Source organism: Mustela nivalis (genome assembly GCF_964662115.1).
Source record: "Mustela nivalis genome assembly, chromosome: 1".
Classification (NCBI taxonomy): domain Eukaryota; kingdom Metazoa; phylum Chordata; class Mammalia; order Carnivora; family Mustelidae; genus Mustela; species Mustela nivalis.
The window spans coordinates 62,933,176-63,203,746 of NC_139020.1; the positions used below are offsets into that span (position 1 = coordinate 62,933,176).

At 39.1% G+C, this 270,571-nt stretch overlaps 1 long non-coding RNA gene across 1 annotated transcript; it reads right to left on the reverse strand.

Moving 5' to 3' along the window:
* Nucleotides 1–65,900: 65,900 nt before the first annotated feature.
* On the reverse strand, nt 65,901–240,329 carry LOC309853516. Its single transcript, XR_014305772.1, has 2 exons — nt 240,287–240,329; nt 65,901–65,992 (listed from the first exon to the last, which is right to left on the reverse strand). It is a non-coding gene; the product is annotated as an uncharacterized lncRNA (long non-coding RNA).
* Between the last annotated feature and the right edge of the window lie 30,242 nt (nt 240,330–270,571).

Genomic DNA, 270,571 nt, shown 5'->3' on the forward strand with positions numbered 1-270,571 from the left:
AACCCAGGTCTTTTGATGTCTCATCCAGTGATCTTTCCAAGGCATTGTTTCTATTTAGTATTTGAATTAGGACTTCAGGTAACTCCTCTCAAATTACTCATAGCATATCAGATTTTATAATACGTATTTATTCCCTAAATGCATGTGTCTTCTTCAATACCCAGAAATGTGGCTTTGGATGAACTGCCCACCTTTTCTAGATATGAGTTTCCTCATTTATAAAATCAAGGGAAAATTCACTGGATAATCTACTTTTGACATTCTGCAGAAATAGAATCAACATCAGTGTAGTGAAAAGGCCTAGATTCAAGTACAGCTGCTGTCAGTTTCTACATAATCGTGGTCAAGTTACTTAGCTTTAGTGGAATTTGTTTACTCATTTATAAAATTAGAAATGGGGATGATATCTCTTTTACTAGGGCATTACAAGGATGAGATGAATAACATACATGGGAACATGTTATAAACTCTAGAGTGTATTAAAGAGGCTAAACATGAAGTAGTAGGGTAACATTCTATAATATTACAACCTCCTTTCCCAGTCCACATGGTAGAGGATAAATGTTGCAGAGTTTCCTATCAGGTTCCAACAGACTTGTTCAGAAAGTTATGTTTTGCCTGGGTGTATCACTTCATTATGTTTTTACAAACTCAGAGTCTGACCTAGAACAAACATTAAGTACATCAAAATTATTTCAGGACCTCATAATTCATGGATAAATGTGGGTATCCCCATTACGCACTGCTAAGCATTTTCTTAACTGTTTTTATCACTTGTTTATTTGGTTCCTTCACTTCATGGGAATCACTTATTACAACGAGGACTATATGTTGATTGCCCTATATTTTAGCATCTGTCTATCTTTTGAATGCATTAATATTTGAATAAATACTGCACTCTCTCTCAATTCCACCTTGGCTATAATAATTTGTAATGAAAAGTTTAAGGCCAAAACAAAACAAAACATTGACTTAAGGTATCATTTAAATATAATACAATATACATTTAAAGCAATTTCTAAAAACAGTTTTTTTCTAAACTGTTTCTAAACAGTTTTTTCTAACAGTTATTTCTAAAAACAGTTGACTATCACAAGTAAAAATATGTAAGCCCTTTTAGTCTGCTTACTATTAGCCTATTAATTTACATAATTCTCTCATGTCTAGCAGAATCCATTGCTTATAAAGTAATTTACAGACATCAACTTTCCAGGCTGTAAAGGCTTTTGAAATTATAAGGAAGAGACAGTTTGTGCCGAAATTGTGTGGTGTAAAGCTGTCACAGTTTGAAATACAGTTATAGATTTAGGAATGTAAATGGTTGTCATCAGAATAAGATTACAAATTTCATGAGCTCCGAGAAACTTAGCTTATTTAACACTGACTCAATGATTTCACAGCCAAAGTGAGTTAAAACACTTCAGATTTTGAAAGAATATCCTCGTTAAATTTATCGAGCAGGATTTCAAAATGTCCAACATGTTTGCCAAGGAGTAACACAACGGGCTATTTTGAGAACATGCAGAGTAGCCCAGTTTTTCTCAAATTTCGTCCTATTTTCCACAATCCTTGCAACATTCGCATACCATCTGCACTATTTAATATTTTCTTTTAAATACATACGTTCTTACTTAACTATATTTAATTGGAAAATATTATTATTATTATTCACAGAAGATAAGTATCACTTGTTACACATAAACAAACATGAAAGTACTCCAAAAACAAAATAATGGTATTATCATCAGCTTAGGTTCTGTTGAAAGCTCTGAGCTTAAGGACTATGCTGCATTTGTCCTTTTCCCTTTCTAAGAGGAAACCATCTAAGTGTTTATAAAGGTATTAAGGCCTTATTTGAACCAAACCAAGACTCAGTTTGGTATAATCAAATAGTTGAAATGTCATGAAAAGAGAATAACTCTTGCATCTTGTAGTTTATTGTCATAGCACGGTCATGCGTCACTGGGGGAAAAGCTGGAGTCTCCACTGCAACAGGCAGAACGTTTGGGCCCCTGGGAAATTCCTATTCTGAAATCTAATTGCCAATGTGATAGTACTAAGAGGTTGGGTCTTTGGAAGGTGCTTAGGTCAGGAAGGTGGAGACCACATTAATGAGATTAATATCCTTATGAAAAAGATGCGGAGAGAGCTTCTCATCCCTTCCACCGTGTATGGAGCCTACAAGAAGGGGCACCTGGATGGCTCGTTAGGCGCCAGCTTTTGGCTTGGGTCATGATCTCAGGGTCCTGGGATTGAGTCCCCCATCAGGCTCTTTGCTCAGTGGGGAGTTTATACTTCACTGGGTAGATAGTTTTTACATTAATGCTGTGACTATAGGGGGGGAAATGAGATACAAAAATACTATGCTCCTCTCACTCTGTCCCTCTCTCATAAATAAATAAAATCTTAAAAAAAAAAAAAAAAAGACACCACAAGAAGATGACCATCTCTGAATCAGGAAGCAGGCCCTCAGCAGACATTAAATCTGTCACTGCTTTGATCTTGGGCTGCTCCCAGAACTGTTAGAAATGTTTGTTGTTTAAGCCCCACAGTCTATGGTATTTCTGTTACAGCAGCCCAAATGGACTAAGACACACACTAAGTATTCAAACCTTCACATATTCTAGTATACATGTACTTAAAACATCTACACATTGTGCTGAATGTCCAGGAAGCAAACTGAGAGACAAGCAGATCATTCATTTCCAAACACAAAACTGGGGTCATGATGGTATACTAGAAGAAGGAAGTCTTATCAGAAGAAAAAAAAAATCTTAAAGGCCATCTGTTTCAAAGATGGGCAAACTGAGGCTTGTAAGTATTAGGTCTGTTGTTAGTCTTATTGGCAGTCACAGGGCTAAAAAGTGACTCAGGCAGAACTGAAACCCAACTGTTCGCAATGCTAGGCCTGCTCTCTTCACTCAGAGGACCCCGTTTTATTCACTTACAATGGAAGCAATTAATTTCATATGATATCACACCTTTATTATCTACCTGAGAATAGGAAAAGTCTTAAAACAGAGGCCATATGAAGAAAACAAAAAGTCAAACATAACTATAAAAATTTTAAACACTATGCTGGGATAAGAGACTTAGTAATGGCTTAACCAGACCATGCTGGTTGATGACTTAGATAAGAGAAAGACGTAGGTCCCAAATTACTTTTTTAAAGATTCCCCTGATCCTTCTAATGAATGGCTGATAATTTAAACTCAAGTAAGTGATAACTTTTTAGCTGTTCTTGTTAGGATATCTACTTTAAAATGTTATGTGGGGCGCCTGGGTGTCTCGGCTGGTTAAGCCTCTGACTCTTGGTTTTGGTCTGACTCAGGTCACAATCTCCTGGGTCCTGTGATCAGCTAGGCAAGTGTGGGCTCCATGCTCAAAGGGGAGTCACCTGAAGATTCTCTCCCTCTGGCCCTCCCTCAACTTCTGCACACACACTCTCTCCAAAATAAATAATCTTTAATAAAATACTATGTGTCATCTGACTTACCATACAAATGCATTCCCAGGTTGTGTGTGTGTGTGTGTGTGTGAACAGTTAATTAGATTTCTTCACCAGATACTTTTCTTTGATGGGATTTTGTTCTCATTTGAGTTGCTTTATTCTGCAACTGTCTGCTTCATTTTTTAAAAAGTCTTCTTTTTGTTTTCCCAGGTTCTCTTCTTAGTCTTCTTCATCTTCATCTTCAAAGATGGGTGTCTGGCCCATCAAACAGACACCAGCAGGGGGGGTGACTCATAGAGTGGGGCTGGAACTGCACATTTTTATGATCTCTTAGAGCGAAAAGGAGTTATAGCTGTAACGCACTTTGCTAATACAGAGTGCAGCAGAAATGGTAAATGAGAGTAAAGCTAGTGACAGTGGTCACTGGCCAGGATGATCTCTTCATTCCTGGTTTTTTCTCACATAAATGCTAGTTGTGCTGACAACCTCTGCCCCCCTTCCCCTGAATCCAATGACTCTAAAACGGAATAGAAAGTAAGCCCATCTCTAGCAGTTCTAAACAAATAACTTTCCACGTCCAATTAGTCGGTTTATAGAGCATCATCCTTTTAATAAATTGGCTCTGTTTTTCTATTTTATTTTATTTTACATTTGAATAAGGTAGGCTTACTATATGACTACAAATGCATTTGTGTTCTCATTTCTGAGAGCACAATCTATACACAATTCAATCTATTATCCTAAAAAGCACAGTCTTAGTTAAGCTGTAAACTATGATAGATAAAGAGTATGTATCAAATATTATAAGCCAAGTTACCAACCAAAGTTTTGCAACAGAGTTTGTATCAATGAAAGCTTGTTAAATATTAGGCTGAATTGTCTTCATACCAGAGAAAAGACCATAGTGTTCAGAAAATAAATCAAAACAAAAACATTCTAATTTACCCTTCTTTACTATGTTGCTGTGTGAATTAAGAGAATTAGTCAGGAACTCTGTTCCTCTATACCTTTAGCCCTCAACCTCAGAGAATACTTAACCATCTCAAGGCATTTGTGCATGTGTGTATGTGTGTGTGCAATTAATAAATAACAAATATATATAGTACATAAAGATACAAGTTAATATTCCTATCACTATTGTTTGGAGTGAAAATCACCACTATATAATGTTTTGATGAATTACATGCTGTATTTTTCATCAAAAGCTTACTAAACTCCAGGGCTAAAAAAAAATGCACAATTATCTACACAGACACTAGAGTTTAGGATTCCAATAAGCTCTTATCATGTTTAAACAAAAGCACTGATTTAATATTCCAGGTTTTGATGTCAGAAGTGAATTACAGAATGGAATCGTGGTTTTCTAAAAATAATGGAATACTTTGATCACAAAAATATTTATTCTTTCATACTAAATATGGAATAGGACATCGCAGGGGATCAATAAAATAATTATCCCTCATAAGAAGATAAAAACCATAATTTAAGTGGACACACTCCTCCAGGCTAGGGGAATTTAGGCTGGATCTAAAACCATATTAAAATCTTAGCTTGTTGGGGCGCTTGGGTGGCTCAGTGGATTAAAGCCTCTGCCTTCGGCTCAGGTCATGATCCCAGGGTCCTGGGATCGAGCCCCACATCAGGCCCTCTGCTCAGTGAGGAGCCTGCTTCCTCCTTTCTCCTCTCTCTCCGCCTGCCTCTCTGCCTACTTGTGATCTCTATCTGTCAAATAAATAAATAAAATCTTAAAAAAAAAAAAATCTTAGCTTGTCAGGACTCCTGGGTGGCTCAGTGGGTTAAGGCCTCTGCTTTCAGCTTGGGTCATGATCCCAGGGTTCTGGGATCGAGCCCCACATCGGGCTCTCTGCTCGGCAGGGAGCCTGCTTTCCTTCCTCTCTCTCTGCCTGCCTCTCTGCCTACTTGTCATCTCTGTCTGTCAAATAAATAAATAAAATCTTTAAAAAAAATAAAATCTTAGCTTGTCAAAATTCCATTAAAATCCACAATTACATTCTACGGAACAAATATTATTCCGAAATTTACTTAAGTACAAGTTAAATCTTGGCTACATGCATAAATTTAGACCTTCATAAATCACATGTCACTTTATTTAACAAATAGTTTCATTATCTTCATTTTAGTTCTCATTTGCTGTATTAGAGAGTAAAATATGCCTATTTTCACTACTGCCTGTACCATATCATCCCTTGTGCCAGGAATTATCAGAGCACTTCAGCAGTCTTGGTTTTTTTTTTTTTTTTTTTTTTTTTTTTTTTTTTTTTTTTGTGGTGGTGGTGGTGGTGGTAGTGGTTTAAGCTACAGTTTTCTATATAAAGTGAATGATATAAGAAATGTTTATATGAACTGGGAGAATGAGGGGAGAAAGTAACTTGCAAATTCTGTCTTTTAAGTTTCATAATCCTCCCTATGGGATAAGGAAAGTCCTATGGCATCAGTTCTTATTATCAATGATACTAAACGTTTCATATCTACAACTAAATTTGGGGGTTTCTAGTGAAAATGTGTTCTTACTACAAAAGAAATTGCATTAGTTACACTTACTGCAATTTGTGAATTATGAGCCAATCAGAAAGAACCTGAAAAACTAATGAGGATAGTAACATGAGTTGTAATTTAAAAAAAAAAAAAAATGTTTGGAGAAGTTAAATTATTTACTAAATCTAGGTTATATAAGTCACCTCCACTTTAAAATTAAGTTGAAAGCTCTGTAGTAAAGGAGTGCATCCTTAATTAGTGAGTAACGAATTTTTGAAACTAGGTGAGACATAGAGTTTCTTACTCTTGGTTTGGGTCAACTCTGCTAGAGAAAGCCCAGTGAAACCAGAAACGAAAAAGCCCCATGTGAGTAAAGAATAAAACAAGTCTTAAAAGCCAGTTGATAATGGTTTAGGCACAGCAAACAGGCTAGAGCCAAGGGCTCAGCTTGTGAGGCTAAGTGTCAGAGAGTCTTCAGTAATCAAGACACATAGTCTGTACTTGTTACTGATAACCAGACACTGTTCAAGGCTCTCTACATATAGTGTTGAAACAGAAGGACAGTGACCTCATCCTTTTAGTTTACAGCCTAGGAGAAGAGGCAGACAACAAAAAAGATATCCCATCATCAAAAGCTTACTAAACTCCAGGGCTAAAAAAAATGCACAATTATCTACACAGACTCACGGGAAACTCAGTAACTGAGGCAGCCAGTCAACATCTGCTGGGAAATCAAACTGGAATATAAGAAAGACAAAGTCCAAACACCAATTTCAGAGACCAGAAGTGTTGGTATTTATGTCTCATAAAGCCTACAATCATAAATGTGCATTCCCACCGCTCCTGCTAGCTGTACCCAGTGGAGGAGCTTGGTGGAATACCGAAGTTAATGTCTCTAAAAGAATGTGTATAAGCACGGTGATGGAAAAATTAAGTAAGTGACCTAAAAATGCCACCTAAGTCCTGTGTCTAAGCTTCCCATGTACCATCTGTATGCACAACTACATCTTCTCCTGTTGATCATTCGTCAGCGTCCTGCTCTCCAGAGAGTTCTAGGTTTTGACTATTCCAAATACGGCCTCTACATCGACAACAAAACTATTCAACTAAGAAGCAAATAAACGAAGACTGGAAAGGAAAAGCAGAGTCAGGTTATAGAGGGCCCTGGAAGCAGCTCCAATGAGACTGAAATTAACATGGGAGACAGAGGCCACTGCTGAGTTTGTGCAGAGAGGTGACACTCAAAATGCTTTTAAGGAAGGATAAGCAGAAAGGATAGTTGTTTATTAAATCTCAACTCTATGCCAGGAACTCTAAATAGTCTCATTAAATGCAGGTGTTGCTCTCCTTTTATTTAAAAAAAAAAAAGGCAATTGCCTCTCAACTTGCTGAAGTAATGTCTAAGTTCACGTCGTACATGGTGGTGCTTATTTAATTCTACATTGATCATAAGTATAGCGAAGGTTAATACAAAAGGCCCAATTGTCTTGCATTTGGAAGCCCACAACATGCCCTTAATGAGTACTTTACTTACTTTAGTTCACTAAACCTGCTCAACCAGGAAGTTATGAAAACAAAGCAAGCCTCGTTATACAGTTTTTTGACTCAGAACACTTGCTCACATCATTTAGTACCATTACATTTTTATCAGAAGCTCCATCTAAGAAAAGGAAGGTTATGAAGAAAAGGAATCAGCGGGAAAATATTAAAGGGAAAAAAATCACTTCTACTACCTAAATTAAGTCAAAACACCCAACAGAGTAAAATGTGTAAATGATAAAGAACCCCTTTTAAAAGTCAGATTGATCATGAGCCTGTTTGTCATTGTGTCAGCAGAGGCGCGGTGTGATAAGGCCTATTTGTAGAACTGTCATATAAAATAGGGTTGGGGATAAGCTGAATCGTGCCCTTTTCACGGACTCAAAATTATCAGGGGGAGAATTCCAAGTTTGACACTTTGAAATCATTTAATAAGCAAGTTTCATAATCACTAACAGCACCTTGTTTCCATGTTCAACCGCTCTTTACTCACAAAATTACATCTAACATTTAAACTAGGTTTTATCTCCTACAGCCCAACCCTTACTTAACTTGGAGTGACTGGCGGGAATAAGTGATCCCTTCTCTCATTTACAGTATCTTTCCTACATGTTAGTAGTTACCCTGCTCCTCCGTTATCTTTTCTTCTAGTCTGAACATGCCCGGTTCCCTTAATGTTGCTATACAGAGCTCATTTTCCAGGGCTTTTATCATTTTTGTTACTCTCTTCTGAACTCATTCAAATTTATCTATGATTCTCTTTCAACAGAGGAACAAATACTGAACACAGTTATCCAGTTGAGGCCGAAAGTGTGCTGGTAGAGCAAAATAATTACCTCTCATTGCATCCACGCTCGCCCTATTAATGAACCCCAAAGCAGTGTCTGGGATTTTATATGGCACCATCATATTGTTGACTTACACTCAATTTATCATTCATTATAGCTCACCTCTCCATCCCCACGGAACAGTTGTTTGTGTAGTTTACATTTGTTTTTATTGAATCCCTTTTTATTGATTTCAGCCCCATGTCCTATTTATCAACATGGTTGTTTGCAATACTAACCTCCAATTTGCCTCCAGTGGCACAGGATCCCCAAGTTCTTAACTGTGTAAATGATTAGCATATTTCTTGCTTTATCTCACCAACTCTGAGTACACAGCTGAATGTGTGTGCTTGTGTGTTTGGCAAGTTACACTAGGATTTAGATCTCTCCTTCTTACTCCTCACTCTTCTAACCTCAAAAGCTATGATTTATTGAGTGCCAATTATATTGCCAAGATTGTTTTCATTATATTAATCATTATAAAAATATCCCTAAGGTCTGATTAACCCAATTTACAGAAAAAAAAAAAAAAAACTCAGAAGGATATAGATGTCCAATAATTTTTTCAGTGTATAAATAGGAAGGGGTAGAGCTGGAATTTGAACTGGTCTATTTGTCTGGAAACTGAGCATTTCCAGCACATAAGTAAATAAGGCAATTAAATTAATCTACAAAAGCTTGTTGTGGCAACAGGTATTTCAATCTCCATGCTGTGTGTGATCCTAGGCAGGATTGTATGAAAATCACAGCAGTGTCTTCACTCCGGGAAGTCTTTAAGAGGAATGATGCTGGTGCTAGGAATGATGAGGCCATTGTTCCTAGGGAACAGAGATGACCCAGCAACAAAATTATTGTTTACGATGTTAAGGCTCTGGTATCTGAGAGCCTACTGAATAGAGCCGATCATAGGTTGTTCTCCCACCCCTTTTCTCTAAATTAAAGAAAGCATCCCAACTAAGGCAATATGATAATTAACTTGACTTCTATTTGTTCCCTTATTTCAAAGTAATTGAATCCAAACACTATCCATCCAAATCACTGGCCTAAGTCAATGGTTGCTAAATGAGGTGCTAAGGCTCTGTTGGGTATTTTAAATGTTCCTAAGGGATGCTGTAGATTTTACTATACCAGAATTAAGAAAGCACAATGTTTATTTAATTAAGGCTTTATGAGATGACTGTGTGACTTGCCCACATCAGCAACTTAGCCTCAATCTTTTCAAACCCAAACTGCTCATATGCTCTTTAACTGGTGAATGCAAATGCTTTAGAGAATGGGTACCAAGACCTGTCTCAAAAAAATGGGCTTCTTCATAAGGTTAATGTAAACATGTCTATTTCTAATAAAAATATATGTACATCAAGTTGTAATGGACAAGAACAAGTGATGGATAATGATGATAGAATTTTGTTACTATTGGGAAGTTTAGGTAATTTAAAATAATTAGCAAGAATAAATGAACTTGCTATTCTAGTACAGTTGCCTACTGGCATGTTTTCCTTAGGATCTACATATATTTCATCCTTTCTTTGAACACATTATTGAGGGAAGAGAATGTATCAAAGGTTTGGTTTCCAATAGATAGGTGAGGAAGTTATCTAGTAAATATAGTTACTCTCTGGTAGACCAATTTCGAAGATTGAGTTATGAGTTCTGATTTTGTTAAAAGTATGCATCTGTTGTTGAGGGAATATAAAGACCCTCCTGAGTTCAAGAACACTGTCAAGGCACTTGATAAGTAGGAGGAGGCCAAAGAGTGAAATCCTATATCATGAAGAAATTGGTGGTTTAGGCTGAATGTGTGAGAAGAGAGCCATTCTGCAAGCACATGTCTCTTGGGGGCCTAAATGAAGGTTATGAGCAGATCCAGACTTTGTGGTTGGGAAATGGCATTTTTCCCAAAGATGTTAGGGTAGTGTACACACAAAATGAGAGAATCAAAACAAAAAAGCACAAGAGAAGGGAAAATAAAGGACTCATTTCCATTTTAAGAGGAAGGAACCCTTCCAAATTCATTCTATAAGGCCAGCATTACTCTGACACCAAAATCAGAAAGACACTACAAAAAGGGAAAACTACAGGCCAGTATATGATAAATATAGATGTTTACATAACATCCTCATCCTGTTTTACAAACATCCTCAATAGTAGCAAATCAAATCCAACCATATCACTCACCATAGTCAGGTGGGATTTATTTCTAAGAATGTTCAATATTCACAAATCAATCAATATGATACATTGAACTGTGAATATGATACATCATGTCAGTGAGAGAAAGGATAAAAACTATGTGATCATCTCAAGAGATGCAGAAAATGCATGGCTTGACAAAGTATCCATTTAAGATTAAAATTCCCAACAAAGTAGGTTTAGAGAAAACGTGCTTCACATAATAAAAGTCCATTTAGGGAAAACCCACAGCTACTATCATACTCAATGGGGAAAAACTTGACAGCTTTTCCTCTAAGAGCGGGAACAGGACAAGGATGTCCACTCACACCACTTTTATCCAACATAGTACTAGAAGACCTAATCACAGCAATCAGAAAAGAAAAAATAAATAATAAAAGGCATACAAATTGTAAGGAAGAAGTGAAACTTTCACTATTTGCAGATGACGTATTACATATAGAAAACCCTAGAGACATCACCAAAAAATTGCTAGAACTGATAAATAAATTCAATAAAGTAGCAGGATACAAAATCAATATACAGAAATATTTGCATTTCTATACAATAATGAAGTAGCCAAAAAAAGAAATTAAGAAAACAATCCCATTTACATGTATACCAAAAATAATAAAATAGCTGGGAATAAACTTAAAGAGGTGAAAGACCTACATCCTGACGACTAAGAAGCCATGATGAAAGCAACTGAAGATGACATGAACAAATGGAAAGATAGTCCATGCTGATTGGAAGAGCAAATGTTAAAACGTCTATACTTCCCAAATCAATCTACAGATTTAATGCCATCCCTATCAAAATACCCACAGCACTTTTCACAGAACTAGAACAAATAATCCTAAAATTTGAATGGAGCTACAAAAGACCTCGAATAGCCAAAGCAATCTTGAAAAAGAGCAAACCTGAAGGTATCACAATTCCAGGTTTCAAGATTCACTGCAGAGCTGTTATAATCCAAACAGCATGGTACTGGCACAAAAATAGACACAGATAAATGGAACAGAACAGAGAGCCCAGAAATTAATCCACAATTACATGGTCAGTTAATCTATGACAAAGGAGGCAAGAACATGCAATGGGAAAATGATCATCTCTCCAACAAATGGTGTTGGGAAAATTGGACAGCAACATACAAAAGAATGGAACAGAACCACCTTCTTGAACCATACACAAAAATAAACTCAAAATGGATTAAAGATTCAAATGTGAGACCTGAAGCCATAAAAATTCTAGAAGAAAACATAGGTATTAATATCTTTGATATCAGCCTTAGCAGCATTCTTCTAGATATGTCTCTTTTGGTAAGAAAATAAAAAATAAAATATTGAGACTACACCAAAATACAAAGTTTTTTTAAAATTTTTTTTCATTTAAAATCAGTTAATTAACATATAATGCATTATATGTTAATATAATGCATCAGGGGTACAGCATAATATAATGCTTCAGGGGTACAAGTCTGTGATTCATCACTCATATAATACCCAGTGCTCAGTGCAACACATACCAAATTAAAAAGTTTTTACCCAGTGAAGAAAACCATCAAGAAAACGAAAAGGCAATCCATGGAATGAGAGAAGATATTTACAAATGGCATATCTGGTAAGGGGTTAATACCCAAAACATATAAAGAAATTATCCAACTCAATGCCAAAAAGCCCACAAATACTCCAATTAAAAATGGGCAGAGAACCCAAAGAGAGAGTTTTTTAAAAAGATGTACAGATGGCCAATGAACACATGAAAAGATGTTCAGCATCACTAATCTCAGGGAAATGCAAATCAAAAGCACAAAGAGCTATCACCTCACACCTGTCAGCATGACTAGAATCAAAAAAACAAGAAACAACAAATGTTGATGAGGATGTGGGAAAAAACAAACCCTCAAACACTGTTGGCAGCACCGCATGCTGGTCCAGCCACTGTGTAAAACAGTATGGAAGTTCCTCAAAAAAATGGAAATGCCATGTGACCCAATAGTTCCACAACTGGGTATTTACCCAAAGAAAATGAGAACAGTAATTTGAAAAAAATACCTGCATCCCTAGGTTTATTGCAGCACTATTTACAGTAAATAAGATGCGGAAGCAATGCAAATACCCATCAATAAATGAATGGATAGAGAAGATTTTTTATGTAATAAATGTAAAAAATGTGCTGCAATAAACATATATATATGGCATATTGCATATATATATATATATATATATATATATCTCATATTATTCAGCTATAAAAAGAATGAAATTCTACCATTTGCAACATGGATAAGTCTAGAGGGTATAATGTTAAGTGAAATAAGTCAGTCAGATAAAGACAAATACCATATGATTTCACTCATATATGGAATTTAGGAAACAAATGAACAAAGAAAAAAGACAAAGAAACAAAACAGGCTCTTAAATACCGAGAACAAATCTGTGGCTGCCAGGGCTGGGTGGGTGGGTGGGGGGGGTGTGGGTGTGAGTGATATCAGTGAAAGGGATTAAAAGTGCACTTATAGTGATCAACAATGAAGGACATACAGAATTGCTGAATCACTGTATCAGACACCTGAAATTAAAGGAACACTGCATGTTCATTATACTTGAAATAAATAAATATAAAGAGAAATTAAAAAAAAAAACATTTCCCTTTTATTTCTTCTCTAAACACCTCCTCCAGCATCGATTCTTTTCTTACTACAGAAGTTTGTTCTCATCAGTTATAATTTTTTAAAAACTCAACCACCTTCCTCATATTGATAATTTTCACTTATATTAAACATGATAAAGTAAGTTCCCACTAGGTAGACTGTAGAGTATTCTTTCTGGGATTAAAAACAGTTTTTCATTTAAACACATTTGACAGCACTGAGATTTGATTTCAATTCTATTATTCTGTTTTCTATTATTCTGTTTTCAGGGAGAGAATTCTGTTTGCCTGGTTGGTTAGTTATTTTTTTGGTTGCGTGTGTGTTTTTTTTTTTTTTTTTTTTTTGGATAATGTGTAACAGAAAGTAAAGGACAAACTTGTTTCAAAAACCTTCTTAAACCTTTAAAGTGGAATAGATTAATCAAGGAAATACCTATTGTAAATGCCAAAAATGGTTCTTTTGACAACATGTATGTATCATGTGACAGGACTATCAGAGAGAGAAGGGCCTCTTAAACGAAGGGAGAAAGAGTAACCCATATTAGGTTAAAGATTAGGATAGTTTGCATCCCGGTAGCTTTAGTTAGAGTGGCAGGTTTATGAGAAGTTAGAAGGGTAAGATTAAAGGGAGGGTTGACCAATGTCCACATATGAAGGTCATTTAATTAATGAGATAGATTTAGGAGTTTCAATTACTAAGTAAAAAACACCAAGAAAAAAACAAAGCAAACAAAAAACAAAATTTAAACATCTCAGCTATTTCATTATGAGTTCTGGGGGGTAAACCAAGGTCAAAATACCAAATAACACCTTTAAAATTTAAAGTTGTATTTAATTTATAAAAAAACATATTGTTGTGATTTTCAGCAATAAGCTTGTTTCCAAATGCAGATTTATTTCTCACATAATTCTGTTCAGTGGTAAATTGGTATTGCTGTTTTATTTGGCTTTCACTTAGATTTTTAAGTGTTCTGGGAATTAGGAAGTGTTTTCTGTCTCCTAACTTGGGACAACAAAACATTAAATGGCCATTTTTATTCTGTTGACAAGAAAAGTCTACTTCATGGTTCTATAAATTGCTTGAAGGTAAAGATAATTGTACAATTTCCTTATCTGAGCCAATGCTAATAATTTATTATTAAACATTATTTTTAATTTTAATACAAGTAGAAGGCATCCTAGAAAAGGAAGTATTGTGAAATATTCAGAAGGAAAATCTAATTGTGTGAAAAGTGGAAAATCACTGTACCCTTTCTGGATTTTTTTTTTTTTAAGAGAAAAAATTCAGTAGAGCATTTACTATCTCATACTCAGCTCTTCTGTTTTCCATTTAAATTAAAGATTTATTTTCTATTTGGAAAATTATTTTTTTATTATTATTAACTGGCAGTATGCTGATGAAGTCTGTTTCATTATTATCATCTACTATCAGAAACGATAAAACATTTTCATTATTAGGCCATTTATTTTTGGTGATAAAAACTTTGTTCTAGTTTTGTAGCCAATTACACATTCTACTCATGCATTGGTATGTTTAACTGATTGCATCAAATCATGCAATGCAAGAAAATTAATACACATCCATTAATAGGGGTGAATATTTAAAGATCAGTCTTGACAATCCTATCAAAACTTTCAGTAGGTCCAAAAAAGGGAAAAAACATATTTTTTTCTTTTCTTTTAAGAAGAGGATGTCAGTAGATAGAAACAGATAAAGCTGAATATCAGAATACCACCTAAATGACATTTAGCAAAACAAAAGTTGAATTTAATTCAATATTGTACAGATCTTCAAATAATAATAATTGCTATGCATACAGTTACTTGTGGATATATATTATAAAATGGGTTCAATCTAAACAGATTTTATTACACACATTTCTGATAGGTAATATTAGCAAGTGCCAACTGTGATAAATTACCTTGGATATTATAATACTACTACATACAATTAGCTGTTGAAGGTTTTTTGCTTTTTTTTAAGATTTTATTTATTTATTTGACAGACAGAGATCACAAGTAGGCATAGAGGCAAGCAGAGATAGAGGGTTAAGCAGGCTCCCCGCCAAGCAGAAAGCCTGATGCGGGGCTCGATCCCAGGACCCTGGGATCATGACTTGAGCTGAAGGTAGAGGCTTTAACCCACTGAGCCACCCAAGCAACCCTGAAGGATATTTTTTAAAATGAGAGTTTTACTAGTTCAGTTTACTGCCATCATGGGAAATGCACATTTAATTCTAAAGTATTCAAAAAAAAAAAAAAGATGCACATAGAAATAAAATATTTCTCAGGAATTTGAATTGTTTATTGTTACTTCTGATAATATTTCATTTTCGGAGCCAGACAAGTGAAGTCTGTCCTTAATATTTCCCTAACTGGGGGCGCCTGAGTGGCTCAGTGGATTAAAGCCTCTGCCTTCGGCTCAGGTCATGATCCCAGGGTCCTGGGATCAAGCCCCACATCGTGCTCTCTGCTCAGTGCGGAGCCTGCTTCCTCCTCTCTCTCTGCCTGCCTCTCTGTCTACTTGTGATCTCTGAGTGTCAAATAAATAAATAAAATCTTTAAAAAAAAAAAATATTTCCCTAACTGACCAAACTGATTTTCATTTAGGTCCTTCAGGACAGAAGTCTACTTTCTTATAAGTTGCTGTTCTAAATTTTTTTTTTTCCTGAAAAAACATCATGAATAATGCTGAGTATTTGTTGAATTGAATCTAACAAATGTCTGGAATCATACCGTCTTCCATTTACAGTGGAAGGTTAGGTTTGTCAAATAAAAAGCATGCATGTAGGCTTAAAGAGCAATAAAATAATGTCTTTTGACATTTATTTCGGCATATTTCAGCTGTGTTTTTGTGGGAGACATACAGCTATCTTCCATAATCACCAAGCATGTCCAGGTATGTAAAAAATAAAAAACATTATTTTTCCTTACAAAAAGCACTTGCGATTCCAAAGGAAAGATAAAATGCACTCTAGTCTGACAATCTGGTTCACTGTTATTGGTATCTGTGGTTAGTCTGTACTTAGTGACTTCCTGTTGGATATCAGTAATGGTTAGTCTTCACAAGAAATTGTTCAGTAAAAATGCCCAACTGTATACCTTCAGTTGTCATACACAAATAACTGGCAAAGAATAGAAAAGGATGAAAATACCCCAGTAAACACAGTCATGTGTGTTTCCAGAAATAACCAAAACTAGGCAAGGGAAACCTGAATTTCTAGACCTAAATAGAAATTTGCTTCCCTGTCAGGTTTAGTGATAAAGAAACCCTGCTGCTTTGTGGGTGTCTTGTTCCTGTTCGGGCCTGGAATTTACCAGGAGGCACATTATACCTCTATAATCATTTCTTAAATCAGGTCATGCCTTTCCAAGAAATAAACCCACAAAAATTGAGCACTTCTCTCAGGATAATAATAAGTAGCTGAGTTTTCTACAAAATCAGAACATTTTTAGCTCTTTTGGTTAGAAAAACAAAAACAAAAAAGCACAACGGACACTAGGCTTGCTCTGAAATAGAGTGCTCCACCAGGGGAAGAAATGGTTGCTGTGTGCATGCAAGACAGAATGCCACCCACCATCCCCAAGGCAGAGATGTGGCTACTTTGAAGATGGTTTCAATGAGACTGAGTTCTTTGAAGGTGAGGATCTTATTTATTCAAGTGGCATAAACACTGGCCCAGAAAGAGCACTCTAATTTTTATTAAATCAATAAAGAAGTGTAGTGAAGAAATTAGGTACGTTAATAAAGGTTTACTCTTTGTACAACAGTATTATGTAAGTGCCTTCAGCAGACTTTAGGTGTTTGAGGTCTTAGAGACATCCCTAATCTTGGCCTCTCCTCCTCCTCCATACTTCATTCAATACTGGGTCATGGGTAAACCTTTAAACGAGCAACTTCTCTCTGTACGGTCTGCCAACACCTTAAGCCCAAGCTACTGTCATCTCTTGCCTATGACAGTCTTCTGTTTGGTCTCCTCATACCTACACTGGGACCCTCCCACTCGTTTTCCATACTAAATCAAATTTTCATTACAGATGAAACCATTAATCCCTCCCCTTACCATCACCCCTTTAAAACCACTCAGTGGCTTTCCATGACTTTTTATGATAAAGAACGGAATCTTTGGAGTAGCCTAGAAGACATCTTCTGTCTATGCCTCCCTCTTCCTTCTTATCTTAGACCAAATACCTCCATGGTTCTCGTGTCAGGCACGCTGGACATTTGTCTAGTGCAGAAACGCACCACACTGGGCTGCTTAGCCAGTGCCCGTCAACCTCCTTCTCTGAGTCTAGTGCTGTTCGTCAGGATTTCAGCTGAAATTCCTTGGGCAAACCTTTCCTGACACCTCAGTGATATACTTTGCTATCAATTCTTATAGAACTACATTCCTCTTCTTCAGAGCACTTAACTCGATTTGAAATAATGAATTCATTACTGTGATTATTTGATTAAAGTCTGTTTTCCTCTTAGACTGTAATTTTCATGATAGAAGAGAGCGTGGCTCATTTCGCTCACCACCATGTACCTGGGACATGGGAGAAAGTCCGGTATGTAACTCTAGCTCCTAAATAATGTTTCTTGGATGAATGAATGAATGAATGAATGAGCTTCTGGGTCACTTTTCCAGAAGTGAGGTTGGGCAGTAAACATACCACATGCAGATTCTTGCCTACTTTTGTGACCCAGCACAATTTAAGAAAGTTGGGGGAGGGGAGTTACTTTATTTTACTAGGAGACATTACATTTTTTTTTTAAGATTTTATTTATTTATTTGACAGAGAGAGATCACAAGTAGGCAGAGAGGCAGGCAGAGAGAGAGAGAGGAGGAAGCAGGCTCCCTGCTGAACAGAGAGCCCGATGTGGGACTCGATCCCAGGACCCTGAGCGCCTGGGTGGCTCGGTGGGTTAAGCCACTGCCTTCGGAGACATTACATTTTTATGAGATAAATATAACATGGATCTTTATTAACCCAAACTGACTATACTGAAATCTGTTTTTTTTTTTTATTTACTTTTGCTAATACCTTTACAAAATCATTTTGATTACCCAGCTAACCTCACTTACTGCAGCAAATATCTATTGTCTTGGGAAAGATGCTGATATTTCTAAATAGCTTTCAACCACTTACTGGTGATAAAACAATTCCTACATTCATATAGCACTTCTAATTCCAGAATGCCTTTATAATTATTGTGTCATTTAACTAAAAACAACTAATGAGGTAGATGGGTATCAGTGTTATTAACCCCATTTTATTATACTGGCAAAAAAAAAAAAAAAGATAAAACATACCTTTGAAGACAGCTTGAGATATGTTTTTATTTGTTTGTTTTGGATTTTTGTTTGTTTTGTTCCTCCCTACAATGCAGTCTGACAGTCAACTCACAAAGGCTGTTACACAACAGAACACTGGCATACAATATTGCCACCTTGATTTACAGTGCTTTGAAGAAACTGAAAAATAAGGGAGGAGTAAACATGCCTATGTACCCTTTTCAGAAGCTTAGGAAAATCACCAAGGAGCTGACTTGGTGTTAAATGAAATGAGGGCAAATTGTAGCACTGTAAGTCAAAGTTCTGAGCGAGAGGCTTATGGAAATTGAGGGCAATGAAGGGTTGACATAATGAAGGGATACTGATCCTTGCTTCCAAGTATTAAAAATTCACTCTCCCCTAAACTCATCTCATCATTTTAAAAGAGTAGTTGTAATAGCAATATGAGCCATGTATTCATGGGCCCTGTATTTTACTCATGTGTGTTGACTTGCTACCTTCCATGCTCCTTGTGGTTAGAAACCTGAGTTCTGCAGTTACATGTCCAAGAGCTCTAACCCCTGTTCCATCTGTTCCAAGTTCTTTTTTACCTCAGTGAGTGATATAAGAGTCATGGGATAATAAGAGGGTGTTGGAATAGAGAAGACTGGGGAGAGATAGGAACTGGATAGGGCAGTGAAGGAAGACCTATCTGGAGGTGGTAACTGGTAAGCGGAAATCTGACTAGTCCGAAGGTTCCTCTAAAGAGAAGCTGGGGATAGCTTTCCAGACAGAGGATATCCCATTTGGAGGCTCTCCAGAAAAGAATATGAAACATTCTAGAAATTCAGGCTCTGTGAATAAATTAGACATGGCAAGAATGATGTGAAGGTGGTGGCTAATGCATCAAAGATTCCAGAGTGAGAAAAGTTCTTTAAATAAAAAAGACATAGATAAAACCAATTTTGATGAAGACAAGTATATAAAGCTTGGGAGTGGGCTTCTGGAAAAATGGCTTCCTCCATATGATTATGAGCTTTTAAGGTAGACCTGTCTTAATTTGCCTTGTCCGCTGTTACTGAAGCAAGCTTGAACAAGGAGGCCTCAAGTCAGTTCTAGAGCTAGAGTGTCCACCCCAAGAGGCACATTGAAATGGGCTAGATGATACCTAACTAGTGCTTCAAAAGTATAAAATAAGGGAAGAAGGGTGTTTTGAAGGAATTTTTAAAAGTTGGGGTTACATTTTTTTTTAAAGATTTTATTTATTTATTTGACAGACAGAGATCACAAGTAGGCAGAGAGGCAGGCAGAGAGAGGAGAAAGCAGACTCCCTGCAGAGCAGAGAGCCTGACGTGGGGCTCAATCCCAGGACCCCGGGATCATGACCTGAGCCGAAGGCAGAGGCTTTTAACCCACTGAGCCACCCAGGCGCCCCGGGGCTATATTTTTAACAGTGATTGAAGGCAGTAAAAATGCACAAAAGTTATAAAACTAAGGAGTATTTTATTCCAGCCTACAAGAGTGTACCATTTGTGGGTATTATTAAAGTCTTCTGAGAAAGGATGTGCCTAGGAAAAGTTAAGAGATAGAATTGCCAGCAAGAACAGAGAGAGGATATAGAAGATACCTTCAGGGAAGACTTTCAACATTTCCCTTTCAGCCATTAGGCTATCCAGAAGAGAGTCGGTCCAAGTCACTCTTTACATTTTGTACTCTTTCTCACATAGACAGTCTCCTTCGTCATTGTTTAGGAGGAAATCCTAAAAACAATTTGATACCTATCTTATGGTCTAAACCAAAGAAAGAGAGAGTCTGTCAGGGAAACACCTGAAGCTATGGGAATGACTAAACCTTAAGGGATAAAACTGATCATCCTTCTTTTGTTCCTCAGCTTGTGTCTTCATACCAAGGAAAATACCTGTGAATGTGTTCTCTGAAATGATGACCCAGTTTCAGTCACCATCTGTTATAGACTGAATTATGTCCTCCCACAAACTCCTAGGTTGAAGCCCTAACCCCCAATGTGATGGTTATGTGAAGACTGGAGCCTTTCAGAGGTATCATGTTTAGATAAGGTTACGAGAGTGAGGCCTCCCTGACGGGACCGGTGCCCTTCTATAACGAGACACCAGAGAGCTTGCTTCATCTCTCTTTCTTTCTATATCGGATGAGGACGCAGTGAAAAGGCAGGAAAGAGCTCTTCTCAGGATCCAAATCTGCCTGTACCTTGATCTGGACTTCCCAGCCTCCAGAACTATGAGACATAAATATCTGTTTTTCAGGCCACTCGGTTGATGCTATTTTGTAAGAGCAGCCCCAGCTGACTATGTGGTGTTAAATAAAAATAATATAGGCCTACAGCACCTAAAGACAATCCAACACCAGTAATGTCCCTAGGGATTTAAATAGGGCCACAGTGGCAAGTCCACTGATTATCTGTGTCCAGGGCTACTCTGAAGAGCCATTAAGACATGAAGTGTATTTTGGGACCATGTACAAAATGCACCTCTTCTTCCCTCTCAAATCTTGTCTTTGAATCAATCATGAGATTCACCCAGGGTATTCTAACTGTGGGCAAAAAGGTTCCTGCTCTTCTCATCATTTCTGCTTTCTTTCAGGGTTCACCATCCTTCCAAGCTGTTGAAGGGAGAGCATAAAATTGAGAAGGAGCTGGAACCCTGATTAAGTCAGGAACAATATGAAAATGTTGCCAATTTCTACCACTGCATATAGTCAGAAAGCCAAGGCTTCCTCTGACTATCCATGCCTATAAGTTCTATAAATATGCACGATTTAGGGGAGCTCCATGCCTGCTTGTATCTTTCAGCCTAGTCTGAGAAAGGACTTTGGGTTCTAGCAATAATGAAATGGTCTGCCTCTAAGGAGCAAGGCTACTATTCTGCTGGACAGAACGTTCCCCTCCAATTAGACAACTCGAAGTGATATACTGCCATTTCACATGAGACCAGATCTGTCTTGTCCTACTATTTTTTACTTATACATTATAGGTACTCGATATGTGCTAAAGTAAACTCTGTTTCTATGTATTATTATTCCTAGGGTGAGAGCATCAGTAGAGCGAACACACGCATCTCTGCATGAGCTGCTCTGACCATGGAAACGGCCACATACACAAACCATTTGGTTCTCAATGAGCCATAACATCTGTGCTGGGTAAATAAACACAAAAATAGTGGTTCAGAAATAAGCACTGCAAACCGTTGTGTTTGCATTGCCTAAAGGCCCCACAGGTCCTGTATAGTTCATTACGAACATGTAGTAGGTCTTACACTGGGATGAGGCTTAGTTGTTTCATGTAGGTTTTGACAACAAATTCCATCTTCACAAGTCAGAAAAGCCTTTAGAGGCATTTCAGGTCCTAACATGTTTGCATATATTGTCCTGACCGCTGGACAAGCCTTTTTTTATGCCCAACCAGGGAGGGACAGATTTCAAAAGAGGTTTCACATTCTTGTTCTAGAAAATTTTAATTCATAAACACCATTTTCTGAACAACTTTCTTCTTTTCTCCCTACGGTCATCACCTGCCATTTATCTGATAATGATTCAAAGGGAAGCATAAGTGTGTGCTGATTTAGTCTGAGTGAGCATTCCAATTCCAATCTGAATACATCTATCTTCCCAAATGCGATGTTATGCAGACCTCTTGTCCTCCCCTCCTGCTTGTTGTGGCAGAGATTTATACTTCAATCTCCCAGCACATTTGAATTAGAGATGGGAGTCCTGATGACAACTATCTACAGGTTGAAATTATAAAGGTAAAAACTTGGTCCAGCAAATCTTCCTCTCCTTTCATTCGAGGATTCGCTTTCCTTAGTGCCAGAGTAGTATTTATGAGGCCCTTGTTATTTCACAGTTTCGTTTTATTTATGTTAGATTTATTTTTAACAAATTTGACTGCATTTTCATTAGTTATTCAGCAAAACTTCTCAATAGGGTAGTGGATAATGATTAATACCTGATACACAAAAAGTCTTATAACTAAGCTTCAGTTGTCTAATCTCTTCCCTCTATCTCTCTCTCTCTCTCTCTCTCTCTCACACACACACACACACACACACACACACACACACAAAGCACCAGTATTTGGGCCACTAAATAAATAGGAGACTTTTCTCCCAAATGTTTCTCCCCTTCACACATACTTATTTGACACATTCAGCTACAATCAACACACATTTTTTTAATCCACAGTTGTATGTGCTAAAGTTTATATCTCTCTGAAAGATTAATTAATACAGTCATGGCTAATTATCTGTATCTGTTTATATGAGCAAGGCCATTACACACAGTGAACATCATAAAGATAATCAGTTTTTTAGCCTCTCAGCACAGGTCAGGATAAAACCTTATTGTCCTTCAATAAACAGGAACACTGGCTATCACTGGAGGGTGAAATGACTCCTGATCCAGTCTGGTGAATATTCCTTCAGAGTTACAGTCTCAAAACACGTTTATTAGCAAACAAATTCAGGGGTGGGGCGGGGGGGGGGCATGCGAAGGCTTAGAGAATCTCTCTCTTATCAAAACACCCTGCAATATTCTGAAACACAAAAGTATCATGATGAACTTAGATCCTTGAAGAAGGTCCTCATTGTAATGACCTAAAGGACTGATTCATAATGTTGTCTGTGAATCTGTGCACTCACCTGCATGTGTGCACCTGTAGTTGGGAGAGAAGTTTATCTTTTAACAGAGTAACCTCAGTCCACAGTCAATGTCCACCTCTAGGGAACACAAGATATGTTCAGAGATGTCAGCTTAAGATTCCTGAAAAATCTACAGCTCAGGCATAGGGTTCTAAAATCTGCATTTTAGTTTATATCCCAACATATTTGCCAACTGTAGCTTCTCTTTTGTTCCTTCATAGATGATTAAGAGCCTGATGTTGAGGGCAGCGGTTTGGAAAGACAAGGCAAAGCTCTAATCCATCAACCAAGGCTGTTAGAAGTTGGGGCGGACAAATGCTCAACAACCAGTCTATCTAGCATATGTCAACCCCAATTTAAAAGGTTTCTGAACCTTTGAAAGGTCAATGTATATATTGCAATATATCATGGGAAGGCACCATCCATCATGTCCTGTCAGTGACTCCCACCGCTTGTCCCTTCAAGGTTTTAAGCTGAGAAGCTCAGCGACCACGTTATCACAGGGGCCCACGCTCCTGTGATTATATATTTATATAATTATATATAAAATTATACATAATTTTATATATAATTATATAAAATAAAAAATATAATAAAATTATATATATATAAAATAAAATTATATATTTTTCATTTTCCCCTGGTTCAAATGCCTTGCTCTTTTCTGCTTCCTTTCGCCTTCCTGATCTCCTTAGTCTGGAAGCCTTATATCTCTCCCATTGACCATACACGTTCTTAAATACTCAGAGACTAATGGTGTGTCTTCTTTGGAGGTGTCTCCAGCTATCCACGTTTTTCCTGTATAAACTCCATTTCCATGCTTCTTTGTTCATTTTTATGTTATTGTTAATTATTTTATTTTCTCTCTCCCATATCCTCTTGGCTACAAGGGACACATATATAGTTCTCCAATACCGTCTTCAGTAGACGCTTCATGAAAATCAAAATAAACAGGTTCATCAGAGAGGGACTGATGTGCCAACCACAATGGAATTATCTGAAGAATATGTTGCATATGCACATTCCTGGACCACCCCCCAGCTTCCTCCCCCAGACTTGTTAAACCAGATTTGCTTTTTCAACTACCAGAAGATACATGTGCCCACTATACTTTAAATCAGTTGGCCCAGAGACAGATTTTTCCCTAAGATGCCTATGTGTAAGGATTATCTGAAGCCCTTGAAAAAATTACGCATTCCAGAGCTCTGTTAGACCTTCCAAAGGAAGGACAATCTCAGGAGCAGTGGGCTGAAAAGAGTTATTTTTCATAAGCCTCTTCATCCTTATCCTTGCCCCATCAGATAATTTGAACCATAATTCAAGGCATAATTCAACTTCTCTAAACTATTAGCAGTACTTTCTGAAATAAAGGCACATTCTACAGAATAAGATTATACGATAATTATTTTCTCAACATTTTGCTTTAATTATAATCACTTTCATTATTTAAAACCTTCATAGTTTGAGAAATGTAAACCAAAGAATATTACATTCATTTTCTAAATGATTTCCCCTGACTGAGATAATAGCCCTGCAGCTAACCTGGCACAGCATAAAACCAGTGGAATTTGAAGTAGCCAGCCCTAACTTTGGCATTTATGGACTTGTGGGCATGGGAAAGCGACCTGCTTCCAAGAGGAATCAGCTTCCTCTTAAAAACCAAACCAAACCAAACAAAAAACAAAAAACAAAAACAAAACAAAACCATGGAGGGAGGACCACAATAACCTAACTTGCAAGCTAATACATGTAGCAAAATGCAGGGTGAACCACAGAGCAAGGTTTATTTATCCATGATTCCAGAATTCTAGCAAAATGAGGGAAGCATGGAAGGTGCATGGGGCAGGAGGCAAGACCCCTCATTGAGATCTGATTCCTCTCTGCATCAGGCAGAGAGAAGACCCTCTTCTTCAGGAAGCTGCTGATCACTTCCGTGGGCTGGGTCTGCATTAAGAGCTGGGATTCCTACCCTTTTTCTCTGCAGCAGACAATAACCACAGTGAACGTTCACTGAGAAGAAAACACTATGAAGGCTAAATTTAAAACCATCCAGTGAAAGTAACTGTTACTGCTTTTAGGTATATATTTCTAGTTTTCCTAGAAATGCACATTGTTTTCTTTCTTTAATTAGTATGATTTTCTATAGTGTTTTTTACCTAATACATCAGCTACATTCTCACATTTGTTCAAATACTCTTTAAAGAATTAATTAATAATGTATAATATGTCTTACTATAACAGTTCCAATATTTGTTTGAATACCCTATTATTGAACATGTAGTTTCTTGTTTTGCTATTATAAGAAGTTTTTAAATGAATATTTTGTACATAGATCTCTGCATGCACTTTTAATTGTTTTGTTAGAAGCCATTTCTAGGAGTGAGATTACTGAGTGAAAAGGAAGGGAGATTTTTAAATCTCATGAAACACAACTCTTCTAATTGCTTTTCAGAAATATTGTTCATTTAGGGGCACCTGGGTGGCCCAGCTGGTTAAGCATCTGACTTGGGCTCAGGTCATGATCTCAGAGTCCTGGGATGGAGTCCATGTTTGGGCCCCACCTTGGGCTCTGTCTCAAGTCTGGTTGCCCCTTTCCCTCTCCCACTTTCCCTCCCACGGTGTGTGCTCACTCTCTCTCACTCTCTCTCTCAAGTAAATAAAAAAATAAAATCTTAAAAAAAAAAAAAGAAGAAGAAGAAAAAATATTGTTCATCTAAACTTCATCCCCCTTCCTCCCAGCCAAGAAGGAATCTCATGTATATGCAACACCAAAGTCTTAATAACTATTGAATTAAATATTTGCCCAAAGAATAAACCCTTAGGAAATTCCCTTTTAAATTTGTATCTCTTTGATTACTATGAAATAGGTTACTCCTGTTTCACGTACTCATTTGTCCATTTTATTTTTCTGCATATTGTTTTTTCTCCCTTTTCCAATGCAGCACCAATATTTATTTCCAGTGACTTGTAGTCACACTTGTAGTATATTTTGAAAATAAACCATTTACCTTTACTCATATGTGGAACTTAAGAAAAGAAAAGAAATAAAACATGAACTGAGGGAAAGGGAAGGAAAAAATAAAATAAGATGAAAACAGGGAGGCAAACCGTAAGAGACTCTTAAATATAAGGAACAAAATGAGGATTGTTGGAGGGGAGGGTAGTGAGGGGATGGGGTCACTGGGTGATGGGCATTAAGGAGGGCACTTGACGTAATGAGACTGGGTGTTATATGCAACAGATGAATCGCTAAATCCTACCCCTGCAACTAATAATACACTGTATGTTAACAAACTGAATTTAAATTAAAAATTTAAAAAGAAACCATTTACGACATTAGCTAGACAATTTTTTCCAGGCCAAAATCTGTCTTTAAATGTTGTTTAGTTTAAGTATTAATTTCTGTTTTGGTGCCTTCTTTTCCTGAAAATATTTTTGAACATTGTATTATTAATTTTTCCAAACATACAGACAATGTACATTCAGAAATAAACTTTCATTAGGCTGTCTTTATCACATGTGTATCTACTGGAAATAGATTTAATCATTTATAGTCAATTATTTTTATATGATCCCTTTTAGGAATTTAACCTAAGGAAATAATCACTAAAACCTAAGCGCCATAAAAAGTGGGTGCTTTTTCTGTCTTTTTTTCCCAGCTGTATCCACAGTCTCTAGAACAGGACTCATCACATTGTAGCCTTCACTGGATATTTGATTGAATGACTTTTCTCAGTGAGGAGACAATTTTCCTGCCCCAGGACAATACAAAAGATTTTTTACTGTGTTTAGGCCCCAAATAATAAAATCTGTTTCATAAAAAGCAGCAGAGCATATTCCAAGAGCCAGTCAGATATAACTGGCTTGTTTAATCAGTGTGCTAAATTGCTGTAAAAGTATGCTCAAAATATTAGAAATATCAAATATCTTTTATCTACAAATAAGCAAAGAACCTGTGGATAAATTGTCATAATTCCGGAAAATGGTTTGCAGCATTTAATGACAGCATCTCATATCTGGAAAGGAATTAGAATTCAAAACATTTTCACTTCCTTCCAGAAGATGATGAGCTAATGCTGAAATGCCTGTGAAGACAGAAGAACAAAAGAAAATGTTGCAGGCTAAGTATCTGACAAGAATGGGGAAAGTGTGTCATGGATTGCAGAATTTATCTCATTGAGATGGGAACAGAAAAATGATGCATGAAACTTCAAAAGAGAAAAAAAATCTGTCATGAATCTTCTGCGTCTAGAGAGCCGGGGTGAGCAGCAATGTAGAAACAAGCTAATTACTGCCTGTCTTTTACTCCCTCAGTTAGGAACAACAAGAGGAAAGGAGCCATACTGTACTCCTGACATTCACTACAGAAAAAACTTCTATTGTCCCTTTTCTCATGAGTCTTGGAGCAAGGATAACTCTGCCATGTGGTTGCAGTTAGAATCATTTGGGAGACTTTAAACAAAGTCTAATGCCCAGGTTGTATCCTAGACCAAGAAATCAGAATCTCTGCAGGCTTGGGCGGGGGTGGGGTGGAGGTGGGGGGTGGGGGTGGGGTGGAGAAGGCAGAGTGAGACCAGGGGGAAGGATGTAGGAATTTATCTAAAAATCTCCCCAAGTCATCTTGATATGCAGCTAGGAATGCAAAATATTGGATGAAAGAATACTTCAAAGAAGGCATGGAAAAGTCAGATTTGTATATTAAGTGCTAAGTTCCCTTATAGAGTTTGTTCCTCCATGGTGATGACCATCCAAACGCAGTCAAAGATAGGAAAATGATCTCCAGTGATTTCAGATTTTAACTATCTCTCACCTAAATGTCAGTGCATGCATTGCCTTCATGGAAAAGCCTAGGGGAAGCTTTCATTAGGAGTGACATTTTCCATTTGTATTTAGCATGGTATATAGGTTATGCTAACACAAATTTAAGAAATACCTTCCTTACATGAAACAAAATAAACTAAAAACAGGAATGAAAGCATACAGGCTCAAGATAAATACTGGTCTTTAACTTCTCTGCTTTAGATGTCCTCAGGGAAAATAATATTGAGGACTTTGTAGCTGCTCTGAAAGAGAGGGTTTAATTTTGTGAGGGGGAGAGAAAGGAGGAGACATTTTTTTTCTATTTACTGACTTTCTAAATATATATCACTTTTTTCATAAGTAGTTCACAAATTATCTCCACTTCATAGGCAAGGAAACTTATCCTTTTTTTTTTTTTTTTTTTAAATACGAGAGAGAGAGAGAGAGAGAGAGAACACACAGCAAGGGAAGGGGCAGATAAAGAGGGAGACAGACTCCCACTGAGCAGGGAGATCAACAAAGGGCTCAACCCCAGGACCCTGAGATCATGACTTGAGCTGAAATGGAGTCTGACACTTAATTGACTGAGCCACCCAGGTGCCACAGGAAGGAACCTTTTTTTTTTTTAAACACATTTTTTTTAAAGATTTTTATTTATTTATTTGATAGAGATCACAAGTAGGCAGAAGGCAGGCAGAGAGAGAGAGGGAAGCAGGCTCCCCGCTGAGCGGAGAGCCCGATGTGGGGCTCGATCCCAGGACCCTGGGATCATGGCCCGAGCCAAAGGCAGAGGCTTAAACCACTGAGCCACCCAGGCGCCCCCCCCTTTTTTTTAAATAGAACTAGAACTGCCTGAATCCACCTTGTGCCCTTATAATTCCTGTTATCCGCATTTACCCGCCATTTATCCATTTCTGACATTTAGAGCATTTCTAATCTCCAACCAGTATAAAACTGGTGAATAGTTTCATGTGTATATATTTTCCTCCATAGTTAGACTTACTCCTTTTGAACACAATCTTGGAAGTGAGTTGTCATAGAAGCTGAACATCTTTATGGCCTTTTACATATACTGGGAAACTGCTTGCCAAAGGGATTGTACAAGTTGACAGTGCCTCCAGAAATACATGATGAGTATATCTCCAGAGTGTTCAATTATTTACAGCTTAATAGGTGAAAATGACATTTAATCCCATTGCTTAATTTCCATTTGGCTTATTGGTGAATTGGGGCATTTTCTCATATTATGGTTTCTTAGGGGGTAATTTTTCTATTGGAATCTTCACTTATAAACTTTGTTATAATTTTCTTTGTAGAGTTTTCCACAATTACAATGAATATATTTTTTACAATGAATATTTTTAATTAAGTTTAGTGCTTGCCTCTCACTCTACACAGTATGCCTTTCGAGGGCAGATGTCTTCCATGCCATATTCAATGTTGCATTCTGGCGCTTAGCATCATGCCTGATATATAATGTGTACAAAAGTTGTTCATAAATAGATTTGTTTATTTCACACACCTGCTGGAGAAATATGTGCAGTCTACTACATTGTAAAGTTTTGTTTTTTATGGTGTTCATTTTATTATAGTTTCATATGGTTTAGAGCAGTACAAAGGATAGGCACTGACCATCACGAAGTAATCCATTCTGGATGGAATTAACACTGAAGAATCATAGAACAACAACAACAAAGGCAATTTGAGTGGGTTGGGAATGATCTAGGAAACCTTCCTGAAAGAGATTTCTTCACTGCCAAAGCCATTGCAAATGAAGGACAGAGTTTTATGGTACCTTTTCTGTTGGGGGTTCTGTTGATAACCTTTTATCAGATACAACGGACCCAAATGAACAACCCATACTCTCCAGGCTATAATGAACTTCTAATTGGCTCAATTAACATGATGGTTTTAATTTGCAGGACAGCCAATGGTTTAGAGTCTGACTTCTTGGAGATCCGCTTCTCTCTGGGATGTGAAACAAAGAAGATGAGAACTAAAGCACTCTCGGAGTATCTAAATACTGCATTTACTGTTGTACTTCCAGTCCCTTCTTTTCCCACAATTTTAAAGAGAAAAAAAAAATATATATATATATATGTATATATATATATATATATTTTTTTTTTCCTCCACAGAACTAATCCTGGCATGCCACCTTTGTTAGAAAAGCAATCAAGAGGAGATTCGAAGTGACTCCTTAGTGTTTTCTTAAGCCCAGTCCAGTGGAGAACCCAACTGGTGATAATGTGTGTCCAGGTCAATATTCTAAAATATTTGAGTTTGCCCTTTTCTGTGGAAATAAACATTGTTATAATTTTAAAAATCCTAAAGGAAACCATGATGTGTATGTCTGAGGCAAACTGTTCTTGTCATGCCCTGCTGGTTCCCATGAGCTGAGAAGCCATCACAATAAATTGCCCATTGTCACTGCCTGGGGAAAGTCTGATTAGCTCTCTAGCAATTTGATCTATAGAAAGAGCCCTTCCTTCCTATCGCAGCACCCTCTCTTGGAAACAGCAGTGTGCTGTTCTGTTCAGACTCCACTGTGATTTTTTTTTTTTTTCAACCATTTCCCATAGGCTTCTGATGGTTTTGAGTAAGTAAAGGCACCAAAGATTTTCAAAAAGTACTACTGAACCTGATAGGGCCTTCTTGCCTTTTGTAGCTACCATACCGGAGGTGAGAATTCCCTTTCGACATTGACAAACTATTATAAATGACTTCCCTTCCCTTTTCCTTCCTCCCTCCCCTCCTTCCCTAGCCTGGGAACAAATATTTTTTTTAAAGATTTATTTATTTTAGAGGGGGTAGGGGAGGGAACAGAGGGAGAGAGAGAATCTCAAGCGGACTCGCATTGAGTGTGGAACAGGACTTAGGCTCAATCTCTTTCTTTACCCTGAGATCATGACTTGAACAGATATCAAGAGTCAGATGCTTAACCTACTGAGCCACTAGGGTTCCTCAGCATATATTTTAGAGAAGTTCACACAGATAAAATGAAAGCAAAAATGGGAGCCACCACCAATAATTTCAGTATTTTCTCAAAGTTTTTTTTTTTATATTTTAGGGATTAATAAGCTATATATTTCTCAATGCTCAAAAGTGACATTTGACACCAATGTTTACTCAATGTTTCTAAAATAATTATTAAAAAACAAATTCTAATCTTTGAGAACTTTACTATCCAATACTAGCTACTGGCTGCATGTAGCTATTTAGCACTTGAAATATGACTAAACCAAATGAAGTGGTACTGTAAGTGAAAAACAGGGTTTTGTAAGTGTAAAACTGTAAGTGTAAAAATGGGTTCTGGACACCGGTTTTTTAAAAAAAAGGAGAAATATCTCACTACTACTTTTGTGTTGACTGTATGTTGAAATGGGGATAGTTTTAATAAATACTCAAATAAAATATACTACAAAATTAATTTCACCTACTTATTTTTCCTTTTTAGAAAGCTGGCTGCTTTCTAAAGTTTAAATTGCATATAGGAACTCCTCCTATTCTGGCTGGCCAGCGCTGGGATGGAAATCCTTAGGCTTCAGCACTGCTGGAGTTCACCCCCAACAGGGTGAGCACAACACAGTCTCATCTACTGGCTTCCCTGAGCTCTCTGTACCTCTGGGCAGCAGCAGAACGTGGGAGGAATTTGCAGACAAACATTTATTAGCCCACCGATGAGCCTAGACCTTAAGGGGAATGCACTAGACCAAGGAGGTAAGTGTCTCAATTCCTAATGCCCTACTGCCCCAGCCCAAGACACATCATCTCTTCCACATATCCCACCTGAGAATCCAGTGGCAATGGCCTGGTCACGGTTGGAGCCCTGACTTTTCAATCTTCACTCTATACCTTTTGACCAACATTTTTTAATGGGCTTTAAGTAGGAACCAGGCTAATATTCTTAACGTTTTTAAAAACAAAAATCTTCAATAGTTACTGATAACTTATGTAAATAGGGTTGAATATGAATATAGTGTTATTTGAAAGGCTCTGCCATTGGGAAAACAAATCTGCAAATAAGATTCCATCAAAGTGAGGTTCTAATGTAGCAGAATCAATGGTAACAGTTACTTAAAATGCACAGTCCAGGGCCTTCCCACCATACTAATGGCCACAACCAGGGAGAAGGAATCTCAATGTAAACGTCTTTATAGATATTCCTATGAACAAAATGCATGATGCAAATTACCTTTTGAAGATATTGTGTTTTTTAAAATTATTCTGCTTAAAATGAATACATTATGTATCAGATACATTGCCATATTATTACCTATTTAGAGACAAGAAAATGTATATACATCTCCCAGAAGCACCACTGTCCCTGTTCCCTACTCATGGGAACCTGAACAAAATTACTTCAGTCACAGCATATGGGCAAATCTAAAAATTTACTGGAGATATTACTTATGCACTGAAAATTCTTTAATAAAAAGTATTTAATACCTATCTTATTCTGTTATTTTTCTGATTTCTGAGTTTCCTAAAAAACTCCATATTTTATGAAGACAGAGATTAGTGATTAGACAAATTGATTTTGTTTTTGGGAGGAGGGGAGTCCCAAGAAACAGCCAGTCCTTGGAAGTATATACAGCAGGAATTTCTTGGAATTTCTTGAAATATATTATGTAAACTTGTTTTTTTTTTTTTTTTTTTTTGTAAACTTGTTTTTAATTAGTTTCACTTTTTGTAAATCTTGTCTACTCACAGGTACACTGAGGAGAGAGAGAACTTTAAAAAATCAGTGGTTGTGTGGAGTGAGATACTTCAGACAGCAGCTCGTGTGAGTAGCGTCCAAACGAATCCTAGTATTAACCTGGAGGCATGTCATGTGACACAAAGAAGAAAGAGAACCTCCATTTCAGCTAGTCTGGCTTCCAGTTTGGAGCCAACCGCTAACAGTGATGTGGGCATCAGGTGCCTTAGCTGAAAATTAAAGCCGGTAGACAAGATGATACCAAGACATCCTTTTGGTTGTGATAATCTATGCTTTTAATCTGCATTTGCAAGGCTATGGGCCTGTCAGGTCAGAATCAAGACTGGATCATCTGGGCAAGATTTAGAGCATCTTGGAGACAGGCTTGTGTGTGGTCGCCTCATGGAGTAACAAGAACTACTGTAGGTACAAGTGTGAGGTTTCTAGAATGCTACAGCTGCCGCAGGATAAGGTTGAATTGTGGGTCCTGGAAAGGCGACTGGTAACGAGACAGGTAAGCATGACTGAGAATAAGGCCCGTGAGGGAGGGTTTCTGAGCTGGGCTGGCTGGAGTGAGGAGAAGACATGAGGGCAGACTCTGTCCCTGGACCACCCCATGGCAGACAGCCCCTCGCCTCATGAGCACCACCATTCCAACAAGCCCAGAAAAAGGAAGACGTGTGTAAGTGACTGTCTTCACATCTCTGTGGGAAAGTGGTTTTCATGTTTTTTTATTAGTTTCTAAAGAAAACATCAGAAAAGGTGGCCAAACCTGCTGTCTTCTAAGAAAATGAAGAACCGGAGTTCCGGGAGCAAGGATAGCAGTGAAGAAGGAAAAGTCAGAAGTTGGGATATTTGTCTCCTAACACAAATAGTGTGAAGTTTCTCAAAACGTATGTTATAAATAAATGATATTGTACTAATGCTTTTGTTTTTTTCTTCCTTCTCTGTTGGCTCACCATGAGACTTCAGTCTCAGAACTCCTCCACCTTCTGCCATGCTGTTTCTCTCCTCTGGCTCTTTAGGTTCAGAATAAAAGATTTGGCCTATATGGTAAATCCTGCCAGAAGCAAAGGCAAGAACTGTTACATTAGTGGAATATTTAATAAACCTCAAGGCACCCAGAGCAAGTTTCCGGAAGATCAGTTTCATTCCCGAAATTTCTTTTTACCTTGATCCCAGTTAACTACCTTTTCAACTAAATGGTGTAGACCCAAGTCCTTTGCACATTCCTTACCACATAAGGATATGCCTGACCTCTGAGAGCTTATAATTCAGAGGTATTTCTCCTTTCTGAAGTGTTCTCAGGACCTCTTTTCACTCATGTTCAAAGTCAACAACAGTATTAACATAACGCCTTCCCTCTATCTATTGTTTCAGGCAGTCAAAGCACTCCCCAAACTGCTTCGTGTATGTTTAATTACTCGTTATCCCTTATCATAACTCTAGGTAGTATTATCATCCACATTTTATGAATAAGGAATCGGACACGAGAGCTCCAGTGACTTGTCCAGAGCCACACAAAGAAGAAAGAGAGCAGGCTTGGAAGGCAGAGGGGCCAGGGTTCAAGTTAAAATTCAAATTAAAATTCTGCACCTATTATAGCTGCAGATTTCCTGGACTCACTACTTAAGGCCTTTGAGACTGAACTTTTTTTTTTCCCCCATTTCTAAAAATGGAGTTAGTGCCTAACAAAGTAATGTGAGGGTCAAAACTGAGCTACGAGAAGCACGTGGCCCATGGCAGTTACTCAAAGAGTTGTTGATTCTGTTATTCACATCAGTCTAGGAAGCACCATCTAACACTGCTCCTCCCTCTTGTTCTTCCTACTGTGGGGACTTTCGGGGACCCCCCCCCCCGTTAATGCGTGGTGATGTGGCCCCTGGGATGGGCGTGAGGAGCAGGAAGGGCCGCCCCAGGCCACGGCGCGTGTCCAAGATCCCCAGGATAAGCTTTGTGCGCCGCATGGAAGAACGGCTGGTTAAGTTAATCCCAGGGTTGCATTCTCAGTAATGATACATCTCAGGCCATCGATCCATGGCTTTATTTTCAGGCTTATTTAAGCAGGAGCTATAAAAAGCAACGCATTATACGCATGCAGTAGGGAACAGAGACTCACCTTCTCACTCCTCTGCTCTCACATACCTATTTATTAGCCCTGATTTTAGGAAGCAGGATCCAATAAAGTAACAGGTTTGGGAAAATATTTTAGGGTTTTAATTTTCCACATAATGATATAAATGGTTCTGTAGAGAATAGCTACCTTGCTAGTGAGAACCCAGAATGGTTTTCTGGAAGAATGTACCAGCAACAGAAATGGGCATTTCTCCTGGAGGCGATTCACGGTGGCCTTATGGCTGCTGTGAATTTTCTAGAAATTGTCAAATATGCCCTCACAAAAGTAGGAATAGTTTCAGTTTTCTTTTATCAACAGGCTGTAGGATTAAATGTATCAGCCCTATGTAATATGAGGGGGAATGATCAATATAATTTTCTATAAGGAGCGAGGGACCCTCGAGCTTTAGCCATAAAAGCATCATCCTTCCTTCTTCTTCTCCCTTCCCCAGAGCTGCTGTCGTAGGCAAGAATGGCAGTGTGAGCCTGTGCAGCCTGGAAAGGAAGTGGGGGCCTTGGTGCAGTGAGGAGAATCGGCTTTTCTTCCTGTCACATCTGCCTTAGATATTTCAGGAACTTTCATGCAATTAATTTAAGCTAGAGGAGCCCTATTTCCTTCTTCAGTGAAGGGTGGGGGAAGGTGGACTATAGGAATTTCTCTAGAAAGTATTATCTTATTCCTTGAATTAAAAAAAAAAAACCTTTATATAAAAATGGTCAGCTTCATAATGTGAATTTTAAGTACATTCGAAAGGAAAAATAAATAAAAAAATACTAGAGCTTCAAATAAATTCTTCCTTGAGCTCCACCCCCTAGAACTAAATTCTTGGTTCTAAATTTTAAGACTAAGTTCTCAAAGTAGCCTGTCGGTGACTTGCATAAAAAAACTCTCAAGAGTAGAATCTGAGCTCTATGACATATCGAGTTGGCACTTGTGAAAGGCTGGGCAAAATCAAATCCTAGAAAGCTTGCTTGTTCATAGTAACTCCTCCATAGCTTTGAAGGGGTTTTGACTGCACACATTATGTGAAATGCACGTTTTTTAAGAGTTTTACAGAAGTCAGGAGAATTGGCTTGTTTCTCTGTTTGCATTTAACATTCTAAAAGTTCTTACACTGGAAATGGTCTGAGAAGTCTCTCTGGACCTCTATTTCTCAATTTCTAAGTAATCAAACCTATCATCAGCCAACTCTTGAGTTTTATCTTCCTTGAGGCAAGTTTAAAATACATACATGAATGCTACAGAAACTAGGGTTTTTTTCCCAAAAAAAAAAAAAAAAAAACTCATTTCATGAACTAATATCCTTGTTTCTCAAAGAAAAATAATGTTTGTTTCCAGGATTTGGGCAGAAACCAATGTTTTCTTGGGGGTTGTTCAGACAGTGAAATGTTTTCAAGTTTTCTTATTTCTTTCTATTGGGGGGAGCACCCCCTGGTGGAAAATTGTGAAAATGTTTGCCACGTGTTTTGACTGTTAATATTCCATAGGCAGATGTGTTTTGAAAATATTATTTTTACACAAAGCACACCCTGAGCCATTTTTCCTAAGTTAATGTTTTCAAAAATCACTTTACTTCTTTCTAATCATCACCACAATATTTAGAATGTGCTCCCTTGTTTCAGATGCTGCAGAGAAGCAATTGGAAATGCAGCCTTCCCTGTGGAGCCAGGAGGAGGGGGAAGGGCAGGAGGCGCTGTGTTCTTACAAGTGGGGGAAGGGGGGCCCTTCTGCTCCGCCCCTCAGTTCCTCCTTACTTGCTGCCCTTTCTTCCCTCCCTTCTCTCTGTCTCTGTCTCTCTCTCTCCCTCCCTCTGTCTCTCTCCTTTCTTTCTTTCTTTCCTGCTGGTATAAACAAAACTCCTGGAAGGCCTGAGGGGGTGGGACAATAGTCTACTGTGAGGATACCTGTTAGTTTTAAGATTAAGGTATGTCCCTTGCCAGAAAAAACATCCCTGCCATAAAATCTGGGGGAGATTAATAAGATAGCGGTTTGTTGGGAGACCTTCTTGGTCCCCTACTTAAATAATTACTGAAAAACCTATCAAATTCATCAACAAAAATACAATTACTGCATTTTATAGAGAAAGAAAAAGAAAGCATTATCTCTGGAGTAAATGGAGAGTGACTTATTCGTATTGCTTATCCTTGCTGTTATGGGTTGAACAGCATTTTCCCCAAATGCCTGGGGTGAAGCCCAAATCTCCAGTACCTGAGAATATGACCTTATTTAGAAATAGGGTCATTGCAGATGTAATTACTGAAGATGAGGCACTGCTGGAGTATCTAATCTGGTATGACTTGTGTCTTTAGAAAAAGGAGAAGATTGGACACAAACACGCACACAGAGGGTGAACACCTGCAAATATGAAGGCAGAGATTGGAGTGACACATCTCCAAACCAAAGAATACCACAGACCACCAACAAACCATCAGAAGCTGGGAGAGAGAGAGAAAACAGATTCTCCTCATAGCCCTCAGAAGAAACCAATCCTGTGAACACCCTGATTTAGACTTCTAGTCTCCAGAATGGTGAGACAATAAAACTATTGTTTAAGCCATCAGTTTTCGGTATTCTGTTATAGCAACTCAAGCAAATTAATCAACCCAACGGTCGGGCCCCTCTCCCCTTACAACCTTTCTGAGTAGAGACCACCTTGAACAGTCCAACTCCTTCCTGCACTTTGGCTACCTGGTCTCGAAAACGCTTAGACAGACACAGAAGGCTAATGATAAAACAGGTGCTGGGCAATATTACCAATTCCCCAAATCCCAAGGGGCTCTTCCTAAAACCATGGCCTAGCAATAACTAATAATCATTTCCACTACCGCTACACAGAACCGATATTTAACAGCCAAAAAGTAAGGGAGTCCAGAATCTCTCCTACTTCCTATGTTCCTAATAACATGGATATAGTTATTCCAACAGGCAAACAAAATAAAACGAAGGTGACAGACGGGCCATCTGGGATGCCTATCCTGATGGGAGTTTCCTTGAAGACTATCCTTCATCTACCCTCATAAGAGTGGTCAGCAATCTTCTACTCATTTTTTACCACACAAGATCACAATCCTCCTACCCACGGGACTGTCCTCCACACTGTTCCCCAAACACACTAAGGTCTTTTCTCTCCTCGATTTGCTCATTGTGTAACCTTTATCCCCCAGTGGCTTTCAGCCCCAGCTTCTTCATGAAACCTTTCCCAAGCAAACCAATCCATATTCATCTCTGAATTCCTGTGGGATGTGTTGTCTATATGGCATGGCTCAGCCTCGGTGGACTCGCCTCCCAAATAAAATACTAAAACTCAATAAAGACAACTACAGTTCTTTCCTACTTCAAAGGTACACTTCACAGCATATGCTACGCTGCTGAGCACAGAGTGTGGGAGCCATGCAGGCTTACTTCCTGAAATAACATAAATAGTCCTGAAAATTGTGATGGCCATCTCTGTCTCCAAATGATAAACAAACGTGAATAACGACTTCAGAGTCTGGACAATATTTTCATTTGTATTATGTCATGGAATCCCATAGCAACCCAGAGAGATGAATATTCAGATCTGAGCTCGGATGGTTTGGGATCAGGTGATAGTCTTAAAAAGCGCTGGGTTGTATTTCCAGCCTATGGTTCTCAGGAGATGGTATTTTACAGAAAAAAAACCATGAGACAAAAACTTGCAAACCTTTCAAAGTTTGGAGGTTTTTTGGTTTTTTTTCCTCCTTTTTTTTCTTTTCTTTTCTCTCCCTCTTGCTTTCATTTAAAGTCCCGGTTCATGCAACTCCAGCCTCACTGTGATCACTCACACAACGATGCAGATTGCCTTGCATTTTTCATCACACGCTGTTTTAAACAACCCCCCAAAAGAAAGAAAAATAAGTCTGTGCCTTCTTCTTCTTCTTCTTTTTTTAATGATGAAACAAATCGCAAGGAGAAAGAACCATCTAACAAAACTCCCGTTTCCACTCTAGCAAAATGCTGAGCTGCTTGCTACCACCAGCCAGCTTGATTAAGGTGTCATCCCTCCTCTTTGTTTATATTTATTATTTTTGGAAGATTCTTCTCCCTTTAGTGTTTGTGTACCTTTCCCCATTTTTTAAAAGTCATGAATCATCGTTTGATTTACAGCCTCTCTCAGGGGAGATAGGCAACTCTAATGAGGGAGCAGCCAGCAAGCGTAATTAATACCCGACAGACATCTTGCCACATTAGCATGCTGGATCCCAGGCTAAGGAAAGAATGGAGTTCTGTGCACGGGGCTGTGGGACCGTGCACCTGGGGCATGAGCCCTGGTCAGTGCTCTAAAGCAGAGGCAGTAGGTGCGGAGACCCGGGAGCCCAGCGGTCTGGTGGAAAAGACTGGGAGGACAGAGAGGTGAGAGCGGGCGATTGGCAGGGAGAGCAGGGTGGGGAGGACAGGCAAGGTGCGTCGGGGAGGGATGTGGAGACAGAGCGCTGCGTGTGGCTGATGGATCACTTCCATTTAAAACACAAAAATAAGGCAGCTTGCCAGAGCAGTTTGGGCCAGTTTCATTAAAACTCTTCATTCATCATACTGGAAGGAGGCAGAATTTGTTATTGCTCCAGTGCGGGGCCTAGTATCAAAGCTCTTCCAGGATTGGGTGGTGACGCACGGAGAACAGAGCCAGCAGTGGGGAAGGAGACAGAAGAATGGTCGCATGCAGCATGCGCTGGCATGGGTCCCGTCTCCACGGCAGCTCTACCTCCAAAAGTCCACAAGCACGTGGAAAAGGTCCAGAATCTCCACATGGTGAAGAAGCAGGAGTCTGGACCGCACCCTCACGCCAGCCCCCTGGGATGAAAGAGTCCGAATTAGGATCCGTCTGCTTTCTCAGCAGGGACCTTATAGGGGACACCTGCACTTCCATATGTTGCCTTCATGTGCTCATGGAAGACCAAGGTTCCATATATGTCCAGGAATGAATATAGAGTGGAATGTGTGTCTGTGCATGTGGGTTGGGGTTCCTGTCCTGCCCTAAGACTAAGCTCTGAGCTACAACCATGAAAACAGCTAAGATGAGAGCATCCCCAAATGTTTCCAGTTATTTCTCATTGTTTTCTTTGAAAAACCCTTTTCTTTGTTTTTAAATACCTTAATGGGGCAAGTGGCGCTAGAATCAAATCACAGTATAAAGGGCCAGCATTAATAACAGGGTCTGGGTCATATAGACATTTTCCTGGAACCGATTACACAGAGGGGTGGAGAGAAAGCACGCAAGAAAGGTCTGACCGCTGTTTCGCATGCCTCACTTGCTGTGTCCCTGGCCACGCTATGCCAATCTCTCCCAGGTACAATACTCACTCTGAGATATTTCTGACAGTCAGATTATGAAAGCTTATGTAGTCATGTTGTAGGTGCTACAAAATGAACAAAATCCCCCACAGCCGTGAGGACATGACTGGCAGTGATGTTGCAAGATGAGGAATGAACTGCATATATCAACCTTGTCTCTAGTCTTTTGATGGATCCTTTGTCGGCCTCCTGACGATGCCAGGACTCTGCATCAAGAGCCAACACCTGGGCAGCGGCGAACAGGGAGTGTGCATTGTTGAGTGACACGGGGTGCATCTGTGGAGGGCTGCCGCTTTACGGGCATGTTTTCCAGGGTTAATGGAGGCAATACCCAGAATCGACTTCTCAGCTTGGAATACTGACCAGAGTGATGGCCGCTCCCGTGAGATAGGAAGAGGTATTTAAATCGTGCTCTAATTTTATTCCCTAAAAACTCCCTCATCATTCATTCATGGGCACGTTCAGCCACCACACTGTTTCTAAAGACGACGGGGCAAATTCTAAGCAACGGAGATGCAGAGATGAGTAAGATACAACGTCCCTGCCAAGGGTGCACACGTGAGCTATGTTTACAAATAACATATCTGCGATAAGTGACATGAGAATGATGAAGTTTCAGTGCTAGAGGGATTCAGTGAAGGAGACAAAGTGCTGACAAAATAGATACACACACACACACACACACACACACACAAAGAGTCTGTCACGGATTTTTTATTGTTATAACTATGAATTTGGCTTTAAATACTAAGAGCAACAAAACTGCATATTATTTTCAACACTAAAACGGTGAAGGAAGCTCCCCTGGAGATACAATCTCATTTTAGCTCTGCATTTTGTTTCATTATTTTTTTAACCATTTAACCTTTCTTAAACCCTGAAGTTCAACCACCTTCTACGAGACTCACCTAGACAACCTACCTCCACCCCATTTCCTAGCACAGAACTGCTGATGAATGGCCAATAGAGGGCAAGCAAGGGGAAACACAGGAACCAGAGAGCCTGGGTAATGATTAGACTGAATAATTGGCTTCTGCAAATATGAGAGTTGATTGTATGTATAAATTACTGGTTAACCAAAAAAAAATGCATAGGTCTGTAATAAAAATTATAACATTCAGAATAGGTAATTTGATGACATGGAAATATGCCCTAAAAGCCAAATGTTAAAAACAAAGGTTATCATTCATCCAATGTCAACTGATTAATTATAAACTCACTGCAGCCTAGAATAGCTCACTAACAGGAAAGCAGTGGCTTCATCAGTTTTCCCTACCACTGTCAAAAAATAACTAAATAACCATAAAAGTGTGGAGCTTCCATGCAAAGTCTTCCTGGCCCATCACCAACCGGCCCCAAAAATATATCTCCTTGTCTTGCTGAACATAACCTCAACCATTTCTTATTTATTGTGGTTGGGAGGGTAGAAATACTATAAATAAATCTACAGAAAAAGCCCAAACCTCACATTAGCTAATGGTTGTAACCTTTTTAGAAATTTCACTTTGGTCTTTGGTGATGGCAGTTTTGGACATACCTAAAGAAAATTAATCAAAGAAACATGGATTCTCATTTTTTGCTTGTCTGTCAATAGGTAGCCCTCAAAGGGAACAACAACAATGACAACAAAACTAATTCTCATTGAAATGAACAAGACACACAGTAAGAAAGACAGAAATAATGCTGAGTATGTATATTTCAGACTATTCAATAAGAATGCCTTTTGGAAGAATCTATCTGTTGCCTTCTATGAATTCGAGACTGGGGCAGTTACGGAACCCAGAGATGAAGGAAAATTAACACAGTGTCTATCTATCCTCTGCAATGTACCAGGAGATATGGATAGGCTACCTCATTGACTGTTTTATGACTTTATTACTTTTTAGGCTTTTGAAATTTATTTTTAGTATAGTTGACACACAATGTTACACTAGTTTTAGGCGTGCAGTACTGATTCCATTTCTCTAGATGCTATGCTCTTCTCACCGCAAGTGAAGCTACCATCTGTCACCCCGCGGCACTTATAATATCATCAACCATACTCCCTCTGCTGTGCCTCTTATTCCCATGACTTACTCATTCCATAACTGGAAGCCTGTATCTCCCACTCTCCTTCATCCATTTTGCTGGTTTTGAACTTTTTGTTTTTTAAAGGCAGGTATCCATTCAAAAAGCAAGAAAAACAAGGCTTAGAAAGTTTAAGTAATGTAACTAAATGTTCACAAATAGTGGATGATAAAACTGAGGTAAATCCTGAGTCTTACTGACTTCACCATATAATGCTTTATCTCGAACACATCATTTTAACTTTTTAACCATTTTGTTACTTTGGAGGCAGCAGGAGACACTAGACACCTCTGTACAGTCCTGAAAAATGGAGTTTACACACTGAGGATCCTTAAGTGGACAGTTTGGAAATGTACAATCTATCAGGATGCAAACTGCATGTTCAAAAAAACCCCACATTTATTACAGTAGAGATGTGTCAGGCTTCTTCCAGAAAATCCTTGTTAAGGGAAATTTTTCATTTCATTTTGGACTACTTTTATTTTGATTGGCAATCTTATCTCAGTAGTTTCAAGTTATTTCTCAATTTAATATACTTCACATCATTCTGTGGCCAACGATGAAGACCAATTCTTCTCAGTAAGATGAGAGGCAGTATTTCATGTTACCCTGGGTTCAAATCTCAGCACTGCCACTTCCTAGTTCCATGATCTTGGACAAGCTACTGAAACACTCTCTGCCTTAGTTTCCCTATCAATAACGTGAGGATAATATTAGCATAACCTACTTCAAATGTTTTTGTTACAATGCATGCATTAATATAGTGAAGTGCTTTAAAGAGTGCCTAGTGCCCTGCTAGTGTTCTATAACATCTTGCTATTATTACATTGATGATACAGATAAAGCATAAAGCCTAGCACTGAGCCTGGGTTCAACAATTCCTAATTTCTTCTCTTCACATGAGAGCATGTAGTTGCTGTCTCATAGAAGAATTTAAGTGAATTAAACTCACTCAATGTTCAATTTCCTATTATTTCTCCCAGTCTTCTAATCTCCCATATCCCTGCCTTAGATGTTTACTACCTTTGAAGGAAATATACAGTGTTATTCACACATGCCCCTACATATCCCTAGATTCTAATTAGTATTATTCATAGGTTCATTCTGGAATTCTGATGAATTTTATGATAAGAATAATATCTCAGTATAAACTTCCTAAATTTCACCAAGCATGAAATTGATCTACACACACACACACACACACACACACACACACACACACACACAATCAGACTTCCTAAAAGTCAAGAATTATCTTAAATCCTACCTTTTCCCTTTGCCATCTGATGTTTAATGCTTATGCAACAGAATCAAAAGACTATCCAGGCTCTGTTGGGATTTTCCATTCTATGGATTTTTAAAATTATAGAAATTATGTAAGTATATTTCCTTTTCATGAGCTGAAATCTGTCCCCCTTCTATTTATTGGCCCTAGATTTGCCTTCTAAAGAAACAATAAAGATCATTTGTTTTAATGGTGTTGGTAGTGCTTGTAGTAGATGCTATGATGCATTTCTAGATCCTCCATCCCCAGGATAAAAACATTCTTCCCCTTGCTACTGTGTCTTTCTCACTGTGCTATCAATTGAATCTCTCTCTGCATTCATGACCTTTCTCTGAGGACAGCCTTTGTGCAATGATTAGTCTGTGCAGGGGCATAAAAGCCCGGCCAGGAAGGGGGTCAGCTGAGGCTACCATTGCAAATGACTTGTGGTTCAACCCCTCCTCTTGCCCAGGCACGCTTCCCTCTCTCCCCACAGGTGTTGATCTCATACAGCATTTCTAATAAGCTTTGATCTTTGTCTCAGAGTCTGCTTCTTAGGAAACTGGATCTGCAAGAGTGTTTCCAAGATTCTGAGTTGAAATTGCATTGCTTCCAAAACATTGTATCTTACTCATTTATTTGTTTCACTCATTCATCCACTCATTCACCTCAGTTAACCATGCACACATTTCTTCCTTCAACAAAAATATTTTGAATCAGATTACCATATGTGTTTAAAGTAACATACTGAGTTCCTACGGAACTTGCCTTCCTATGGAATGGAAGATGTATAGACACTGTCCTTTCCTGGCTTTTATCTTAACATAGCTTATTATTAAGTAGTTAGGATTGGACAAGTGCACCAAGACACCAATAACAATAATACAAAAAGGAATGCAGGAGGGACACCTGGGTGGCTCATTGGTTAAGCAACCAACTCTTGATTTTGGCTCAGGTCATGATCTCAGTGGGGAGTCTGCTGGAAATTCTCTTTCTCCCTCTCCTTCTGCCCCTCTTCCCACTTGCACGCAAGTGCAGGTGAGATCTCTTGCTCTCTCTCAAATAAATAAACAAATGAATAAATCTTTGTGGGGGGGTGGAGTAAAGGGACTCCTTGGCGGTTCAGTCAGTTAAGTATCTGCCTTCAACTCAGGTCATGATTCTAGGGTCCTGGGATGGAGTCCCACGTCAGGCTCCTTGCTCAGTGGGGAGCCTGTTTCTCTCTCTGCCTCTGCCCCTCCCCCTATTTGTGCTCTCTCTATCTCTTTGACAAATAAATGAATAAAATCGTTTAAAAAAAAAACGGTAACAATATAGAAGATAGGGAGAAAGAGAATGAAGGAGGTAAATACATACCTAAGGGAATACATTTACCATTGAACATCATCCTAGGGTGGGTGGGTAGGGTATGTGTGTGTGTGTGTCTGATAACTTCTTAAAGAGATAATTCCCTACTATGTTTCTACCAGATCATATTATGGGCAAGAGTTTATTTTTCCTTCACTCATGCCATTATATTTCTTACCACTTTAAACTTCTTATGGATTATATCTTTTCTGTATGCAACCTTATCTACCTAGCTTCCTATCCTCTTAGAAGTGTCAAGTGTTTCAAATTTGATTTTATGCCTGGAGGATCTTGACACCTTTCTTTTCCTTAAGCTTTCTACTAATCCACTTTCTCCCTTTGGTTCCCCACCCCCCCGCCATCATGTCAAGTTTGAAGAGAAATTACATCGCCAATGAGAATAGTAAGAGGGTGGTAGGAAGTCAGGCCTTAAAATTCTGCTCAACTCTCAGAAAATTGTGGTAAGCTACTATAATCTTTCATTGAGAAGAGTTTAAGATTAAAATCCAATATTCATTAAAAGTTTTGCAATTTTAGTAAAATAACCAACATGGGAAATAGAAACTAAGTTATACCTGTGGACAATACAACTTTCATCTATGTAAAAAGTTAGAAGCAGAAATTAAAAAAAAAAAAATGAATAAAACAAAATATCCCAAACCAAGCAGAATTTTAAGTATGACTGGCAGCATTACAGTTAAAATTTAATGCATTTAAGCTTTGGGGATATGAAATATTAAGTATAAATCATAATTGTCAATCAGTCAAATGTCATTTCTTTCTACTGAGCTCAAGATCACAGGTTTGCCCTCAAAGGCAAGAAAATGTACAAAATAAAGATGTCCAGAGAATGTCTACTGACAATCATTCATAAATGCAAAGGAACTTACAACTTCTACTGAATCAGTCCATGAAGAATCACAGGGGCCTAGAATGGTGTCAGGTACCAAGTAGTCACTTAAAAAGTATTTGTGGAATGAACACATTCCCTTTTGAAATATATAGGTATATTCTACATGACTTCAAATACCCTAACCAACAAACTGAAAGCTCAAATCCACTAAGCTTTTCTCCTACTGTTCTATCCTTCCCTCCCCTAATATTTTTCCATAATATTCACTGAGATGCTTTCCAATTATGTGTCCAAATGGGTGTCTGGAAACAATCTGGAGTAGATGACATGATATTTTAAATTACACTTATTTTAAATTAAACAATATTTTAACATTTCATTATCATCTTGATTACTGGAGTGGCTGTTGTGATAGAATTGTTTGATATTTTATTTGACCAAATTCAAATTAAATTTATTAAGACATAACATAATGAGATAGCCCTAACGGATGGGAAAGAGGCAAGGAAGAAGAGAACTAAATATGGCAAAGTGCATATTTTCAAGTTGAATAAGTTGATACCTATGATTTGGGTTGTCACATAAAATGACGGAACTACCAGGGTATTTTACATATTCCATTGCAAAAATATATTCCCATTTAAATTTTTTGGTCTATAATAGTAGTGGTAGTTTTCCTCCAGTAATAATACTCTTTCTTCTGAAATATTATCAATATACATCTCATAAACCACTACTAAACTTTTAGTTTTCATCCTAAAAATAGACTTTTTGAATTTGGCCTCGGATTTTCATCTGTATTATCTTCTTTTTGCTGATTCCTCTCCATTTCAAACTGTGTTAAATTATACTTAATTAGGAATACTTCCTCCCTTGAGTGAGATATGAATTTAACATCCAAGATATTATACTAAACTAGGTCACGACTCAATAAATATTTGTAAAACGTAGAATAAATGACCAAGGGTTATGTACTTACAACATTAAGTGTGGGTGGGTTACTAAAAAGAGAAAACTTTTTTTGTTTATTACCATCACAATTATAGCGTTAAAATAAGGACCTCACATCAGTAAAAGTTTGTACATCTCTCATAGCTCATACTATAGTTTCCTATTCACACTCTAGCAGTCCTAAGCTACTTCTACTCCCACTGACGTACAAGCTCTTTCTTCTACATGTTTGCACATGTCGTTCCCTTTGTCTGGCATGTCTTTCCTATTCTACTTCCAGAATATGGCTACAATTTCTACTCCTCCTTTAGTTCTCAAATTAGAAGTCACACCTTGAAAACCTGTAGTAAATACTCTCACCCTTTGAGGAGGTCTCTCAACATGTTTGCATACTGCTTTATGCATATCCCTACAGGAAGACTTGGATGACATAGGAAATAAACAGTAATTACGTTTGTTCCTCTTTTCTTCAAAGTTGTGAGATCCTTGAAGAGCTCCTTGTCTCTTGGGGTGACACAGTCACAAAACTTGGGGTGACACAGTCACAAAACTCTTGGTTTTGGCTTGGGCAGTGACCTCAGGGTTCTGGGATCAAACACCACAGTGGACTCTGCTGAGTGAGGAGACTGCTTGAGGTTCTCCTTCCCTCCCCTTTGCGCTCCTGCTCATGCTCTCTATCTCCAATAAGTAAATAAATCTTAAGGGGAAAAAAAAAAAAAGTAACTGTGCCTCTTTCACCACTGTTTTCCTTCCACATAACCCAGAACCTGGCACCAGATAGGCAGGTCCTTGCTAAATATTTCTTGATTAACTGACTAAATTACAATATTTGTTCTGGTAATGTATGCCAATTTCCTTTCTTTTTCTACAGTCCTAACATTGCATATTACCTCTGTCAAGCAGACCTATGAAAGCAAAAATGTTAACAGTTTGTGGCAGGTAATTTTTACCTTGATAGCCACTGCTTACATACTAACCCCTTGTTAGAAATGTCATTGCCCTTTTCCTGTTAAGCTTACAGTAGACATCTGGGGAAATTTCTCCAGGGCATAAAAAGGCCCCAATGGAGATATTTACTATGACATTGTTTATAATAGGGAATTGTTTGGATAGTCAAATAAATTATATGATATCCAAACTATGAAATACTATGGAACAATCAGGAAGACCAAAGTGCATCTAAGTCTAATAAGGTACATTAATATCTTACTGTTGAACTAAAAAAAAAGCCAATAGCTAAAAGATGCCTTCTTTTAGTAGACAGTATAATATACCTTAAGAAAATTGCAGCATATTTTCTAATGTATACTTATAATAGAGGCATATAAATGTATAGAAAATTTGTGAGGACTCAAAATAAAATCAGTGGCTATCTCTAGAAAGGTAGAGAAGGGAGCAGGAATAAAGCTGGAGGTCAAAAAGGACCATTTGAAATATTTTATTATTATCTGTATTGTTTTCATTTCTTTTTTCAAAGAAAGATTAGTCATTAGAATCTTAATGATGCTGAATCTTGATACATTTGAAAGGTAAAAAAAATACATACTCTATGACAATTAAATAAAAATAAATTACTCATCTATTATATCATAGAGGGTAGAATGCCCAAAACATACCTAAATCAAAACTTTCTTTTTTCCCCTTTCTTAAGAAATAAAGAGAAGGTTCTAGCTCTCTTCTATTAGGTCAGGTATGGATGAATGATAAGAAGAAATAAAAATCACTTTGCAGACACTGAAATGTAAAAAAAAAAATCCATGGGTTTTGAACCTATTGACATGAGTGCTAGCCACCCCTGACTTTACCACATCCTGACTATGAAGAGTCATAAATTCCAAAGTACCCATTACCCTAATCTATGAAATTAAGGCAGGTTCCAAACTAGTGACTCTCAAACTTAGAAGTCATGGTGCTTTTGGGAAAATATCACAAAACATTATTAGAAAGACGAATATGCTGTCATATGCTGCCTCATGATAAATTACAGTGTAGATAAATGGTAATAGGCAGCACATTTGTTTGTGTTTTAAAGCCTTCTCTCTCAGTAGACTTTGATACGAATGGGGAGAGAATGTGTTTTAGTGAATGTTTCATCTATAACACCTTCCATGGTTTATGGCATAGCTAGAAGGAAAAAAAAAAACAGAGAAGTTTTAAGTGGTTAATTCTATTTGTTAGACAATTCTACCCCCCACCACCATACCTTGTAATTAATAAAACCATTATTTTATGATAGAAAATCCACAGTTGGTTCAACTCTTGGAACACAATCAAGAACTGAATTATGGTAATCTTTAAGGATCATCCTGCTCTGAAATAATGTTTATACAACTTTTATTAACTGTCTTTGAAAAGCCCCTCTATAAAATCTCCAAGAAAAATAGTCTCTCACTCAGATGACTGATGGGGGAAAAAATATTTCTCTAAACATTTAATATCCTTTTCAATCACCACCCTGAATTCTTCAGAATAATTCTCATTCACCAGTGTAATTTCCTCTTACCTCAAACCAGCATAATGGTTACTTAATTAAACAGGTGTATTCTTCTTCTTGGTGTAACATACACTCTGGAAACAGTCTGCTTAGTTTTGACTTCTAGGTCTATGCTCTGTGACCTTGGCCAGGGCACTTAATATTTCCATACCTCAGTTTCTTTATCTTTAAAATTGGCATGAAAATACAGACTTCAAACCCTTGATAGAAGGTTTAAATCAATTAATGTACATAAAATGCTTAGAACATTGTTTGGCCCACAGTAACTGCCATGCAAATATTTTTGGGGTGAAGAAACAAATACCCTACAGTAATCATTTTTTGAAGATTTATCTACTTATTTGAAAGAGTGAGAGAGTGCACACAGGTGCACAGGAGTAGGCAGAGGGAGAGCGGGAAAGAGATAGTCTGAGGCAGACTCTGAGTCTGCAGTAGAGCTAGAAGGCAGGGCTCAATCCCAGGACCCTGAGATCATGACCAGAGCTGAAATCAGAAAGGGGACAATGAGCCCCCCCAGGCACCCCTCGCTATGTTAATCTTTTTACCAGATGACTATTTAATTTTCACAAAGTTGGCCAAGATGGTGTCAACACTATCCAGGAAAATATCCTCAGTTATTAGTAGCAGGAAAGCATTAGGAAGAGGAATAGAAACATATAAAATAAAAAACACAGAGATATTAGTGATATAAGTATCTGCAGAGAGGTAATAACCAAGGTTTCCCTAGGTAGATGATTAGCCATTTCATATCTGCAAATGATTCTATCAATTTAGAAGGCACCTCATGGACTGCTTGACACATAGTAAACACTCATTAAATTTTTGTTTAATTAATTAACTAATTATTAAGTTAACTAGCAAAAGAAATATTTGTCTGACTATAAGCCACGTCACTTGACATCTCTAGGTTTCTGTTTCCTCAACTGTAAAATGAGGAAACTTACCTAGATCAGCATTTCCTTAATTATGTTCAAATAAAATCTGGTTTACTACAGTTTTTAATCAATGCCCTTGAAAACAAAGTCATGAGTGAGTAACTTTTGGAAAAGGTGTATGCTATTTCCTTCTCGTGCATTCAGAAATACATTGGTATAGTAGACATTTTACATGTTTTACCATAAGGAAATTTTATTTCTCCCACTATTCCCTAAATTTAATTGACCATGGATGCCTTTCCTTCAGTTTCTATCCTATTAGTATCACACAGAGTTAATGCTATTGTGAACAAAAATGAGAAGCATTGCTACTCTCTGCTTGAAGACTAGTGCAAATTATTTACTATCTATGACAAAATTAGTACAAAAATTGAAAGTAGGCATTTAAAAATTCTTTTTACAGCAAAATGACAGAATAACTTATTTCTCTGTTGAATCTAATAATAAAAATTAGGTATTGTATCTTCTGTTCTCCCTTCATTGCCTTTTTTCTTAGAAGTTCTTTTTTTTTATCAGATTTACTTAATCTATCATGCACTGAAAATTTAAAAAGAAAAAAAAATATGAGTTCTTCACCACAGAGAGTTCAGAAATTACTGCATTAGATGTGTTCATCTAATTATTTTCACTTCTAATCATTTTCACATCATTTTCACTTCTATTATGTTATGTATCTTCTCATTGACTCCACGGGGAAGTCCTTTAAGATGAAAATTTCTGGGTTCTACCCCAAACACTTATCAGCATCTGTGGAGTCATAGAGGAACAACATCTCCATAGGTCCCCAAGCAATTCTGACCATATTCTGAAAACCAAAGACTTACATTGTGAAAAACCTGATGAAAAAGCTCTATGTTATTTGTTTTGACAGTGATAAACCTATAGAAAATAAGTATTTATATGGCAAATGAGGAAACAGATAATAGAATGTAAGTTTGTCATTAGTATGGGACTTCTGAGTCCTATGTTCATTGAAAGAGGGTTATCCCAAACTGGAAACAAACTACTAGCTTAAAAAATCAAATACTTCTTATCGCTTATCCGGAAAAAGAATATATAATTCTTCAAATACTTCTACTTAGACCTCACCTCCTGTCTCAGTTATTTCTGATGTGGGTGGGGTTTTCAGTACGACCCTCGTTTTTTGTTTTTTTCATATCCATACATAGCATGATAATGGAATTAAATTGATTTGATAAATAGCAATCTAATACTCATTTGAATATGAAACCATATGGGTCTATGTCAGCCCACACTGTATTCATCATGATATGGACACAAATAACTTAAGCCCTTTGTTTAAAAATATTTTTACTAGTCTTTGTTCAATAAGGCATCAATCTATTTAATATCATTTTGGTATTCATGTACAATACTGGTGAAGTTTTGGAATATAGGTGCGGTTTGGTGCGGTAAGGTACAGAGCCAATGACCAAGAAAGAATTCTTGAGACGTCTTTGGTGTGAAATGGTGGATTTATTAAAGCACGGGGAGAGGACTCACAGGCAGAAAGAGCTGCTGCCCTGTGGTCCAGAGGAGTGGGTGATTATATACTCAGTAGCTGAGGAGGTGAGGACAACGAAGGGGAAGGGGTGTCCAAAAGGACTGTCAATGCAAAGACTCTCAGGATACTGGTTTTTTCAAGCCAAGGTTGTTCTTCCCTCTAATGATACACTAACATGAAGACAGTTGGGAGTTACCTAGAGGAATGTCACATTCCTCCTACCACACGTCCTTGTCAATGGGCTTCAGGGCCAGAAGAAATTCAGTTTTATTTAGATTTCCTTCTGCCCCTGCTTCCCACAATTTAATGGAGGGAGGGTGATGTTAGGGCTTCAAGAAACTGAGTTATGGGTCTCTGGAAGTTAAGCTATTGATGAGGAAGCTTCTTCCTTGTAAATCACTAGGACATTTGCAAACCGAGGGAGACTCCAGTCCTGTAGGCCTGTGATCTCCATTTGTTTTCCTTTAGGGCAGCCAGGAGTGCCTGGGGAATGTCACACATATCACATGGTGGGAGGAGGGTGCCACCCTCTGCTTTGTCCTCAGCTAGCCTTCTCCCCCCTCATCAATATCTTCATATTCATACCTCTACAATGCTATGTCTTTAAAGTAGAGCTTAACACATTTTTCCTATTTTTACACTGTTAAAAAGGCAAGGAAGTTATGTATTTAATTTCTGCCTTAGGGTATTATATGCCTGTTTCTTGAACTAAACCTAAACCTTGACCCTAAACAGTGGTTCTCTAACTAAAATGTATCTTGGGATATCACTTATAGCAAAAACTGTAATACCTGGACCCTATACCCAGAGTTTCTGATTTAATCATCCTGGAAATAGCTTGGAAATTAGAATTTTCTAAAGCTCCTCAACCGATTCTAATGTATAACTGGGGTTAAGAACCAGAAAAATGATAAAGTTGCAGTTTCTATCAGAAAATATGTAGTAAGCATCAGACATCTCATACTCAGGCAAATGTAAGGATCTGGACTAGTGTGCAGAAAAAATAGCAGGGACCCCATTGTGAAGGGCTTCCCTCACTCGCTAAGGATTAAAAAGACAGATGATAATCAGTCTTAAAAGAGAAACATACAACCTTCTCCACACTCCTCAGGCCTTCTCTTCTTCACACGCTTAAAGACCATTCTCTGTTTATTAGGTTAACATGGTTGATAAACAATAAGGAAACAGTTCAGAGATAGAAAAAAAAAAGAGATCACAGAGAGGAGAGGGAGGATGTCTTCATTAAGCTGCCTCCCAAAACCCCCAAACACACACAAAAAAGCTGATCAAACAAAAAGCTATCACTTACCTGGTGTTTTTTGTTTTTTGTTTTTTTGGTTTTTGGGGTTTTTTTTTTTGCCTCATGCCTTAGTGTCTAATTCCCTAAACCACCAGGGTCAAGAAGACATGAATTTCCTTTCTCAGGGTTAGACCCTTTCACCTCTAGTTACAGCAGGATGTCCTGAAGTGAGGGTAGGGGAGGAAGATCAAAAATGTATAACTTTATTACTTTGGCAGCAAGAAGGGCTTGCTGTCTCTCCTCTCATCTTTCCCCATGTCTGAAGGGCTTGAAAGAAGATTTTACAAGTAGCCGGATCATATCCTGTGACTTTGTCCTGTGCATCCAGAGGTCACATCCCCAGCTCCAATTCCCCTTCATCTGCCCAAGTTCTGTGCTGTCATTTCATTAAAAGGATGTTTTCTACCTCAAGTCTTTGTTCCTGGTACTAGTTAGACTTGAAATGCTTCAAAGTCTTAAAAACACCAACAAAAAAACAAATAAACCTCATTTAATATGTAGAAAAACATCTGTCTTGATTAAGAATATTTTATATCATAATCAAATACAGTTACAGTTGAAGGACAATTTGTTCTCTGGGGTATCACTTTTCTGAGCTCAAGAACATACTCCTGTTTGGTCTAACCCACCTCCAAATTTACTTTGATTTGCAAATTCAGTGTACTTTGTGTAAACAAATACTGACAATGAATTAACAATACCACATGACCTCTCCTTTCACTGTAGGAATACAGATTTTTAAGCTCAGAGAATGTGTCCCCTTTACACATTTTATTTCAGATCTTAATGAGTAACCCTGAGCCTCAATAACTTTTAGTTATGTCAAGCGTCCTTATTTTTGATAGTTTCTTCAAACTACACAGGATGTCTTTCATTAAATGGGAAAAGTAAAGGGTGCTCAATGAAGTGATAATCTGCCCAAACTGGTATGGTTTCCTATCTTTTCCATTTTCTACTGGTAACTAAATTCCCAGGAGTCTACAAGGCAAAATGCAAGGCATGATAATTTGCTGCCAGTATTACTCAACCTTTCCATTTAGATAAATTATGTTATCTATGGCATTTACTCTCAGGGACATGATTCTTCTGTTTCAATCAATTTCTTCATCCCTCACTATCACCAAACAATATTCTTCCTAAATTGATTCTTATTTAGTATTCACTCAACAAACCTTAATGGAGAACTATCACATGACAAGCATCGTCTTACTTGCCAGGGAAAAGTCTAGACTCAATAGTCTCAACCCTCGAAGAACTCACAGCCCATCTGGGGAGAAGAAATAAGAAAACCAACCATTACAAACAATGAGACAGACAGGCAAACATATGTGACAGAAAACCACAGGATCTGCCCCATCAGAATGGAGGGTAAGGGTGCTCACCTAATGTATTTCGGCTGGCAGGAGAAGGGGAAGGAATAGTCAAGTAAGACTTTCCAAAGAGAGTGACATTTGAAAAACAAGTTATTTAGGCAGAGAAGAGGAATATGCCTGAGTGGTGTGGAGTTCTCAACGGAGGAAATCCAGTAGAGTCAAACCTTAGATTAGTGTCTAACTACCTAAAATCTTCCCATAAAATGAAGCACACATTTTTTTTCATGTATACTACCCTGTATAATAATTTTCATAAATTTAAGTTTGATAACTGCTTAACCAGAATAAAGAAAGTAACAAAAGCAAAATCGACATGGGATACCTTATGATTCAAACCATTCTACCTTTTATGAAACTATTATATCACATCCCTAGTGATGAATGGAGGACAGGAGAGCAAAATCTGAATTATTTCTGTTTAACTGAAGGGTTTTCCGTTCTGTTTTGACATGAAGACTTACTCTGATCTATGTCAAAATGTCTGTCATTATATGGACAAGATGTCCTATATAAAATCGCATAGCTCTGGCCTGATTAATACTAATATCTCGATAAATGTTTATATTTGAATCTACATCTTAGCTGACCAGATTCATATACCTAGCCATTACCTTCTTATTCCCAGGTGATATTTCCTAGGTCTTGTCAAGTAGTCATCCCTACCGTGATCTGGGGAGCTGATCTCATGAGCTATGTAAGTTCTTAAGGTAGGGTGTGACATAGGTTCCAACACAATGCAGCTCAGATGGGAACTCATAAAAGAAGAGAGGGATCCAAGCACCACCATGGAGAGAATTTCATGCCTGCCCATTAAGACAGGCACGTAGCGCATCGGAAGGGTAGCAGCCCCCTGTGTGTCATGTTAAAGAATGACATTGATCCTGAGCTTTTGGATGATTTTAAGCAAGGCAGTAACAGGACATACTTTGTTTAAAAAGGTTACTTGGGTGGCTACATGCAGAATAGATTAAAGCACGGCTCACCTCAGGGAGGAAAGTGAGAGGCCTATTAGGACAATCCTGGTGGAAATTAGAAGGGACTGAACCAAGTCAGAATCCGGAGGAATGGAGCAAAGACCACGGAACAGAAATATTTAGAAGACAGAAAAACTAGGTTTGATTTTTTTATTAGAAGGGAAGGTTTGGGATATAGAGGGACGAATTCCATTTAAGCCATTCTGATTTTGCTTCCTGTGAGCTATTCAAAAGGAGTTGTTCAGGTGGCAATTGAATATGAGGGTCTGAAGTTTAGCAAAGAATTCCTGACTTGAGATAGAAATTTCAGATATATTAACATATAACCAGACAGAAGAGTGTCAAAGACTGATCTGAGGATAACCCCAACATTTAAGGGATAAAATACTGATGACAGCATAGAATGTGAATGGAACAGGAAACTTTTTTTTTTTTTAAACAATATAAAGAAATTTGAAAAAGAAAACAAAAGCATAGTTGAGCATATTTATAAGCAGAAAAAGAACGATTATCTTTTAAAATCCATGTGGAAATGAGACAACACATGAACCAAGGTCTTAGAAAGTCAGGGAAATGTGGGGCCCTCTCCTAGTCACCCGAAGGGCAGGTTCCAGTCTTGAATTAAATCACAAGCCTTCTCCTACCAATGCTTGTTAAGTGAAACGGGCCTTAACTGATAACAGCCTTTTAGAGGAATGGATAACAGAAAAGGCAGCAGACAACATGAGGAGTGTGTGTATGCAGGAGGACTCTTCTGAGAACATTGGCTTTAAATAGCTTTATTGTTTCAACCAAAGTAAAAAGAGCCCTTTCTTGGGGGTCAACGAAGTGTGCCACTCAGATACCCTTCTAGAGAGAATCTTCAAGGAGAGCAGAATTGACTGACAGCCCTTGCTGTCCCCTTTGGATCAACCACCATATTCTTATCAAGGCCGCCTTTCCCCCAGGCTGTTCCTAGCTGATACAAGAACAAAGCTGCGGCACTGATTCTGGAACATTACTATTGCACTTCTCTAACAGGCAACCTTTGCTTTTTCCCTCAGCCTGGCCAAGATTTTTCTCAGAACTGTGCTGAAGTCTAGGGCTCCACCACAAAACCTTTTCTTCCATCTTCTTTCCACATTACAGTCTGGAAAGTATACCCTCACTATCCCTCTTTTTTTTCTGTCCTTGCACACAGGCTGTTCCCAGCTACATCTCTTGCATTTCCAGTCCGTCATGGCATCTGCTTCGAGAATGACCTGAACGGACATGAGAGATTGCTCTCAGGGCTGAGAACTTAAGGCTGACAAGACAGACAAAGCTCCTGTCTCCAAAGATCCTATAATTTGTTGGGTTTTGATAGAACAAAAGTAGATACACCTTGATTCTACATTCAGTCCTTGTGGACAGAGTGATCTCCATCTCCCGCTTTTTTCTTTTTTTAACTCATCGTTTTTTACTGGTACACCCACAGATTCCTAAGAGAGCTTTGCTCCTCTCTCTGTTTAAATTTGTACTGTTCCCCCTTACACCTCTGTCAATGTCTGAGCACCACTTCCTTGGCTTTTATGAATACTCCCAACATGTATAATTTGTCTCTCAAAGCTGCCCCTTGGCACTGTGGCAGAAAGTGAGTCATCACCCACGCATGAAATCTAGGATGATTCCGAGATAATTCAGTAAAGATTAGCTACTTCACACCTTGCCCCCTCACTCTGGCTCATGCTGGCTCTCTGCCAAAGGCTGACAAAATGCACACGTAACTTTCTATCCTCATTCTGAATTGCATTTTGAGACGAGCAGGCCCCTACACCCACACGCTTCTCATCAAAATCCTAACACTGATTTAAAATGCATGAGTCATTTTATTCATATCTTGGGTTCCATTTGGGAAAATGCTGATCCTGGAAAACAGGAAAGTCTCATTTCCTCTCCCTCCCTCACTTTCCGCCATCCTCCATTGCCTGTGCCGCGATTCTGCCCAGCCCTTGTACAGCTGACGCTCACAGTGCTTCTCGGACACAGAGACCCAACGCTTGGCCGTGGTTTGTGGAATGACCGCGTGATCCGTCGTACACAGGCACTGACTCTTTCTCAAGTTCTTAAGGTCTGTCTCCTTTGGTAGGTGTGTGTGGAGAGGAGAGCAAGAGAGGAGAAATTAGAGTTAGATTGGGAGGAGGCCTAGGGCACCACTCTGTGGGTGGAGAATGACCCATGGTCTCTCACGGAGGACACAATCCATTTTATTTTCTCCTTTCGCTCCTGTAAAGCACAGTGAACCATCCCAAACAATCCATTTTGCAATAAAATGCTGTTGCATTCTAGCATTACTGTCTGTAGCTCAATTTAAACTCGACCCCACATCAAAAGGGAGTAAAGCAAGTTAGCTGCTATGTCTCAGTGGATGCTCTTAGGCTGTCTTCAGGGCTTGAAAAATGTCCACAGAAACCACATTTTATAACAAAGCGCATCATCTATCAGAGGACATGCTTGGAAAGCTTCGAGTGTCACTGCAAGCCTCCTTAGAATGCAAGCACTGAGGCCCTGCATATTGGTGTACAAAGAATCTTGTCTCTTCTACCTGATATTAATGAATCATCACATTCAGACACGTAAAAAAGATGGACAGGTGGGAAGCTGTTAGGAAGAGAGATTTGGGATGATGCACCCCACTAAACTCAAGGGCATAGTCAGGAGTATGGGTAAGCTTCTTACCTCCTCAGATCTATCACAACAGTGATGGGGAAACTGGGGCATAAAATGCTACGGGATGAGATGTCTAGCTCAGAATGATTTTGCTCCTCCAGTTCTGGAAGAGGATTTGGTTCTGATCCCACTGTGTCTCTCTCACTACCCTCGAAAATTATGTTCAAAGTTAATTTCTTTTTTGAAAGCAGTCCAGACTAATCCTATTAGTTAGTGTATTTGTATGAATGTGTTAAATACATAAACATGCACATGTGACACACAGATGTCGAGGTGGTCCTACAGTCTCTTCTGGGAGCGCCAGTTTAGCTCTATCTCCCTGGTATGAATGAGAGAGATGTTTTTGGATGTTGGTTTCACCTTTCACATTAACTTGCTAAGTCCTTCTAGGGCAGGGATCATGGCTACACAATACATTGTCTCTAGATACCCATCCGAGAAAGGCAAATTCTCATGGACAAACAGTGAACTTTGGTTAGGAAATCTTGGATCCAGTCTGACATAAATTTAGTCAGATAAGAATCTCTATGTGCCGCAGCCTCCACCGCTATAAATCAAGATCAGAAGCCATTTCTTTACGAGGGTGTTCTAGGAATTCTGATGATGGGGGTAGTTCCAAAGAGAAAGGTAGTGCCACACTGTTTCTCGTCCTATTCCCCAGGTTGTAAAAGATTCCATCCTAATGCATTGGCTATTGCGCTGACGACATTTTATCTTCTCTATAAGAATTTAACTCTGCCCTCTGGTGCTGGGTAAAATAATTACTTTATTTATTTATTTATTTATTTATTTATTTATTTATAGCATTTTTAACTATTTATATTTATTTGGAAAATCTCAACCAGCTATACTTTTTAATAGGGTCAACTTATAGAAATGTGTTTTCCGTAACAGGTTCCCTGCAGTTCCTTTTTTCTATTTTTCTATGATTCCTTTTTTTTTTTCTCTGATTAATTCATCTGCAACATTTTATTTTCAAAATGTAATTCTTCATAAGACCCCCATGGTGATATTCATCTGAGGCCTTCCTCTATCAAGTACTGTCATAATTAATTTTACTGTCCAGTCTTTACTATTTCATAGGGAACAACTAAGATTTAAAGGTGAAAAAAGAAAAATGTGGTAGCAAGAGCTTCAGGCAGTTTGGAAAAGTTGAAGCCTACAACAAAGGCATCCATAAGTTCAAAAAGCATACTCAGGAAATTCACCTCTGTTGCCTCCAGTTCCTGACTGAAGATGTATTTTCATTATTCTGATCAGTAAGTGATATGGGAACTCTCCAACATCTGAGGCAAAAATGAATAAAATTCATTCTATGAAATAACAGTTGAAGTGACTTGTCCTCCAGAACTAGAAGTCTAATTGCATATTTAAATAACAATAAAGGATAAAATTAAATATTAGCAATATGATTGGCAAAAAAAAATTATATAAATTCTGGGGGTGTAAATGTTCAAGCAATGTAAAAGAAGTAGGTGATAAAACTTAAAGAAAGCCTTGAAGGACAAGATAGAAGAAGATCTGATGATTCATTAAAAGTACTCAGCAGTTCATAAGAATTGATACTAGGGCTAGAGAACAAGATTCAAGTTTGCCTGAAACAATGCCCCAAATTACACCTTAGAATTGGTTCTGATGTGAGGGAAAAAGGTTACCGCCTGAGAGAGAGAGAGAACTTGTACCACTTGCTTCCGGAAGTGGCTCATCCAAAAGCAAAGCCGGTGGCCCCAGGACATCCGATTGTCAAAGTATGTATCCCAGGATTATATCCCAGCTGCAGGAGTAGGTGGGAGAACCAGTTTACACTAGAATTCTCTCCAGAAGTGGGAGGTGGTCTGATCCTCTCAGAGACACAGAGATGTGTTGGGGGGGGTGGAAATCTGTGTACATTCACAAGGATGGGCAGACACTGGGCAGCCACCAAGGATGATAAACGTTCACTACTGGCATCTTTTAGTCAGTCAGTGTCCATTTCTGGAGATTTGAAAAGACTGAACACAGATAGCATCCTTGTTCTTGAACTTGGCATGTTAGAATTAACAGGAATCGTAACAATTCTTCAGTCCAATCTCCTTGTTCTAGAAACCAGGACTCAAAAAGTAAAAACATATGTCCTGGGCCACCCAGCTGATTAATGGTAGGGCCAGGACTAAGACCCTGTCCTCTAACCCACACCTAGGGTTACTGCTTGTGTTCCTGAGTCACGTAAGATACAAGAGAATTCCTGACTTCCTGGAGGAAAGAAAGCAGCATCCATCTCCTGTCTGCTTAGGGGAGCTCCTGTTTGCCATTGAGATGCAAAATTCTATCACAGGACTAGTCTAAGGCCCTTGTGATTGACCTTACATGATTATTGTCTTTAACCAGCCCCAGGCTATGCTCTTTCACCCCATGACTCCCTCATGGATTACATAGTGTTTGACTGCAACATACTCTATTCTCTTTGAAAACTCTGAGAACTCCATTTAAGACACGATTCAGTGAAAAGAAATTATGAAAGAAAGGCTCTGCCCTTCTCTGGTGTATAAAACTGTACCCTTCACTTATCCCTATCTGGGGCTCGTTTTCCTGATCCGTAATATCCGGTTACATAGCTTTCAGGTTTTTTTGTTTTGTTCAGTTTAATTTGTATTCTAAGATTAAATGAGACCACGATGTACAAACTAAGTGCATAATAGAGATTCATTGAATGGTGTTTTCTCTTAATACATATTTATATGCATGTGTAAGAAAGCCAAGCTTCTCTCTCCCATGTTCATGCTAAATCATATTCTCTCACTGTTTCTCTCAATCAATTCCTCTCTGTCACTCCTTCTCTCTCAGGCATATCCATGGAAACGTATGTCTATCCAGAGGCAAGTACTACTTCTCTTCATCAAGAGCATAAATATTTCATTAGGGAAATACAAAACTGCTCAAGTTTTTATAATCAAGCCACAACTATTTAGCCCTTTTATTTTTCAGCCTCTGGCACTTGCTTTTAGACTTGGCATCAGAATCCACTGGTTCTTGCCCTTTGCTGGCTCAGTCGTCTCCCAAATAACAAAGTCCTAACCCCCTTCGTGACTTGGGTACCCACCACATGTCCTGTTGAGTATTAGTCTTACCATATTTATACAACACTCTATATTTTGCCTTTTTTTCTAGAACAAGTAATTTTCCTGTGGCTCCTGACTAAAGAGTCCATGTTTTGCATTACTTTTCCCAAATGCATTGGGCTTTTTTTTTTTTTTTAATTTGACTTTGCTATTTTGGGTCTGTGATCTTGAACAATTTCTGCTCTCTCAAACTTCAATGGGTTTGTAACACCTTCTTGCTCAGCGTCCTCCAAATAAATGTGCCATCGATGTTATTTATTGCTTTTCCAGATTTCTAATAAAGACTTTAATCTGTGCCTGCCCACTTGTCACTGAAATTGCTCCCTAAGTAAATATATGGACGAACCAGTTCTTATTACAGAAATTGTAGCCTGTTGTATAAGTTGTCACACATTTTACCCTGTATTAAATGTTTTGTTATTAGATTGTAATTTCTGATATTCTAAAATTTGTGACCTATAAAATTGCAGTTGTATGTGGTTAAATCCAATATATGTACTGTGCAAAGAGCACAAGGCTTGAAGTTAGGAGCCATCAGCTAATTTCTGTCACTGAGTGATTGTAGGCATTTACTTTTCTTGACTCGCTAGGCCTCAGTTCCCACAACTTCAAAATGAAGCTTTAAATTAGGTGATTTCTCACTTTCCCTTCAGGCTTTTAAGAAGTCTATATATTCCTGTCATGAACCTTATTTAAACCTATCAAAAAAAAAAAAAAAACCTTTAAAAATTATTGTTTAAATTGTTCAGAGGGAAAACATATAAGAGAATTTAGAAAACTGTTCTGGAAGACTTTTACAACAGAGGCTATTTGTTCAAATTTGGAGAGAAGTTCTAACTGACACAGGTTTCACAGAAGTTTAAACAACAACAACAACAACAAAAAAAAAAAAAGAAAAAGAAAAAGAAGAAGTAGTAGTAGTAGTAGTAGCATTTTCACTTCAACTAACATCTGCCTACCATCTCTCTGGGAAGACCTGTGTGTTTATGATGCCCAAATTCAGAGAGTAGGCCAAAATAAACCTGTGAAATTACTTTTGCCAGCATTGCTATGAGAAGTTGCCTACTATTAACCACCCATCACTCAGAACCACAGACTTGGGGGCATCCTTGACTTCTGCCCTTTGCTTTCTCCATTCCATTGGTTGCCATGTTTCTACCACCTGTAGCCCTTCACTAGTTCACCACACCAAGTCTATCCCCAAATTCAGGACTCATGAACCATCATCTAGACTATTTTTATCATTCATCCAGTATTCTTCCAGCTTCCAAGATCTCCTAGGGTTTTAATTCTATCAAAATAAAACTTTCAGTTAAATTTCCTTAACCACAGCTCTTATCATATTATGCCTAAAGACATCTACTGCCTTGCTAATTTCTACCGGTTAGGTTTCAAATCGTTTGGTCTGTTAAAGAGTATTTTGAGATCTAATCTGAACCATCCCTCTGGATTATTTTTCTATCAGCTCATTCAGATTATATTTTTCCAAGGTCTAGTTCAAAGTCAACCTTTTCTTAAAACACTCCTGAGGTATCAAAATAATTTTCTAATCCCTCAAAGTGACTCCTTCATAGCATTCATGACTTTCTCTCATCAGTTCTAATTTCTGTGTACTCATTAGCCTACTTCTTCATTAAATGCAAGTATTGTTTCTTCCTTCAGTATTATAGCCTCCATTACCACTTACTGAGTGGCCAGTATACAAATTTAGGATGAACATATGGTTTGTCTCTTTCTTAAGTAGACATTAACTTCTTCTGAGGTGAAAATAGGGGTGAAGTTACTCTTAAACTTTATAATTTAGCTGAAAAATTAAAATAATATTGCATCTGGATATGTTCTTTTTAAAACCTATTCAAATTAAGTTTTATGAGACATTTCTTTAAAGAAAAATATTCTATTTGTTTAATAGAGGTATTTTACTTTTAAAATTTGTATTCTACTTGTTTAATTAATATATGTATTTCGGTATTTGCTAAGTATTGATATTGCACAAGTTCAATTCTACTCATAACTCACTGGCTTAGTGTTCAAGTTCCCTTTTCCTTTTGAAGTATGCATAAAATAATCCCTATCCTACCCAACTCAGAAAAGTCACAAGTTTCTTTGGTTTTCAAATAAGTATATCTGCCCATCCATCAGGTAGAAGAACAGGATTAAACACATATCAGAAATAAATAACTCCATTAGTCACAAGAATAGACTCATCAATCAGCCTCTGAGGTCAAACATTTGACAGGTGCCAATGAGTTCTTTCCAATATCACCTTTCAGAAATGAGGACATCAGAGGAGTTAACCACGACGTGTTCAAGGGACTACCAAACTAACCGGCCAAAAGACCCCATTTGGCCCCAGTGAAGGTTGCAGGATGAACTCAGAACCAGAATATACTTTGTGATATGGTTAGTTGACCTGAATAGGTAAAACTGGTGAGCTGAAGACAAATATTTAACATTTGCACAGAAAGTGATATTAAAGGTCATTCAAAAATAGCAGAACTTTATATAATTTTACTATTACTATAAATCTCGTCAGGATACACCTTGCCTTTTAAAAGAGAACTAAAACATAGCAGCATAAACTCGGGCCATACTCTTTTTATGGCATATTTGAGGAGCTTTTTAAGTCTCCTTTCTAGAAACTCTTTTGGAAACAAATTGAATTTTAGTAGAATATCTCTGAAAACATCCATTTCCATGTAATTCATAGTCTCAAAAGGAACAAAAGGAAATACACTATTTTTATTTGCTCTATTTGAATTCATATACTTACTAATCACATGAACAAAACGAGCTATAACATCTCTGACAACCCAGACGTCTCCCTCTCTGCCTTCTGCCTCAGGAAGCTCTTACTATTTAAGGCTCTTGCCAACAAACTTCCTTCACTTGACTATGAGAGCTGGAGAAAAGGAAGCCAAACTCAGAGATTTGCATTCTTGTTCTGTTCTTTGATGGTGGGCTGTATCCCTTAATTTACAGCTGGATAGAAACACCTACAAAGAAACCTCTTTGAAGAAATGGAAAAACCAGTTAAGGTTCATAGACAAGGCAAGTCTTACAGTCTTAGAGTTACTCACTTTTTATGGTTATGATCATTTTGAGGATATGTCTCTCCCCAAATCCCTGACCCCATTAGACATACTCAGCCAAATTAGCCTCGACTCACACATAGGTAGTAGAAACAACACACGACTGGTTCCATTTTTCTTCTCCAGGTGCTTGCCTGCCTTAGAAAATATTTCACCTACAACATTATTCCTAATAATAAAGAAGAGGCTGTATCTCCACCAACATCATCTTCCTAGCCTACAACCCTGAAGGCCTTGCACCTTCTTCTTCAAATAAGGTTCTTGTTCTTCACCTCAAGTGAGCATTTAACCAGCCAGATTTCAGACTTGGGTACTAATTTTAGATAACTGAGCATTTATCGCTTTGCCAGGGTTACTTTAATAGGGCCAACCCATATTCCTAATAAGCAATGCATTGCTGTATGCCTAACAGGGATGGAATACAGGGAATAAAGAGTAAGCATCAGTGAATGAACTCGGCAGCCACAAACAAATTACCAGAGACATGTGCCTTCCTGAAAGGCAGAGAATGATGGAGCCAATATTGCATGATGAGATATGTAAGTACAGCCTCGGAGGTTCATGTGTGGATGGAAACCATTTAAGTAAAGCACTTAGGAAAATTGCTTTCTACTGTCTGGATGAGGATTTATCATGAGATACAGTTTTTAAGTAAAAAACCTTACTTGTAAACCTGGACTAAGTGCTTTGTCCAAGGAGACACAATAAGGGAAGCAATAGAGATAAAAATGAAATGCTTGAATACAGCCTCCTGATCTAATCACTAGATGCTTTGCAAGTTTATCTGAAGAGGTCCTAATGCAAAATAGAACCTTAAGAGTTAGAGGTCGGCACAAGAATTGCAGCAGCCAACGGGGCAGCAGTAGAAATGGAATTGATTGCTTCCGTAATGAGTGATAAAATTTTATCAATAATGACACAGAAGAAAAAAATTGCAATCCTATGTATCATAAAAGGAAAAGCATTTTCTCTGCTAAAATGCCTTTTGCTAATCATTACTACTCACTAATGCTCACATGACATCTGACCCTCTTTAATCCTGACATTCTGGCTTAAGTGTAAGCAGACAATCCCATTGTCTTTGTCTATTTTTTTTTTTTTTAAACCCATTTTGGCATGATTTTTTTCACACATCAGTTTTCCAGATCATCTGCTACATATTGGGTGTTGAGAAGGGGCCATAAAAATGTCCAAAGTTCACCTCTACCTGAAAAGGAACTCAACTTCTGTTGCTCAAGGATACCTAAATAATCATTCTGGACACAGCGGCGGGGAGTGGTCTGAAACAGCTAAGGATAGAGTCCTATGGGAATACAGTAGTAGGTGGGAGACTGAGAAGAGAAACCTGGCCATGAGGGCAGATAACATTGCAGGTGGATACAGGTGAATGGTACGGGAGAGAAGAGAATTCTAGGCAAAGGCAGTAACTTGAGCAGAAGCTTTTCTGCTTCAATTACTTCAGTTTTCTTTGTCAAACATTTACTTCTCACAACAACCCGGGCTTTATTCATCATCAGCTGTTTTAAGTTTCTTAATCTCAACATCATCAGTTTTACAATGATACTAAGGGTACCTTCCTAATACGGTGGTTGTGAGAATTAAATGGGAAATTCTGCACAAGGACTTTAAAAGAAAATTGGCATGTTATGAGCTCTGCATATAGTTATTACAATTATTTCATGATTGGATAGAAAATACGAGCCCTCTCTTTCTCCATGCTGGATAGGAGTTAGATGAGACCATTAACTGTCCTATTCCTGGAGAAGAACCCAAAGTCATGCCTGATCAAAGATATTACCCTCAGGGGCGCCTGGGTGGCTCAGTGGGTTAAGCCGCTGCCTTCGGCTCAGGTCATGATCTCAGGGTCCTGGGATCGAGTCCCACATCGGGCTCTCTGCTCAGCAGGAAGCCTGCTTTCTCCTCTCTCTCTCTCTGCCTGCCTCTCTGCCTACTTGTGATCTCTCTCTGTCAAATAAATAAATAAAATCTTAAAAAAAAAAAAAAAAAAAAAAAAAAAAAAAAAAAAAAAAAAAAAAAAAAAAAAAAAAAAAAAGATATTACCCTCAGCAGTCTCTCACGACGAATCACACAAATATTAGGTGGATTAGGTCACTGTTCTCTGAGAAGTATTCCATTAGCCAGCCACATCAGAAAAGATTAGTAAACCAAACCAAACTAGAAAGAGCTGCGGAGTGCAAAACCATGAGGGCAAGAGAAAACAAGCATATTGTGATACAGAGAAAAATCTAAAGTGTCACAATTAAGAATATTTTGGGCAAAAGGACAGCAGAGGAGCATGGTGTCTAGGACTCATTTTGCCTACATCAGGGTTCTGCTTGATGTCAGTCCCCATAGCCTGTTATTAGAAGATCATTTGTTAGAAGGAATGCTTTTAAAGCATCCCATCAGCAATATGGACAGGATAATTGGAGATGCAGGTGGGAGAAACAGCATGGTGGTAAGACTTATACCTTTTGTGCATGGCAACATTTTTTCCCCAGCTAACTAAAGAAACAAAAACAAAAACATTTTATGGATAAGGTGGCTGTTGTGGGTACAAATTAAAACCAACACAATTGGTTGCTATTAAAAATCAGACTACTAGAAAAAGCATTTTTCAACATTACTTTTCTCTGTGGGTACTTTTCTCTTAAAGAATACATGTGTGTGAATGCACTTGTGTGTGTGCATGTGTGCGCACGTACCGTGATGATGGGATTGCATAGATGTATAGAAAAGGTAGCTAAATAGAACCTGTATTTGTCATTTGAGGATCCATGACATACAATTAAGAATAATTAAGACTGAATAGCCCACTGAAAAGTGACACAGATACCATGATCTCTTGGGAAGTAAGAGGAAGGCATAAAAGAAAAAAAAAAAAAAGAAAAAAATTCTTACTATGCCAAGGCTTTATAAAGAAGAGCTCCAAAAAATAAATAAATAAATAAATGAATGAATAAATAAATAAATAAATAAAGGAAAAGTTTTTTTCCCCCCTAAACCCAAACTTCACCATGCATTTTATCCTAGTAAAAAATACTAATTTTCAATACATAATAATACTGTGTCTCTAAGCTCTTCTTAAATCCAAATTATTCTGGAAAATTTCAGAGCCCTATGGAGAAGAGGGGAGTTTTGTATTTTCCTCTGGTTAATAGCACCAAGTGTCCACACCCTCCTCAAAGTGGTGATGATAAAAATACCTCCTATACATGTATCATACTTTATTTTTAACACATACACATACAAATTACAACACCCTCTTTAATATATTAACTAAACCAATAATCTAATATAAATGATTATAACCCAAGTTTTTACATAAATAAGAATAAATATGAGCCCTGGCACCTGACTTGTCATGTCATAAAATACTTGAAGCATCACTGTAGGTGAGTGACATGGGTTGGAATATATACTCTGACTCTTAAGAGCTTTGTGATCCCAGCAAGTCAATTAATTTAAGGCCGTTTCCTCATCTGTAAAATAAGGATAATGGTTCGGAACTCACAGAGATCATGAATTCACAAAACAAGGACTTGATCTAATAAAGCTCTGGTAAATACTACTACATATTATCATTACCATTCCATTAAATAACATTTTCAAGTCATAAAGCAAGAATTTAACAGAGCTGGAACTTAAACCAAAATTTTCTGCCTCTATTTCCACAGCCCTTAATATTTTCTAAGTTCATACAAATAATTTATAGAAAAGAGCTCACATGTGAAGGGGCACTTCCTTTTGTTAACTATTTTGCTTAAGTATTGAATTAGTGATAATGGAAGTTTCACGCCCTACTCAAACCCTAGACCCATATAGTGGGAAAAAAACACATTATGTCTTTCCATGTTTAACAACAAATAAGGTCAATGTCATAGCACGTGGTGAAGCTGCATGGACCACATGGTATTCATTTCATTGATGAAATCAACTTTAAAAAAATGATTGCATGTTTGCCAGTCCCTTTGCCCATAAAAGGACAAGCACCCATTAACACAAGGTCAACGGGGGTTCCCCAAGCAGTATCAGTGCACTGTAAAGTGAGGCATAAGACTGGATGGCTGGGAGCACATCTGCCCATGCACTGGCACAGAAGAACTTCCTGTGTGCTGCACAGGTGACATCCATACAGTACATGTGGCAATCAAACAAATGGGTCTTATTAAACCTATTCAGATAGATGAATGAATGAATGAATGAATGAACAAACGAACGAATGAATAAATATTGGGCAAGTAATATGTTTGTGGTCTAAGTCTTATAAACAGCACTAGGCTGCAAAAACTTGCAGCAGCATCTCCATCCCTTTTCTTTTACATACACTGGTCCTCTTAATATCTGTTTAATCCAAACTCTCTACACCAAACACCAAATTAGAGGAACAACTGCCACCTAATGCAAAAGTCAGTAAAGTTCTTCGTTTTTTTTTAAGGTTTACTTATTTAAAAAATTTTATTTACTTGACAGAGAAGAGAGAGAGAGCACAAGCAGGGGGATCAGCAGAGGTAGAGGGAAAAGCAGACTCCCCACTGAGCAGGGAGCCTGGTGCAGGCTTCGCTCCCAGAACCCTGAGATCATGACCTAAGGCAAAGGCTCAACTGACTGAGCCTCCCAGATGCCTCTGTAAAGTTCTTTAGATCCATATGCTAGGATTCAGCAGTAATTTATGCTTACCAGAATCCACTCTACAACTACTCAGGGATTTATAGAATACATTCTGCGTGTTCCAGATTCAGATGTATGTAAACAAAACAAATGCAAGTAGGTGGAAATGTCTGTCCCCTTTAAACTTATAATCTTCTGGGTGAAAACATACAATAGCTTATGTAAATTTGGAGTATCTTAGAAGGGGATTGACATGAAAGAGAAAAGGAAATTGGGTATGTTTTTCTTCAAAGGGTTCTTTTGCAACTTTAAATAAGGGTAATTAGAAGAAGCCTTTCTGAGAAAATTTTTGAAGGAGATAAGGAGCAAACCAAGTGGATTTCTTGGGGGAAGAGTACTCCAAGCAGAGTCAACAATAAACACACAAAGGCCTAAGGGGAAGCATGACTGATGAGCTTGAGAAGAACAGGGAGACACCAGCTGAAGAAAGGTCAGGGGAAGGTCAGGGAAAGAGAGGAGTAGATGAGGTAAGACAATTAACAGGAGTGGATCACACTGGACCTTCTATACCATCATAAATACTTTGGTCTTTAAATGAGATAGGAAGCCACCAAGTGTTTTGAGTAGAAGTATAACATGAATTTATTCATTATTAACAAGATCATTCTGGCCCACTCCATTGCCTGTTTTTGCACAACCCATGAGCCAAGAATGTTTCCTACCTTTCTTAGTGACTCTCTCTCTTTCTCTCACACACACACAGAATCAAATGAAAAATAATCTATTGTGACTAATCTATTGTGACTTGTGGAAATTACAGAAAATTCAAATTTCAGTATCTTGGTAAAGTTTTTTTTTTTTTTTTTTTTTGGAATGCAGCCATTCTCATTCATTTGCTGATTGTTTATTGCTGCTTTCATGCTACAATAACAGAGTAGTTGTGATGAAGAGGGGATGGCACCAAAGCTGAAATATTTAGCCTCTAGCCCTCTTCAGAAAGTTTGCCAATCCCTAGACTGGACTACATAGGGAAATAAAGAAGCAGAGACCAGTTAGGAAGGATGGCAAAAATCAAAGCCACAGGTCGTGTGGTTTGACCACCTCTCTCAAAAATCAAAGCAGGAGATGGTCAGTAGCAAAGGTGGTTAGAGACAGTCGGGTTCATGATACACGTGGAAGGTGAGGCCAAGTTCCTTTGGTAAGAGACTGCAAGCTGGGTGCAGAAGGAACAGGGTCAGAATGACCCCAAGTTGCAGTACCCTGGTCCTGACGCCAGTCTCCAGACCCCAAGAGCACCCATTCAGGTGTTTCACAGTTTGTTTGTTTGTTTGTTTAATATGCCTTCAAATGGATCACTGCCCCTGAATTCTAAATTCTGTGAACTTTCTTCCACCTCACTTTCCTCTAGGAAAGAGCTCTTACACCTGCTTGCTAATCTTTCTCCCAGATCAAGATTAGGCCTTCATCTCTTCACTGTTCTTTATTGGTCTATATACCAGAAAGTGAAGAGAAGAAAACTGAAAGCCAGGTAGAAGATATTTAAAGGAAGTCGTCACATTGCCCTTTTCTTCCTGGTAACACCTGCTAAAAAGCAGTGGTGCCTTGGAAACTCTCTGGCCATCAGCAGCATCCATTTTGCCTCTGTAAGAGAGATCCCAGAACTAGATGTGTAAAGGGCAAGATAGTCTTACAGAACAAGCCACCTAAAACTGACACTTAAAAACAAATAGTTAATAGTTAATTACTAGTCTTATTAGAATACTAAGTACTTGATTCTCCATCCATGTTTGCCAAAAAGCAAACCTGTAAAATTTCACTAAAATTGCAATACGAGTTTACCAGAACTACTTTTTTAGTGCTAAAAAGATATGAAAATTTGTATTTCACTTGTGATTTTCTGTAAAGCAGAAATACATGGTTGTCATTAAGGCTCTCATTGTGTCACAACTTTGTTAGGCATCCATTTTGTTCATCCAAAATGACACAGGTGGATTAAACTGCCTCTAAGGTCCTTTTTGTTTTCAGCATGTTGTATTGGTGAGTGCCTTTGGGGGTCTGCTAATATTCAAGAAGTTTAAGGAAGAGGATCTGATGTGAAATGCTAAATCCTTTGAGACAAAATTCAATTCCTTGCCTTTTAGGCTGCATATATTTCCTTCTAAATGTGCCTCCTGTTTCTGTCCCTACAACATAGACTTTTGTATAGAAACAGTCTCTTAGCTAGCTCTTTCATTCCTTTCTAGAATCAGAGGTCAGCCTCCTTAGCTTATAATGTCACCACTATCCCAACTGGCTAAAGGCTGTAGTGAATGCCAATTATCACACCTGCAGTTAGAAGCCAATTATTTTTTCCTTAAAATAATGTGTGTCCTGTAGTTAAAATGAAGAATGCAGCTCTTCTAATGAAATCCAGTCGAAGATTGAGCAAGGGTGAAAGATGAGGGCAGTGGGGCAAGAGAAAGGTCGGGATATAGTATTCATAGAGGGGAACGGTTACAGAACTACACAATGGCAGAGCTAAACAAGATCTTAGAGATCATGGTATGAAAAATACATCCTTGGCCCTGATCTAGTCTTGGTGAAGAGGATGTACCCCCCAGCTGATGCCTCAGAAATTCAGATGCCTCAAATCATGTTATTCGATTTTATATATATTCTGCAAGGAAGCATGTAATAAAAAATAATAAGGCACATTGGGAAAGTCAGACCCATCTGATGATGAATCCCAGGTCTACCCATTCTTAGATGAGGATTCTATGGAAACCTATCTATCTTGCCAGGATCCCAACTTCTCCATAGTAAAATGGGAATGATCATAATACCTACCCCGGGGGGACTGTGGGGTTTGCTGACGATGTAAGTCAATCCTCTGGTACTGAGTAAGTGCTTAACACATAGTGTTCTTTACGATGTTCTGCATGTAGTTATGTTTAAAGGGCTCCTCTGATCGGGTCCCACTTACAATGTTTTCTACAGCTCTGTTCTCCAGTCACCTTGATCTCTCTTGAACGCTCAATGTATCTTCCTCAACCTGAGGGGAAAGCTCAAAAATCCTTGGATACGTTGTCTTCTAATAGGTCACATGGAGACTTTAAAAGTTGTTGAGCATTTCTTCACATGTGCTACCTCCGTTCACTGCTGCCATTTCCTGGAGTTTGATATGGGGTAGACTGCTCCGATTCTAGAATGAGGGATATCGGAAGTCTCTGCACACGCGTGCACCTGCTAATGCCCCATGTGATTATGTGCCTGAAGGGGGAAGGGACCCTTGAACTGGAATCTTTGGTTCCCTGGTAGGGATTCCTATTAGGAGTGAAGCTTACACCCAGTATTTATACAGGGTTAAGAGTGCACACCCCAAACTTCAGTAAGAAGAGGTTGGGGCATTTTTCTCTTGGTAACATGGAAGTAATAGTCTCCACATGCACTCCCCATTTCCCCTTTTCCTTTCTGGAGAAAGTGAGTATGAAGAAAGACAATGGACTAGAAAACAGTGAGTTTGATTTAATTTTCTGCAGTACAAGCACTCAGAGTCCAAGGATATGAAACTTCTTGGAGAGCATCTAAGGTTGAGAATCCTATAGATAAATCTGTGCACTAGAATCAGCCTAGAGGTGTAGACAAGAAGTCATTCCAACACCACTGAAGCAACTTAAAATCTCCTCCCCAGAAGGCATTAGAGGTAGAGTTCACTGTCCTCAGAGGCTGCCTTACAAATCAGAGATTAATCTAAGGGGAAAGGTCACTTTTCAACGTTTTTTTTTTCTGCATCTATGCAAATGCCATGAAAATCCACATGTCACATTTGCATGTGTCATAGGCCCCAGCATTAATAGCATATTTAAAAGTCATGATGTCACCGCCATTAATCAGGCCCTGTGGTGCCAGGCTTCGGTGTCATCAATTAATCACCAGTATCTGCAGACACGTGTATTTGGAAAGGCTAAGTTTAGATTCATACAGCGTGATTTACTTTTTTAACGTAGCATGATTGAAGATGTATTGCCATCTTGTCCTGCGTTGGAATCTCTCACCATTGTGTCCTCAGGAAAGGCCTGGCATTTCCAAGCTGATATTTTAGCAGCTATACTGAAACAGAATACTGTTTTAGAGGGCCTAAAAAGGCCACTGGTGAATATCTTGCTTCCCCTTTAAGAGAGTTTTAGTGATATATGCAGGCAGTTACTGAACTGCCTTTGGAAGCCAGGACTTCTGGAAGAGAGGAGAGTCCACGGGGAGGGAAAGGAGCCACACCACCGCAGGACAACCATCTGGAGGCGGGGCGCTGGATCAAGCCCCCACGGATTTCTCTCCACTGGGTCCTCTTTCCTATCTGATTTCTGAAAAAGGAGCTGCTGGAGATTTCTTTGCTCATGAATTGTGAGGCAATCCTAAAATTGGCCACATTACAGAAGAGCCACAAAGGAGCATCAGCCCCGTGGTGGAGGAAGAGAAAGAAAGGAATACAATGGAGGCACTACGAGACACAAGTATAAAGAAACAGGAAACCAGATGCAAGGGGAGGGAATTATAAAATAATTTGAAAATTGATAAAAATGAAGTCGACTGCAGGAAGGGAAACTAAATGGATGATGGGGAAGAGAAGAGTGGGAGGTCTGAAGAAAAACTGCCCAGAACGGTGGGGACACAGGCAGTGACCATGTGTCGGTGTGCAATATTCTGCTTACGACTCTTCTTTCTAAGAGTCCTTGTCGTAGATTGATCTGATCTGTTCAGATGTTGGCCTACATTTAACACCAGATTGTAGGCTTTGCACAGACTTCCATGTCCTAGCATAAATAAATAATATCACTTTCTATTTACTCAGTCTGCTAAGACTAGAGAAGTGCGTCATGAGGATTACTTATGTGATACATGCCCTTCATTATTTCTGCATGATTAGAAAGGCATTTTAATTACCCCTATTGTACATGGCGTATTGTGTAGAGAAACGGAAGACTCGCTAACACAAAAATCCTCAACTTTCAAGCTTGGGATCGCAACCCAGGAATTGTCATGAAGGCTCAGCAGGGACTTGAGCATTATGCTTCATTCAAAAGAAGTAAATGAAGTTGTCTAAATCAATTACAGAAATCATTTTTTATGGATCCATCATTTTAGGATAACATCCTCTTTTCGCCCTACAGCCCTCTCCCCAAACCTTGACCACATGGTCTTTCCTATAAACTCTGCCATTTCTCGAACACCCCAGAGATGCCACACATGGCTTCTCAGTGAAGATTACTAAATTGGAAGCTACTAGAACTCGAAGATCAAAGAAGTGCTTCTCACTGCCTCATTGTTTCTCTGCATCAAAAAGGAATGATGTGGGGCGCCTGGGTGGCTCAGTGGGTTGAGCCGCTGCCTTCGGCTCAGGTCATGATCTCAGGGTCCTGGGATCGAGTCCCGCATCGGGCTCTCTGCTCGGCAGGGAGCCTGCTTCCCTCTCTCTCTCTCTCTCTGCCTGCCTCTCCATCTACTTGTGATTTCTCTCTGTCAAATAAATAAATCAATAAATCTTTAAAAAAAAAAAAAAAAGGAATGATGTAACACAATGCTTTTAAAAATGGTTTATACATAGGATTTGACCTGCAAAAACATTTTGCCATTACTTCTCCTCCATTTGTATAGTCCAGGTCGCTCCAAACCTCTGCTCAGCAAAGATTCTGAATGAGGAAGAAAGAAAGAAAATGTACAGAGGACTGACTTACTGAGTCCCAAACTCACTACCCACTGGATACCATCGTGAGGAACTGCAACGTGGTCTCTGCTGCAAAGAACATACACCTAGGACCGGGGTGGTAAACAGACTCTGAAACAAGAACAAACGTTAAACGTTATGGTCTACAATAGAAATCCTTCAAAGTTACCACTGGGGCAAGTGAAAAGGCATGATTTCTCCCCTAAAGGGGAGACTTCCTTAGGGAAAGGAAGGAAAAATGTCACATGAAACACTTCTATTTGCGAGTACAGTGCTAGAGAAAAACATTTTGGGAGGCTTTCATTTCACGTACAGTAATGGAAAATGCTGTAGAAAGGACCAATGTCTTTCAGAAATATTTTGTCTCTAATGAATATAGATAATTATCAGACTCTTTATCCTTGAAATTTCAGCCAATATCAGAGAGCTACATATTAAGCAAACAGCAAAACTCAGGTTTATCGCTGAGTTTAAAAAATTTATTTATTCATTTTTAACGCACTGAGCCACCCAGGTGCCCCTATTTATTCATTTTTAAAAGATTTTTTTTATTTATTTGGCAGAAAGAAAGGGCGGGGAGAACACGCAAGCAGGGGGAGCAGCAGAGAGAGAGAAGCAGAGCAAGGAGCCCAATTTGGGGCTTGATCCTAGGACCCTGGGATCATGACCTGAGCCAAAGGCAGGCACTTAACTGACTAAGCCACCCAAGTGCCCCAAATCTTAAAACTATAGGATAATTTCTACAGTTTAATTTTGGGATCCACCTTAGAAACACAGGAAATAAAAGTAAATAGAAGATAAGTTTGTGACACTTTCTATTTTCCACCCAAAGATGACACAAACAGTGGAGCATACCTGTAATCTAAATAAGCAGGGGACACAAATTACACCCTTTTAGAAATTTTTGATTCTAATTAGAAATTCTAATTATCCTGATACTCTAGGAAATAAAGTTTTGTGCTCTCTGCTAAACTGAATGGCTGGAAGCATTTTTACTTTAAAAAATTCTATGCTTTTAACATGTGTGGCAACTTAGATCATCTATTATCATTAAAGTAGAAAAAGTAGGAGTAGGTGGGTTTTTTCCGTGTTTCTCTCACATTATTACAGAATTCTGTAAAAGTTGCTGTTCTTGAGGTTCAAACTCAGCCCTTCTGTTTCACCATCTGAGTGGGTGCTAAGATAGATACAGCAAAGGAATCCAATGGTAAGAGCTGTAAAATCTCTGTGGACAAGGAATTAGATCCAATTTTTACCAGTATCTCCTCTGCACACACACCTACCTTCTTCAAACAAACAAACAAACAAACAAACAACAAAGAAAACGCTTTTAATAAGATTGTGATTCCCAAGAGGAGTGATCCAGTCCATTTTACCTCCGGACGCCTCAGAAGGATCCTGTAAACAACAACCTCTGGGAGCCAACTGTTTCTTTTGCATGTTTTGATCCTTCCCTGTCTGTGAGGCTACCCTTCACACTCTTAGGCATCTCTGGCAAATACAATGAATACCACAGAATGGGTGACTTAAATAACAAACATTTGTTTCTCAGAGTTCTGGAGGCTAGAAAGTGCAAGATCAAGGGACTCGTAGATCTGGAGTCTGATGAGCATTCAAATCTTAGTTTGCAAATGGCTGTCTTTTTGCCCTTTCCTCACATGGCCAAGAAAGAGTTCATCTCCTTCGTGTTTCTTCTTGAAAGGGCACTGATCCCAGTCATGAGGGCACCACCCTAATGACCTCAATACTTCCCAAAGGTCTTGCCTCCAAATATTATCACACTGGAGATTAGGACTTCAACATTTAAATTTTGTGGGGACTCAAATACTCAGTCCATGGTACTCATCATTTTCCCACAGGAATCTATACTCCAAGAGGCAAGCAGGCAGAAGGGATGGGGATAGAAGCTGGTCCATTTTCTCCAAGAACTAGAAGAAAATATGGCTTCAAAAGGGCTCTAGCACTTTTCTGCATTTATTAAAATTAGCTGTTTTCCTTGACCGCCTATATTTCTTGTTAATTTGTCTAAGAAGCCATAATAGATACACATCCTGCCTCCTTTCCATAGTTTTGTTTGGTTTCTCCAGATAGGTCTTCAGTTTTCCTTACTTCAAGAGCAACACCTTTGTTATTGTGTTTATTCCACTAGATCAGAGATTATTAGAATAGAGGAACTACTTAATTTATAACATTGAATACATGAGCAAAACCCCTAAACCTATTTAGTAAAGAACCTGGAGAAAAGCCCTATCAACTCTGGCCTTATTTAAATAATAAAATTCCTTTTAAAACAAAAAACAAAAAACAAAAAAAAAACAAGAAAAACCTCCCAAGACATTTAATTAGACATACCCATTAACATTAGCTACTTTGAAAGTACCAAAGCACTAAGAAAGTAAGTTGGGTTCTTATTTCACAAGAAACTACAAACAAAAGAAACAGCAAAAGCTATTTTCAATGCCTTTCATAAGAACACACATTTTTATTACATTTTACCAGTGGAATTAGGTGGTATTAACTGGGCCTCAAAGAAAAAGCAATGGCATTAAACCTTTATGAGTGACCAGGAAAACATTCTACCACTTGCTTTTTAAAAAGCAAAAAGAAAGACAGTATTAGGAAGTAAAGAGATGAAACAACTTTATAATAGCATCTGGGAACAACTTGAGGAACAATTCAAGGTTGTATGTCAGCTGTGGAAAGAGATGGGTACAACTAAAATAAAAGAAACCTTCCATTTATGACTGCTGACAGAGAATTAGACCAGAGGCATAAAGGAAAAGAGAAAAGCAACTAATGAATGGTAGATTTAGAATGGCTTTGTTGTGTATCCAATCCTAAATTATCAGAAAAAAAGAAATCAGATATAACCACATGATTTCTCAGTGTTCCACTCAAGACAACTTTAGCCTGGGACGCCTGGGTGGCTCAGTTGGTTAAGCAGCTGCCTTCGGCTCAGGTCATGATCCCAGCATCCTGGGATCGAGTCCCATATCGGGCTCCTTGCTCTGCAGGGAGCCTGCTTCTCCATCTGACTCTGCCTTCCACTCTGTCTGCCTGTGCTCGCTCTCGCTCACTCTCTCTGACAAATAAATAAAATCTTTAAAAAAAAAAAAAAAAAAAAAAAGACAACTTTAGCCTTCCAGAGTCAGTTATGAAAACAGTGCAATCACTTTGACCAGACAAAAAAACAGTTTCATTTCACATGTTCAATACATTTTTAAAGGTGTGTATAAAGAAAACATTTTAACATAAATTCCACTTCCCCATTGATTTCTATTAAAATGCAGCATATGGGGGCGGCTGGGTGCCTCAGTGGGTTAAAGCCTCTGCCTTCAGCTCACGTCCTGATCCCAGGTCCTGGGATCCAGCCCCACATAGGGCTCTCTGTTCAGTAGGGAGCCTGCTTCCCCCTCTCTCTCTCTGCCTTTCTACCTACTTGTGATCTCTGTCAAATAAATAAATAAAATCTTTCAAAAAATGCAGCATATGAACAACCCCATGAAAAATACTTAAGGCTTATCATTTGAGAAAATGTAAGCTTACAAATTCTAACAATCACCTCCACATTCAACCTTTATTGATACATCTGTCTATCTCGCCTTGAGCTCTTCTGTCTCCTCTGCCATAAGCTAATCAAACCTCAGCTATTCCATACCATTGAATTGAGACTTCTGCTTCCAGCCATGATAAACTAGCTTGTAAGAGACTAACTCTCCTACTGTGAGCACCTATTAGAGCTGGGTAAAATACAAAATACATGAATGGATCAGAGAGCAACCATTGCAGCCATAACTTAATGATCCAAGACCCTGAGAAGGAAAACACATTGAGGTGAATCCAACTTTCTTCACTGCTTTTCCCCTCAAGGCACCTGCCAATTTGTAAGCTGTGCAGGACTGAGAGTCAAAGCAGAAAGTAGGAGCTCAAAAGTTTTCACAGGCTCAAGAAAATAGGGAGATGGGAAATAATGTTCAAAACTAGCAAGGCAGTCAGGGCATCAGAAGGTTGAGACTGAAGAAAAGAGGGAAGTGCAGAGAAATGAATCCCTCTTTATATGCAACTATCCTGATACATTTGAATATTCCTAAATTACACTAGTCAAGAGACCCAGAAGGCAAAAACAAAATGGCAACTAAGATGTTACAAAGCTGAACAGAGCTTTTCATAGTCTCAAGACAATGCAGAGACAAAACTCAGAGTTCTGGGCCAGTCAAGAGAGATCAGTGTTCACACCGAGGCTTTCTGTTGGGAGCTCTAAAGAGTGTATAGTTTAGGAAGGAGCACAAACCTCCCCAAAGATGGGCTCTCACAATGCCCTAAAATGTGCCTATCATCTCAATGTTTTATTGGAACAAGAATATCACTTCCTAATCCATGCATTCTCAGTGGAGGTAATATTGTTCCCAATAGAGTAAAAAATAATCCTCAAGTGGTAAGAAAAAAAATCTTAGATGTTAGCTCACTGCCTTCCAAAACTCAACTCTACCCAACAAAATCTTATCCCTTCTACATTTTCTGGCATTGGGTTTTTTCTCTTGGGTATCCTGGCAGCAACACTGACACTGAGTTCACAAAAGATACATAAAATGTATGCAAGATTAGTGCTATAAGCCTATGGTGAATAGATTGAATAGATGGTTGGAACTGGAGGATTTTTGTCTTGATTGATGGTTTAATACTAAAGTCATTGTAAGAGGTGGCCTCCATGTCCTTAAAACATAAATACCTTTTACACGTTGTGTATGTTTCATCAGTGCTTTATGTGTGACATGAGCTTTGAAAATCAAATAAAAATTGCTTCTATTTCATTTCATTCTACAAAACTTATTGAACCATCATTAATTATGTCCAATGCTTAATGTCAACGTTTATGTCAAATGGCAAAGGAATCTGGATAAATATATGGCAGATACTTAGGTTATTTTCTCATTTCATGCAAAAGGTTAAAAATTAAATTCACTAAAAATAATTTCAAGAAATTAATTTAATGTTTCCAATTGTTTTAGTGGTGAAATATTAGTTTTAAATGGTTTTTAAATGTGATTGCATTACTGATAATATTATGTATTTATATAAGCTGCTAATTTGCATTTGTAATTTAATATATTAAAGTTGCAAACACAATTGTAAAGTTAAATGTTAATAACTTTTTAATTTCAACTCTTAACATTTTTATTTAGTCCTGTATTGAATAAAAAAGAGAAAGCTTTTTACTTACTCATTTTGTGTAAAAAAAGCACAGATATACAGACATTCAGAAACAGATACATAGTATATATGTGTTATTACAAATTTCATGGGTAGGTGATTAAGAAATAAAGTGTCTCATTAGTAAGGAAATAGTTTTAAAAGGTTAGGAAATGCTAATCTGTCTTCCAGAGGAAAATTAAATTTTCTCTGGAGGAAGATATAACTTTTTCCTTATTTCATCCAGAGCCTCCAAAATTTACCTGGCACAGGGGCTGATATTTCATTAAAAATTACCAATTATGTCCGGAAATGGGAAGAAAAGATCAAAATCAAATAGGGAGAAAAAAGGCAATAGAAACAGACCCACAGATGGGAAGAAATACTGGAGTGGTCAGACAAGGATTTAAAATAACTGTGATTGAACTATTTAGAAAATAGATGACAAGATGGGAAGTTTTGCCTGTGAACTAGAATTTTTAAGAAATGAGGAAATAGGAATTATAAAACTAAAAAATGTAATAACTGAAATCATAAACTCAATGCATGGCTTAAGGACAGATTAGATACAGTAGAATAGAGCCGTAACATACACTTAATCAAAAGATAATGAAAATAGATGCAATATTTAAAGAAACAATGGTAAAAAATGTTCCAAATCAGATCAAAGACATCAAGTCACTGATTCAAGGAGCTATGCAAATTCTAAGAAGGATAAATACAAAGAAAACAACACCTGGGTAGAGCATAGCAACACTACTGAAGACCAAAATAAGAAAGAAAAACTTGAAGTTATCAGGGAGGAAAAAGAGCTGTGTTACATTCAAAGGAACATGTTTAAGAATGAGAGCTGGAGTTTTAACAGAAATGCCAAAAGATAGACTAAGAAAACCATCTTTAAGTGCAGAAAAGTAAGAAAAAAAAACGTGCAGAAAAAGTAAACTTCCTTCATACGGAATTCTAGCACCTAAGTGAGAAGTGTTAGTCTCATATTGCTCTAGGTATAAACTGGTAGCATAGGGACATTAGAGGTTGTTTTGTAGCTGCTTTTATGCAGACAGCTGTCAACTGAAGCTTCAAAGGACTCAGTTCATGAAAAGCAAAATACACACACACACACACACACACACACACACACACACACACTGCACCTTCATCCACTTCCTTACATGTAGATCCAAGGCAATCTGTCTCAGTTCAGATTACAACATATTCCTGGCCTGATCCTCATTTCTATCCCAATGGCTAATCCCTCAGATATCTTAGGCATTTCAAGAACCTATCATTTATCTGCCATTCAGTATTTTTAACACTTTTTCCCCTTTTTTCTTTCTTTTATTTTAACCTCTTATAATAAGCCTCATGAGCAATAATGGCAGAATAATTGTATTATTGATGGCACAAACTCCTCCCTCCTCTTTTAAAACTCAACTTCAGGTATAGCTATGACCCAGATTATTTCATTGAACTATTCTTCTGCATTGTCTTGTTTTCTTCAAATATCTATGCCTCGGAGTCTCCTGAATGAAGAGGTGACATCACATTCTTCATGTTTAAATCATGGTCTCAGGATAAATTCCAAATTCATTAATACAGTATAAAAGGCCTTTCATACGCAAAGCCTTGATTAACTCACCGTTTCCTTTTCTATGTCGTCTTTGGAGAGGCTTTTAATCAACATACACACTCCCCCTTCCCCTCCCCCACAAACACGCACACCCCTCCATAACCTATTCATAATGTTCCCTCCAACTAGAAGAGCTTTCCCCTCTTCCACACAAAGCTAGCTCATATTCATCCTTAAAAAGTCAGTGTAGGCACCACGCTCAAGCAGCCTAAACTGAAGCTCTTGACTTCATATATCTAGAGCTGATATGTGGACTGGATATTAGCACTGTAACTCCATCTCTTTGTACACGATATGGAATTATTGACCACATATCTGTACTCATTCTACTAGGATACAAGTTTGAGTGCAAGGGCACGTCAGCCACTATCTATGGCTGGATTCAGTAGATAGTAAGCTCTCAATAAAATGTTAAAATGAGAGCAATGTAGCTCTCAAGAGGATATAAAAAATCTGAAATAGAGGCTCATGGACTTAAACATCAAATGAATTATTGCATCAGGTATGTTCTCTGGATGGATTCTATAAGACAGAAGATTAGGGGCGCCTGGGTGGCTCAGTGGGTTAAGCTGCTGCCTTCGGCTCAGGTCATGATCTCAGAGTCCTGGGATCGAGTCCTGCATCAGGCTCTCTGCTCAGTGGAGAGCCTGCTTCCCTCTCTCTCTCTCTCTCTCTCTCTCTGGCTGCCTCTCCGTCTACTTGTGATTTCTCTCTGTCAAATTAATAAATAAAATCTTTAAAAAAAAAAAAAAAAAGACAGAAGATTAGATGGTAAGTGCGGGGGTGTGGCTAGCATCATCTATTACCCAGAACTTGACTGGGTCAAAACTACAGGCTTTGTCCTGCAGAGGAAGGCAGGCGAACACTCTCTATCAGTTGAGAGCAACATCTTTTCATCTCTCTCTCTTTTTCTTCTTTTTCCTTTTAAAAAATCTGATCTGTTTCCCTACTCCATTTCTTACCTGATAATCCTATCCCCCAGGATCATTCACACAGAATTCTGATTTTATGCTGATTATTTGGACTTTACGTTGGCCCTTTTATTTCAAACCTCAATTGCCACATGACTTAGAGTTCTAGCTCTTGTAGCCCTGTCTTACAGGTCAAACATCTGCCTTGCACCCATAAGGAATATGTGTTGTGATTTGTCCTTTGGCACAATGGTATGGCATTTCATTTCCTGAGCATGGATACTCAACTCTTATGGACTGCTTATGGAAATTGGGAGAGGGGGTCTATTTCCTAAAAAAATGTATCCTTTCTTGATTAAGATCAATCTGCTCAGGAATATTCACTGAGAACTGCATGAAAGCAGACAAATAATAAAAATAGTTTCTTGAGCAAAATCTAGTTTCTTCAGACACAATGAAAGAAGAAAGAAGATGGAGGTCAAGGAACCAGAAGCAGAATTCTTTAAGAGAATTTTTTTTTTTTTTTTAGTTTTATTTTTTTTTATTTGACACAGAGAAAGAGAGATCACAAGCAGGGAGAGAGGCAGGCAGAAGGAGAGGGAGAAGCAGGATCCCTGCCGAGCAGAGAGCCCGATGTAGGGCTCGATCCTAGGACCCTGGGATCATGACCCGAGCTGAAGGCAGAGACTTAACCCACTGAGTCACCCAGGTGACCCCAGAAGCAGAATCTGAAGTACTTTCTTAACAAACGTGGAGGCAGGTTACATTCCCAGAGAACAGTTTCCTTTCCAGAACTCACCCTCCCCAGCTCTGAATACCCATTGTCAATGAGCTCCTATTGTTCAGTCAACAAGCCCTGAGTGCCCTCTAAATATCTGGCACTGAAATTAGCCTAGAGTTAGAAAATAAATTAAAATGAATTAACTGGTTGAAGGTGAGACAGAGTTCTGAGTAACTGCATAAACAGTTTCAAGATGAATTTTTACAAATATTAATTTCCCTAAATCAAAAAGGTGGTATTATTTATTCAATAAATATTATATATATATATATATTTGAGACAGGATCTGTGTTAGATACTGGGAATGTAAAAAGGAACAAGATATGTGCTCCTCCCTCATACACATACAGATACAGATAACTCAGTAAACATTAACAAAGAACAATGTAAGTGATAATACAGGGAAAGAAAAAAGATTGTTCTGGGTACAAGTGATAACACCAGATAACCTGGCCTAAGGGTTAGCATGGAGGTCTTTCCTGAGAAAACTGGAAGTAAAGAGAAGTCAGCCCAAGAGAGGAGATAAGGAGGGAACACCAAAATTATATCTAATATGGTAAGCTACATCCTGTGATCGAGTAAGCACAGTGATAATAAGTAGAGTAATTTTTAGAAAACTTTTGAAAGACAAACTTTTCTGACATGTGTTGGTTTAGGAAATCACTGCTTTTCATCTATGCTCTGAGATGGCTTGAATTTTTACCCCAAAGGAAAAACTGAGTTCTTGTAATATGAAAATTGTAATTCTGAGCATCGCTAAAGATAGGATATGATGTGAGGGGAAATTCTATTATCTCAACCAACATAAATGTTCAAGAATTCTAGCTATAAACGAACGCTAATCATTCTAATTATCCAGATGTTGTTACTTTAGATTTGAAGAAAAAAGAAGAAGAAGAAGAAGAAGGTTGGGGGTGGTTAAGAGACCTGCTATCACTGACAGCTCCAGTCTCTAGGTTGGAAAATAACTAGTCTAGGGAAGAATAAAAATGCCCTATCTTACTGCCTGAACTTTGTGCACTGAATGAAAAGTCCACAAGTGGAGGCTGCTGTCATCTGCTGTGCAGAGTGGAGAGGGAGGGCCATGGGCATATTTCAACTTCCTTGTGAATCCGTACCATTAAGCCACGTCTGTCCTGGCTCTCAGCCCTCTTTTCAGCCCGGAATGGAAGGTGATGTGTATAAATCTTCCCTAATGGATAGCCTTGTCCACAGTTCGCCATCCTATTCCCTGACAAGAGATCCAGCATCCTGTCTGACAAAATAAAACAAAATCAGAACGCTCTGCATATTCAACACGACTCCTTGTCTCCTGACGATTTTTTATTCCTTTGCTCCAATTTACACCCACAGACCCAATTATGATCAAATCTACCATTTCAGTGTGAAAGAGAAGATGGGGGGAAAAAGTTCATCTGTCCCTTGATTACCCAGGGATTTGTCTAAATTAATCTTGATGAGGGATGACCTGCAACCGTAGCTTAAAAAAGTTTTAAAGCCATGGGGTGCCTGGGTGGCTCAGTAGGTTAAGCGTCTGCCTTTGGCTCAGGTCATGATCCCAGGGTCCTGGGATCTGGCCCCACGTCAGTCTCCCCATTCAGTGGGGAGTCTGCTTCTCCCTCTCTTTTTGTCACTGTCCCGCTTATGCTTGCTCACTCACTGTCTCTGTCAAATAAATAAATAAAACTTAAAAAAAAATAAAGCCATATAGCACTTCGTTCATATAAAATCCTATGAGGAAGTCCATATGTTATATAAGAAAGATGAAGTGAAGCTGCATGGGCTCAGCCCTTTCCCTTCTTTTAGGAATCTAGGGCCTAAGAAGTTCCACCACACTGAGCTAGGTCTCAGACAGCCACGGTCCTGTGAATTCACTCATCCTAGGCCCAGCAGACTACCCACCAACATCTGCTCCTCCTTGCTCGCCTCAGTCACTGCCAAGAACCCAGATCTCTCAGGACATTTATTTTAACTTAGATTCAAATCCACACTTCTCTGCTCATCTGCTATTCAGACTTAATCCCCGTTCTTCACCTCCCCAAGCTTCTTTCTGTTATTAATGTCTCAGAACATCTCCTTCAGCTCCTTACCTTAACTGATACCTAATCTCTGAAAACAGTGTTTTTTCTCTTTCTTGAGTAGGAATTGTGTTCTGTCTTACATGCCCTATTACCTCAGAGCCAGAAAGTGAGGTTAGTGTCCTCCTTGCTTCCCCTTGTGGCTTCCAGACTATTAGACCCCTTCCCCTTAACAAAAACCGCTACTCCTCTAAAATGTTCACCATCTTGATAAATCACAGTTTACCCTCGTCACTGCACATACCTCCTTCCCTCCTTGTTGCTTCCTTTGTTTCCTCAAAAACTACCACACAGCTCCTCTCTACCACAACTGTTGCCATTATTCATGGTGAATTCAACATCCACATTAATGAATCATTCAGTTTGCTTTTCTTTTCTTTCAAGTCTTCATTTCCCCCCACTACCTCCCATCAACTCAAGTACACGGTCAAGGGCACACTGCACCTTGGGCTCACCAGGAACTCAGTTTTCAACATTCTATTTGAATACTACTTCTAACTATGCCCCCTCCCTCCAGCAGTTTGCTCTGATACTCCTACTCTCACAATTCTCTGATTTCCACAATATCCCATTAATCCTCACCTGTCCCCACTTTCTTGCTTTTCTGCGATTATTTACACTCCCTTGCAAATGCTCTCAGCTTCCTCTGTTAGAGTCACCTGGGAAAACTCCAATGCTGAGAGAACCATACCATTAACCTTTTCTGTACAGGAATACCTCATTTTATTGTGCTTTGCTTTCTCCCACTTCGTAGATAATGCATTTTTTATAATGTGAAGTTTTGTGGCAACACTGCGTTGAGCCAATTTATTGGCACTGTTGTTCCAACATCATTGATCACTTCATGTCTCTGCATCACATTTTAGTAACAGTATTTCAAACTATTCAAATTATATTTGTTATGATGATAAGTGATGTTACTACTATAATTATTTTGGGGCACCGTGAACTATGCCCATAGAAGTTAGTGAACTTGATTGATATATGGTGTATGTGTTGTGACTGCTCCACTGTCTGGCCACTTCCCCATTTCTCCCCTTCTCCTTGAGTCCCCCTAGTCCCTATTCCCTATTCCCTGAGGCAAAAATAAATAAATAAATCATGAAATTAAACCAATTAAAAACCCTACAGTGGCCTCTAAGAGTTCCAGAAAAGAGTCACAATTCTCTCATTTTAAATTAGAAGCTAGAAAATATTAGGCTTTGTGAGGAAGCCATGTTGAAAATAGAGACAGGCCAACAGCAACACCTCTTGCACCAAAGAGCCAAGTGGTGAAGGCACAGGAAAGTTCTTGAAAGAAATTAAAAGTGCTACTCTGGAGAATATATGAAAGATTAAAAAAAGCAAAACAGCCTTACTACTGTCACAGAGGAAGGTTTAGTGGTCTAGATGAAAGATCAAACCAGCTACAACATTCCCTTATGGCAAAGCCTAATTCAAGGCAAGGCCCTGATTCTCTTCCAATCTATGAAGGCTAAGAGAGGTGGTGAAGCTACAGAAGAAAAGTTGGAAGCCAGCAGAGGTTGGTTCATGAGGTTTAAGGAAAGAAGCCGTAGAAGTACAAGGGCGAGCTGCGAGCACTGGTGTAGAAGCCGTAGCAAGTGGTCCAGAAGATCTAGCTCAGACCATTCATGAAGGTGGCTACACTAATTAACAGATTTTCACTCTAGATGATACGGCCTTCTGTTGGAAGATGCCATTTAGGATTTTCATAGCTAGAGAGGAAAAGTCAAGGCCTGGCTTCAAAGCTTCAAAGGACAGGATGACCCTCTCATTAGAGGCTAATGTGGCTGGTGACTTGAAGTTCAAGCCAGTGTTCATTTATCATTTTGAAAATCCTACAGCCCTTAAGAAGTATGCTAGGGGAGGGGCACCTGGGTGGCTCAGTGGGTTAAAGCCTCTGCCTTCGGCTCAGGTCATGATCCCAGGGTCCTGGGATCAAGCCCCACATCGGGCTCTCTGCTCATCGGGGAACCTGCTTCCTCTATCTCTCTGCCTGCCTCTCTGCCTACTTGTGACCTCTGTCTGTCAAATAAATAAATAAAATCTTTGGGGGGGAAAAAAAAAGAATTATGCCAGGGGAGCCTAGGTAGCTCAACAGATTAAGTGTCCAACTCTTGATTTCAGCTCAGGTCATAACCTCAGAGTCCTGAGATTGATCCCTGCATTTCACCCACAGTGGGTGTGGAACCTACTTAAGATTCTCTCTCTTCCTCTCCCTTGAACCCTCCCTAAAATAAATAAATTAATTAAATTCAAAAAGAGAATTATGCTAAATCCACCCTGCTTAAGCTCTGTAAGTGAGCCAAGAAAGCTTGGATGACAGCACATCTGATCACAAGATGGTTTGCTGACAGCTACTCCTCAGAAAAAAAAAAAAAAAAAAAAGATTCATTCCAAAATATCGCTCCTCATTGACAATATATCTGGTGACGTAAGAGCCCTAGTGGAGATGGACAACTTAATATTGTTTTTGTGCCTACTAACACAACAACCATTCTGTAGCCCATGGATCAAAGAGTCATTTTGACTTTCAAGTCTTTATTATTAAAGAAATACATTTCATAAGACCATAGCTGCCAGGAATAGTGATTCTTCTGATGGATCTGGGCAAAGTTTGGAAACTCTGAAAACCTTTGGAAAGAGAGATGTGGGCAAAGTTTTGAAACACTGAAACCTATGGAAAAGATTCACTGTTCTAGACCCATAAAGAACAGTCATAATTCATGGGAAGAGGTCAAAACAGGGACATTAACAGGAGTGTAGCAGAAGGTGATTCCGACTCTCATGGATGACTTTGGGGGTTCAAAACTTCAGGGGACGAAGTGTAGATGTGGTGGAAATAGCAAGAGAACTAGAATTATAAGTGGAGCCTGAAGATAGGATTGAATTTCTGCAATCTCATGATAAAACTTTTATTCTTTTGGATAAACAAAGAAAGTGGTTCTTTGAGATGGAATCTACTCTTGGTGCAAAGCTGTGAAGGTTATTGACATGACAATAAAGATTTGGAATATGACATAAACTTAACTGATAAAACAATAGCCGCATTTTAAAGGATTGAGTCTGATTTTGTTTGTTTGTTTATTTGTTCTTTTAAAGATTTTATTTATTTGACAGAGATCACAAGTAGGCAGAGAGGCAGGCGGAGTCAGTGTTGGGGCAGGGTGGTGGGGAGAAGGATCCCTGCTGAGCAGAGAGCCCGATGCGGGGCTTGATCCCAGGACCCTGAGATCATGACCTGAGCCACTCAGGAGCCCCAAGTCTGATTTTGAAAACACCTCTACTGCAGGTAAAATGCTATCAAACAGCATCAGATGGTTCAAAGAAATCATTCATGAAAGGAAGAGTCAATTGTTGTGGCAATCTTCATTTTTCACTCTGATTTCAGAATCTGATTCTTAGAAATTCCTATAGCCGGGGGTGACTGGGTGGTACAGTCAATTAAGCATCCAACTTGGTTTCAGCTCAGGTTTTGATCCCAGGATCATGAGATCAAGCCTGCATTGGGCTCCATGCTCAGCATTGAGCTACCTGAGATTCTCTCTCTCTCCTTCTGTCCCTCCCACTTGTGCCCATGTACACTCTCTCTAAATTAAGTACATCTTACAGAAAAAAAGAAGAAAGGAATTGCCACAGCTATTCCAACCTTCAGCAACCACCACCCTGATCAGTCAGCAGCCATCAACATTGACGTGAGACCATCCCCCAGTCAGATTATGACTCACTAAAAGCCCAGATGATGGTTAGCCTTTTCTAGCAACAAAGTTTTTTTAATTAAGATACGTATGTTGTTTTAATTATGCTATTGCACACTTAACAGAGCACAACATAGTACAAATAAATATAACTTCTATTCACTGGGAAATCAAAGAAGTCACTTAACTCATTTTATTGCGATATTCACTTTATTGGAGTGGTCTGAAACCAAACCTTCAACGTCTTTGAGGTATGCCTATACTTGTACCTAAACAACTAAATATTCCTGCAAAAGACGCACCACAAAGCCAACTTGTTTATTTCAGGTGCATCATCATGAACTTTAAATAGGAACTCAATATTGTCTGGCAATCCCACCATAGGGTACTAGAAAATTCACTCTTTTATTTCCCCAAGAAAACTTTTATATATTCTAATCTTGCCTCAACACCCCTATGTCCCCTTCTTCATTTTCAATGAATGGAAGATTTTCCCTTGGACTTCATTAAAAAACACAAGTCATTAGACTTGACTTTCTTCCTTTTCAGGTCACTTTCTCTGTTTATAAACCCACCTGCTTCTAAACCTGCTTCTTCCCCTGTTACACACACAATGACCTTCAATCCAGCAAGCCCAGGTCCTAGTTTCTGTAGGTCCTATTCATTCTCATTCTCCTATTCATTCTTCTTTAGCTGTTCCCTCTACTACTAACAGATTTCCCAGCTTCGGTCACAGAAGAACTTCTTAAAAGGTCCCTGTACACCCTTCCTCCAGTTTCTTCCTTCACCTCTCAATATACTCCAAACAAAGCAGGTTAAAAATCAAAGCACATATTATGATATCTTATTTTAAAGTGTACTTATGTATACCTAGATTGGAAAGCTAGACATCATAAAAGCTGTAGTTCTCTCCAACTGATAGGGTTATATCTTTCTTCTTCTTCTTCTTCTTCATCTTCTTCTTTTTTGGCTTAAGACATTCCCTGTATTTGTGTACACATACTCATTTGCAAATTCGTAATCATAGATATATTGTTTTAACTGGAATTCTGCTTTGCAAAGCAATTTCCTGCTGATTTCAAGAATGCATGTCAAGCTACTGATAATCAAGTTTCCAGGTGTGTCTACTGGTTAAATGACCTTGGGACAGAGGCAACCACCAAAGGTTCCATACATCAGTGCTGCTCACTCCAACAACCCTAGCAGGACTTATTCTCATATTTTACCTAGTTATCCCATATTCTATTTCAGCAATCCACAACCCCATATGCTTGCTGCCATCATTGCCATACTTCTTAGGCAGGCATCTCTCAGAAAGCCCCTGCCCTGAGGCTAGATTTGTCATGCCCTGATACGCAGCTTTAAAGAATGTGTAGATGAGCAATACTCTTTGAGGGTAGTTAAAAGCAAATGAGAAAGAAACCAAGTACACCATTAAAATATTAAAGAGAGTAGACTTTTGTGATGATAGGAATAAATTATGAGTAAGTAAGAGAGAATAGATGAGGAAGTAGCTAGATGAGCAAAAGAAATACGCAGGCTCTTTGTTTTGTTTTGTCTTATTTTTTTGTTTTTTTAAATTTCCTGGGTCATTGGTGGGGAGTGGGAAGAAGAGGGACACTCCCTTGCACTAAATTTACGGAAGCTGTGTGTAGCTCACAGATGATAATTCCTTCCAATGTTCCTTTGGCTATTTCTCATCCTATAATACTTTTATTTCTCCACACAGGGATGGCAAGCTGCTGTCATTCTTTAATCGGGTGTCTCTTTGGGATGCCTCAGCTTCCTTCCCCACTCTGATTTTAATGCTTCCATGATTGGCCATTTCAGGCAGACAGCGTGTTGCAAGATTTTTCACATCATAGCTCTATTAAATCAATCCTATTTGAACTCTTCCTTCTCACCACTTCACTGAAAATAACCTCCTGAGGATTGGAGGGTTTGAAAAGGGCAAAAAGCTTTAGTTATTGCTTTGAAGAAAACTTTGTGTACAGAGGGAATATCAGACAGAGCTACTTCTATTCACATAGCATGTTTACATGTCCATTTAGGGCTATTTTTGGAGGTCATCTGGTATAATGACTGAACAGTGAACTGACTACACTGGAGGATAAATGGAAACGCACTTTATACAGAGAAGAAGAAGAAGAAAATAAATGGTTAAATGACAGCAGCAGTAAATATATAGAAATACATGCAAAAACCACTAAACTGTTAGGATCTGAAAAAGCAGAAATAGTGCTCGCTTGGGCAGGGAAAAAAAAAAAATATATATATATATATATATATAAGCAGATAAAAAAATCCTTACAAATATTAATACAGGATATCTACTCTTCCACTACAGGAATAATTTCTTCCTATTTCTCCACCCCTTACCTTAATATTAGATTTAAAATAATGGACTTTAAAGGAACACCAAGATAAATAAAAAACAGGAAGAGGAGCTTCCCAGAATCAGCTGTCACAGGTAGCCTTCCATTTTAATCTACAAGACACCACTTCTCAAAGAATGCAAACCGTGCTCTACAAAAGAAACTTCCATACACATCATTTGACAATACTAATGACAACCTATTGTAATGCATGTTTACAAATTTTTATTTTATTTATTTATTTATTTATTTAAGAGTGAGCCAGATTGAGAGAGAAAGCAAGAGTTGGGGGTGGGGGCAGAGGAAGAGGGAGAAGCAGACTCCCTGCAGAGCAAGGAGCCCCATATAGACTTGATCCCAGGACTCTGGGATCATGACCTGAGCAAAAAGCAGAAGCTTAACCACTTGCCAACTGAGTCACCCAGGCACTCCTGTTTACAAAGCACTATCCATGCATACATAATCTTTTTAAAATAATGCAGATAGTAAAATTAATGTCATTGTCCAATCTCTCAAAATCGCCTAACATAATATGTAAAAACGTTCTGTACATTTTTCACAGCCACACACAGTGAGCTGAAACTCCAAGTTTTTCAGGAAAAAATAAGACCCCTTCCATCAATACTGAGCCTACAGCCTAACTCAGCCTAAGCCCCCGGAGTTCTCCATCACATATTGTGCTCTCCCTCCATCCTACTTCTTTTTTCTTCCCTTTCCTTTCAGTACCATATTAGAATAGAGTCTTTAATGCAATTCTGTGTTATTTTGTATTTCATAGTTTACTTTACAATGTGCATGAATATACTAACCCATATTATCCTCACAACTCCATGGGATGGATAGCCCCAGAATGATTCTAGTCTTCCAGACTAGGAATATAAAGCTCATTAAGGAGAAGAGCCCAGGGACGTAGATGCAACAGTTTGCTCATCAGTGTTTAGAGCCCTGACATTTCCCTTTGGCTGTGTGCACTTCTGACTGCGTCATCAGGATGACATACACCGGACCCATTCCGGTCACTAAATCAGCTGGAGGAGGATCTCTGAATGTGGACCAACAATCTGGTCATTAGAAGAGACAAGACATCAAATGTAATCTAGGAGGACATAAAATACGAAACTAGAAGGGCAATATATATGTTGGAGGTTTATGAGCTTGAACACTGAAAAGCAAACCTAGACATTAAACACATAGCACTTTATAAGTGCTTAAAGCTGTGTCAATATGAACTAAGGTATTAATTTTTCTTCATATTGTTATTATGTCAAAATGCATAAAATCAAATAAATAGTATTTAGCTTTGAGGTTGGAATGCTATATTAAATAAATTTAATTAAAAAAAACATGGAACACACATATTAATCTCCTTTTCCAGAACACTTGGCATATAAGACTAAGAAGTTAGTTTCCTCTTAAAAACTTTCCATGAGACTTCATAAATACCAGTGGTCATAGTTACTACAATTGTAGGAACATGTATATCTAGGGCATTTCCCCCTCCTTTAGTGACAAACACCCTGGGTGAAGCATGAGGGGGTGGGTGAACAGAGAGCACATCACAAACTCAGCCGATGTCCATAGCTGAACTGGTGTCAGAGCAAACATCTACCAACTTCCAATTTTCCAAAGGTCTGGCCTTTCATTTTTGATCAGATTCTTTTGGAAATTAGGAGATCATGTAAGAGTGCATAACATTCAGGCTATTTTCAGGTCATTTGTAGTGGAAAGTATGATTTAGCAGAAAGATAATTAGATTTGATATCAGAAGACCCTTTGTTCTAGCCCTGGCTGACTCTGAACTATTCTTCATCTGTGAAATGAGGGGACCATTACGTCCTTCCTAAGTCCTGTAGTTTCTGGGATGAAAATGATACACTTGTTAGTTCTCTTTTCAGATGTCCTCTAAAGCCAGCAGGTTTGGGGGTTATGGGTGGCAATAGTGTAGGATGCACCCATGGGAAGACATGTATTAATTAAGGAGTCAAGGAGCGAGAGAAGCAGAACACCACTGAACTGCTCAAATACCAAGTACAAGAGCTTTTCTACTCTCAAGTGTTGTTTATTGCTTAGAGTTTTAAACTTCACAATCAGTCCACTATAGATTGGTAGATAAAAATCTTTCTAATTACAACTCTGGTTTTACTGACTTATTTTTCATGATGGTAACTGCTTAAACCAGTAATTCCTTAAAATATAGACTATATCCAATGTAATGGTAGAGAAATTAGAAATGTTATTGTACTTCTCAAGCGAAATGACATTTTAAATCAATTAAATATATACTTATTTACATAACAACTAACAATGTTTGTTTTTAATTATTTGAAAGAGATCCACAAGGCTAATAAAGGAAAGCAAGAATAAAAATATCACCATTTCACATAGAACTATCAAGAGCTATAGGAAATGGGACTGGAATATCTTTGCCAAAGCTTAGGGAACTTAAGTACTTTAAGACAGTGGCTACTTCTCAAACCCTGAAAAACATCCTTAAATTACAACCATCAAGAACACCGTCTTGTATTCCTGAAATATTTTTTTTCATTTGTTATATAAGGAGTGAAGGCAGTGCTAAATGTTTATTTTAAAATTATAACTCCAAATATGATAGTTTTCATTTTTAAAAAGGTAAATGAATTGACCAGCCACAAGAATGAAGATGTTGTCACAGCACTTCCCAAGATAATGGCAAGCTGGGTAATATTTTGGCCCATAAGGTACAAGAAAGCAGATTTATTGCTAGGTCTAGTAAAAGAATTATAATTTTATTAATACACTTCATTTAGCACATGCAAAATATTTTTTCAACATGTAGTCAATATAAAACATATTGATAAAATATATTGCCTTTTTAAGTCTTTGAAATGGCATATACATTTTATACCCAGAGCGCATCTCAATTTGTATACTAAACTTTCACTGGAATATTTGATGTATATTTATATTTCATAAAATTTACAGTTGAAAAGTAAATTCACGTACCTAAATTGTTCTGTGTTCTGAAAAGCTTTCCAATAACTGAATCAACTGCAAGTTTTAAAAATTTAAGTTATTTAAAATTGAATAAAATTAAAAATTCAATTCCTTAGTCCCAGTTGCTACATCTCAGTTATTCAACAGCCACATGAGGTGAGTGGCTCCAGGACTGAACAATGTAGCTGTTGGGGGAGGAGAAGGGGGGTGATGCTCAAGTGTGGTGCTGATAAAACAATCCTAAAAAAATTCCGATAATGAAGTAAGTCAAGGAAGCATAATATTTACGAAATATTACATCCTGTGTTATTTTCCGTCACCTACACAGTAATTTGCTGATGGTTCAACGCAACAGACAGTTGCACTCTCACCTTCTGGATGCGACAGGTCCAAATCCAGCACGGCCACCCTCTCTGGGACTCAGGGAAGCCTCCCTACCTCGCTTGCCTCTTCCAACTTCCTGCACCTGCCGTGGTTCTCTTGGGCTTGTGGTAGCCCCACTTCGATCCCTCCTTCTGACTCAACGTTGCCTTCTCCTCTAGTTTCTGTTACACATAGCTCTTTGCCTCTCTCTTATAAGGGCACTTGGGAGTAGCTACTGAAGCTTGTGATGGAATTTAGGGTCCACCTGAATAATCCAGAGCAATCCCCTCATTTCAAAATCCTTAATTCCCCCCTGCAAAGTCTTCTTTTCCAAATAAGATTTCCAAATTCCAGGGAGTAGGACTCAATATCTTTGGGTGGTCACTGTTCAACATATTAAAATTTATAAAACCCTAGAAGGGTCTCCTTCTACCTAAACAACAAATGCATCCAAATGCAAATATACCCAGACCCAGCAGCTGTCTGTTCCTACTGTAAAGGGCAGTGACACGGTTGGCAGAAGATCTTGAGCCAATGACGAGCTGAGAAGCTAGAAGAGCTACAGTAACAATCAGAGAAATATAGGTTGATATCCTGATGAACACATAAACATCTTTATACACGCTCCTTCTCTCACACGCATGCGCTCTTACTCTATAGCACATGGAACCCTAATACCTCCCTTCCAAGGTAGCTGTTGGCAGAACCGAGAATTTTTCAATATAATCCTGAGGAGATGCAGCTGCCACTGCCCAGTGGAGAATGGTCTAGGGTACAGAATACTCCAAAATGAAAATTATAAACTACAGAAATGAGCTGTCATGCAGAAACACAGATGCTCTTAAAAGGAAGAGATGAGCAAATGTTTTATGCACATAAATTGCACAATTTCCAGTACTCCAGAAATATAGATATGATGGTCTGCATGTATGTTCATATTGTAATTTAAAAGATACTGACTATAAGTCAAGAGAAATATTTAGAAATTGTTTTAAAAGATGAAGTTTGAATGTAAACAGGGGTCTGGCAGAAGAAAAAAAATGGAAAGATGGTCCCATATGGTTCCTTATTCAGTGTAGAAACAGTCAGAAGAATCCTGAGTGATGTAAAGTAGTCATCTCCTGTCTCTGTGAATGATAGCTCCTGATTTATTATCAGACAGCTAGAAGTAAGTAAGATCATAGACTCCAAATAACAGCATATTAATAGCTCTACTCAAAAAAAAGAAGAAAAGGCAAAGCATCACTTATTACTTTATTATGGAAATTAAGCATTTAGTAGATATCTATATAATCCTTTTTCGAATTGACAAGGGAAAACTTGCTCACAGAGAAAATAAGTTTTGGTTTCTTTGCTTTCCCTGAGGGATGGAACTTTTAACAATAGCAGGAAACAGTTTAATAAGGACTGCCTCACTTTCTAGTTTATTCTGAATTGGGTCATCATTCCTCTAAATACGAAGCAAGGGAAGCCTACTCAAAGTGTTAAAATAGGTGACAGACAAGTGCATTGGCTTTTAGTTTTTGTTTAGAGTTTCCTAGAAGTCTTGGGATTATCTAACTCATGAGGCAAAAACACAGGACCTGAAATACAAAAAGCACAACAAAACCCCACCAACTTCCCTTCAAGTCAATATAGCAAACGTATAATGAACACAGACTTGATGAGAGAGTCCGTGGTCTATGGAAGGGTCATCTCCCCACAATGGTAAAGGTTACTAAAACCCATCAGAACCTCCGGTGGTCACCTAATCTATTAGAGTCTTGAGTCACTGATGAAAACAATTTTATTCTCAGAACTGTTTTCTCTATCCCCCCTGTCTCTACCCCTCCCAACATACACACACACACACACACACACACACATCAGCTCCAACCCTACTGCAGCCTACCCTTCCCAGACTTCAGAGCAAGTTCACAAAAAGACAGCAAACAAGTGTTGGTAATTGGACTATTACAGGCTTCCATGGATAATCTGGGTAATTCTCAGCACTGTCACCGAAAGTCTCTGCAGTCTGTAAGGAAGCTGAAAGTAAGGCACGCTCTTAGACGGATTTTGAGATGGTTTCTATTTTAAAAGGCAGCCAACCACCACCACAATTGGCCCTAATTGCTTCTCTTGTTGGCAGTCTCAGGAGAGAGGACAAGGGCTGAATGAGCAAGGGAGACTTACACTCCTTCTCATTAATAGCTCAGCCTCACTAGGTCAGGCTGAAGCCCCTGGGGGAATAAGTGCCTACAACAGGGACCCTTACAGCTCTACCCATCTCACGGATAAATGAGATGGCAGCCTAGCATTTTCCGTTTGGCATCCTCGCTGGAATAACCCGAATTGAGTAGAGGAGAAGAAAAACAGAGGACGGAATGACGGGACGGTGAAAATGAGGGGAAGCTGTCTTTGTTTCGGAGAGCTGAGAGAAGTAACTAGCTACTGTTAACTCAGGGGCTCAGAAAGTGTTCCTCTGACTTGAACTGTGAGATCTGAAGTCTCATCACCTCTGAGCTATTGTGAGGTTGCACTGGATATTCCCCTGCTTTCCCACTTTCTTTCCATTTCGAAAATGATATTCACCAGTGAGGAGGAGAGCATCGAAACTGGGTTTCAGAAGGGTCCGCCCGGGGCCAGTCTCCTAGATCCTTTCAGCTCTCTTGCTCATGTGTATTCCAAAAGTCTCCAACTTCCGTGATTTCTAAATTTGCTTGTATGATTTGATGAAATGAAACAAAGTAAAAAGGAAACTACATAGCATATTTTGGATCATTGAAGGACCAGTTTGTACCTCAAATTTGCTAACTCAATTCCACATGCATATTTGTATCTTTCTAAAGTCCTAAAGGTCAAATAACATTGAAGGGCATTGATGCAAACGGATTTTCAAGTCGTATAGGAAGAGAAAGGAATACATTCTTGGAATGCCCCAGAGTGGCATTCTTAGGGGTATGTAAAAATATTTTCCCATCCTTTGTTGTTGTTGCTTCATTTAAAAGGACTTTGCACATGCTACGTGAGCAACTCCCTTCAAAGAAAGAAGGAATGCTTGACTTGTTGGGAGGGTGAATTGAAAGACACAAGTGTTCAGTTACAGAGACAAAAATCACAACTACTTCTAGCTTTTTTCTCTCTCAAATTAGGCTCATACACATTTATATTCTTTATGTACCTAAAATAGTTACCTAGGATTTTTGCCTGGTAAGATATATAACTCTTGAGACCAGAGAGTTTCCAAAAGCAAGAGTCCCTGTCTCCTTGACAGCCTCCTGCCAATCCTCCCTCCCCTCCCCCCACTCTCTGTATGCATGTATGTGCATGCAAGTTTACATGTATGCACCCGTTATATCCCTGCTGTACAAGCTATAGATACTATTCGCAAAAGTCCTACATGTGTTAGAAAGAATACCGAGTGATCTCCATATACTAACCCATTTCACCTTTTCACCAACCTTAGAAGGTATTATCCCACAAAATCATGATGGGCAGAAAAGGCTCCAAGCACTAGAAAACCTGGTGAAAAAAACCCTTCCTCTCTCAGATAAAGAAATGGACTCTGGAAGAAGTTAAATGGCTTGCCAAACAACACACGGAATTATTAGGAGAGCAGGAAGTCAGAACTCGGTTCTTCCAGACACCAGTGTCCCAGGCCTTCCTATATCTAGCTCAATATAGTGTGAAAAATCTCCTCTATTAAGTTCACCAAAAAGAATATTTTAGAGTATTACGGCTCATCTAACACTGCAACTCCTTTTGCACTGCCTTTCCACGGAGTACATTAACAGATCTAGACAACAATATCTGTACAAGAATAGAAAACACCATGATGCCTCCCAAAGAGGAATCCAAGTACCACCCACATCAAAATTACTGGAGGTGATGCTCAAAATGGTGATTTTGATGCCTATCCTGCAACACCTGTCCTGCAAGTATTTTAACACACCATTTTTAAATTTGCCAGTGGTGCCCTCACAGCTTACCTTTTCAGTTCTCAATAAACCAGCGCCCTTTCCATTTTAATTTGGATCAAAGTTGGTGTAGACAACTTCATTAATGTGGAAAATGAATTCTAATTTGTCTTTTTGTCAGGAGCTTCATAAATAAAGGCAGAAATAATATAAAAAGCAAATGTTCTTGGGTGTCAGAGATGGCAGAATGTTATTTAAAAATTCATTAAAGTTGTGTTAAAAAAAACAACTACTGGAAACTACAAAAGAATGCACATGTGGGAGAGAGTTGGAAGATGAGTCTGTCTTGAAGGTGAAGGAGGATGGGGGAGAAGGGGAGCATTAAAACACACCGAAGACAGGAAAAAGGCAGAAGGGTCTTCTGAACAAAATCATGATGGGCAGAAAAGGCTCCAAGCACTAGAAAACCTGGTGAAAAAAACCCTTCCTCTCTCAAGAAATTGTAGGACTAGACCTCCAGGAACATTAAATAAGTATAGTAAGTGCCGTCTTTAAGTATAACCTTGTTCCGGACTTTTTCCCTAGGAACCCTAATGACTAAGTCAGCTTTATGGGATCACATCAGTCAGAAAAGAGACAAACAAATCAATAAAACCCCATGGAATTGCCCCCTCTTTTCCCTGATTCCAAACCTTCACAGATAAAGGGCAGAACGGTCTCCTCTCACAAATAGTAAAAGTAGAAAAAGCAAACATAAATAAAAGGGAGGGCTTGACAGATTGAAATCTTTCTGCCGTGAAACAATCAAAAATAATGAAAAAGAGTTTTCTCCTTTCCATAAGGACTAAGATCTAATTCCAGGAGCCTTTGTCTTAACTATGTAGTGTTGCTAGCTCTTTGGAGATCAAGGTGTAAACCTTAGTTTTGAAAAGATTAACTCTGGGGAGCTGGGGTGACTCAGTCATTAAGCTTCTGCCTTTGGCTCAGGTTATGATTCCAGGTTCCTGGGATCAAGCCCTGCATCGGGCTCCCTGCTCTGCGGGAAACCTGCTTCTCCCTCCCCAACTCTCCCTGCTTGAGTTCCCTGTCTCACTGTGTCTCTGTCAAATAAATAAATAAAATCTTAAAAAGAAAAAAAAAATAAAAAGAAGAAGAAGGAAAGAAAAGTTTAACTCTGACAAGGATAAGCAAGAGTAGGAGGGGCCCTAGGGGCCTGCCTAGATTGGGAAAGGGACACTGACAGGACGGTTGGATTACTTTATTCAAAGAAGGATAGGTCAGCATTCCAGTAAAGTTAGAAAGTTAGAAGCTCCCGAGTGGGAAGGCTGGGAAGTGATGGCAGGACTCAGGGGTACCCTCTGAGAGATAGCCAGGCTTCCAGTGTCCAGTTTTAAGAAAGAGCCAGAGCCGGTAAGAAACACAGGATTGCAGAAGGGGCTCCACAAACCCTAGCAGTGACCAGGAGACTCAAAAGATGTTTATGTCCTTGAGACCAAGAAAACTGACGGAATTAAAACAAAAATTATTTGTCATTGCAACTTGCCATGATAAAACCAGTCTACCTGCCCTTTACACCTACGCTCGGCCTTACAGATTCCAAAGTCTAGAAGACTTGGTCCCTTCTTGCTTGATCCTGGTTCTGTGGACTGTGTTCCACTCCAACCCAAACTTGGAGGCTTCTAAATTTCAATTTCAACAAACGTACCCTACAGGCTATTCCTCAGTCTCCTTTGACCCTCAGCTCTATGCACACTCAGAGTCTGATTCTTTGGAAATAAAATAGAACCCTGCAGTTATTCCAACGTCTCTGGCCAACGATTGTTCTGCTTTCTCCATTCAAGTGAAGTGTCCTTCATCCTATGTCAAGATCATGCTCTGGGCCCTGCGTCTCCGCCGCCCCCCCCCCACTCGCCTTTCTTGCTAAATATTGTTCTTGCCTGGAAATTCTTACACTGTCTCATTAATCTGATATTTCCAGTAGTGGAGAGAACAGAGGCATTTGGGTGGAAAGGATTATTGAAAACAGAACATCTGTAGCCCAAAGCAGCCAAGAGGTTTTTGGATATTGAACAGAAAGCCAGGATGCTGGGAGTCCAACTTCCCAGCCTCCACCACTTTGCCCAGGGTCGTGTCTGTGAGCTGGCAGCTGTGCTAAGCCCCAAGAAAAGCTGCACACGGGATACTTCTTCATGTGCACCTGACAAAGACACATTTCCGTTTTGTTTCCTTCAGAGAGACACTGGAAAGCGTTCATAAAAATTTGTCTTACCATTTTTATTAATCAAGATATCACCATTGTGAAGTCGAAACATTTTAAAGCAGCAAATAACTCATTTTCCATAAAGCTCAGAGAAGACTGGCTTTATCAGAAGAAAGAGAATTTCATGAACAATTTTAAGTATTAAAATGTTCTACGCACACTGATGGAAGACTCGTCGTGAAATCTGGAAAGCCTTGTCTGTGAAAGGTGGGGCAAGAAGCCCCACTAGGGGACAAAAATATTAAACCTGTGACCTGCCTCTGTGTGGGGGTAATGCGGTGCTTTTAATTTATTTTTTTTTTGGAGCATGATAGCATCTCTTCAGATGGGAGATATGATGAAATCACAGGAGAGGCTGTTCCATGTGACTTCAAGGTTAATAAGAGGGAAGCTTGGCAATGACAGAGCCAGCAGACACAGAGAAAAACCTCCCTTTAAAGATACAGATCGAAGGGTTAGAGTGATATCTGTGTGACATTTCACCACTGATGTTCCTGATTAATTATCCACAATTCAAAAGAATATCAGTGTAAAGAATGGGGAGCTCTTGACAGTTAAAAGGACATAACCTCATTAAATCTTTGGGATACAGCTTCTCTCAAGTCATTTCAGAGATAGGAAAAATGATCTCAAGTGTGTAAATCAGAAAGAAGTTACATCAAATTCTTAGCATCAATGTGATTTCAAAAGCATTTATTATGATAGTAGCATTTGCCATATTAGTTGTAACACATGTTCCAAAAACACGTGTTATAAATTGATTAAATATTTATTGCAAAATTGTTTGTAATAATGCAAAATTAGAAAAGAGCCAACATGTCAATCACTAGGGGAACCACTAAATAAAAGATGGTATAGTCATATGTTAGAATTCGCTATTACAGAATGGAACTGATCTATTTGTAATACTTATCTAGTATCTGTAATATGTCAGGCACTATTCTATGTGGTTTACATATATTAACTCATTTAATTATCACAACAAATCTGAGAGGTACATTCTATGATATCCCAATTTTGCAGTTGAAGAACAGGGAACAGAAACATTAGTAACTCACGTAGGGGCACACAGCCAAGCAGTTAGGCTCCCCAATCTAGGCTCTTACCAATATGCTTTACTTAGTCTGGTCTATCTCAGCAGCACGATCCCCCCTCCCCCCCAGGGGTGTGGGCAGAAGGAAAGGAAGAATCTCTTAAGCAGGTTCCACGCCCAGCACAGAGTCCAATGGGGAGCTCAATCTCACAACCCTGAAAAACATGACTGGAGCCAAAATCAAGAGTTAAATGCTTAATCAACTGAGCCACCCAGGTGCCCCCAGTAGATGATTTTTTTTTTTTAAAACAATTCATTTGCTATAAAAAAGACAAACTTAATAATACTATAATGCCACATTAGAAAAAACACAGTATCATATCATATCACACTCTTTATGGATATCTATTAGATGTTTTATATACATACATATATGCAGATTTATATGTGCACATGCATATTTATATATATATATATACAAATATTATGCAGATATATGCATACACACACACACACACACATGCATGTATATATAGTCTAGGGTTCTGGTAAAAATGACTTGTCTTTAACATTCTAATTTCTAAATTAAAAATTTATCTATATATCTTTTATAAAATTAGGAATTAAAATAAAGCAGGTCTATAGGGTCTTTTTCCCCACAATGGAGGATGGATAACAATGTATCCTCTTCTCTTCCACATTAAGTATGAACTACTTAAGGGCCCCTCCTCTTTCCTTTAGACCTCTTCTCTCACCCCAATTCCTACTATTCATATGGGAAACTGTTTTTCAAACATGTGCAGGATTTCCTAACTCTTGGCCTTTCCACAGTCTCCGAGAGGGCCCCTCAGTAAGCAATTTGGGGAGGCGTCTAGTAGTTACAACTGCTAGTGGCGGCTCCTGGAGCCTGGAATGCAGAGATTTAGCTTTCAACCTCAGCCTTGAGTGCCGACTCTTGATTATAACGCAACAAGAAAGTTCTTGTTTTTCCATTCTGTTAGGCATGGATCTTCCTCAAGAATTAAAGAATGAAACTGATCTATGTCCCTAGACAACCAGGGGCCTGGGACAGAAACAGAAACACGGAGACTGATGAACGGAGTCTCTGAAAGATCCAAAAGCAATAATGAGAAGAGAGGACTGGGAAAATGGACACACCCACCTCTGGAATGAATGGTCATTTGCGAAGACTCCGTGCCAGAGGATCACAGCCTCCACTCTTCTTCCTGCTGACCCCATGAGGCAGATCTCAGGGATCTCCCCACAAGGCTGTGCTTCCATTCAAGGTAATAGGTTTGAAAACTCCTGGATGTCCCCACACACAGCAGCGGCCAGGTGACCAGTCTGGCACCAGAGTGGAACAGTAGTACAACTCCCCACAGCACCTTAAGTGACCTCAGTTTCCTGTCCTGTTAGCTCTGCAGGAGCCTGGAAGTCCGCTTTCCCTTGCTTTTCGGGACGCCTGCATTTACCTTATATGCAACCTGCTTTTTAAAGAAACCCCCAATTTAACTTGTTCTCTCTGAGTCCCTGGTTTTCTTCTCTCTGCTCATTTCCCTAGATCTTTCCTGAGACTTGGTGGAGAATCTTCACCAGCTGCGTTAGGGCACCACTGCTCAAGAGCTCCACTGATCTTTTTTTCCCCCTTCAGTTTCAACTTCGTGGAAGTTATCAATAAACTAATTGGCTCCCCAATTTAGGCTGTGGAAAGGTACAGCCCTCAGCAGGAACCCCAAACCCAAAATATTGACAGATGATCTGAAAACACCATGAAGCCAGTAAATGGCTGGATAGTTCAGAAACATACCTTTCTTCTTTCCTTATTTGACCTCTTACTGGCAACACAGAAGGGCAAGAACAGAGAGGAAAAGATGGTGTGTCCAACTTTCACATCTTTCCAAAAATCCATCTTTTCTCCCTCTCAAACACCTGGAGGTATGAAAACTATTAATGGGCTTTAAAAAATTCGTGTTCTCACAGTTGCTGGACAACCCACAGGACCTGGCTGGAGAGAGGGGTGGGGAGGCACGGGCTAACATTTCCTCAGCACCAGAGCTTTGATAGAGATAGATATAAAAGATCTTCCATAAGAGAGATCCAGGCTCAGGGTTGGGGGGCGGGTAACGTGTGTGCGCCACACCCTCAAAAGCAGCAGTCCAAATTTAAATCCAGGTTGGGGGATCCTGTAAGCCCTGCCATCTCCTCACGGCGCAGCACTGCCATTCCAGGTCAGCAGGGTCAGCCCTCACACCAGTATTCCTAGATCCTATCATCATCAGAGTCCGTTGAGAATCTTTTTAAAACATAAATGTTGGGGTCTTATTTCCCAAAAAGTTTATTTTTTGAGGTCTCCAGGAGGACCATGGAATCTACGTGGAGTTTAAAAGGTCCCCTTGGTGAGTGTGATGATCAATCCGGTTTGGAGACCACTATTTTAAGGTATCCATAGCAAAAACCCAAGAGGCCCTTATAAACATCACATGGCTTATTTTGAGAACTCATTCTAGGTTTTTCAATAACAACCTTTTCAAAACCTACTTACCCTTCCTCAGTTTATCCTACCACTGAGCGACAGGGATTTGCACAACTGTATCCCTGTTACATACAGAGCTAGTCTTTTACGGGCCTCTCCACTCTCGCCCAGCTCCCAGAGCTTTCCCAGGGCTGTGGCACTGTAGGAGCTGGCCATCTCGTCTGTGTTTACCTTATCTGTGTCCTTCATAGTTTTGTAGAGGGCAGCATGAAGAAAAGGAATCATTTTAATCTGCTCTCATCCAGCACCCTTTTGTATCCCTCTGATCATTTTATCTGCCCTTCTCCAGACCTTTTCTAGCTCCATTTCCTCTCTTTTAAAGTTCATCAACCAGAACCACATATAGTGCAGATGATCTAAGGTTTTGTACAAGGGCATTGCCCTCAGTGTTCCTGGGGGATGCAATATAGTTATCCTAAAAAAGGCAAATCCCAGGCTTTACAACCTGAAATAGGACGGAAAATACAAAGGAAGAGGAGATAGGCACATGAATAAAACCTTCCTCTTTCCAGTCTCAGCCCCTTTATCCTTTCCTTCCTTCTCCTATCTTAAAAGTTAAAAGAGTGGGGGTCTCATAAGGGGACATCAGAGGAGCTACAATGGTTCCAAGAAGTGGAGATGTTCATTATTTCGTTGGTCCATATAGAGTTGAGAGAGTTCTAAACAAAATTCTTTGTCACCATCTTTCTAAGTCGACTACTTTTCAGTTTCTGTCTCTCCCTTTGTCTTCCCCTCCATTTCTTTAAGTAGTCTACTGGCTGCCCAAGGTATATCCCCAAATCACCGTCTGCTCCCAAGCCCTTGTCCTCCCTACTCTCCTTCCGCTCTCAAGTAGAAGTGCAAATTTGCAGGAGAAATTTTGCTGAGCCTGCAGCCCTAAGGAGCTGGTGAACTGATTATCTGATTAAAGCAATTTACTCTGAGTGTGAATGAATCTTAACCCTTCCAGAGATCATATGGATTTTGAAAGGAAGTTGTCAAACCTAAATAATCTACGATTGACCACATTTTTGGAGTACTGGAATATGTATAAGTGCACAAGTTGGGGGGGGGGTTCTGTTTTGAAAAGATAACGGCTTCCTTCTCTGTTTGTATATTGCTAGACAGAGTGCATGTGTGGCTGTGCGAGTGTGTGTGTGTGTGTGTGCGCGTGTGCACGCGCACATATGTTAAATGAAGGAGAAAAAAAGCAGCACAAAATGCATGCTTTATTAAGTAGAGACAGAGAATATTTGGGGGAGAGATACACATTAACTGATGGAATCTCTCTCTCTCTCTCTTTTTGTTTTTTAACTCAAAGCTCACAACTGTAATTGTTCCCCCCTTTAATACTTTTGCCTGCCCAAAGCATTGCTTTCTTATATTCTCTTGCAGACTGGTAATGTCTTCCTGGAGTTCATCAACAATTCCTTTTGTATTTCCTTTGATATTTCTTTCCCTGCAAATCTTAGTGCCAACTGCAAATTGAATCACAGCCTTCTAGAATCTTGGCATTGGAAAGAACCTAAGAAATCATCCAGTTACACTTGTCATCCTAGTTTTAATAGGCATCTGTCATTTTTGCAGCCCATTGTCTAGTCATCTATTTTCCTGATAAAAGATAAGCCTGAATTATTTTGCAGAAACCACTCCTCCGTATCCTCAGCCCAGGGAGTTTGCCTGGGTTTGACCCCACTCTCCACTTGGGGACGGGAGGCCCTGACTGGCTTCTGTAAGAAAACAGCTATTTTGTATACCCACACTTTAGCCACAGTAATTGGTTCAAGGGTGACAACAGAAACCAACTATTGCTAAAGAAAATCAAGTCTGGGATTTCACTCTACTGTTAACGATAGATTTCTAGCCCCTAAATGTAAAACCAGAGAATGGGAGTTCTCTAGGGCTACAGCCATCTTGCCTCCATGAAACCAACTCCTTTCAGAAAGAAACCAAGAAAGGAGAGGAAGGGGGTCCTGTGGGCATCGCCAGCATGCTGCATCTAGCCTCTGCTTGCCTGAGGCTAGACAAACCCAGCCACTTCTCAGCCAATAAATTTGCCATTTGATTAATATAATTTTGAGCAGGGTTTTCAATCAGTTGCATCAAGGAGGATCCAAAGTGAAGGACCCATGATGGGAAATGCATTTATTGCTACAGTAGCCTGCTATAGTTCTCTAAAAGTTAGGAAGTTCTTCTGCATAATCCTCTTCTCTGAGCCTTCTGCCCATTTGCTCAAGTCTTTTTTAAATTTTGCAGAAATAATCAACATGTCTTTCATTCCATCATCCTTCACAACTGTAACTTGTTTAACCATTATTAGCCCTCAGATCCCCAAGTTATCCATTCTGTGGGCTAACCATTTTGAGTTACAAAGTTTTTTGTACGGCAGATTGCCATCTACTTATTTAAACATGGTTCTACTCTTATTTAAACATGGTTCCTGTAGAGGAATACCACATAACTACATAGGCTTATAGCTCTTTGACACCCTCTCCCACTAACCTCCACTAAAACTTCATTGTTCTTTATGCAACTTAATTATACTCTTTTTTCTTAGCTGTCCTATCACACTGGTGGTAACTTTCGTCCTCCAAATAACCCAGAAAAATTTCACTTGAAATGGCTGTCAACTCCATCTTATCTTTTTAGGATAATGTTTTTATCACACAATCAATACATATACCTTACAAAAAATTGGAAGACATAGATAAGCTTAGGAAGAAAATCCCATACCTAAAATTATCAACCACAAAAACCACTGACACATTCCTGGTTATCCCTCCATACATTTTGTTTTGTTTTTAACATATTTTCATATCTATATACACAAACTTTATTTTATAAAAACCAAGTATATAATAGTTTCCTGTAGTCTTTTTATCTGCTTTATCATTAATATAGTCGCATGTCGACAAGTAAATGTTTACCACATAATTTTTAGCGATGGCTTAGTATTTCACTACGGTAGTGCTGTAATGTTTGACCAATCGACTAATCCTGTTTTTGTTGGTTTTGTTTCTCTGTCATTAAATATTTTCCTGATTATTCCCTTAGACTGAGTCTCACAGGTAGAATATTTAGTTTAAAGGTCATGAATACTTTATAGTTTTGATTATATATGTCCGCCTTTCCCTCCAGAAAGATCAGACTAATTTATAACTCCATCAGCAACATCCTGAGCATCACTAGGTATTATTAAAACACAAACACAAAAACAAAAACAAAAAACTATTAGTGAGGACACACACCTTTATCATGTTGATTTTGGCCCAGGAGTTTAGGCTCTCAGGACTGTTTTATGTCTTAATTCTTTCATTAACGCATTATTTATATTCACCTCCGGTCACATTATCATCTAAACCTGATATGTGACTTCTATGACACAGTCAATAGCATTGATAAAAGTCTGGACTGGGACCAGGCCTTGTTAAGTTTTGGCTCTTTGAGAGGTCTTTCAAGGCTGAGTGTTATTTTTAAGTTAATATACGTTGGATTTAACAAGCAATTGTTGTGCCTCCCTAACTGTCACCCGAACCATACCATCATCTTATCCACTAGATTGGTGTCTTAGCAAAAATAAATAAATAATTAATCATCATCATCATCATCATCATCAAGATATGCCAGTGTGTGTGGATTTCCGTACCACATCTCCAGCCAGATCTCCCTTGAGATTAGAATTAAGCCCAGAGTAGCAATTCCAGCCCCCACTCTTATTATCTTCTACTTTAAGGAAGATGAAACTGTCAGCCAAGCAAGTCCGGGCACTAATTTATCAGAGTCTGCTTTTAGTAGATATTTCAGTGTGGAAGTCCTCGACTGGACCATTTATGAAAGTGTCAAAAATAGCCCCAGGACTAATTCCTGTAAGTCTTAATTATTAGCCTTTCTCTACATACAGAAAAATGTATATTACTATCTCTTCACTTCTTTTCTTTTTTCTTCTTTCTTCTAACCAAGTCCCTATTATAAACTTTATTCTAACTCCATAATGATGCATTGTAATAGTTTTTATTATGTGAAGATAGTGGCCACTTCTGATGTTCTAAAAACTTTTTCTTAAATTTCTCAAGAATACTAGTGTACTTGGGTGTCTGGGTGGCTCAGTTGGTTAAGCAACTGCCTTTGGCTCAGGTAGGTCATGATCCTGGAGTCCAGGGATCAAGTCCCACAATAGGCTCCCCTCTCAACAGAGCGTCTGCTTCTCCCACTGACCTCTCTCCTCTCATGCTCTCTCTCTTACCCTCTCTTTCTTTCAAATAAATAAATAAAATCTTTTTAAAAAAGAATATTAGTGTATAAAAGAATGCATACTAAACAAAAGGACTCTTCAGGCATATTCAAACTGGAATGGGAACAAGACAGAAGTTAGGCAAATTATCTAACATCAAGTATAATGGTCTTAATTTGTTCCCCTATCAATCACATTAATGCTTACCATGTATGTCTATGAGGTTCCAAGAGCAACAAATGGAAAGACGGGTGTGTGTGTGTGTGTGTGTGTGTGTATCGTGAGGCACCAAAAAATTAGGTACTTATTAATGTATTTAATTAGGTATTAACGTGTTTAATAAAAATAAATATATACAGGGCACCTGGGTGGCTCAGTGGATTAAGCCGCTGCCTTCGGCTCAGGTCATGATCTCAGGGTCCTGGGTTCGAGTCCTGCATCGGGCTCTTTGCTCAGCAGGGGGCCTGCTTCCCTTCCCCTCTCTCTGCCTGCCTCTCTGCCTACTTGTGATCTCTCTCTGTCAAATAAATAAATAAAATCTTTAAAAAATAAAAATAAATAAATAAATAAATAAATATATACATAAATAAAAAGTTCTCATTTAATCCTCAGTAAAGTTACGGTAATTAACTCAATTTTAACAGATGTCGCAATGGACCTCTAACAGTCTGCCATCCCCAGAGTAAATGCCAAAACTGAACCCTTAGCCCTAGCCCTCAAGATTCCAAAACCAATGGCAATTTGACTTTACAGGTGGTGAAATATGGGTTGAAAGCAAATTACTATGTATCACAGAATACCAAAGTCTGTGAACTAAAAATAAAAATAAATGGAATTTAAAATGGTTCAAAATTTAACCTTTGGTTGTATCATCCCTACTCACTGGAAGTCCATGCTCCTTCTTGAGTGATATAAAAAGTGGGTGGAGACGCTGCTAGTATATAATCATTTTATTTAACATCCAGACTTTCTGAAGGGCCCAAAAGGACAAATGGATACTGACATCACTTTAATAATTGTGTTGATGATGAATTACTGCTGCACATGACTTCACTATAAATGTTGTGGCATTTTGCCAAAATCCGGGTATGCCCATGGGAATACGGCGGAGCCCATGAATGTCATCTGCCATATGTGTCACAAAAGAAACAGTGACTGAGAATACTAGGCAACACCAGACTACAACCTTGAATGAGGTATACAATGATTCATGTACTTCTCCTTAAAAGATCTCCTGATTGAGCTGTCTCGTGTGTGGAATTCCTTACTCCTCCAAGGACAGGAAATTCCATCATTTTTACATTTAAGCCCATACACCTAGATTTTGTTTCCATAAACAGGATCCTGTTATAATCCCTCAGCTCCCTATATCCCCTTTTCATTAAGCTTCTTAAAGAAACAAAGTGGATCCTTGAGAATAAGTACAGACACCTGGAATGACAGAGACTTTAGAGTTCTACTGAGTAGGAGCAAATATGCCTGGGGAAATAAGATACAAGGAGGCCTGGGGATAAAGAAGCAGATGTTAATCCCAGGTTTTTGTTGACCTGCTGAGTTGAAAATACTTCAATAACCAAAATATCACAACTAGTCTTGTGGGATCCCCCTTTAAACGGCAACTGTTAAACCCAGCAAAAGAGTTCCTTGGGTGTATTTCTGAATGGGTAACTCTGGTTATTAATGTGAATTTTCAAAAACTGGTCTGGTTTAATCTACCTAGTAAAGGTTACTCTTGCCAAGCTCCTATATAACTTCCTAACTGCAGGAAGCTCACTAACTTCACATTATCAGAAGAGGCAGTGTTGCACATAAATGGAATTTTCTGCAGACTTAAGGCTTAACCCTTGTAAGAGTCAGGTCTTTGGCAGTATGTAAATGCGGCTAGCCTTCCTCTAAATGGGTCCCAAATGCCATGATGAAATGTAAGCTCCTGTTCCTGCTCTGACAGGAAGCAATCTGACAGCAAGGAAAAACCATGGACTGAAAAACCTGCTAAGTCTAAAGAAATCATCTCATGTAAGAGTAATAGGCTTTGAAGGGCAGTTCAAGGAGAAAATTCCCTGAACTTTGATACAAGTGTAGCATATACAACTTTGTGGGGGAAAAAAATCCTTGTAGGTACAGATAAGGAGGCTACCCCATGTTGTTCCTTAGATACCACATAGTCCCTCTGCTCTTGAGAAATCTTGACTCTTCAGGGAATAGGCAGATTGGATCAGTCCCATACCATGGGCCAAGCATGGGGGAAGAGTGTCACAGGTAGATCAAAAACAAGCATTGCTTAACAACGTACTCTGGGCAGCAGTTGCAAAACACAGAATATCAGAGAATACTCTAAAATAGCTAGAGACTATCTGCTCGATAAAAATAGATATCATCCTGATCTCTCAGTAGTGGATGGTACAATGTAACCTTTTTCTACCTATAACTGATAAGGACAATTTTAAAGAAGATCTGAACTCTTAATAATTGCTGAGGCCAAGGTTTAGGTGTCTCTGCAATTAATAACAAGGATCTGCACTGAAGCCTCCCATTCATCCTGGGCCCACTCTGGGAGACGGGAAAAATTAACAAAACCAGCATGATGAAAAGACAAGGAAAACTAGGATACAGTGCATTGTAGTCACGTCAGAGTGGGTGAAAAGAAGTAACAGTATCAGAAACCCATTTCCTATTACATATCGCTGCTGTATCCTATTATGCCTCAATTAGTGCTAGAATGTACCACACTAAAACTTCAATCCATAGGTACATTGAGTCTTCGTGAGTTCTAAATCCAAGTTACCCACCAAGTACTATTCTAATACTAATGTCAATGATGGAACCCTAAATGAAAACAGCAGTTAAACTTTTTGGCACGAAGTTGAGTACGGGAATGTGATCACCAAAATATAGGCAAATTAACACAGATGCTCATATTAGTCTACCAACTTGCAAAATTCATTGTTTTTCTTAGGGAGATTTTACTTTTGCTTCTTCTAGAAACAAGGGATGTTTTTAGATAAGAGCAGTACTACTTACTCTACATTTTAAAATAGAAGAAACAAAACAAAACAAAATGAAAACAAATCTCTGCTCTCTAAGTACAAGGACTTGTTTCTGAAGTTTAATTTGCAGTTCGGAGTGGGCTGATCTGATACACAATAAATAATAATATGCAGGGGCGCCTGGGGGGCTCAGTGGGTTGAGCCTCTGCCTTTGCCTCAGGTCTTGATCCCAGATTCCTGGGATCTAGCGCTGCACAGGGCTCTCTGCTCAGCAGGAAGCCTACTTCCCCTCTCTCTCTGCCTTCCTCTCTTCCTGCTTGTGATCTCTCTCTGTCAAATTAAAAAAAAAAAAAAAAAAGAGAAAATTTAAAAATAAAAATAATAAAATATGCATAGTAGTGAGGGTGCAAAGTATCTAACTTATTATTTTCTCACTGACTTCGTTTCATTTCTTCCCTCATTTACATGTATCAATAATTAAGCGGACTCTTATTTTTAGAATGCCAATCAAATTTCAGAGGAAGTATGGGAATGGTGCTTACTGATTTAATTTTTAAAGTTTAAATACTCATCTTTTCATTTAGATAATCATCTTACCAATTCTCTGGATAAAGATTCTGGTTTTCACAGTACTACTACTGTGAATTTAGCACTTTTCAAGGCTCACTGTACACTGAAACATTCAGAGCGATGAAACTCAACTTGTTACCCTCTTAATTATCCTTCATTATAGTGTATAACCATTTATATCTCCCTTTCTCACAGCACATCACATTTATTCATTACCACCTTATCAGCAAAAGAAATCCCTCACCTTATCTTCCCTACACCTTTGTACAGGAAACTCCTCTGCCCTAGGGAACACTCAGAATGGTAACATTCTGTATCAAATTAAGCTTTTCTTTAAAAATCACTAGGGGTAGGAGAAGGGAGGGGATGACTGATTAGGACAAGCTATTGATGAGTAGTTCTAGGATAGACAGAAATTGACAAAATGAGCAATGAAAAGTTGTAATTTTCTTTTCTTTTTTTCAGAGAAAGAGCACTCGAGGGAGACACAGGCGGAGGAAGAGGAGAGGAAAAGAGAGACTCTTCAAACAGGCTCCTGGCCCAGCACAGAACACAACATGGGGTAGTTCTCATGAACCTGAGATCATGACCTGAGCCAAGATAGAGCTGGATGCTCAACCAACTGAGCCACCCATGTGCCCCCCAAAGTGACATTTTTCAATGAAGGCCAAGCATCATGTGAAATTAATACCAGTGTAATTATTTACCCATAGATTAACAGAGCATGCTTCCTGGGATGGATCTTTCTTTCTCTCTCACTCTTAGTTGTCAACTGGGTCATACAGTTTTTTGTTTTTTGTTTTTTTCTTTATAATTTGATGATGAAGAAACTGAAAAACTGCCGTACAACCTAAAATAAATTCAGAATACTACACACACTCCAACACACACACACATACTCAAAACACATGCATGGATTTTATGCACAATTACTTGATGTTAAAGCATAAGAAAAATTTAGAATAAATTTTAAAATATCAATTAACACACATCTCATATGACAAAGTATTATCGGTCAACAGCAAGGATGACATGTTTATGAAAATCATGTCTTTGGGGATCAATTTAATCACTTTCTAGGAATGACAACTTAATAACACAGATTGCAGGGGAGTGACAGAGATGGTCTTGCTTGATAAAAAATCAAGATCTTGGTCTGCATGAAATTCTATAAAGGAACTAAAATTTTAAAATTGTCTCTATGCATTCAACAAAGTCTACACGTTTTAAAGTTTTAGAACTAAAAGTTGAGCCTCTTTCTGAAGAAGTTTGTAGCAGGCTGCAAATTGTAAAAACTGCAAGCTTCATCAGAAAGAACGTGTATCAATGTTAATTAAGCATTCATTAGAAAAGAAGGCTAAGTGAGCCATGGGAGAAGAAAGGAAGTAATATCTAGCTGTTAGTAATTTAGAAAGTCAGAATAACCTGTCTTGATTAGAAGTTAAGGGTCACAATTTTGGGATGAATACAGAAAAAAACAGCAGAGAGATTTTTTTCTCTTGCTTTCCATTTCTTTCATTTTAAGACTTCAAGAGCAGTTGTGTAGTAAGACAGAATGAATATTTTTTAAAGGTAAGAATATAGTGAGAAAAGAACCACAATGTGAGTTTAAGACCTCCTCACAAGGACTGATTAAGAAGGCTATTGTAAAAAAGCTAATTAAGGCAATTAACCCAGCATCAGGCAGAGCAGCTGGTGGGGATTTTCCAAGCAAAACCTGAACTAACTTAGATGTCCCACTGTCAATGACTTAGTCCAGGGGCTCCCAGTTTTTACAAAAAGATAAGAGTAAATTGTAATTTAGGCCTGGGAAGGAATCCAAGGGTTTGATTAAGTTAAGAGATAATTGATAATTGCTGAGGAGAACTTAAAATTGTCTGAGTATGCTTAAAAGTAATAATGTATACGACAGAGCCTCACAAACTAGAAGGGACAGGCACATTTGGACTTGTTAATTCGTGTCACTTTGACATAAATCTAATGTCTGTTACTTTAAGGTAAACCTATCTTTGTTTTGCAAAATATAAGTGGTTGGACCATTAGCATCACTTTTATTAATCCCATTGTCTAACCACAGGTCATTGCTTGTCCTACACAGCATGATCAGAAACCTGAAGGAGAAAATTAAAGTGGGTGTTCAAGTCTATGGCACTTACCTTTCAAATCTGAGTTATTTGTTCATAAACAAGCTAAAAAGAAACAGGTAACAATGCTTGGCTGAACTTGAAAGTAAAAGGAAGCAGAAATTACTTAAGGAAAAATCATGTTCTAGGGACCTAGAGTTCATTATTAGGAATTCTACATTTATGGGAAAACAAAAGCCTTGACAAAGACAATGGAGCAAATGGCCATCCCCCCAAAAAAGCCTAATGAAAATTATGAGTTGAGATAATTTGGGCTGAGAAAACAGAAGTCTGTCAAGTGAGCCTGTAATAAAGGAAGAAAAGAATCACCTAGACTTAAGAGACTAAGAGAAATGGGGGTGCCAACGGATATCCAATTTTGTGAATGGAGTGGGAACCTATACTAACAATTTGATTGCAGTCAACACACATTCACTGTCATCTGTTTTGAACTATTCATAAAACAGGAGTTTACATTATACTTAAAGTAATGAAAGCTTCAGAGTCAACATACATATTTTTTCAGTTATATTAGCCTATATTTAATGAGTACTTCTAAGTGCTTTAATTGATAAGTACTTTGTAGGTAAAATCTCACAAAAGCTTTTTAAACAACCTTTTGAGGGATGTACCATTTCACCTCTATTTTATGTATAAGGAAACAGAGGCATAAGAAGCCAAGTCACTTTCCCAGAGTTTCGTAGTTAGTAACACCACTGCTATAAGTCTACTTGCATGATTCTTTTTTTCCCACAAAGAAAAAAAGTGGTTAAACATTCAGCAGAGTAATCAACACTTTTTTGTTGTTATTGTTTGTTTTTAAGAACCTGATCATTAGATTTTAGAATCAATTTGTCAGAGTCCAAGAACTATTCCCTTGGAGTTTTAATTAAAATTGCATTGAATTTAAAATTTAACTCAGAGAGCTTTTTTACAGCTTAAGACATTTGGATTCCTAACTATACTTGTTTATTGCGCCACCCTCTAAATGGTCTATGCCCTCCCTTAATGTTTAAGTTTTCTTTTCTTTTTTTTTCTCATAAATGTTGTGATTTTTAATTTTTTTTCTAGTACCTTGCAGTTTTTGTTTCTATTCTAAATGGATCATTTTACTTGATTATATTTTGAACTGATCATTATTGATATAGAGGACCACAACTGACTTTTTTAAGTAGACTTTGCTGGACTAGAACCATCTGGTAATCCATGTCCACACTTTCTTAGACAAGTTCCAGAGTCAACATTTATTCATTACCAAATATTCCTTGAAAGAAACCTATTAAACATAATGATAATATGCAGAATAGTCAATAAAAAGTAGTGAAGAAAGATCCAGTCTTTACCCATCCCTAGTAACTAATACATGCACAGTGATTCAGGAGGGAACTGCAAGGCATCGAAGGCTCATAAATAGTACAACAGTATCAAAACACACAATGCACACACAGGCATCTCTAACACCACAGCCTTCCTCCTGGAATAGCTACCCACTCCTTTTTCATTTAAGTTTCTATGAAGAAAAGTATATATATCAGAAGGGTACAGCTTGAATTTCAGAAGGTGTCAGATTCCATGTCACCAACATCCAGTGTCATAAACGGAACATTCAGGAGTCTCTGTGTATTCATTCATTACAGGCTCTGTCTGCAGTGTTCGGAGTCGGAGCACCTGCATCTCTCCAGAGCTCTGCCCTCCCCAGCTCTGCATCCAGTTAACACGAACTCAGGCTGGGGCTTGGTGGCTCCTCTGGATCCCTCCCACCATAGCCTCATTCCAAGCTTTATTGTCATGGCCTTCTTGCATGTTCTTCTCTCCCTCCAGAGGAAACTTTGACAGTCTTCTACCTGGCCTTCCTGGCCCTCGCAAACCCACCAGGCGCACTATTACTTCTGTGTCATCTTCTCCAAGAAACCTTCCTTGAACGCTCAGGTTGAACTCCATGGGCTCCAAAACACCATATCCTTAACCCCAGTATTCAATTTGTGTACTGTTTGGGAACGTTTTGTTCCTAAGTCTGTTTCCCCCAAATAAACTTTACTTGTACTTATATCTGCAAAGTTTAGTAGAATAACTGACACCTACAAGCTGATCATCACACGTCTACACATGATATTAAATTAAATTAAATTAAAGGCAAAGGGTTATAAGGGCCCATCCTCTTTGTAATAGGCAATCCTCAAACCACTGCAGGTTTCTTGTTTGTTTGTTTTTCAGATCAATTAAATACTGTGCTTTGGGATTATTTTCCCCTTATAAGTCACTTTTTGATCATTATTTCAATTTGATTTTATCTGGGAAACACTGCTGGGTGATAGGGGAGCCCTAAGAGTTTATGTTCTAATTTATGGCCCCAAACAACGTATAAGGATTGATCTTCAATTGGATGAAAACAGATGTTCTATTGTTGGTATAGGAGAACAAGCGTCCTTCTCAGTTAGATGAGAAGATACACACAGACATCCCTGTAATGAAAATTTTAAGAATGCAGGCAAAAGAATCTAGGTTTGCAGAGATAATTTGAGTAGTACTTTATAGAGAGTCACTATAATCCTTATTAAATTAAGAACCATAGAAGAGGTCCCGTCTGATACAGGAGACTTTTCTGTAGTTCACGACAAATCTAATACATGGGGTTTGGTACTTCTGTTTATTACTGTGGCACAGTTTTGCATCATTCTGTGGGTTTTGTTTCTCTTCTAATATCTGTGATGAGGGAAGGAAAGAAACACTTCAGAAATGAAAGATTAGTTTCCTAAATCATAAAGATGAGCTTTGTAATCATTTTCCTTTAAGCGAGGAATTAAAGGATAATAAAAGCCCTAATTAAGGACCTCATTAGTTTAACTAGATTTTCATATGCAAAACACTGTTAGGAAGAGCTGTGGTAGAATAGAAACACCTTCTGTCCACCACAAACCCAAGGGGAAGCATTTCTGCTGGGACTACTTTCTTCTGCCTCTATCTTTCTGTCCTCTTGGGGTCGTCCTCTTTTTGCATGGCCACTAATTCCCTTCACCTTATCCATGATTCCTCCTCCTCCTTCTGTTACTGGCCCAATATTTCAGCCTTCTTTCTTACTTTAAAATTTCCAGTGATTCATTCATTCTTTTTTTTTTTTTTTAGATTTATTTGTTAGAGAGAGAGAGCGCGCCCAGGCAGACAGAGTGGAAGGCAGAGGCAGAGGGAGAAGCAGGCTTTCTGCTGAGCAGGGAGCCCCTTGTGAGACTCAATCCCAGTAAGCTGGGATCACGACCTGAGCCCAAGGCAGCCACTTAACCAACTGAGCCACCCAGGCGTCCCAATTCATTCGTTCTTTATTAATTCAACTGGCCGTTGCTGAGCCTGCAGTATCAGTAAGGCACACAGCTAGGAATTTGGGAGGCACAGCTTAACTGAGCATGTTCTTTTCTGTCTTGTCCTCTGGACCATTCACTCATCATTAGCCTCCCGTGTAATGACCTTTTTTGTCCCTCTGGTCTGAGGGTAAAATGCCTCTTCTGGAGTGTTTTTAGATTTTCATATGCAAAACACCTTCCACATTCTTTCAGCTCTCTTCTCTTATGTAATTACCCTGATATTACATTAGCTACTTTGGACTCACCCAAGTCCAGAGTTGATATTACCATGTTATATCACTGAGATATTCTATGCCCTTCATTACCAGTGTTAAATTAAGTCAGTAGAGGCAATAGGCATATATTTTTACAATGCTCTTTTTAAACTGGGCAGAGCTGAGGTAACTGCATGCAGAAGGATTCCCTCTGCCCGTCTGGAAAAATGGTAATAACATATATTCCCCCTTTAATAGCATGGTGCTCTCGGAGTTAATATTTAATCTAACACACTATAGGAATTACTAAGTGAGGGGCTAAGCATTCTCAAATTACTTCCATAAAATCCTTTGGTTTTAACTTCAAACTCAAAATCTAAAAAGGGGAATTGGGTTTCTCAAACTAAAGTCCTGAGATTGTACTCCAGGCTTATTGAATAAGAGTCTCCTGCAGGTGGAGTCTGGGAGTTAAAATACTTAAAATACACCTTAGGAAACTCAAAAAAGACTAAACCAGAGAACCACAGGGACAAGCTTTGAAGCCCAATCTCAGTTAAAATCCCAGATCTACAGTAATTCCTGCCACGAGCTTTGGTTTCCTCATTTGTAAAATAGTATGAATACTATCTAGTTTATGGAGTTATCAGAATTCAGTGAAATGGATACTTTTAAAAAAGTACCTAGTCCATAAACAGCACAACAATTGAAAATATTTTCTATATGTATTAATAATGAAATCTCTCCTATTGTCCTATCTTTGAATCAAATAATAATTGGTTGGTTCTCACTTACACCTTGTCAGCTTTGTGAATTCAAACAATACCGTACGGCCCTGGGGAACTAAAAGCCAAATAAAGTTTCTTTGAAAATAAAGCAAAACTGACTAGTAAAATTATTTGATTAAATAAAGTGGAAAAACTGAACTATACAAAGGGTAAAGAGACGAATTTTTGTTTTGGCACTTTCACTTTTCTTGCTATTAAGAACAGTCAGGTGCCCACAACGCATTAGGCTCTGTAAAAAGAGCAGAAGTCGAGCGTACCTGGGCCCTCAGGAGGTATATTATTGATCCCAGAAAGGCCTCACTGAGGATGTGAGCCTAACAGAAGAAGACAGAGCGGTCAGTGGGAATGAGTTCTAGAAGTCTTGGTCAGCAGGCAAGAGGAGACAGTGCTGGCAGTGAGAAAAGGGAAGAAAACAGAAGTCCAAAAGCAGGCAGATCTCATTCTTACCAATAGGCTGAGCTCTAAGGACGGGAGAGGCACAGCAGCTGGGGAGCCAGATAGTGACCGATTCTAAAAGGGTCCAAACTAGAGGCTGTGGTGGTGTACAATCTAGTCTAGTAATATTCCAGGAAGAAATAAGAAATCAAACACACCTGAGCCAACTGCATGGGTCGGTAACTGAGTATGTGTTTACTGCATGGACAGTAATAAGAAAAAAGGCGATTAAGTAACAAAAATTCATTAATCCAAAATGCCATTCCATAAATACTCTGCACCCGCTGTGTACAATATTCAGTATTATATTGAGTGTGTGTGTTCCTTGTTCAGTGAGGCTTTGCTACCAGATAAGAGTTCAGTCTCTAGCCTCAAGTGTGTAGAATATCAAGAATAATAACAGTTCAGATGCACCGTATTTGAAAACCCAGTATTATTAAATATAAAACAAGCCATGGCAATTCCATATTCATCACCTTATTAAACTAAAGAACAACAGGACAGATAGGCTTTCCAAAGCATCCATTTTGGATTATCATGTCTTGAATAACCCCAATCAATATTAGATTTTATTCCACTTTAATCTATCTGGATATTTACTAATATAAGATACCAAGTGTAAGATTATTATCTTAAAAAAAAAGTCATTTTTTGGTTTGAATGTAAGGTCAACATATCTTCCACATATAGCCTGAAATAGCAGCTGCTCTTTCTGCTCTTTGGCTAGCCTCCTGGTGAGAAATAGTTTTCCTAAGGTTTTCTGGATTTTATTGTATGCTAACTGAATGTGCTGAGTTATGATCTTCTTTCCAGTCATTTAGGGATTATTTTTAAACAAAACATGGCCAATGGAAACTCAGTCATAAAATTCATGTTATCTAAAACTGAATACATAATTTTTCATTAGAGAAAATACATAAATATTCTTAAAATGATAGATAAAAATTTTTGCCAACTTGCGCTGTGACAGAAACTGTGCTAAGCACTTTCCAGGTATTAATTGCATTTATTTCTACCAACAAACCTTTGAGGTAGATACTGCTGTCTCCATTTTACAGATGAGGAAACTGAGGGACAGAGAGGTTAAATACACGAGGAGATCGCACAACTCTATTGCTTCATTTTATGCAATTTCAAACCTTAAAAAATAGGTTCTTGGCTGAAATTTCATATTCTAGAGAAATTAAGGCAACAATAACCTTCATCGCCTGGACAGTCTTTCCAAAACTGACAATGAGATGAAAACAGAGGAATAGAATAAAAAAGCAGAATGTTATTCTTGTTAAAACTCTGAGACAAACGAATAATACATACATTGTGTTAGTTTAGAAAGTCAGAAATAGATTTCGTTTTTAATCCCAATCATCCAGAGAAGTCAGTGTCGTATCTCTTTTAAGATACTCCTCTTCTAGCAACAGTGGAGAGAATACCTTGAGTTGGGCATTTGCTTTTTTGCAGAGCCAGTATGACAAAGAGGTACAGGACAACCAGCAGAGAGCTACCCAACAAAAGTGGTGGCGGTGACAGCAGCAGATGGAAAGTAAACCATTGGTGGATTGGAAATACTCAGACATCATCCTACAGCTGGGATATCAGCAAGAAATGAAGATCGGGCTTTCTCCTCATTAAATCTGTAATTAAGGTCTCATTCTGCTTCACTGAAATCCTGCTGTGTTGGTGGGTAATACCCTCTCCATACTAGGGTGAGGGAACCCCTACAAATGTCAGAGTGATAAGTTAATAGAAAGGTTGCATGGAGATAAAGCACGGTTGCTAAGAGAGTTAGGAAGAACCATAAATAATAATGAAATAATTCTGATCAATTTCTACCTGCCCATTTGAATTGGATGGGCGACTTGAAGGATATGGAACGTACTGGGGACTCTGTCAGTATGAGTTTCGATGGTAGGAATAAAGGTCAGTAACTGTTCTGCAAGCTTAATAAATATAATCTGCTGGCATATATAAAAATAATAAAACATTCCATTTGGATTACAACCTTTGCTGAGACCATAAGAAATACCATTAAGTCAAATCTTCGGTATATTTAGCCAAGTAATTAAATTCGAAAGAGAAAATTCAGAATGATTTGTAGAAAAGAATTCTCGCCCTGTCACATCAGCATTTGAATGGGAGGCACATATCCAAACATTGCCAGATTTATGTAACCTTGACTTGTTATCTGGAAGTTTATATAAAAAATGTTTACTTGTTACTATCATACCAGTCTATACAAACTCTTAAGTTAACAACTTCTGTAACTTTATTAATTTTGGTGTAGGTAATTCTGGTTATAGACCTATACATTTGCTCTTGAAGACTTAAGAAATCTGCCCAGCTCTCATTCTCCTGAAATTGCATGCAGCAACACTGACCTTTCACAACTTGGTAAACTATAGTTATAGCCTTCTAAGTTTTTCTCATTTGGAAACTACTTGAAAGACCTGTTGAATAAAATACAATTGGCTTTTGAAATTACTTTCAACATTGTTTTTAAAAACTGGCCATATATCATTCTGGCCTTCAGAAGAGTGAGACAAGTAGCATGAAATTGATTATTTGTAAATGAGATATGAAATCCAAATGTTGATAGCAGCCCTAACATAGAAGACGTTTTACTTTGGGAGACATAAGAAGGGTCTGTAGCCTTGTTTTCTTTTTCTGGCTTGGACACAGGCTTAAAATTCTCTCATCCAACGAGTTCCTAAATTCTGTCACCATGAAATTCTCACAGAAATGTGGTCTCTTCCTTTCACCATTGTGTAAAAACACCCCAAAAGCAGGAAGTCTGGATTTGGACCATAAATATGTCACTCTCTAGTTGTGGGACTGTTCAGTAACTATGCTCAGGTGATCAACCTCTAAAACCATTTTCTCAAACCTCAAAGGGGGATGACAGAGCCATGGAAGGTAACATATAGGAAAGGGGTTTGTAATGGTCAAGGACTATACAAAAGCTAATTGGTTCATAGTGCAGTTTGCAGGGCCTAAAAATGCTTAATTCTTTCCCTAACCGATTTCCATTTTATTTGGAGGGCCAACACACTTGTTTCCTTAGATGTCAGACCTCAATCACCACCCCCTCCCCCTTGCAAGATTTCCCCAGAAACAAATAATAGCTCCAGAAATAAATAATAGCTCCATCATATTTTAGGGCAAGGTTTTTTTTTTTTTTTTAAGGAGTCAAATAATCAGCTTAGAATTCTTATTATGTTATTTAGTAAAATCTGTCAGATGTAGCATATCCAGATTCCAACACATGTTCCAGAGCAAGGCTTCTCAAAATTTAACATGCTTACAAGTCACCTGAGAGGCATACTCTTAAATACAGAATTTGACACAGAAAGTCTAGGTGAGGCCCAATATTCTGCATTACTAACAGGATCTCAGGTGATGTTAAGGCTATTGGTCTTCAGGTCTTTGAGTGGCAAGGCTCTCCCTCTTGACCTTCTAGAGGTACATTCTTAAATATGATAGCCAAGAATGACATGTAACTATTTAGAATTAATTAAAATTATATGAATTTATTTCTTCTGTAGCAGTAGCCACATTTTAAGTGTTCAGTAGCACATGTGGCTAGTGGCTTGCACATTGGACAGAATCAATATAGAACATTTCCATCATTGCTCAAAGTTCTATAGGACACCTCTGCTCAAGATCACAACAGTAATATGGGGGGGGGGGGTCAGGGAAAGGGTTGCCATGATCTAATCAGCTTCTCCACTGCCTCTAAAGTAATATCTTCATTCGTATATCTGGCATCAAAAGTTCAGTCTACTGTATCCTTCACATATATAAGGATATAAGATATAAATGACCCCATCATAGGTGCACACTTGGAACTATAGTGACAGAAGAAAGATGGGCTTCTATGAGTCTGAGCTTTTAGATAAAGATGAGAGAGACTGAATGGTAATTCCCTGCCAGCAGGAAGAAGAGGGCCCAATGATACCCAATGAGAGAATGACGAAGAGCCAGCCTTGCTCCTCTCAAGGGAAGAGTGAAGTGATATTAATCAGCACACTATTGTATACAAAGAGGGTTCTCTCAGGAGAAGAGCAGCACATCTGTCCCACTCACACATCAAAGAGGCCCAGCAGCTGAAAATGCTTGTGTCAAATCTCCACTCAGACTCTTTTTCTCCTTGCTTTCCTTTCCTGGTTCATTTGCCATTCTGTGGGCTGTTTAGCAATAAGCCCTTCATCTGATTAACATTTCAAATCCATTGTTGGTCTGTGCTGACTTAAATGAACTAATCATCATTAGTACTTCAAAACCTGTCTGGCTATGGCTGCAAGGGGAAAAAAAGAAGAAAAGAAAAGGAAAAGGAAACAAGCCTGACTCATTAAATAAGTCACCCATAAGTAGTTGGTCAAGACTGAAACAAAAGCAGAATCCTGAGTCTCTTAATCATTCATCAAGTCATGGACATAGATGACTAGAGATGCAGAAGAGGGGCCTTGAAAATGTATATCCATAGGGATAGGGGTAGGGGTAGGGGTTGGGGTAGATATGGTCTAGGCACAGATACAAGCATAGGTATAGATACATCTCCTCAGGGCAATGATGGAATAAGAGAGCTTCTTCAGAAAGATGAAGCAAGGAAACTTGAAATCCTATTTATTCCCTTTCCTCTGATTTCCTTTCCTTGTGGGAAATATTAGTTTATGACTCTGCTTTCAAAGCAAAACTTGTTACAGAACTAGTTTTCTATTCTTTTTGCTTTATCTATTTCAATTGAATTGTATTTCCCAAAGTAATTGAGGTGGGTCATCTTTTTATTTTACAGTTGTATTGGTACTGTGTTACTTTTACTGTTTTGCATCAATATAAAGAATGCACTTGACCTACTGCCTTATTGGGCCACATCAGCCATTAACCTGGCTTACTGGAGTTTACCAGAGATTTTTTTCTAGATCAGACTTTCCAAGGAAATATATGCATTGTTGATTCTACTTGATAGTAAAGATTTCATCATAATACCTATAATTCTGAGGCAAAAAAAATAAATAAATAAAAAATAAAATCCAAACTGTTTCCTGTGCTTGCCTATAAGGCACAGAGAAGTCTTAAAACAGGTTCTCCATTTTAATGGTGAATTTCAGGTTTAAGAAAGAACATTTTTCTTTCTTGTGAAGTTAACATTTCCCACAGATTACCTAACTCCTGTGATATGGTTGCTAGAGTGTGAGACCAGAGAGGGTACAAATTCACAGCCTTCCATGTCACTGAGTCATATAGCATGTGCCATATTCTGTTTTCAATTCTCTTTCAATTATTTGATCAAGTGAAGGAGAAAGTCTCATTTGGTGTTTAACACCATTTCCACTTGCCAATCTCCTTTTTTAACAAATAAATCAGCCCTTAAACTCAAAGTGTCCTGAGGCGAATTGTATCTATCTAAACACCAATAATTTTTTTTTCATCGAATTTATTATTTTTAACATCTTTCTTTTATGCTGTTTTTTTTTTCTATCCATGGTAGTAATAACATGTTTACTAAAAATACACTAAGAATGTAGTTCCTAAGGAAAATATTAACCTTCTAACAAAGCAAGTACAGGTAGCAGGAGTCATGAAATGTTAGTACTAATTCGAAGCACTCTTTTGGGAAGACAAAGAGGAAATGTCTCATTCTTTTACAGAATGACTAGTTAGGGCTGAGAAAGGTCCCAGGGACCACCCAGTGAGTTGAGTGGCAGGAAACAATAAGCAAAAAAAGCAGCAGCAGCAGAGGGTGTGCTAAGGAAGCAGAAAGAAGAAAATAAGAAAACATGCTTGATCCATTCTCATTCCGTTGGTTTCAATAGCGCAAATTGCTTAGGGTTTGTCATTAGCTTTTCCCGAGTGTGAGTTTTTAAGTGTCTTCTTGGTATCTCTGAAAGTGGGGAGAAACACAAGGCTTATTAACTATGTTTCATCTCCAGGTCACTGTGCCAGTTCCTGACGAATGGGACCAAACTCTTCTAAAAGGAAAATTTGTAGAGCTCTTTATCATTAATCACCCTAGTAAAAACACATAATACCAGTTCTCACCTATGGATAATTTGTTAAGATAAAACCCCTCATTTGTGTTTAATCAATAGTCATTTATTAAGGGCCTGTTATTCATGATACAGAGTGGTGTCCATACAGTGTGGTCCATGGTATCAAGCTGGTACTATTTTAGCAGTCCTGGTATCATCTGGAAGCTCTACAGAAATGTCTATTCTAGGGCTCTACCCCAAACCTACTGAATGGGAGTCAACACTTTTAAACTGATTCCTGCACACATTCAAGTTTGGGAAGCTCTGTTTTAAGATATAGAAACTGTCTTCAAATAGCTTAAAATCCCAGTCTGGAAATAATGCTGGCACTAAAATCATGAAGTAACAAGGGATAGCAGTTAGTATAAATGGCATGATGTGATTTTAGACAAAATAGTGATCTCCAAAAATGGTGGAGGGAGACAGGAACGGTTTCTGAAATTCTATTTGGAATTGCAGGACAGAAGCCTAATCCCCCCTTTTACAGTATGGTGATGAATGTTTAGGCAAAGAGAGGACAGAAAATTATATGCAGGTCATCTTAAATGTACAGATTAATCTGTATCACCAGAGTGAAAGATACATATTGGGAACGTGGAAAAGTAGACCCAGTGGAAAGTGCAGGGCAGTTCTGATAGGCAAGCAAAAGATTTTACTTTTTATGCAAGAGGGAATATATGCCATCTCTGAAAATATGCAGACTAGGAAGTCACAAAAGTAGAACCAGTCTCTCGCACATAATAAAGGCTCAGAATTTGTGAAATTGAGTTGGTTAAACTGTATGTTCAGGAGTGATTACTCCAGTCCCATGGCGGGTAGGATGAAAAGCGGGGGTGGGGGGGCCAGGACGGCGGTGTCTATAAATATCCTTGGTGTGGGATCAGATGCCTTGAATAATGTCTGTTTAGCGAAAGAGAGGCAAAGGCCCTAAAAACAATAATTACATGTAAGAGACTAATATAGTCAAACTACTGTATCACAATGACTATGCTGATTTGAATTTGCCTCAATTAAGGAGCTCTTTCATTGAAATAAAGTTTCTAAAAATGCTACTTAATGGCACTACTGCACTTCTGTTCAATTCATTCAACTGAAACCCATGTGCTTGTTATGTCTCCTTTTATTCCCATGTTCTATTGTAACTGGAATGACAGAAGTAAGCATAAACTATGGCAGTTGAATCCAGGAAGCACCTTTTCTTCAAGTGAGGCCATACGCTGTACCAGCCAGACCTTGAGCTGCGGAGCGCCTCCTGGGTTTGAAACCTGGATACGGCATTTTCTGGCCAGACGCTGGTGCTGTTGGACCTTGGCCCGTGCTTCACTTCCTTGGTTCTCAGTTTCTCTATCTATAGATGGAATGCGGTCTTATCCATTTCACCGGACTGCTGGCACATAACTGATCCTGAGAGTAGGTGCTGCTATGAACGTGCTGATCATTACCGTACTCCTCTGTTCACTTCCCCTCTCCCTCCTCCTCACCATTGTCATTGGCTGGATGAGAGGACCAAACCCAAGGCTGTTTAACATATCCTTTTCAGTTTAAGAATAGGGCTCTGCTTTTACACCAAATCAAGTTTCTATATTCTGCAGTTAAGCCATGAAAACTTTCAAATAAAGAAAAAGAGGGAAAAAAAGAGAAAGAGAGAAGGGAGCATTTCATTTCAGCTGCTCAGTTGTGTTCTGTGAATGTTCAAGTGCCCTCAGTGACCAGTGACATGCTGATGTGGGACCTCTGAAGTCAGATGTGGTGGGCAAGGCTATGGGCACCTGAAATTCCTTTTCTCAACTCTTGTTCATCTCTGGTTCGATCCTACCCTGTGCGTTCCACCCAGCTTTACCCATCCTGTTTTCTGGTTGTTCTCTACTTTCCCTCCCCTCTGTGCCTTCCTCTCTAAACTGAAGTTTAGAGAGTATTCTTTACGCTACAAGCAAACAAACTCTCCCCATCACTCCTGCTGCTTCCTCCTCCAATACCAACTCACACTGCCCACAAAAATACTCTTTTTCCTCAAGAGAGGAGAAAATGCAGGAACCAAAGTACCTGAGTCACATTTGCATAAAATTTCCATAAATCCCAGGAAGTCTGGAGGCTTCTAATGACTACTAACTCTCTAGAGCTTCCTTAGAGGAACTAAAAGAAGCTTCTGACTCACAGTAATGATTGCCTCTGGATCAAGTCTCCGTCTGATCTTTCTCTAGCACTCCGGGTGACTAAAAACACACACAATTGTCCTTTCTTGTAAACAAAGAAGTAGTTCCTAACTCATTCATAGATGAAATGGTTTTTCTTTGGAAGCCACCTGGTGGGGTGAGCAGTATAGCTGGCGGGAAGGACTTAAGTTGGCATTATAGGCATATACAGGATTTAATCTATGGCACAGATTCTGGCAATCACTTTTAAACTTTCAGATATGGTCTGGGAGTGAACACTGGTTTTAAAGAACCATTCAGAGCCCAGAGGAATCTCTTCACTGCTCATGAACCACCTGCAAAGCATAGAGAATCACAGAGTTCTACATGACAATAGCTTGGACATCTAGACCAAAGTGCTTATTTTCCAGTGGGGAAGGAGACCCTTGACATGACTTAACCAAGATAAGTCAGGCCCCAACCCACATTTCACTATACCAGAGGTTCTCAAACTACGTTGCATGAGAAAAACACGGAGGGCTTGCTTTTCTCACAATTAATAAACTGAAGTAAAGGGGGTAGGTGAAATAAATGAAAGGGATTTAAAGGACTTATTAAAACACAGATCTCGGGGCGCCTGGGTGGCTCAGTGGGTTAAGCCGCTGCCCTCGGCTCGGGTCATGATCTCAGGGTCCCGGGATCGAGTCCCGCATCGGGCTCTCTGCTCAGCGGGGGGCCTGCTTCCCTCTCTCTCTCACTGCCTGCCTCTCTGTCTACTTGTGATTTCTCTCTGTCAAATAAATAAATAAAATCTTTAAAAAAAAAAAAAAAAAAACACAGATCTCTAGGGATGCCTGGGTGGCTCAGTTGGTGAGGCCGCTGCCTTCGGCTGGGGTCATGATTCCAGGGTCCTGGGATTGAGTCCTGCATCGGGCTCCTTGCTCGGCGGGGAGCCTGATTCTCTCGCTGCCTCTGTCTGCCTCTCTGCCTGCTTGTGCGTACTCTCTCTCTCTCTATCTCTGGCAAATAAATAAAATCTTTAAAAACACACACAAAAGAACAACAAAAAAAATAAAACAAAAAAACCCACAGATCTCTAAGCCCTACATCCAGAATTTTTTTTTTTTTTAAGATTTTATGTATTTATTTGTGTGTGAGAGAGAAAGATAGTAAAAGGGAGAGAGAGAGAGAGAGCACACAAGTGGAAGGAGAGGGCCTGGGAGAGGGAGAAGCAGATTCCCCATTGAGCAGGGAGCCAGATGCTAGACTAGATCCCAAGACTCAGGATCATGGCCTGAGCCAAAAGGCAGATGCTTAGCTGACTGAGTCACGCAGGTGTCCCAGAATTTCTAATTCAGATGATTTAGAGTAAGGTCAGAGAATTTGTTAAGTCCCCAGCTGACTCCCATGCTGCTAGCCTATGGACCACATTTTGAAAACGACTTCTCTACACCATACCGTCTCTCAGTCATACAGAAACATTACAAAATGCTCACTAGAGAATTTTTAAAATAATCATATTAAATACTGCCATTTCTACTTCTTAGAACAGAAAAAATTTTAGAAAGCTGAATTATCAACTACATTTTACCATCACTTCCCCATTCTCCAGCCCACTCACTTGTCACGATCTTCATAAAATCCCATCTTGTGCGGACTTCCCAGCATGTTTTAGCTCCACGTTGGTTTGTCAAAATCACACTCAGTGGTATCTAAAATTAAACTAAAAGTTATCATTGCTTTCTTTAAAAGAGGAAGCTTTTTAAGATAAAAGAGCAATACTATTTGCTTGAAAATATCATACTGTGAACTTTCCTACATTTTCCTTAGGGTGAACAAAGAGAAAATGTTGATTAAACAAAATGGCTTTTAAGAAGTAAAAAGGCTGTAGTGGGAGATTAAGAAAAAAAAATTAAAAAATAAAAAAAAATAAAACAAAGAAAAAGGAAGGAAGAAACTGAGTATTTTTGAGTAGCTATCTTGTGTCCAACACCAGAGAGGTACCTCCAAATAGTTTCACATGAACATACAATCTGCAATGTTCCTTGTACAGCAGCTTGTGTTTTTCTTGGAGTGCTAAGAAACAGTTTATACTCTGTGTCCCGTTATCCCCATAATGATCACCATCTCATCTTATCAACCACATCTATGCAACATATATGACCTGCACAGCATGCCAATAGCCTTTACAATAACCCTTTATTTCAGATGTACAGATAGCATTTCCACTACTAAGCTGTCAAAGAGAGACGATTTACCCTAGGTCACATTGCCATTGCATTCCAAAATAGGAACTATAACCTAGCTTGTCTGATTCAAAGTCTGCTGCTCTTTTCAAAGGATCAAGGGTCCCCAGGATGCTGGGATGTTTTCCTTCCGCACTGGACACTACACATGAGGCTCAACATATAAGCAAAGTGATCCATGACCTAAGTACACAGAGAAATCCATCAGCAGGTGCACCACAGTCTGTGGTACACCCTGTACATTTTCCTTGCTGGAACAGGCACAGAAGAGGGGCAGAGGAGAGGAAGGAAGGCTTTTTAGGTGTCCACGCTTCTTGCCCTGCAGACACCCCAGGATGGCTTAGGGTCACTGCCACAGTCTCTGGAGAGCTTTCTGGTGTTTCAGATGCATTTCCCTGAATATCACGAAAACTCATTTCCTCCTCTGAGCCCGTCAGCACAAAGCAAAGCAAGGAAAACTAGCTGCTAGGAATCGGCTGGCTGCCAGAAATCCGAGAAAGCACATGACAACACAGTATCTCAAGTCTAAAGCGAGGGTTCCAAGCCAAGACTTCTGCCTCTCACTTGACTATGCAGCCAATCAGCGTCAGGGTTTCCACTCTCAGACACGTGACCCTTTCCCTGGGCTGCTCAGCAGTCTTCCTGCAGATGTTCCAGGTGCGGGCTGAAAGCGGTTGCCTGCATTTCCCTTCCGGGGCTCAAGGCCAGTTTTTACTCTCTATTTCCTACCTCACATGTATGCATAGAGACCAGTACCTGCATAACATGCAATATTAATAAGGGTATCCTCTGAGGAACTCTGGGTATTTGTTTCTCCTTGTTTCTGAAAGGAAAACTAACGTGGGCAAGAAATGAATCGATAGCAGAAATAGCATGTAGGCGAACACAAGACGGTATCTGCTCAGCTGTCTGATATTAGTGCTCTGTGGCGAAGCAGCGTGCGACACTGGAGTGGCATTTCCTCCTGTTCCTTATGGAGTTCAGTGCAACTAAGCTGTTGGCTACCCAATTGAATTCCGAATTGAATTAATTTACTTTTGACACAGCCAGTATGGCACAGTGTGAGATGAAGCAGATGCTGATTTAAATGTAACATTATGAGTCTTCGGGTCTAATATCTTCATAATAAGGAATGTTGCTGTGGACATAAAGGAAATGGTATTTGCCTGTGCTCAAAACTCATGCAGGTCAGAACGAGAGCTTCAGAGTTTATTAAGTTAAATGACAGATTGAAGAGAAACAGAGTTGGGGTTGTATAAATATTAACCGGAGTTTTTACCACATCTATAAGTTCAAAGTATTAGATCTGAATAGAGTAGAAGGAGGGGTGCCGAGTGATTTCAGTCCATGCTTACAACTAGCAAAAGTGACCATAAACCACAGGAAGCAGAGATGACAGCTGAGAGCCAATAGGCTTGGCACTGAAGACTGACAGATTGGCCAGATGGCGAACGTCATTCAAGTACATGCCATATTTTGATTAGGATTATCTCTTAATACCCTTGATAACTCTTTAAATTCTATAACAGAGACAGATCTTTATATTATACTTACATTTGCCATTTTTTCCCATTAATAACAGAATAAATCACTTAGCGGTGAAAGAAGCATTTTATTTATTGTCAGTAGACATTTTACCGTTTATGGTCAAAGTACCGCAGTAATACTTAAAATTGTCTTCCAGATGGTAATTCTAGCATATTCACTTACAAAATCTTGCTATTCGTAACCTGAAGACAGTCATCTTTCTACAAATTGTTACCACTCTTCTCTTTAGGTCACAGACGTCATGGTTTTATCTTTCTTTCTTCTTTGTTCTCATAGTCCTTTACAAACTAAATTTTCACTACAGTTTACTGTGCTAACCTAATTCAGTCTACAAATTCACAAGAAATTACTGAACAGCTAACTTATTTAGAAATGAGAACATAAAGAAGAAAAAGATACAGTCTTGGCCTTTAAGCAACATGAACTCTTCCTTTCAAGATCAGAATTAGTCTATCTCTAGTCCCATGCTAGCAATTACATTTTATTTATCATTATTTTGCAGACGCACTCTCCCTCAAGTTGGCTTGGTCTTCTCACTCCACTCCAAAAATACTATGCTAATTGCTTAATTCTCATTTCTCCCCTTTGTCTTGAAAGGCTGCTTCTTCTTGTCTGTATCAGGATAGACTAGTTTATATTCAGGTAACAAATGACCCCCAAATCTTGCAACAAGAAAGGTAGATTTCTTCTCCTGCTATGAGTCCATTATGGGAATAGCTGTGGTCCTAGTCCAATGCAGAGCCTCTACCTGGAACACTGCCAGTTGTGTAGCAATAGGAAAAGACATGGTAACAAAGTCTGCACTGATCCCCCAAGTTTCCTCTAGAAAATTGCACACAGTTCATTGGCCAGAGCAAGTCACACGGCCAAGCCCCACACAGCCAGCACAGAGCCAAGTACAATCCTCTTCCAAGGACTGGATGGGCAGCGAATATTTACAAACCACAATCCAGTCGACTCCTTTGTACCAACCTTACTTACTTGGCAACTCTCAGCTCAAAGCCTGCTATTAAGTGTTCCCATTCCAGTTCTCACTAACCTTTCTAATATTCTTCAGTAGGGTCTGTATGTAATACACACACAAACATTTATCTATATTATCTTATAACATTTTTAAATGATTCTATTCTCATTGCACTTGTCTATTTCATTCAATTGTAAATTCTTTGAAGGCAGGGACCTTGCTTGAAATTTCTCCCTTGTACATACACATAGTTCACAGAACTCACAGAATAGAATACTGCAGAGACTGCACTAGCCTTGAGTATTTCGTGTTGATTGGTTTCAAAAATAACTCATCTGATGCATGTACTGGGTTTTAATCAAGGCAGCTAAAAACAAGACTCTGCCCTCTGCAAGTACTTTAAAACAGGGTAGTTATAACACAGCCTACTTTTTAAAAAAATTTTAAATTTAATTTAATTTAATTTTCAGTGCTCTAAGATTCATTGTTTATGCACCACACCCAGTGCTCCATGCAACACAGCCCACTTTTATAACAGGAAAACTGTGTTATATGTAACATTGCCATAGAATGCATGTCAGATGTCAAAAATACATTCAACATGATACAGAAAAGTAAAGACCGCCATTATTTTAAGAAATACAGAACCTTCAGGTGACTTTTCAAGACAACACTGGGATGGGAAAAACACAAAGTTAAAAAGCCATGATCTAGAGAACAATGAGGCTGAAGATTACAGTGAATGGAGAAACTATAAGTAGGACACTTTAGCCTATATTTAATATAATTGTAGAAAAACTGTTCCCCACACATGTGTCTCACATTAGATCCAATAGCATATTTGTCAAAGCACTTCACATATTGGCTGTGATTTTTCTGCTTGTAATTACATCAACTTGTATATCATTTACTTTTTAAAAAGTGTTTGGAGGATTGATAAAATAATTTGTTTGGTGGCTGTGGTATTCAAGGGGGAACACAACGGAGCCTGATACAAATGTGTTGACTGCGCATGCTTCAAAGATGATGTGTAATTAGGAAATGGAAACAGAAGCAAGCAGATATGTAACAACATCCGAATTTTAAAGATCCACTTAATAACAATCACCTGAATACATCAGATGTATTTAGCTCCTTGAAATCATTTCATTAATCTGAAAATTAAGCATATGCTGGCTCCTGAGTAGAGGAACAAGGGAGACTGGTTTGCTCGGGAGATTGGTAAAATAGCAAAGCTATTTATCTCGAGATTATAGGTCTGGCTTCAACCAAGAAGCTAAAGACAGTTATTGCTACTTTATGGCCCATATGAAATGAACTATCATTATCAGTTTAGATGCTCATTTGAGCAGACTGTCACCATAATATGGGTTTGGATAACCCTAATGGATATGTGGACAAATGTCTGCTTGGAGAGGTAATATAGTGCACTGAAAAGAGCTCTTGGCTGAGACTCAGTTGTTCTAACTCTGCCTATAATACCGAACATGGGTGTCTCCCCAGTGTGGGTTGAGAGAAAGGGAAGGATTCACATGACCCCCCCCCCACTCCAATCCCCTTAGCCTTAAGGTTCATAGTATCCCATGTAGTAAAGTTCCTTTTGGTTCTTCCCAACAGGAACTTTGTCCTTACCTTACCCACACTATCATCCAAACCATCCCTGGCCTTGCTTTGGGATCTTAAATCTGATTCTTACTGCTTTCCCCTTCGGATAAAAGGGGAAGGATGTCATCTCCCTTTTCACCTCAAATGTCTTTTCTACAAATTGGCCTTTTATCTAGGACAGATTCTTAGGCCTAGTGATATGGCCTATCTCCCTTATCAAGCTCTTTTCTTTAATCTATGATAGATATACCACCAACTATTACAAAAAGGTACAAGGAAACTGACCAGAAGTAAATTGGTTTCAAATAAATTTTTCAACAAGTAATGCTATATCTTTTCATGTAATACCTCATCACTTGGTTTAGAGGGAATAGGGTGTGATGAATTCTGAGTCCCTTTAATGTGGAGTTGTCCTTAGCTCTTTGAAAGGCTCACAACTCTCTCTTTTATTTTTTTTTTTAAGATTTTATTTATTTATTTGAGAGAGAGACAGTGAGAGAGAGCATGAACAAGGAGAAGGTCAGAGGGAGAAGCAGACTCCCTGTGGAGCCGGGAGCCTGATGCAGGACTCGATCCCGGGACTCCAGGATAATGACCTGAGCCGAAGGCAGTCGTCCAACCAACTGAGCCACTCAGGCGTCCCAGGCTCACAACTCTTAAAAAAAGAGCAGCAACCAGGATGGAACTGCGCATCGGTACCTAATTACACCCTAACTACAACCCTCCCCTTCACTGGCTATTTCTTGCTGCTTTCAGTGGAAGCTTCATGATTATTGGTTTTATGTATGTGAGAAAGAAATATGTGAATTGTAGATTATTTAAAAAAAAGATAACAGAGTTTACTTTTTTTTTTTTTTTTGGTATAATTTTCAAATTTGAAACTTGATGACTCAGGGATTTAAGACAAGGGAAGCTGATGTGAAAGCTTCAGCTCTAACCTGGTATCCTGAAACCAAGTTGGAGGTGTTGGGCAACAACTGCATTCACAGGTGACAGGGAGGAGGGGATGGGAACTAACACTACTCAGAGCTGCCCCAGGCATGGCTCGCTGCTGCCTTTCTGCACACTGGCTCTTCTCGTCCTCACAGTCTGGCAGATGGAGAAACAGATCCAGGAAGTTATGTCACTAGGCCAAGGTTAGTAGGGTGAACCCTGATTGTGCTCTGAGAGTTTAACTCTGGAGTTCTTAACCATTCAGCTTTCCTGCCTTGTAATGCTCTGTGTAGGAGATGGAGGAAGGAACAGGCTTCATTTCTTTATTTGCCTGGCTTTAAAACTCATGCCTTTATGCAGGAAGCCAAGCTTCCTTCCAATAATGAAGAAATGGAGTGATTTGGTGCAGAATAGCAATAAATGTAAGCTGAATTCCTCCTCCCAGCCTACCCTACTCTACCTCTGAACAACCTGCCTCTGACGTCCAAAGTGCCATATTCTGAAAGAGAAATAGATCAGCTTAGGGAAATGCCCAATAGCCAGCTTTTTAAAAGAAAATTTGTATGGGGGGAATGTTGGTGGGAGGTGGGGTGAGATGTCTCATCCCAGCTCTTACACTCACCCATTGCACGATCTTGATGAAGCCACACAACAGCGATGGGTTTCAGATTCTATAGTTGTCATGTGAGGACACCAGCCATGATGTAAATTGTTGGTTTTCATTCCCCCTTTCCCCACCAAAAGCCACAGAAACCACTGTTTAAATGGTATTATAGACCCAGACCCAACATAGGATAGGGACATGAGTGGCTCTCTCTGGGTGACAGAGAAGTCACTGCCATCTCTCATCCTACACTGTGCCTCAAAGGGGCCTCCTCAGTGCACAGGTGCGAACACCTGGTTCAGACCCCTTAGATCATCTCTAAGCCACTTCCCAACTTTGATAGCCTATGGAAGTCTAGGATTGCTTTAAGCACTCTCAGGGACTCTACTATTTGTTTATAAAGCTATCTGTCTTCTCCGAAGAATTCTGATCATAAACATCACAATTAGTCTCTGTCGAATTACAGATCTGATTTAGTTGTTTGTTTGTTTTTAAGATTTTATGTATTTATTTGACAGACAGAGATCACAAGTAGGCAGAGAGGCAGGCAGAGAGAGAGGAGGAAGCAGGCTCCCTGCTGAGAAGAGAGCCCAATGCAGGGCTCCATCTCAGGACCCTGAGATCATGACCTGAGCCAAAGGCAGAAGCTTAACCCACTGAGCCACCCAAGCACCCTCTGATTTACTTAGTTTTAAAAACACTACAACACCCAGCACTTTAGACAGATTTACTTGTCAGTTCAGAGGAATGAAGAACTGGACTTTGATCCAGTATCACTGTGCCAGGGAAGGATTTGGGGGAAGGATATGTGATTATAGGATAGAATGTGAATGGGGATGGCTTGGGTTGACCTCAGCCCTGATTCTCCATTTGTGTGTGGTGCTGCATGAGTGACACGGGGCGTGAGGAGTGCTTCATAAGATGTAAAAAGAACTGATTGATTTATCGATCTAAGGAAGACAGTCTCCTTGACGGAGACATGCTGTCAAACAGTGGCAGGATGTGCTGCTAAAAGCCCTCCAGATTGATTACCCTACCTGGCACCTGATGCCTCGTCACTGTGGCAGGTGACGAGTGCTGGAAATGTACTCACAGCTGCATTAATAAGATAGGAGGAGTACAAACACGGAAGCCTAGGTCAGGCGAGGCTCTGGCTGAGAAGAGGGTTTCCCACTGCTCTGAATTTCCTCAACACAGAGAGTCTCTCAAATGGTGTGAAACACACAGGCTGAAAATGAGACAAAATAGCTAATCCAGCTGCAAACGTGTATGGCAGCAGTGACACCTCCGGCTTCTGAAGTTCTATGATTTGGTTTTCCCATCTGTTACTACTTCTAAAATTTGACAATTCCCATTTGAATTCTCATATAATTAGAAAATACTTTGGAAATGCCATAGTAAGAGACACACCTGGCATAATATGCAAAACACTTCTCCTTTTAACCATGCTACAGAATCTCCACACATAAACACTGCCACATCCTACCACGTGGATCAATAAAAAAATTCAAAAGGAGGGAAAAAAATAAAACAAAACCACACACAACAACGGCAGCAATGAAGATTTAAAAGACACACACACATGCACACGTTCCGGGACGTTTTCTTTAACAAAGGCTCTTCTTTCTTCTTACAGACAAGTCATAGCCAAAGATCAAGCACCAGCTGGTAATCAGGGAAGGCAACAACTCACACTATGTGAACAAAAGTAGTGGGGGAAATAAGTCAATTATAATGGTGTTGAAAGAAGGTACTGATGCTATTATTTCTCAGAATATCAGCATAATCTGTGACAGGTAGAGTCACACCCTTGTGAAAGGAGACAATCCAAAGTCTTGAAGTGTTAAAAGAGAAATTAGCCAGCTCCAAATCTTGAAAGAAAACTGGAGTTTTTGACAAAATGTTTATGTGCTCAGAAGGATGAAACGTGTAGCTACAGATGTGAAGCATCAAAAATGTTACAGCGGCAGTTCTAGTACTAAAATATAAACTGTAGAATTATACAAAGTTTGATCCAAAGAGACCAGAAAATTCTCAATCACCTTATTTTACGTGTAAGAAAATAGAGGACATGGGGCGCCTGGGTGGCTCAGTGGGTTAAAGCCTCTGCCTTCAGCTCAGGTCATGATCTCAGAGTCCTGGGATCGAGCCCCGCATTGGGCTCTCTCAAGCGGGGAGCCTGCTTCCTCCTCTCTCCTTCTGCCTGCCTCTCTGCCTACTTGTGATCTCTGTCTGTCAAATAAATAAATAAAAATATTAAAAAAAAAAAAAAGAAAATAGAGGACATGGAAGTTACGAATTTCCCCAAAGTCACACTTCATATGAGTGGCCAAGGAGCTGAACCCAACTTCCTGACCTCTGACTGCAGTGATCTCCTCGCTATATTATGTATGTATATTCAACTTCTTCCTTTACCCAGACCTCTGAACATCTTTTAAATATTCCTAAATTGTCTCTCATTAATAACAACAAAAACAACAACACTAATAAATAAAAAGTACTCTCCTGTATCACCAACTCTTCTTTTACAGATAGAATCTACTAACATAATGATCTTGCTAGCAAGACCCAATTACAACCAGCCTCTGTCCTTGAAGGGGAGATGCCAATATCACACATGGGGCACCCATCATCATTCTGAAAAATGCGCCCTTTCATTGTAGTGGAAGAGACTGAAGGGATGAGGTTGTGTCAGATGATGGTCTTGGGAAGCCAGGAAGTCATTAAGGCGAAGCTAATTTCTAGCTCCATGGAAATAAAATCTGGCAAAGGCAGCAGCACACTTTACCAACCAAAATTTTAGAGAGGGACAGGGACAGCTGAATTAGATCTCTAAAGATAACACTTTAGATTACGGTGAAATTAACACTTCTGAAGCAACAGTTTCAGGCAATTTCACAGCCTCCTGAATACTCCTTCTGCGCAAGGGTTTTGTAACGGGGATCTGTGAACTTGGACGGGAAAAGAATCTACATCATTGTTTTCACTAGGCCATAACTGAATGTAGCATTTCCTTCATTTATGAGTGTATCTAACTAATTATGGTATTATTAAAAGTACCTGTGATGTTGTCTGCAACACAGTAACAGATATTTTCAAATTACCTTACTTCAAATAATGCATATTTTCAAACATACTTCATGTCTTTATTTTGAAGTTACATTATAATTGAACCCATTTTTTTTTCTTTTTTGGTCTATGTACAATTGTTGCACGCTCCATCTGTTGAAAAGCCCAACATTCCCTAAATGCTGTTACATTTTTGTAAAACTCAGTTGAGCATACTTGGGTGCATATATTTCTGGGTTATCTATTCTGTTGCATTGTTCTATGAGTCTACAATTCTGCCAATAGGCTAAATTACTGTAGCTTTACGATACGTATAGAAACAGGTAGATGGATTCCTCTCAATGTCTGTCTTTCAAAATTGTTTTAGGTATTCTTGTTCCTCTGCCTCTCAATATGCACTTTAGAATAATCTTGTCTGTATCTACTAAAAATATTTCTGGTATTTATTTTTTAAGATTTTATTTATTTATTTGACAGAGATCACAAGTAGGCAGAGAGGCAGGCAGAGGGAGCAGGGGAAGCAGGCTCCCCGCTGAGCAGAGAGCCCAACATGGGGCTTGATCCCAGGACCCTGAGATCATGACTTGAGCTGAAGGTAAAGGATTTAACCCACTGAGCCACCCAGGTGCCCCATCTTTCTGGTACTTTGATAGGAATTGCATTGAAACTGTTTATGGTTTGGGGGAAGTTGCCATATTTACTATACTAAGCCTTAACATCCATGAATATGGCATGTTTCTCTATTTATTTAGCCATTCCTTAATTTCTTCCTTCAGAATTTTATAATTTTCAGCATACACATTCTGAATAGATTTGATTAAATTTGCATTTAAGGATTTAATTTTTGAACAACTGTAAATACTACTATACTTTTAATTTTGTTGCCTACATGCACATTGCTAGTAGATAGAAATATTGATTTTTTTTTAATATTTATCTTCTATCCCGTGCCCGTTATGAACTCACTTATTAGTTTTAGGAATTTTCTGATAGGAGTCTGATGTTTTCTACCTATACAATCATGCTGTGTCTAAAAGGTACAGTATTATTTCTTTCAGAGCTCTATAGTTTTTATTTCCTTTCTTGCTACTGTACCAAGTAGAGCTCCCAGTACTGCACTGAATAAAATTAAAAAACAGATATCCATGCCTTATATTAGGGGAAAAGTATTGTCTTTCACCATTAACTATAATATTAGTTACAGCGTTTTTATAGATGTTCTTTTTCAGGTTGAGAAAGTTTGTTTCTATCCTAGGTATCTGAGCTTTTATCATGAGTAAGTGTTGAATCTGGCCAAATGCTTTTTCCGTTATCAATTAATAAGATCAAGGAAATTCTCTTCTTTAGCTTGTTAATATTGACAGATTACAAGGACAAATTTTCAAATATTGAACCAATATTCTACCCAGGGGATAAACCCCACCTAATCACAGTGCATAATTCTTTTTATAGATTTCTGAATTCTATTGGTAATGTTTTCTTAAGGAATTTTGCATCCATACTCATAAAGGGTATTTTTCTGTATTTTCCACTCTTAAAGAATGAAAAAATTTTCTTCACTTTTGTTGTTGTTTGTTGTTGTTGTTGTTTGTTTGGTTGTATGTGGAAAATGCTGGCATAGTCAAATCAATCAGGATGTCTTCTCTTCTGTTTTCTGAAAGAGATTTTGTAAAATTGGTATTAATTCTTCCCTAAATGTTTAGAATTATTTCATGTAACCATCATATCCTAGAGATTTATGTTGGAGCATTTTAAAACTAAAAATTAAAATTTAATCGTTATAGGACTATCAAATTTTCTATTTCATATTGAGCAAACTGTAGTAGTTTGTGCTTTTAGAGAAATTGGTCCATTTCATCTAAGCTGTCAAATTTATGTTTGTAGAGTTGTTCATAGTATTCCCTTATCATCCTTTATGTCTGCAGCATCTAAAGTGATAGCCTCTGTTTCATTCCTGATATTGGTAATTCATCTCTCCTCTCTTTTTACTTTGTGGAGAAGGCGATGAGGGAGTGATAAGTTTTGCAAATCTTTGCCAAGGAACAAGCTTTTTGTCTCATGACTTTACTGTTTTTCTGTTTTCAATTTCTGTTTTTATTATTTCTGTCTTCCTACTTCTTTTAGGCTTTTCTTTCTCTGCTTTTTCTAGGTTCTTCAGGTAGGAGCTTAGATTATTGATTTGAGAATTTTACCTTTTCTAATGTAAGCATTCAGTGCTATAAATTTCCTTCTTGGCACTATTTTAGCTGCGTTCTACAATTTTTGTAAGTTGTCCATGCATTTTCATTCAGTTCAATATTTTTTTTTCTTGCTCTTGGGACCTCATCTTCGACCCATACATTGTTTATAAGTGTGTTGTTTAGACTCTGATCGTGGAGTTTTTCATGCAATCTTTCTGTTACTGACTCCTAACTTGATTTCACTGATTCCAATTCCTTTCTATGATTCCAGTTCCTTTAAATTTGTTGAAATTTGTTTTATGACTCAGGGAACTTACCACCATGCTGGTCTTTTCACTCAAGGTGCCTGAGTGGTCTGCCCTCTTCTGTCTACCCTTCAGAATCTTAGGTTTCTTTTATATATAATGTCTAAAAGGGTTTAGCTGTACTTAGTGGGGTTAGAGGGAAAAGCACATCTACTTGATATTCCTAGAAGTCAAAGTCTGAATTCCTATATTTTTGGTTTATGTATTAAAGCATTATTTTGGGAATAGGTCCATTGCCTATACTAAACTGCCAAAGGAAGCTATGGCCCAAAAGAAATACAAGAACACTTCTCTAGACTATTCTCACAGAGTGAGTAGTCCACAGCCGCTTTTTCATTGTCCCTGTAGCTGACCAACTGACCAGTTTTTATTGATATTAAGCCCATCCATTATATCCTACCTATGAGGTGATATCAAATGCCTACCACAGTTCCCGATTCACACATTCTCCAACCCTTAAGCTAGCTTCTGTCCCAATCTATATCCTTCCTGACTATGGATAATACATTTGCTTCTCACCTGCACGGACATGTGCATTGCCTGACCTCAAAAACTATCTATGACCTAAGCCATAAGCTGGACTCAAGGTCAGCTTTCCAATTCAAGAGCTTGTTGAAATCACCATGACATTTTTTAAGGGGGAGAGGCAAGAAACTAAATTACTATACTTGAGAAAATATAATTAAAAAAAAAATCATGAGTCACTGAAGTCACCATCTTGAAGATACTGGGGGAGAAATAAGATTCAACCATTCTTTTTGAGACATTTATTCACAAATGAAAATAAACATCCATGCAACTTAAGCTTCAAAATCAGTAGTGGGTCAGTGGAGTTACTCTCAAACTAGGGACATGAATTTCAGTAGAAAGAAGGGTCAGCCCCTACCGTGTGGCTGGCTAGGTAATTCCATAGGATTTTCCTCAGGGTTAGAAATCTGTCAGGACCTGCAAAAGGGCCTTTAATGGATAAGACCTCTTACGGGCAATTAGCCCAGTTTCAGTAGCAGAGATGAGGAGGAGAAAGAGAAAAAGGATAAAAGGATAGATGGATTAAAGTAGAGGGTGAAATCTGTGCCAGCCAGGGTGAAGCCTGCCATGCTGACTCATGCTCTTAAGCCCCCAGGACACTGGTGGCAGCTGTAGAATTACCAGGATCTAAAAATGACTGTATTATTCAAGGGAAATATTTATTGATCTCAAAATGTGGAGGGTGTGAGATTTATGATTGAGAAATTATATTAAGTAATTCATTTATTTACTTACACAAGTGCTGATCTTGGATTCCTTGTAAATTAAATTAACAACAAGGACAGAGTCATGGAAAGGACAACCATGCATCTCTGTAAGGTTAGTACCTAAGTCAGGAAGTGTTGGGGGCCTAAAACTTGGACCACCTGACCTGGTTGGATGCCCACTCATCAGCTCTGTGTAATGTTTAATAGTTGGTTCATCTGAGGTTGAAACGGTTTGTCCAAGTAAAAAGAAGAATACTGTAAGTGAAACAGTACTAGACAGATGTATAATTATTCTCTATCCCTCCACCTTGGGCACTGGAATTGTTTACACTGAGCAATTTAAGATACATTTAGGATGCAAGCTGTCACTTTCCCTCAATAAGGGGGAAATATGGCCACGATGTTTGGCTACAGCTGCAATCCATGGACTTAGATAACAATGGAGCCTAAAATATAAGGGCAGGGTGAACCAAAGGAAAAGATGGCAAATTCCCATTTACTATTTTTCCCCCCAGAGGAGAGCTTTTCCATCTTCTTACAGCAATTCTGGATACCAGTTGATGACAAGAGCACCCGGGCCCCAAACTACACAGTCAGCATAACATCCTCAGCCTCCAGTGGCTGCAGAGTAAAGATGGCTGGGCACAGGTAGACAGAGAGAGGAATGGCTATGCAGATGAGAATATAGTAAGAACAAGGGCCTATCTCCCTGTTGCCAGTGACCACCACTGCCTGGCCAGACAGCCAGACCGGAGATAGTGACCCAAAGTCCATCCTGTCGCAATCCTCTACTTTCTAGTTCATATTCCAACTCCAAGCAGCTAGGAAATAATAAAATGAGGACAGGAATGACGGCTGGAAAACATTACTTGAGAAAATGGTTTTGTGCAATAGACAGGTTCAAAAGAGCAGTGGTACCTTGTGTTACACGATCACAAAGGAAAAGGAAAGCCATGGAGATTTCCCCTTGTTCTTTGTTGGACTGACAGAGGTTATTGAACTGGCTGGATGATGAAACAAGTGCCTAAGACCCAATATCACTACCTCAAGCTTGTTTTCGGTTATGTCCAAAACTAGATCCATCTATGATAGGCAATCACTCGGACATACTCCTTCAGCGAAAGAGAGGTGAAAAAAACACAGAGATTGACATAGGATTGTTTCTTGATCAGAGCACCGTTCACCTCTCTCTCTCTCTCTCTCTTTTATAGATTGTTCCAGACAACTGAGAGCAAGCCCAAGAGGACACAGGGCTCTTCTCAGTGTGGCTATATCTTCCACAGCCCTTTCTTCTATCAAAATGTCTGGAAATCTCTCTGCAAAGCAACCTTCCCCTGCACCGGCTTACTGATGCAACTTCATTCGACAAGCGGCTGAGGGGAGATATGGCAGAGCGGAGAAGAGCACGGAAGGATTACAAAGATGGGAAGGATGGAAATAAAAACCGTTCCTGCAGTCTGTTCTCCCACTATTGCTGCCCCTGGAATCATGGAAGACTGCCTTTCCTGAGCTCTCTTTACTCTAAAATATTGGGAGGATATTAGAGCTGGAAAACCAGAGATTCTGAAACTCTACAAAACATGATCTCATCAATAATAGAAAACTTCCCCACAGCTTGGTGAAAATAAAATATTAATATGTCCAATTTTAAAGAGGGAAACAAGACTGTGTGGCAGAATGTTTTTTATCTTAGACTGATACTCTTGTTCATACATATGTCCTCCAGGAAATCCCACGGTTTCCATCCTGTCTGCCACCCTGACTCGGGGACCTCTAGCTTGGTCAGGAGAGAGAAGCCATAGGCTCCTGGACCAGTATACAACCTGACTGTAGTTTGGGAAGACACACAGGATGTCATTATTTTCAGTGTGGATATCCTCCAAGTGCTTTCTTTAACCTTCCTCAGGGCTCTTTCCCCCTCATCTTTTCATACTGGATTGTACAGTCAACCTATTGCTCATTCACACCCCTCAAACAGGCTCCTCACTTGCCCTAAAATATAAGACTAGTTGCTGAGAAGAGATTGTAAAAAGCGAAAAGATTTAGGTAGGTCTCTTATCATCTCAGCCCAAGGGAAATGTTAATGTGACTTGATGGGACGTCATTAAGTCTTTATGACAGTATAAAAGCAGTAGTAGAACAGGTAAGTAAGACATAATATCCTTCAGATCAAATTTGGAAAGCTAGTCTTCAAGAACTCTAGTACTTATGCTGGAACATGGATCATTTATCATATTTATATGTTTTACTATCCCCTCACCCCCCCCCCAAAAAAATCCTTAAAAAACACTGACAAATTTCATTTTAGCAGCTAACATTTAAAAGTGTCAGGAGTTTGTGACAATTTAATGTTTCTTGTTTAGTCATCAGGAAAAATGCCGCTAATATATATTTAAAGAAACTTATTGATACTGAAGCACATCACAAAATAAATCTTAGATGCATGCAAATGACTTCCAGATTTACAGAATCCTGGCCTAAAGGAACACCAGGGAATGTCTGATAAAGTGGTTTCAAACTCATTTTTGAAGAGCTCTGGAGCACACTGAAGGGCCTCCGGCCCCTGGGGTGGGCAGGAGAGAGAGAGACACCTAATAAACAGGGCTCCAAGGCTTAGTTTGCTTCCACTGGGGAAGAACTCCTTTTATTGGTTTTATACTACATCGCAGTCCAACATCAATAAAGAAAGTCAGAGACATACCAGATGAAATTTTCTCCTCTTGCAGCACCTGAGTGGCTCGGTTGGTTAAGTGTCTGCCTTTGGCTCAGGTCATGATCCCAGGTTCATAGGATCAAGCCCTAAGTTGGGCTCCCTGCTGAGTAGGGAGTCTGCTTCTCTCTCTCCTTCTGTGGCAACTCCTGCTTTCTCTACAAATTAATAAATATTTTTAAAAAAATGAAATTATCCTTTCTCTGTTTTTGGAAACTAACTTCCTTAAGTTTGTGGGAAGGATTAAATGAAATATCACAATGTGGAAAATAATAAAGTATACATGCTAAAATAATAAAAGTAATATAAATAATATTTTTTGCATAACTGAAAAGCTTTTTTTTTTTTTTTTTCCTAAGTTAAATTGTGTATAGGTATCACTGAGCACTACAGACTCCCAACCTTGCCAAACTTTCATGTCAGGATTTTACTAAACTTAAAATTGCATTATCATATCTACAAAATTAACATTCTAAATTGCTTAAAATAAATATGTATGGATGTGCACCTGTGTATTGGCCATGCAAATTAGCACAGGCAAATATGCCTATAGATTAAAATGAACCAGGGTGCAGAATTAAATGAAATCAGTTGGTCAATTTAAATCTTAATAAATCCTACCACGTGTGCACATGTAGGTTACGTATTCATTGTGGTTTCTGAGAACCCTCCATCCTAGGAGGTTTCAGATACCCCGAGCTGTGGGGAACCGCCGGTGAGGAACACTGATAAATGGCTGCTCATAGGGTTGTCACAGCTGCTGAAGATGATCTTGTAAAAAAGACAAGAAGAAAATAAACACGCGCATGGAAATCATGGAAAAAGCACTGATAGAAGGCATTATGATGTATGTGGCACAGAACAAATTTACAATGTCCTTGCAACCCAGAAGTTTACAAACTGAATAGGCCATCTATCAGAGGACACATGTTAATGGGATTATAAGTAGCTGCATAGCAGGAAGACCGCATCAGTATCAAAGGACAACAGTTGTTACAGCCAGAAGTGGTATTGGTAATCCCATGAGGTATTAGCAACCCAAATGCCAGGGAAGGGCAGCTAATAACCTGACTTTGTGAAATGGGCTGGTGGAGACAACTGACCTGGATGAATCTGGCAAAGGATTAACATTCTAACAGGCTCAGCTTTTCATCAGGTCCAGCCTGGTAACCAACCACTAAAAATTACATGACCCGGGGCACCTGGGTGGCTCAGTAGGTTAAGCCTCTGCCTTTGGCTCAGGTCATGACCTCAGGGTCCTGGGATCAAGTCCCACATTGGGCTCTCTGCTCAGAGGGGAGCCTGCTTTCCCCCTCTCTTGCTGCCTGCCTCTCTGTCTACTTGTGATCTCTGTCAAATAAATAAATAAAATCTTTAAAAAAAGAAATTACTTGACCCATGATTATCATCAAGGAAAGCTAAATACAAATCTGATTTTTTTTTTTAAACTTTGCACATGATTCAATAACTAAAACACTAAGGACCAAAGGAAACAGGACTTTGACTTGTAATCACTGACCCCTAGGAATGCAGAGCTTGTAGCTAAGAGAATGGAGTTTCAGAGAAGTAAAAGGTGCCCACTGGCTCCTAAGTGGCCACTTGCAGTTTAGGTTTTTAGCTCTTTTAACCCATAAGCAAATAATCTGCATCTTGGAGATTACAAAGGTGAGGAAATACTCCCTCTACTTTCCATTTTCCCTGGATTGCTGGAGGCCTGGAAGGTTGTCTACTGTGTTCCTGGCTCCTTGCTTTTTAGCTTAACACTGTGTGGGGCAGCTCCCTGGGGGCCTTCATGCTTTCTTTCCTCACCCTGCTCATTCTCCTCTTCACGGGTCTGATGTCAGCACTCTGCTTTGGCCAGGAGGAATCCATCAAGGCCCTGAGGGCCAAGAGGTTACCTCTCCCTATGAACCCCTTTTCCTATACCAAATTCCAGAAAAATCATGTCCTCCCTCCCACTGAAAGAGCTAGAAGTTATTTTAAAGGTTGTAGGTCAGAACGTATTTGAACAGCCTTCATTTTTCATCTCTCATCCATGTGCCCAGTTTTGAAATGGTTCCACTTCAAAAATATTTTTATTTTGCTATTTTCGTTTCTACTTTTTTGGCTGGAATTCATTTCTGTCAAAGGAAGGAAACAGAAAAGCCGTGTTATACGTGTCAGATGGAGGGAATCTGCTAAGTGTCATTGAATTAAAGACAACGGCCTATATTCTGCAGCTGTTATGCATAAGCACGCCATCCTGAAGAGCAGGGTTAGGGTTAGAGTAAATTATTTCTGAGGAATAGCTTGTGCAAACATAGCAACCTCTAAATAGTGTCTAATAAAAATTAAGCAAGGTTCTTTTTCTAGCTCATCTCTACGTAAATGGGTGTCTTGCCACTTAGCGTTACCTCTAAAAGTCACCTAGTCATATCCTGCCGACTGAAGAGTATCACAGTTTGGCAAGGTGGATCCTGGGCTCTGTGGCAGGTTCCTCTTGCAAACACAAAGCACACAGGCTGACAAACAAAATGTGGCATGCTAGGTATTGTTTAGTTTCTTAGAGACTTAGGCCAAAACTTGGGAGGTGAGTCCAGAGAATCATGTGCTCTAAAAATATAAAGTTATTCCCCTAACTCCTCCTTTAATGTGAGGTTAACATAAGGGGTTCAACTGGATTTTAGCTATTGAAAGAAGTTACACTTTTCCCTCCTTTGGAGTCCTCCAAGAAGACTGTAAGCACTGACATGTCTAGGATCATGCTAGGTATCAAGAAACTATAGGGGAGAATCTGCCTGGGTGGCTCAGTGGGTTAAGCCTCTGCCTTCAGCTCAGGTCATGATCTCAGGGTCCTGGGATCGAGACCTGCATCAGGCTCTCTGCTAGGTAGGGAGCCTGTTTCCTCCTCCCTCCCTCCCTCTCTCTCTCTCTGCTTGCCTCTCTGTCTACTTGTGATCTCTCTCTGTCAAATAAATAAAATCTAGAAAAAAAAAAGAAACTATAGGGGATGTAATATAGTCTTCCACTTTTATTTTTTTTTAATATTTTTTTAAAGATTTTATTTATTTATTTGACAGAGAGAGATCACAAGTAGGCAGAGAGCTAGGCAGAGAGAGAAGGGGAAGCAGGCTCCCCACTGAGCAGAGAGCCCGATGCGGGACTCGATCCCAGGACACTGAGATCATGACCTGAGCCGAAGGCAGCAGCTTAATCCACTGAGCCACCCAGGCGCCCCTATAGTCTTCCACTTTTAAACGTAAAGATCAAGCATGACATATAAGAGAGTATTTTGACAAGATGGTAAAGATTCCCAAATATTTGCATACTTGACATCGAGTATGATTTCCTTTGATTGGTTGTGTCTGAAGAGATTCCCTAACTAGGATGAAGACATGGGAACAAAGGGTAGAATCTGGTGCAGAGGGAAGGCCATGGTCAGAGGAGAGTAGAAGAGAGGGAGGCGCCAGATGTCTAGAACACGGAGAATGCTGGCTTAGGTCAGCCCTGACCACAAGCCTTCATGTAAGGCTCGGGGGAGGAGTGTGGTAGGGTAGGATAAGCCTTCTCCAAAGAGGAATGGTAGACTCTGCATGGAGTCTTATTTTTGCTATAAAGTGTTCATTCCTCATCTAGGAAGCTCATCTAACCTGTTTCGTATTAGAAGGTTAAGAATTGTATATAAAAAAGTGATATATAAAAAGTAATCATTTGAGAGACAATAGGATTAAGAGTATCAGTCTTTTTCCACAAAGCCCCTACCCCAGTCTTCCTGGTGGCCATCTGCTCTACTTTTGTTTACCTCTCTCCCCTGATTCCTCCATATGTGGCCAATGCAAGCATTAGGGACTAGGCTCACTGAGGCCTTAGTAAGGGAATAGCTTCTGTAATGCAATAACATTTCAATATAGAAGGCCACATATCCTGCCAAAGAGTGAGCAATTCCATTGAAACAATGCAAGAGGCAGTCATGACTGCTTGGGTTCTCTCTTGCTTAGATGCCCAAAGAACAAGTCACTCTGGTTGACCTGGGCATGGTGTCCTGAGTGTGCAGGACTAGTCTCCTACTGGACACAGAGGTTACTTGCAAGACAGGGTTGATTTTAAGCACACAGCTAAAGATGCAAAGCTTTAAGCAAGAGCAAAGAACTTTACTGATATCTCTGAAATTGCCATTAAGCCAAAAATAACTCCTGGTAAACTTGACTGATAGACACCGAGTTGCGAGATTAGAATATAAGCTCTGTGAGAGCAGAAGACTTGTCCACCTTAACCATAGTTTTATACCCCTGATGGAGCACAGAACCAACACACTGTGTTCATTTCATATGTATCGAATTAATACAATAAATGTTAAGGATATTTATTTATCTCCAGTTCTCATTCTGGCATACTGAATTTTAGTTTGAGTAAATTTTTCTCCATGAGCAGCCAGGCTTCTCTTTCCCTCCATCCTGTATATACACAAAACACACAGTGTTGTATGTAATATAAGCACTTGCTGTAATCAAACCCTAGAGTCCTATAGAAATTAAAATTTCATGAACATCTTTGCCCTCTGAGCTGTCTGGAGAAGTGGCCGTTATCTTTCAAGAGACACAACCCATAAACCACGGAGTGGAGAGCATCTCCATGCTTGGTTACAGTTCACCCGGGATGGGAAACCTCTCGGACACATTCGCCACAAGGGATTTGTTGGTGCTGCAAATACTAATGAGTATTCTAAAAATGTCTGGAGCTCCTTCCATGATGTGAGGGAAAGGCTAGAAGAACATCTTCCATAAACATATTTCAGAATTGGTAATAAATAGAAAGTTTGTACTCAGTCACATATAATCTCAGTATACTTTCAATATACTTAGATACACAGCTTTAGGCCGATTTCTCTAAATGTTTAGAAATTCTAATAAGTTTTATAGATATTAATTTTAAAATATGGATAGTTACTAAGTTTAAATTTCTGTTTAGACTACCAAATTAAATTTGTTCTGTTATCACTAACTTGGAAAGTCACAAAAAGGATTATTCTATCTTTTTCCACAGTAAGTATGATTGATTTGACATTGTACATCAACTATAATGTGAACTAAATATTGTTTGCAAATGTATCAAGTAGCAACATCATAAGAGACCAGCAAAAGGGATAAAGTATCAAACTGAATGATATAAATTGAAAATAAATCCAGAGATACATTAGTTAATTTAAGAATCTGAGAGCCATCAAGAAGCTAAGCATTATGCTAGGTGCTGCACATAAGACAGACAGGAAACAGATGTGGCTCCTGCTGCGTGTATCCTATAATCCAATGGGGGAGATGGGTTATTAATACAATAATTGCAAAAAGGTTAAATATCAAAATGTGACAAATGCTCTGAATTAAAAGTCCGTTTGCTAGTTGGCTGGTGCAAGCTGAGCAGAGAGACGGAGGCAGAAAATGGTTTATGGTATAGCTCAGAGGTTAGCAGGTCATACAGGGATCTGAGGCTGTGACAGAGACTTTAGTCTTTATTCTCAGAACAAGGGGAAGACATACAAGGTCGGTAAGCATAGGTGATCTACACTGTAAAAAGACTTTTTTACTGGCAACATGCAGAGCGGATAGGAAAGCGGCATAAATAGAATCTGGGTGATCAGGGTAGAGGTTTTCCCCCTGGCCCAGATGAGCTAGGACAGTAGTTTGGAGGGGGGTGGTCATGGGGAGGGCACAGAAGAAGAGAAGCACATGAGTCGGAGCAATGAATGCGTGGTACGTCAAAGCAGTGTGCCTCGGTTGCCTATTGGATGTGAGGGATGAAGCAGGGAGAGGCCAAAGGTACCTTCAAGATGAGAAAGGCACTCAGGCACTGCGACAGGGTGAACAACGTCCTCCCAGAAAAGGTGTGTGGGGGTCCTAAATAATAATACCTCAGAATGTGAATGTATTTGGAAGTAAGGTCTCCACAGAAGTCATCAAGTTCAAATGAGGTCATGAGCCCCTAATCCTATAGGACTGACTGGATACAGACACAGGCCCAGAGACAAGGCGATGTGAAGCCATGGAGAGAAGCCTACAAGACTCTTCCCCTCCCCCACTAACCCCCTCTCTACCCTGGTGCTGGGAAGAGGCCAAATGTGCCCACACCTCAATCCTGGAATTCTGGCCTTATCAGAAGACAATACATTCCTGCTGTTTAAGCCACTCAGTTTATAGTGCTTTGTTACCATAAGGCCGGAAAACCAATAGAGGCCCATAAAGCCCAAGTGACTTTGTCTTTCTACAATGGACACAAGCTTGGGAAGTCCTAAACAAGATTTCTGTATACTGCCACCCAATTTCTTACAATGTTAACATCTTACATTATCAAGGTGGTACATTACTACTGACTAAAATGCAGACTTTACTCATGTTTTACCAATTTTGAATTTAGTCACATGTCTCCTTAGTCTCTATTTGTGATTGCTTTTCAGATTTTCCTTGTTTTTGCATGCCCCTAACAGTTTAGAAGAATACTAGTCAGCTATTTTGTAGAAGATCCTCAAATTGGGTTTCCCTGATGTCTTTGTGTCCTCAAGATTCTGCTGGGGTTTTAGGTTTGGGGGAAGAATATCAGATCAGCACAAGTCCCTCCTCAACATATCATACCAGAGCTACATGATATAAACATAAGATACCACTAATCTGATTAAAGTAATATTTGCTATATTTATCCATGGTCAAGTTACTATTTTCCCTCTCCACATTCTTTTTTTTTTTTTTTAAGATTTTTTATTTATTTGACAGAGAGAGAGGTCACAAGTAGGCAGAGAGGCAGGCAGAGAGAGGGGGAAGCAGGCTCCCTGCTGAACAGAGAGATCTACATGGGTCTTGATCCCAGGACCCTGAGATCATGACCTGAGCTGAAGGCAGAGGCTTTAACCCACTGAGCCACCCAGGCACTCCCCTCTCCACATTCTATTCTTAGGAAGTGAGTCACTACATCATGCATGCATTCAAGGAAAGGAGGAAATACAGATTTTGTTTTTAAGGATAAAAGAAAAAAAAGGACTCATCCTATCACCTCTGTTTGTCTTTATTCATTTTTACTACTGGCCTGACCCATCCATCATCACTGCACTAAATCAGCTAGCTAACAGAGAATGATCTAGCTAGCTGTCCGAGCAGAGCCTCCTAGGGCTAAGTATTGCTTTTAGATTGCAAGAAAATTACTGGTGACTGAAAGGCAATGTAGAAATTGCAAGGCAGAGTAGAACAACAACTGCGGACACTGGAGAAATTAACTACCTAAAAATTATTTACAAATATTGCCTATGAGTTAGCAGCTAAAGGTCAGCAGATGCTCTTGGATGACAGCACCTTCAAAATAAGGGCAGGGAATCTGCTAAGTTGTGACAGTCTTGGTGAGGCACAGCATAATTAAGGAGGATAATTGAGAGTGATGGTGAACAAGAGACATGGGACCCACTAATTTAGGTGGTGAGAAAGTGTCCGTTGAGGTTCGCATCTCACCAAGTTGCACAGTATTCTGTAATCTGTCGAGAGTGAATTGCAGCAGTCGCTTTAACTGTGAAAGCCACCTTGCAGGCCAGCACAGGATGGGTCCACAGTCATCACTTGCTGCAAACACCTCATGGTCTAAATAGGGAACCATATTGCACAAAACTTAACTGGCGTTGTGAAGTTTACAGAAAAAATGTGTTGGATTGGGAGATACCTGAGTAAATACTCCCGAGAGTTCTCAAATATTTTTCCAACTCTTCCTTGACTTCTTATTTCAGACTCTAGTATGAAGCCAGAGACAAGATTAAGAGGGGAGTACAGCAGCTGGCCCAGAAAAGCCAGCCCAGGGCATATAACCTTAAGTAATGATGAGGATACATGGATAGACTCCACTCTACCTTCAACGTGAATTGAACTCCTTGTGTTCGTACAAATGGCAGAACTCTCCCATAATATGGCTCACGATGACAGAATTCAGGTTAATTTTAGGCCAAAACTTGTTCTCAGAATTTAGCTTTATCTTACATCAAAACCTGTCCGTACAAACTTAACAATTCGAAAAATAAGGAGCACCAGAAGCTGGCCAACATGTAATCTATCCAGAATATATTTTATTCTCGTTTCTCAGTACCAATAAGTGTACCCATATAAACACAGTGATATCAACTGTACTTCTCTTGCATATTTTTGTATTATTTTATTTTTTAAATTTTCTAAATTTTTGTATTTTATTCAAAAATAAATTTTATTTATTTATTTATTTATTTATTGCCCATTTATTTATTTATATTTATTATTTAATCATTTTTATTTTTATTTTTTATTTTTATTAATTTTATTTAAAAAATAATTTTATTTATTTTTTTGACAGACAGAGATCACAGGTAGGTGGAGAGGCAGGCAGAGAGAGAGGAGGAAGCAGGCTCCCCGCTGAGCAGAGAGTCCGATGTGGGGCTCAATCCCAGGACCCCAGGGTCATGACCTGAGCCAAAGGCAGAGGCTTTACCCCACTGAGCCACCCAGGCACCCCTATTTTTATATTATTTTTTGATAAGGAATCAATGATGGCATTCTTTTCAACATGAGAACTCTTAAACTAAAGTTCAGACAGTTGTATTTCTTTTTTTAAGAAATGAGAATTGGAGCAAACAGAATAACTAGCTCATAGTAGATACTAAAAGAATCTGTTTAGTTGGTACATTATCAAGAGTGGTAACATAAATAATTGCCAGATATTCCTGAAGTCTAGGTGCGCATTTTTTTCAAACTACATCAGTTCATATTGTTGCTCTCTTATTCTGCGAAATAGAACCACATTCAGAGCTCAAGACTTCCTGAATGCCAGACATGAGCATAGGCCTGGATACCTAGTGGTGCACTGAGAATGAGTCAGACTTCTGGAACTCTGTGCTTGCATTTATTCATGTAACTTGAACAAAGGAATTTATACAGTAATGGTAACAATTTCCCTCTTCTTGCCAGTTAAATCAGCTTGAACTAGGACATACTCTCCTTCCCTCTTCCCCTTCCTCATCTTCTCTGGCATTATCCCTATCACCACCACCTTCACTGTGACTCCTCCCTTCAAGATAACTTCCTTTATCATCATCTGCTCCTCTACTCTGCCTATCAGACCTCTCCCTCCTCTTCCTTCTGCACAACCTGTAGAAGATCCATTTCAAGGAACCCAGAACCAGAGTGGCGTGAGAAAGGGAATGAATGTTGCAGGCAATGGCCTGTGAATGGTCTGAAGTCTGAAGACCACCGCCAGGGGCTCTGGAGCTGTTTTTACAATATTCTCTGAATGAGAAATGAGAAATCCTGACCCATCATGCTCTCATTCAGTGTGCTTTGAGGTTATATTCAGTGACTTTTTTTTTTTTTTAAGTTCATTCATTTAGAAGACCCTTTTGAAATGAACTTTTATGATAATTGTGAAAATTCTGAAAATCTTATAGTACTTTGGCTAAGATGACAAAAAATGAGGCAGATGAAGGAAACGGGGTCCACTGATTATTCTCAAATTCTCAGGTTGTACAAATGATGGGCAACAATACAGCAGTGACTAAGACATGGAAGAGGCTCTGCCCAAGTCTCAGGCTACTCAAATATTTCCCCAGACACAGTAATATTTAACCATCTTTCGAAGGTCATTTCTCAGTACTCTGACTTAAATCAATGCTTTCTTCTTCCACTTACTTGCCTACAACTTGTGATAGGATCTCTATAAGCTTTATCTAAGGTACTGCCCACTTTTATTGGTTTTCCCTCATAGCAACACTGTGGTTGAGCCACTCAATCCTGGATATATTTACCACAGGGAAAAACATCAAACTCATATATATTCAGAACATACCACAAGGTTGGTATGGACATCCAGAAACCACAGGTAATCAAACAAACAAACAAACATGGATCTGACATTCACCTTATCTCAGTATGCTACTCACAGGGAAGAGGAACAAAGTACGCCTGAACTTCAAAGTTGTATTTTTTCACCCACCATAAAATGACTGAATACATTAAATGATATCCCATATTATTTTGTAATATTATACTAGACAACGAATATGAATGTATACCTGAGTTCCTAACATACTTCAGAAGTGAGAATCACACTTCATGATGTTATGGAATGTGATAATTAGGAACATTTTGATTTGAATGGTAAACTGTTGTACACTTAACCAACTGGGTCCCAAATTGAGTAATGAATTTATAAGAGATAAAAAGAATAATAAAATGTATTGTTGTGATGACAGTCACCAATTTACTGACTATATCATTACCAAATAACCTCACGGTGCCCCCATGAAGAATACAAGCTTATGCCTCTCCAGTTTCAAAGGCTATACAAAATCACAGCTTTGCGAATTTTAAGGGATCAACACCAAAGTAGTATATAAGAGTGCTCATGCAATATTTGCAATATATTTGTCTCCAGATAACTGACAAAAGAAAAAATATATATGTCCAATAAAATCAAGTGATTCAAATTCTAATAAATGACTAAAATTGTGGAAGGATATATGAGGAGAATGGCAAAACTTCAACTGACACAAAACCTATGACTTAAAAATATGTTTGGTCAAGGGCCTGGGCATCTGGTGTCCCAAAGAGGAGGAGGAGTTGTGCTAAGTGTATACACCCCAGAAATGTTCCAGGTGGCCCTGAGGGAACATTTGGCCAGTGTACACAAACCTCAAAGGGGATTTCCTAGGTCAGGGACCTTTTTTCATTAACACAGTGACCTCTGAAGCAAATACACACAATCCTAAAATCCTCCCCCAAAGCAAAGGCGCCATCAGAGTTTCTCCAGCAGACCGCACAACTGTAAGACTAGTTTCCATGAACACCATAGCATAAGCACTATAAAATTTGGGCACAGGATGGAAGTGATGAAAGGCATTGAATTAGTGACAGGAAAGTCTGAGTGGAATTAAATACTTACTTCTGTGTTCCCTACCTGGAGAAAAAAGAATAATAACTCTGAAAGGAATTTAGAACAGAAAAACCTATCCACATATGGGTGAAACCATATGGTAATTGTCTCACTATATGTGGAACAAAAGGAATAGCATGGAGGAGAAGGAAGGGAACAATAAAGTCAGAGGAGGATCGGAGTCGGAGACAAACCATGGGAAACTATGGACTTTGGGAAACAGACTAAAAGTTTCAGAGGGGAGGGAGTAGGGGAATGGTTGAGCCTGGTATTTGGTATTAAGGAGGGCATGTACAGCATGGAGCACTGGGTGTTATATGTAAACAATGAATCTGGGAACACATCAAAAAAAAAACCAATGAAACTCAATTTTAAAAAAAGGTATTTATAACAGCACCATTCTCAATATCCAAAATGTAACAATAACTCATGTCCATTGAAAAAAAAACAAAAAAAATCTATCCACACCTCAGACATAGGAAGTGAGAGGTAAGTCAAAAGAGCAATGAACTCAGAGTTATGTGGACTGCCAGGTTTTCAGTCTTGATTTGGCAACTAGCAGATTTGCTAAAAAAGTAAAAAACAGGTGCAACTCATATCACCTTCCTGTGGCTCAGTTGAGTCATCTGGGAAATGAAGAGGTCTGAACTCTCTGCTGTCTCAAGCTGCCTTTGGGTCAACCACCCTTTGATTCGAAAACAACAATACCAGGAAAACTCTCCCAAGGCAGCCACTCTCTTGGTTCCCTCCAGCTCCCATTAGGGCCCAACGCACTGTGCTCCCAGGCCTGCTCAGTAAATGAACAGAGGAGCATGACACAAACAACCTACAAAGCCACATGACTTGACTTCACAATGTTTGGAGATCTGACTTTTTTCTTTCTCCTTCCAACTTTAAAGTACATTTTCTCGGGGCACCTGGGTGGCTCAGTTGGTTAAGCAACTGCCTTTAGCTCAGGTCATGATCCCAGGGTCCTGGATCAAGCCCCGCATCAGGCTCCCTGCTCACTGGGGAGCCTGTTTCTCCCTCTCCCTCTACTTCTCTGCCTGCTTATGTCTCTCACTCTCTGTGTCAAAAAAATAAAAATCTTTAAAAAAAAATAAAAAGTACATTTTCTCTGATACTGTCATCTCTGTATATTTTCTATCTCCCATCTTCTCCCATATGGAAAGATGAGTTCCCTCAGGCCAAGATTGTCTTTCCATTTAAAATAATTGTTTTTCCATTTAAAAAGGGGTGGGGCAGTGCCTCAGTGCTCTGTAGGAACTCCTTAAATAGTCCTCCTCAGTCATTGTTTACGATAATCTCTGGGCACTCCCAAGCGGTCCATCTAGCTCCTAACTTTGCAGGTGAAATGTTAGGAACCTAGAGGGTCAGATGCAAAGAACTTGAGCTAACTTGTAAGTAGAAGAAACCTACGAGGCCAGAGTTAGTTGACTTTAGTCACCGCCAGCGGCTCTTACCTGTTAGGTATTGCTAGCCTAAGTTTTTTTTAATCAGATATGAAACCTTTACAAATATACCATGATCTGGCTTTTGCCAGGCATGACAAGAAACAAAAACCTAAAATTCCTTGTATGTATACATCTATCAATTAATCCTTTAAACATTCAGCGACTCCTACAGGTTAGAGGTGTTTTCCTTCCTGAATGAATGCCTCATCGACTCACCTCAGAAGACATTCTTTTTTTTATTTTTTTAAGATTTTATTTATTTATTTGACAGAGAGAGATCACAAGTAGATGGAGAGGCAGGCAGAGAGAGAGAGAGAGAGAGAGAGAGAGGGAATCAGGTCCCCAGCTGAGCAGAGAGCCCAATGCGGGACTCGATCCCAGGACCCTGAGATCATGACCTGAGCGAAGGCAGCGGCTTAACCCACTGAGCCACCCAGGTGCCCCAGAAGACATTCTTTATTGCAAAAAGAACTCCTTATAGCGCTTCCCTGATTAGAACTCGGGACTAATTCTCAGCTTTGTCTGACCCTGTCTACCAGACACCATCCTACCGGAACCTTCAACCAGGGCGTCTTTCTGAGGAAGGTGGTTATACACACTCCGGTTATACACTGGAACCAGTGGGAATTTTTGAGTCTGGTGTCTCCTAAAGATGCCAAACCCCACCGAGTCTCCTGTCCCACTCGTCCTGCCTCTGGAAGTAAAGGAACTTCAAGCAGTAATCATAGAGAAAAAAGCCGAACATTCAAAGCAGAAGTTGCTTTACCTCCTGTAATTTCTGACTTTCCTTTCTTTACCAGTAATGCCAGTAATTAATGGAAGTGTATGTGTTTGAGTGAGATTTCCATCCGTCCCTCTCCACGTCTCTGTGGTCCGCTCTGGCTTTGAGATCTGACAGTGAGAGGCAATAACTACACCACGAGGGGCCATGGCTTAAAAAGGAATGAAAGGAGGAAGAAAGACAGGGAAAAAAGGCAAAGCAAGAATGAAAACTCTAACCTCTAGACTAAAATAAACTTGTTTTAACCAAGAATTATTTAATCAATAGTACCACTGTTTCTTGATTTACCTGAATTTATTGTTTCAGTTCCAATAACTGTAGAGAAATTATTTGTCTCTGAAAGCATGATTTATCTCCTCCAAATGCAAATCCACCTGACTGCAAAAGGGCATCCAAGGGCAGGCTATGTGAATTTCAGGGGAAAATATTGTAAAGGGTAGCTCACCATCAAATATTATTATAAACCTTAAAGAAATAATTTTGTTGTTGTGGAGTGGTCCCTATACAGTCTCTATAACATCATTTTATTTGATTTCCACAGCAACACTATAGAAGGTACTACTATTCCTAATATTTTACAGGTGATGAGACAGACTCTAGCCTCTATGAAGCCCAAACAGCCGACCTAGTTGGTGTGCCTCTAGAGCCAGTGCTCTTAAAACACTTTACATAGAGACAGAAAGACCTGTGGGATTTTTCATGGGAGAGGTTATATGCAAGACGAGAGGACTGGGGGAGAAGTCAGAAAGTGAAAATGTGAGCCTGGCTCCAACACACATTCATGAGACAACTTTCCCTAGGTCATTGTTTCCCTTACCTGCAACAGACATCATTGTTTGGCTGACTCAGCTTCCAGGTTGTCCTGAATGCCAAATGAGATAAATACACACTAGCGCTTAAATAACTAGAAAAGCTATTAAAATACAAAGAATTGCTCTTACAATATTATAAAGAAATATATTAATATCCCTGTTTCTTAAGGGATGAATGAGGAGGCAAGTACAAGAACAGTTTTGCAGACACAGGGAGAAGTAAAGGAGATTTAATGCACAGTGAGAGAAAGAAGACCCATTGGAGGAAAAATAGGAGGAAGCTTGGTGGGCTTCATATGGCAGCTACAGCTGAGGGAAACCAAACACAGCTCAGAGGCAGGGTCCAGCTCAGAAAATCCAGAAGAGTCAGGCCCTGAAGCAAATCTGTTGGGGCAGAAAATTATTTGAAGCCTTCTGGAGTCACTCAGTCTATTTCCTAGGATACAGAGTAATACAAATTGGATTATCTGTCAAATCTTAGACAATACTAAGTATTGCATGCAAATTAAAACTGAAGTAAACATGGGATAGGATCTGAAATAAGAGGGCAGCCCAAGCCTCATTCCCAAATAGGAGGGTTTTACATGCATCACTGTGGATGTAATTAGTTTTCTGCTCTTGAAATAAGCCTATAGTTGTAGCCTTCATTTTTGCACCCACTTTCTCTTAACCTCTTGTTATTCAGATTCTATCCTTAGCAGAATGAGATTCTTATTTTCCTTCCATTTCGTAGACAGTTCCATCTCTGAAAACTTCATTTTTTTTTCCTCCTGACCTCTGAAGGAGGGTGTAACATAGGCTCATTTCTTGGTCCTCTGCTCTTTACCCTACACACATCTGATTTTTGATATCCCAACCCATAACTTCTACCTGTATGTAAATTACTCTGGCCTGCCACCTTTTTCTGAGCACTGGTCCTATAGTTCCTAGAGCTTCTAGTTCATATTCTGCTATTATGCACAGCTTATTATCCACCATCTCTCTTGTACTATAATATATCACCACTCGGCTTTTTTTCATACTGTTACTTACGTCACCATTTTCCTGATCAGCCAAGGTCAGGACCTCTGAGTTGATCATACCACACTCTCACCCCTTTTGACACAACTGGGAGAATTAGGTTGCAGTCACATCTAACTTCTGCATCACACTTACCTCCTTCCCTGTGGCCCCACAAAGTAAATTTATCTCGAGGTGCTTCTTTGTTTCTGTGCAGTATTTCTTCCACCATCCTTCTACCCATCCTTGTTTTCCTTTCTCAGTGCTGCCACCTTAATTTAGGATCTAAAGCTTCTTATCTTCAAACAACTGACAGAATTTTCTAATTGAATCCCCTGTCTCTTACCGTTAGTCTTTCAGAAGCATCATTTACATACAGCCAGATTAATATTCCTAAATATTTTTAAATCAAATCACTGCCTTCATAAAGAGTAGTTTCTTTAGCTCACCAGTCTAGGAGAACAAACCTCACCCAATCATGTCGTTCTTTTCATTAGACTCCTACCCAAACCCTTAGGTTCTCTCAAAACAATTTTCTTCATTGCCTTTACACACATCTTCATTTTCCAGCCTTTGTGAAATCCATCTCATGGTATATCCTACCATTCCCTTTCGTGTCTATAATCTTTTATTAACTTTGAAACATTACACATTTTATACACTCTAAGTCCTATTTTCATTACCTTCCATTTGCTCTTCTAAAACTGCCACAAATATTCTATATGTATCTACAGTGTATGTGATGAAAGAGAGTGAATGTGTATTATTAAACAAGAATGATTTTCACAAAGAGCCCCAGAATGATGTAAATCCAGGTCCTCTGAGCCTCACCTTGTAGTTTACTCTCAACTTGAGAAAACATAGGTATTTCTTGACCTGAAGGTCAACCCACTCAGGTTCATGGAAAACAGTTCTATGTAAACAAACTCCAGTGTCCCATCTTATCTTCTTACCCATCGATCAAGCGAAGAATCCTTAAGCTGTCACAGATGCTCCCTATAGCCACCTCCCGTGTCTAGTGTTCCTAACCTTGGCAGGGATAACTCCCTTCCTTTCACCAGATGAGAGAAATGCTGGTGGTAGATCATAACCTCAAAGCAGCAGGAAGACAATGTTGGACTTCAACCTGCTTCCTCAGAGACACAGCTACAGAGCTGTTCACTGAGCAAGGCACCTGCTGTTGGACAGGTGCCCAGTGCCAGTGAGTTTCCATCAGCACATGAGGCAGGGCTCTGCCAGAAATCAGTGAGGCTCCATGTTTTCATCGGTAAGTTAAGTTGCAAATATAGCAGAAACAGTAACAGATATAAGACTACCCCTGCATGTGGTTGGGAATGATGATAAAATGAGAAGGCAGACAGGGAAGGACACAGAAGACTATGAGGAGGGCATCCCCAGACAGTAGAGTAGGAATCCAAAAATATGGGCTTGAGTTCAGTTACTTAGGAAGCAAGTCTTTATCTATTAAAAAACAATGGCTTTGAATAGTCTTCTGGATTATTTTTAGCTCTTTATATTTCTATAGTTCTAGGAAAGAAAGAATCAGAGAAAAGAGAGGAGAGATAGTAAGTGTACACTTGACTGCAAGCTATCGATTCACTCCTACAATCTTCTATCTTTGATATTTTAATAAGTTAATCAGGAACAATTACACAAATAGGCCACTCCTTTCTCATCTTTCTTTATCCCTTCTTTTCTTCTTTCTTTTTTCTTTTGTTCTGTTTCTTTTTAATACCAGCCTCAACGACCATCAAAAGCTTACTGGGGCTCTATGGAAACAAATCCCATAAGGCACATCTTGTTGCCAAAGCAGAAGAGAGGTTACACTGAAGGAGGAGCCAGGAGCTTGGCATTGGCCAGAGTAGGACCCAGAAGAGAGGAAAACACTGAACTGGGGTGGGGGTGGGGCTTACTGCTCAATGGGAATCTAGCTCTTAACACATTCCTCATGAGCCCTCTGTAAAGCTGTCACCACCTAGGGCTGAGCTTAGCCAGTGGTAAACTGTGGCCATGATGCCTTCAAATTATGAGAAAAACAATGTAGCTGTCTGCCAGACCTGGGCTGCCTGTCAACTGTCTCCTGATCATTTCTCTTGCATTAGAAGTGTCCAAGTAGAGACAGGTGACCTCGCGAAACCTCTTTCTCTCAAAGAGCTTCTGATCTCTTGCTAGATCAGAGATGCTTAAGCCTTAAACGTGACATGTGAAAGAAAAGAAAATCCTAATCTCAGTTCATTAGTACAGCATTGCTTTTCCTTTCCGTTTCTTCTCACATTCAACCTAGTGTCAGTATCTACTTGTCTAGAGCATACACCTTATAAACAGGACTTTCAGGGTGCTGCTAACCTAGATTTATAGAAGATTTTGATAGAAACTGATAGAATTTCTTGATAGAAATTGATAGAAGATTTATATTTTAAGTAGCTTTGTACATAGAGGTTGGGTATAACATAGGGTTACTATTTAAGAAATGAGGAAACCCCCAGAGTTAATGAAGGTTGCTAATCATCATGACCCAGTTTCTGCCATGAATCCTTGCACACCCTCCCTCAACCAGCATGCAGGTCCTGGGATTGAGTCCGGCATTGGGCTCTCTGCTCAGCAGGGAGCCTGCTTCCCTCTCTCTCTCTCTGCCTGCCTCTCAGTCTATTTGTGATCTCTCTCTGTCAAATAAATAAATAAAATCTTTTAAAAAAAATAAAAAAAGGGCGCCTGGGTGGCTCAGTGGTTAAGCCGCTGCCTTCGGCTCAGGTCATGATCTCAGGGTCTTGGGATGGAGTCCCGCATCGGGCTCTCTGCTCAGCAGGGAGCCTGCTTCCTCCTCTCTCTCTGCCTGCCTCTCTGCCTACTTGTGATTTCTCTCTGTCAAATAAATAAATAAAATCTTTAAAAAAAAATAAAAATAAAAAAAATAAAAAATAAAAAAATAAGAAAAACGTGATGATGATACAGCAGAAGCTAAAATTTTTCAAGTATTTACCACATTCCAGGCACTGTTCAAAAACCTTTGCATATGTTCTGCTCCAACAACCTCATACAGATACACAGACACAGAAAAATGATATGCAAAACTATATTCTTTTGAATCCAGTGAACCCATTCTTTATATCTCACTTATTTCTGATATAACCAGTATAAAACTGAGTCAATAAATATTCAAGATGAACCTGAGCACCTTACAGAACCAGAAAAAAAAGGAAATGTCTACAAAGCAACCAAAACCCCATCATGATGGGGTTACATCAAAGAGGCACAGAAGACAATGGAATGACCTTGCAATAGCCACAGTTGTACAGTTTAAGCAACAAAATTAAGTAGTATGGATTATACTCTAAATGCTAAAATGAACACCCAGAAGTTCTTCTTGTTATAAATAAATGATTGACTTATTAATAAACGGAGGAATAGACAAATTTTGTGTTCAAGAAAATCGCAAATAATTTATACAGATGCCTCATGTTCAGGAGATGGAGCATAACTTCTCACTGCTTAAATATGGGTTTTATATAATGATTTTCTTCCAAAGAACACAACACATGAAGGGGGGAAACCATTACTATTGTAGTGAAGAAACCTGAGAGACACTTCCTCAGCCAGGTATCAAGGTCAACATCAAATGATAAGTCATACTGATCGCATATACCCTTGATATGATATGTGAAAAGGGTACTTCATCTCTGTGGTCTTCTTCCCAAAAATCCATAGCCCTAATCTATAAGAAAAATATCAAACAAATTTCAATTGAGGGACACTCTGTGCATTTCAAGGTCCTTCACTACCTATTTTCTCTTTATTTCCAGAATCTCTAACAGGGAACTTCAGTTAGAAGAAGGGTCTTTTGGGCCCTCAAGCCTGGGAAGCCTATGGTGACAAAGTAGGGTTAGGAGAAGTTTCTGAAGAACTGAAACAGAATAAATGTGTTTTTTAAGGACCCTGGGCTTTGGACATGGGCTGCTGTAGCTGACCACAGAGAAGTCATTTTTCAAAAAGAAATGATGGTGTCCCACTACATCTTTGGTAAGGTGTCCAAGACATGTGTGGACAACTTCTCACAAATACACAGTACAATTGCCTATGGTGGGCAAGTTTCAAAGGGAGAGAACAGAGGAGCTGGAGGGAGCAAAAGAGAAGCAATTGAATGGAAGAATGGGAAGATAACTCCGGTTCTCTGCTTTACCAGCAACAAAACTCCCACGTTAGAGACAGCTCTGTGCTGGGGTCCCCAGAAGAGCCTTGTGCATTTCCTATTCCCTCATTTCTTAGGTCCCTGTATCAGCAAATGACAGATGGTTGATGACTGCCAGGCCATCAGAAAAACTGCCAAGTCAAGGGAACTTGGTGGAGTGAAATGATGTGGTAATTCCAGTTAGCTGAAGGATGAGGCTCAACTGCACAGAGCTGGGGATGAGTGTGCCCTATACCGGATAGCTCTTTTTGACTGAAAGGTATGTTTACAAGCCTGCAACTAGCACCTTTCAATGCTGGGCCTCATCCTACTCCCCTTTCAGGAGCTATGAGTAGGAGAAGGCCATATATTACATCTCAGGCTTACAAGCTGACTGTGAAAAAGGCAGGGCTGATATATTTTTGTCGTATGGAACACAAGCTCTATCGAACATCTATCTTTCATTGTAGAAGATGAGCATTTAGATGTTAAAGCTGCATCTCATAGAAGTTATGCTAACTTCTCAGAGATGATTTTATTTTTTATAAAATTTTATTTATTTATTTGACATAGAGAGAGATCACAAGTAGGCAGAGAGGCAGGCAGCGAGAGGGGGGAAGCAGGTTCCATGCTGAGCAGAGAGCCCAATACCAGGCTCGATCCCAGGACCCTAAGACCATGACCTAGGCTGAAGGCAGAGGCTTAACCCACTGAGCCACCCAGGTGCCCCAAAAGGCACATTTTTTTAAAAGATTTTATTTATCAAGATGATTTTATTTTTAACGGATGTAGACTAGAAATGGTATGCTCTACAGCTTTTAAAACCATCTTCTGCATCAACCAAGCACTAATAATTTCCTTCCACTTTCAATGTCCCCTGACTCTATGGAGATGACTAAGCACCTAATGGGAAGGATTGAGTTCTAGGTCAAGAGAGCAAACTTGGGAGTGATAGTAGTTAAAGGGCAGGGGGAGCGGTGGTCACTAGAATTCACAGTCCATGTGGCATAGGATGTCAGAGTTGTACTGTGATGTTAGAAGGCGCTCTGAGGGCTAAAAGTCACATGGAGCACTGAAAACAGCACCAGGCACAAAGCGAGCACTCATCAAGGGGTGGCTGTTCTTAATGGTTTGTGTTGGTACTGTCTTTCTCACTCTCATATCCAGCAACAAATCTGGGTTGGGCACATATGCATTCTAGAACTTTCTCCCATCATAGATTCATTCCTCACCCCTTCTTCACACCATGATTTTGCACTGCTGTTTCTGCTGAGAAATGTTTCACCATAACCACCCTATCCTACCTTTTTCTACTCTCTTTGTTTGGCAAAATCAGTTTCTTTTGAAAGGCAACTTGGTTGGATTTTTCCTGTCATCATCCAGGGCAAAGAAATATTGCCACAAGAAAGGTGCTCTCTGGTGTGGGGTAGGTTGATTCATTCAGGCTTCACCAATGCCTGGCTGGGGTGAAGATCCTTCAACCCAACCACCTGTTGATTTATGTTCCTAAGCCACCTGATATCTGGAGAGAGTTAGCCTATAAGTAACCACGTGTATATTGGATGCTAGAAAAGATTATCAATGCTGCCAATTAAAATATTGGCATTCCCGGCTGGCTTAGTCAGAAGAGCATGTGACTCTTGATCTCAGGGTCATGAGTTCAAGCCCCATGCTGGGTGTAGAGATTATATAAATAAACAAACTAACAAACTTACTTTAAAATACTGGCATTCTTAGCTACCAAAAAAACACAAACAAACAAACAAAAAACAAAAACAAACAAACAAACAAAACCCAGACAGGAGCTTAAGCTGTCTATAGTCCTCTCCAACATACCTTTTACTTTGCCCACCCCTCCCTCTGGATATATAAATTGCAGTTATTTCTCAGGAACCTTTTGTGGGGGTCCACTGTCAGACAAGGCCCAGAGTGCCCTCCAACTAGCCATCCTTTCAGTATCCATCATCTGGCAATGTAGAGTTCCCTGTTTACATTACTACCAAAGAAGGCATAGCTTTTTCTCCCTGCCTGAGCAAGACTAAGCTCTGAAACTCTAAACACCAGTCCTTCTCCTTCTGCTATAGCCATGTCCAAGGCTTTATGCTATCATTCCCACTCTACTGCTCCAGTCTTTCTCATTTGTCCCTGCCCTCTTTTTTTCTTCTTCCCCTTCTCTTTCCTGCCCTTAGTCCTCTGTCAGACAGGTTTGGAGACATCCAGACCCGAGACCCACCCTCCAGGAGCAGTGCACAGCAAGGCCATCTGGAGAGGCTCACTCTCTCCCTCCTCATTGGCTCTCCCTCACCCCTCCCTCTGCCCATGCTTTACCCACAGTGGATTGTGTTGTAGGCCTGAAACAATCCTGGCAAGGTCACACTGTTTGATTCCGCTGTCAGTTTAAATTATGTCTCGGCTTTTATATCTAAATCACAATACAAGAGGAGAAAAAAAAAAAGAGAGAGAAAGAGAAAGAGAGACAGCAAAGAGACATGACAACATCCTACAGCGAGTAGAGAAATGACATTTCAATTGGCCAATTGATCCATTCCCTTGACAGCTGGCCCCTTCCCTCACCCCTAGTCATTATTTAACATATAAGAACACGGAGCCCACTGCAAGCCCTCTGTGGATGGGAGGCACACCTTCTTCTGAAGGGCAGAGGAATAAAACATTTCCTATAATGGCAAAAATAAGAGAACTATTTTAAGGTGACTATTTTTATTAATAAAATGCTTGATCTTTTATATTAAAAACAAGCTATTTATTCTCAGTAGTGAATTACAATTTCTAAAATTCCTGTAGAGTACATGGGGACTGTAGTGTCTAGATTCCATTTAGGTTAGCAATTACCAAGGCGTGATTTTAAAACTATATTCCGGGGGGCACCTGGGTGGCTCAGTGGGTTAAAGTCTCTGGCTTCAGCTCAGGTCATGATCTCAGGGTTCTGGGATAGAGCCCCATCAGACTCTCTGCTCAGTGGGGAGCCTGCTTCCCTCTCTCTCTCTCTGCCTGCCTCTCTGCCTACTTGTGATCTCTCTCTGTCAAATAAATAAATAAAATCTTAAACAAACAAACAAAACTTATATTCCACCAGTAGGCTGTGTTTAAATAATGCTTGCATGAAGTCAAGGGTAGGAAATGGCCAATCTGATGCCTATGGATTGGTCCTGCAGTGTACATACCCTTATTCAATAAAAGAGTAATTCTTTTTTGTTTTACAAGTTGAGTTAAAGACTTTATCTGAAGGATGTCCACAGAGGGTTCTTTGAGACATTTGTCTGTTACTCTTTTATAACTTCAAAACACAGTGTCACAAATTTTTTTTAAAGATTTTATTTACTTATTTGTCAGAGAGAGAGAGAGAATGAGAGAGAGAAAGAGCAAGCAGCGTAGCAGCAGGCAGAAGGAAAGGGAGAAGCAGGCTCCCCCGTCAAACAAAGAACCCAATGCGGGACTCGATCCAAGGACCCTAGGATCATGACCTGAGCCAAAGGCAGCTGCTTAACCAACGGAGCCATGCAGGCTCCATGATTCTAAGAAAGGCTGACAGAATCAGCAACAGAGACTATAGCTGGTGCCAGAGTAATATGTAGTCATGAGAACCACATTTAAACATGGTGCAAATTGATTGCTGATGGTAGCACCATCTCACTGAAAAGGTTACAACTATTCTTATTAGTTCTGAGATTGCCCCCATGTGAATAAACAGTCCACTGAGTTTATCTTTCCTGACTCTGTCTTAGACTAAAGAAAGTTGTTTTAGTCCTTATGAGAGTGCTATGTTTTTCACCGTTCATCCTGAAACAGTGTTCAGTTGATTCTGATCCAGCCAGGACACATGCCATCATTTCCAAAAGGGGGTTTACTCTGTGATCAGAAAACAAACAGTAAAGGACACTGATTCCATATATAATGGAATATTATGTAGCCATCCGAAAAGATGAATACCCAACTTCTGTATCAACATGGACAGGACAGGAGAAGATTATGCTGAGTGAAATAAGTCAAGCAGAGAGAGTCAATTATCATATGGATTTCCTTACTTATGGAGCATAAGGAAAAACATGGAGGGTATTGGAAGAAGGAAAGGAAAAGTGAATTGGGGGAAATTGGAGGGGGAAATGAAACATGAGAGACTATGGACTTCAGGAAACAAACTGAGGGTTTCGGAGGGTAGGGGAGTTGGGGGTTAGGTGAGCCTGGTTCTGGGTATTGTGGAGGGTGTGTATTGCATAGAGCAATGGGTGTGGTGCATAAACAATGAATCTTAGAACACTGAAAAAAAATAAAATTAAGATGTTAAAAAATAAATAAAAGACACTGACTGCTTTGAAATAATTTCTGATTCGTTAAAAGTCAGAAGTCTTAATTCCATTTTCACTCTACTACTGTGCCATCATTAATTGACAAGTTCCTAAATTTCTCTGAGCTTCAGTTTTTTGTGGATTTTTTAAAAATCTACAAAATGGAGTTACCACTACTATGCACAGTGACTTCTCAGTGTTCATGAAGGCTAAAAGTGGTATTGCTTTTTTAATGTGGTATTGCTTTTTTAATTATAAAGCATTATATAATTATAAGTTATTCTTAGGCTGTAATAATGGCTTTGACTTGGTTAACACCATGTGCTAAACCTCTAAGCTAATAAGCACCGTTGGTCTCAAATTCTGTAAAGGCAACTTTCTTTACTAGGTGGGGAAAAATAACTGCATATGTAACTTAATTTGATAAACTCTTGAATCATGCCCAGTGTAACGGCCAGTGGTTAAAAAGAGCCTGGTGGTGCTATAGAATAGAATGGTTGGTTGTTATTCTCAAAACCCTCTTCGGGGTGATAAGGTTGTAAGTGGTTAGTTCTTACAATGCCCCACCAGAGCAGTAACAGTGGACGAGTGTAGTTAATCTTGCTTCCCCTTTGTGCCATAGTAGGAGAAATGCTGACTTCACACCCACACATGCACTACCCCCATCTTACACTATAACAGTGAAATGGGTCATTTGCCAGATTGTGTACCAAATCTCTTAGGAGCACTGTACTTTAACTTTGTCTCACTGAGACCAAACTGTTTACTACTCCTAATCAGTAGGTGGTGAAACACGTATCTCTCTTCGATATCTTAAGTACCAGATTACCACAATACTCTTTCTTCATGCAAACTTCATCTCATCTTTCTTTGGTTTATTGCAGCTGAATGTTTTTATATTGCAAATATACTTGGAGGAAAAGACTGTGCCACAAGTTGCTCATGTTGCCTGACTTCCAATGCTGAAATAATAGAAAGAAGGAAAGGATCTCCTAGAACAAGCCTTTTTTATGAGGAAACGTGGTGATTTTCTTATTTACCTAAAACAACTACATCGCCACATAAAAGACCAGGTCTTTTAAGCAATTCAACCTTCCAAGAGTGACCAAGAGAAATTGGTTGGGCCTTATCTCCGTTTCCTAAAGCCTGGGCTAACAGCCACCAAAGCCAAGGCAGAGCCTGGGACAGGGGGCTCGGTCACTGTGAGGAGGCCTCTGTGTGGGGGCTTTCTCTTTTGTTTTGGTGAACCTTCATTAAAATTTCCTCCATTGTGGCCTTGAGTCACAGAACACTACTAGAGATGTGTAGTTTGGTAGTTGGCCTTTCGGACTAGTAGAAATGCTTACTCATCTCAGATCCACTCCAACAGGCTGAAAATTCCAGTGGTGCAGGCAGAAATGGCTCAATAGGGAGTCATTTTATAGATGCCATCCACCTCCTCAGCAGAGATCTGCTCGATCTTAGTTAGCCTAGAGATACAGAGGAAAACACTGTTTTCTCCCATCACTCAAATGAGGCCATCAGCTGTGGCTTCAGGTAGGCACTGTGGATCTTATCTCACATCAGAAGGCTCTTTGCAGTGTCAGCATCCAGCTTCTTTCGCAAACCAGTGGATATGAGAGCCATGGTTCCCTCAAGGTTCTTCTTCTTCTTCTTCTTCTTTTTTTTTTTTTTAAGATTTTATTTATTTATTTGACAGACAGAGATCACAAGTAGGCAGAGAGCCAGGCAAAGAAAAAGTGGAAGGGAAGCAGGCTCCCTGCTGAGCAGAGAGCCCGACGTGGGGCTCGATCCCAGGACCCTAGAATCATGACCTGAGCTGAAGGCAGAGGTTTTAACCCACCGAGCCACACAGGCGCCCTCCTCAAGGTTCTTCTTAAAGCCCATGTTAGAGCTTTTGCTGTTCAAATAAATGCCAGTGCCTTCCAGCTCATCTTTAACAATATTTTGGGCTCCAAGTGTTTCAGCCCATTTGGATTAATGAGAATCAAGTTTCAGGTTAGGGCCTGATGATGTTTTCCTTTTCCACTCTTGGTACCCTCCATTTTACTCAGGAAGCCCAGTGCTGGGATTGGTACCTTGGTATCTAATGATACTAACATAGTAGTCAAAGCGATGAACTCACAGTTTGTCACCTGCAGGTGAATCCCAGCCAGGTTACTGGGAAATACTGACATATCCATAGATAGAAAAGCCACCAACTCAATACGAGCCTCAACAGTTCTACTGTATCTAAACCCCTTGGCCTACCGACATCGGCACACATGGAGTTGCTGAAAGCTCACTAAGGGTTAGTAATATGCATACCTACCCTGAAGCATCATGACCTTTCTTTATTGAGGTGAAGTTAAATCAGCCCAGATCTATTTAGGCCCAGCTAAGCAGCTGCTCACTGTGAGAAGCCTTCCAGTGGCCTCCATGGCAGAGACCTTCCCTCATGAGACATACACAGGTGGAGATCCTGCTCTGATGGGGTCTGAAGTTAATACAGTTCCTTATATAATTTCAGAGGCCCTAATTAAAAATATAAATATAAAAATTAGGTATTTAAAAAAAAAGGAAAGCCTTAGCTTGTTACAGTTTAGTGATTTTGCTCCTGCAACTTGATGGAATCATAAGCATCCATAAACACCCATTGCTGGGGTCCCTCCCAGGCTTTGGCATGGGCACAGTGCAGAAGAGAAAGAGAAAACATGAAGTTTCATTAGTCTTAAAGCAAACTGGCTTCTAAATGCATCTTTTAAATATTTAAACAAAAACACAAAGTCAGACTTACCCAAATATGAAAATGTGTTCAATAATGGATCAAGGAGCCATATAAATCATGTATTGAACTAAGACTTTCAGTTTTTGATCTGACAATTCAACTTTTATTATATACCAGCCATGACGGGCTAGCTGGGCTCTGCCCTGAGAAAGGTTCACAGAAGAGTAAGCATTGTACCTTACCTATTAGGAATTCACAGTCCAGGGTGGAGTGAAACATATTTCCAGTTAACCCAGCAGATGACCAAGTAATAAAGCTCTGTTAAATTAGTTCATTCATCATAGGTGGTCTATGAATACTTCTTTTTAAAAAAGATTTATTTATTTATTTATTTATTTATTTGAGAAAGAGAGAGAGAGACAGATCGCGAGCGTGCGCACACACCAGAAATATCAGAGAGCACAGAGAGGCCACAGGTGATGACCTCATTGATGATCCCAGGACTCTGAAATCATGACCTGATCTAAAGGCAGATGCTTAACTGACTGAGCCTCCCAGGCACCCCATGAATACTTCTCTTAAGAGGTAAATTCTGAACTGGGCCTTACATGTGGGCAGAAGAGCAGCTGGACAGAGTCTTGGTAAAACAAAGCCTTACAGCAAGAGATACAGAGTAAGTTTGGGGAATAAACTGCCCTGCTCAAAATTAAGATCCAACGATACAAAATAAAGAGGAAGGAAGAGAAATATTTGCAGTGGAAAATAAGAAGTAAAAACTCACTAGAACCGAATTTTGGACAACTTTGGTATATAAACACAGAAATGTGGTTGGTTATCCTTTCCTGTGTACTATATGAAATCTGCAAAGTTTGTTTCAACAGGGAGCTGGCGTGAACACAAGTGGATTGGGGCCAGCATTGTTTGGTGAGGGTCTCTTCCCAAATGGCACTATGGGAATGAAAAGCAGAGAATGTATGTAGAATGCAGAAAACAGAGCTGAACACATTAGGTAGTTGAAGGAAATGGGGAGAGAGAAGACAGAAATGGAAAAAAAAACTCAAGTTTAAAGATAAAGAATATGGTGACACTCTTGATTGAGATGGACATTACTGAAAGAGAAAGATGGAAGGGAGTGTAAGAGAAGAAAAGTAAGTGGGATTCATATTAGATATTCACAGAACATCCATGTATGATTTCCCAGAAGGCATTTGGAGAGACCATGAACTCTATACTCAGCTGCAAAGAATACTTCGTTCTTCTCAGACCTGGAGTGGATTCATCCCTCAGCTGAACTCTTAGATCTTTCTCCTACTTAGACAATCTTCAATTAACGGGATGTCTTCTGCATTCCCTTGAATAATCCTGCTTAAGGAACACCTTCCTCATGAAATCTTCCATGATTATCCCCAAAGTTTTACAATCACACACTTTGTATTGTATCAAATTGCTTGATGTGCAAGTCAACCTTGTTACTGCTCCCCCAACCTTCTTCCCTGCAGGTACTCTAACACTCTTAGAATGGGCTATAAGCTCTTTTAAAAGCAGGAAGCCAGATTTGATTTTCTAGCATAATTCCACCATGACTAGTTCACAACTCTTGGCAAACAGCAGGTGCTTACAAATAACCACAATCCTCATTATCATAAAGGCTAATATTTATTGAGCATCTAGATTGTGCCAAGCACTGTTACATATACAAATCCTATCCTATGGCAATCCTACAAAATAAGTTTGTGCTCCCATGTATATGAGGAAAATAAAGCTAAAAGAGGTTAGAAATGCTCCCATAACAATTCTGGTAGAGTGGGGTTCCAACACAAATCCATTCTGCTCCAAAACATACCAACTTTTTTACAATGATATAAGGATTCTACATGGAATAATTTCCACTTAACTATATATGGAACACAATTGAATTTTTTTCTTAAAAGTAAGAAAAGTCTTAAATATCTTACTGTATCTCAGTTGGGCCAGATACAATAATTATCTTGTTCTGTGATCATAGTGAAATATTCATTTTTGATATTAGAGATTAAAAGAATTCTGCTCAATAATTTATTTTATGTACAAGCATGTAAAAAAGAGTAAACAATATAGCAGGGTTATACCTAAATAATCAATTAACTTTTTTGACTCACATTATACAATTCAATTTGTAAATCAGTTGTTTAAAACACAGAATATATATCTTTCCACTAAAATATATGGCAGGGGTACCTGGATGGCTCAGTTGGTTAAACAGCTGATTCTTGATTCAGCTCAGGTCATGCATTATCCGGGTCCTGAGACTGAGTCCCACCCATGTCAGTCTCTGTGCTCTGCATGGAGTCTGCTTCTCCCTCCTGCCCTGACCCTACCCTCACTTGTGTTCTCTCTTTTGTCTCTCTCTCAAAGAAATAAATGAATAAAAATCTTTAAAAAAATAAAATTTTATTATAAATAACTAGTGTCTTCTCCTATATTGCTTTATTTTACTTATGAATTTATCACATATCATTTATGTCAGATATTACAGTTACTTATGTATGCTCCCCTTTTTTCCTTCCCTAACATAGACTATAAACTTTCTGAAGGTAGAACATGTGCCTTGCCTTCATCTTAATATATAAGCTCAATATCTGATATAGCCTCTTACTCATAGTATACAACCATTCTTACACTTGTCCTTTGATACATTTTGTAATTTGTAACATGTCTACTATGTGCCAGTCACTGAGACAGATGCTAAGGATACGAGATGGGTAAAAGGGACTCTGTCCTTCTATGGAATTTATAATCTGATAAGAAGAGTAAATATTTACAAAATTATGTAATTAAAAATTGTGCTATAAAAAATTATAAGGAATGTGGAAAACATACATAAAGGAGACTTAACCAAGTCAGAGGAGATAGATATAAAATAATTTTTCCCTATGAAAAATGAGATAAATTACATCCATAGATGTGCTTATTACAAATGACTTTTTTTAAACTATAATCAGCTATAATGGAATTTAGAATAATCAATAAATGAATATTCATTAATAACATTTCAGTGGGAAAATATATCCTAATATGCTTCTTCAAAGGCTTAAAATACAACGTGGACCCTTTCTGACCCTCCATCCTTGTCAGCAAAAACAAACACCTGCTCATTCCTACGGAGACTTAAGCACAAAGAAAGATCGATTTCCTTCTGTCACTGAAGACGATATTGCAGTTGTGGGGTCTATGCGGAAGGGAATGATGGCTTCCAAAACAAAGTATGAAATTTGATCATACATTAGAACTGTTATGAGGTGCCCTTAATTGAGGATCCTAGGAAAGTGGTAAAACAAAGTCATATTACCATACCATTGCGAAAATGGGTGATTTCTTTCTGAGCAGTTTTCTACCTATACGGGTGCTTTGGCAACTAGTTCCATGGCTTTCACATAAAAGCTGCTCAAAGGACATTGCCAAGCCTCTAGTGTGACAACAGCCTTTTTATGAGTCAGTGTGAGAGCTGTCAAGGATCTTAGTATTACCTTTGCATAGACACAACCATATGATTAGATGAACCTTATATCCTCAGGCACACAATGTTTGATACTCATGGATTTTAGATACACTCTAAAGAGCATGGTAGATAAGCCCAGTAAAATTACTAGGGGGATTGAGTTTGATCACTGACCTTTTTTTGTAAGCCTCAAGTCCAAGTGAATAGCAATATCATACTTAATTAGTAAATAAAAATCAAAATTGATAAAAATTGCATAAGCTGCAAATGTTTCCAATTTGAATAAGCCAAAATTAAAACTATTATCTTTCATCTGTAATCTTCATCCAATGTTGTTGATTTTATTCAAAAAGCATTTTTCTCTTATAAAATAGCTGATAACGTGTTTTCTTCCCCTGTTAAATTCTGTTCCTTTATCTACTCTCCCCATGGGTTATTCTACTTTCAGTCTTTTGAGAGATGACTTCTATTTTGATATTGATTTTGAAATCATGCATGCCCAAACTTTTCTTATCCAAGCAACCCGTATCTTCAATTTTTGTTCTTAATAGAGCATGTCCATCCAACACACACGCATACAGGCTTTCTACATTAATGGTAATGACTAGCACCATTTTCTATTCAAGAGATTCTTGAATAAATGGCATCATGAAGATGAACGAGGTGTTAACGAGTGATAAAGTTCTGGACGCAGAGAAAAAATCCAGTGCAGCTTCTGTCTGAAAGGGGCTGGACATCAGGACCCCTTCTTGCAACTAAAGAAGGACAATTCCTTAGTGGCCTCGTATTGCCTTCGTTCAGGCTTCCACTAGCGCTCACTTTAAAGTGATGCCCTATCTTGTCTCCTGATCTCTTCACTCACCTTTAAGATCTCTGAGGACGAGAATCGTTTCTAGTCTATTTTTATTCCTAGTAAAGAGCAGATTGGCTGGCTTATAATAGGTACTTAATGAGTATTTGTGAAGGAAAAAAAAGTGGGAGGAAGTGGAAAGGGAGAGAGGGAAGGGGGAAAAGCAACTTCAATAGTTAGAAGGGTTTGGGGACCTGAATCAATAATTAGGCAGTTTGGACAAACTTTATAGATCACTTGTACCTACTCTGAAATGGTTGGATTTGATTATCTCTAAATTTCTTCTGGTACTTTGTATTTTATGACTGTGAATGGCAGGGGAGGTAAGCGTATGCATTTTCTGTGGTGTATGTGTATAGTATTGCTGTGTAAAAAGCAATCAATCTACGAAAACAGAGAACTGCTTCAACAGAAAGTTTCTGACACCATTTTTGCAGTTAATCAACATTTCAGATTTTTCCTTTGAAAAATAACTTGTATAAATTCAAAAGACATTTACTTGTCAGAATTTGGATCTAAGAGGGGCTTATTCATCATCACCAGCCATCAGGGAGATTCAAATCAAAACCACATTGAGATACCAACTTACACCAGTTAGAATGGTGAAAATTAACAAGACAGGAAACAACGTGTGTTGGAGAGGATGTGGAGAATGGGGAATCCTCTTACACTGTTGTTGGGAATGCAAGTTGGTGTCACTATGGAAAACAGTGTGGAGATTCCTTAAGAAATTAAATATAGAGCTACCCTATAACCCTGCAATTGCACTACTGGGTATTTACCTCAAAGATACAGATGTAGTGAAAAAAAGGACCATCTGTACCCCAATGTTCATAGCAGCAGTGGCCACAGTGCCAAAGTGTAGAGAGAACCAAGATGCCCCTCAATGGACGAATGGATAAGGAAGATATGGTACATATATACAATGGAGTATTATGCCTCCATCAGAAAGGATGAATACCCAACTTTTGTATCAACATGGACAGGACTTGAAGAGATTATGCTGAGTGAAATAAGTCAAGCAGAGAGAGTCAATTATCATATGGTTTCGCTTATTTGTGGAGCATAAGGAATAACACAGAGGACATGGGGAGATGGAGAGAAGTGAGTTGGGGGAAATTGGAGGGGGAGACGAATGATGAGAGCCCATGGACTCTGAGAAACAAACTGAGGGTTTTTGAGGGGAGGTGGGTGGAAGGTTGTGTGAGCCTGGTGGTGGGTATTATGGAAGGCATGTATTACATAGAGCATTGGGTGTGGTGCATAAACAATAAATTCTGGAACACTAAAAAGAAATTTTAAAAAATAAATAAAAATTAAAAAAAATAATTTCAAAAAAATAAAAATAAAAGGGGCTTATTAAAGTCCCAAGCAATAAGGAAAAAGACACAAATATTTATTGCACACAGACACTATGCAGACACGGAGCAAAGAACCTTGCCTGAGTTATCTAATTTAATTCTCATTATGACCTTGTGCAGTTATTATTGCTCTAAGTAATCTTCACCCCCAACATGGGTCTCAAATTCATGACCCCAAGATCAAGAGCCGCATGCTCTACGACTGAGCCAGCCAAGTGCCCCATCATTCTCTTCCAAATGAGGAAACAGAGCGTCCAAGATAGGAAGCAATGTGCCCAGGCTACCAAGCCAACAACAGACCTATCAGACCCCTGTGCTTCTGTTTGACTCTAAAAAAGATAAAGCTCTTTCACTATGCAAAACCCTACCTATGATAAAGCACAAGCTTTAAGTTTTATTTATATTGCAAAGCACATCAGTAAATAAATACTCAGGAACAGTGCTTCTCAGACTTTCTCCTTCAAAGCATCCTAGAGGCAAAGAAGGGTAAATGCATACCTTAGGGGCTAGAGGTAGTCATCTAATTCATCTGTCGTAGGGAGAGTAATTTATTTGAATCCATTATTTGAGAGTAATTTATTTCCTCAACACTAATACATGATTTTATTCTCTTATACAAGAGATCGATGTTTGTTGTAATGTAGAAGAAAACAACCCTCTTCCTTGAAACCTGTGAGTAAAGCTGACACTCCAGGAATACTTTCCAATTGCTCAAACAGCCATTTCACACTGTGGGACACCACTAAGAATACTCACACCACTGATAAACAGGTAAAGCCCAAATCTTTTTTTTTTTTTAAGATTTTATTTGTTTGACAGAGAGAATGATCACAAGTAGGTGGAGACACAGGCAGAAGGGTAGAGGGGGAAGCAGGCTCCATGCTGAACAGAGAGCCCCATACAGGGCTCAATCCCAAGACCCTGAGACCATGACCCGAGCCTAAGGCAGAGGCTTAACCCACTGAGCCACCGAGGCATCCCTAGCCCAACTCTTTCATGAGACATAGGGAGTTACAATGTTTTCCCACAAACAAGCTGAGGGATATCTACTTTCTTGCCAAAAAATTCAATTTATTCAACTGTCCAAGAGCAATGTTTAGTTTCTTGAAACTTAATAAATACAGACCCTTGACCTTTTATTTTTCTCTCTCTGATTTTTTTAAAGAAAAGTCTTAAAAAATAGTAAAAAAAAGAATAGACTCTAGCATTGTGGAAGTCCTGGAAAATGTTTCAAAATATCAGAAATGAAGTTATGCTTCTTATACCTGTTCATCTGCATATGAAAGCTCTGAAAATGCTCTCATTGTCTTTCTACCACAGATAAACTACACTCTTTCCTTAATTCTTTAGATCTTAGGCTCTTGGAGCTAGACATAACCTTATAAGTCACTTATTCCAAACTTTTTCCATATGTAGAGGAATTGAAACACTCTGAATGAAAATTATTCCATTACCATAGAACTAATGAAAGTAGATCAGGCCCAGAATCCAGACCCCATACTTCCTGGCCCAGTGCGTCCCAGTCCAGTGCTCTTAAGATAGCAGATGCTTCCAATATTAATCATAACTTGGCTTTCTAAGAGAATATCTGACCTTAAGTTTGAATTATATTTGGGCAGATAAAAACTGTGAGTTACAAGCAAGACTTGAGATTGCCAGTTGTACAAGATTCAGCAAGACACCCAATTGTCATCTAGAAGCTGAGAGAGATGACATAGGCCAAGATGGGTCAAAAATGTTACTCTCGGCATTATCAATACATTGGCTACTCTAGCCATTATCAATAGCTTGGGTAACAAGTGGCAATATCTGTTCCCCAGCAGATTCAAACTTTGCAGTTTCACTGCCTAATAAAATTGCTTTCTAATTCAGTTTAATAAAATCCAAAGTGAACTATATAATATCTATTTTTAAAGAGCCTGCCATGGAATTAGATATTGCCAATCTAATCGAATTTGTTGTCTGCCCTCAGTGAGCAGCTCATAGTTTTATGATTGGATTAAAACAAAAATTAGTAGTAAGTAGTGGGCCCAGTAAGCATGTTTTTGTCTATTAAGAAAATTAAATGAGTTAAGACATGGAAACTTTTAGAATCATCCCTGGCACACGTTAAGATCTCAGTAACTGCTTGGAGAGGAAGTATTCCAGGACCAAGTGCTTGAGTGCATAAAGGGCAACATGAAGACCAGGTTAGAAACAAGTCAGGACAATTTCAAGGGGCCTCCAAAACATTCTGCTCTTTCTAGGGCTGCTCCTCAGTTTAGATCGGTTCCTCAAGTTCCAAGCAGAACCACATTTACAGAAAACATCCAAATAGCCCAAGGCTTCTTCTAAGAAACCAAGAATTTCCAAACATTTCCTACCTGAACTGCAGTTCTGCTCATTTAGCAAGGTATATGAAAATTATCTGAGACTTTTGTACGTCTAATACCCACTTCAGCAAAACCCTGAGGTTATACTGTAGTTTTTAAATGAAGAGCTCAGAAACTCTCCTAAAATGATCCTTGCTGGTCTCCTCTTAATTGAATTAGTTAATAGAACCAACCACCATTTTCCACATTGATTACAGAACCTGGAATTCATAATCATTTTTCCTTTATGCAGGACCTTTGGGTTGCCACCCATTAAAACTGGTATCATCAAACCAAATTCTCTCTTTTTATTTTCCTTCTGAAAATGAAAGTTGAAGAAAAATACATAACCACCAACATTTAGAAATGGAAGATTCTGCTGATACTAATTTATCATCACCTTCTTTCTTGGTTTCTTATGGCCTTGATGAAATTAACTGAGAAGTTCATGTCTGCTAAGTATTAAACAGATATATTAAGAATGGTTTTATAATCTGACTTGTTATGATTAATGAATAAATTTAATGAATAAATTTATCTAATAATTTATTCTGTTTTGATTTTCAACTATATATTTTAAAAATTAGGTTTATTATCATAAAGGTTATACATGCACATTGTGAAAAGTCATATGGTACAGAAAAGTGGATGTTACATTTCATGTTTTTTTTTCCAAGAACTGTGATTCATTATTAGGATTATATTACCTAAAATATAAGATTCACTGTTTTCAACTGCACCAAAAGATCAGGTATAAAAATAATGTAACATTTAATATTGGGTCACTTTTACCTGAGTCTCTATATTCTGATTTATTAAGGAGTTGGGTATTCTTGAACCAACATCTGGACTCACTACCTTCTGTCAGCTCCTAACATGCTGTATCCTTTCTCCTTACAAAAAGAGACAATTGCTGTGAGGAACAGCTGCAGAGGTAAGAAATGTTCCTACATTATTGAGGTGTTAGTGTTGGGGTTTAGGTAACTAACTGAATCCTAAGAAAAGTTAAGATAAGAATCTATTTATGAAAGAGCATTCTTGATCAGAAAGACGATAGGACAAGGTCATGTGTAGGCAAAGAGATTGTCCACGACAGCCCATTCTAAGGATGCAAAGCCCTCAAGGAGCTCTTTCTCTAGTGGGTATGGGCAGAGAAGCCAAATGTATATCTACCTATTGCATGACCTAATTTAGGAAAAACAAGGCAAATAAGCAAGTAAATTTTGCTTATGTAGGGAGACGTAAAGTAGTCAAGTAGATTCTAAGTTGAAGGTCAACGGAAGATAAAATAGGTAACAAGTAGGTTAGCATAAAAAGAGCGGGAGAACAAAGTTGTAATCTCTGATCAAGGGAAGGACCCAAAGCCAGGAAAGGTGTATTCATGTTATATTTCCTATTGTGTGTATGTGTGGTGACGGAGAGAGCAGAGAATGAAGGAGGGAGGTGCAGGGGAAGGAAAGAAGGCAAGTTGCACCATGTGTTTTCAGTTCAGAAGAAATAGAGCTCTGAGATTTGCTAGACAACATTATGGCTGTAGCTCAATCAGAGGCTAAGCCTTTGAGAACAGGAGTGTTACAGAAAGTGCTGGAAAGGAGTGTGGTACCATCTGTTTGCAAGGAGCCATTCGCCTTTTAAGAAAGAAGCTTAAAATGCCACTGCCTTACTGGTGCTGGGTGGTATCTTCTGCTGGGAAGAATATGGAACCATGACCCAAAAAAGAATGGATACCTCATGAGATCTGCTAATGACTTTCCATGAAGTCTTTTTTTTTTTTTTTTCCTGGTAAATAATATACATAGAAAACATGCACCTCCTTTCTAGTTCAAAAAAATACTATGAGCATCTACTTTTTAAAAGAGTGCTTAGGGGGCATCTGGGTGGCTCAGTGGGTTAAGCCTCTGCCTTCAGCTAAGGTCATGATCTCAGGGTCCTGGGATCAAGACCTGCATGGGGCTCTCTGCTCAGCAGGGAGACTGCTTCCCCCTCTCTCTCTGCCTGCCTCTCTGCCTATTTGTGATCTCTCTGTCAAATAAAAAAAATCTTTAAAAAAAGAAAAAAAGTGCTTAGAACTCCTGGTAAATACTCTATTAATACAATTTGCAATTATTTATTTCCATGGGCTAGTACATCAGACAATGACTTTTAGATGCATTTTAAGCTGAATTTAATTACCTTTTCTGAAACTTGGAAATAGTCTGTTTCTATTTGGACAGATGCCAGGTTATCATATCTAGCTGATATAGGCAGATTTATTCCAACCAGCTCTCCCAAGTTAGTATCAGTTGGCTTATAAATACCAACTAATAAGCTTTTGCAGGTTTCTCAGAAATTATAGTATATTTAAATTAATTTCTAAGTTGATAAAAGAATTCTCAAAGAACCCGCAAGTTTTAAAACTTAGAGTGTTGCTGCTGGTGAACATCAGATAGCCGTAACTCCAGAGAGGTTTTGTCTTGGTGGCTGTCCTCACAACTTAAACTATAACTGTGAATGATATTCCTACAGTTTCAGGCTATCTTTAGTAAATGAATAAATAAAACTTAATTAAATTTAATTAAAATTAACCACATTTAATTAAAATTTATTAAATAACATTAATTAAATAAATCTCTTCAGTCAATAAATATTTAGGGATATTGGTGCCAGACGCTGTGCTCGGTACTGAAGAAGGAAGAGTAAACAGGCAGAAATGGCCTCTGACATGTTTAGTTGAAGAAAGAATTGTACAATCACGTACACTTCGCTTACCTTCTAACAAGACATAGCTGTGAAATTTATAAAAGGAGGAGGGTGTGGGTTTAAGCTATTGTCTAAGGTGGCAAAGACATATGGCTGCTCTCTGGTTGGAAATCCCTCAGCAGGTTTCTGGCTTGGTGGGCTTGTAATAACAAGCAGATTATATAAAGAAAGTATCAGTCCAGCAAGTCACATGCTCAATCCAAACTGTGCTTAGATGAAGCACGTTTAAATAGACCATTTACTCAGAGCAGTTTATTCTTTAAGTTTGTATAGGGAAAAAAACGGCAATGAGACAAAACAAAACCCGATGAGTACATTTTCCATGATCAATCGAGGAAAGAAAAACAAATGGTATGCTGGAGTGGTTTTCTAAGAGCAAACGCAATACAGTTTGATTTTTCCATCACAGGCCAAGCACGTTCTCTACTCCATTGACTAGAGAATGTGATAACTTTGATGGCACCACCCTTGGACAGTGAAATAAGAACTGAATTACACCAAATTGAACTGCCTGTGAGAACAATGGGCGGATTCTCCTGAAATACGGTTTTCTCTAGACACCTACTTGGTAACTTGAAACAACAGAGGGTTAAATGTAGAGAATGGAGATACTGAGAGGAGAGTATTGAAAATACTACACATTTTATAAGACGAACCATATCAAATAAGAAACATGTACAAATTAGAATTATTATAAAACCTCACTATTTAGGGATGCCTGGAAAATGATCGAAATAAGTAAAAATTCTAAAATATATATGTAAAGAAATGTTGTTTTAAGGCTTTCCAATAAATACAGTGACTAACTGCTGACAAAGTTTATCCAAGCTTGCTGGACTAGTTTTAATGAATAGATGAGACTGATTGTAATTAGCAGCACTCATCTGTATAAAATGAGTATCTGATAATTTATTTAAATTGGCTCCCCTTTCCTTAAAATGGTCTGTACAAGTGCTTCCCTTTAAAGTGAATTAAACTTAATTTTGTTTAGAGGCTTTTTTGGGGATATATTGAGATGTGTTCAAAACTAAATGGAGGCATTTGGGGTTGTTGTAAAGAAAAGGTTGAAAATCATTTATTTATAACCCTATTTATTGACCTAACAAATTTTGAGACTTTACAATAATGAAAGTAATTATAAACTAGATCATGAAATCTTATGAGATATGCTGAGTATATTTGAATTATAGATTAAACAAAATGCCAAATATACTAAGAGTGAGCAACTGGTAAATACAGAAAAATATGAGCATGAGCTTCTCCTGATTAATTCTTTAGGAAACATAATTGCAGAAGAGAAATGCACGGACAATCATCTTATTTTACTCAGGATAAAAAGTACAAGTTACTAAAACACTCCAAAAAAAGGCAAATCAAAATTAAAATTAGTAAAATGCTTGTTATCTTTTGAAAATAACTTACTCATGTTGTAACAATAATAACTTTCATGGAAAAAGTCACAGAATGTTAAAAATGTAGAAATGTACAATGATGCCTCAAATGCCACCACACAGAAATTGTCATCACTGATGCTATTTCATAATTACTTTTAGATATTTATGCATATATACATATGCTAACATAAACACATAAGGGTACTAGTGAAATGCCCTATATACTGTTCTGTGATCTCTTTCTTGCCACTTAACGATATGTTCTGGACATCTTTTCAAATAAATTAACTCTACATCATTATTTCAGTGGAACTATAAAATCCAATTACAGTATGTTCCATCATTCAATTAAATAATACTTGATGAATATTTAGGTTGTTTTCTTTATTATAATTTCTATTATAAAGCATTCTGCTGTGAATATTTTTATAGCTATAATAGTAGCTACAGTAACTTTGTCGAATTGAGATAGCTAGGTCAAATCATGCATAATTAGCCCTGGAATATATTGTATATTACTGCACAAGAGTGCTCATTCCCCAAGTCTTTGTCTGGTTTGGTAAGTGAGCAATGGTATTTTCTTGCCCTCTCTCCTCACCACCCCTCCCCAACACTCCCTTCCCCTGCTGCCCTCTTCACTCCCTCTCTGTGTGTCTCTTTGTACCCCTTCCTTCCCTTCCTCCCTATCCATCTATCCATATTTACTGCCTTCTCACATTTCATCCTTTGTCTATTGCTTATTTAGATCCTTTGCCAATTTTTCCATTGAGATGACCATTTTCTTTGCTCTTATCGATTGGTAAGAGCTTTTATATATTGAGGATATTAATGTTTTATCCATGATGCTATTGCAAATATTTTCCATTAATTTTCAACTTTCTTGAAAATTTCCCTACATTGGTTTTCTGTTGTCATTAGCAAGTTTCATATGTTTATATAACATTTATAAATCTCTTCTGTTATTACAGGTTTCTAATCTTTATGAGGTTACTAAAATGGACTTTCTTACTCAAAGATTGTTATATTTTCTCCTAAAATTTTTGACTCTTTAATTTTTACATTTCAATCTTTCACTTATTTTTGCTGTTAGCCTACTATAAATTCTTTAGGCTAATATAAGAAAGAAAGGAATCTAGCTTTCCTTTCCTCCTACCAGCTAGCCAGCTGTCTCGTACAACGAATTAAATAGTCTACCTTTTTCAGAATGATTCGGAAAGCTCTTTACCAGACGTGACATTCTCTTATATTCTATCTTAGACTCTGTTCTAATAATCCATTTTATCAACTAAACTACATTGTCTTAAGTATTGAAGTTCTATAATGGGGATAAAAATATATTTTGAATTTTTTTAAATTTTTGAAATCTGTCTTAAGGTTTATGTTTCATTTAATTATGGTTTAAAAAATACACGCAACAGTGCTATGTTACGTGTGAAACATATTCTTTCAGGTAATCCCTCTCAATTAAGAAGCTGATGTAATAATTTAATATCTTATTTTTCTGCATGTGTGATGTCTTGACATAGGCAGGGTATCCTACGCACTCCTCTTTACCAGGACCGTACACTAGATGCATAAAGATACAGGCAGTCGAAATCAGATATACATGCATTCTCTCACTCTTCTTAGTAGTGGAAACCCAACTTCAAAAAATGACAATTAAGTTATTCTTATCTATTGCCTTGCTGTCGAATTTGAATGCAAGACTTTGACACAAGTTATTTCAGACCCCTGTCCCTCTAGTGACCTGTGCTTTTGCAACTGATCGTTTCTGTCTTTCTTTCTCAGGCTCCCTGAATGAAATAGCAAGAGGGATCTTCCCGTCTGAGCATCTTTCTCTGAAGTGACAAGGAAGCAGCATCCTTCACAGCTGGCAGTGCATGCCTGCATAATACCTGGATGCCAGAAGTGCTCTTGAAGAACAACCAGGCAACCTGTTTCTTCCTCAAGCAGCAGCAGAAGCTGTCAAAACCACAGGTGCACCAGGAACCACCCCTCCATCAAGCTGTTTACATTCCCCTTTCAGTCTAGCATTTGGCAGCAGAGGTTGATTCTGGCCTTGGCAGCAGAGACAATATATCTCTTAGGATTTAGGGCATACAGATGGTGTTAGAATTTAGCAGTTTAATGTGTGCTTCCCACAATGCTATGGAGTCAAGACCCTGGGCCAGGTAGTGCAGCATTTTTATTTAGGAAAAGGATGGGTAGGGTCACACAAGCTAATGATCCAATTTCCACTCCTATTGGAGGTCTCTGAATTCTTGTTTTGAACTACACAGTCTTTGCATGGCTAATGGTTGGTAGCTATGGAGCTCAAAAGTAAATGAGAGGCACTTACCATTATTTCAAAAGTATATTTAGAATTATTAAGCTTACATGCTCCTTTCAAAGATGACTTGCAGGAACACGAATATCTAACTTAGCCTTTATTTATACCTGCAAAAATTCCTGATCTCAACTTTCTAATGAATAGTTGCATGAAATAATTAAGTTGCCTATATTGCCTACGTGTATTTTTTATAGGTGTAATATTATATCCATATTCCAAATTTTGTGATATTACAACATGAGAGACTTTTCATTGAAAAAAAATGACCATAATTTGATTCAAGATATTCAAATAAAATATAAATATGTAAAGTTACATCTCCATATGATTTAATACTCTATCAAATGTTAACTAACTTTTATAAGATTTGTCATGGGATAGAAAACAATGTATATGTCTGATAGTCAAATAATCTTGTGGTTTTAGTAAGAGCTTATATGGAAGCCAAGAAATGAATACATTGCTATTCAAGGACACTTCTTCTTTATGAAATGAGACAAAACTCAACTTAGTAAGAATTACGTACTCTATTTACTTTGGTTAATCAAAACGTAAACTCAATTCTTTAAGTGGTATCCCAGCTTACATTAGGCCTAGTTATTTTACTAAAGATTTTTTTTTCTCTTTTAAATGAGGTTTATGCTAATAAACTAAAAAAGGAATCCTAATTTTCACTAACCTTAATGAAAACATATTTTTTTCAGCCCTGCTAGGGCATTTGAATATGTTTTCTATGCAAACTAACTTAAAAAAGATAATACTTCCATTCCTATACCATTTGAACAAATATAATATGCTTCTTCATCATGCTTTATCAATATACAGCCAACTGGTTTCTGAGTTCATTAAACTATTTTTTGAAAAGGTGGAGTCCTTTTATTATAATCTGGCTCTCCATTATACTGACAATATTCAACTATAATATGCTGTACGCACTGAAGATTCAGGGCGTTGCACAACCCATAACCCAAATACAATATTTGATATTATATTCATAAAATACAATGTATGGTATTAAGGTCTTAGAAGTCTATCAACAATCTTTCTTTTAAACACATTTCTTCACTTATAAGGTTTTCCACCATCAGGGGACTTCAAGTCTGTGGGTTGTGTTCTGCTTGTGAAACCGTGCTCTCAACCTAATTAGATGAGCCAAAATCCAACAGAAAGACATCACTCTGGTGAGAAAATAGACATTGTTACTTTAGAGGCAGAGTCCCGGCCCTCTACCAAATCATGGTCTATAGGCAGCTGCCCATAAGCAACCAGGCCTACAAACTGTTTCTACTCAGCCAAAATGAGGCAAAATTCTGATGAAGTTTCCAAGACTCTAAAGAGAACAGAATGCTATCACCTCTTGGTATTTTCTCTTTGGACAGATCTATATATTATCTTGGACCTAAAATATATACAAACTGCTCATCTGGGGTTGCTTGACCTTCCCTAGACTTGGCCAGTCAGAAGGCTATGGGAATGCTGATCATAAGACAGTCTTCACTGAGTAGTTGCGGTCTCTTGTTCTCACAACTGATTCATAAAATTTGTTCTGAGATCCCAAGTGAGCTTAGAGGACTCTCTTACTCCCATTTAGTATAACCACCTATTTCTATACTATTTCTAGGGTACTATCATCAATAAAAGGCCAATGTGGACTTACCCAGGGAACCTCAAATCCATTTTAAAGCACACTGTTTAAAAAAAAAAAAAGTGATCGGCAGTGGAAGTGGGACTTGGATGAGGGCATTCTGTCAGCCCTCAAAAGGTAGAGAGCTTCAGCAGATGTGCACAAACCCCCATTCCTGAGGCTTGGCTGGGATGAAAGATCTAGAAAGTGGACTATACACAAACATAGATCAATCCCAACAGGTCTCTCCAGCTAGCTTGAGTTTTAGCCAAAACATGACAGTTCCTGAAGCCATGAGCTTCTTTCTAGATTCCTGTCTACCCCAAACAGTTGATAGGCACAACAAATTCAGCTCTATATTGCTGGTACACAGCAACTAGTGCTATGATAAAATAGGTGAGTAAGTCCTAAAATGCAGTTTCTTCAAAAAACAAAGCAAAACAAACAAACAATAAGCATTCCTTATTTGGGGGAAAGAATTACTGAGGGGAAAAAACGGGTATTCCCAGTATGTATGTATGTATGTATGTATGTATGTATGCATTTTAGAAAGATTTTATTTACTTGTTTGAGAGAGAGATCACAAGTAGGCAGAGAGAGAGGGGAAGCACGCTCCCTGCTGAACAGAGATTCCAATGTGGGGCCCGATCCCAGGACTCTAAGATCATGACCTGAGCTGAAGGTAGAGGCTTAATCCACCGAGCCACCCAGGCGCCCCGGGTATTCCTAGTTTTTAAAGTTCTGAATGAAAGAAGCAACTAACTGCCTTTTTGTTGCTTATCATTCTGCTGCATAGCAATATCACCCTCATATTTCTTAGACAATTAGAATCAAATCCCCTTTGGAGTGGTGAAGTCCAAACTTTGCCCAGCACTTGCATGGGATTTTACTGATTGCGACCCATTCCCAGAAGATAAAGTATTTTCTCACATCAGATACACTACTCACACATGTTAACTGGTTCTGTCCATTTCACCCAGGGACTAAATAAAACTCTCTTATCCTCAAGAAGACTACTTTTGTAAAATATTCAAGGAAAGATAATTGCATATATAGCCCTGGTATAAGGGCACTGGGAAGAAAGCTAATGCTTATAAAGAGTTCTTGGGGTACCTAGGTGGTGCCATTCAGGTGAGTGTCTGGCTCTGGTTTCAGCTCAGGTCAGGATCATGGTCACAGATCATTGAGCCCCACATCAGGCTCTGCACTCAGTGTGGAGTCTGCTCCAGATTCTCCCTCCTTCCCCCTCCCGCTTACTCATTCACTCACTGTCATGCTTAAATGAATAAATAAAATCTTTAAAAAAAAAAAAAGTGTCTTGTATGGACTAGAGAGCTAGCCACACCTCTTCAAACCACTCTGGCTCTGGTAAGTCAAAGTTGCTCTCTCCACTAAGTATATTTGTGACTAAAATCTCAGGGTTGACAGACATTCCTACCATCAACAATTTCCAGTTTTCCCTATGATAGAAATGAATACATTTCCCACTTCAATTAACTTTCAATAGCAGTAATGTTCTGGCCTTTGCTAAGGACATCACTGCCCAAAAGACTTTCCCTAAATACTGAAGAAACGGACTCCATTTTATCTCACTGCTGTTCCAGGCCTTTTTCCCAGGTCAATCTCTTCTCTCCTCTCTCTCTCTCTTTTTTTCCCCCCCCCCTTCTTCCTTCTGGATCAATGTTTATGTTCCTTGCTCTTACTTATATAGAGTGGGAAGTCTGTTCCATTTCAAAAACAAACTATTGCAAGGATGTGGAGAAAGGGGAACACTCTTGCACTGTTGGTGGGAATGCAAGCTGGTGCAGCCGCTCTGGAGAACAGTGTGGAGGTTCCTCCATACATTAAAAATAGAGCTACCCTATGACCCAGCAATTGCATTACTAGGTATCTACCCAAAAATGCAAAAATACTAATTCAAAGAGGATACATATACCCCTAATGTTTACAGCAGCATTAATAATAATAGCCAAATTACGCAGGGTGATGTTTTAAAAGCAAGGGTGTGTCCAACACGGTCTACTTTGGAACCTATTGGTTCTCCTCTGTATCTTCGATGTCCCTCTTAAAGTAACAAATTTTATTTTCATAAAAAGGAATAAATAGAATACTATGTTTTGTTTGGTTTTACTTGGTAATATAATTTCCATGTTTAGAGTGAGAGGAAAGTCTCTCCGTGGGCAGGAACTATCCTGCTCTATGCAGTGCTGTCAATAGGCTATAGCCCATTGATTTTCCTGGCTGAGCTAAGAAGAACAGTAGGTCAGAAAGCTTTCTGTGCATTGATTGCCCTAGGCAAAATTAAAAAATCACAAAGGTTTGTTTGGTGCTCATGTCTCCTCTTACTCTATTCTTTCCCCTAGTTCTCCATTTTTCTTTAGGGGACTAATCTTCATGGTCTCTCTCCTAGATCAAAAACTCTTTGGAAGAAAGGACCAGCAAGTTTCCCCTCCACTCAATATTCCTCTTTACCTACAACAACCTTCACTCTCTTTACTCACATATGAGAAATAACAGCCCATCTTCTTTTCAGACCGAATTAATACCATAAGAACCTTAAATCTCAGTCCTTTCGTTTCTGGAGGACTCTCTCTCCATCAAAGCTTCTCGCCCACTTCCTCTCCCTGCCTCCCCTGTTCTTTCCCTTCTTCTCTCTACTCCTTCCTCCCCTCTTCTCCACTTGCTTTGTCTACTTTTTATAGACACAATTGTTCTTTCTCCCAACAAACCAAGAAGCAACCCAAACAGAGAAATCAACCCAACAACACACGCAGACAACACACACAGAACCCTTGTTCCCACAACCCTGTTAAATGAACACTCTGTCTGTTCAATTTCCCTACGTGCACTCCGAAAGCCATATTGCACAAACCCTTCCTTCAGCTTTTCCCACTGTTCACTCCTTACTACGTTACTGTCTGAAGTCTCTACTTCTTCCAGTTCGGTGTTCTGTAAAGACTCCAAGAAGTCTCTGATAATCCAAACCAATTGTTTTGGGAGGCTCTCATTCTAAACTCTAACACTTGTTACCCGCTTTGCCTTTGATGCTCTGATTTTTCCCTCTAAGACTTTCTTCCCCAGTCACAGTTACACCCACTTGCATCTTTCTTCCATTTCTTCTAAATGGAGGTGCCCCCTAACATACCCTATGTGTCCTCTCTGTTCATTACATGCAGTCTTTTCCTTAGTGATTTCATCAACCACCTAAGTATTATCTCTTGGAATACGTGCATAAAATCTTCATCTGTAACCCAACTCATCTGGATACCTCCATCTGTGGTCAGTGCCTTCTGCACCAAAGGAAATCACCTGTGTACCTTGGTATGCAATCCATTCATCCAATACCCCAAGTTAAACTCTCACTCCTTTCTCTCCTCCACTCAGAAGCTCCTGCTGTTAGTTTAACGGTCACTGTTCCAGGCTTCAGTTCTAACCTACACAGCTCCTCATCTCAGACGCCTCCTTCACGGGGCCACCATAGCCTTTGAAGTTTGTCTGCACAAATGATTTCTTTCCACGCTGTGAATGCTGTAATTGCCCCGTACCTGAAATACTTGGTCTTCCTACTACATGCTGCTGACAGATTAATCTTCTTAGAATACGGCTATCATCTTATTATCCTATGCTTAAAAACCATCATTAGCTACTCACTACTTTCAATTATATCCTAATTACTTTACCTGACACTTAAGAACCTACATGACACAGAACTGAAGCAGCATGGCCAAAATTCTAGCTTAATAAAACTAAAGACTTCTCCCCAAAAATGATCTAGAATTTTCTTAATCTTGATGGCTTTGCTGTTATTATTGATATCTATGAAACATTGCTTCCAAGTCCACTTCAAGGATGGATTTTCATCCTTCTGGTCTAAGCTTAAATGCCAAGGTCTGCATAACAGTCTCTATTTCCAAACTGGATGTGATTGCTCCTTCTGAACCCATGAAATAATCGTGTGGTCTCTTAGGACACTTATTTTGAAATGATGGAAGTGAAAGGGTTTCAAAAACTGTCACAATACCAATGTAAGGAATTATCATAGTTTTATGTTTTTTAATTCCCTAGCTCAACCTACTACATTTGGTAGCATATAACACAGATCCTTGTAAAAAGTGGGTTCTCAAAAAATATAGTAGGCAGTCAATAAATATTTTATTAAATTGTATTTAATTAAATTAGCCCAGATATAAATTTGAATGATTAAGCTGAACCAAAATATCTTTCAGGGATATTTATAATGAAGCCTTCTTTCTAATTGTGCAAAGGACCAGTAAACCTTTATTAAATAAATGCATTGTATTGGTTACTCGGTTACTGCTGTGTTGTGTTGTGTGTGTGTGCATGTGCTCTAAACTCCCCTAATGCTGCTAAAATCACCCGACCTTTTTTCTCCTTGCCTCCTTCTACCTACCTTTTTCAGGCAAGCTCTGCTTCCTAGTATAAAGCTGTGTAATAGATTTTGGAAAAACTCTCCCAGGATGTTCATCTTCACCATGTCCAGCATGCAGCAGCTCTCGCAAGTGTGTCACATGCGATACCAGCAGGATGCCAATAGGTAGATTGTAACCTGTCGGCTCTGAATGAAATATGTGACTGACTCAAGCTGAGCACAAATTCATTGTCAATAAGACAGCAGTTTACTCCAGGAGAAATGAATAGAGATGAGGGGATCAGCTTCCTTCCATTTTCTTTAATCCACTTCTAGTCCACTTTCTCTGCACTGACTAAAACCAGTGTGTGTGTGTGTGTGTGTGTGTGTGTGTGTGTATGCGCGCCTGGATGCGCGCGGGCGCTTGCGCAAACATACACACAGGCGGAAAACAGGTCGGCTGGATAATATTTGAAATGAGATTAGGAAGTACTGTAATTATTTTGCTCATGTAGAAAAATGCAGAGAGCATCTGACCCCTTGTAAACAATGCAGGATGGGGAACTTAACACAGGGCTCAGTTCCTCTTTGCTCATTAGTGCCTCATTAAGCTATCCTAATACCAAAACTCTGGTTAACGTAAAGACTGCTAAGAAATCAACAAAGAAATGCCACTAAGAACAGTCTCTTCCGAATCCTCGCCTCTGGTTACACTCTCCTCTCATTACTTCGGGTTTCAAAACACAACCGGCACTACAGGGCATATTTTCCTTCCCATATTGTCCTGTACAAAGTCACTGCATATTTAAAACTGAAAAGTCTCACACACGGCAGGCTGATTTAATGCAGAAGAGCCAAGAGATGCCATCCCAAATCTAAGTCCCTCTTGATATGCTGAGAGCATGAGAAGCAGAGAATGAGAAACAGAAAACCATCTCTGGTGAGACAAGCCCAGCCACTCCTGGTGGAAACAAGAGGCAAGGCAGCGCGGGTGGGTTTCAGTTCTGCCTCACCACGTGAGAAAAGCAGTGGGTTTTAGGCTAAGCCACACTACATCACAATCGATTAACATCAGCAACTGCCACTCTCTGCAGAAAGCCAGAGATAAACAGGGCAGATGACTTTATTTTTACTTTTTTAAGCAAATGGGCTGTGACATTTTTTACCAACTCAAGCCAGGTCTCCTGGATAAGTGCTTTACATTCATCTGACTAAAAGCCCAGTGACAGAGATGGAGTGACCGCACTTCGGGGAAGTGAGTGCATGGGGGCAGGGAAGAGGTTAGATGCTGCAACCAAGAAGGAGGACAAGAAATGCAGGACGGGAAGGAGCAGTGTCTCTTGAGTTGAGCTGGGTGTTGAGTTTAATTGGTGAGGCATCTGATAAAAAGGCATGGAAGGTCTGTTAGCATCTTCGGTTTATTCCATGGTGAGAGGTGCTAAATGTGCTGGGGGGAGGGGGTTGGAGAGAGCTTTGGGGCAGAAAGCTCAATTGCTCCCCATTATGGAATGCTTATGTTTCCCAGCTAATATGAAGGGACTGCTTCGGCAGAAGGGAGGGGACAAAAAAGAAATTACCATTTGTCCTATATCTACTATGTGAGCCTGCACATTCTTGTGCCAAACACTGCACGCACCATTTTACGTTGATTTAATTTTCACCATAACTCTAAAAGGTCAGCATTAAAAGAAGAATGCTAAGACTTCTAATCGTAAGCAGTCACATTTTTACCAAATCCAAGGACGGGGTCTGAGGTGCCCAAATGCCTGCCAAGGAAAGAAAACTATATGTGGGGAGGCTGGTCTTTAGGAGAGTGTGCCCCGGGGAAATCAGAACCAAATTGTTTGTGTTTTTCCCTGTTTCCCTAGGTTGAAGGAAGCTGGAGAAAGAAGTATCACATGAAATTAAGTTAAAAAGTCTAATTTAAGCACCAGGGTAGATAGATCTCTTTCTCCTAAAATATAAAAGGAGTAGTGGGCTATTTTGGCCTTTTTCTGTCATACATGTGGCCCAGGGCAATAACACAAATAGACTTCCACGCATTCTCCATCAAAGCAATACCAGCGTATTCTCCAAGAAGACCAGGTCTCACTTTAGAATCCTCAAATCCCTAATGGTGTGCATCTGAGGAAAGGTAGAGCTGTTTCAGCTCTCCCTGACTGCTAGTCCTTGCCTACGGACTTCCCCCCTTCTGGTCCTCTGCTATCTTCAGTTCTATAGTAAATCCTTTTGAGAGGGCTCCTTACTCATGATCATGCCTTTTGGCAATCTGAAAACTTTCCTTGGCCAGCCCTTTTGAGGATAAGCAGAAAGAGGCCAAAGCAGACCTAGGCAATGGGTCTGGGATTCTCTGGGTTGGGAGTTCTGGGATGGTGGGTGCACAGGCTGCTAGAGGGCGTCAGGTGAGCATGCCTTCCGTTTGTTGACTCTTCACCCTATGACGGGGCATGTGGCTATAAAAGGACCAGACAAGTCGCCCAAGTATGGGACCCATTATAGAGCTCCTCTTCCCTGGATCTAGGGGAGAACTCACAAGATTGTTAACCTACTTCAGTTAAACAGGTAGGGCCCACAATCAAAAACCTGCTCAGCTAAGACATCGTAACACTTCTATAAACAGTATGGAAGGGCAGAATTTTACATTAAATTTCCTGGGTTGAGAAGACAGCATCACATATCATACATCAAATCATTCTTACCCACAGATAGTAACCTAATCAAGAGATAAGACATTTAATCATGGTTAGAAAAAAAAAGTTTCCCCAAATAAATCTAGGAAATAATATATCTTTTGAAATCAAGTCATCTGAAATCAAATCTGCTGTTCACCTTTTTCTTGTGTGATTAGGTAAATGATTTAATTTATAGAAGTTCCAGTTCTCATAGCTACAAAATAGACCACATATTTCTAGGGGTGTTGAAAGAATTAGATTAGCTATTCTACATGACCAGATTCCCCATATGTGAATATACATGGTAGATGCTAATAAATATTAATTTCCCTCTCCCTCCCCTCTTTCCCCTATTTTCTTATAGTTCTTAGAAAGCTCTTCTAATAAAGGGTAATTTTTTTTTTCATTCTAAGATTCTTGAGGGTTGATAACACACATTCTGTAACTATACAATTAATTTTCCAGTAAGGAGAAACCATTTATCTGTGTTTATCACCATACACTTATTCTTGTATCATTTCGTTTACTAGAAGACACATATATAAATCTAAATGTAAGATAAAAGTTTCAACTGGTCCAAATTTGTGCAAATTAAATATTAAAAGTACACAGGTGAGACGAGAACCCCTAGAACTCAGTTTTTTATACATTTCTCACTGTCCTATTTCTGCCTCTCATCTCTGACCATGCTTTCATCATTTCTAACTACAGAAAGAGAACAAATTCATTTAATGCTGGGAAAGAGGAAATGGGAAATTATCTGACCATGGCCAGAGGCCACACACAAGAGGTAGACGGGGGAGCGTGAGGCAAATTGGTGTCATATGGGTGGCTCTACCTTTACCCCATGTGACCACCCCCTTGGAGATTCGGTGCCTTGCTCTTCCCTTAGAATATGCATTTAGAATGTCCAATCTCCTTGCTCAATATGAAAGGACAAAATGCTATGGCTTCTATTTGATCCTTTAGAATGTAAATCAACGGTTCTTTAGGGCCCTGCATAAAGAAAAAAATATTAAAAATACAAAATCTTGGCTTCCCGAGACCCTTTGACTTCTCTCCCATACAAATCAATGCTTCATATTCATTTGGGAACCTGAGCCATTTTTTTATGGGATACGCATTGTGCAGTTTCAGGCTGTTAAGCTTTAGTTCGGCTTGAGTGATACTGCTCATGCATAAAGATATGAAACAATGCAGTGGAAAGACACAGATACATCTTCTAAACAAAAAGGCATATACCATTCAGCAGCCACTACTCCTTAGACCTCTCCCAAAGGAAATGGGAACTGACATATACATACCTCGCAAGAGGTAAGGGAAGCGAAAAAGAAACCATGTTCACAAGTTCACCTGGGGATAAACAAGAGATGATCACATATGGGCAACAATTTAGGGGGTGAGCAAGCAACTCAAAAAGCAATGTGGACCAAAAGCAGGCGTTACACAGGCTTTGAAATGTAGGAGGACAAGGCTGAGGGAGAAAGCTCAGGTGTAAGAGCATAACAGGGTCACAGACACGGGAGCCTTTCCGAAGGGGTGATGGCCTGTGAACACCCCAAGGATGAGGTGATTAAAAATACAGAAAAGAAAGAAAGGAAGAGACGAAGAACTTGGCACCAAGAGGTGACTGGTGAGGAAGGAGGACTTGTTTGCTGGAATCGGAGTTCTCCAGGGATGTCATTCCAATCCCCATGGACACAAAGTGGGAAATGAGAAATCGGTAGAAAGCTCAGATCACAAACATAGAGAGAAGGCAGCTGCTGATGAAGGCAATATTCTCCCCTTTTCTCTCGCATGCGGATACACACACACACACATATATACACACACACATTACAGTGATATTCATGGACTAGCCGGTGAAAGTTACAATCAGCAAGGGTATTTCTGCCTGAATGACTCGCAGGGTGTGATTACTGAATTAAATCTAATGAGACAGAGAAAAGAGGCAGATCACAGGACAGAGAGTGAATTACAGTGTGGGTCTCTGAAAATTATAGGAGGTATGCACCTTGGCAGTATTAGAAAATAGAAATATGTGGTCCTTTCTTCTTCCATTTGTAGTGATACATGGATATTTCTTGTGGACCTTTCTCTCTAAACCAGACAGAATTCCAGGAAGAAGATCTCTGAAGTGACTTCTCAGAATCCACCTTTGGAGTATGCTTATTGCCTTTATATTAGTTGAAGCACAGAGCTGGGAAGAGTTTGGACTGGTTGAACAGAAATCAGATTATGGCCAAAGAGTATTTAAAAACCTAGGAAATGCATTTCTCAGCATTGATCTCGAGTTTCTTCATGCCTTGAGCTTGGCATCATCTTCGTGTGCAATGTGGTGGGGTGCTGACAAGCTTTTGCAAGCTGGAGTATTTTCTCATCTATCTGCAAAAGTAGATTAGGCAGTTTCTGGGAATGGGAAGAAATGAGTAGATTATGGGTTAGGTTTTACTTTCTCTTTTCTTTCTGTCTTTCCTTTTTCATCTGTTCATTCTCACTGGCACTTAAAATACACTTAATCCTAATTCATTTCTATCCTTGTAGAGCAAGCTGATGTCATTTAGTTTGATTTACCGTATTTAGGCCAATGAGATAATTGGCCTACAGAACATCTGTATGCATCAGGTGACAGAAGACTCACAGGCATGTAATCACGCCACAACACGTGCCCACCCCCAGACTTGCACACATGCTTGTTCCACAAGACCATGTGGGGTTGCGTGAAGCCAGGTCAGCTCACCCCTCAAGCAACGGGTAAGGTGAGGTTTTCTGCTCCTGCCCTGCACTGCAGCACTGCCCTTCATATTCAAAGTTCTGCTTGGCAGAGTTCATGGGCCACAGCAGTTTGGGAATTAATTTCCATAATGATCTTTTTAACTTCCTCATTATAAAAGGCATCATCCCTGGATGGCAAGAAGCCAACCTGTTGACCCCAACAGGACAGTGCTCCACGCAGACACCCAGATGGGCACGTGGTTCTTTTGTCTCCTTTCATATCAGGGGAGCAATGGCAGGATGCCAGATTTACCCTAAAATAGGGTCATCAGGGAAATAAGAATGTGAAATAATGACCCTCACTCACAGTCATCATGGTACCAGGACTAGGGTGTGGACCTCGCTTTGATATAAACTTAAATCTGAATCCTAGCTCCCAGCCCAGGAACCCTGTCCCCAGGGGAAAGTGGGTGGAGTTATTAAGGCCTCAGTTTACTCCTCTGTTCATGGAGGACTATATGTGAGCAGCTAGGATCCTTGTAAGTGTTAGAGATCACCAAGTTTCTCCAGAAATGGTATATTTGTGATCACGCTAAGGGATATGTGGGATATTTTGAAAGAAAGCCTTTAGACACAGGGAAACTACAGAGGTAAGTGATGCAGTGATGATGTGAGGGGCGGTTTTGTTTTGCTTTTCGCTTCTGAATCTTGAGAGAAAAGGCAGTTTTAAGCATTTATTACAACATCATGTATATAACACCTTATTGTATATATTTACACCTTGCAATGGAAAACATTTTCCAAAATATTTTACTAAATTACATTTTACATAAAGAATTTCACTTAATCATCTTGTGATAGAATAAGAAATATATTTCGTTTTTGTCTCAAGTGGTTCCTGGCACAGAGCACCTAAAACCCTTGAATTTCCTGGGTGATAGGAGTGTCTTTAGTTTCTAGTAACAGGCCCTATTTCATCAGATCTGAGTTTAAGCAAATGATAGGACTTGGGTGGGATCCTGATATAGCCTCAGGGTAGGGCTGGCTGGTCGGTAAGACCAAATGCTTAAAGGGCTGGAATTTTCAGAGGCGTCCAATAACCTCTGGCAAGGAGAGGAGACCAGAGATAAAACTCTAAAACCAGGAGATCTGAGGAGCTTCTGCACTCTTTGAACACATTCATGTTCCTGAACTCTACCTCTGACAAACTTAAACGTGGGACCTTTCTGGACTTCACCCCTATACCTCTTCATCTGACTATTCATTTGTATCCTTTACAATAAACAGGTAAGTGCATTGCCTTCCTGAGTTCTGTGACTTGTTTTAACGAATTATTGAACTGTAGCAAGGGGTCATAGGAATCCCTGATGATAGCCAGTTGGTCAGAAGTTTGGGAGGCCCAGGGCTAGTGACTGTTGCTGAAATGGGGGTTAGCCTTGTGGGCCTGGACTCTTTAACCTGTGGAACTGGTGCTAACTACAGGCAGATACTGTCAGAAGTGAACTGAATTGTTGGACCCACGAGTTGGCTTTTACAGAATCAGAATACTGGCTGTTGGTGTTGGAAAACCCCTGACATCAAGACAAGTTTGTGAAGTAGTTAATAGTTTTGATCTCCATTTCCCAAACAATAAACCAAGCCTTGTACCAAAAAATACATTGACTGGGGCCCCGTATTAGCTCTAAGACTGCAGTCCTGGTCTTCAGGCACCTCATGCTAGATATGTAAAATGGCATCACACCATCTCCTTGGTGGATGGTTTCATTTTAGTAAGTATCATAAAAATAATAGATCCTCATCAGTCTGTTGTGGTCCTTACTCACATGAACAAAGGAAGGATGAAGAGTAGAACCGGAGATGATTAGGGGTAGACTTTATAGAAAAGGCAAATGATGAGTAAGTGTGCAATAGGCTGTCCCAAGAGAAGGGGATACCTCGAGCTTTTAATATAAAGAGAAGAAAATGTTATGTGAAGAGAGGAGTAAAGACACTTGGCAAACCAGGGCCAAACAGTTGGGTATTAGAGATGACATTAGTGGAAGGAAGGTAGGGCACTGGGCCTGGAGGACCAAGCTGAGAGATCTGGACTTGCTAAAGTGGGCAGCTGAAAATCCCTGCACCATTTAGTTTTCTTTCTTCCATCTATTTATCCATCCAGTCATTCTTTCCCACATTCAGTTGTACATTCATTCATAAATTGCACGGTTATTCCAGACACAGGGCTGGATGTGACGCATGCAAAGAAAAATAACAGACAGTTCGGCTCACAAGGAATTTAAAATGCAGCCAAGTGACAAACATGTACATGATCCCGTTCGACGAGTCCCAAAAGATGCGGGAGTGACCAACTGTGGAATGATCTGGAAAGGCTTCAGAGAGGAGTTAGTATTTGATCTGGGTCACGGAAGATGACTGGAAGTGCTCTGGGGGCCAGTGTGTGATGTGGGTAACTGGATTGGAATGGACAGAACCTGGGGGAACAAAAGCCATTTAGACCATTACTGCAATTCAGAAGCAAAGCGATTAGAGCCTCCGGTAGAGTTATGGCTGTGGAGATGAATTTTAAAGGGGAAGATCAGTAACATTTAGTCACTGATTAGATTTGGAGGTCAAAGAAAAGGGAGCAATTGCATAAATTTACGACGATAAGACGGGGGCATTGAGAGGATCACAGTGAAATTATTAATAATTAGGAGACGAGGAAGGATGGATGGTGCAGGTCCACAATGCTCCCCACACAGCCCTTCTCCCCACCCAGAAAGGAGCTCTTAGACCTTAAAAGCCAGAGCACAATTGTGGTCTTAACCTGTCCCGGCTGAATACAATAAATGGCCAAGGGGACAAAAGGAGACTGAAGGAGAACATGAGCTGGCCCCTACTGGACACTCAATTGATGTTTGTTCACTTGAATTTGGACTGAGACGTGTGAAAGGCAAGGACATCACTGATGACAAGCCAGAGGGAGTTCTGAGACAGCACTGAAGTGTGGCCAACACTTCACTTCGCACTCTGGCCACAGCAGAGACTGTGGACCTCTGAGACCATCTGGAATGGAATCTCAGCTTCCCCAGCAAGTAGGAAATTTAGGACAAGTGACTTTACCTTATTCTGTCTCCACGTTCTAGTCTGTAAATGGGAAAGGATAGTGTATTCTTCACTTCGTGGGATATCGTGAAATTTCAGTGAGTTGATAAAATACCTCAGTGACTTGACTATACATTTAAAGTGATTAAGCAGTGTTTGGCTCATGTCAGGTGTTCACAAAGTTCTTCTATTATTGTCACTTACTGAGGACCATACTGTTAAAGGCAAGGAAGAAATAAAAAAGGGAAAAAAAATCTGAAAGCTAAAAACAAGTACTGGAAATGATGTTGGAGAAAACCATTTACTTCAGTGAAGGGATAAAAATGGAAGGCTGGCTTCTAGAGTTAAGAAGGAGGGACACAGTGAACTAAATGAAACATCTGGGCACTCACAAATCAAGCCCTGAAGTATAGGACAGGGGTCACCAGAAGGGGGTGGGTGGGTGGTGGTTGGGAATGTTTATACTGGTTCAAAGTGTTTAAAGAAAGGCAGCAAAAGTCCTGTGGGGGACGCCTAATGCTTCAGCTGCTACTCCTCCTCCTACTTCTCCTCCTTCTACTACTAAATTTAAGCAACCACAGCACCTCTCAAGGGAAAATAAATGCAAGGGAGATAGGAATGACAGAGGCCAGGCAAAGGATCCATTTTTTTTTTCTTTTTTCTTTTTTTTTTCCCCCTCCCAATACCGCATAGAGGAGTCTGAAGGAGACATCCCAGACAGGACGGCTATGGGCATACAAGCTCACTGCTGAATTGTTCCTTTTACACGAAGAAACCAGTTGTTACAGAGAACTGAGTTACCAACTTAAAAATGTGAATAAGGGGCGCCTGGGTGGCTCAGTGGGTTAAAGCCTCTGCCTTCTGCTCAGGTCATGATCCCAGGGTCCTGGGATCGAACCCCACATCGGGCTCTCTACTCAAGCAGGGAGCCTGCTTCCTCCTCTCTCTCTCTGCCTGCCTCTCTGCCTGCTTGTGATCTCTGTCTGTCAAATAAATAAATAAATAAATAAATCTTTAAAAAAAAATGTGAATAACATCACATCTTAGAATCTACAGAAAACAGATCCTAGCATTCACAGGAGAAATACATAATGCCACAGTTCTGAAGGCAGACGCACTCTCTGCCCTCCAGGTAATGGGAAAAGCCACATGCGTGAGGAGCATTCAGGTTGCTGAGTCCCAGAGTGGTCACAGCTGACCTAATCACGGGTCTGTAGCCCTTTTCCAGGTACTCTCCAAAACACTCACTATTATTTTCCCTCCTGACAAAACCCAAACGATCTAAAAGCATCTCCAATGCTTACAAGAGGAACAAACACAACTGTTAGCAAATGTGCATTTGAGCTCCACACTCCCAGGGTTTTCGAAGTAATAAAAACCAATTAGATAACACTCAGCAGCTATAGTGAGAGAGAGTGGGGCAATCTTACCACTACTAATAGAGTTTTTAATAATAGATAGGTTTCTCTCTGCAGAGCTGGAGTTGGAAGTAGGAGAAGTATCAATTGCACAGCATTCTGCTGACCAATACTCAATGCTAAAATGTTACATTGATGCAGTTGGTCAGTCATTTAAACTGGTCAGTCAGAGCCAGGGCAGGACTTACAGGATCAACACAGGGAACCTTGCATAGGTAAGAACTCCCAGGGAAGGAAAACAAAAACAAACAAAAACAAAAAACAATAAAGCCTTCTCTTTAGATATTATGGCAAGGTTAAAACCAGCCTCTGGAGAAAACTAGGTGGTGAGGGAGCAGATGGCAAGCTGAGGACAAATCACAAGCTGCCGCCCACCTCCCCCACTCCCAGGTGGTATGTCCATCCCCAGGCACTCCTGCTGTCCTAAAACTAAGGGGAAGAAAAAACCAAATGGTTAACTGATAGAGATCACAGTCCAAGGGACAGAAGTCTCCATCTGTTTACAAATGTCTCGGGGATTTACTAGGAAAAAGCATTCTCACCAATAGTCTAACTTTCAGACACCCCATAGACTCAATTCCCTGGAGCCCTAACATCAGCCTCCCCTCCACAGCCTTGTGGGAAACAAAGAAACAAGGGAAAAGATGTCCTTACAACCTGCAGCGCCTTGACAAACAACTTGAGGCGGGCGAGTAGACCATTCCTCTAGGACACTCCTAACTGTCTTAAGGTTAATACTTTGCTAAAGGGAAAAACCACCTTAGCTTGGCAACAGTGAGGCCTCAAGTATCCTTATCTTCTTTAAGAGATGAAAGTCCTTTTAGACACCTCTCTTTTCTTTACCTCTCCTAGCTCCCAGGCACCCCTCACAGTCCCAGAGCAACAGCTCTTTCTACCTACTGGTCCTGTCCCCAGGCTTTAATAAAATCACCTTTTTGCACTAGGGTCTTGGCTCTCGACCTCACCAACATTCAAAAACTGCATCATAGGGAGATCCAATTCTGAAGAAGAGAAAGGTATGAACTAAGGCTACCGTCTTTGGGTCAAGGAATACTAGAAACTTTTATGCCACGAAAATGTTGACCCTGATTCCAAGTAGAACAACGTTTTTTCTGCAGGTGGAACAGTACTGTCAAAGCTTTTATACCTGACGTTAGTAACCATATAACTATAGGGTTTTGTTTTTACCACATTCGCTTTGCAGAAAAATTATTTGCCTAATGTTTCTTTGCTTAAAACACAAGTATCTGGAAAGTTATTTGTCTCGTCGTCATAGAAACCATCATTAAAATAATTCACCAACTCTACTTAATTCATCATTCCCTCCTTCAAAGCTGTCAAAAGAGGGCTCTTTAAAGAGAAGCAGAGAGTGTCTTACAGGAGAGATGGCGAGTGGGGTAGGGGGCTCAGAACTGGTTCCTCTGTGGGTTGCCCCATGCAGACCTACAGCTCCACTCCCTTCCAGCTCAGCGACTTCCCTTTCTTTTCTTCCACACCACTCTTTTCAATACGATCATTTAGGTTTATGAAAGGAATTTCTTCAGGGTGTGTGGTTATAGTGCAAATTTTGTAGGATCAGATCAAGCTTGTGAATAATACATCTGTCTGTGAATCAACTCCCCAGGGCATGTCCTCCTAGCTAAACCTCTGTAATGAAGCATTTGGCTGTAACTCCGTGAAGAATGTGGGGGATGTAAATATGTGTGGGTGGAGAGAGTGCAGAAGAGTTCACTCCGCAGCAAAACCATTTCCTCCGGGGTCAGTGTTGCATTCAAATGATGCTCGGAGAAAGCAGCTGCTGGTTTGCATGAGGTCAAATCCTAATAGTGTTTCTGAGCAGAGCAGGGAGCTGACTGACCCTAGCCAAAAATGCTGGCGTGAGCAAGATAATCACAAGGAGGGCTCACTTCTAGTTCTGCCCCTGCCAGCTTCATGACCCAAGGCAGCCCCTCTCTCCTCCAGGAGGTCCCCATCTGCGGTGTGAACCATCAAGACTAGTTACTCTCAAAGTTCTCTCAAAACAGAAGAAGCTCTGTGTGTGCACACATACGTGTGTGTGCACATGTGTGCAAAATTTCAAGCAGTAAAGGAGACAGAGCTGTTATTGTTTTTGAAATTTTACAAAAATATCAGCAATGCATTCCTTATGAACACGTTAGAGTCCTTTTTCCTTATAATGACAGTAATTTATAATTTTAATAATTTCTTCTAAGTATGGTCATCATGCAGTAAATGCATACGTATTTCTCATTGAATATAAGCTCCTTAAAGCTAGGATTCATGAATGCATTCACAACATCTAGCACAACATCTGGAACATACTAGGTTTTGAGGGAAATATTTGAGTAAATAAATAAATGAATGTACAAATGAAGATATGATCAAATAGAAAGTGACGCTTTTGAGCAATTTATAGATCTATCTACTCATGAGGTAGGAAAACTTGACTGTAATGCCAAGTCAAGTTTATATGAAGGTGACACTGGACAAGAAGCCACTGTCTTGGATAGGCTTCAGAATTTCTAAGGCTTAAAAAGTGTTCTCTCTTTTCCAAACATAGGCTCCCACAAAGACCACTGTTTGATGTCCCTGAACCTTACACCACTCAGGGACTAAAGTATATTTTCTGTTCTGTCAATTTCATGGTCATAGTAGCTGGGGGAAAACTGTTTCTATGGTTAATCTTGCAACCACTTACTCAGCCTCTATTATGTGTAAGGCCCTTTGCTGAGAGAAGTGGAGAATGCCAGGATGCATAAGAGATAATTCTAGCTATTACAAAGCTTGGTTCTCTTTGGAAAGATAGAACATTACCTATAAAAACTCTAACCAGGCAAAAATATATGTATCAAAATAGTAGTCTTAACGAGTTCCATGATGCACAAATGGGAAATAATATGTCGAAGTTACTGACCTACTACCACGTTTCTAGCACTGCGTCAATCACTTTTACCTCTATGACCTCATGAAGTCCTCACCATAACCATGTTACTTTATATTCATTCCAATATTCAGACATGGTAAGACCCAGAGATGTTTAAAGCAACTGACCACTTAGACGAAAGGAAGTGATAAAACAAAACTCTTCCAGTCTAGGATGGACACGGAAAGCTTCCTGGATAAGGGTGCCTTTAATGATGGAGCAAACTTACAAGGACAGAGATGAAGGGAGAGGGCCATTTGTAACAGAGAAGATAAAGCTAGAGACACAAATGTGAGTTAGATGTTGGTTTACTTAGAACGAGCTAAGTGTATCCAGGTAGGAGGATCCATCCATTGGTGAGGACCCTGAACTAAATAAAGAGTTGGCCCTTTATGCCCTATGTAACGAGCAACCACTGAAAGTCTGTGAGCTAGGGTATACCATTATGAAAGAGGTTTAGGAAATACAATCTCTTGTTTCTGTGCTACACAGGGGATGCAAGTATTTAGACAGAGATAAAAAAATATATTTAATTGGCTAGATATAAATGAATTAGCAGCTGAGAGCACATTATCCAGGCCCAAAGTTAGAATCCTCTCTTCCAAGCCCTTCATTCAGTAAATGAAGATTGCTTTTTCGGTTGGGAACACAGTCTTGGGAAGCAGAAGCACTGAGTTGTGGAGGTGGAGAGGAAAGTTGGCATGATACATGGCAGGCAAATGCAGAGAAGTCTCTTCATGCAAGTGTATTAATCTGCATTAATACCTGCATTGTAAAAGGTGTAGGCTGCAGACTTCAGTTATGATCAGTTGATTATTCTTAAACACACACACACACACACACGGAATCTGAGTGATAAAAAAGGACTATCAGAAAATAATTTCTTTCCTTGGGTGAACCAAGGTCAGAACCAGTAGCATTTGTATTTTGATACTCAGAAAAGAACACGTAACTGTCGTGATTACGAAGTTATATATATATTTTTAAATATATGCTCTTGGTTTTACTGAATGTAATTAAAAGGCTGTACCTAAAAGAAGAGAAGCTTGAGGGAGAGGAAACCAAACATGTTCCACTGCACGTTTCCAAGAACATAGGGTTTATAAAAATAATAGCCAAGTCTTTGTGATCACCACATGCCGAATGTAAAAACTTTACATTGATTAACTCATTTAATCCTACAGCAATATCATGGGGTAGTATTATAATACTATTATTATGTGGAAACTGAGAAACAGAAAGTTTAAGAAAACACGCCCCAGGCCACAGAGCAGCTAGTAGGTGGTAGGACTGGGGTGTTAGACCTAGGGAGTTGGTCTCCCAAGTCTTCATCACTCTTCTTCTTAATTCTATGCCCCTCCTTCTCAGGCACCCTCCTATACAAGTTGATGTGCCCAGTGGGGCTTACAGGCTAGTAATGAACCACCGGGATCATTGCCAATGTGAATCTGCGACTCTCGATCCAAGAGAACTTGGTGAGTTGCCGGCTGGGAGCAGGTGTCAAGATGGCTGGAGTAATAGAATGAAAGTCAGTGTGGTAGAGCAGAAAATGTTTGAAGCTGGAGTCTGAGGACCTGTGCTTGCTTTGAGGCTCCCTTACAAGGCCTCTGTCAAGTTACTTAGTCTCTAAGGAGCTTGAGTTCCTCAACTGCTAAAGAGAGATAAAAACTACTATCTGTATCATAAAGATGTTGTGAAGACTAAACAAGGATATGTGAAAACAGTTAAAAATCTTTAAAATCTTGGATTGACAATAAAGTGCTACATGAATACTGTTGTTAAAATATTTATTTAAATGGTTTTATCTTACCACCACTTTCTCAGAAAACAACAACCAGAAAAACCGACTCACCACAGGATCGCTCTTCATCTACCCCATGAGTTCAGGTGTCCCCAAGAGCTTTCCTAAACGTGCTTGCCTATTTCTCCAGATAGGCCCTACAGATGCAGAAGCCAGCAGTAGGTAGCTGCAGAGTGCACTGCTGTTGGCCTTTGAACCATGCTTCCTATGAAATTACAGATGCTCTTTTGGAAAACCTGCTATTTACGATCTTTTTTTTCTTAAGTCAGCCATTTAGAAAACTGTTCAAGCTTTGTTTTTCCATATTCACTCAAGCATCCTGAGTTAATGATCACTTCTATCATGTGTCAATCCTTGGGGAAAAAAAATAAAATTAATCTCTCTATAATTTGGGCTCCGGGTGTAAAGAATTAAAAATATATGGCTTCCTGTCTTAACCATCAGTTGCCTTAGTTTTAGAAGCTGATTGATAAAAATAAACTCCTAGACTTTTTCCAAGTCAATTAGGTGGTTACAAAATTCTCTTTTGTAGCTAATTTTCTCTTTTTGGGAAAAGGGAGCAAGGCGATTGCAGTTCAATGTGCATTGTATAACTTATAAGTGGCAAAAATCAACCATAATTAAGTTGATGAATGAATTAATTAATTTAGAGAGACTGTTTCTCAGGAAAGTCTATTCTTAATATTTGTCCTGCTGAGTAGCCTCTTATATTGTCGAAGATAAAAATGACTTGTTGCCACCGGAATTTATTTAAGTGCCGAGTTGTGCCCAACCAGTGTAACAAAACCATACCATCAGATTTAAATTTGAATATTTTATGAATTATTATTTCTCCCCCCTTCCCCAGTTTTTTTTTCAATCTAGAGGAATCAGTGACACAAGTCCAAGTAATTGGATAAGTAGTGAACTGGAAGCACTGGCATTACCCTAAATCATGCAACCATTTGTATCTGGACTTATAATTCTTTGAAGTGACTCCCTGATTTAAGTTCATTTTCCACTAGAAATTATTCACGCTAATATTCCCCCAAATTCCTGATTTTGAAGTCCTTCTAAGGACCATAGCCACAAAGAAACAATGTACCCGACATGTCCATGCCTTCTTGCCACATGGACCTGGGAAGGGTAAACATTGCTCTCGTTCTCCTTAACAAATATACATGGGAATTATGTGTAGTTAGTTAAGCATTAAGAACGCTTGTTCAAATTATATGTTTTTGTTTAAGATTTTCTTTATTTGAGAGAGAGAGAGAGAGAGCGAGAGCACAAGTGGGGATACAGGCACGGGGAGAGAGAGAAGAAGACTTTTCTGCTGAGCAGGGAGCCCAATGCTGGGCTGGATCCCATGAACTGAGCCAAAGGCAGGTGCTTAACCAACTGAGCCATCCAGGCACACAAATCCCTTTTTTATAAACAAGTATTTCTAAGGGTCATCTAATGTGCCATGAGAGTAACTAGGCTTTTCTCTCATCCTTTCTTTATAGAAACCTGCTGTGTGGGCTGATGTACACTGAAAGTTCTCATCACTGGTAGACTGAAGGTAGCAATATAAAGTTATAAATAATCTGAACTTAATTTTTAATATAGTTTCAGATGGGATTTGGGAGGAAAGGATACACATACAGACACCTGCGGTGTAAAGAATATAATAGAGAGCGCACGTAAATGTATTTTCTGCCGTGTTACCGGAATACTACTTGGAAGTTTCTGGAAGTAAAACAATCATCCCAGATCTTTATATTAACAATTATATAAAATATTAAAAATAATTCCCAGTTAAAATATCAGCTCTGAAGTATCTTCGAAGATAAATAATCATTGGTGCATTGTTACAATTTGGGAAATACTAGTGAAGGAGTAAGCTACATTACTCTTTGCAAATGCTCCCTCTACCCTTATCTCCAACATTATGAAAAATGATGAGAAACAAAAATCACTGAGGGATAAACATTTCTTTATTTTAATGTCTGACTAAACACTTTCCCACTGAGTCTTAGAAATAATACTATAAGAACTGAGGCAAGTTTGGCTTTTTTTTTTTCCTTTTATCAAGTATGACACTGGTATGGTTTTTTTGCTGCACAACAAGTTCCCTGGCCATGCTGTCTTCTAAATGCACCTGTGTAGTGCCCCAGCACATGTTCTTTCCAAGCCCTAGAACTTCACCCATAGTCAGAAGATTAAGATGGGCTCTCTCGGGTCTGTAGATCTTTGGACAAGGAGTGATTACATTTCACCCAGTGAGTAGCTAAGACATTTGATGAAATGCGCTCCTTATTTATTTTTTATTTTAAACTTTATTTTTAAGTAAACTCTACACACATTGTGGGGCTTGAATTCACAACCCTGAGATCAAGATTTGCATGGTTTCCTGACTGTGCCGGCCGAATGCCCCGACATGTGCTCTTTCAGTATGAGTTGAGTCATCCCTTCTTCTTTACTAGGCTCCTTGGCCTTTATGGGACAGCCATAGAGATTCTTCGAGGGGGATCAAGGGAGGAAATAGATTTTGGTCTCATGCATAACCTGACATAAAACCTTTGCTTGCTAAATAAAGGACAGAATGAACTCAAGTTACTCAAGTAACTCAAATTCTATGCTTCTCAGGATTCCTGTTTTAATTACACAAATAATATTAGAAAAATGTCTACCCTTGGGCCTGACATTTGGTAGACTCTCAAAAAAAAATGATGGCCGCCACTAGTATGACTACTTTGTACTCTTTTCACAATTTTATTGCAGTATTTGTCATCATCGTCTTCTCTACCATTTCCCTTCATAATATTTTTGCTATATCATCACATAGGTAGGCGTCTGGTAATCGTTTATAACCCAGCGGGAGACTACACCACACACATGCATAATTACAGGGCCACTAGTCCCTGAATGTCTAAAGCAACTGCTTAACAATGGTAGAGAACAATTTCCCACTCAAAGACTCTTCATCTGTTAGGATGAAAGTAAGTTGAAAAGCAGTCTTTTCAAATACGGTATTGTATAACAGTTTGTGTGTGTGTGTGTGTGTGTGTGTGTGTAGTCGCGTGCGTGCGTGCGTGCGCTCGCACGTGTTTTCCCCAGGTATTTACCAAAAAGGCTTAGGAGTAAATTCTTTAACCGAACAAAACTGTGAGCATGGAGCTGTATGAAAAGCTCAGTGTCTCTCACCTCCCTGAGGCTTGAGGGGAGAGGGGAGCTGTCAAGGCTTGGAATGAGATAGGACATAATAAAACTCATGCTTTGGGGTCAGTCCCCTGTACCCAGCACCTCATTAAGTCTGTATTAGAGGGGGAAAAGTTCAAAGACACTTCCAGAATACTAACCTTTTCATCTTTCCTTGTTACAAAATTGGCCTCATGTAGGGAAGGAAAAAACAAAATGAACTTAAACTTAAGATCCTTGCATGAAAATGGGTCAGTTTGCTTTTCAGGCTATTTATTCGACATGTTCATGGCTCATCACACTTAAACCTTTTCTATACATTTCTCACTTTAACTTCTTTCAAGAGTCAATCTAACTATAGGTCCCTCTGTCGGCTCCTTCCTCATATCTGCCTCTTTTCCAAGTCCCTGACCCCTTTTCTCTTCGAGCTTGGCCTATAGGCCTCCCTTGTCTCTCTTGCAACCTGTGCTGATGGCCGTCTAAAGAGGAAGTCAGCAGCAGGCACGCTACGTAGAAGTCCTTACTTTTACAAAATGCTGGCCACGGTACTACAGCTGTGACACCAAAAATGAATGAATGTTTACTGTGGACAGCTAATGTGAATAAAGACCTGATCAAAGGCAGTGAGAAAAAGAATGAATGAATGAATGAGCACTGTAGACTATATTATGATTCTGGGTACAACAGCAGGGAGGGAAGACCCTAAATATCTAGGACTAAAGAAGCATGAAGTTCAAACTTAAGTAACCAGAATGACTATCACCTGTGATTTTTTTGAGTGTATTATAGGAAATGCCCAGGGAGACTGAGATAACATGAGGTTACAAGGACAACTTTGAAATTCAAGAATAGACAATGCTGTCTACTTTTTACCGTAGAAGAGAACAGATCTTCTCTGCCTTTCAGAAGGGGCCGAGCAATTCCAGAGAAAGGTTTAGAGAAATCTGGGCAAAACAGTAGCCTATATATCACCAGTCTGGCCTGTTAGATCCAAAGCCTTTTCCTGTTCCCTCAGGAGCTGAGCTAGGTTAATGGAAAGAGACAGGAAGTGTATGTGTTAAGAGCAGCTACTGTGGGGCCAAACTCTTAAGTTCCAATCCAGGTCCCACCACAAACAAACAGATAACTTGTCAGTAAAGAAGAGTTAAAAATGGCACCTACCTTCCTAGGTTTGTTCTAATACGTAAGTGGGCTAATAAAGTTCTTCCATCACTACCGATGGTATGGTAAATGCTTCCAGGGCACAGGTGTATAGTGCAAGCTATCGTGATAGATGAATGCAATTTATTTGCATTTTATAAGATGAACCAAATAATGTCCCTTATATTCTGTAATTATTCATTTGCCCAGGGGAAAATCAGTAAGTTCTTGGTTTCTTTTTTCCAAAAAGCTTTCCTAAAGCATAAATGCCCATTTCAGGGCCTCCAAGCACCTCCTTCTTCCTGACCTCTGAAGTCAAAGCTTATTAGTTGTCCACATTGAGGAATTTCTTGCCAATTCTTAAGTACATGGAGTTGCAACAGTTAAGGAGGAGTAGAAGAATTATCAGCAGCGGAGCTATGGGACAACCTAGGCAATCACAGAAAAGGGATGATTTCATTGTAACAGCGAGCCTAAGCACTCGTAGGCTGGCATTTTTCTCCCAACCAGTAACAAAATCTGACATAGGACCCTAAGAAAAGGAAAACAACAACAAAAACTGTACCCACACATGCTGCCTTAAAATGTAAAACTCCTTCATTTAGGAACCCTTCTTTTTAACTCTCTGCGATGTCCACCTAGTCCTCCAATACAAGCAGAGATAGCACAAGCAAAAATCATGTCTTTACCTAAAATGTCCTATTTATTTTCTCTACCTCTAGACCTGAAAATGCCCATCTAATGTAACCAATGATGACTATGGCCACCGCTCCCTAAGCCATATAATAGACACTAAGTCAAGAGTTTTGTGTTTAAGAGCCTTACAACAATTCTAAGGTAAGTTAGTACTTACCCTCTACAACCGAATAACGGAAGCTGACTGCAGGTAAATGTGCCCAAAGCCACACAGAGTAAGTGAAGCAGTCTGTTTCTTCTAATTCCCATGTAACAAATTTACAGTTTTAATTATATTCTGCGATTGCCAAACCTTCTGGTTTCACCATCTGAGAAACAGATTCCCAAAATTAAGGTCCGTGTCTTCGGCAGGTCGATATTCTGAAGGGTGTATAATTTTTTTTTTTTTTCTGTTAGACTGAAAATCATCATTAACTCAGAATGTACTAAACATTGATCTCATTTCCAAAAGATGATGGATGTCCATGGGGGAATGAAAGAATCAGTCTTCTATGTACCATTTTAAAGGGGGTGAGGGAAAATTTTGGAAAGATAAGGCCTCAGGCTAATGGAAGATAATTGACATTTTCTTTTAGGAGTTGTTAATTAAAACAACATTAAATATTCCCCTACGATCTTTTGTCAGTCAATAGGATAGGCCACTAGAACTGCCACTGAGGGGCCTATCAAAGCCTATAACATTCTCCCAGAGTAGCTAATTACAGCCTTTTTAAAAGGTTTCCAATGCACTCACCAACATCTTTTTAAGAATTTGCTTCTATAAAACATTCAAATGTTAACAACCTGCCATAGAGAAGAAGCCATGTAGAAGCATTCAATCAACATCCTAAAGCATGTCCAGTCATCATTGCTTTATATAGGTCAAATCCTGGTTTCAAAAAGCCTATAAACAGATCCAATTACATATAAGAATATAATATATGACAAAGCAAGCATCATGAAATAATGGGTAGAGAAAATGTAATTAAATAAATTATGCTAGGGAAAAGGTTTAGCATCTCACTTGAAAAAGGAGATACTCAGTTTATACCACATAACCAAATAAAAGTTATTTAGGTAAAGAAAGACATGCAATGAAACCTACATTTATCAGGTCTGTGGAAGAACTATGGGATTTCTAAGACATTAAGCAAACTCAAAAAGGAAGAAGTCAGTCTATTTCTCTACATAAAATTAAACTTCTGAGGATGAAAAATTGCAGTGAAAATGGAAGACAGGAAAATTAACATGAAGTATTAAGTTATTAAAGTTTATATTATATAAAAGTCCCATTCACATAAATAAAATAAAAGCAAAGTATTAATAGCTAAATGGACCAAGACCAATAAAAAACTAATTTGTACAAAAGGAGTTACAACTGAGTTATTGGAAATGATGAATCTGACATCTCGAAGTCCATACTAAACTGAGTTATTGGCTCATGCTAATGAAAGGATGAACACTAAAGGACAATAAAAACTATAGTAAGGCAATCATAAGTCTGGGGTACTCATGATTTGCTTCTGACCCTTTGGGAAAAGATTTGACTTCATAATATAGGTGTCATAAAATTCATCAAAGCCTTTGACCAAGCCTTTGACCATCCCACATCCAGAAATTCATTCTACAAGAAGCATACTAAGATAATAAAGAAATATACTTATGGAAGATATTTTATAATATTACTTATCAAAAAGGGAAAGAAACAGTTTGTATGTCTATCAGGAGGGACTGATTAAGCAAATTACAGGCATATAACCAACTAACAGAGTATGTAAGAAGAATAAGTAGCTGCATGGACCAATGCTTGTGATTTCACAGTAATCAAAAGACAGCATGGTACTGGCACAAAAACAGACACATAAACCAGTGGAGCTGAGTAGAGAGCCCAAATATGGACCCTCAACTCTATGGTCAAATAATCTTCGACAAATCAGGAAAAAATATGCAGTGGAAAAAGCCAGTCTCTTCAATAAATGGTGCTGGGAGAAGTGGACAGCTATGCATAGAAGAATGAAACTCAACCATTCTCTTACACCATACACAAAGATAAATTCGAAATGGATGAAAAACCTCAATATGAGACAAGAATCCATCAAAATCACAGAGGAGAACATAGGCGGTAAACTCTTTGACATCTGTCACAGCAACTTCTTTCAAGACACATCCCAAAGGCAAAGGAAACAAAAAAGAAAATGAACTTTTGGGACTTCATCAAGATCAAAAGCTTCTGCACAGCAAAGGAAACAGTCAACAAAACAAAGAGGCAACCCATGGAATGAGAGAAGATATTCACAAATGACACTACAGACAAAGGGTTGATACCCAAGATCTATAAAGAACTCCTCAAACACAACACACACAAAACAGATAATCACATCAAAAAATGGACAGAAGACACGAACACACACTTCTCCAAAGACATACAAATGGCTAACAGACACATGAAAAAATATTCATCATAATTAACCACCAGGGAGATTCAAATCAAAACCACACTGAGATACCACCTTACACCAGTTAGAATGGCCAAAATTTACAAGACAGTAAATAACAAGTGTTGGAGAGGATGTGGAGAATGGGGAACCCTCTTAACACTGTTGGTGGGAATGCAAGTTGGTGCAGCCACTTTGGAAAACAGTGTGGAGTTCCCTTATGTAATTAAAAATAGAGCTACCCTGTGACCCTGCAATTGCACTACTGTGTATTTACCCCAAAGATACAGGTGCAGTGAAAAGAAAGGCCATCTGTACCCCAATATTCATAACAGCAATGGCCACAGTCACCAAACTGTGGAAAGAGCCAAGATGCCCTTCAACAGATGAATGGATAAAGAAGATATGGTCCATATATACAATGGAGTATTATGCCTCCATCAGAAAGGATGAATACCCAACTTCTGTGTCAACATGGATGGGACTAGAGGAGATTATGCTGAGTGAAACAAGTCAAGCAGAGAAAGTCAATTAGCATAGGGTTTCTCTTATTTGTGGATCATAAGGAATAATACGGAGTACATTGGGAAATGGAGAGGAGAAGTGATATGGGGGAAATTGGAGGGGGAGACAAACCATGAGAGCCTATGGACTCTGAGAAACAAACTGAGGGTTTTGGTGGGGAGGGGGATGGTGGGTTGGGTGAGTATGGTGGTGGGTATTAAGTGCTCCACATATTGCGTGGAGTACTGGGTGTGATACAGAAACAATAAATTTTGGAACACTGAAAAAATAAAATTAAATTAAAAAAGCATTCAGAGTGGGAAAAAATATATAATCACTTCTGGAGGAAAATACAGAAAAACAAGAGTCTGTTTCTTGGAATGATAGGATTCTGATGATCTTCCCCCATTTAAAAATTTATGTTCTTGTGATATTTTGTATGTGATATTTTGTATGATATTTTGTATTTTGTATATAGATATGGTGTTTTCATAGAGGAGATTTTTACCGTAATTAAAACCTTGCCAAAATCATTGTCACCCCCTTCCTTGTGTGCCAGATTAACTTATCATATAGGAGGGCTGAATGCAAGCCTCTTTAGAGCCAAAAGTGGTAGGGTAGTGGTTGAGATATTGATCTGGGGTACTGTTTATGAAATAATACATTTTTCTTTGCCAGTCCAATATTCCGTACTGTTTATAGTAAATGGAATATCTGAGGATTTTTCTGCAAAAAGCACACAATTGGATACTTAACAGCCCAGTAAAAGAAAGGCAGTTGTATTGTTCTAACTAAATTATCCATCATTGGAACTTTATTATAACTCTAGGTTTCTACATAGTCATGGACAGAGACATAGAAATGGACACAGTATACTTAAAAATACACCATTTGTAGTTTGAAATGGATTTTTATCCATTAAGTTGAAGAACATGTGTCATGTCTTCTTATTTCTGGAACAAAATGAATGAATTACAAGAGTAGCTAATATTTATTGAGAATTTAGTATTTGTCAGCCTATGTGGAAACATTAGCGTTACTATATTGTCACAATTATCTCCATTTTACAGATAAGGAGACTGAGGCACAGAGAAATTAAGTATGCCTTATATGCTGTACAGCTATAAAAAGCAGAACTGGGAACCAATTGAGTCTTATATCTCATAGCTACTATTCTGTAAAGTGCTCTTCTTCCTTTGCAATAAAGTTTTTATTTAAAAACTTATGGTAGCTTACCTATAATCTACAAAGTACAGAATTTTACTAATTCTTATAAAATGGTTAATATTGCCTTTGCGGACATTTCCAGGAAACATGAGTGAATTCTATCCACCCTCACCTACTGACTACAGAATATCAACAACCCAAGCCTCAGTAATTCAGGACTTTCTGTTTTACCAACTTCCAAGTGCCTCGTGGTCTAATCGCATTATTAAGATGGAAGAAAGTATCCTGAGGCTCAGTACTCTCTCTTGTACTCTCTGGATTTGTACTCACAGACAAGGGAGGCTTTTTAAATCTCAATTTCCTTATTTGTCAGATCAGGATAATAAAAATCACAAAATTATAAATTTGTAGTGGGGGATTGAATGAAATTGCATATGCAAAGTGCCTAGCCTAGTGTCTGATATACAGTAGGCACTCAATATTTAAAGAAAAATATCTAAACTTTCTCAATTGTTTAACACACACCTACTGAGCTCCTAATTTGTTATGTGAGTCAGTCTTGCTGCGAGATGGAGATGTAGCTGTGAGTAGGACAGAGGGACATCCCTCCCTGATGGAGTCTGGGTTCTTCTGAGCATAGGAGAAAATGGGAGAACATAGAAACTATTCTTAGGAACAAAGGAAACACATACTTAATTCACAACTTCACTTGCTTCAATAAACAATTGCTCTGATGCATGGATAGCACTAATGGCTCAATAACAACCACTGGATAATGAGGCAAACCATTTATTGAGAATGGAAGTGTCAACACAGGCATAATCTACTAATATGTTAATTGTTGACGGACATTTGCTGGTTCATAGAAATTCACCTTGTCACCGATACAAATGTCATTTGTTATAGCTTGCAAATTTCCATACAGGCAGGGATTACTTCTAAACCAGACTGCACAACTCCTTGTAGAGTAATTAATAAATATTCATGATGCTGATATTGCTGCCAATGATGACAGATTTTATACATTAGAAAGAGAGCATTCTAAAGATGAGGATGTTAATCTTATAAGACAAAGACATTTTCATACCAGTTCCAATATCCCAGGAGGCTTTCAATGCTATAGCATGTAACTCTTTTTTTTTTTTTTTTCCTTTGGGTTACTTGTACCTCTGGGAAATATGAAGTCATGCCCCAGGAAATATTTGTATCAGCTTATACTTTAAAGACTTACCTACAGACCATATATGCTTTCAGTACATAATACAGTTTCTATGTAAGCATTTGGAATTGTTGTTCTCCTTCAGATCAAGGCTAAATTAAATCTAGATTTGATTTTCATTTTGGATTCCACAAAAAAAGACTTTTTTTAGTTTGAATATTTTCATATTTATGCTCGCTGTGCCCTTGCCCACCACACACACTCATCTACACCATTATCGACCTAGTACCTCTTACTGTGGGTCAGGTACCATTCTGGGCCATGGGCACACGGTGCTTTGGGGAACAAATATCATTTCAGCTTTCATGGATTTTCATATCTCCTGGGAAATATAATAAATAGATAAACAAATTCATAAGTAATTGTCAATTATGAGAAATAATCAGTGTGTTATGATAAAATTGGGTCAAGAAAAGTTATTTTAAGGAATTAAAATAATTAAGAGCTAAAAAAAAGAGAATGGACCCATCATGTGAAGAAATGTGGGAAAAGATTTAAGATGGAAGGAAGAGAAAACCCTAGGGAACATCAGGGGTTGAGATATGCCTAAAGGTTAGTGAGCAAGAGAGTGAATGAACACAGAAATGAAGAAGGAATTCGACAATGCTTTCTCAGTTAGTGCTCCCTGACTCATTCATTCTTTGTAAGTGGGAAAATCACTAGTCTGAGCTCTTATTGTCTCCAGGATGAGAGAGTGTTGGAGACTCAAGCATGGAATCCAAGCTGCAGACTCTCTTCCACTCTTCGTCTGTAGGACCTGCTGAATCCTTTTTCTTCCTGGACATGGATGCTGTCCTTCTCGAACAACCTGTGATTGACTCACTGACTCAGATTTGGGCTCCTAACACTCATGGAAACATCTTCCATTAGAATCCCACCTTAGTTCTATGGTGTGATTTCATTCCTCTCAGCACATATGCCCTTTACATAGAATATCTGAATTTAGATTCATATCATTTGTACATGAGGTTTCCACATCAGAGGTTTATAACCTTTAATCTATTATACAGGTTTGACGGCAGACTTTTTTTACCTTCTTTGCCCAGTTCAATGTCAATAGTGAAGAAGTTGTCTCTTGGGGTAACTCAATTCACAGTATCCTTAGGATTTACTACTTAGATGAACAAGTTAATGGATAAATACAAAAATAAAGAGTTATAATCTCTAGTATGCATAAATATACACATACATGTGCACTCCTATAGTATGTATGTATATGTATGTGTGTACATGCAGTGTATATTCATATCCCACACAACTGTTAGAGATTTCCTATTTATCCACCCACCCAGCCATCCATCTATACATTTTTTTCTATCCACCAATCTAGATGGATGTAGGGAAGCAGGGACACCTCAACAATCAACAGTTAGCGAGAAAACAACAACAACAGTTTGGGAAAATGCTTTATCACAAATATTAAAGAAGCAGAGGTAAAGATGTGCTTTAGATATGCTCTTTTTTTATCATGATTGTTTACAGCTGTCCATGCTTACTGGTAATAGGAGTAAAAAGGAAGAGCAGCTCTCAGGAAGAATGTCAGAGTAATGGGACATCAGTGAGTGCACTGGGAGAAAAAAAAAAAAAAACTTAGAAAGGGGTGCTCTGCTAAGGTGATTTGCTTTGGCACTTGCTGGGGAATATAGATAAGATGGGAAATGCCAAAAGTAGTTGGCAGTGGTAGACGACGGGTATAAATGCTACTGGACTCTGTGCTCCCCAACCTGAAATCGGGTATATATAGGGGCAGAGGGAGGCAGTTACTGTGCCTGACTCATCTTAGTACAGCTGAGTAAAGGACGTTTTCTGAAAGACAACTGCAATCGGCTATTTCCTTAACAAGGCACTGAAAAATTTAGAAAGAGGCAGACAGAAGAGGCTATATTTATGCTGTTTCTGTTCATTTCATGCAATTCCTTGAACTTGCTTAAAAGACAGGAACTACGTTAACAACTTGAATTTGTGAACTCTAATTAGAAACAAATAAATCAGTACTTTTTCTACATCCTGTTTTCTGATGTATAAGATATACTTACCAATTTAGTGCTACGTAAACACTGAAACAAGTCACGGATGCTCATAAGCAAACAAAAAACAACAACAACAACAAAAGCCACAGTGTATCATTTCAAAAGAGAGACTTTTAAAATTGGTTTGATAAATTTTAAAAGTATATGCGTTCCATTCTGTTAACAACAATAAAACAAATTATATATCTGCAACTTTTGTGTGTGTGTAGACATTTTGGTGGGTAAAAGCTTTTTGAGACCCCTGCTGACAGCAGAGGAGAACTACACCCAGGTTGCCCTTAACTAGAAACTGAATATATAATTTTCCTCATTAGCCTACCACCTTAAATATATGCCACTTGCAAAATACGTGAGATACATCACGATAAGATGAATGTGGAAAGGTGAGTTCCTTGAAAGAAGGCGATATTTTACACATAGGGGTTTTCTTTTTGCTTAAGGTCTACAGGTCTCCTAAATAATTACATCTAACATAATAGAAAATTGCTATTTTTTAAACATGAAAAATTGCATAACTCTTTAGCAGTATACACCTTCTGTGAGAATAAGGATATCTAGAACTTTCAAAGGTAACGTGATATTCTAATAAAGAATGAATAACAATGCTAATTTTATCTGAAAAATACATTCATTTCTCCACAATTTTATTGAGGGTATATATTCTGTGTTAAATAATGTTCAAATGTTAGAAACATAGTTGTTTATACCAGTCAAGTACATGGCTTTCAAAAAATAACATTCTTTGTGGGGGGGGGCAGATAAACAATTACATAAGATGATTTCAGATTGCAAGGATGGTACTAAAATATTACAACATGGGGGGCGCCTGGGTGGCTCAGTGGGTTGAAGCCTCTGCCTTCGGCTCGGGTCATGATCCTAGGGTCCTGGGATCCAGCCTCGCATCGGGCTCTCTGCTCAGCAGGGAGCCTGCTTCCTCCTCCCCCTCTCTCTGCCTGCCTCTCTGCCTACTTGTGATTTCTGTCTGTCAAATAAAATAAATAAAATCTTTAAAAATAAATAAATAGGGACACCTGGGTGGCTCAGTTGGTTAAGCAGCGGCCTTCGGCTCAGGTCATGATCCCAGCGTCCTGGGATCGAGTCCCATATCGGGCTCCTTGCTCCGCAGGGAGCCTGCTTCTCCCTCTGACTCTGCCTTCCACTCTGTCTGCCTGTGCTCGCTCTCACTCTCTCTCTCTCACAAATAAATAAAATCTTTTAAAAATAAATAAATAAATAAATAAATAAATAAATAAAATATTACAGCATGGAAAGGGGATAGTGTAATAAGAAGGCAACTGTAAGGAGAGTGGTCAGGAATTGTTTCACTGAAGAAGTAATATGTGAGCTGAAAGTTATAGGGTGTCAAAAACCCATAGCTATGCAAAGATTTTAAGTAGACAGAGCATCCACTGAAAGATCTGGAAGGTAAAGGCAAAGGATAATTATGCAAATACAAAGATTATACGTAATGGGAACAAAGCTTGGCTCAGCATTCGCTAGGGCTCTAATTAGAATCCCTGCATTCTCTTGAAGGTGTGTAGGTAGAGTAAAAAGATCAGGGTCTTTGGAATGAGACGAGCAAAACCCGGGAAAAGTCCTAAGGATGCCTTAGAGAAATCTTGGACAAGTTTCTGAGCCTCTCTTAGACAGCTGCCTCATCTCTAAATTGTTGAAATCCATACCCACTCAAAAGATTTTCGGGGCGCCTGGGTGGCTCAGTGGGTTGAGCCACTGCCTTTGGCTCGGGTCATGATCTCAGGGTCCTGGGATCGAGCCCCGCATCGGGCTCTCTGCTCAGCAGGGAGCCTGCTTCCTCCTCTCTCTCTGCCTGCCTCTCTGCCTGCTTATGATCGCTCTGTCAAATAAATAGATAAAATTTAAAAAAAAAAAAAAAAGATTTTCTTGATGATAAAAACTGAGGGCATGTAAGAAGTCTAAGCAGGTGCTTGGCAATTTCTTATTACCCTTTCCTCTGATTCAAGGGTTTCCCCGAGTCTCACCTTACTAATACGTCTCAGCTTGTCTATGAGAGACAACAAGATGCAGTTAGTAAAAATATCCAAAGGGCAGGCAGTTAGGTGTGAAAGTGAATTAGTGAATATCCAAGGGCAAAGATGCCATTGCAGTCTTCTCTGTAAACCTTAGGCCTAACACAGGCACTGACAGAGAGTAGGGATAAACACTCATTAAATAAAAACAAGACTCAGAAATCACAACCATTAGGTAATCCACATGAGACAGTATATGGCCCAAAAGTCATGTGAAAAGAAGCCTAGGACTTAATGATCTCAGTAGCTCACAAGCACTCTAATGATCTATGAGACTATGACCTCACTGCTTTGAGCCATGAAAACAATGATGTGACTAAGTCACGCACAACCACAAATCCTTAAGAAGTAGCTTTTGCTAAGAGGAATGTTAAAATCTTAAGTTAAAGAAGGCCACGCGTATCTCAGCGTACCTACAGGAATATGAGTTCAGCTCTTCCCTAATTCTGGGCCACGGTGATAATGAAAAACACTCTGAATATTTTCATAAAGGTAAGCTTTTTCAATGTAAAGGGTTTTCCCTTCATTTTGAGATTATGTCTTTCCTGTGTTTTCAGAATGAAAATGTTCTTACATTCATGAAATTCTAGTGATAATAAATGGAAATGTTTTCTTGAACATTTATGGAAAAATAATAAATTGTAGCTCATAGAGAGTAGTACATCAATTTTATTTTACATGCAATCTATCCCCAAACACATGTGGGAACTTCTGGCATAGATAAGCTAATGAAGCATCTACCCAAGGAAGGAGAGGTCTCATGGGAGTTTCATGAGGGGCACAGGTTCAAAGATACGGGGCAGAAGGGACATAAGAGAGAGCAGAAGAACATCTGAGGCAGAAGTTACATTACGAATAACAGGTCCTATGCAAAACGGACCAGCTAAAGACTAGATATAATCAAGTCCCCCTCCTTTCATTCAGGGGAAGATGGGAGACAATGAACACGTGGTAACTAGGAACTCCTGTCCGTCAAAAAAAAAAGTGGGTTGAGTGAGAAGGACAGAAGCAAAGACTGGTTATTTGAAATTTCTACATTGTTGCCGAGTTCTGACCACATTTCTCAAGATGTAAGTGGGAAAAGATAAGACCCCCAAAACGCCAGAGCAGAGAGAGATGGAAGGGGAAAAAGGTGATTATTCCAGGTGAGTGCCCTGAGCATGTCTTAGCACAGAATTGGTCAGGATTCCTGGCTCTCCATGGGTTCAAGTTCAAGGGCAACTTCGTACTTCACTCCCTCAGTTCTCTAACATCGTCTTAAGGCAGCTTGATGAGATAAATGATAGCTCTTTAAGCCTTCTCTTCCTTAATTTCTTTTTAATTGCTTGCTGCACACATCTTCCATGCAAACTAAGAGCATGCTTATCTTCCCTCATCAGATATACCAGGCAGCGTTCTGTCTGCACTTGTGTAATCAGATTGCACTACAATCACTTCTACTCCCTGACATACTACTAAGTATTCTTCATCTATTTTTGAGTATTATATATCCTGAGTACTTAGGCATGTGCCCTTTTCATCCACTAGACCACATCTTGAAGGGCCTGGCTGCAATTCCTCTCTCCAGGAAATCTCTCCAGGAAAGCATCGAGGTTGGATTCAAATTCTAGCTCTACTGCTAAGTGGACCTCTGAGTGTAAGAAGTCATTGAATATATTTGTGCCTATTTCTTCATCTGTAGGGGATAATAGATTGATGTTCTTTAAAGGGCTTTGTGAGATTAAACAGTTCTTTAGAAGAGGAGCTGATATTTAGTAAGTCATCAATAAATGTTAGCCACTGTTGTTAGAGGGGGTGTTGTTAAAAGTATAAGCTCTAGAATGATTTTTCCTGAGAGCAACTCCCAGCTCCATCATTTCTCAGATGAATGACTTTAAGCAAATTGCTTGACCTCTCTGTATCTCAATTACCTTAATTAGAGAAGTGGGATGATTAAATCGACATCAGGGACACCTGGGTGGCCTGTTGGTTAAGCTTCTGCATTTGGCTCAGGTCATGATCCCAGGATCTTGGAACTGAGCCCTGCATCCAGGGAGTCTGCCTGTCCCTCCCTTCTGCCCTCTCCTCTACTCATGCTCTCTCTCTCTCTCTCTTTAATAAATAAATAAGATCTAAAAGTTTTTAAAAATTAAAAAAAGCCTGCTTCAAAGTGTTTTAGGGAGGACTAGGCAAGTTAACACACTCATGCTATATAATTATAATGTATATGACATAATACACATATATAAATAACAATCTTTAGAACAGTATTCACCATGTATAAAATTCTTAGGTTGCTATTATAAATCTGGGAAGTTCTTTGTGCAAACCTTTTTACTCTCTGAATTACAGATTTAGATCAGTTCCATATCATAAATATGGCTCACGTCTTTTTCCCCTATCCCACTCCCCCTTTCCACCTTCTCTTTCTCTTTCCTTCCACTCCCTTATTTGACTCTCTCTTTTCTTTCCTTCAGTTTTTGTTTTTATAATTGGAAATCAAGATCCAAACCAGAGGCTCTTCAGGAAAAAGTTTTCTCAAGAGAATAAAAGGTTACTACCTTACGCCAAGAAATAAAACTAATTTCAAAAGAAATGCAGTCCTGTGATACTTTTCTGAAAAAGGCAACATCTGTATCTATTTGCCCTGGGATAACTTTGCCCTATCAAAATTGGATCAGAATGCTGCTAGGGGACTTGAAGCAGCATGTCTACCTCTGTCCCTGTGAAAATGCTAAGACTGCATTCTTTTGCAGGCGTAGGGGCATGGGCTATCTGGTTCTTTGGGGTTCTCAAACAAAACACATTAATTACATGGTATATTGAAGATCAGTAGAATTCACTAAATAATTTGGCAAAAAAGAAACACATCAAACTTGGAAAGGGAGAAATATATTCAATATTTTGGAACAGGATTCTAAAGCTAGGCTTGATGGTCTCATGGAGGAAGTGAAGGACTGAAGATGGATATTACCAGAAGGGAGAACATTTATCTAAAGAAGAAAGGATTTTCTAACTGACTCATCCAAAGAAAGAATGTGGACAATTTTGGAAGTGAGACAGGTATCCCAACACAGGCTGAACACAAGATGCCACACCAGGTTCAATAGCACTTAAGTCTGGGTTCAGATGACCTGAGATCTTTTACTGCTTTTTTAAAAAAAGAGTTTATTTATTTATTCATTTAAGAGAGAGCGTGAGTTGTGGGAGGAGTGCAGAGGGAGAAGCAGGCCCTCCATTGAGGAGCTCAATACTGTGCTCCATCCCAGGACCCTGGGATCATGACCTGAGCCGAAGGCAAATGCTGAACTGACTGAGCCACCCAGGCACCATGACCTGAAAGCTTTTAAGTCTAAGATTCTTACTTGCATGATATATATTTGCAAAGACAAATAATTCATAATAAACCTTAAACCTAAAGGAGCCAAATAATTGAAGAAATTTTGAATTGTGCATTTTTTTCCCTTCAGCAATCTAAGTTATTCCATTTATTTTTTACTTCCTTGTACATATATGGCCCAGTGAGGATATACAAAAGTAGTTTATAATTCTAGCCTTCCTAATTTGAAATTCTACAAGTCCAAGACAGTAACCAGATTATGAAAACACTTGATTAATTGTGCAAACCAGCAGTTAAATATTATAGTTTAAAAACGCAAGTCAAAAATATTTCTTTTCCTTCAGGAAGAAATATGAATGTTAAAAATGTGGTGCCTCGCAGAAGCAAAGCTCCATAATTAATCTATAGAGTCATCTCCACTGTCAGAAGCAGAAAGGCCCCAGAGGAACTACTTTTCCTATAGAATGATGATGGCATTAGTGCTAACAGTGATGATAAGAAAGACCCTGAAAAGTATGTGAGAATTTCTTTTAGAATCCTGCTTGGGGCCTAATTATAAGAACTAATATTTCTTGAGCACTTACTATTGGCCAGAGAATACCCTGAGTGATTTCTATGAATTAATTTCTTAATCCCCACAATAAAGAGGTAATTTGCCCAGAGCCACCTAATTGGTAAGTGGACAATCAGGTTATGAATGGAGGCCATCTAACTGCAATGTACATCTATGTATCAACCTAGACCACGGTCTTCTGTAACCTAACTTGAGGTATAGTTAAAAAATTTCTTCATCTGAAGAAAAAACACAAAACCTGCTACTGAATCCTGAGGCAGTCATCTACCCACTACACAAATTTTGAGTTGCCCTGGCCAGACAGTGTTCAAAGTATTTGGTTCAGTTCTGGATCTCAACCTGACAGATATCTACTAAATGAAGTGTATCTGACCTATTTTATCAGTGAAGAGTATGTAAAACATATGACCCCTCAGCAAAGTCTCAGGTATTAATCACTTCAATATTAGGGGAAAATCATGTGTTTCTGTGTTTATTTATAAAAAAAATTTTTCAAGAAATCAATTGAGTATGTTCAGATCAATAAAAGAGTTTCACAGAATATATTTCCATGTGTAACCACTTTATCATTATTCTACTTCATAAGGACACAGGACAACTGGAAATTCTTCTCTTCCGATCCTTAAGAGTATCACACATCAAACTACTCCAGATTTAGGTTGAGTATTTCCACATGATTGTTAGGTGTGGTTTCTATGGAGTTCCTTCAGTCTCTAGTATGAGAGGAAATGACAAAACCCATCAAAATAACCAATATGTATTTACCACAGTGCAGTTTTACATTATGGTATTAGTTGGAGGCTTTTGTTTTTCAGTCTTACAACTATGAAAACACATACACCCCTCTACTTTATTATGTGTTCTGTCATATCTCCATCCCTACCTTGACCTCTAAAAAGTCAGCAGAACAGAGAAAAATAAACCCAGTTTGACAAAGAGAATATAATGTGTGCTAAGATGCATTCCTAGCTCATCACACATTTTCCTGAAAACAATCAATACCAGTAGCCCGGGGCAGACAATTTCATCATACATGTACTTTCTGAAAGCAGACCATTATTACCAGAAACCTTCTCCTTACTCAAAAAGACAAAAAGTATGACAGAAACCATATACAGAGTTGGCTCCAGGGTAAACTGTGTAGTAGGCAAAATACTTTCTACCTCATTATATAGTCCCCTTCTCTCCTTTTCTTTCCAGTACAACAACCCCTGGCTCCCAAACTCCCCCAGGCACCCAGGGCCTTTTTATGATCTCAGCCTGCACCCCCATGACCTGACAAAAACCTACTTCAAGAAGTGATTTTATACACTCATTCCAACAAATGTGTAAGGGACCAGCATAGGTTTTAGAGTCTCAGAGTTGTGTACTCACAGATACAGTTCAGAGTTATACAGACACTAACTGGAAAACAGTATTTTGTGAAAGTAGATCTTATGAATCCAAATTTAGATTCCTTGAAGGTTTCCACATGGATTTTTTTTTTAAGAAGATGATGAGGGTTTATAAGGGTGGTAGTGAATATGGGAATATTTTTTCAGTCTTCTGTGCTACTATCCCATTTGGGATTGCCGTGAAGAAGAGATGATTGAAGTCAAACAAGGTGATGCTGAAGATGCTCCCAAATTACAGATATGTCTTAGCACAGACATGCATGACATGAACATATAGAATGAAATGGATAGCTCTATACAGTCACCCAACGGAAGCTTATTCAGCATAATCAAATCGTCATCAGTTGCACAAAACCTAGCACCTCTTGTCATTACTTCCCTGGACTGCATGGACCTAAGCTCTGTCACAGAGCTATTCTCTAAAGGGATACCACTTCAGGCTAGGAGATCGCACAAAAAACACATCTCTGAAACACACAAGTTCCCGCACCACCATCATACGCCACCTGACTAGTCACTGCATACACTACATGTAACAATTATAGAGTCATTTCTGTGAGTGTTGGTTTCTTCAACCACAAAATGAAAAAAAAAAAAAAAAAGGTACAGTCTTTGGTTATTGTGGAAGTTAAATAAGATAATCTATCTATGTCACCTGGAATATAAAGCTTAGAAGAAGGTTAGAAGTGACAGTGACCATGATGATACTGATAATAAAAATTTTATCACCAAAGTAGGTGAGTCAAAAGGTAAGGAAATTCCAAATCATGCAGTCCTTTGGTAAGTCTACATAGTGGCTTACAGCAAAGACGGAGAAATCAAATATTTTGGTTGGAGTACTCAAATTCTTTACGTTTAAGATTCCTGACTAAAAAATGAGATCCATAATCGTACCTAGCTCATGCATTTGTTGTGAAGATTAAATGAATTAACATAAGGGAAACACTTAGAATGGTGTCTGACAAAGAGAAGGCACAAGATAAATGTTAGCTATTATTGTGACTACCCTTGCCAACAGTGGAGGTAGGAACATGGCGAAAATATAGAGATGAATCTTAGTAAGAAAGTCATAGCTCTGTAAAAAAATGGTAAGAAGTGAATGCCTCAAGAACCTCATCACTTCCATTCTGGGCACATCCTTTTTCCATTCATTGGTTTGCTTGCCCAGATGGCAAGGAGAGAAGCCCAGCTGAGATTCCAGGGGTCATAACCCAGGTGTTACCTCATTGGAATATAGCTGGTTTGGCCATGACTCAATCACAATTGAATCTCTTCTACTGAGAATTTGCAACTAATATCTACTAATACAATCATTTGCTACTTTGGATGTTTTTATAAGAAGTATTAGGAGTTTGGAAATGAAAATTATATGTTAGGCTGTTATCCACATTTACCTGTAAATGGTAAAGACACAGCAAAACCAGTGGCTCAAAGAAGCTATGACACTGAGATGTCCAGGCCTAAAATATCGTTACTGTTACCATCATTATCATCATCTTAATATCATTTATTATCTGTGAAATCAAAATTCACCAACACTTCACCATTATACCCATTTAAATCTATTTTTCCTTTTTTTTCCTTAAGACAGAGGTACTTTGGACCTTTCCACTTCAGAAATTAAAAGCTACACAATGTACAGCAATACTTGCATCCTACATTTTCCATCTATAGCAAGACCCATTTTGACATACAATCCCAGACCATTGAATGAGGTACTCAACTAACAATGAAACAAAATAAAATGTTTAGTTTATAATAATGTATCACAGAAGGCCAATTCCAACAGTGACCTTCAAGTAAAGCTGTTCAGTCTTTTGCTGCAAAACCATTCCATTGTGCTTTGTAATTAATTTCACACATGGATATTGATGACAAGATTCAAACAGAGAATCAGCAGCACCTTAGAAAATCTGTCCCCATCAAGAGAGCCGAGGGGCTGGCTTGATGAGCTCCATCAGCTAGGATAATTATTATGAATAAAGAGGTGTGTCATCTCCCTGTAGAGTGCAGAGGTACCTGTACCAAATTACACACAAGCCATACAGAAGTCAGTCCATTGGAACAACTAAGATCCCCTCAGTAAATGCAAATAGCCAAATACAGCATAGTCAGTGCAGTCTGAGCAGAAAACGAAGAGTAAATTTGGAAAGCAAGATAAGGAATGAAAGAATTGCTAAGCGCAAAAAGCCAAAAGAAGGTCCAAGCCCAGGCCAGAGGCCAGGAAGAGTTGCTGCCAATTTTCAAGAAGCAGTCACTGTTCAAATATTTAATAACTCCCATGTATTCTTTTCCCTCTTTTTACCATTTATTTCCCATCTTGCCAAGTAGATCCTACTGTACACTGCACTGCTAAGAGCCCCTTTTCTTCAAGTCTAAAACTCCAACCTCCAAGTAGACTTGGATAATGGACTTCAATATTTTAGACTTTAGAGCACACCAAAAATCTACCTAGTTCCATATTGCCAAGACTACCTTTCATGGAAAAAAGGAACAAGACAGAAGTATCCATAAAGAAAGAGAGATGTATCTCAAATAATAAAAGACACTTACCTGAAGATTCCCTCAAAAAGTTACTTAGTGCAAATCAAGTGAAGAAAAATACATTAGGGGAGTATGCCTTGAGAAAAATTCCCTGTGGATATTGTTGTGAAGAGAATAATATTCCCCTCAGTGCTGCTTTGTGTAAAATCACGCCTTGAATAGGGTTCACTTACCTTAAAGAAAGGTGTAACTAAACATTTTATGGAGATATAAATATAACCATTTAAATATGTCTTAATTCTGGATTGTTATCTGCACTTCTAGGTAAAAACTCACAAATCACGTAGAAGTGATGGAAAGTATGGAGATGTCACTTGTGGTATAGTCAGTGGAGAAAATCATGTGCTGATTCAGACTGGCAATCACAGTTCTGTTGTAAAAATCAGTTTCACTTACCTAAAAAAAAGACAAAAAAAAGAAAAATTTAATAGAATTCTTTGGAATCTAAAAGTTGTGTCTGTTCCTTGCTTCCCTTTTCCTCCCTCTTCACAGTCTCTTCACCCTTCAGGAAAGAGCATCAGCCTCTCGCACGGCACCCAAGTTCACAGGGACACGATGGAGACATGATGCTTCTCTTTGTCAATGGAGAATAACAAGGCCCACCCCCCTTCATATCTTGGTCTGTCAGTGTCTCAGGTGGGAGAAGTGAGAAAATATCTTGATATTTTTTTCAGAATGCAAAGCCAGGTGTCAGTGCTATTTGGGTTAGAGGCATGCATACCTGTTCCTTGAGAGTTTCTTTCCAGTCTTGATCCCCCCTGACTCTAACTTTCTGTGCATGATCCCGTTTCTTTCAACTCCTCTCCCACCCCACTCTGCCATTAAGTCCTGCTATCCTGGCTGTCCAATCTGCAGCATTCTGCTTAGAAATAACCTCCTTTAATAAGCATTTATATATGTTTCAAGGCCAAACTAAATCTTTTCTTCTTTGTGCCTAGCATTCTGCATTTACTGCTAAAACAGGAGTTACAGCACTACTCTATCGTTAACTTTTCACTTAAATGCCATCTGCTAGAATATGAGTTCTCTTGAGAGGAGAATCTGCATCATTTCATCATTTTCTACATTTTTTTTCAGAGTTTTCAGAGCATGATCTGAGATATGGAAAATTTCATAAATACTGGTGAATGAAGACACGAAATAAATAATAAGCAAAGGGAGCTCAAGTCAGAACATAAGATAAGTACAGGGAGCTGACTGCCTTGGGTGACTTCAGAATCAATGGTTTTAGGGAGAGAACCTAAAGGTACTGTCCTATTTCTTTCTCGCACAGCTTTTCAGGTTAGAAAACAAATCACAAATACAGAAGCTCTGGGCCAGAACATTCAATTTTTGAACAGTCAATTCAATTGAACATTCAGTTGATCACCAAGGGACCAAACATGGTACTTGGTGCTAAGTCCACCTGAAGATCCAGAAGAAGTCAAAAACCTCAGAGTGGCTCTCCTCAACAGTGTCCAAATCACATGGTGAATAACAATCTCCTACAAATGACCTTACTCTATAATCTTTGCTTTTCTTGGATATAAATGGAAGTTACCATATCTGGCCTTTCTAAATCACCCTCTTTTAACTTTTTATTTTAAAAAATACCAGAAGCACCTAGGCAAGCACAAATTTGTATATAGTGCCTTGTGGAACCTTCTCTCAACTTCCTCCATTGAATGCACCATAAACAACTGCAGTATGTATCAAAATCAGGAAATACTGCCCTTTGTTGAACTAAATGAGTTGATGGAAATATCTCATGCATGGTATTTTTTTAGGTTAATTATTTTTTATTCACCAATTGCTTATTAAAGGCTTACCAAAAGCTAGGTATTGTACTGAACCTCGAGATAACATCTGTGATCAAAAGAAGCCTGTCCCATGCCTTTATGGAGTTTACGTATAATGGGAGAATACAGAAAGATGGGAGAATTAAAATGTTATGCATTAAGTTTGATTCGTATACGAATTTAAAGCTGGGAATCTCTAATTCAGGATAGAACAGAGGATGATGTGGTCAGATAAATCTTCCCAAGGTGAATTTTTAATCCAGACTCAAATCTGAATGATGAGGTGAAAATGTCCATGTAAAGAAAAGGAGGAAATATATACAGGTGAAAGAAGTATGTATGAAGGCAAAGAAAGAAATTAAAAATCTGGCCCATTTTAGTTTGGAACAACTGCCATATTTTTTTTTTTTTTAATGGTTCAGCTGTGGCATTTTTAAATGATTTGAAATAATAATACTACATAGCTGTGAAAGTGTTGTAGTGAAGAGATAAACCTAGAGAAAAGGAAGGTTTGAATAAAATAGGATACAACAGACAGAGATCAGGATTTTGGATTTATTTTATGAGCAACTGGTATCTAGGGAAATGTTTTAAACAGAGGAGCATCATAATCAAGTTTGCATATCCTGGATGCTTACAGAGAAATGGATAATCATGGGGCAAATGTAGAGTAGAGGTAGGCACACAGTCTGAGGTTGAAGCATTAGGCCACGCAAGAAATTAGAGCAAGGTTAGCCAAAGACGGTGGACAAGAAGATGGAGAAGAGTGTGAAGATTGTGTTTATAACAGAATTGACTTAATCTGGAGATAAGCTGTATATACATGTAAAAGGGAGGTACTAATAAAACAGATAACAATGTTTCTAGCTTGATCAATACAAGGTAGTACAATTCAAGTGTGCTATGAGTGAAAGCACTCTGTAAACTGTAAAGTGCTACTAAAATGTAAGTTATTAACATATATACAGAATATACACAATACATGCATATGCAATTCTCAGAAAGGGTTAGAGAAAGGGGTGTACTTTTATAAAGGTGCCAGTGTGTGTCTCCTAGTAGTGTATCCTTATTGCTTTGCAGTGCCATTTAGTAATGCCAATACAGTTCAGTAAGGGAATCAAAAACAAGAGGGTGTTTCTATTAGAAGGTTCTGTAATAAAGTCACAAACACATGCGTACATGTTCACATACAACAGCCAATCCAGGGAAGAATCCAACTTGCCAACACACCCAATTTCATTCAAGCAAACTGTAGTAGAGAGGTATATTTTTCATTCAAGAATGGAAATTAATCCGAAGTGAAAAAGAAAAATTGCTCAGGAGATTGGTAATTAAAGAGACCATCATGCTTATTACTTCTCAGCATATCATTTAAATAAATATCAATCAACCAATCCTATACTCTGCCACTGTTTGGTGACTTAAATGAAATTAGTGATGTCATCAGTCTCTAGGTGCCAGAGATCAATTAGACTATTGTTTTTCATTAAAATGATTTGTTATTTGTGTACTGCTCTTCCCATCTACTTGATCATGTGTTGCTTGAGACTTGGGGACAAACCTTGCCCATCTTCGAATTCCCATGGGCATAGCACAATGTCTTGCTTATAATAGGCACTCAAGAATATTGTTGAATTTTAGGAACTTGATTGGAAATGAAATGCACTCAGTTATTCAAATGATTTATTTTCAACCTAAAAGTATTGGTAGTGATTACTTCAACAGAGTGTTAGTGTTGGTAAGGTACTTAGTCACCTTTTCAGGAAAACACCATTTCTCTTAAGTCGACAGAAGTAATTTATAAGAGCAGAGTAAGGAGAGAAAGAAGTTGCTTTGAATGTATTCCATGTAATAAATTTCTTTGAAGTAACAGGCTTATTAATGTTACTAATTCATGAAATATGCCTAACACAAAATCTTGAAGACATTCACACAATTGTGTTATTTTTGGAAATTTCTCTTCAGCATCTATTTCCAATCCCCTCTCAAACTCCAAGCACACCCTTAATGAGACTGGTTTTGGGGAGGAATGTGCAGAGGAAACCACAGCCAGCAATACCACATTATCATCATTACTATCTTATTATTAGTTTAATTATTATTGTTGGGGAACCACTCTACCAGTCATTTGACATATAGGTGGTGTTCACACCCCCTCCATCTTAGCTCAGTGTGATTGTAAATGACAATGAGAGCAATTCTTGCCCTCTCTCTGATCTAATGCATTTCAAAAGACTGAGAAGTTCATATGACTCTTTGGCTCGTTCTATCATCCTCCTTATAGCTCATCAGTTTTCTGAGATGGCATAACGAAAACCTTAGGGTAGGAGACACAAAAGATGGCTGCCCTACCACTGACACAGACGTGTTGTGGACCCACTGGTGCTAGAGAAGCTTGGAAAGAGAACGGCAGCAAAAGTGGTGAGGACAGAGTACCTGGTAAATCCACCTTGGCCCATATTTCACATGGTTTTCTAAAATGTGTTTTATATTCTGATGACATCCTACAAATCCCCTGATCTTTGAAGAAATTATAATCTGTTTTTACGAATGGAGTATAGTTAGATACTCAGCAGTAAAATTCCTTACTATGCTTTTTGTTTATTTGGTTGGTTTTGGTTTTGGGTGGGGTTTTTTTGTTTGTTTTTTACTTTTTGAGAAAAACACCAGAGGTGCTCAACAGTATTTTTCACAGAAGCAACTTAGGAGTTCCTGACCCAGAAAAGTTCTTTCAAATGTGGACTGGTGAGTGCATCTTAGCTAGGCTTATTAAAAATCCACAGACTGTCTGGATAAAAACTTGGAAACAAACACGATTAAAGTGGAGGAAACTGTAATTGATGCAGGTTAATCTCTCCCATGTCTTCTGAGAACGGCCCTGCTCCCACTGCTTAACGTTATACACAGGTCGTTATGGCACTATGAAGGGAAAACCTATGAACAATTGCCAAGATGTTGCCATGTGAAGAAAGGTGGCTAAGCAAATAGAAACTTTTGCCAAAAAATACCCCAAACCAAACAAAATCTCACTTAGCTGTGATGAATGTTTACTGTGCTGCCTATTCTTAAGGTGCTAGTAGGCAGTACAGGGCCATCATGTTCTCCCCAAATTTTATTACTAAATCTCACAATTTTATGAGATAACTGCCTCACTTAATTACCCTGGTGGCTTCAAGGAGGGTACAGCTCTTGGGGATGAAGAGCTGCCCCAGTTCTAGGAAAAAGTATCACCCACATTATTCAGAATGGCTCTGCATAGAAACTTCCATGACTTAGTAGACTAAAAGTAGCCACTTCTGTCTTATTCATCTTATTTGACACCTTAAATATTTTTTAGTTCGCTGATCAAAGACATGACTAAGATTTCAAGGCTGAAAGAGCATGTTTTCGACCTTGAGATGGTGGGGAGATAATTGTAGTTTAATAATCTCTTCGTCATTAGGTGGTATAATTCTCTAGTAGCAAGGAAAAGAATCCTTTTCCTAAATTTAGTCAGGAGATTTTATTAAGTGGCCTTGTATCCTCAAGGGAGATGAACCCTTGCAGAAATGGTAAGAGAAGAGCAAGTATCCTCACCTAGCTTTTACTCTTTCCCATAACACAGTATCTCACCAGACAGATCATATGTGGGAATACTTATTGGCTGCAGCAGCAAAAGTTTAGCTGACCTAAGGAAGTGGCTTTTAGGATCAAGTAATTATTGCTCATTAGTCATCTGAAAAGGTTGAGTGAGAAATATTGCCCTTTCTCTTGTCCAAAATGGTACATTACAGATCCTGTCTGAATTCAAAGAGGAATAGCAAGCCAATAAACACAAGAGAGCCAGACAAAGAAACGGACATTATCTACAGTGTGAAATGTGAGCACCAATCCAAAACCAAAGCTACAATAGCAGTTCCACATTATTTCTGAAACCATACCTATTGGAGATGACAAATCATTCTTGAGAAAACTGATTATAACCAAGCAGCATATATATACCTTTGGAATGGACCTATATGGTCCCAAAACATGCAATGCAATAATATCTTGTTTACATGAAATAAAATTGCCAGCACACACACCTGATCCTTATAGTAAGAAGAGGCTTTAGCTGCTTATTCCAACTCCTGCTGGAAAAGGACGTTTTACAGAAGAAGATGAAGTTACTTTTTTAATGTTTTAACCATTTCTCCCTTCATTCATTAATTCATTCAGATAATCTCTATAGCCAATGTGGGGCTCAAACTCATGACCCCAAGATACAAGAGTTACATGCTTTTCCAACTGAGCCAGCCAGGTGCCCCAGAAGTAGATGAATTTGAGGCCAACAGAGCCCCCAAAATAGCTCAGCCAACTGCTGTAGCTTTAATGTGAATCTTTCATACCCTAATCTCATTTCCTTTCATTCAAAATGGAAATGAAAGAGATTATGTGACATAGTTGATTATCGATACCTTCAAACATCTGCTTATGTTATATTGAGTTCTATCCAGGAAAACCTCCCTGTGTTTTCTTCTCCTAGGTCCAATAGCCAACAGCAAAAGTTCTGTTTCATAAATGTATTTTTGGCTCAATTATTAATTGAAATGAAAACAACATTTTAGTGGACATAAAAGTTATTTGTAAATGAGATAAAATGTATTAGGCATTGTCTGCCTAGATACAGACCTAAAGCAAAAGCACTATGACAGTTTATGATTATTATGCACATTAGTGCAATCTAGTTGGCTCCCAATTCCTAGAGTAGAGTTCCCTTGTTTGCATAAATGTCTCTCCTGGTTGTTTGCTTTTCACTGCATTTACGTGAAAAGTCCCAACGATAATTTTTTTTTCCTTCTGATTAATCACACACATTATGTTACTGAAACATTATCTCTCACTGGAGTCATCATAAATGTCTTGCCCCTTCTTTGTTCCCGGATTGGGAAGAGAATCGCAGAACTGTGGCTCAGTCCTCCAAACCGAGCTTCTGATAAAGGCCAATCAGGAATTTTGATTTTCTACTATCTCCATAACACCCCTCCCCGGCTTTGCCCATTCCATTCCAACCACACTGGCTTCCTTACTCTGCTATTAATCCCCAGCCACCTACCACTTTCAGGTATTTGCATTGGCTTTTACCTCTTATTGGGCCAGTTTCCCCCTAGCTATTTGTATGACAAGATTCTCATTCCCTTCAAACCTTTGCTGAAATGTTAATTTTTCAAAGAGACTTACCCTGACTACCCCTATTTCATACTGACACCTGACCCCAACCACCACTTTGAACTCCCAGTCTCTTAGCTAGCTCTACATTTTCTTTTATTTCTAGCACTTTTCACTTAAGTAACCTTTAGTTAATTTATATTTTTGTATCTCTGCCCTCCCACTAGAATTTATCTACATAAATAAACAGATTAAATACACACACACATATATAAGGTAAGTGCATATAAAATTATAAATATACAAAAGGTACATATATGTGGAGCGGCACATGTCCATCTCCATAAATATGTATTAAATGGTTAATGAAACAGTGGGTCCCTTGGTGATTCTGTTGCTTCCCTTCATCTTCAAACTTCCCAACGCTCCATCCTCTATCTATTCCAAAAAATAAATTGTTTACTGGCCCTTACCTCTCCAAGAATGTATATGTACCTTTTGGCACCCAAATACATGTCATTTGCTGATCCTGATTTTTCTCGTCTCCCATAGTATTGTTAGCTCTGCTTTCTTTATTTATTATTAATCAGGTCTTCAAATCTCACTGTCAGTAGCTATAGCAAGAAGGATGTATCACTGACAGAAAACAAGATTAAACCTTGAGTTTGAAGAATTGAAGGAAATCCAGGGACTATCTTTTCTGATCTCATTACCTATCAACCAATCAATGGGAATCTCTCCTCACTGACATGGAATTTTAACACACAAGTCAACCAAGCTGGAGAATATCAAAGATTAATCCTTTCTCTTGCATGCAAACCATGTAATTTAGTATTAACTACTCAACCACCATTGACCTGCTAATTAATCCATAGATTTTTTGTTCTGCCTTTAATCATTTCCACTGATAACCGAGTCACTTTAGAAATACTCATTCTCTCCTCAGACTCACCAACTAAATGCTACTAGCATTTGTAGTAATAAAACACTGAAATATATTGACTCCCTGCCAACTTGTTCTCTTTCTCTTCGTTTCTTTTCTACGTGTCAGCTGGTGCTACTGTGCAGACAGAATACAGAGAAGGGAAATGAGCAGCTAGAAAGTGAGTAGTTTGTGTCACAGGTGAGGGTGAAAAATGATTCGTCATCTGGGTCAAGAAACAAGTTGGTCCTGCTCTCTCTGAATTGAAGATTTATCTGTCTTTTTGACTTCCTATCAGTAATTTCAAATCAGCCTGAAAATAACTGGTTCAGACTTCATTCTTAGAGTCCCTTTTTCTGAAAACACATGATTGATTCTCATCTTCTACCATCAAGCAACAAGTGAGGTACATTTTCTGATAGGGACATATCTGCATATGGTGATTCACATAATGTCTATAGAAAATGCTAGTAATGTGGTGACCCTACATCCTTTGATTTGAAAGGAGATCAATTGTATCCACTGCTTGAATAACAATTTAAGTGTTGACTTCTGTTTCCTGGTCTGGAATTCATCTACTGTGTGTCTTTGAAAGTGTCAGTTCACCTTTCTGAGCCTCAGGAGCCAGAATGAAAAGAAGGGGCTATTTATCTGCCTCATACGGACACTTATGAGTTTGCTTTGTCATATACAAGAGACAATTCATACGAACTATCATGATTTTCTCTGAAATATCATGTAAAACTTATTTCTCATCCAGTGTTTCAGAGAAAAAGAACTGAGAAGTGATACACTTGCTCTGGACCTCTAGTTACTGCAATCAAAATGAGTGGCTCTATCAGACTACCTTTATGCATCATTAGCAAATAGACTACAGAAAATTGTGCTTACTATGTAGTCTTCTTTTATAGAAATTACTTTTTTGCACCCATTTGGATTTCCCAGCAACTTAAGTGAGGCCATCTGAAAGTACAGTCAGAAATGTTAACCCTGCTTACACAGAAGCACTGCTACTAAGGAAAGCCCCACCTTTGGAGGTCACATGGGTCTCTGTTCATGAGAAGAGGAGACTCTTCATTAAGAACAAGTTGCAGGGGGCGCCTGGGTGGCTCAGTGGATTAAGCCGCTGCCTTCAGCTCAGGTCATGATCTCAGGGTCCTGGGATCGAGTCCCACACTGGGCTCTCTGCTCAGCGGGGAGTCTGCTTCCCTCTCTCTCACTCTGCCTGCCTCTCTGCCTACTTGTGATCTCTGTCTGACAAATAAATAAATAAGATCTTAAAAAAAAAAAAAAAAGAACAAGTTGGGGCCATTTGTAAGAGGAAGCAAGATGGTGGAGGAGTAGGAAACTGCACTAGCATTAGGTCCCAGGAGTTCAGCTAGATAGTTATCAAACTATTCTGAACACCAACGAAGTCAACAGGAGATAGAAGGGAAGAAAAGCAGCAATTCTAGGAACAGAAAATCCACCACTTTCGGGAAGGTAGGAAGTGTAGAGAGGTAAATCCAAAGCAACAGGAAGATAAACTGCAGGGAGAGGGGCAACGTCCCAGCAAGTGCAGTGGAGCAACAGAGCACAAAAACAGAATGTTTAGAAGTCTGCTCCACTGAGGGACATCACTCCAGAGGTTAAGTGGGGGTAGAGCCCTTACAGGGACAGTGTGGTCTCAGGACCTGCTGGATAACAGAAAGACCAGGGGTATCTGAGTGTGGCAGAGCTGCCAAATATCAGAGCAGGGAAGCCAGCTACAGAGACAGCTCTCAGGGGAGGAGTGGGTTACCTTAAACTGTGATACAAGGCACAGTCAGACCACTGCTCTTTGAGATGGGACCCCGCAAGGGATAGATCCAGAGAGAGCCTCTCCTTCCTCCTCTGGGAGGAGCAGCACAGAAGCTTGTGGCAGGAATCTGCTGGGTTTGGACACTCCAAACGGGGCTGTGCACCAGAGACAGAAACACTCAGTCACAGGGCGGGTGACCACAGAGACTACTGGAGACCAGGGAGACAGGAGGGATTGACTGCTTTTCTCTGAAGGAGAGGAGTGGGGCCCCAGCTCTCACCTACTCCAGTCTGGAGACTGGGAGGCCACCATCTTCATTCCCTCCTCCAAAACTCTACAGAAAGCATTCAGGGAACAAAAGCTATTGAGAGTGAACCCGAGCAGATTACTTAGCTTGGCCCCTGGAAAGGGCAGTGCAATTCCACCTCAGGCAAATACATTTGAGAATCATGGCAACAGCCCCCCCTCCACCACAAGAAATTCAGCAAGAACATCCACCCAAGACCAAGTTTACTAATCAAAGAGAACTGCGGAACTCCAGAGCTAGGGAAAGTAATGCATACAATTCATGGCTTTTTTCCCATGAGACATTAGTCTTGCAAAATTAAATTTCATTAATTTTATTTTTTTCTTACTCTATTTTTTAAACTTTTCCTCTTTCCTCTTTTAATGATTTTCAACTATTGTATCTTATCAATAGCTTTTTAAAAAATCTTTTTAAATTTTCCTTGTTATATTCATATTTTATCCCTTCATTATATTTAACATTATTTTTTGCATACATATAGGGTTTTTTCTTTAAATTTTGGGATATAATTTCTACTAATAGAAAAAAATAGACCCTAAATCTAGCTCTAGACTAATCACATTCTTTCTTCTTTTTTTTTTTCCAACCAACTTATCAGTTCCTTTTTTAGAATTGTTTTACTTTTCATCTTTACGATCATATTTCAACCCTTCATTGTGTTTACCCTTATTTTTGTGTATGTATATAAGCTTTTCTTTCTCTAAATTTTGGGAGGTAGTTTCTTCTAAGATTCCAGAATATATACAAAATCAAGTGTGTGGCTCTGTTCTATTCACCAGTCTAATATATATATTTTTTATTTTTTTTAATTGCTTTCCCCCCAGTTTGAGGTCTCTTCTGATTTGGTTAGCATACATTTTTCTGGGGTCTTTGCCACCCTTTTAGTATTTTACTCTCTCATTCATATGTTCTTAACTGCATAAAATGAAAAGATGAAAAAACTCACCAAAAAAAAAAAAAAAAAAAAGGAGGCAGTACCAAAGGCTAGGGACCTAATCAATATGGGCATTCATAAAATGTCAGATCTAGAATTCAGAATGACGATTAGCAAGGTGATAGCTGAGCTCAAAACAAGCATGGAAGATACTAGAAAATCTCTTTCTGAACAAATAAAATCCCATTCTGGAGAAATAAAAGAATTAAAATCCAACCAAGTTGAAATCAAAAAAGCTATTAATGAGGTACAATAAAAAATGGAGGCTCTTACTGCTAGGATAAATGAGGCAGAAAAGAGAATTAGTGATAAAGAAGATGAAATGATGGAGAATAAAGAAGCTGAGCAAAAGGGGGCACCTGGGTGGCTCAGTGGGTTAAAGCCTCTGACATTGGCTAAGGTCATGATCCCAGGGTCCTGAGATCAAGCCCTGCATCGGGCTCTCTGCTCAACGGGGAGCCTGCTTCCCTTCCTCTCTCTCTGCCTGCCTCTCTGCCTACTTGTGATCTCTGTCTGTCAAAGGAATAAAAAAATCTTAAAAAAAAAAAAAAAGCTGAGCAAAAGAGAGACAAACAACTACTGGATCATGAGATGAGAATTTGAGAGATAAGTGACACCATAAAATGCAACAATATTAGAATAACTGGTATCCAAAAAGAAGAAGAAAGAGAAAGAGGGGAAGAAAGTATATTAGAGCAAATTATAATAAAGAATTTTCCTAATATGGGAAAAAGAACAAGTATCAAAATCCAAGAGGCACCAAGAACCCCTAACAAAAATCAATAAAGATAGGTCCACACCCTGCCATCTAATAGTAAAACTTAAAAGTCTTAGTGACAAAGAGAAAACCCTAGAAGCACCTCAGGACAAGAAGTCTCTAACATACAATGATAGAAATATTAGATTGGCAGCAGGCTTATCCACAGAGACCTGGCAAGCCAGAAATGAATGGCATGATATATTCAGAGCACTAAATGAGAAAAATATGCAGCCAAGAATACTATATCCAGCTAGGCTACAATTGAAAATAGAAAGAGAGATAAAAACCTTCCAGGACAAACAAAATTTAAAAGAATTTGCAAACATTAAACCAACCCTACAGGAAATATTGAAAGGGGTCCTCGATGCAAAGAAAGAGCCTAAAAGGAACACACTAGAAAGGAACAGAGAAAATATACAGTAATAGTCACCTTATAGGCAATACAATGCAAAAATTCTCATCAAAATACTAGCCAATAGGATCCAACAGTACATTAAAAGGATTATTTATGATGACCAAGTGGGATTTATTCCTGGGCTGCAAGGATGGCTCAACATCCACAAATCAACCAATATGATACAATACACTAATATAAAAGAAAGAACAAGAACCATATAATACTCTCAATAGATGCTAAAAAAGCATTTCACAATCTACAGCATCCTTTCTTGATCAAAACTCCTCACAGTGTAGGGACAGAAGATACATACCTCAATACCATCAAAGCCATCTATGAAAAACAATATGAATGTCATTATCAATGGGAAAAACTGAGAGCTTTTCTCCTGAGGTCAGGAATACGGCAGGGGCGTCCACTATCACCACTGCTATTCAACATAGTACTAGAAGTCCTAGCCTTGGCAGTCAGACAACAAAAAGAAATTAAAGGCATCCGAATCAGCAAAGAAGAAATCACACTCTCACTCTTTGCAGACAATATGATATTTTATGTGGAAAACCCAAAAGACTCCACTCCAAAACTGCCAGAACCCACAAAGGAATTCAGTTAAGTGTCAGGATATAAAATCAGTGCTCAGAAATAAGTTGCATTTCTATATACCAACAGCAAAAAAAAAAAAAAAAAAAAAAAAAAAAAAGAGAGAGAGAGAGAGAGAGAGAGAAATTAAGGATTCTATCCCATTTACAATTGCACCCAATACAACGATACCTAGGAATAAACCTAACTAAAGAGGCAAAGAATCTATACTCAGAAAACTATAAAGTACTCATGAAAGAAACTGAGGAAGACACAAAGAAATGGAAAAACGTTCCGAGCTCATTGATCGGAAGAACAAATATTGTGAAAATGTCTATGCTACCTAAAGCAATCCACACATTTAATTCAATCCCTATTAAAATATCATCAAATTTTTTCCAAGAAATAAAACAAATAATCCCCAAATCCTAAAATCCTAAAATAATCCTAAAAATGGAACCAAAAAGACCGCAAATAGAGGAATATTGAAAAAGAAAGCCAAAATTGGTGGCATCACAATTCCAGACTTCAAGCTCTATTACAAAGCTGTAAGCATCAAGACAGTCTGGCACTGGCACAAAAACAGTCACATAGATCAATGGAACAGAATAGAGAGGCCAGAAATAAACCTTCAATTCTATGGTCAACTAATATTTGACAAAGCAGGAAGGAATGTCCAATGGAAAAAGAGACAATCTCTTCAACAAATGGTGTTGGGAAAATTGGGCAGCCACATGTAGAAAAGTGAAACTGGACCATTTCCTTACACCACACACAAAAATAGACTCAAAATGGATGAAAGACCTCAGTGTGCAACAGGAATCCATCAAAATCCTTGAGGAGAACACAGGCAGCAACCTCTTCATCCTCAGCCACTGCAACTTCTTTTTAGAAACAATGCCAAAGGCAAGGGAAGCAAGAGCAAAAATGAACAATTGGGACTTCATCGAGATCAAAAGCTTTTGCACAGCAGAGGAAACAGTCCACAAAACCAAAAGACAACTGACAAAATGGGAGAAGATATTTGCAAATGACATATCAGATAAAGGGCTAGTATCCAAAATTATAAAGAACTTATCAAACTCAATACCCAAAGAACAAATAATCCAATCAAGAAATGGGCAGAAGACATGAACAGACATTTCTGCAAGAAGACAACCAGATGGCCAACAGAGACATGAAAAAGTTCTCCACATCACTCGGCATCAGGGAAATACAAATTAAAACCACAATGAGATACCACCTCACGCCAGTCAGAATGGCTAAAATTAACAAGTCAGGAAATGATAGATGTTGGTGAGGACGCAGAGGAAGGGGAACCCTCATACACTGTTGGTGTATGACTGCAAGCTGGTGCAGTCACTCTGGAAAACAGTATGTAGGTTCCTCAAAAATAGAAATTGAAAATAGAGCTACTCTACAACCCAGCAATCGCACTACTGAGTATTTACCCTAAAGATACAAATATAGTGATCCAAAGGGAAACATGCATCTGAATGTTTATAGCAGCAATGTCTACAATAGCCAAATATGGAAGGAACTTAGATGTCCATCAACAGATGAATGGATAAAGGAGATATGGTGTATCTCCTTTACAGTGATACAGTGTAATACTATACACTGTAATACAGTGGAATACTATGCAGCCATCAAAGAAATGAAATCTTGCCATTTGCAATGATGTGGATGAAACTAGAGGGTATTATGCTGAGCAAAATAAGTCAGTCAGAGAAAGAGAATTATCATATGATCTCTCTGATATGAGGAATTTGAGAGGCAGAGTAAGGGGCCATAGGGGGAAGGGAAGGAAAAAAATTAAACAAGATGGTATCAGGAGGGAGACAAAACATGAAAAACTCTTGAACACAAGAAACAAACTGAGAGTTGCTGTGGGGTAGGGGGTAGAGATAGGGTGGCTGGGTTATGGACATTGGGGAGGGTATGTGCTATGGTGAGTGCTGTGAAGTGGGTAAGCCTGATGATTCACAGACCTGTACCCCTGGGGCAAATAATACATTGTATGTTAATAAAAATAATTTAAAGTTGCAAAACAAAAAGTTGGGAGGGATCCATTATCACATAAACAATAGCTAGTGTGACAGATTTTCTAATGAAAGACAAAATATCCAGTGAGCTGTTCCCTTTTCAACATAGTTTATGAGATTATGCCTTTATTTCAAATAATATCTTCCAAAGTCAAACACGTTTTTAGAGCACCCTGCTAGAGCTTTTTTCCAGTTGACAATGTCTTCAATTTTGACACTGATCATTTGCAAATGTTAACTCTATGCCCACAAAACAGTTTTACCATCACTTAACATATTTAAATGAATGCACCTAGAGGAGATTCTACAAAGAGAATTCTGGATATGTTCTGAATATATTAGCAGAATAAGGCTACACTGTCCTAAGTACACAGTTCTTATAGTTCTTTCTCCTTGAGGCAGTGCATTTTGAGGATGAAAAATACACTTGGAGCTGGACTCTTGGTTCAGACCTTTCCATAGGAATTTGTTAGTCATGCTGACAAGCAAATTATTTAACCTGTCTGGGGTGTATTATACTTATATTTCAATAAAATCAGATAGATTTCAACCTCAAGGGTTATCAAAAGAGAAAAGGATTTGATCTCTGTAAAACATTAGGATAGAATATTGCATGAGACAAAAAATATCTATTTTACGTATTATTACTACTGAAGTTTTTATTTCCCAGACACAGAAGATGACTTGCGAAGTGTCACTCCACAGAAGAGGTAGAAGAATCTATGACTAGAAGCTATTTCCTGAGGTTCCAGCCAAAAAGATTTATTCTTCACTATCACCAATCTGCCTGCACTTAGATATCCAAGAACCTCAAGAAAATCACACGACACAGACTCAGATGATAATAAAGTGCAAGGGATTTAGTGGGTGGGGAAAAAAAAAAACTGTCTCTTCCAGAAATAGCTATGACACTAAACACTGCTTCAGAGATCTTTGATCTTTATTTTCCATAGAAGCTTAAGATAAGTGACAGACAGGACTCTGAACCAGCAATGGGGCTTTAAAACTGTCAGGATCTGGTGTTTTTGTATTGAGCATCTTTCGACAAGTTCAAGTGGAATAAATGATTACTTATCCTGCCCTCTGACTGCCAATGGTTTGTGAGCATAGAAGGAAATCCCGATGTCGAAATACCCTACTCCATGTCCTAGAGAACACACCTAAGGAAAGCAAACACACGAGGAGATTACTCTCACCAGACCTCATATTAAAAGCAAGAATAAAAACAATATGGCTATTATTTCTTTTTCCAACCAAATATAGAGCAGTCATCATCTGTAATTTCTATAATTTCATAATAATAGAGTGCAGGTGGCACTTTAGGAAGTTACATAGGACAGAATTTATCTTAAGCTGCCATAAATAGCTATCCTCATATTTATGATTTTGCCATTGACCAGTGAAAATGTCGTCATGAGGTTGTATTTGGAAACCACTCATCTACATGCTACTTTTACCCAATCTCCACAGAAGGGTTACATTAGCTTTGACTGGGTGCTTCAGTTTCCTTATTTATAAAAAGGACACGATTATCTTCATACCACATCCGTGGCTTTTTCTCATCCTCCTGAAATGTTCTGCCACATTGTTTCAACTAGCCTCTTCCTCTGGTTTTTGCTCTACGGCCCTCACCTTTTTTTCTCGGGTCATGAATCACTCTCTCCTCCCTTCGGTAACTCCAGTTCTTCTTCCTGACCTCTACTGTAAACTTTCTCTGGGGTATAATCACTGACTCTCTACACCCCTTTACTGCTTCCTCTGAAAGGGCTCATATATTTCCTTTGTTCGTATTGTATCCTTAAGCAAATGACCTCTAATTCTTTCTATCTAGCACCAGCCTCACACAGGGATCCAGAACCTACGGGGTAGCTCTTCCTTGGTCATGTAACCTTCCTTTCAATCCCATATTTGTAACCACTTTAACTTGCTCTCCAATATTATCCCATTCTGGCAAATGGGGAAATTTTTCTATGCCACTGGAGTTAAAATTTAGGAGAAATGTCTGTCTCTGTTTCCATTGCCCCTCAATACCTAAATAGGCTATTGTTTCTCTAAATTTTCTTTGAATGTTCTACATCTTCTGTCAATGACCCGATCTCATCATCTTTAATTATTTGTTACTAGCTCATAACTCTTCACAGTATCACCTCTATGTTATCTCCACTAATGAAGCTGACGTATCTTAAGCATTTTGATTTTGTTTACTCTCCTCAAGAAGAAATTATAGCACTTCATTTTTGTTGTTGTTCTTTTGCTTTTTGTTTTGTTTTTCAGATCAAATATGAAGTCCTTGTCCTGGTGCTTTAAGCCGCACTGGGAGTCTTGTACTCGTATTTCTATATTGCTAAATTCATTCCCACCCATGAGCCTTTACTCAGCCCTTACTCCCACATAGAATGCCCTCATCTTTTCTTCTAAACCAAACATATCTCAGTCATGTCTTCCTGGTCTCTGTCAATTCAGACTGCCTTCTCGCTCTCTCTTTTTATAATTTTTAGCAAATTTTGTTATTAGCACCTCTGGTCTAATAATTTTAAGATTGCTGTTCACTGTATAGATATTATTCTTACAGAACATTTTCCATTCAAGAGAGGAAACAAGTCTTTTTGTTTCCTATTATCTATGGTACCTATTTTGAGCTGAGTTTCTAAGTAAGAAATCCCAAGTTTACTCATAGATTGCTAACCATAAAAATATTTTTATCATAAAACTAGGGTTTTTAGCAGGCATGTCCATTTAAATCCATATTGTATATAAAGGTGTAAGAATGGAGAACAGACCATACAGAAAATATAACTCAGCTCTCAGTTCTTGATGGGTATTCCATAGTATGGAAGGACATAAGGAACTGTCGAATGATTAGACATAGACTCATACACTATTACACTGTGAACTCATGTGCAGAGATTTTACTCATCTCACCCTCTTCTCTGTATCTCCAGCACCTAGCACAGAACCCATCCAGGTCAGGCTCAATAAATCTAGCTCCCTCAAATGAATTCAATTTGTCATATCTAGACAAATTACATAACAAAATTCTAAAGATTCCTGTCCATATAACCTAATATTCTTTACCAGTACTGAATTTAGGAAAATCACCACTTTACCCTCTTGACGACTAGGACATTTTCTTAGCTCTAATGTTCCGTTAACTTAATTTCTTGCTTTTCATCACTTCTTACAGCTTTATTGAGGTGTAATTGACAAATAAAATTGTAAGATCTCAAGTGTACAATTTGATGATTTAATATACATTATCAGTATACTGAGAAGAAATAATAGATTATAGGGTGCAATTATCTATATGATTCAAAGATCCCACTTCTGGGTATATATCCAAAAGAAATAATTTCTAAGAGATATCTATATGCCCATGTTCATAGCAGCATCATTCTTAATAGTCAACGTATGCAAGCAACTGAAGCATCCATCAATGGATGAATGGATAAAGAAAATGTAGCATACACACACACACACGCACACAGGTTATCATTTAGCTTTAAAAAATAAGGGAATCCTATCATCTGCAACAGCATGGAATAAGAAGACATTCTGCTAAATGAAATAAGCCAGGGAAAGAAAGACAAATATCACATAGTATCACTTATGTATAGAATCTGGGCAGGTGGCGGGATAAAGGTCAGGGGAGAAGCAAACATGGACAGCTAGAGTGGTTGCCAAGGAAGGGATACATAGAAGTTTGTAAAAGGATACAAATTTTCAGATATAATATGGATAAGGTCTGAGAGTCTAATGTATAATATGATGACTATAGTTGATAACACTGTTGCATAACTGAAATTTATAAGAGTAAAACTTACATGTTCTCAGTATAAAAAATGGCAGTGCATGAGGCAATGGGTGTATTAATTAACTCGATGGGGGAGAATCCTTTCATAATGTATATTATGTATTTTAAGTCATCCAGTTGTATACTTTGATTCTTACAATTTTGATTGTTACAATTTTATTTGTCAATTATATCTTCACAAAGCTGGGGGAAAATTATAGAAAGCAAGAAAGGTAGTTAACAGAACACCAGAGCCAAGAAAATGCCTCAGCTGTCAAGAGGGTAAAGTGATGAATTTCCTAAGTTCAGGGCCAAACAATTGACAATTCTAAGGTAAAGCATTAAATGTTGATTTTTAAATATGTGTTGGTTAATGAATTCAACAAATAGTAACTAATATAGCTCTGTGTTGCCAAGTATATGATGGTAACTTAGAAACAAGATGTCCACTTTGATGGAGTTTACATTGTATTAAAGAGACACAGTTTAGAAAAAAAATTTAGAAAAGAAATCAGTAAATAGAGGGTATCAATAGATAACTCAAATTAATGTTGAAGCTTGGAAACAGAGATCTTGAGTAGTAAAATAGGACAATATCACCGTCTGCTACACTACTGATTTCAGCTAGGAATCCGACTTTGTCTCCTATGATATCCTGAAAAATAAGATAGTGAAATGTGACCCATGATTCTAACTGCACTTGAAAAAGGTTCTTTCCCACTCAGCATTCAATACCTTGTCAGATTTACAGGTGACACAAAGCTGAAGGCAGTATCTAATATAGCAGAAGACAGGAGCAAAACTCAAAATAATCTTGACAACTTGGAATACTGGGCTGAAACCAACAAGAAGAAATGTAATGGGAGTAAATATAAAGTCCTATATTCGGCTATGGAAAAGGTTTTTAAAGCAGGATGCAGAAAGAAATAACTTATAAAGAAAACAGTATGATAAACTTAACACTAGAACTCTCTTCATCAAAAGACTTCATTTTAAAAATTAATAGTCAGGGGCACCTGGGTGGCTCAGTGGGTTAAGCCGCTGCCTTCAGCTCAGGTCATGATCCCAGGGTCCTGGGATCGAGCCCCACATCGGGCTCTCTGCTCAGCAGGGAGCCTGCTTCTTCCTCTCTCTCTTTCAGCCTGCCTCTCTGCCTACTTGTGATCTCTGTCTGTCAAATAAATAAATAAAATCTTTAAAAAAAATTAATAGTCAAACCATAGGCTGGGAGAAAGTATTTACAAAGCATATATTTGACAAAGGACTGGTAACCAAAGGACATCCACACTGAGGGATGGGAAGTAATTCTTCCTTATTTATATTTTCTATATTGTCCAACAGTGAATATCAATTGTTAGTATTTCATCAAAATCAAAACTCTGTTTGGAAAACAGTGTGGAGATTCCTCAAAAAAATTAAAAATAGAGCTACCCTGTGACCCAGCAATTGTATTACTGGGTATTTACACCAAAGATTCAGATGTAGTTATCCTAAGGGCCATATGTACCCCAATGTTCATAGAAGCAATGTCCATAATAGCCAGACTGTGGAAAGAGCCAAGATGTTCTTCAACAGATGAATGGATATAGAAGATGTAGTCCATATATACAATGGAATATTACTCAGCCATCAGAAAGGATGAATATCCAACTTTTGTATCAACACGGATGGGACTAAAGGAGATTATGCTAAGTGAAATAACATCAAGCAGAGAGAGTCAATTATTCTATGGTTTGACTTATTTGTGGAACATGAGGAATAACATGGACGATATTAGGAGAGAGAAAGGAAAATTGAATTGGGGGAAATTGGAATGGAGATAAACCATGAGAGACTGGACTCCGAGAAATAAACTGAGAATTAAAGAGGGGAGGTGAGTGGGGAGATGGGTGAGCCTGGTGATGGGTATTAAGGAGGGCACGTATTGCATGGAGTGATGGGTGTTATACGTAAACAATGAATCCTGGAACACTGCATCAAAAACTAATGATGTATTTTAAGGTGACTAACATAACAAACACACACACACACACACACACACAGAACAAAACTTTGTAATGAAAAGGTCCTATATTTTAGATAAAAAGAGATAAGGTACACAGGATTTATCCACTTATTGGAAGAATCAATAGACATGCAGACACAAAGATTAATGGTTTGGCCTTGGTGGCTAGCTATGGGGGACTAAGTAGATGAACAAATCACAAGTAAGGAGAATTGGGGTGTCTTGGATGGGAAAATAAGACATGCAGGGGACACTACCTATCTTACACTTACTCTTCTCTGAATTAATCCTGAACATAGGACACTCCTTTTATTTCTTTGAATATAACAACCTCTTCCCCTTTCTGTCTTTACACATACTTACCTCCTGCCCAATATAACTTCCCTCTTCTCTGCTGTCTTGTCTAATTTTACTCATTCTTCAGATCTCACTTCCCCACGAAAGAATCCCCTAACTTTCCAAACTAGTTTAGGACCCCTATCATACTTCTCATAGAACATTATATTTTGCAGCATTTGCAATCCTTAGTAACAGCCTGTTTATTGTGTGATCACTTGTTTATTATCAGTCCTCCCTGCTAGAATGTATATTTGCTCATCACTGTAACCCAAGCACCCAGAGTAACACCCAGCACATTAGAGGGACTCAATATACATTATTTTTTAAAAGATGTACTTATTTAGTTTTAGAGAGAAAGAAAGAGAGGGAGCATAAGCAGGAGAGGCAGAGGGAGAGAGAATCCTAGGCAGACTCCTCGTTGAGCACAGAGCCCAACACAGGGCTCCATCTCATGACCCTTGACATCATGACCTGAGCCAAAACCAACAGCTGGACACTTAGGTGACCCTCAATGTGTATTATTAAATGAGTGAAGTTACTAAGTTTAGTTATAAACCAGTTACATTTACATTAACAGAAGGATGCAAAGATGGCAGTGATCAGCAAAAACTGTAAAATCTACTCGGGGTTAATGAAAAGAAATGGAACTGGAGGTAATGTTTGTATAGCATTAAAAAGAAGGTATTTGGTGATTTAAGAATTAATGAGGCCTCCAAAGGGGGGCAAATAAATACATATATGGGAGCTGTGACTGAGGATCAAGTCTATCTTGTTGATTTCTGTATCATTTTCCCTTTATCCCCTTTTATCTTATTCTGTTTGCATCTTTTTATCTTGTTCTTCCTTGTACTGGAAACAGGATGTCAGCTTAACTAGCACTAAATTAACTACAGCTTTAAGCATGTGAAGTGACGATCAGCTCCAGAGCAAGCTTGCTGTTTCAAATGTTGGCAGCTCAGACTTGGCTTCTAGCTTCTCTACTTTTCTGCATGGCTGAGAAAGATAGGCAGCAAACGTAGGAGCAGATTCTTAGAAAGTACTGTTCCAATACCATAGAAATGCCAGGAACTCACAGGGCTCCCTTCTTTCATAGCCAATTGATTCATTATTCTATTTAAGATCCATTCAGTAAGTTGTTTATTAAATGGCCATTATGTACCAGAGACTGGGCTTAGTAATAAAGGTCAGTGGCCTAATGGAGCTCATGATCTCGTGGGCCAAGAGACCATAAATCTGTAAACAAAATAAAAGTCAATTACCAAGTTAAGATTTCATTAAGGGGCCGGGGAGCAATACACCAAAGAAAATATAAGAGGGGGTCCCAGTCATGTAGGCATCTATGAGGAGATGGATTTCAAGCTGCAAAGTGAAGAGGTAGATAGAATCAGCTTTGCAATCGGACAGAGTTTCAAGGAGAGGAAGCAGCATATGAAAGGTGTGAGGCAGAAATTACTGAGGATATTCAAGAACGTGAAAGCAGGCCTAACAGGTGGGAGCAGAGTGGAAAAGAAGAGTGACATGGGTGATGGAGGCCGGGACACAATGCTGCAGAGCTCCATGGCTGTGCCTCTAATGTTGGCTGTCAGAGGACATCCAATGGGAAACCACAGATAGACCCAGAAGTTCTATGACCCCAGCAAGCAATCACAGACATTCTAACATTAGATTTCCAAGTAAATGATCCCTACATTTTTGCTGGCTGGTTGGTTTTTGTTTGCTTTTCTTCCTAAGCATGCCAAACCTATTGAGGGCTTCTCCTTCACTCTTAAACCAAGCCAGTCTCTAAATTACATAAGTGAGTTAATCAACCAAATCCTTAATGGAGGAAACTGAAAAAAAAATTTAACAATAAAGTAATGATAAAATAAGAAACAATAGGTCTAGGTCAGCATTTACTGTTTTATTACATTCATGAGTTGTTTAAAAATTTTTTTTTTTATTCATTTATTTGACAGACAGAGATCACAAGTAGGCAGAGAGGCAGGCAGAGAGAGAGGAGGAAGCAGGCTCCCTGCTGAGCAGAGAGCCCGATGCAGGGCTCGATCCCAGGACCCTGGGATCATTACCTGAGCCCAAGGCAGAGGCTTTAACCCACTGAGCCACCCAGGTGCCCCTCATGAGTTGTTTTAAAGAAAAAAAAAATTTTTTACACACTGCTGTTTTTGGTCCACTGATGGCTGTTATAAGGGAGTGAAAAAGAACATAAGATGTTACCTTGGTTTTAACATATCCCTAACAGAGAAAGTAGTTAAATACTAGAATGAATTCCATAAATCTTCTTCCTCAGGCCATCAGATATTAGAAACTCATTTATCCAGCATAATTGCAGGGTTGCCATGTCTGAAGTAAAAAAGATGGGGGATTTTCTTTCGTGCTTCCCTTGAGTTGAATAATCCAAGAGTCTCTAAGAGACTCTCATAACAAGCAAGTTGTACAGTAAACAGAGATCAGAATCTGGCAAATCGGTAGGTACTTGATAGGTGTTAAGTAATTTCCTGGTTGAGCGTAGACAGGTGAATATAACATTGCTGAGGAGAATAATATTTGAATACTAGTAAGAATCTGATTTTTTACAATTACCACCATACACAAGGAACACTACAGATAATGGTGTGAAATGTTCTCAGTAGCCATGAGTCAGTCAAATTGAATTTAATGTGCTTTGAAGAACACATTACACCTGAGAGATGTAGGCAGCTGGGTCAGAGAAGTCAGCAGTTACCAGGAGACAGCCAGTGGAGGAAGAGAAAACCAGCCACAATATGGAAACAGTTGAATGCTGGAGGTAAGCCTCGCCAAGCAGGATGATAAAAGCAATGAAAAAGCCAGCGGAAGTAGAAGATGGAGCCCAAGGTGGCAGTAGCCCCTTGGAAGGAACCTGCCCATTGGCACAGGCAATAAATTGACAGCCAAGCAGGGTATGGCTCAGTGGAAAACATCTAAATAAGGTCAGGCCAGCCCATTGGCAGCAAGGCAAGCCAGTCAATGGGATAGTCACAGCAGAGCCAAAGACGGGATCAGTACATCCAGAGGAACATGAGATGGGCGATATCCCCAGTATTGGTTTAATGAAAGCCCACCAACTGGCAAGGGTAATACATTTGAGCAAAATAGGCGAGTGGCATGCAAAAGCCAAGAGACATGATTTGAGCTGTGCCAAGTGAGAGGAATAGTCTCTGAGGAGAGATCAGCTTGCTACCAACCAGGAGATCCTCTGGCAGTGTGAGAACAGCACACATACTGCCAAGCATGGCGTGGCAAGGATCATGGCAGCCAGCACGCAGGATGCACAGAGGGAACAGCTAAGCTACCACAGTGTAAGCCCAAAGGGCCCACAGAGCCGACTGCCAAGAGCCAAACACAGCCTGAGAGACTGTGGCAGCATAGGACAAGGAATCAGATCATCATGATGTGAACATTATTTCTACCATTACCCCTATGACTTTAGAATGAAATGCTACCTTGTCTTTTTTGTTCGTTTGTTTAAAGATTTTATTCATTTATTTTGCGGGGGAGGGAAGAGAGAGTGGGCAAGTGAGTACAAGCAGAGGGAGGGGCAGAGAGAGAATTTCAAGCAGACTCCACACTAAGCATGAGTGCCATGTGGGGCTTGATCCCACGGCCGTGAAATCATGACCTGAGCTAAAATCAAGACCCAGATGTTAACCCAATGCACCACCCAGGTGTCCCTATACCTTAATTACCCATTCCTTCCTTATTATCTAGGAATTTCAGGTGTCCCTTCAGCCTATATTCCAGACTTGAACTAAGACTAGGGATGCCAAATGCTGCTGGTCTTCCCTAACGCCATTATCTCACTCTGAGGTCACTGGCTGCTTTACCATCTAAGGAAAGGCTGGTTTTGGCTCTCTCCCTAATGCACACTCCTGCTTCCACTTTTTGGGCTGTGCTCTTGTTTGGCTTATTTGATGGCCTGAACTACTCTTTATCACCTACAGCTGGGACACCCTTTTCCAAAACCCACTTCACCTCTATGAGCATAAGCTCCAGGTTGTGGTTATTCCAATTTGACCTACTTACTGCAATAAAACTATCTGTGTGATGGGGAAACGACACAGTGTTTTAAAATCCTCCACTCTAAATTCTACCAGGAAGCTCAAGACTAAAAACAAATAGAAGCAAAGTCACAGTTGGAAAAGTAAGATTATTTCTCATTATCTGAGTGTATTACAGTTTAAATAAACATTTGCCTTTTTAAGACTACTTACTGTCAGGGCAGATCACTTCTTCCCTTAAATTCAAAATCGAAAACATTGCTCAGGATAATCTGATATGTCTAGTATATCCTACGACCAAGATGAAACTACTCTTGGTAAAGGTTACATGTGGTAACTGAACGAAAGAACTTTCCAGAACAATAGCAAACTCACTTCTACAACCACTAGGGAAAGCATCTCCCTTAATTCTCCAAAGCAACCTAATTTCCTCCTCTCCCCTCCTTTCGCTTCTGCTTCCCTCCTCTTCTCTTACCTTCTACTTCCCTTCCTTTTCTTTCTTCTTCCCTTTGCTTCCCCTCTGGCTCCCTTCCACCCTCCTACCTTTTTCCCCTCCCTTTCCCCTTCTCTCAAATACACACCCACACCAAATAAGAACTACACTATTCATGTACCTAATGAGTGATGTTTCTTTTAAGATTACAGCTGGAGGAGGAGGGCTTCTTTTTGTCTCCGCACCTGTACTATGTTCCTTCTGCTGCACCCTTCACTATTGCCAGAGCTTTGGAGCTGGGTGACAGCTCACTGTCCGAGCAATTCTCTGAGGATACTAGCAATATTCCACAGTCAAAATGAAAGATGAAGCGGCCAAGTTTCAAGGAGATCTCCTTGTGAGAACATAGTTAATGAACTCTTAACACTTAGTTGATCTAAACCAATGGCAGCTATCTTAACATCATGCAAAATAACTCCTGTATCAGGATTTCCTTCATGCAGCATGACTGGATAAATAAGCCACCATGAACCAGACCAACTACAATTTAGTTGTTATCTGATCTGGCTACAGTCGTATGGACAAACTTCAGAGGTCAAGAACAGTAAGACAAGTGCCACCATGATGGCAGGAATGAATTCTTGAAGAGTTGAGAAGATCACAATCTAGGTCATTAATGGCTCTTTGCTTTATATGTCCTCTTTTCTTTTATACCCTACAACATTCATCTCCTGTGGTAGACAAACCTATTACTTAAGAGATAGGGCTTCAGGATTGCATTCTTAAGTTCCCTTCTGAAATTTCTGAGAGTTTAGGTAAAGCATAAACTACTGTTCAGCTTGCTTCATAATAGTAGTAACATTAAACTTCAAAGCAGGATCCTGAGTTTCAAAAGCATTTCATTCAAGAGCCATATAAATATTTTACACTACTAATGACATAAATACAGAGATGCCAACGTTTTCCACCTTGTCCATCTGATCTCCCAAAATCTTGTTAAAATTAGTCTTCTCTGTATCCTAAGACATGGCTCAGCTCCTGAAGACTTTATTTCGAATGCCAAGCCCATCCCAGACCTGTATTACAAAGCCTACACAAAATTGTAGCAAAAGAAAATGACATTGTTTTTTTTTTTTCTTCTTATGTTGTATTTATTTTATTTATTTATTTATTTATTTTTTTGACATTGGTTTCTTGACTGGTAGTCCTGTCCAGCGCAAGCATTGAGGTGAGGTACCAGGAAATCCTCAGGCTTACCTTCCAATCTACACTGGTGTACGAGAATCACTTGTGGGTATCACTTTGGCTGTTGAGAATATTGGGAAAGAGATAAAGATAGCTGATGTGGATGAAAGACACTAAGCAAAGAAAAAACTGTAAGAATTCAGAAAGTGATGAATCAAAGGAAATATTCTGAATACCTGTTGTGAAAAAATAAAATTTTTCTAATAGGTTTATTTACATACATTTTGTTTTTAATATAGTGGCATGCTTTAAATTCTTTGACATCATCCCCTTAAAAATTAAACTGACATACTTTAAAAATGCTTCTCTGATCAGGGCTCCATGATCTGGATCTAGCTTTCTTCCCAGACTTAACACCCCATCTCCTCCCCAACCCATGCCTGGCCATCTACATAGGTGTACTCTGGCATGTCGACCTTTATTCAGTTCCTGAAATAACCGCGTTTTCCTTCTCTCTGGGCATTTCCTTCTGGAAGTCTGTCTCTCCTAGGATTGGGTGGAAGTTTCCTACTGCTTGGACTCACGAAACAAAATAAACTTACAGAGTGCCAAGATGCCACTGCAGGAATAATCAAATTATTATTTAATCTTATCTTGAATAGAAAATAAAAGGTACTTCACAGCAAATGCCCTTGTGAGTGAATTCTGCCTCTCATTTCTGAATGTGTGTTCACTGTGATTAAAAATAATTAATGAATTAGAGGGAAGGGAAAAGAATATTCCCTATTCTAACTCATTTTCTAAAACAGCCTAGTAGCTAACATGGTTTTGCACATGACAGGGATTCAGTAAATATTAGCTGCCTGAATTGATTATGAAATATACACCACACGGAAAGTAAGCCGTAAAGAATCAAAATTATCAGTCAAGTTCATCTATACTATAGTGTTCAGTCTACCATATTGATACTGCAACCTTATCAGAAGAAATACAGATTATTTTGATAATGCTTCTCTTTTTACAATGTTTTCTTTTTCATGGTCTCTATTACTTTCCACTTCAAAACAAATGAGGCCAACCCTGGAGTATAAAACATATGCATCTTGACTGTCACTACAAAATTCCAAAAATTATTTGATATATTAAGAGCAGACAGGTGAAATCAATACGGTTCCAAGTGCTATTATTGGCACTGGAAAGGGGAAAGAAGGAAGTGGAAGTGTTAGAGTAGGTATTAGCTTTAAATGATCTCAGCGTTCTCAGTGAAGCAGTAAAGGGCATCTGAACCATGCAGCATCATACAGTGGACCCCACACACGACTAGAAAGGAACACAAGGGACCTGGACTCTCTCAGAGGGGCCTCTTTGCTGCAACTTTATCGTCTGCAGACTTGTATCTCTCCAAATGCAGGCTGGCCTATTTCCAGGGATTCTCTCTTTTTGTGGAACCCATTGCTCCAGGATTATAACCCTGCTCAGAGACCCTTCTGGGGCATTTTACTATAGGATACACTCATCCTAGACATGTCCCATCACAAGGGACAGATCAACGGTCATCCTCTCACTATCCACGAAGACACACTTTGCAGATTAGTACTGACCTCAAAACATACCTTCATGATCCAAACAGATGCAGACCCCAGGTCCCCAGTTTTCAAGTAGGTACATCAAGATGAACTCCCTCTCCCACTGCTACGGCCAGTCTCTTTGTTTTCTATTCCTCCATTCCTCTCACAACAGACTTACAACCATGGAAACCTGGGTGTCGAATCTCACCACGCTTAGGATCATTCCTGTCCTAAGTGTCACTGTCCTGTGACAACTGCAAGACTCCGGTCCCACCTGCGACAATGAGCGTTATTCATAAAAGACCATAACGGCATGAAATAGCACGCCTACGTTGCAGTTGGTGGGCACGGCTACCTTCTGCTTCCCTTCTCCAGGGAAAACTGCAACCAAATCAGCATCTTTGGCCCCCAAAACCCAAAACGGATTTTCTGCGGCTTCTTCTTGAGGGAGTGAAAGCTGCTTAGAGAAGCGTGTAAATTCATGGCAAGAAGCAATAAAGGTGAGTTTTATACATTCCCATTATTGCTTCTACGTCTTTGCAATAATGTTTATTGACATGTTTGAACGGAGCACAAGCTGCAGTTCAGTTCAACTGCCTGTGAAAATGGGACATTTGTCAAGAAACAAACCTCGCAGTTTTTAGTGGCTCTGACAGTGGGTATTAGAAAAGATATTGATGGGAGAAAAGAGAGAGTAGGCAGGCCTGGGGGTAGGGTTTTAAGGAATACACACAGCACAGATGCCTACAGTGGAGGAACAGGGGATGGCCGAGGATGTAAAATTGAACACGGACCACATTGAGTAACTACCCGTTGCCTGGAAGCATATGCACTTGTAGGGGGACCATCAACAAAAGCTCCCTGTGTCTCCAAAGCCAGGCTGCCACAGCGATGCTTTCATTTATGGTTTTCATTCCCACTTTGCTTCCCCCCATCCCCGCAGTCGATCTCCACTGACAATCTGGTTCTTAGAGGGTGTGTTCCACTCTGTTCTTCAGGGTTCCCAGGAACTACAAGGAGCACAGCATAGAACCTACCTTCCGTCATGAAATCTGTCACCCGGTGATTCCTAGGGAACACGCTTGCTGGGGGGTATGAGGCATGGAGTTGTGTGCCCGGGCCATGCACAGACATTTCCCACGAGGAATCTATAGTCTAGTAACAAGACTGTGTTGCACTCAGTAATAACACAGAGCAGCTCACACTACGGAGGAACGAAGATGATCTGTTGGTATTTTTATTTCCCTTCATCAATAACCTAAATGAGTAGTAAAATGCTGGGGACAGGATAAACATTTAATAGGTAACCTACTCTCATCCCCAATCAAGCGTACTTCAGATGTGCAAGGCGGGAACATAAAAGCTACTCTCAGCTCTTTTCTTCTCCCTGTTCATGGCAGCACTCTGGAATCTCAGCCATTCCGCAGCCAACCTACCAGATTCCCAACACGGCTTTCTGACCTAGACTGCCTGGTCCTGATGAATGAGTCAGTGACTGCCGGCTTCCTCCTAAAACTCCTCAGGAGGAAGTGTGTAAAACCTATGGGGCGCCTGGGTGGCTCAGTCGGTTAAGCCTCTGACTTCGGTTCAGGTCATGAGCCCAGGGTCCTGGGAGAGAGTCCCATGTTGGGCTCCCTGCTTGGTAGGGAGGCTGCTTCTTCTTCTCCCTTTGCTGCTCCCCCTGCTTGTGCTCTCCCTCTCTCTTTGTCAAATAAATAAATAAAATCTTTTTTAAAAATTAAGAAAGAAAGGCAATGGGTAAAACTACATCTTGGATGTCATCATCAAACAGTATGCATTATGACTACATAAAGGCAGTTCTAACCTACAGATTTAGTTTAGGGAAAAGTTCTCCGGTGTTGATACATCACAAAAAGAAAAAAGACAGAATAACCCAAATTATGGCAATTAGTTCATGACGATGGGATACATTATACTTATGATGACAGAGTACAGGAATAAGATTGTTTTGTCCTGAAAATAAATCTATCAGAAAAGTCAGAGAGACTAGCTGTATCACCGGGAAATCTCCGTTTTGAGGACCTCGACTATAAGTTGGCACTGATTTTCGACAATCCTGAGTTAACAAAATGCCAAAGTTATAATTTCACTTAAATCTTTCTATAATGTACTTTCCACCTAAATCTTTATCTTCTTTCTTTCTCCTGTCTCTCTAAACCCACAGCTTAGCATTTCATTTCAGACTTACAAAAGCCCTGGATTTTTTCCTATCTTTTCCTTCCCAGAGCTCTTTGTAAATAAATCAAACCTGTTCCCACTCTCCTATACCCTACATTCCGTAGGCAAGCTCTCAGAGTGTAAGAGGGGTGTTAGTTTAATAGACTTGTTCATCATTACATGGGTATCAAGGCACTCATAAAGCACACTGTTTGATGATGACATACATGATCTAGTTTTACCCATTTTTCATGGTCTGCAGGAATACTACAGTGCCATTAAGTTGCAAACCTGTTTTAATTACTGCAATATCAGAGGCTAATTTATCTTTACTTAGTGCCTGTCCCCTCCTTACAATTGGCGCTGTAACCTCTCCCTATTTTGATGCCAGTTACATTCAATTTTGACTTTGGCTTAGCAAATAAAAATATTAATATATTGATGTCCCAACTAATGCTTACTTTGGAAGCACAGTATTGGTGAGTGTGTGTGTGTGTGTGTGTGTGTGTGTGTGCGCGCGCACTTATCTGTGTGAGAGAGAGAGAGAGAATGAAAGAAAGAAAGGGGTTGGGGGGAGAGAGAATGAAAATGAACATGTTGATCAGAAATTACCTGGCTCAGAAAAAAAGTAATTTACTGATAAATGATTATCCATTTAGAGGTAACCAGTGTCAGCAAAAGCTGCCTTAAATTAATCTACCTGCCGATCTCTCAGATCTCTTATACAGGATACCAGAAGGCAAGTCGACTCAGCCATGTCACGGAGTCTCTCATAAACAGTAATAAATTGCCATAGATTTCATTTCACATCTCAGCAATTCTGGCCCTAACATGGTAAGCAGAAAAGGGTGGGGGCTGAGGGCCGACAGTGAAGAGGAACAGTGAGACAGAAAAGAGACTGTCCTTATCCAGCAGGAATGCCTTTCAGTCAGAGCTCAAAAATTCACACAGCCCAGATTCACAGAGGTGAGAGTCCCTGATAATAAATGCAGTAGACTGAAAAACAGAAGTTTGGTCCTACCCATTACCAACGGAGATGCCCGGAGCAAGGCATCTAACTGAGGATAAAATGGCTACCAGCAAAGTTGATGGAAAAAAATGAAATGAGATTATATACAAAATGCACACTGCAAAGGTAAAGAGTGTTACCTAAAGACAAGTCTATAAATCGACAATGTCCCTATCACGTGCCAGTCACTATAGCAATGTCACAGCTCTCAACATGCTTATGATATAATGGACACATGAGGGAACTACAAACATACATTTAGGAAACACTTTAATCATTACCAGCATAGACACAAGGGCAACGTGCTCTAGAAATGGAAGAAAATAGTTTGTGTTGGAAGGCGACATTAGTATTGTGACTCTCTGACGAATCATTAAGATGCCAATTCCCCTTGGGAATTTGTTAAATCACTTGTACCTCAACACTGAAAAACTTGTTTGCCTCATGTTTCCCTTAGTGAATATAATGCAGCACCTGCAATTAATAATAAAAATAAACGTGTAGTAATTTCAACATCTGGGGCCATTCTGTATTTTAACATGCTGGTATTCTAGTACCTGGGTGTGAGTGTCTAATTATAATTATTATTTGGCACTTACACAAACTCTCCTTTAGGGAACTGCTTTTAAAATAGTGACTAGGGGCGCCTGGGTGGCTCAGTGGGTTAAGCCGCTGCCTTCGGCTCAGGTCATGATCTCAGGGTCCTGGGATCGAGTCCCGCATCGGGCTCTCTGCTCGGCAGGGAGCCTGCTTCCCTCTCTCTCTCTCTCTCTCTGCCTGCCTCTCCATCTACTTGTGATTTCTCTCTGTCAAATAAATAAATAAAATCTTTAAAAAAAAATAAATAAAATAAAATAGTGACTAAAACTCAAAGTACTTGGTTAAGCAGCAGATCAAAGGGAAATGGGAGGGTGTTAACTCATTCACTCACTTGATCTTTTTATATAGATATGTTATACTATGTGCAACTATGATGCAGATCCATATTATATCATATACATATGATATATATAAAATAAATATATAAAATAAATATTTAGATATATATAAAATAAATATTTAGTTTGGAAAGGACCTTAAGAGTTTTCATCCTCTTTGCATTACATGACCTTATTGGTTCCTTAAAAAGTAACAGCAATGGAATGCAAAATCTTTCTACTTTATAGATTAGGAAATGAAGTTTAGGAGCACCCCATTTGGAAACAGTTCCAGGGTTTGAATCCCAGGATTCATGCTGCCTAATTCATGGCTATCAATGTCTGTGGCTGGTACTGCTCCTAAAATAAAATACTTGTAACATTCCTAGAACAGTATCTTAAATGCCTTAAATATTCAAAAAATACTATAAGTGATTAAAGTTGAGATTTGATTCTTGCAATGAGCAAACAGTAAGCAAGAAACTACTACTTTATATAATTATTTTGTTAGAAAAGTATGAAGAAATCTCGACAGACAGTTTGGAGGAGGAGAAAAACTAAATTTATCTAAAGCATGCCACATTCTCTAATATGTACCTAAAATTAAAGTTTAAACACAGTTATAAAATATTTTAGATTGGGGGAGGGGGGCTGGGACTGGGATAAATGCGGTCTTTCTAATACCAGCAAAATACCCAACTAGGGAGTGAAACATTCAGAAAATATTATAAATAATTTACCTATGCAATGCAAACTATATAAATATTCATAATGATTCACCTGGTTTACTATATATTCAAATTTTCATCTGGTTATTTCAAATTGCATTTATACATCCAAGCCCAATATATCCAGCCTCTAGTATATTCATACACAGAAAATATAGCAAACAACTGCCACCCACATGCTTCTTAATTTAACATATGATTATGGAGTATAAAAAGCACCTCTTGCACTGTCTGTAACCCCTATGTCATGCTGGCTACCCCATATCTTAAGGTTTGCCTGCCAACATCTGATTTTTGTTATTATTTGGCACTTACATGGAATCTTTCTTTGGAGAGCCATAAATGAGTTTTAAAGTATTGATTAACACTTAAACTCGTTATAAGGTATACATCATCCTAAGAACAAATCTGTCTCTACCATACCATTGTTGATTCTTGGTGGCCTTCGAGATATATTTTAAATATATGGCATTTAACATCACTTAAGATTGGGTCTCATTGGGATGCCTGGGTGGCTCACTTAGTTGGTTAAGCCTCTGCCTTCGGCTCAGGTCATGATCCCAGGGTCCTGGGATTGAGTCCCAACACCAGGCTCCCTGCTCCACAGATACCCTGCTTCTCCCTCTGCCTGCCCCTCCTCCTGCTTGTGCTCACTCACTCACTCTCTGACAAAGAAATAAAATTAAAAAAAAAAAAAAGAAAAAAAGATTGGGTACTGTCGTTCTCTTCAGCTTTGACTTCTGTCACTCACCAATAACCTGCCCTAGAGCATCCTCTCAGATCTGCACTGCTCGATACTCATTGCAGTAAAGAAACCTATGTTACTAACAGGAACAGCTTTGCATGTTTGTTGGCTATTCTGTTTTACTCTAGTTAACAAGTTGACCAAAAAAAAAAAAAAAAAAAAAGTAAGTAAGTGAAAGAGTTATTTAAAAATAACAGGCTATTTTTTTCAGTGTTCATGAGCATATAGTTGAGATTCAAAACACTGAGTTGAACATGTTGATTAAAATGATAAAATGATTTGGGGAACACCTAATCATGAAAGGGTCTCGCTCTCCCACCCCTCCCCGCCCCAAAAAAGGAGAAGAAGCTGCAAAAACAGCTATTTTTGCAGGGCTGTATAAACCCCTTTTAAGTTAAACAATAAACTAATTTAAAGGAGGTATAAGAAATGTTGAAACAAATTGAAAGAAGTAGGATCTACTACACTTATTTTTCTATGAAGATAACCACACGGTAGTCACTGACAAAGATGCATTGTTGCTTCTGGAAGTACCACCTGGTGGTTAAAGAAAAAGTCAGGCACTTCATTCCACTCCATCTTCTGGTTTACAGTGTTTGGGTTTGTAGCCACAGCTTCAACCTTTGCCAAAGGCTCCATACCGCACGCTGTCATTCACCCTGCCAGGCTGTACCGTCTGCCAGGATTTATGGCTACCACACTGATCTCTCATTGCTACGAGCAGATGGCTGGGCTGAGGGGCAGCAGATTGCCTGAGGGCACAGACAAGGGTGTGTGGGGGAAGAGAGAACATGGTGGCCAGAGGGACACATGTCATTCTCTAATGAGCTGAGGAAAGGTATCTTCCAAAGGCTTTAAGCAGGTAAGCTAAGATTCATGGTAAGCGTCAGGAAGTTTGGAGAACTAAAATTGAATACTAAATAGTTAGGCATATATATATATGTTACATATATATATATATACACAATATTCATTCATATATTATTTATGGAGAGACCTAACCACACATACACACTCATATATAGGCATATATATTTTATACATATATATGCAATTATTTAAAAGAGATCTAACCACGTAGCTATCTTCAGAGAGTCCTGTCCTCCCTCCCCTATCTTAAAGCATGGCACATCTATCTATATTGTTCTATGATATATAAATCTATCTATCATCTGTCTATTGCTATGTACCAAGAAGTATTTTGAAACACTGTGAGTTGTTTCAGTTTTTACATATATGGAATTCACAATCATAGCACATACCTAAAGAACCAGTGGTTTTGATTTGAACAAGCAGCAGTAAAATCTGAACCAAGGGCATCCTAACAAGAAATTATTAAACAGGTTGATGCAAATTATAATAAGAAAACACATTGGCTGTATCCACTGAGTATGCTGCTGGTGGTATCATCTTTGTATAGAGGTTAATGAGGAGGTCTTCATAGCAGTAAATGAAAAGAAGCTACCCTCCACTTAACATTCTGTCACCAATCGTGGAGCATATCAGAGAAAGAATGAGGAAATAACAAGGAAATTCCAGAAAGGGGGTGTGAGTCAGGTTAAAAAACAGTTAAACCTCTACCCGATAATTTTCCCACATTACCTCCCCGGGTAGCTTTTCCAGATTTCCCCATTGGTAGTTACGATGGCTCCCCTTCCTCAGTGCTGCCATGATTCTCAAATCCCAGCTCTAGCACTGCACGCATCCAGTCCTACTTCTTTACGCACGCACCTCTCCCCTTTCCACCGTGTGCTCCTTCAATCTTAAGCCCTTTGTCTTAATCATTTTTGGAATCCACGGTGCCTCATGCACAATAGATTGAATAAATGTTAAACAAATGTACCAAATAGGATTTTTTCTAATTGCCTCATTGCTCATGATGTGACTGAACCAGGAGTAGGACCATGCTCAGTATGCAACACACAGCCACAATTGCAATGCACACGCACTCCTCATCCGGCAACCCAGCTGGGGCTTTAGGGAGGTAAAAAAGGGAGGAATAAAATGATGGACAATTTAGGTTAGAGGCTTAAGATTCATTCAAAATACTTGACAATATTAGTGCTACAAATTTATTTTTTAAGTTTCTTTTTCAACCCATCAGAATGCTATTTTATTTTTAATTTCAACATTAATAGAATTTATATGCTTGAATTTCCAAAACTCCAGTCCCATATTTTTTTGCATGAGAACACTGAACCCCAGGGAAGTGACTCGTCCAAGGTTACCCAACTAGTTGGTAGCAAGACCCAGAACTCAGGAGCAAGATACTTAGGTCTCCTGAGCTTCAATTTCTCCATAGTATCAAGACACTACAACTATTTTATTTTATTTTATTAAATTTCTTTTAAGACTTTATTTATTCATTTGACAGATGGAGCTCACAAGTAGGCAGAGAGGCAGGCAGAGGGTGGGAGGGAAGCAGGCTCCCCGCTGAGCAGGGAGCCCGATGTGGGGCTCGATCCCAGGACCCTGAGATCATGACCTGAGCCGAAGGCAGAGGCTCAACCCACTGAGTCATCCAGATGCCCCACTGCAACTATTTTAATGAACATCCCTAAATGCAATCAAATAAATATCAGTGGTAACAATAACACTGATATTGTCAAGCCTTTTGAAGCATTCTAAACTGTGTCAGTTAATTGTACAAGTCTCTCTGGTTCTGCATCTTCCCATAGGAGTTTAGAGGTTTTAACATTTCCAGGAATAGAATAAATCCAGGATAATAAAGATGTGGCAGAAAAACAAACACTGTGCTTAGGGGGTTAGGAAACCAGATTGAATATAGTAAAGGGTACACTGAAGACAATGTGTAATTGGTAAATCAGTATGACAAGGCTGGCGTTCCTCCCCATCTGTGTCTGTTGGCATGGCTCCCCATATTGCCTCTCTGAATTGTCTGAGAAGGTCTACGGTGTGCTTGAAAATGTTCTATTACTCTTTGTACCTGGGGAGGCAAAACCACTACATGGTGCATCCTCGGGGATGGAATTCTATCACCGATATAGCAAATGGAAAGAATGCAAGCATTGTTCAGTCATTCCAACAACAGCCTAGGTCATTCCATTGTTTTAAATAAGAATTAGTACAACTTGCTGCGATTGTTGGGAAATGTGTGGGGCATTTTTTGATTATCACCATAACTGAAGACTTCTATTGGCATTTAATGAGGAGAAATGCTAGATGCCCTGTAACATGGAGGGGCAGTCTTGTACAAAGAATTGGCCTACCATAAATGTCAAGAGAATCCCCCATGTTGAGAAACACTGAGAGTGTTCTGAGTTCCTATGCACTCAAGCAGCTTAGACAAGGGAAAACTGAAAAGCTTGTGTCAAGCTTCAATTATGACAGTGCTTCCAGAGCTCACCTTCCACTTGAGTGGAGATTAAGAATTTTTGGAAGATGCAAAATACAAAATAGTAGGCACAGTGTTCTCTTTAGTGCACCCTAGACAACTGAACTCCTTAACAGTCAAAGGACTATTGAAAGCATACAGGCATCCCTATTATTAACCTTGAAATTCTAATGAGTCAACATCTTTAAAGAATGTTGGGAAATCAGGCTGCCAAAGCAAAGTTAGAGGGTATAGCATTGATAAAGGATGTATGATGTACAAGATAGTTAGCAGGATATATAACATATGATGTAGGACAACTCCCTGAGTTACCAATGGGGCAGCTATCTGAAAATGAAAACAGCAGCAGAACTGAACAAAGAACCCAAAGCAACACCACTGTCACCCACGACACACTCCTGAAACACGAGCTGTCTTCTTGGCCCCCACTGTTTTGCAAGGGATGCACACAGTGCCTCTCTAGTTCCCCACTACATTTTGCTTGTCCGTCTTAGATCCATCAGGACCGTCTTTAGTTCCCAAGTCCTACACATGAGACTCACCCTTTCACTATTACCAAACTCATGATTCAGGGAAGTAATCCAGTGATTTTTCACTTCAATTCAGAAAGCATTTCTTAGGCAATCATTCTTGAACTGCTTTGTGGCATACACAGTAACATAAATCACTCACCCATCAAGTGTTTATTGAATGCCTGCCACTTGCCAAGTCCTATGCAATAGACAGTAGGGAATGTAAAAATAAAGCCTGGAGACCGATTGTCCTAAAAAAACTGTAATAGAGAAATGATGAGCAAAATTTTTAGGGGAGTCTTATAAAATCTTGGGATGGGTTTTGAAGAATCCAGTGAACTAGATTTAGAATAATGGAGAAGCAAAACTGGGTTAGGAACACACCTTGGATATGTCCTCCTCCTCCTCAATCATCCTCTGTGGCTCTGTTCATAATGCTCCTATTTCTGAAAATCTTTAAGGGCCTGAGCATCCAATTAACTACAGGCTGTACTACAGAGTTCAGAAGTTAGTTTTATGCGGTTTTGATAATGCTGTAGTTTTAGTCTCTAACACTCTCTTATCTCCTAAGACACATGATAGCCACAATGAGTACAGAAACTACACTGTCTCTATTTTTTGTGGCTCACACAGAGGTATACACAGAGCTGGGCAGGCAGCTGGTGAGACACATTTGCCCGTTGACTTGAAGAGAAGAAATACGAGAAATCAGGGATGAACATACAGATTGATGAATTGCCAACAAAGACTGCTAATGCAGTGGATACTTGAAAGTCATTCCAGTCACCACAGTACCTAACATTCAGCATAGCACCTTGCATGAAGTAGGCATTAAGTGAATAGTTATTGAAGTTAATTGACAGGAGAATTGGTATTTCTATGGAATTTCTATGATCTTGGTATTTCTTTGGTTTCCAGAAAGCTAGACTTCTTCTGGGAAATATGTCATTTGTATGGGAGAGATCTGTAATTTTCTGCTCAAAGTTTGGCTCTCTAATAATGGAGGTCACAGGACCTCCATTATCTTGCCCTAAATTGACCCCTTTTAGTGCCATGACAAAGGATTAATCAGGGTCATCGTTTCTGGAGTCACCATGGACTGGTGAGAAAGAGTGCATCTTTTTCTTTTGTTAGAGTTTTAAAGGAACTGACTTTGTCCACGCTGCCTTCTGTGGTCCCGTTGCCAGTGGAGGCCAGGATGTAGCTCCCTTCATCCCTGATCTCTGTGTTTTTGTGCTCCTGCTCCTTAGGATCTGCTACACCCTTCATGTCCTGTCCCCTCACCTCCCTCCAGTTAAAACCTGTTTATACCAGAGTCCCATTTTTATGTTCCAATGTGATCCCAGCACCCAGCACAGGTGCAGGCCCACAGCACGCACTCCACCAATAGTCACAGGGAAAAGATGACAGTCCTTCTTATGAAACCCTCCTTTTAAGATTCCAGTGCTTACTCACTCCCGAATCAGCCTTTGGGCTTTAGTAATTCGGATTCTTAATCTTCTCTGATGCTCTTCTACACAGAAGTGCCAATTGTAGAGTAATTGGTCTTGGACCTTTTAACGTTCTGCATTTCAGATTCTGTTCACTGTCTGCATAGCTAAACCTATGCATGTTCTCGTTGATCCACTACCAATAAAGTGGGAGTCTGCCTATAAATGGGGCTTATTCTCTTTTACATCTGCAATATCTTAACCAGAATTTGGAGAAGTGGAGACAGAACCCCATTTAGCTGGTTCCATTTTGTGAACTGTGTGTTTGTGTGAGGGAGAGGAACACAGAAGATATTTAGATTAAGAACGTTTAAGTTGTGTCCCCTTGTCACTCGGTTCCAGCATGTTCGGGGCATCCTAGAGATGACGGGTAAAGCAACCGACACCCTAGAGTTTGCAGTTTTGAAGGACTAAGAGCAAAGCTGCGCTATCCAAAGACACCAGAGTTCATACTCCTTCTCACCTTCCCCTTTTTTCTGGCCAGGTCGCTGTTGCCCTCAATTCGGGAGACAGGCCTAGAGCACGAGAGAGAGCAGCGACTGAGTCATCTGCGATTCATCCCGAGGAGCTGTGATGTGAGCACACATACATTTAAATATTTGAAAAGCATCTTTTAAAATGAATATCAAAATGACAAATAATCTAAGTCAGAGAAAAATGCCCTAGCATTTCCCTATCTCCTTTTTCTCATTATGGAGATAAATCCCAGATGGGTCTCCAGACAGCAGAGGGAGTGGGAAAAATACTGGTAATCACAAACACCAGAGTAAAACAAACGTCTGCAGAAACCAGCCCACAAGAAAGAGCAGAGCCCCCTCGGTCCCTCCGGCTGCTGGCAAGTGTAGGAGAGGAACTCAAGAGCCTCGGGGCTCTGGGGAAGAGCCCTGGTCCTGAGCCAGGAGGTGGCCAAGTCCAGTGGGTGGGGAGGAGGGCTATGAGAAGCTTGTTTACTTTGGGTTTCTTGTGCTGATAGCTTGAACTTCAAGGGATTTGGAAGTCTGATTTGGATTAATGTTCAAAAGCAAGGCTGTTTCTCACAACCCCATCCAGCCCACTTATGTGTGTAAAACTACAGGGAGAGTTGCAGGAAAATAAGCTTTCTGGGGAGACTCCCACCCTTGTTGCCAGAACACGGTGCAGAAGCCAGCCAGCCAGAAGAAACGCCAACCCTAATGAGTCTGTCCCCGGTTATGACCAGAATCTCAAAGCACTGAGCACTGTAGAAAAGAGGGGCAACAGCCAATGGGACTCTGGGGCGTTTCTGAGGCCAGGCTTGAGAGGAGGAAGGGCGGGTGGACTTGAGCTCACAGAGAATCTGTGGGTCAGCTTCTTCATCAGACCCACAGAGTGGCGGGGGGAGGTAGGAGGGGCGGCAGTGGTGGGGGGTGGTGATCGTGGACTTGGAAATTCCAGAACTCACGCACCCACCTGAGCTGTCTGCCTGCCCTTCAGCTAGGCTTGTGGAGGCTAAAACTGGGTATCCAGCTCCATGGAGTGCCCAGATAGTCACCCAGCTGCAACATTATTTCGAATGCAAGTTTGTGTGTTGCCTCTGAGAAGGCCTGTAAGAAGTACACATGAAATGAACACCATCACTTTGAGTACAGCATCTGCATAAATCACTGTCCAGTACATTCATTCCTAGTGACAGATTAATTCCTTTCTCAGGTTTTGCTTAAGAGAGTACCATAGAATACTAATACTGTTCCCCAGAGAGAAAGACAGGGAGGGAGGGAGAGAGGGAGGAGAAGAGAGAGAGAGAGAGAGACAAACTCGGATGTCCAGTTCCACAGAGTGAACACCAGGATGACAGTGGGTTAAGTGAAGATGGGCTTCTCAGTTTTCCCAGCAAAGAAAACTCACATGGCTATGGCCCTGGAGGGTGTAGACCGTGGGGGAGATCGCAGCCGCTCACAAGGCACGTCTGCACTCTGAAGAGCCAGAGGATGTGGTATGACACTGTTAGCTATTCTGGGAGCTTGGCATTCGTCTAGCCTCAGCCTCCCCCTTTTGGGCAGGGACAGGGTATCAACCACGGAAGGACGACGCGGCTAGGATGTTATGTCACTCAATGTTAAAGAAGTAAAGGAAAAGAGTCCCCAGAAGGATTCCCTCACAAACAGCTCTGAGCAACATGCCAAGTTCATAGAAATCTCAGACAGGGAAAGGCAGCCAAGAAGGAGGGGGAGCAGTTTACCTCCCAGGGCGGGTTCCTCCCTAGGCATGTTTCTGAGCCTGCACCTGAAAAATGACTGTGATGGTGTTTGCAGTTTATCAAGGCTTCCGGCAGACGTGTCAGGCACGGAGAACTCACTTGTCACTCCAACATTCCCCGGCATTTGCTAACCACAACGAGGAATGGAGGGCAAAAGGATTACAGAATTAAGCGGCACTGGTACAGCAGCTGGCGAGGGGCTGAGATTTAGCTGTCACTTTGAAGAAAACTCCATTTCATTTTGCGATTCGGAAGGAAGGAAAGTTAAAATCGGGGGTTGGGCTGGGCCAGCCTTCGGGCCAGGTCTGTAGGGAAACTGAGAGAGGTACTCTCGGCGTGTCAAGGAGTGTCTGGCAGCCAGTTTACTCCATCAGTTCATTTTCCCTCCAGAGTGGAGAGAAATCCACCACATCCCAGTAAGGTCCAAATTTCACAGCTAACCTTGCCGACTGCCCTTGACTCTAATGGAAGATTCTCCAGCATTTTTTGTAAAGCCACAGCTGTACCTTTACCAGGAATGTGGCTCCTAGGGTTGTATGCCTGACATACAGCTTCTCCACTAAGACACTGTAGCCAAGCTTAGGCATCGACTCCGAACACCGACCTGCTCCCTCCCAGAAGGCTTGGGTCCTCCATCAGATATGCTCCCAATGTATCCAATTGTCACCTGGTCTGAAGTCGCCTGCACTCTTTGCTTTTCCACAGGACTGCAAGTTTCTCAAGGGTATAGACAAAGTTGCATTAGATATTTGACGACCTTTGCTGAGACACCCTTGAGTGTCTTCTACTGAAGATGAATGAGGACAAGTAAGACCTAGCCCTAATCCTCAAAACAATGCCTGACATACTGTGCATTATCAAAACACATTTTTTTAGAAAACAAAAAGGGTTTTTTTCACGTTTGTTCCTCTTCATCTGATTGAAATACGTCCAGGGGCATGTGAATGTTGAAACCTGCCTATCAGCAGGGCACGGCACTTCACGTGTGTGAGAATTTTGTATTGTTCTTTGATCATCTTGAAATAGACTACGTGAGACAAAACCAAACGCCCTCTAAATTTTCATGCATCTTCCCATTCAACTAAGCTAGAAATGGATGTTCAAGAAGAGACCGGGACAGAAAAGCGAGTCCGTGTTGAAGGAGGACACACACGGGTCTGAAAGGCAAATTGGTGGTAAGCAGCAGGGACCCTGCCTTATTTTGTTCCTGTAGTTAATGATGAGTGAAAGATTAACCTTTGACTTTACTTGCTATAGAATTCCTGAAATAAGAAATGAATGGTCGAATGCAACTGGTTGATAGTGCTTTCAGCAGAGGACTGATAATCCCGCTATTAGAAATCTTCTGCACTTTGTGAATCCCTTATCCTTCTCTATGTAATTGTTATTCACTGTGTTTTCATCCCTGTGACAGTCACATTTTGATTTGAATTTTTCATTAGACAGAAATTTTCCTCATGTTCAGCTTTTAGGAAAAAAAAAACAGATAAATCATAGTAAAAGAAACTGGTGTCAGGGATTTATTCAAAAGATTAACTTTCAGGTACGGCTTATGTGGGTAGAGATTCAACTCAATCCTTTGGCATTTCCTCCATGAGAATTCGAAGGGAGACAGTTGATGTTGAAAATGAAATAAATCAACATCTTGAAGGCTTAAAATAATGAATCATTGTACTGTGTGTCATGCAGGAAAATAGACAAATTCTTTATTGCAAATATTTTCCTCACAAGGGTTAAGATGAACATGAAACATTATTTAATGCTCAACTAATTAGCAATCCTAATAACCAGTTGACGTGAGTTTCGAAATTCTCATCCACATACTTAGACTGATTTATTCAAC